The sequence below is a fragment of the Cuculus canorus genome, chromosome 1, assembly GCF_017976375.1.
Source record: "Cuculus canorus isolate bCucCan1 chromosome 1, bCucCan1.pri, whole genome shotgun sequence".
NCBI classification, from domain to species: Eukaryota; Metazoa; Chordata; class Aves; order Cuculiformes; family Cuculidae; genus Cuculus; species Cuculus canorus.
The window spans coordinates 166,236,714-166,514,672 of record NC_071401.1 but is presented as its reverse complement, the minus strand read 5'-3'; the positions used below and the strand labels follow the sequence as shown (position 1 = coordinate 166,514,672).

Sequence of the window (277,959 nt, the reverse complement as noted above, 5' to 3'; positions counted from 1 at the left end):
GTCATCGGGCACTGGAACAGGCTGCCCAGGGAGGTGGTCGAGTCACCTTCCCTGGAGGTGTTTAAGGAACGGGTTGATGAAGTGCTTAGGGACATGGTTTAAGGGAGTGTTAGGAATGGTTGGACTCGATCCGGTGTGTCCTTTCCAACCTGGTGATTCTATGATTCTATGATTCTATGTCCTGAGGAGCAGCACTGGTGGGTCAGAGGTTTGATGGATGGTCAGTTCAGCTAGGGCTGGGTGAGCACCACATAGTTGCAGAGGGTGGAGATCAGCATACTTTGTGTAGAAAGAAGTATTAATATAATAAAAAGGAGGCAGACTCAACCTGGAAATCTAGGAAGGCAGAAGAGTACCTAGAAATGAGATGTGAGAGCTCTTAGCTAACAAAACAGCTCTCGCTGAAGTTGAGAGCTGGTAGTTGTAACTTGTATAGATGGAGTAGAGTGAAAGTCTGGGAAAACAGATGTAACTCTCCAGCCAAAAAGACATCACCATAATGTTTTTGGTAGTGTGACTTACAATTTTTGGTGCCTTACATGATAGTGACTGTCTACTCCCCAACACTATTTCATCTGAACACTGGAGACTTAAATGTGCTAAAGGATCGAGAGAAATATTTACCTTCAGTTTTCCAATTTCCATGTCTCCAAAACAATGAATATGAACATCGAATTCAGAGGCTGAAAACAAAGGCAATCTTTGTTGAAGGCATGGAAAGATTAATAATGGCATTTTCTTACTTCTATGAAGCATAAAAACAATGCTTATTATAATAAACTGCTTTTTCTTAATAACAACACATTTGAACAGCTTAACACTTCCCTGAAGTAGCGATGTTTTAGGTCAAGTGTGTGTATGTCCACTCCACGTACACTCCATAAAGCACTCCAGTGTAATTTTATTCCATGATAACAAATGTATGTTACTAAACATATTTTTGCCCAAAGATTCCGAATACTAATACATAGGATGTTTTTAGTTTTAACAGGATGGGTTGTTTCAGGATTTCACACTACATTAACAACTTATAGAATCACTTCCTTACTACTCTTCATGTACCTATTGATAGACATTCTTCCAAAGTTCAAACTCTTCTGGAAGGAAATAAGTTTCCCAATAACTTCACTGAAGCATGTGCTAACAGTATTGAGTTTCATGTTGTTAAATGCTTAAAGGGAGTTATTGTGTGCACATAGTAGAAAATAAGTCTAAACTGAAGTAGACTGCCAAAATTGTGAGCAGTGAGGGAATGGCAGTATGGCACTACTTTTTTTTTTTCCCATCATATCCTGAGGAAAGTTATTTCAACATGCAACAGGAAAAATCTCAAATGCAATTATGGTTCCCCTGACTTGTGGCCCTTTCTGCGAGATCCCATGATAAGCAAGCAGGAACTAATAATATAGATTAGACTTTTTCCATACAGACGTGAGCATTGGGCTTCTGGCCACTCACAAAATACAGGGACAATTTTCATTCTTTTTTGGCAAAAAAAGATATTTTCTTGAGCTCATGGAAAAATATTCAACTGAGATCACAAAAGCCTCTTTGTTTGTCACCAGTTCTGCTGTGCTGGATAATAGCACGATAGTAAAATTGGCCCAATTAGAGAAAGAAGCTGCAGAGCAGAATGTATAGCTTTTGTCAGTTTAAGTGACTACCCCAAGTGACAAAATGTCATCTTAGAAATTTCACCTTGTCATCTCCTACATTGTGATTGATGATTATTAGGACCCCACAGGTTATTTAATCTGTCATGTTCTTCAAGTTAAACATTTTAGACCATTCTTTTTCACGGCAACGCTGTCATCATTAACAAAACACAGAACAGCCTTCACCTTTAGAAATGACAAAGTGGGGATGTGTCTCAAAACCAATTAACAGCAACAGTGAAGGCAGAGACATAGCATCTAAACCTTTTGAATCACATCTCTGAGAATAATGCACTGAGTTCTTTGGGGCAAATACTCCTTAGCCAGAAGTTCAGAAGAAAGTATCTCATTGACACTGCTGTACTGCTCACCAGTTTTTTGTTAAGTCTTGTTTCATACTGTTCTAGAAGAATCCAGTTGCCTCAATCAGTAAGCACTGTGTTTTATTAACTTTGTTTTAAATGCTTCAACCTTTGTATCAAACAAAGAGCAAATTAAGAATACTCTTACATATTATAATTGGGTGGTCACTGCATTTCAAATAGAATCACTGAATCTAGTGTGTGCATGTGTGAGGGATAGAAGGTGCTGGGAGGGAAGGAAGAAGGAGGTAGTGTTTGGATTTAGAAAGCTTTACAGGTAACTACTGTGGACTTCAGTCATACACCCTGAAGGAATAGCTGCACGTTTCAGAATCTTTTCACAAATCCAACCATTGGTGAGAATGAGCCTCAGGATTGCCAAGTTCCATATGCCAATCAACAGGCTTGTTGGACACCTTACTGGACACTCCAGTCATTCACAGCTCAGCAGCATCACCTTTCCTGCTCCATGACAGCATATGCCAGAACGATATGCACCTACTGAGTCCTTGGGGGCACCTACAATGAATCCATTTATATTTCCATATAGGCCACGAAGGTTATTTCACTGAGAGTCAAAATCTTGCTACAGGTTGCATGACTCAAACAGGTCTTCTGCATTTCAACCTGGACCATAGCTGGAAACTCACCAAAGCCCCAAGTTTCCTCTCTTGCATGTATACATCCTTGTGTCCTCTTCCTATCCAGTCCTTCCTTCATCCTCTATGCTGACTCCCCATGCTCTCCTGTTGAACTACACGCCGCAAACAAAGCCTCATATATTCCAGTTGTACTTAGCAGCCCTACCACTGGGAATTTTTATGTAGGAAGTAAACATTTGACTCAGTATTTAGGAAGAAAATACTTCAAGTTGTTTAGCCAAAGATTGGACTTCTGAAGTTGTCCCAGATGGCTTAATCTCAAAAATTGCTGTATTTGTAATTCAGATGAAAAATGAGGTCACCGGGATGACCAGATGTGTACATGGTATAGCTACAACTATTCTGACTGCAAAGTGTACTGCCCAGCTGTAAATATGCTGGCTGTGCTAACGGGAGCCCCCTGAGGGTTTTTCCTTAGAGGGGAAAAAAAAAAAAAAGATTGTTATGCTAGATAAATACGTTAACCCTGTTTTCCTCTAAAAATGTCTGCTCGTCAGATCTAAGAGAGCAACAGCCTGTCAGGTTAATCAGATGCTTGCTTGTGCAACCAGTTCTTATAGGATCCTGCAGATAAAACAGTCTGAAGACTAACCTCTTCTTGCTCAGACCAATTATAGCCTGAGCTCATTTTGCTGGATTTCATCTTGCTGCATCCCCACCACCTCCTGCAACCCTTACCTCTGCAACCACATGTCAACTCAAACCGCGTGCTCTTCCCACCCCTTACTCCGTGTTTGTTACCAAACCTTACTCTGTTGACCAAAGCTGAGGAGCAGTGTGTGTTCCCTGATGCAAGACACACAGCACACCGAGCCCAGCACCACTTGAACCTTCTTATGGCCATCCAGAAACCAGGTTTGCATGCCCTGACCACTCAGACATCAAGAGGGAAGCATACAGACTTGGCAGGCAAGAAGTATCCACTGCCTCTTCACCTCACGCCTGCGGCACTTCTCCACAGGCTGTGGGAAGACACGTAGTGCTTGTCTTTAACTTCCCTCTGCCCTGGTCCTAGGAACATTGCGCTATATTTTGCACAGCAACCCAGATTCAAAGAAAGTGAGGAGCATGGCCTTGCTCCCAACCTGGTGAGCTGGGAGATGAGAAGCCCTTTATTTCATTTTCCCTCCTTCCCAGGCGAATGCTTTGATGCTTAAGCTATTGAATAATACGAGGAATATCCATCATTCTCCTTGCATGCAGTGATAAGGAGGCACATGCCTGATCCCCTATATTTAAAAAAAGAAGCCAGAAAGAGAGCAACATTTCTTAGAAAATGTAAAGATAAGCAACAGTACAGGAAGTCAGTATATTTGACTGAGACTGCCATCAAATTTCCTGATAGTTTTGTAAATATAATGTCTAAATATCATGACAGCGGCTCAAAAACAAACTGCAAAATTTTACTTCTTTGTATGTTTAAGATTAGAAGAATGAAATAGCTCTGAGAAACTGTACAGTAGCGAAAAGTTAAACAGCCTTCACAGAAATCATGATGTGTCAAATTATATTAAATCTGCCTAGCTCTGTATACAGTGAGAGTGAACAACCAAAAAAAATAAGAAAGCAGTATTAAAGAAACAAGAAATGGTGTCCTCTTGTACAGCATCTCTGCACTCAAGACATCCGGTTCTGGAAGTTTGTAGGCCATTTATTTTTTAGAAAACCTTATTTCCAGGTCCTGGATTTCTGCAACTTCTTTGGAAGGCCAGGATAAATATAAAAGAAAAGAAACACTCAGCTAATTATTAATTCACAAGAAACTCTTGCATATAAACCATAAAATTTCACATAGGATTTCCTGATTTTTATCTGCCAATTTATAATGGACTTTGTATATTGAAAGTATCCATTTAAGCTGAAATGAAAGAGATACGAAGGCAAATCTACTATGCAGAAAAATAACTGTCATCATTTAAATAATTAATCTCATTTCTGCTTCAGACTTTTTTGTGTGGCTCTAACAAAGGTAAATTTCTACTGCAGGAGAGAGAGACAGCCATCATACAAGCTTGGCAATTAAATAAAGCATTTGAACTATCAGAGCATGCTTTCTACTCGATAACACATTACTCTTCCTGGAAATGTAAAAATCAGTTTGAGGAGTAAGCAGCGAAACAAAAAATCAGAAGCTTTTTCTTTGAAAAGTGTAAGATATCATTTCTGTTCACAACTGTTTTTACAGCCTTAAATACTTCTCTGGTCTGTCAGTAAGTTATGTAACTTGCTTTCAAAGCCACTGAATACGTTTCTGAACTGAACTTCATTCGTGACTGATTGTTCATGTATTGTTTCCAGACTCATTACAAGTTTCTTTCTGTTTCAACACATATTTTGGATCTTAGAACTTCTGGAAATCAACCTAAGCTACAGTTCTAGTAAAAAATTATCTGCAGAAAAGTCTCTAGAGGTTGTATGTCTTAGTTTCCCACAATTTATCACAGCTTCTCTGCCTGAGGTTACTGCTTTCAGAACAAATCTGGCAGAACAGCTCAGGTAAACATTTCTTGCCCATTTTTTATACAAAACCAAATTGAAACACTTTAAAAGCACACTGTTTTCTACTAAAGGCAGCTCTGATAAGCAATACAGCACTGCACAAGGTTTGAGGACTTCTCTTATACATTCTGCCAGCTCTGGAGGGAGAGACAATGCCCAGTTACTGGACATCTGAAAATGTTAAAAATCATATCATAACCGGTAGCCATTAACTGACTGCAATCCGCTATTAAAAATAAAGAAACGAAGATGCCAACAGAGTGAGCTGACAAATCATTTGCCCAGAGAACAAGCGTGTTGACTGAGTATAGCAACACAAAAGCTAATACATGGTCATACCATATGATCTTCAGAAACATCAAAACACAAGCTCCAATTTTGAAGTTATTCCCTAGAAACTAGATTTACGATAATCAGTGAGCTGAAAACCTCCCTTCTTGCCTAATTTCCAGTTATATGAAGCACAGTGGGTTCATTCCAGGCAGTGTTTCTCAATGACAACCAGGACATCAGAGTACCAAAGGGGCAAAAATAACCAAATCCACTAGCTGTTGCAGCTGGGAACAGATGTGGAAGAGAAAGGAGCTTTCAAGTGATTTTTTCTAAAACATTCCTTCTCTACATTCTAAAAAAAGCATTTCAGTTACTCCGTTTGCTTGATGCAAGTATTTATGTGCTGAATTTACTTCCCACTGTAACCTTGTGGACAAAGATTCAGGTTTTTGCCCTAGAAACATAACACCAGTTACATTTTATCCATCTATTGGGAATATTTACTTTACCATGTGAAAAACTGATTAGTGTCTACAAAAAAATTTCCATATAGAGGTCAGCCAAGCGTAGTATCTGCACTGTTTATTCCAAGGACTATTGTACTTTTTCTTCTTTTTTTTTTTTCTTTGCAATCTTTTGTAATGTTTTTTCTTAAATTTAAGCCACTCCTGATTGTTTCTCTCTTCAGCTCTTCTTTGACCTTTTCTACCTACCTCTAGGAATAACAAACTAGAACATTTTGCCAAATGGAAGTTTTAAAGAAATACAGGAGTGTTTTCAGAAACAAAAATCTGTAAATCATTTTTTTTAAAGTGTCAGTTTTTAATCTCATGTGGATATAACTCAGATTTAGCATGATTAGATGGGTCAAGATAAACCTCATTTTATTAAGTAGGTAGCATAACAAAGATACAAAAGATGAATAAGCCTCATAATAATAAAAGATAGGCATTTCATCTTGTTAGAGATCACCTATTTTCTCCCATCTACTTACAACTATCTGTAAGCTCTCTTCTCCAGTATGTCTAGAAATAAGAACCAAAATGTTTTATCAGAAGCTCCCGCTATGTTGTAAATCTTTAAAATTCATCAGTTTCTTACTTTGGTGTATTAGGAAACCAGGCTAGGAGAAGAGCCCATCCTCCCATCTAGTACAGAGGCAGTAGTACCTTGTCAGTCCTGAAGCGAGTAATATTTATAAGACAGTAACAAAGAGCCCGTGATCTCCCTGGGTCTATTCAACTGAACATCAATTTTTACTCTTAAAATACATACTCCGGTGTCTCATTTATAGCTACCTGGCTGCACTGTATTAACTCCCTAGAGAATGAAGAATGAAATATTGCCTTCTCTCTTCAGAAGCCTTCTATACATTTGAAGTCTAGTAACACAGGTATTTCCAGTCTTTTCCAGATTAAATAATCCTGCTTACCTCAGTCTTTCATCACAGGCCATATTTCTAGCAAACTCTACTGTGGACTCTTCAACTTATGCAAGTGTATCTAAAAGGTGTTTTTCTATAAATTAAAAGTACATATTCAAAATAAATTAAAATATTTATTACTTCTCTGGACTTGATCAGTAGATACTGAAACAGTATCCCTCAACGATTATTCTTTTCTCCAGTACAACATAAATATGAGTTATCTCCTGTTGCTTATATAGGTTCTGGGTCAGAGTACTGTCTGTGTACTCTTTCACCTTTTGAATAAAACAGCAGTAAGTGACCCTGTTTATTTTTGTTATTACAAGTACTGTTATCCAACATATTGAAATGTTTTTGTCTTAAAACTGGCTGTGGTCCAGAACAAAACAAGTTGGGATCTTTGCAAACAAGAAAATACTAAAATTGAATCAACAGTCAACAAGTGAATTCAGCCATATTGTGTCTTTGATAAAAAAAAAAATTATGTTGTATATTGCAAGGCTCTTTTTTCATCATGTTACGATGAAATTAGACATAGCATGTCATGTTCGGTTGTCAGCTGGGAAGTCACTGTAAGCTTCAACAGCCATACTGCAACTTCTCTAAATATTGAATAGTTGATGTGCTACTGAAGTTTTCTATTAGGAACACATCACACATATTGAACAGAAATGTTTTCCTTAGACTTTCTGAAAAAAATGTAATTGTATGTGACTTAAAAACATAAGCATTTTACAGATAGTACAGTGTTTTTTTAAAGAAGGGAACTCCAGCTCTGTCTCTGAAGGAAGATAAAAATTTGTCTTCATGGGCCTTGTTGCAGAGTAGCTACTTCTGATTAAATATAGGACTGAGCCTTCTAAATCTAAGCTAACACCGTCTGCTTACAAATACATTAATTCATTTTGAAAAGGATTAAGTTCATTTGGTGGTACAAGCAGTCTTATTTTCAGCCAGGATGTCCAACACCACATAAAAATTAACTGCATAATGGAGATAAAGAGGAAAAGGGGGGTTTGCATTAATTTAAACTTGCTAGATATTAATTTTTCTGATGAACAGGTAAGAAAACCAGCCACATTTCTAGTGCAATGTAATTGCCAGCAGTATAAAAGCATCAAAGCCCATTAGACAAAAGGGTTGTAGAATGCTAGAAAACATACATTATCTAAGAAATGATTATTCACTCAGCTTTTTAATATATTTGATTTTTACAGCACTTTATGACAACATTAGCAAATATTATGCCACCACCTTCAAGAAATACACATTATATAATACATAGAAATTATGTCTCTAAATATTTGTCCATTGAAATAAAAATGCTATCAGCTTTTGGGTTCAGTCTTTAAAGTCATTCAAAGTCATAAAGCTTTATATTTTTGGGCAAAACTCAAAACAATAAAGATCTTTCTGAGTCATATTGGAATGAGCTCAGTGGGCGTTGGCTTTTCATGAGCAGACAACTTCAGTGAAACCTCAGTTTTCAAACATAGGCTTTACACTCTGTTTCTGTCTTGCTTAGATGAAGAGTCACTCACTATCAAGTGATGGCATCAGAGTCAAGCACCCTTTGGAGAACTAACCTATTCAAAGTATGTTAGAACTGTCTGTAAAAGCTTGTCCTGTATTACCAATGGAAGTGCATATGAAAAGTTTTGCTTTTCAGCTGAAATCTCTCCATCCAGTTCTGTGCCACAGGACAAAAACACAAAAGAAGTTCCATTTTGAGCAGAATTTAAATCACACCTAAGTATTGTTACATATTTTAATGATCTCCTTTTCTCTGGGAAGTCGTTTAAGTTCAGGGGTAGGATGCAATTTTTTGGACTATTTAGTATTTGCTTATCTGCCACAAGGCACCTGAAGGTGATTTGAGACACAACTGGGAGTGGTGTGCTAACAAAAGACTTGGTAGACAGCCCTGTGACCCCTCTAGTTGTATGAAGTTCTGTACTGATGGGGACATTGCGGAAGGAATAATTCATCCTTCCTACCAAAATGTTAAACACGGCATTCTCTGAATTCGTTTGCAACCTGGTCTATCTGTTTCTTTTTCACCTCACCTAGCGAGGAGCTGCTATCTGTAGCAGTGACATGAGAACAATACTTTATGTAAATAACTTCAAGTGGAGGTAGTCATTAATGAAGACAGTTCTGAAGACAAGTGAAACAGCCTTTGGCAGCAAGCACCACTAATGAGACTGTCTCTTAGAATTGTAGTCTGATTCAGAACATGCCTCTCTGGCTTCATTATTTTTCACTTTTTTTCCAGGAATACAATTCCCCAAGCCATAGACCTTTGCATATTGCAACAGAGAATCTCTGGGAAGCTGTTATTAACTCCAGTGCAGAAAGGAGATAAGGAGCAAGCAAGTGCAAGATTGAATGTCAACACAGGAAAGAGGGAGGTGTTTGCTGTAGGTTGCCCGCCTATGCAAAGTCAAGCTCAAACTTAAAGCTATTTCCTCAGTCACAAGCATATAGCTCCCAGTGTTCAAAATTCAGACAGCGTTAAGTGCCAACTTGCTCTTTGTGAGTGTTCTGCTCCTCTTCCTCCTGCCCCAGCACGCACTCACCCAGACACACAAGCATAGCAGAACACACCGGAGCATATTTCATCTGAACATGCACAGCCCTGTGAAACACCCTTGTGCAGACGCCTGTTTCCAAAAGCTGGACGCAACAGAATGATCTCTGCTGAAGGCGTGAAAAAGCAGAGATAAACGTCTCAAGTAAAGGGTCTTAGGAAAGGATGAAAGAACAAGATCTCCATTGTTGGCAAGAACACTACAGAGCACTTGGGGGATGCGGATTAGTTTGCTTTTGAATTGTTGCTAGAGCACATTAGGAAAGCTGAGACATTAACAGGGAAGTGACATCCCTGTTCTTAGGTATGTGTTACCAGCATAAAAAACACAGAGCCAGTAGTTAACCCATAAAAGGTGCAGTTCAGTCTCCAAGGTGGGAAAATTGGCTGGTATGTGTTCCTTTGTCCATTCTTAATCCACTGTATCAAATCAAAGCCACAGGATAAGAATGTAGGTTGGAAGGGAAATCTGGAGATTGGTTCAATACTTGCCGAATTTTAGCAGTTCTATCATGAAAGTCATAGGAGGTATTCTAACCTTTTGGAGAAGGTTAGTGTACTTTTGGATGTGTGAAGTTGGAGTGTTAAGTGTAGCACCTGAGTTATTTAGGCAGGATAAACACAAGGGAAATGCACACCTAAATGATATGAAGAATAAGAAATTAAAAATACAGTAGAGAAAGGAAGATGGAAATGGAATGAGATGTAGGAGAAAATACAGAATACTCACATTTTCTGAAGGTTGCATACGCACACTTTGTCTTTTCTCTAGGACCTGTTGCTTTGTGACTCATACTCTGCGGCCCTTTGCCCTTCGGTAAATGTGGGGTAATGAAATACACTCAGTAGTTACATTCCTCTAGTTCCGTAAGAAATTTGTTGGAACATGATGCACTAAATAAACATGTTCGTTTCACCCTTCAGAAGAATGGCTGGGAGTCTCAGAGCCAATGCACAATCTGCTTTAATCTCAAGTAAATTTTCTCCACAATTTGGGTTTTTGCTTTTGCTTAAGCACCAAGACATAAAATAATTTTCCATAATTTACTAGGGAGACTGAGAAAAGAATGGGATGTCAGTCTTTTAAGAGGGTAAGTAAGTTAATGTGGCATTGTGGCAAAGCATTACGCTGTACGTCTGACCAGTAAGTGAACATGCAATGAATAAGAAACCTGAGCCTGCAGACTGTATTTTTTTCCAGATATTGCCTTAATTATCCAAAGAACATTCCTTTCTGGCCCATCAGAGTATAGAAAAGATAGAAAAGTTTAACTCTGTATCCTTACAACAAAAGTGTTCTGCCTTTCTCCAAAATTATTCATGTACAGTGTTTTCAATGCATGGATTTAACCCCTGTCAAACTTGATTTCCATGCCTTATTAGTTACTGGAAAATGAACAAAACCCTACAAAACTACATGAAAATTGAAAAAAAAAAAAATACTATGACACGTGATGAGGAAGGAAAAGCAGGAGCTAAATGAAATTTTTTACTAGTTTCCAAGTAGCAAGAAAGATGAATATTGCCTGGGCTGAGTGATCCCTAATGAAGAAAAAATGAGAAAATATATAGCTTATGTGATGCAGAATTTTCCTAGAATTATCACTTGAAATTATCCTTTCTATACAAGCAATTATGTGCGTTCCATATGAGAGCGAACGTCCCGCCTCATCCATTGAAACTGCTGGAGTTTCAAATATTCAAAGGAAGTGCCTGTATAAAAAGCGTCTTTAGGACAGCCTCCATGGAAGACTTCATATCAAAGGTTCTGGTCAATCTCACTGTGCTATAAAAGTTTCTCAGTGCTATTTCTAAGTCCCTGTTTATTTACAATATTTTGTTTTGCAGAAGGGAGCAAATGGTTGTAATATGATACAAGCTTTAAACCAAAAGGAACAACTCATATACAGCCAGTGAGTTTCCCAGTCACATGTCATCAGACTCAACAGAAGATCAACTAAGCTCTTTTGGATATTAAAACAACAACTAATTTGGAAGGAAATACCAAAGTACTGAGATGTTAGACATCAACACTGAGATGAGGATTTTCATAAGTCTTCATTTAGTCTGATATTCCATCATGACTATACAACAAGCCCAGAATAAAATTAGCTACAGATAAAAAGGGCTACTGTTCAAGTATCTTTTTCCAAATCTAATGTAGGAGCCAGCATATGGGGTGACGGTGTCAGCACCAGCTGTGGTTTTCTGAAAGGGCAAATTGAATTAAAACATGATGCTAGGAAGAAGGAAAGAAACCAAAGCTTTTTCTGCAAGAAGTTTACCCAGGAGGCACACCTGCATATTGCTGAGTGAGAAAAATATTTGCTTGTTGTTTTTTTATTTCTCTGGTCATGCAAGCAAGACATTGTGTTTATACTATGAATAAAAAAGATACTAAAAACATAGCCATTTCATATAATAAACATTTCAGCCTAACTGGAAAAGAAATAGCAGGGCCATATTTGGGACTTTAAAATGTAAATATATTTAAAAAACAATAACTTGCTGTTAGCATGAAAGTTTCAGCAAAAATTTTGAGGTGCAATGTTATTTCACAAAGGATTTAATTAATCTATTTTGTTTTGTACTGAAGTGAACTAGAAGCACGTATATAGATAGAGATTATCTATAGATAAAGACACAGGAAGTTACAATATCTCGATTAAAAGATGATTAAACTTGCCACATCCTAACTGCACAACTTGATCACAAGATCCATCCTTTAGATACTTAAAACTTCACTTAGTTACTAAGCATAAATAACACCTGTTGACGGCCATAGATAACTTTCTTCTCCATAACTTCTGAATAGCAGATCCCGAGACAAACTAGAGGTTAGAGGTTTTGAGCTGTGTACCATAACTCCTTCTATTCACATTTCAAAGTATGTATAAGCATGTAAGTCATCTGTTACTTAAAGTTTGAAACTTTTCAGGCAAGTGTAATTTGATTGAAATAAAAAATATGTACAAATCCCCTATTGACAGAAGCCACAGCAAGCACCAAAGAAGGGCAAACTCTGAAATGACAGTACATTTATACGTAAGATAGGTTGTAGACCAGGGAATCTACAAATTGGCAGTCTACTTAGTAAGGTAACACTCAAGTATTAGGAGAAAAAACAAAGCCTTTCCGTAATCCTGCCCTGTCTTCTGCCTTCACTAAGCTTACAGGATCAAAAGTACATTTCAGGGCAGCTTAACAGTTAGCAGACTTCAAACAGAAAGAGATAAATATCCATTCAGTTGATGTTCAGACTTTTGTTAATCTCAGTAAAAGCTGGGAGAAAATGAAACCTTTCCCTGGCAATCAGATCATAGGAGCAGGTGGAAAAGATCCAGGACAGCTCTTGGCTGGTGGTGACACCAGATAGCGTCACAATGTGTCCCAGACTCCCGGCATTGCTCCTTCCACAAGCAATACTGAAAGAGCCTCCAGAAGCAGTACTGAAAGAGTCTAACAAAGTTTCTGGCAGATTTACAGTGACCATCCTCTGCCCTGTCCTCACTGGGGATGTGCCCAGCCCTCAGCTCGCACCCTTATCTCCTGCTACACCTAACCACGTAGTCCTGCACATCTCCTCTCCTCCTCCTGCTCTCCTCTCCTTTGCTCTGGCTCTTCCCAGGTAGGACTGAGTACAAGGAGCTGGGAATGAGTAGGTAGGCTGAGTGAAGCATGAGCTGACCTTCCTCTGTTCTTCAGGTCACTAGGTCCACTCAGCTGCTTGCAGACATACAGCTTCAACCTAGGGGAATGAGGTTTAAGATCTGTCTGTAGGTTTTTACAAGACTTCCTTGCAAGGCATGCTCTAGAGGTATGTGACAACAACAGATCAGCAGGGGAAAAAATGAGCCTGGAAGAAAAAGTTTAGGTGGAAGAGGAATAGTCAAGTCCATTTACTGAGACCATGACACATAGCCTTCTGTTCAAAATCAAACCAAACTTTTTACAATGGAATTTAGGTTAGATTAAGATATGTTGTTAATGCAAATGATTACAACTGTGTGTAGGAGACTGTTCATGCATGCAGTTACTCAGTTATTTATAAATTCAGTGAAGAAATACTACAAAATAAATTTAAAAAAACACGATGAAGGCAGAAAACCTCATGCAATAGTATTTATTCATAAAAAATGTGATGCCAAAGACTGATTTAATATTTTTGTTCATTTTTTTATTATTCTGACTGATAGCCTTTTCTCATATCTGAGAGTGATAGCATTATAGTCATTTCTATTTCGTCCCCACTGTTCCTCCCTAGGAAACTTACTTTTTTCTCTTGGCAAACTCTAATTCTCAGACCTGAGGGTCCAAATGCTTCTAATTATGATGGAAGATTCTCTGTCTATTTTCATCTTCTTATTTTTCAGTTCTCTCTTGAAAAAATGTTTCAGATCTGCTTCCTTCCATATGGAACATTTCTGAAATACTGTGAGGAACAGCCAACGGTAGCCACTTCAGATATATTTAGCTTGTTAACTCTTTTTTATCCCTTGCTCAAATCAAAGATTAGGCATGTCAATACTATAAAAGTATTTTTATTTATAAAACTAACATTCTGGTACTTTTAATAATCCCATCCATTTTAAATGAACAAAATTGTTCTATGAATCCTTAATGTGTTAAAACGACAACTACAGATAGACTGTATAAATGTCTTAGTCAGAAAGGAAGCCCACAAATGAGTGAGGAATTACTACTACACTGTTCCCACCCTCTCATTCCCATCCCCCTTAGAAACACCTTTAAAAGCTTCTCTTGAGTGAATGAAGCTGTATGAACTTAGAGTGGAGTGCAGGCAGACTAAAAATAACTTGATCCCAAATAGAAGCAACTATGTTTTATTCAAGCACTACTTGCTAACAAGCTAGATTGGATCATTTTCATCAGAAAGATTATAAGTGTTGGGTTGAAGATCTTAATTTTCAGTCTTATCTGATTGAAAAAAATCTCCTAGTCATAGTAATAAAAAGTTACACCCTCTTTCTCTAAATGAAACTTAACCTTGAAATGTACAGGAATACCATTCGATATGAACTCAGCCTATGAAGTTAGCAGAGTTTCACTCATTGCTTGAATAATTCTGCATTTGAAATGTGACGTTTACTCCCTGTTAAAGTATATTGGCTAATTATTTTGAGGATGCCAGCTGGAAATAATTCCCTGATAATCTTAGAAAAAGCTAGAACTCTCATCAGATATTCACATAGACGTTGAGTTAAATCTAAGAAATAGACATCCATAGAAGTTTTATAAGATTAAATTTCACATCAGTGGTACTGAAAATGAGAGAGAAAGATAGATAGAACAGGCTGGCCCAAATCCATTTCATTAATGCCTGGGGAAGGGAGTATTAAATGCAATTATTTGCCTAAGCCTGCAGGATGTATTTGACTGAACAAAATTGTCTCTCACATGTCTTTATTTAGTCCAGTCAGAACTAACATCTCCTCTTCTTTCTGTCTGCCTGTCTCTCCTTACTGTGATATCAAGAGATTAATAAAATTAGTAGAAAAACATGACCTTTTTGGATAATTTTCTGCTTTGGCTCAATCAATCCAGCCACATTTAATACAGGATATGTGCTTACTAGAGTTCAGGCACTCATAAAAATTAGTCATCCCAGGTTCAGTCTTCAAAGACCTATGTTTGTGTTTGAGGCATAGGGGTTGTTCGTGGCAGCAACTGAGTTCTGTAACCTATGACTTTGGCATTTTCAGCTGTGTTATAGCATGCACGTAGCCCCAACCCGTAACAACTGAAACGCTGAAGCTGCTCATGAAACAGCTCCCAAATTATTACACAGTGGTTTTCTCTGAAAGCATGCGTTACTCTACTAGACTGTAACTACATCTACACTGCCAGTGACATTTTCCCCTGGGAGCATTCCCTGAAACCCAGGCCAAGTTGTGCAGCATGGGTCACGTTCTCACTGCAGATGGTGATGTTCTTGGAAGCACAAAAGCTGTGCGCATGTTGAATAACGCTTGGCCCAAAACTGTCCTCTGAATGTCCTCTCAATCTCATGTGGTACCTGCATGAACCGTGAAAGATGTATGATTTGGTTGTGATTATTCTGTTGAAATTACCTAAAACAACACAGAGAATTCTGTAGAGCCCAGTGGGATAGTAGAATGTTGATGGCAGACATGGCATACATTGAAGTAAGGAGTTTAAAGGTGAGGAAGGTTAGCTGAGGAACTCTGAACCTGCTGGGGCAGTGTTAAAGATCCTGTCCAGAGCAGTGACACACAGGACCTGTCCAGAGCAACTTTGAGAAATCATTATAGGAAAAAAGTACTTCCTGAGCTACATCACAGAGAGAGATGACTAGTTTCTTCCAAACAAGAATTTAACAAAGAGCTAACATATTTTATCATGTGCTGAAGAAGATGAGATATGAGGAAAAACCAGAGTGAAATTACTGTCAGCTTGTCTTACATGATGACTATCTGCTTGTTCTGACCTGGAGGTAACAGGTCCGAATTCCAAAGAGGATTTGTGTATCTGTCTCTCACCCTGCCAAAATCTGACGTTGTTTAACACAGTCTGCATCATCTATCAGAATTCTTGTTTATGTCTCTCCTATTAACATCGTAATTATATATAAAACCCCAGAATTTGCAGAAAGGCTGCTGCTATCTACTGTTTTGCTTTTCTTGGGAGAACTTCTCATAAGGAGTAGTCTTCTGAGAGACTCCGGAGAGAATATGAAAATCAGTTTTCGCTTTATGTAGGAAAACTCTTTTTAATGAATAATAATTGGGCAGACTTTGATAATGAAAAAAGATCAGGTTTTTTCAACTCTATTTAGTCTTATTTAGCTATGGTTTTTACTCCCCCGTAAAGGAGTAAAAACTATCCAAGAGAATTCGGGCAAAAGAGATGAAAAAGCCACCATCATCCATGCAACAGCCTGGCTCTGTACCTTCAGGTTTCTGTGGGTAAAATAAGGGCTCCCAGGCCAGCTGGCTTTCAGAAGAGCACTTGCAGTGTTTATGGCTTGGATGTCTAAATCATATTCCTGGACTAGATTTCTTATCTCAGTTCTTGCATAAAGCAGGGGTGATGCTGCGCCCAGGTCCCTGAAATCCTCTTCTAAATATCCTTTGATCTCAGCTTAGTCCTGCTTGTAAATGCTTAGATTGCCAGCGTTTGAGGTTGGGCAGAATCATTCCTGTTTGCACGAGCCCTTAGACTATGTGGTAAAGGCACACCACACTGGCTCCTGCTCAGTCTCCAGGTCTCTTGGCCATGTAAATCATTTCCTCCTGACCCATGCCCCACCTCTGCCGAAGTCTGTGCCAGCTCCACAGGAATGAACTGGTATTTGTGCTTAAAGGATCATGCCTGAATCCCTCTGAGCCATGTTTTCTGTCACTGTTTTCTCCAGCATACACTGTGGTTTTGATGCCTGTTTAATAAGCTGGCATTTCTCCTAGTGCAGGCAATCCTTCTCAAGAAGCAGTTTTAAGTCTTTCTCGCTTTTGCAGATGCATGGGCTCTGCTGGTGGCGGTTTTATGCATTTACTTAAAAAATAAATAAAGAAAAAGATATAAAGGCTGTAGTCTTTGAAAAAAAAAATGCAGTGTTTTTTCTTTGCCTCTCTTCTTCATGATTTTCTAGTAAATTAAACAATCTGCATTTTGAAAGACCTTGTGTATGTATCCTGAAATAATATAAAACCTTTCAAAAACATATTTCTTCTCAACAGCCCTGAAAAATCACAACCAGAATTTGGGTAAATACATGAGGTAGAAGATCTCTTTCAAAGTTCCTTTTTCTTCCATCCACCTCTATTTAATATACCTCTCAGTCTGCTTTAGCAAGTACTTATAAGGTGACTCAAAATCCTGACATGAAATATTCTACTGCAATACAGAATGTCATTAGCTTTGAACGATTTGTTATTAAGTGGGCATCCTGAGTTATCTATTAAAGAAAGCTGATACTAAAAGAAGTACTAAAAGGCTGCTCAAAAAGATTGTTTGAGGGACAGAGGTTGCTGGCTTCTTCACAATGAATTGGGACAATGTCCTATCATTTCTGTTTGGAGAAGCAATCTCATTTTTTCTGTGCTGCAATTGCCTGTGATAAGATTTGGATGTTTTTTATTCATGCATTCTACTAGTAATATATGGAGATTAAACAACAGAATTACAATGATACGTGTTTCTTTAAAAAGAAAGGAAGAGACCTATTTGTTTGCCTTTTTTGGTCTCCTGGACAATACAATGGTGGGAGCCAGCTTATTACAACTTTTCCCACAGGCCTGCCCTTGGGAATAGTTCTCTACAAAATCCTGTTCTTGCGGCCCTACAGAAATAGAATGTAGTGCCTTTTTTAACTTGAAAATTATTACACCAGGCACCCTACCACAAATAAGCCAGGACAAAGCTGTGTCCCGTAGTGTGATACTAATTTCTCTGAATATGTCAACATTTTCTTAATGGAATATTTAGGGAAAGTGGCACAGCTGCAAAGTACATAAACAAGGAATCAGCACATGTGGCATTCACAGCTTTCTTTTTTTTTTGGTGTTCTAAATCGAAGTGAATTTTAAAATTCAAGCAGTCATTTAACTTGGCTTTTCTGATAAGGTCTGTCACAACCACCCTAACTGAGATGTGGAATACCTATTCTTCACCTGTAATGTTTAATATAATGCAAAAAATAAGAAAATATTTATGCAACATCACAAACCATCCATCAACAGACTGGCACAAAGTATTTACAATCCCCAGAGCAGCCTGCAAGGAACACAAAACCTAGCCAAACAATGGAGATGCTAGTGTAGATTCCCTGGGATTCTGTAGATCATGTCCTGAAGCAGCAGAAATGCTAGTGTCTTTAGACAATATAAAGAGCTTTCCATAATGTAGCAGGGGAATGGGAGAGAAAACATCTTTTTGTACAGGAAGATTAGGTGATGTATTCAAAATGACTTTTATCAGGGTAAGGTTTTACAGCCTCCTAAGACATTCTGAGTAATCCCTGCAGATCACAGATTTTCTCAGCATTTAACTAAGAGAGAGAATCAAATTGCAGCTCTCTCTTTCCAATGTCATTCTGTTTGCACTTGCATATGCAAATTGCTTTCTGCCTGAAGTTCTGCAGAGTCTGCTAGGACCATGTAAGGAAAGAAAAAGACATAAAATAGAAGAAAAGCAGATGGAGAACTAGATGCAAATTTTGCATAGGTTGCCACTTCTCATTTCTATGCAACATATTTATGCATAAGCTTCTAAATCCAAGACTGTAGCCAAGTACTCAAGCACACTGTGGTGGATATGGAAATCAATTGTTTGCGAAGGCAGAAAGGGTTCTAACCCAAGCTGATATTTTTAAGTTAAACAAATTATGTCACCTTTTTCTGCATCACCAAAATGTTTACAAATATTACCTGCTCTTTCTTATGTTATGGTCCTTTCTTTTCAAAAGAGGCACAGTCTAAACTAGGCTAATATTTCTTGCTACAAAAATCTGGGGCTTTAATCCACATAATTTATTGACATCTCTTTCAAAAATTCACTGGCAGTGTTGGAGAAAGCATTTCCCATAGCCTGTAACAATAATTGAGCCATAGCTTTTGGAAGTTCTATATAGATAACCAGAAATAAAGAATGAGGCATGAATTATTTTTTCTGTAGAAGCTCACTTCTGGTCACTCTGGACCTTGACAGCTAAAATGTAAGGTAGATACATGCTATTTCTTTTTGCTCCTGAATACTGGCAAACAGTGTCATATATTTATATTTGCTAAGTAAATGCTTCTTTTGTTCGTTCTTATGTAGCCTGGGTTTAGATAAATACTGGTTTGTGTGAGTTGCCTGAGCTCACAGCACTCCTCACAGCTTGACATGGAGAGCTTAAAAGCTGCTTCTGGTCCAAGCTGAAAACACTCACTTCCCCAGTGTATTTCATTAAACGATCCAAGAGTTATAAGAGTATACTTTCCTTTAAGCTGAAGAAGCTGATTTTAAAGATGCCAATGCAGATGTCTGTGAAAAAAAAAAAAACTTTTCTGGTGAGAAGATTGATTTCTACCGAAAGAACATTTATTTAATGAATCACATCTCAGCTTTATTGTGGTGAACACACATTATTGAGTGCAGTGTTTGTCTGTCAATGCAGTATAATAAAAGTGTCATCAATGGTACTTGCATTATATTTCATTTCAATTTCACTTCATCACTTGCATACCTTCCTGGCACAAAATGCCTCTCGAGAAACAAAATAAGTACACATCGAGGACCTCTATCCCTAATCTGATGAAATTTGTCCCAAACATAACTTTTTAAAAAGACTTATGAAGTATCATGACTGAAAATACAAGTGTCACAATTCTCAAACTAATTGACTATTTAAGACTCAATGCAATAAACAAATACAAGCAAATACATGCAAAAGTGACACCTTCGAATTTTAAAAAAAGTTTAATGCAAGATTTTTATATCATCCTTGCTATTAATGTCAGAAAATGTAAAAGGATCCTAGACACCGATAACTAGAGAGCTCTGAAGCAAATATCCACCCTCCTTCTCTTTAAAGTCCTTCCAATGCTGACATAAGACAGTGTCAGTAACCATGAAATAGTACACCTTTCATATGACATATTTAGCTACTTTCTCAAGTTAACAACTAAAAGTACACAAAAAAAAAGAAATCTGAAGTAAAATTTTGTACTTTACCCAATGGGCAGAATGACGCGTGTCCCTCCCCCAACACCTTCACACCTGAGCTGCTCTGTTTGACCACTACCAAGTGCTGATGCTCCCTCCCTGCAATCCAACAGACCAGCAAGCTCCCTCCATCCTGCCATGACCTTGCTCACCCCACGTTCTCTTTGGGGCTTCTATGGGTGTGATAGCATCCAGCATTCATTCCAGACCCTCCTGCATGCACATGCACCATGCATACCCTGTAATCCTCTACATCCCTTCCAAATAACTCTGCTTCCTCATTTTGACACAGTTTTTCCATTCCCTTCTGAGCCTCATTAGCCTACAGAGGCTTTCCCTCTGTTGCTATCACAATTTTTAAGGCTACTCAGCCCACGCAGGTCTTCCCTTTTCTCTTTTATCAAAAAAACATCTCTTGTTTGTATGTAAGTGACTAAAATACAGCATCCCACCCACTTTCTTCTGAATTTTTTGCTGTTGGTTGCCATGGTATCAAAGGCTTGCGGAGGCTGGCTAGCCTTCTGTCCCTTGGTGCTCACTGCCCAGACTCACATATTGCTGCACTGTCCTTGTTCTCCTAAGTACATGACTTGAGGGTCATACAAAATTCTCCCCAACTGACTCAGAGCTCCTCCTTGCCCAGAAAAAGGCACAGATCTCTTGCACTCCACCAGGACTGGGAAGGAGTGGTGGAAGGTACTGAGATACATTCTCTCTGAAGTCAAGAGAACAGACAAGATGTTTTAAAGTGCAGAATTTTTTCTTATTGTAAAATATGAAAACATTTCTTTTTTGGCATGTACAAAATGTGTTGGCCCTGAAAACCAGTCCATACTTCACAAAACTTCAAGGACTGACTGGAAAATGAACAGAAAACAAAAGAGAGAATATTTACAACTAGGCCAGGTTTTCTTACTGGCCAGGACATATTAGTCAAAGTGCAATGAGAATAAAAACCACACTTTCCTATTGAGGCCATCTGGACTCTCTCAAAGCCTTTGAAATATATGTGCCCAGTGGTTCGCCTCAGTCTATGGCCTGGAGGAGGTCATTCAGATGAAATCGTGGTGTACACAGAGAGAAAATTCTCCTGCCTAGCCTTTCAAAGCAGCTTGAGAATGCTGATTCATATACAACGGTAACCTGTGGCCTTATAGCAGTTAATAAGAGGAAAGGTTATTTCTTCTCTGTTTTCATAATTATGTATTGTAATTATGAGTTTTAATAAGTATGAAGTGAGGTTGCCATGAAAACCATCTAGAAAATTGTCCATTGGGAGGGAACAGGAAAACTTGATGAATGTTTACTGTCTTGTAGACTCATCCTCCCAGGCAACATTCCCAAACACTCTCCTGTCTCTTCTAGACTGTTGCAAGAGCAATTTCTTTAGGTCAGGAAGCCTCTGCCAACATCACTACTGTACCATTCCGGCTGCAGGCAAAGGCCCACGTGGATGTGGGCATCTATGGAGTTACCCATTCAGTGGATCTGTGAGAATGCCTCCTGTATGTCAGGAGCAGTGAGAACCGATCCAGTCTGGCTGGATTGCCAAATATTTGGAACCTATGAAGTCTTGAAGCCCTATAAATCCCAGCCGTAGTGACCTTTGACAATATGAGAGGAGACTGACATTTTCACCAAGTCCCATGGCATGAATTTGTCATGCCCTGGTCATAAGAAATGCTCCTGAGGAGGTGCCAAGTTTTATGCCTTTGGATAGAGGCATCTTGCTGTTATCCAATGTGCAGTCTAGTGCATAATCTAGTTGGTGTGATGTCATGAAAATATGAGCTCTATGTATACTGTCTTTTTCCACAGCAGTGTCAGAACCTTAAGTGTTCTTCTCTTGCATCATCCTTTCTTCTTTTGAATGGAATGGACTTTCTTCTATCTTCCCAATCTGCATTGCTACAGACTTCCCCTCCATGGACATTTTGTCTTCAGGACTCCTGCTGTAGGTCTACTTGACCTTGTCCTGTTTGAGACAGAAGAGTTTCTCCTTCTCTGTTCTTCCTCTGTCTTTACACTCTCTTACCTCCAAGCAGTTGTTCCTATTTTTGATCTTGCTGCTTTCACCTTCATCCACCACTGATCTCCTCCCCTCATGTAACACAGCTCACCATCTGATCAGAGGAGTAAATAGCTGTAAAGACTCTTTCAGCCATTTATATCCTTCCTTTTCCATGGAAAGGAACAGATGTGCCCTCTCAAAGATTCAGAACGGGCAGTGTGTCCATTTGAGACAAGTGCTATTAGTTTTAAATGGGGTTCATCATCCAAACATTTTCTAAAAATACTGTGGAGGGCATGATAACAAAGGGGGCCTAATATTTCACCCTTAGTGATACTTTAACCCTTAACACATTACAAAAGATGTTTCAAGAGCTACGAATGGGGATGGTCAAGGAGTTTAGTGTTTAGGATGACCGTGTTGCTGTTGTATAAAAGCATGTAACACAAGCCACCGGTGTCTGGCTGATTTTGTAAAATAGAGTATAAAAATTTGATGCTAATATTGAGGGTTTAGAATTCTGCAGCTTTCCCACTTGTGCTACTTACTAATCTGACAACATTCATGGCACTGTTCTCAGTCTAGTAACTTGTACATCTCTCTCTCACACACAATTGCAGCTACTCTATCACTTCCATCAGGTAGTTTGATCTGCAGGACTAAGACATACAGAAGAAATCAAGGACTTGCACTATCACAGTGAATTTCTGAGTTTATAACAGTCCTGCTAGAAGAGACTTGAGCGAAGCTTGTTGTCAGACCCTTCCTTCAGTGCATAAACTGATTCCGTACATACTCCTTAACACAGACTGGAGAAATGGCAGTTCTCTATTTATGTTGGAACAGCAGCTGGTACTGCAATGTATACTGTAGCTAATGGTAGATTTCTTGAATAATACATTACAAAAAGCTGCCTATAGATTCTGTATGCAATCCAGTGGGTTTTGTCCAACTATTGGAGTCAAGGGAGATAAAAAAGATGACTTTGTTGTCTTAATTTGAAGATTAAAGAAATTATTTATAGAAAAGGTCAATCTTATACTTCTGTTAAGAGAAGCTGAAAGACCTATATGTCTTTCAGTGCACCAGTATATCCAAACAGGAACATTGTTTATACTGAAGGGGTATGTCTATGTTGTTATCAGATGCATAGAAGCTGGGATTTGAAAGATTTACTTAGTAATGAGCTTAGCTCCAAATTAATATGGCTAATCTTCTAAAACACCATTAAAATATATTCTTTTCCAAAATGTGCTAGAGAAAAAAAAATCATCTACTTTGCTTCTGTATAGAGCAGCCAAATCATTACAATGTCACATAACATTTTATGCCTTCATAGATTTAGTATACAAATAATTTTATGGATGGCCGCCAGCTTGTGTGTCAGATCATATCCAAACCAATACATAATACAACTATCAGATGTCCTGTTGAGAAAGATTGGTTAAGTAATGGTTATATAGCTAATATTTACAAATATTACCCATAATAATAAAATATTTGTGGTATATGGTAAAATGTCATCTAAATCTGTTTCAAGACTTTCCAGTATCTGATTATCTAGAAGATTTTCTTATAGTTCCAATAATGTTAGGCACCAGTCTAAGAACTGTCTGTGGTAATTACAGAGAACATATCAGCCCACATGTGAAATTCACAGTAGTTAGACTGATCAGAAGAGTTAGAGAGAATTTCTGGTGACTTAAATTGAAACTGAAGATAAAAGAGGGAAATTTTGGGTCAAAGGTGTTTAACTGATAATGATAATACCAGTAATTCATTTTTTTAATGGGCTTCTTAAAGTAAAGAAGATAACAGTAGGACTTTTAATCTGATTAGATTAAGTATCTTGTTAATAATCTTGTCTGATTACTCTTTAGTTAGTTAGAAATGTAAGAGTTAAAACTTTGACTAGAAATGTTGATAAGATTACCTACTTTTAGTGCATATGATTCACTTAGCAAATAAGTCTTTGTGGAAAACCAGAAATATAAATTTAAATTCCCAGGCAGACGTGCTGTCGTTTTAAGCACAGACCTGTGAATAGATTTAACAATGAATTTATGCTTGGAAAATGGAGGAAGATGCTTCTCCTGGAAACTGAGAGAAGTGGCCTCCCTCAAGCGGAAGAGAGAATTAACTTCGACTTCTCACTTCCTCTGCAAGTATTTTAATCACATCAGAAACAAAATCTGTTCCACCATCATGTTTCTAGATGGGGAAAATAATAATAATAATAAAAAAGAAACAATAAACTCATTTTGAGAAGAATGGAGTCCAAGATCAACAAAGCATATTAGTCACACACACCTACTAGGCTGGCTCATCACTGTATTCTTTCTAACTAGGCTTTGTAAACTCATACCAGGAGGCATCTGCTCAGTTGTCTTGTAAAGGTACAGGAGTAAGTTCAGAACAGAATTCTGTCAAATATGCCTAGGGATTTCTCAAGTCAAAATGGGGGAGGGAAAGTACCTTTTTAGCTGCTTTCATGACTGGGTTGTTGCTGAGCATTTCAGATGATAATTTAGGATGTGGGCATCTATAGCCTTTAGCTGGTCTGGCTCATGATTCTGCTGCTTCCTGAGATGCCACAGTCGTGAAATGGTGTGTCAAAATACTGGGTAATTTTAAAATATAATAGCAAAGGTTTACATTTTACAACATGAGGAATACACTTGATGGGACAGGGATGAGAGTCCTATCCATTTCAGAAGAAGTAGAGGGGAGGAATACATCTTTAGCTGTGAGAGAAAATTGAACAGCATTTATGTGTGGGGATTACGTGGACATTGTCTTAACTGGACTGTGGATCAGATCATTATCAAACAAGTTAAGATGCCATATTGCTGCCAAAGCCAGTGGAGAATTCTCAGATTTTCAGAATTCTAAGGTGTCTCATTTTCAATAAATGAGTTTTCTAAATGTATTGATGAAGTGAAAGGCCTGATTCTTTGTTGCCATAACTTTGCACAGTTTACTAATTACTAAAGTGTATAGCTGAATTACACCAAATCAGAATGTGGGCCAATGTACAATGCCGCAAACATGAGAACATCTTAAACAAATCAAGCTTGAGTCCCCAACCAGAAAACACAATTATTCTTATTGTTTCTTTGAAACACCTGCATTCATGGCTTCCATAATATTTTGAAAGACTTCTGAGTGCCTAAAGCCTTCGTGCTACTTTGAGTCCTGAGAAGGATAGTTCCCAAGAGTTCACAAAAAAGATGAATGGTGAAGTCAAGACTGCTGAAAATGAGAGAGCCTATATTTCAGGCTTAGCCTGGCACTGGAGGCAAGCGCAGATGAGTGGAGGCTGTGTCAATGGTCCAATTGACGTAGCAAGCCAACAAATCTCAAGTCATAGCATCCTACTTATGGCTGAGGCTACCTAGATATTGTATTTGTAGAAGGGATGTGTGGCTGGGCTTCAGCCTTAAGCAACTGGATGACATTTATGTACTGGATTGCATTGAGTAGGAATATAACTTTGTTTACTCAGAAACTGCTACCTAGACATGCTATGCTTCCAAAAGAATATTCATACTATGGTAAGAGGAGGAAGTAACAGCAATTCGTCAATGATAACTGTGCTTATCCTCGTAATGTGACCAGTAACAGTTTCTATGTTATGGTACACTACTAGAGATGTTATATTTCCATTAGCACTTTGATGAATCTAAGCTTGTTTTGCTTTTGCTTTCTAAAGGTGAAATTGTTAAACCAAGGAACCCATTCCTTCTCTTCAGCAGCCATAAGCCAAACCCAGAAGAAAGAGTATTGCCACAGGGAGACATTTACCTGCCAGCTTTCCACATCAGCCCACTAGCATCTGGTCAGTCATCCATACCAAGCTCCAACAGAAAGGCTACAAAACTGTTCACGGTTCCCAGATGGGATCCTGTAGCAGGCTGAGAATGTACTTGCAATTTTGGCAACCTGTAAGCAATTCTGACTATGTTTTGAAAGAGCAATGTCTTTGAAGGAGAGTCTGAATATTTCTATAGAACACTTTTTTCCCCTAATCTTTTTGGCCTAGAAAGTGAATATGAATTAAATCCCATCCTCTTTGTATAAAAGCTTGGATCCTTTTGAATGTGTGATGAGTTCCAGAAGACAGAGAGATTGTGTACAAAATTGTGCATTACTGCACTGCACAGCAGTGTTGCGAGAGGTTATTTTCAGACAAGTCTTGCTGGAGTCTTTCTCTTGTTAATGGAAAGCGATGCCCTACTCCAGAGAGCAATTTATAATAGGTTACTGTTTCTGAACTATCATCTGAAAAAACCTCTTCCTATTAACCTTTTTCTATTCCTCTTTCCAGGAACCTCCTATCAACTGTAGAGAGAACCCACAAAAATATCATTAGTGTCTGGACCTGCTCCCTTTCTCCCTTGAAAAAAAAAACAATCACAGTGAATGTAGATTCTTCCCCTCCCTTCCTTCCTTCCTTCCTTCCTTCCTTCCTTCCTTCCTTCCTTCCTTCCTTCCTTCCTTCCTTCCTTCCTTCCTTCCTTCCTCCCTTCCTCCCTCCCTTTCTTTCTTTCTTTCTTTCTTTCTTTCTTTCTTTCTTTCTTTCTTTCTTTCTTTCTTTCTTTCTTTCTTTCTTTCTTTCTTTCTTTCTCTTTTCCCCCTCTTTTCCTCATCTTGGACTGTCATGACTTTGCCCAAACTTGTAGCTTATTATTCTACAGGTAATCAAGGGCAGAATTTGAAACAGTACCAAACATACTGACTTATTTCAATTAGTCGACCAAATAAGTATCACATCTTAGCAGACTTAATCTGTCATAATTAAAATAGATGCAGAAGGTTTTCTGTGAAATAACTTTTGTTGAAAGATGCTGACTGACTGAAGCCAAAATTTTTATGAAGTTACTCAGCTCTGGGATAAGATAGCTGATGACAGCTAGTCCAATTAGAATGGATCAGACCTCTAGCAACCCTATAGAGACTATAGCAGCTCAGCATATAGCTATGAAACTATATAGACTCTGGACTCTAGCAGCTCACACATTTAGTCATACATTCTATCTGCATTTTCTATAAATGAAAACTAATATTTGTATCTGCTCCACTTTAATGACTTGTTTCATATACACAAAAAAAAAAAGTTTCATTAACTAGTGGCAAGGCCACTCCTTCAGTCTGTGGGAGACCCAGCTTCAGGTTCTACCTCTAAATTAGATGGAGATCAGAATTAAACTTGGCCAAAACACAGTTTATATAAATGCTTTGGCTACCCAGTGGTTTCTCTTCTTGCGGAGGTGTGAGAAATACCAGAAACATCAGTGTCAGCTATACAGAATACAACGAAATTCCCTTAAGCCACATTTACACATGATACAGCTTGATTTTCACCAAGCAACTTAAAATTGTAGGCTGTGATGCTCCAAAACCTCTACAGCATTTTCTTTTACACAAAACAAGAATCAGAGATACTTCCAGTCCTTACCGGCCTTTTTCCAAAGCAGATGATGAGGGGAAGGCCTAGAACAAAAGAGAAATTTGGGCAAATAATTTCACATTACTCCTATTTCTAAATTCTTATAAGTAAGACTTGTTGCCAACTGGCCCTCAATTTAATAAGAACTTTTGTATCTGTATTTTTTTCCTCTTACTTTCATTTTATAACAGAAGCATTTTGGGGGGAAAAAAAGAAATTTTTTTATGGAGTAATGGTGCCTATCTTATCAAAGCTATGCAAAATATTACGGTTGCTAATGATAGTCAGTACAATCAGGACCCATCAGTATGCAAAGCAAGTAGTGGTATAACAATATATTTTGATGTAACAATAAAGTTTATTAAAGGTTATCCAGTTTCTGACTTTTTTACTCTATAAATATAACAACAAAATAATTATATAGAAGCCAGATATATTTTCACTGTCTTTTCTTCTTACAAATATTTTAATTAAATGTCATTTATCAAAAAGCCTCGTGAGCAGAGTGTTTCAAAGATGTTCACATTTGTTGCTCCTCTTGAAAATATATTACAGGCATACAGACAGACCTATTGGATCACAGAATCACAGAATCACAAGGTTGGAAAGGACCCATTGGATCATCGAGTCCAACAAGGGAAAATGTACTTACAGTGTTGCCCCAGGATTATATCCACAAAAGATGCAAATGGCAAAAGTTGGAAGTAAACACCTAAATCAAAACCCACTAAATAACTATTCCATTATTGTCCAATCCTCAAGGCACTAAAATACGGAGGACACTTGTTTTTGTAAACAAGAAACCTAAAGTTCAGCCCCTGGATACGACCAGGAGTGATGCATCTCACCTTCTGCTAGACTTTTGTTTTCATGTCTAAGCATAGCCACAATAACAGAGTCTTGGCATTTGTTCTCTCCATCGTGCATCACAGAGGCAGTTTCACTGCACTCCAATAGATCTAATGGGAGAAAGCACACCGAGTAACTTCAGGATTGCTTGGGATGCAAGAGATCAAAGGTCTGTTCCTTTCTCTGTTTCATGTCAATTACTATCTCCCAGAGATCACCAGACAACAACTCTCAAGCCTTTTTTAGCCAAGCATCACATGAGAAAATTGGTGTTGCTGTATGCCCCACCCACTGTCATCCCAGAGAGTCTGTCTCTGCTTCTTTACTTTCCTGCACCCTGCCCAAGGATGCTTTCTAGTCCTTTCCCTAATTGGTCTGTAGATTTAACTATTACAATTCATGTTTTCTTCTTCTACAATTTCAGAACATCCATTTCTAAAAGAGCTCATTTGCTTGGACTGTGTCTACCACCTTGGGCTAAAATAATGGTTATTATATGTTCAGGAATAGGTTTCTCATTATTACGCATTTAAGTTTCTCCACTTTACATAGTACAATTAAATCCTTGTGAAACAACAAAATGTAAGAAATAGAGAGATCATGTGGACATTCACCTGGGAAGAAGAACTGAACTCCAAATTCTGGAGTCTAGCTTTTTTTCTTCTTCTTTTTATTTGTCATACTTTTTCTCTGGTTCAACGTCTGAACAGTTTAAGAAAATCACAGCCAAGGATACTTTCCAGCAAATATGAGAAACCACTCAGCCAAGATGTGCCTTCTTATGTAGGAAACGCAGAGGTATTTCTGTTGCCCTACCCCTCTGCCCTTCTGTCGTTGTGACTGCACATACCACAGAGCCAAAACCCACATAATAATAAAAGAGAAGATACATAGCTCCAAGGGTTAAGGGAACAGACAGTAGGACAGAAAAATTTCCATCTCACCTTGGATTGCAGGATATCCTGCTTTTTGATGATATTATTAAATTTTACCCTCACTCATTTTTATTTTCAGGAAACAGAATGTAGAGATTGATCAATAAGTATTCGTATCAAAAACAGGATGAAGAGAGAGAACAGACCAAAAGAGTAAAGTAGTATGAAATGTTATAAAGCTATTTGTGTTAGTGATTTCAACTGCTATTAGTGAAGCAGGTTAGGAAATCTTTGCTTCCCAATCTGTGACTGTAGGGTCATGCCAAAACCACTCATACTCTTTCTAACTTCTGCTGCAAACTGAATTATTTCAGAATTGTATCAGTCATCAGACTATAACTAAGGCATAAAACTCATCACCACAAAGAATAATCTGCTCTCTGATGAAAACAAAAGGGTAATTGTCTCTACTGGGAATCCAGTAAGATGAATGCCTAATAATATATTATTATTTAATGATCCTCATGTGTGCTTTTAAGAAGAAGAATAGTACATATATTGTTTCATAAGCAACGTTCTTTTATTGCTTGCCTGATAATACAAGAAACTGTACTATAAAATTTATGCTAAATATCACTTTTTCAGTTCTTGTTGCACCCTAGAGAAGTTAGAGCTTAATTTTAAAAACATAAGGGAATTTTTAGAATAAAACTGAATCTTGCTTTTAGAGAAGCATGAGATCAAAAGATATTCACTAGAGACATGTATGATATAATTAGTAATAAAACAACTGTGCTTATGACATATTGGCTTAATTAATTATATTCTCCAGTAAAATTATTTACAAAGTAATTATTAATAGCAAATGAATAGGGTGTGAAGAGCTTCAGTGTGACACAAAATTGAAAGCCTTCTGGAATATGAGTTACTGTTCAACAGAAAACATTTTTTATTTCAAATGCATCTATTAGAATGGCCAAAACTCATAAATAGAAGACAGCATATCTGGGAGCTAGAGCCCAGGGACTTCAGAAAGTCTCCTTTGAAACTGAATTCCCATTTATTTGACTCTCATCTAGAAACATGCTTTCAGTAGTCAACTCAGAGCTCTGAGATAAAGTATCAGCGATCAGAAATTTATAATTTGAAATTAAATTCTATTTTGTAGGTTAATCCTTCCAGTACTTCTAGTTCTGCTTCCCCATTCAATCTTCAAATTGTTTCAAAATAAGTTCTCAGGATGGCATAGTGGCAGGGGGCAAGAGACTTGAAATATTATTGCACAACTTAGATTCATTTAGTGAGAAAACATGGTATTTACTAACCTGATCACCTTCTATGACAGAGTGACTCGACTACTGGATGAGGAAAAGGCTGTGGATGTAGTCTTCTTGGACTTCAATAAAGCCTTTGACACAGTTTCTCACAGCATTCTGCTTCGGAAACTGTCAGCCTCTGGCCTGGACAGGCGCACACTCTCCTGGGTGGAAAACTGGTGGGATGGCCGGGCCCAGAGAGTGGTGGTCAATGGAGTTAACTCCAGCTGGAGGCCAGTTACAAGTAGTGTTCCTCAGGGCTCGGTACTGGGTCCAGACCTGTTCAATGTCTTTATCAATGACCTGGATGAAGGCATTGAGTGCACCCTTAGCAAGTTTGCAGATGACAATAAGCTGGGAGGAAGCGTGGATCTGCTGGAGGGTAGGGAGGCTCTGCAAAGGGATCTGAACAGACTGGACCACTGGGCTGAGACCAATGGTGTGAGGTTTAACAAGGCCAAATGCCGGGTCCTGCACTGGGAGCACAACAACCTTGTGTAGTGCTACAGACTAGGAGAAGTCTGGCTAGAAAGCTGCCTAGAGGAGAAGGACCTGGGGGTGTTGGTTGGCAGCCGACTGAACATGAGTCAGCAGTGTGCCCAGGTGGCCAAGAAGGCCAATGGCATCTTGGCTTGTATCAGAAATGGCATAACCAGCAAGTCCAGGGAGGTTATTCTCCCTCTGTAGTCAGCACTGCTGAGACCACACCTTGAGTACTGTGTTCAGTTCTGGGCCCCTCACCACAAGAAGAATGTTGAGGCTCTGGAGTGTGTCCAGAGAAGAGCAACGAAGCTGGTGAAGGGGCTGGAGAACAAGTCTTATGAGGAACAGCTGAGAGAGCTGGGGTTGTTTAGCCTTGAGAAGAGGAGGCTGAGGGGAGACCTTATTGCTCTGTACAACTACCTGAAAGGAGGTTGTGGAGAGGAGGGAGCTGGCCTCTTCTCCCAAGTGACAGGGGACAGGACAAGGGGAATGGCCTCAAGCTCCACCAGGCTGGACATCAGGAAAAAATTATTCACGGAAAGGGTCATTGAGCACTGGCAGAGGCTGCCCAGGAGGTGGTTGAGTCACCTTCCCTGGAGGTGTTTAAGGGACGGGTGGACGAGGTGCTGCGGAGCATGGTTTAGGGAGTGTTAGGAATGGTTGGACTCGATGACCCAGTGGGTCCCTTCCAATCTAGTGATTCTATGATTCTATGATTTATGATTCTATGATTCGATTTACAAACATTTTTTTTAACCCAAATTTTTATTGATGGGAAAAGAAAGCAGTGCACTTCTCTAATTATCCTTCACCTTCATCTAAGTCTTCTTTCCCAACCAAAAATAAAATCAGCTATGCCAAACACTTGCCCAACCTTTCTTTAATATCTTGCAGCCATGGAAAATAAACAACTCAAGGTGAAGTTTCCTGCACCTCGTTCTCTTCTTTTTTTTTATTGGAGACCTTTTCTTTGTGTCTGCTCTTATTTTTTACATTTGATAAGAAAAGATCCTGTTTATTGTATTTACTTTTTACTGCTTCTTTCTACATACTTTTCTCTGGATTAAGTATACCACTTTCTTCCAAGAATCCACTGTAGATCATTTTTCTAAACTTTGATCACACAGCACCAGACAGCACAGACCTACTTCATGCATTTCACAGAAAATACTTCGATTTATTTTTAGTGTATGGTGCTTTTATTTTTTTATAACAATATGAGAGACTCATCTCACTTTCAGCATGTGATTTACTATAACTATATGCTGCTCTGAAGTATTTGTGCATCCTCCCTCAAGCTGTATTTGTGCAGACAGATATTTCTCTGGAAAGATAGATTATTGTGCTTATCCTACTGAGTTGCAGCATGTTTTTATCAAACTGTTTTTTTGAATTGTCAAGATGATCTTGAATTCGGAATTTGCCTCAAAAATGCTTGCAACGATTCATCCACGTCGCTAATAGAAGTGTTGAACACTCATAGGTGCAAGAGACATTCCCATAGAAACTTACTTTATTTAACTGATAACCTGGTGGTGGGACATGAATGACTGTTCCTCTGGATATAATTTTCCAAGCAGTTGTGCAACAGCTTCATCTAGTCATTATTTCCCCATCTTCCTCATAAAAGTGCCTTTTAGGTAGTACTGGACAGGATAGATAATATCTGCCATTTCCCCCTTGCAAAAAAATTTGCTACCTTGACAAAGTAGAGGAGAATTATTTTATAAAAACTTAAAATATTTGGAGAAATACATCTTGACTGCTACTTTTCTTCATGTTATATTCTATTTGCTTAGAAAATATCTGTGTCTTTTTATTTCAGTATTTTGTTTGTTTGGTTTGGAACTGAAATTATATGAATAGCTTAGAGGTCACTAGTTCTTGGTTTTATTAGATATATTTGGATGACTCTGTTAGGCCTTCGGAGTATTTGCAACTCATCCAGCTATTCCATAACCCATTCTTCCCACACTGAAGCAGTGTAAACATATTTTTCACCGCTGCACCTGTACCAATTGGCTGAGTACAGTTGACTTTTTAAGTGAAAAAAAGGAGAACATGAAGTACATGGTCAATTAAGACAACAGCTCTGTGTCCTGTCTCAGGAAGAGTTTATTCTCTGAGTCATTAACCCTTATGTACGCTTGTTCATTTTGTACCTTGGACTTATTGACTGTTTCTCTTTACATATCTCTGCAACCCTTTTATATTAATCTTTAGCAATATCAATTAGAATCTATTTTGTGTTCTCTCCTTTCTTGTTTTCAGGGTGCCTGAAACCTGATCCAACAATGACAATCTTTCAGTCTGTGTGTGACAACCGATGCCACCCTGTACCACATAACTGCAAGTTGCGTATTCTCTGACAAGACTGTGGCTGGGAAACAGAGAGAGAGAGGCTCTCTGACTTGATTACCATGTTTTTGCGCCATCTCTTCTAGAAAGAAAGAGGGAAGTGGAAGAAGATTGACTATCAAGAACCTTTCTCCATTTATTGTCTATGACTCTGTTTTAGGTGGTGTTTCTCTGCAACAAAGATGGAAGGCTAGATAAGGCATTATTATGAAATGCTTTGGCTTGTTTTCATTAATGATGACATACATTAGAAAACATATTATGGGTAATTATTCAAATATAAAGGTCAACTTGAAAGAAAAGAAATGAATAATTTTTTTCTGGAGTTCCCTCTCCTCTTTCTTTTTTTTTTTTTTTTTTTGTTGTTTTCAATGGTGTTTTTAGGTCCTTTGGAGGTCAAGAAAATCTCTTTCTTTTGAAAGTCCCACTTAATCAGCCAGTTCCATCCAGACATCAAAACTTCAGACTTCTACAATGCTCCCTGTGAGCTTTAATTCTGTTACACCTCCTGTTTCAGTCCTGACAGTTATCTTTTCTGGTTCTCCCTCCAAATGTCATTTTTCACACTTTGTAGAATATAGGTTACTTATAGTGGACGTCTAACACTATTATGATTGAATTTCAGAAAGCAGGTGGAGCCCGTGTACTAAAAGTGATTATTATGCCAAGTCTTTCTGTGTGACAGACAGGCTTTGAAACAGGTCTGAGAGATACTGTTACGTCTTTCACGCTGTTATTAACTCCTTGTGATGGTTAAAAACCATTATTGAACTCGGGCTTGTGCTGTAAGAAAAAACCCATCATGACTTGATTACCTTCAATACAGCAAAATAGAAGCATCTCAAAAAGTAATGCATACACTTCTGCAAAATGTTTCGTTTCCCAAAGACAGGAGAAATTGCAGATTAAATTGTCTTGAAGGAGAATTAAACAGGTTTTGAATTCTCTACAGGTAGTTTGGTAGTAGGCAATCCCAAAGTTCATGTAAAATCAGTGATGAAATGGGACAATGAAACTCAAAGTTTGTATGAAATCAGTAGTGAAACAAGCACATTTAGGACTACAGTAATTATATTCTGTCCTCTAATTCCTAAAAGTCTGCCAGTGCACATTCATAGAAAATGTGTTTTTATCATGCACTCCACCACAGCATAAATTGTGTTACACATCTATATACTGAGGTGCTGAGATACTCTTTCTAGCTTTAGACTGTACTTGTTTAAAAGTTGTTGATACACCTCTTTTGGGGAAGATGCAGACCTAGAAACAATCCTAATACTGAAAAAAAGCCTAATGGGAAGGGAAATAAAAAGATCAGTCAGTCCAGTTTTTCAAAAGAACATCAAGAGATTACTATGTGCAAAAACATTTAGAGAGGAAAAACTGCAAATATTTTTTATTTAAATTAAGATGAAATAACAAAACCTGGTGTTTGAAACCTCAAATCCAAAATCCAAATGAGAAACAAGACGTGCTTTCAGTAGCTTCAGTGAAACTTATCGAAGAGGTGCCTTCAAATCAACATTGTGTGTCTTTCTGAAAAATCTGTTTTATTGTACGCTTGTATGTCTTAGAGAAATACAAATTACTGCATGAAAGGGGAGATAACTAAGTAAAACCTAAGCACATATGACATTCAAGTTAGATTATGAATGTTTTATTTAGCCTTTAGTTCAGTGAATTATAAAAGAGTTATTTTGCTGAAAGCTCTATAGTTGGATATCTTCCCTATAATTTACATTTTCTTATAGAAATATTAAAATAGATTATAATAGAAAGAAAAACCTATTGGAACATCTCTGCCCAAATGACGATGAACTTTGGAAGCAGCTGGGACTTCAACAGTTTATCCATCAAGGTAAATGTCTTACAAAAAATTATTCATATTGTCATGTTTCAGCTATTTAAATAATCTTGATTAAAGTATCAAAAAATGTCACCCACTTCTGAATGATTTTGCATTTTTTCTGTAGTAACAGACTAGACTCTTTTGTTCCACAGCATCCTACCAAGGAAGAAACTTAGAATGGTATTAGTAGACTCAAGTTACTGGCAATGCACATATACTATCGCTCCTTTGAAGAAGTTGCCATTGTAATGTATATTAGGAATAGAGTATTTTTGCTTTCCAGCAGAAACCTATTTTGACTATGTGGCAGTGGTATTGCCATATGCTTGTCATCATTATTTACAAGATTATTTAATGAGCTTTTTCTTCATGTGCACCAAACAGTAAAAATCACCACTAATCAACAGTATTATTTTTTATAGTTATGTTATACGATTCTGTCAGTAATGAGCTATCAACATCTTGGTATCATGCTGGTATTTTCAGACTATTCAAACCATAAAATAAATTTCCAAGTACTGTTGTCTTCGTATTTTTCCCTGTATTTTATTTTTATCGTCTGAAAAGGGTCATGCTTCAACCTTCTCACTGTTTCTTTTAAGTGAAAAAATAAACCTCTCTTCACCACTGCCCTAAATACAACTTCCTGTTGTGCTGCAAAATGTAACCTTCAATATTTATAGGCCTTAAAATACACATGATATTCAGCTTCTTATTTTTTGTTATGAAACATACACATGTACACATACATACACAAATGTGAATAGACTTCATTTTTCACCCTATGTTCTTGAATCCAACTTACATCCAGAGAACATGCTGTTACATGGTTTGAATTAATGCATATCTAAAATATTTCCAGTACAGACTGAACAAATCCTTCCTGCAAAACAAGATGTCTTAAGCAACTTTAGTTATGTCTATCTCTTTAGCATGTAAACCCTATTTTTTGAGTCCTATTCATGTAGTCCTAATAGATGTGCTTTAAACTCATACATAACGTATCAGAGTCAAAGAAAATCTTAATAAACTTTTGCAATCTAAATACACCAAATTACAATTTTTTCTTTCCCAAAATATAAATTATAGAGAAAGGGAGAAAACAAACAAAACAAAGCATAAACAATCAAATGAAGGTTGCTGCCAAAACATTTTTTCCTGTTTTAAACCTCCTTCCACACCAGTCATAATACTAGAAGACATTTTTCAAAGAATTTTAATAACTGTTGCAAACAATTTAAAGACTGAGATGGTTTTGACATATAGATTCAGAGAGTCACAGAATGGTTGAGATTGGAAAGACCTCTTGCAATTCTCCATTTCAATCATAGAATCATAGAATCATAGATTCATAGAATCATAGAATCATAGAATCATAGAATAGTTAGGGTTGGAAGGGACCTTAAAGATCACCTAGCTCCACTCCTCCCCACCCGCCATGGGCAAGGGCATCCCACTAAATCAGGCTGCCCAAGGCCCCATCCAACCTGGCCCTTAAGCAGGGGCAGCCAGAACAGGTTGCCCAGCACTGTGGCCAGTCTGGTTTTGAGTACCTCCAAGGACAGAGACTCCATAACCTCTCTGGGATACCTGGTCTAGCATTTGGCCACCTGTATGGTAAGTAAGTGCTTTCCTGTATTCGGATGGAATTTCATGTGTTTCAATTTGTGCCCATTGCCTCTTGCGCCATCAGTGGACATCACTGAGTCCCTTTATAATTGTGTGATGGCTAATCCTCGTTACCTTTCAGTCCTTCTTGTTTGGAAATAGTTTCCAGGAGTGTTTACCTTCCTAGGTAGGCATTGAGGTGAAGCCCACCAGCCTGTGGTTCCCTGAATCCTCTTTCCTGCCCTTTCTAAAGACAGAAGTGACCTAAAATGATCAAGAACCACACTGCAGTGCCATTAGCCAGCTCCCTCAGCAACATCCCCTCAGATGCAATAGATTTGTGCATGTCCAGTACATTATATGCTCCCAAATCTGAATCTCATTTATGAAGGATGTGTCTTCCTTGCTCCAGATATTACTACAAGATAGAGGTAACTGTGACTGATGAAGACAAGTCTAATCAGTGAGTACTGAGACAAAGAAGACATTGTATACAACAGCTTCTTCCATGTCTTTTGCCACCAGGTGCCCTGAGCCCATGCAGGGTACATTCTCTCTACTTTTACCTGTTTTAACTCTTTCTCTTCTGTGTGACTTAAATATATCCAAATCCTATCATCTATTAATTCACACACTAAAGTTATTATTTTCTTAGAACAACTTAGAAAAAGGAAACCAGACTTACTATACCATGAGCTGGTATCCAACCAATTTCAAAGCCTGGAATTTGGTTAATCTATGCTATTTTTATCTTGAATTCCACAAAATCATACTTTTCTTCTATTAAATTTAGCAAGAAGTTGAAATGTCAGAATCTATAAGAAGCAAACAAGCATAGACTAACTACTGAATAAGAGATTTTTTAATCAATCTAGCTACCATTTTCAGCTGAAAAGCTACATTAAACGAAACTTAAGAACCAGGGAAAAAGTACTTAAAGTTGGTCACAGTGCTAAATGAAGCTCAGAGTTAAACTGCTCTCTTCTGAGAATTTCCCTTTTTTTTGCTTTAAAGGTATGTAGAAAAATGTGCAAGAAGGTTTTCAATTTCATAGCAATATACAAGAAAAGATGTGATAACGGAAATTTGCATAAAATTTCAAAAATATTATAATCCTTACGAAGGTTTAATATTTACTAGTAATTATTTTTCATACTGAGTCTCCATAGAATTTTGTAAGGTCTGATTTCTGTCAGCATTCAAGCTCAGATGAAATGGGGATTATTTGACAAAGAAATATTTTTTTTTAATCTGTCAAATGACTCTCATTAATGCATAGTCTTATCACAGTAATTGCTTAAAAAACAGGCATTGGAACATCTAAGATCTGTAAAAGATTTCACTGTATTCAAGTTGATGTTGCATAACTATTCTTGAATATCACTTCTACCTCCGTATTTATTTCTAACAAGGTAGAAATAGTAGAAGTAGAAAACATGATAGAATGAAAGATCAACAAGAAAATAGTGGAAACATAAAATTAACAAATGAGATTTCTAGCATTGTTATCTTTGTCTGTAGCAGGTTCCAATCCGAAACACAAATCACCTGGTTATTAGACTCAGGCTGGACACCAGAAAAAATTGTTCACAGAAAAGGTCATTGGGCGCTGGCAGAGGCTGCCCAGGGAGGGGGTTGAGTCACCATCCCTGGAGGTATTTAAAAGAGGATGGATGAGATACTCGGGGGTCATGGTTTAGTGGTTGATAGGAATGGTTGGACTAGATGATCCAGGAGGTCTTTTCCAACCTAGTGATTCTGTGATTCTGCTGTGTCCTTTTGAAATGCCCTAAGGAATGATAATTATGTGTACCAGACTGATTGGTATCTCTTGCAATATCCCTGCGGTGACATCTGATAATGGAATGCCTTTGATCATGTACTTCTTATATGCATACCCTTGTTGCAATGGGTCCACAAAAATTGTGCCAGAAACAGTCCCTTTTCAAAAAATGCAAGAAGTAAATAGACAATTAAGAAGAATACATTAAAGCCGTTTTAATACCTGCAACTCCATTGATGCCAGGAGAGGCTACAAATATTTAGAAGTATGTATACCTAGCCTGGGGTAAATCCAGACACTTATTGGTCAGATTAAAGAGTGAACTTTCCAGCATGAAGAAAATGTAATGTAGATTCTCTTGTTAAAAAAACTCTTTGATTCCAGTATAGAAAACAGAACTGATTTGGCTAAATGTGAGAGTTATTACTTAAAGCTATCAGCAAAAGTTATTGCTGTCATCAAGAAGTAGTACATGTCAATACAAACCACTGTTCAGATGAGGTGATGAATATGATAAGGACTTTTTAATAGCAATGTCCATCATGACTGTGTTTATGCCATTAGCCAGTCCTACCATGCAGTAAAATTATGAGGCCATGCTGAGTTCTCTCTTAGTCCTTTTCCAAAGTAGAGCTTGAAGTATGCTACAGGATGTACCTCAATCCATTCACCTAGATATGAAAAAGTAATTGTTCTTTCTTCCTCAGTGACTGTGAGAAGGTGGCTTTCAAAGCACCAGTCAAATGGAAATCAGGATTTCTTTTTCCCAGTTTCAGCATCCGAAAGACTCGCCTATCATTTTAGTAAATTCAGTAGTTTCTTTCAAGTCAAACACAGTACATTTCTAACAGAAAAGCAAAATATTGCTTCAGCCTGTAAGATGCTGTCATTGGCTTGGAAACTGAGGTACAGTGAGATACATGCTGTAGTGAATTTTGATACTTTTCATGAGTGAATTATTTGACTTTTATTATATCTGAGAGATATTATGGCCTTAAAATTCATATTGAAAAAATACGGTTCAGAAAATGGTTTGCAGAAGGTGCCCCAGACAAAATTTTGTCTTCTTAGGTAGTTTTCCCTAGAGAGCCAAATAAAACTCCAAAAACATTGGTTTCTCCCAACAACGACATGAGGCCTTGTTAGGAAGACAGCAAGGCTAACTGTGTTATGGAAAAAGTGAAATTAGTTACTATTTGGAGGAGATGCCTCTAATGTGGCAAAATAAAATAAGATGACAAAATAAAATATTTTATATACAAAAGATATTTATGATTTCAAAAAGAGACTGGGAAACTAAGAATACTGCTACCATGATTCTATTGTTAAAGCCAATGGGATGTAAGCTTGTGGGTAGAGGAGGAAGTTTCTACTTAAGTTTCATATTTTGTATGAGATACTGTTTTAAGTTAAGGATAGCCTTACTAAAGTATGTTCACTTAGTTAGAAAACTGAGGTATTAAAGTGCTTTTTTATCTTTCCTATATTTTTATATCTACCAAGACAGACAGAGAGAGAGGTAAATTCTTGTATACGCTGCCTAAAGCAGGAAATTGTAAAGTCTTTTAAAACTCTATCAAATTCCTTTTGCATTCACACGACTTTCTACGGTTAATCCTGTGATCAGATGGTTTACTTAGGAAGAGATCTAGAAGAAGAAGTGATTAAGTAAACATTGCCTTAGAGAGACCCTTTTTTGAGGAGTATCAGGCAGAGTATTTCCAGAGATTTTAGCAGGAACTTAGCAAATGACTCCAAGGAGTTCAGGGACAAAGGATGTGCTTGGGTGAAAAGTGTCATTTTTAATCATCTCAATGGCCTGTTCTTGTGTTGCTGGAAAGGAAAGAAGCAAAATGCTAATTCAAAGACCATTTCCTTAGTCTGTTTCACTGCTCTGTTCACATATGTTTGTATCCTTCTTCCTGCTCCCCTTCTTCTCTTCATGAAAGATAGCTATTTAAATAATGATATAAAAGCTTACATCAAGATCATGCTTGCCTATAGCTTTTCCTTTTTCTTCTCTTCTTTAATCTTAGAAGATCAATTCTTATCTTCATTCTGCACAGGAAAGCCAGCTTGAGATCTCTGTAAAAACACACAAAAGTGCTTTCTTGTTCCCCTTTAAATCCCTTTTTTAAATTCTTCTTTGCATCGATGCTTGCATCACCACTCATTTGTTAGTGATGATCTCATATCTCTACTCCTTCAGAAGTTGCCAATATTTTTTTTCTGTATTTATACAGTGTTTAAACAGTCTGTACTGATCCATCACTAGTGTTCCTTAGCCTTATGCTATGAAAGTAAACATTAATAACTTTGTTAGTCTAGTTCTTGAAGTTTGGAGAAGGGTCAGATTTGACAGGATCTGAGATTTTGAGCAAGCTGATGGCGTGTGGCTGAGAGAAGACCACCTAAACTTGATGTCTTATAATATGCATCAGAGGGAACAGCAAACATGGCTGAAGAGTCCGGTGACCATCAGAAACTGCTATGAGAGAGCTATTTCCCTCTTGCCTGTTATTTTTGTTATTTATGAGTGCTATAATCTAAGATAGTAAGGGACAGAGCTTGTCAAGGTTTACACCTTGAAGTAGAGCTGCAGACAGGAAGCCTCATCAACATCAAATATCTTAGTTAGTTGTAGTTAAAATACACCAATAAAAGAGAACAATTATGTTCACACGACAAAAAAATGTCACTTTCATATGCACTAAGTGTTTTTTCATTTCTCAATTATTGAAAAGCAAAAGTAAATAGAAATAAATGATAGCAACTTAGTAACAGGTTCATTTATGATCTAGTGGTTGCTGGCAGTGTCTTCGTGTTGTGCGTTAGATGCGCTTTGTCTTAAAGGTGAGGGCTCAGGTGCTAAACACAGAAAAGTACTTTTAACACTAGAGTATTTAGCTGCGGCTGATTGTCTGACCCACAGCATTTGCCATTCCAGGCAGTGAGATTTTATGGATCAAATTTTCATAAAGCTCTTTTCTATACTTTGTTCATTTGTAATGGCAATCAATTTATTTTTTCAAAGACAAAGTCTCGATAAACTAATGAACAACATGTGACTTTAATAAAATACTGAATTTTTCTCAACACAGCTACTTTGGTTGGGCAGAACCTCGTGTCATTGTGTCCAAGCAGTTTTGAACTGCATCCCACAGCTGCATAACATCTGTTTGCACTTGACCAAGTCAGGTTGCCAGAAGAGCAGTCAAGAGAACTGTGGAACTGGGAACCATTGTTAGATTATCTAAGATGCTGTAAGCAACTGATTTTTTCTAATTGCTAAGAAATGCAGAATGCATTTTGTAGAAATAACCCAACTTACATCTTTTTGTAGGGTTAATATTCATTTGAAGAACAAAAGCAAACCCATTTAATACCACCTTCTGCTATGGCTCAGCACTATGCAATTTTACACGTCTTTCAAGTGATATTTGTCTCTGATCGGTTTAACCCAGCACTGAAACATTTTGTTTTTCACAATTAATCCCCTTCCTATTGAAAAAAAATCCTTCCTTTAGATTTGATATCACTAACACAGGTCATTATCCATCATTGTTACCAAGATATATTATTGTCCACTGCTGTGACAATATTTATTTGAGCTTTTGTACACAAATTTTCTACATGACCAGCAGGTGAAGTGGGCATATTCAAAACTAACAACGATCATTTAAACCAGGTCTAGCAGTACAAAAACTATTTTGGATATAATATAAGGAATTTCTGGCCAGAATATCTCTGCTGAAATCTAACTCTAACTAACCAATTAGGAACATCTGCTAAAAAAGATAAAATAATCCAGTTTTGTGGATATAATTATAACAAAATGAGAATTTGCTTACAAGAAGTGAAGAGTGAATATCAGAAAACATCTTAAATACTATAAGGCATTTCAAATTCATTTAATAAAATTTGTTAAATATCCTTTAAAATCCTTTAAAAGATAGAAGAGGAAGAGTTAGCCTTTAAGTGTGTACATGTATCAGCTCTGAATGTTCATCTTAATGCCGCTTGTTAGCAGTCATGTTCGTAATGCCATGTTCAAGACACTCTAAATAAGAACCCATTATAGGAAATACACAAACCTACTACTGTGATCTGCTTGTGTTGCACCGTCATTTATTGTAGTGAGATCTCAGAGGTATTTGCAACAATTCATTAGCTTAAAAGTGCATAATCCAGGCCATCAGAAGCACTGAATTATTTCAATTCATAAGGAATTTGCTCCCCCTCAGATCCAGATCCTCTATCCTCTGCTTCTGTGATGGTAGATACTGGGTTTAATCTAATACCCTCCAAGAGTTATTCTTAAATCAATGTGTTCCTCTGTGCTCTTGAATTTTTTTACATAGTTTTACAATAAATTCTCTCTCTTTCAGTAGAGTAGGGGTCCTGTAAATCTTATTTCATATCTAATTTTTAAGAATAAGATCCTGGCAATGTAAACTATAATTTATCTTTTAACATACTCTCACTTTTATAGGGAAGTTTTATATTTTTAAATGTTACCTTCGCATATAAATACAGGGTTACTTTATTAAATAGATCCATTTAGCAGAATCTTGCGTTGACATGTTCTTTCTTTTTATAATAAAATGCTTTAGATTACTTTTTGGCATTTATAAATTTTGAGTACCCTGTGCAAAGGAAATTGTGAACTTTTAGAGGGAGAATCCACTGATATTTTACAAAAAAAAAAAAAAAAAAAAAAAGGTGCAACATTACTCCTTACTTTCTGGGAAATACAGGCCTGCATTGGGCAGACCACTATTTTCACGTCATAATAAGCCTTTACTGGAATATGGGATTTGTTATTCAAAGTTTTCTGTGACCACTCTGGTTAATCTCATTCTCTAAACACAACAGCTTCTCTGTATAAACATGAAAATGTACATTTAATTTATGACTACTTGCAGACTTGGAATTTATTGGATTTACAGAAGAGAGTAATAAAGCGTGTTGTCATCTTTGTGGATCAAAGCATTTCTTTGTTAGTAAGATGTGTGCAAAGAGCACTGCTTGTGACAAAATTGTATCTTCAGTGCAAGCTTTTTAAAGATTTAAAGCTGGAGTAACATACAGAGGGGAAGAAAAAGGACACAGCAGAAATAAAAAACAACAAGGTCATTTAAATTTTTAAGCATAGACTACTTAGTAGAAGAGATTATGTTTTCTTTTATATTATTTTCATATTGACAAATGTACTTGTTTTCTTATTTCCTGAATATATCGCTATTTGGCCAAGAGCTCCATGACATCCAAAAAAAAAAAGGGCAGATATTTCTGTACTGGATTTTGAGCAAGACACATATGGGTACAATAAAATAATGCACACACTATGTATTGAGGTTTCTTTTATTTCAGTTCTTTACTTAAGACGAGTAAACTTGTTCCTTATTACCTGTTCATACTTTTTTCTTTGGCAGGCAGTGCAAGTCACTACAAAACAGCTAGTGGACTCTAAAATACCACCAATGTGCAGCTCTTGTGCAATATGTAAATAGAGGGTCTAAAACTGACACTGTCACTAATGGTCTAATATTAAAATCTACTCCTATATTTTCAAAGTGACAAAGTATGATTAGTGCTAATATTACTAAAAGTACTGTCTCCAGAGGAATGACTGAAAATTATAAGAATACCAAGAAAACTATTGTGGGATTTTTTTGTTTGTGAAAATCTTACTCTAGCATGTTCACGGGATACTTATGCAAACCCCACAGATGTCTACATTTCATAATACAGAGATATTTTAGCCAATCCATCATCTGTGCCTTACTGTGCAAAGCAGCTTGACACAGGCTACCACTTGCACAAACCTTTTAAGAAATTTAACACCTGAATCATCACAAGTGTTAATATTTACATTCACAGTTTCCTTTGCCTTCAGGGGTTTGCAGATACTACTGCTAAAATGTGAGATATCCAAAAGATGACACATCAGCACCCAAAAAATAGTTACATGAAGAAAATGTTTCTTTTTGTGAAGTTTTTATTAGACGATATGTTTAATTACTGCAAGACAGAACTGTATGAAGACATCTAAGCTAATTCTAAAAACGCATTGTCACAAAAAAAAATGGCATAGTCATGTAATGTAATATTCTGCCTTGGCCGTGGCATGTCATTTCTCAGCCAAACTTATTTCCTTGGATGCAGTTCCGTAGTGATGTACATGGCACTTTAGCACTGACTGAATGAGACTCCTCTGTGCTATCCTGGATATTTCTGTGATGTTCCACTTCACTATGTAGACTGACACATAACATGCATTTTGGAGGTTTGGTCCACTGACTTTTCATGGGACATGGCAACTCAGAGCTCTTTACAAGGACTCTAATTATGCAACTCTGAAAATTAAGATTAAATTTATATATGAAAAACTAAATAGAACTGTATAGGTGAATTTGAGAGCCTCTATTATGGGATCAAGAAATTATTATCCAAGCTGAAAAGCTGAGTGAAAGGTTTAATTTATCTAGCTGCATTTGAAGAGAGGATAAATTAGGTATTTATGCTATTCAAAGGTGGGTGACAAATGCTAATCCTCAAAAAACGGTTTAGCAATCTTTTATTTGTTTTACATAATGAATCTCCTCCCTCTAAAAGATATTTACTGAACTACTTAGATGTCTAGACAGGGTGAAAATTGTCCTAGAATGACTTCAAGGGTCATTCTTTACATAAGGCTTGTGGTATGCTTAAAGAATCACTGCAGTTTTCTTTGTTAACTAAAAGCATATGAATACAAAGCTAGATAAAAGAAATCAATTATAATAGCATTTAAACCCCAAATTCATATAGAAATATGGCTTAGACACATTTTCTCTTTGCAGTTACTTAAAGAACATAAAATTGCACAAGATGTGCAGAAGCCCTAAAGATCTGCAAAGACGGAGCTGTGAATAATGAAGATACCACAAGAAAATCTGGGACTAGAGAGAAGTTAATTTATCCTATCTAACCAAGCTGCTAAAAGAGAAAATATGTTTTAGCCTGGGATTCTTCTTTGGGGGTGGAGAAGAGAAGCTGTTTCATTTTAGGAAATAGTTCTGACTAGTAGATAACTTGTAAAATGTGAAGTTATGTTTTCTGTGATTTTCAAAAGGACATAAGGAGTTTTGGTGAGCCAAGGAAAGAAAAGATTGTTCCCTTTTGAGTTTACTTTCACTAATATCCTGATTCTGATGAGATATGATGGCTACTGGAAGACTCACGTAGTCTGTAATAGAAAAGAAATGAAAACGGAGATGTACACACACAGTGCCTCATTGCAAATTAATGTACATATATATATATATAAACTCAAAATTTATGTTGGATTATCTAGCTTAACTATCTTAAACTACTAAGCATTTGCATTGGATTAGAAAAGTACTCTGGAATTACGTGACAATGAATAATAAATAGAACTCCAGGAATCTGCACACCACAAACCTTCATTCATTTTTAACACTTGTTGCATAACCTGGTAAAATGCGTACTACCACATCCATCAGCCGTGATAAGACCATGGCCATAACATTTTCCCTAGCTTCTGCCAATAGGCATTGTTCCCCACACATCTTTCCTTCACAGTCTGTCCTATCTGACCCACAAGTTCCATAAACTCAAGTTTTCTTTGTCTGCACTGATTTTACTAAGCTTAACTTCTGTTATGATAAATATTGGTAATTTTCTTCTCTAACACTATATCCAAGATACAGGTAACAGATGGAAGTCTCTCACAATATTTCAAAGTGAAAACGATGGCTTCATAATATCTCATTCTTTTCACTGCGGAAATTTCACATGGGAACAATAAAAAATTTTACATGAAATTAAAAAAGATTAATTTTTTTTACACTACTCAGAAGTCTAACTGCCTATTAAATTGCTACATTGATTATAAATTAAATTATTCTATGTACTATTTTACTTAGTGATTAGAATTCTCAGTTGGACTAGGACTAAATAGCAAGAAAATGTTCCAGTATTTTACAGGTCAGAAAGAACTTTTGACATTTTGCGACTTTAGACCTAGCTTGTTTAGTTTTCCTGCTGTTCTTCCTCGAGTTCTCCACACCTTGCTGCAGTAACCAAAAACATTCAATACCTCAAAGCACATACACCTCTCACTATTTTTTTGGCTCTCCGTACCCATCCCATAGGTTTCTGTCAGTGCTAGTTCTTGTGAGGTATTCTAGGCCACAAATGAAAAGGAGTTGATCATACAATGGAACTCTATCTATCCCCTGTATTCAGGTCAAACCAATCAATCTTATTTTAGCCTTATATTATTTTGACCAACTCTTACATAAGGCATGAATTGTAAATACTTCTTTTTATAAACTTTTCTGGATTTAAATAGTGCTGCTTCATCAACCAGAGGTTTTCTGCCTGGAATGCCATCTTATAAAAGGCAACCCATAAAAATATTTTGCAAAGGTGTCGATAATGGGTTTACACAGTAATTTTCACAAGGAACAAAGCAACCATCAGGGACCATGGATCTGTATCTTGTCTTTGGCCACTTTCCAGGACTTCCTGGAAACTTACAACACACATTAGAAACTTACCAAATATTTGGCTGAATGCCCTTTTATTTTATTTTATTTGCATGTTATTCATTTAGACTTAATATTAACTATGTCCTTATTTCATCTTCAGATAGATCTCTTATGCTTTCTGTTCCCATAAAAGATACTAGAACACAGCCAGATTTTACCTTTCCTTATGGGTAGTTGGAGGATGCTCCATATGTAAAGTCCGTACCACATCCTTTTATCTTTACTTTGGTAGAATAAAAAAGAGCATGTTTTCACAGATGTTCCTATAGTTTATCTCAGGCTAAATGAATTGACAAAAATTAGTAGAGGTTAGAAGTGCTGATCATTGCTGCAAGTAATGTTTTACTTAGATCAAATACAACAGTTTGTCCTTTAGTAGTATATATCCCAATTTGCTGTATTTCAGAATATGAAAAAACCTCTCAGTCTTCAATTTTCCGTTTTGTGTTTCAGCCTGGCTTCGTAGCCATTCAGGGAATCATAGAATTATAGAATTATAGAACCCCTAGAAAAGATCTTTGAGATAATCAAATCCAACTGTACCTGTCCACTAAAAAATCGTATCCCTAAGCACTTCATCTACCCATCTTTTAAATACCTCCATGGACGGTGACTCAATCACCTCCCCTGGCAGCCTGTTCCTGTGCCCAATAACCCTTTGCATGAAGAAGTTTTTCCTAATGTCCAATCTGAACATCTCATGGCACAGCTTGATGTCATTCCCTTTCATCCTGTCACCTGTCACTTGGGCAAAGAGACCAACATGTAATTCCTTTCAAGCAGTTGTAGACAGTGATGAGGTCTCCCCTCAGCATCCTCTTCTCTAGGCTAAACAACACGAGTTCCCTTAGAGACTCCTCATAAAACTTGTCCTCCAGCCCCTTCATGTCGTGTTCAATAGTTCTGCAAAATATTCTGTATTTGACAGTATCTATCCATATTGCTAAGTAGGAAAGAAATGTTTGATTGAATAGTATAACAAGTTTGTATCACAGTTGAAAATTCCTCATTTTTTTCTATGATAGCTTTCAAAAAAACCAGACTTTCTTCAGCTCAAGCATTTTTCACTGGGCTGTTCTGTTAGTACATCTCTAAGCCATAATACAGTCTTCTCATCAGAGAGAAGATGCTGCATGTCTTTTTCTACTAACAGAGAATCCCAGCAGGGAGGAGACCATAGACAGATGATTAATTTGGCTATAAATAAAGGATTCAAAAAGCAGTTCTTCATTCTTGACAGATCCATTGATTTCCTGAACTTTTGGCAGGTTTGTTATGGCAGATGTGTTCAGTAGAACTGTAGAGTATGCTTATAGCTACTTACAGATTTTTGGAAGCTGCTGTTTCTGCTAAGTTATTCAGTTTAGAACTGGAAAGCCACATTTTATAATAAAACTCGATGACATGTGTCACAGTTCTATTACTTATGTTGAGGTAGTACCTTAAGTCCCCCAGTATGAATAAATAAGAGTGTGGCAGTTTATTTGTAATGCTACCATCTATCCAAAGGCTAAAATCAGTTTTCTATCAAATCGTGAAACAAAAAAGGGCTCCAAATTGGTATGAAGATTCACTGTGAGGGCAGTCAAGCCTTGGAACTAGTTTAACAAACAAGTTTGTGCCATCTCATTATTAGAGCTTTTCAATCTAGACTGGACAAAGCTTGGAACAAAGTGGTCTGATCCTGCTGGGACCACTGGAGGTCCCTTCAAACCTGAATTTTCCAATGTCGTATAAAAGCTATGTCATTCCTGTTTTAGAAGAACTGATGCATGTTTTGCTTCATGGCCTTTCTAAGTTAACTGCACATCATCATAATTAGGTATTAGTTGATATGGCACATCCAATGAGCATCTCTATGATTTTAATTGTCAAAGTACTATTTTTTTGATTTAATATCAGAAGAAGCTTTAAAATGCAAAATAAATCTTTGGGATTACTTTCCCCCCTAATGCATAATTTTTAAACTTTGGCAGTAGATACACCAGCAAAAAATAGCTTGAAATAAAATGAGGAAATGCACTGAAACACCAGAGTATTATTGATAATCTATTTTCAATCTAGAATTTTACGGACTTTCCAATGCCATTCCAAAGGAAGAATCACTATTCTTTTTAATTCAATGTACTAAGAAGATAAATAAATCGTACAAAGACAAGATCAACGTGTAAGGACAGCCATGACTGCAAAACAATATCCACATGACAATGTCTCCAGAAACAAGACTGACATGCAGACAAAGTGGATTTACAGAGAAGGGAGAGAAATTTTTTTCTTGAATAACATTTTCAGAAGCAACAGCGTTAGAAAGGCACTACTGAAATCTCGAAACATACTGCACTGCTGTGTAATTTAAAGTGAAGGGGATAAAAATACATTTGTAGCAGTTCTTCAGAGGGAAAATCTGCAGAGCACTATGTATACCATAATTTGTAACAGTTCTGCTTTCATTTACCAGCTCTATCTGTAAATTGCCCAAAGCTGTCACCTACCTGAGAATTAAATAGAACATTTATAGAACTGTCTCTGAAGGGCTAGGACTTAGGGTGGATTGTAGGAGTTAAAATGACTTTGTAGTGTCAGGGAATCAAACACTAGTTTTGTATTTGTCATGTGACCAGAAGTTCTCTCTGGAGACTGAATTTCTCAAATAATGATGGAGTCCATTAAAACTTACTGGACTATAAAAGGACTAGACTAGAGCTTTAGGAGGAAATTACTTCTGTTCATGTGAAAATTAAATTGGACTCACTCAAGATTTTTATTTCTAATTAAGACAGAACAAAAAGGAAATAAATACGAAGCGTTCACAATGTTAATCTGTTTCATTTTTCATAATTTAACTATGAAATAAAGATGAATATAGCAGTGATCGGTATCTTCGGCTATCTTGAGATTAATTCCTTTTGTAATCCTAAAACTGAGTAACATCTGTGTATGTTATGTAGAATTAAAATTGTTCTGCTGATTTAAAAAGATATACTTTCAATGCCAGTAGTAATTTAGGATCTGTTTTATGGATGTATTCTTGTGTGGCCAATACATATAACTACCTTGTACATTTAATAGGGGTCCTCAGGCCCCTAATGTTCATTGTAAACTCCACCTGTGGATGGATACCTGTTTGTTATAATACTTAGCTGCCAAGATAATATGCATCTAACATTAGTATATAACAGCAACTTTCAGAAGTACCTCCACACACAGAGAAAAAAAAGAAACATCAGTTTTATATCAAATTAATCCCATTATTCTGAATTTGGCAAATTAGTTTGGTAATCATTTTTCTGGACAGCGCCTGTGAGTAGGTTACACCTATGTACATTGGGATTCAAGTTTTAAATATAAGACGACTAAATAAAAATACTAATTCTCCTCATGAAAGACAGTTAGCTGAGATGGATCTGGGAACAAGGGCTAGAGTTTTCAACAGCCAAAGTCCCTACAAACTGCTTCACGCGACAGATGCATTCTAAAAGTGTAGGTGAGAAAAGTGTATTTCTGGTACCTTTTTAAAAGAAGGCAGAGAGATTAACACAAAAATCCCACATAGAAGTAATTCAAATCAGAAGTCTTACTTCTCTTCAAGCCCATGGTGATCTTTAGCGGGCAACAACTAGAAGGGTAAAACGTGACATGAATATAATTGCCTACAATTACTCTGAGAGAAAAGATAAAATGGGCACAGATACTGACTAGTGTCCAAATGAACTGACCTATTTGCACTTGATCATTCCAACTGCAGATTCATGAAGGACAGGTGATATTTTAAACTATTATGTTGTCTTAGGGAGTGCTATACATCAACAAGGCAGTGTTTGTTCTATGCCTGTAGGCTGTTTACAGAGAGTACAAAGAGTTCTCAGTGTGTGGGTTTATGAAGACTGCCTGCTCTGTGGGCTGTTTTGCCTCATGTTGCACTCTCCAGAAGGTGAGGGGCTCCTACTGGAGCACACTGTGACTCAATCCCACCCTGCCAGACAGTGAGGCCCCATCTGAAGCACTGTGCCCAGTTCCAGGCTCCCCAGTTCAAGAAAACAAGGAACTACTGAAGAAAGTCCAGTGGAGGGCCACAAAGATGATAAGAGGACTAGAGCATCTCTCTTATGAGGAAAGGCTGAGATACCTTGGTCTGTTTAGCCTAGACAAGAGTAGATTGAGAGGGGATCTTATCAATGTTTATAAATATCTAAAGGGTGGGTATCAAGAGGACAGAGCAAGACTCTTTTCAGTGGTGCCCAGTGACAGGACAAGGGGCTGCAGGCACAAACTGGAACACAGGAAGTTCCACCTGAACATGAGGAAAAACTTATTTACTTTGAGGGTGACAGAGCACTGGAACAGGCTGATCAGAGGGGTTCTGGAGTCTCTCTCTTTGGAGATTTTCAAAACCCACCTGAATGCAATCTCGTAAAACATGCTGTAGGTGAACCTGCTTTAACGGGGGGGTTGAACTGGATGATCTCCAGAGGTCCCTTCCAACTCCTATGATTCTATGATTCTGTGATTCTGTAAGGTGTGATAGTATGGCTCATTAGAAAACAAAATGTTTTATCAGTAGGATGGGCGTGAATTTATGAAGTGTTAGAGAAAGTCATGCTTCTCTTTTTGTTCTTTCCCTCTCTTTCCTCAGCAAGCTGGCTCTCTCTTTCTGGTGTAGGACTGACCTTTGATCTGCTCAGACAAACCAGAAAGCTGAGGCTGCCCTAAAATATTCCTGATGCCAGTACTCCAACAAGAACTGAGCTAGACAGGCCTCCACTATTGGGAAAGACCAAGTGGAGGAAAATCTTCAGTGCAGAATCTAGACTATTCGGTATATTATCTGAGTCCAGGGATCACACTCAACACTATTGTTTGCTAGAGTTGGATGTACAGTGTAGGATTTAAGGTAGAAGTAAAGACATCTACATTTATCTGTGCATGCACACGACTGTCAGGACTCTACTGATCTGAGCTCTTCTCACCAGTAGAGAGCTACTCACCCCAAAGAAAACAGCAAGCAGTTATCTGCCATTTCACCCTACGAACTCCATTGACTACATGCCAATATCTCCAGCCACTGTAACTAGAATTTACAAGAACAATGCATATCTGGGTGTGTAAATGTAGGTGTCTTAAATATGGACAGAATCCCACTGTCAGTTCCTCCAGATTAGCTTCTCTTCCAAAGCTGTTAGAGGACTAAAGGACATTTTCTAGAGAAACCACACAAGCCCAACAATTATTGAACTATCCAATACAGCATCCTACAAGATGGCCTAGTAGGCTTCTGTGTTCATTAGGCAGCAATGATAAAATAGATTCATCTACTATGAAGGATTATACACAGAACAGAAAGCAGAAGTGCTTCACTTCTGCTGGTATGTACAACATGTTTTCTGTACAGAAAAGTTGCTGTTATGGACAATCCCTGTTAAAGATGTTGTTGCTCTGAATGGACTAGAGCATCACGTTTTTTTACGTGAGGTAGGTTAGAATGTCTCTAAGGGATCAAAAAAAATAGTGGAATGGTGATTAACAAGAAAAGTCTATGACATGCAGGAAAACAGTAAGTCATTTCTTATTTGCCATGTCTACTATTTTTACTTCATTTTTTTTTATAGTAAAAGTGAGAGAACTATGGTCAGTTTCAAAACATACAGGCTTTCATAATTTTTCTTCAGATCTAATATGAAGCAGAAAGGAAATACTCCTCTTTTAGACATAAAAAGAGATCTCAATCTCACAATGACTTGAAAGTTTAAAATCTCTGTGTCATTTTTGGAGGTGATCCCACTATGAAAATAACTACACCAATGTAAAAATTTTCCTGGAGGAAAATCATAACGGGGATATCTACATTCTCTGGCACTCCGTATGTTGGCATTGCCCATGATTCTATCAGAAATAACAGGTTTGAGACTATGCTTATCAGGACAAAGAATTCTAGTATGCTTATAATTAAAAGACCTGTCACAGAGAAGAAAAACTTGAGACTATCTTGCTGTTACTACTCCAAGATGATCCAGTTTAAAGCTGCTGTCAGTGAGTCAAGAATCTGTATGCCAGCTCTAATAAAGTCATCTACTCTTGGCTCCCAGCAGAAGCTTTTAGGCTGCATCTGTATTACAACATTAAACAGTACCAACCCAAGGGCTGTAGCCCAGGTGGGAAACATCCATGCAGCACATCTTCTGGCATATTTTTCCCCCATGCTAACTAACACTCTATGGTTCAGGCTCTGTTCTTGGTTTGCAGCACAGAAGAGGGCAGACTATTTTGCAGGAGGAGATGGATATGAACCCTTTCATGGTATTTTTTCTCCAGGAAAATTAATATTGCCTTGTCAGGGCCCTGTGGGCTTTAATGGCCCTGATCAACCTCACCTGGGGCCTCCACCCCCAGGCAAGGACACAGAAGGTGTTTTTAAGCTCAGACCTGGGTCTGAGTTAGAGGGATGCTGGTCTCTAGTTCAGCCACAGTTATGGCTGCTGGTGGACCAACCTGCAGGCTGACTTCCTGATTTTACCTTGATCGTGCCTCATCACCATTGGTCTGCCAATGATTGCTGAACCTGACCGTGACCTGCAGGTTGGCTTTCAGGTGTGACTTTGGAACTACCTCATCACTGTGCTATAGACCCGGACTCATGGTTGGACCTGGCTGCCTAATTGGATCTGACCTGCTTCCCATGGGAGCCCTTGGCCCCTTCAGTCCTCATTCCAGAGGGAATAGGGCACCTGTGCTTTTCCCTCACAGCCTAGGCATATTTTATTTAATATTGTGAGTTTAGTTTAGTGCCTGTGCTGCCAGGGTGTCAGATGCCCGGCTCTAGTGCTGGTACTCAAAGCAGTTCCTCAGGAGTGTTCCCTGAGGAGAGATCCTTGGGCAGTTCCTCTGCTGTGCTGTTAAACCAGATGGGAACACCAGCAGTTCCACATTCTGGGCCAATAATGATTTGGGGAAAGTGTTTTCAAAAATAGTTTCACCAATACTTCTTTTACTTTTTTTTTGACACTGAGCATTTGTGAAGACTTTTGTCAATCTGCTCTGGATCAAAACTAAGTTTGAAAAAAGAGCTCATGGCAGTTCTGACAGATCTGGCCAGTGTCAAGGCTGGATATGCAGATATGCTGGATGAGCAGATTTTTTTTGAATCTCAGTGCTACAGAGGTTTAGTACACCTGCTAATATTCCTGTAGTCACATTTAAGAAAATACTTCTGTAGCATGAGCAGAACTGTTGGGGGCAAAAGGGTATACTGCGGTAGAGAGGCATCAGCTGGAGTCTGCAGTGCATGTAAACATAACCTCTCGGCCCCTACCACTATGCTTGATTAAAACTTTAACAGGTCATTTTCTATTACATTTCCGTAAGACAGAGCAAGTTTGTTTGCCTGACAGTTGTATCAAAAAATAAGTTTATAAATACAAATGTTGGCATGAATATGCAGTGTTAATTTATCTCTGTTATGTGACTCTACCCTGTATCACTTGCAGATCTGCCCAGACAAAACTTTTCTTTGTGTAACAAGAATCTGTTTCAAGAGTGGCCCATGACAAGCTGTCTGGGATTCGCTGGTAATTACACACATCCCAAAATACCAAGTAAGAATTTGCATCGTTTAAGGTACTCCCTTCTAGTGACTATTTTACCTTTAGTGTAATCGGTTATTTGTGAAGTAATGAGTTTTTCTGGTGATTGTAATCTGTGGTTTAAGCAACCTGACTTTGAGTGGTGAGTTATGAAGATTGTGAACGTATTTTTCTGCTGCCTGTAAGATGAGCAACTGTCGCCCCAGGAAACCAGAGGGCTGCAAATCATGCTGTGCGGAACCCAGTATAGATTAATCTATTTCTGTTCTATGGTCCTTTTCTTCTTTAACAAAGTACTGTCTTTTAAATCAACTAATTTGTATCCCCGAGTGTGGCATGTCAATTCAGTGGGTGTTAGGCCACATCCTTTCTTTTTCACTGATGACTGGATAGGACTTGAGGCTTTTTACTAGTAACCCTAAAATTTGAATTTAGCCCTTCTTCCTATGAAACAAAGCCTAGCAGTAGGCCTTCCATGATGAAATTAAAGCCAAAGAAGTATTAATATGATGAGGAAACCCTTTATTATCTTCAAAATAGTCAACGTGTTAAAAAAAATCATCTTTTGTCACCAAGGGAGGTTTTTTGGTAGGCCTCTGCCCTTTAGGAACTTGGCTATCTAAATGTTACTCTCTCAAACAGAATGCAGAAAGACAGTGGTATTCCTTACTAGACTTACTTTCTAATGTGAAAAACAAAATTTTTTTCTGTACCACTCACATATGAGACCAAGGAGTAAATTAAATTTTTTTAAGATATTAATAAATAAAATCACACTTGTGACGGTATGGTCTTAACGGTGAGTTTAGAGAAATATCTTTCAAATTATTAGCTTTTGTTCCATGTTTGACATTCTTAATGAAACCAACTGTAAATATGCATAATATGAGGTCCAGCACAAAACAAGACTGTGTTTGTAAAACATTTATTTAACAAATTAAGAAAATCAACTTTGATCACCTTCAAAATAGTTCCCGTCAGAGTTAACACATAACAGTATACGATGCTGCCAATGTTCAAAGCAATTCTGCAGATAATTTTCAGAAAGGCTGTTGAGGATCTCTATCATTTTTGCCTTCACATCTTCTACAGAAAACATTGGGTTCCTCTGAGCACCGACTCGATCTTTGGGAAGAGGGAGCCAGGTCTAGACAATGCAGTGGGTGCTTCAGTACAGTGATGCTGTTTTTAGCTAAAAACTGTTTCACAGACAAAGTGTTGTGGGCTGGTGCACACTAAAATTTTCTGACCAAGGGTAGGAAAACATTTATATTTGAACATGCACCCATTCATACCAAGTGAAATGAATAAGTTGAGCCTTGTCTCACTGTGACAAGGTAGAACATGTTCTATAACCACCTTTTTGTCTCTCCCTTCCCACTTTTGGTTCCTGAGCTATAGGTTTAATCTAGGGTTTTTTGTATTGGACCTCGTATCAGTGGTTTAGGGATCTTTTAGGAAGTCAGTTTTGTACTGGGCAAGGAAGCTGTTAAAACAAATTAGTAAGATTAAAGTAGTAACTCTGTTACCTCTCCTTTCCACACTGTTTATTAAGACCATCTTTTGCCTAGAGATTTCCTACTTAACGCTAACTTACACATCCTTCTCTCTGGAGTGGAGAGATGTGAATTTAATAGACATGTTGTTTGGTGATAAGGAATTGGCTGGATGGTCACATCCAGGGGGTAGTGGTCAACATCTAGATGTCCAGACCAGTACTGTTTAATATCTTCATCAGTGTCATAGTGGGATCAAGTGCACCCTGAGCAAGGTTGCAAACACCAAGATGAGTGGTGCTGTTGGCATGCCTGAGGGATGGGAGGCCGTTCAGAGGGACCTGAAGAAGCTTGAAAAGAGGGTCAGTGTGAACCTCATGAAGTTCCACAAGGTCAAATGCAATGTCCCAGACACGCACAGGGGAATTCTCTGATATCAGTATGGGTTGGGGGGATGAAAAGACTGAGACCAGCTCTGTCGAGAAAGTCTTGAGGGTACTAGTGCATGAAAAGCTGGACATTAGCACACAATATGCACTTGAAGACAGAAAGCCAACCATATCCTGATCTGCATCAAAAGGAGTATGACCAGCAGTTCAAGGATGTTAATCCTGCCTCTCTGCTCTGCTAAGACCTCCCTGGAGTACTGTGTCTAGCTCCAGGGAAGACGTGGACTTGTTGGAGCACGTTTACAGGAGGTTTGTAAAAATTATCAGAGGGATGGAGCGCCTCTTCTATGAGGAAAGGCTGAGAGAGTTGGGATGGTTCAGCCTGGAGAAGAAAAGACTCTGTTGAGGTCTTATCACATCCTTTCAATACCTAAAGGGAACTTATAGGAAAGATAGGGACAGACTTCTTAGAAGGGGCTGTTGTGATAGGACAAGGGATAACGGGTTTAAAATAAAGAGGGATAGAACCAGACTAGATATAAGGGTGGTGAGACCCTGGAATAGGTTTTTAAAGAATTTTAAATGTCCCTTCCAACCCAAACTATTCTATAATTCTATTCTATTCTGTTATTTTCTAGTCAATGAGTAGTTCCACTTGAATCACTCAACAGACATATAAAAGTCTGGTTCTAGCTTTGGTCAGTATAAAAATAGAAGAAAATACTCTCCATAACAGCTTTTCTTGCAAACAGATAAAAAGATATTGTAGGCATAGCCTTAGGTTGCAAATTCTTCTAAACAAGGATCACCAGTTAGATTGTTTGTGTACCTCCTACAGACTAATAACATATCTAAATACTTTGAAAAAGTTGGAAGCCAGTACAGACACCTGCAGAAAGCCGTAGTTAAAAAGAGGGCTATTGTTTCATATCTAAGTAATAATAAAGTGATTTAGCTTCATCTATTTAAGTAGATGGTGCCAGCTGAATTTCTATTGAATATTTATGTTACAAAAAAAATTCTGAGAAACATATTTTCATTTTGTTTTTCAATAATTCTCTTGTGTAGGTAAAAAATAAACTGTACATATTCCAGAAAATGAAAGATGTGGTTCTCATGTGATGAGGTGTAATTATGCAGAATAGAGAGAGACATCTTATATAAATGGTAATATTAAAAATACAGTGAAATTAAGAAAAAAATACTGTTTATTACAACATAAATACTAGTTACAGCGTGTGAGAATCCAACCCCTTCGTTTTGATTCTGTTAGTGCCAGGGTATTTAGCCAGTACTACATTTGAGGTCATAAAAATACCGAAGGCCCAGGGAGATCTTACCTATGTGTACAAATATAAGTGGAGGGAATGGAGAAGAGGGAGCCTCTAACTTCTCTCAGTGATGTCCACTGATGGCATAACAGGGAATGGGCACAAATTAAAACACATAAAATTCCGTCTGAACACAGGAAAGCACTCATTTACCATGCAGGTGGTCAAATGCTGGACCAGGTATCCCAGAGAGGTTATGGAGTCTTCATCCTTGGAGACACTCAAAACCAGACTGGCCACAGTGCTGGGCTACCTGCTCTGGCTGCACCTACTTAAACAGGGGCATTGAACTAATTGCAAGACATCTTTCCAACCTCAACCATTCTGTGATTTCCAAATCTAAATGATGTATGAGGATCAGCCATGGTGAATACCTAAGTAATGTCCTACTAATGTTTTGTAACAAATCAAATCCATGCCTGCTTTAAGTCACCAAATTTCTCACCATACTCTGACATAGCTCTATAGCCACATTACGCTGTTTCAAAGCATAACTACCCTTGCACTGAGAGTTCAGTTTCTAGTACCACAGTAATAGGACTGAAGAATATTTAAATTTAAGTCTTGCCCTTTGCCTCTCCTTCATCTTTGTGCCTCTCTACTTGTATCCTGTTTCCTCCTCTGATTCCAGCTTCCCATTATTCACACATGCAACACCTTGAGAAAGGTAGTAGCAGGAGACAGCTGGCAGCTCCCTGTAGAGCCTCGGTTCCTGAGAATACAAAACCACATTTTTCATGTTGATGGTATGCTATGCATTACATAACTCAGCTGCTGGATCCTGAGAAATTAAAAAACATGATAGCCACCTGAACACAACATAATTTTGGGGAAATTACAGCTCGAATGTAGTGGAAACTCTGATACTCCCTTATGGCAAATACAAAAATTGAGAGAGTGGAAACAGTCCTTGAAAGCACTTAACAGCTGCAGAGAGGCTCAGATGATAATAGCTCTTTGATCTTATGTATGATGGGAAGAACACCACTGGGAGCTTAATGCCATCATTTTGTGCAAATGTCATGGAAGGAGACTCCATGCAGTTAAATCGTTCTGTCTCAGATACAACATTTATGAAAGCCATCACTTCTTCATTATCATTCAGGTGGGTACAATAGATCATTATGTAATTATTATATAATAGAAATTAAATCTAAAGGTTATCTTTGAGTCTGAAGAACTAGAGGAGGTTTTGATGAGAAAGAACTGCCTGTGATATAAGCCTGTTTGCAAAAAGCTAGTTGAGAATCACTGACTGCAGACTCTACCATTATCATAAGCAAAACCCCACATATACTAGCAATGAAAATGTACAAAGAGAAAAAAAAAGTCACTTTAACAAAAAGAAAAATCTGGGATACAATTTCCATTTTCTTTTTTATATCCTATTCTGACTGAAATCAGCAGAGATTTTTTCAAAATAAAAGATCTTTGAAAACCTTATTAACAATGTTTGCAGACAACGCCTTTACATTAAAGAATAGGATTTTTCCTACTTTATCCTAAAAGAATAAATAAATTGAAGTTCAGACTCCTGAGCCTGCTGTAAATTCAGTTTGGTTTGGTTTTTTTCAGAAGTTCCAAGGAAGTTTTCACCTTACTTTTCTAAATAAAAAGATGTTTCTTTGATTTTAACTTTCTGGTCTTTCAGGGGGTGAGTTAATTTAAAAAAACATGAAAACATATACGAACAATATTCAGAACCTTCAATGAAAAAAAATGCATCCAAAAATCACAGAACTAAGTGATATATCTCTTTATAAAGAAAAAAAATGGAAGTTAATGAGGGAGAAAAACATTGTGACAGATTCTAGGGAAAATGCAGAGGAAATTTGTTTTAAATCATTTGCTAGTAAAAATAAATGGATTAGGTAAATCAACTTCTGCACAATACCTCCTGGTTAAAAACAACTGAGATCATAACATTTTTGAATCAGTGTTATGCAATCAAAAACCAAAGCCAATTAAAATATAAAAGCTAAGGGTTAGTCCTCACCCTGGATTCAAGGAAGTTACTGGATTATTTCCTCTTGCTCTCATTTTTACAAGTTGCTAGCTTTGACTTAAAACATAAGTGGATGTCATTGAAATATAAGATTTCTGCATGAGGATTTGACAGAATAGAGAGTAACTAACAGTTACTTTCCATGTGGATTGGTCCTGCAGGTTTAACAAGAGGCAGCATAGCGAACACAGGCAATACTTCACTATGGTAGTAGCAGAGCTTTAGATCGTATTGTAGTTAACTAGTTTTACCACATGAGAAATAAAATGCTGTTTGATTTGTTATGCACCTTTCTTTGTGAAGTCTACAGGTCTTATCTATTTATTCACTTATTTTTACAGTAGCAGTAGTAGTATTAGCAGCAGTAGTAAATTCTTCCTTTTGTGATTATCTTACATTAACTAATGTAGGAATGATGAAGTGAAGTAGGAAACAAGGAATTCTGAATTGAACTCTGCTCCAGTGCGTCTATTAATGACCTACAAGACTTATTCGTATATGATTTATGATATATACATCAGTGCTCCCCCCACCGCAATAAGTAACCAGCTCTGCACATGAGCCATTCTGCAGGACATGCAACCCCTTTGCTGTTTCTCTCTTATACTTTGAATTATCGCTACTGACACACATCCAGTTAGGCAGGTTGTTGTATTAACACTGATGTGCTGCAGTGATCTCTTCTGTCTCATTTGCCAGAGTACATCTGAGCGCAGTAAAACCCTTCCTTGGGTTTCTTTCAGAAACATTTCCTACAAAGGAAGAAAAATAAATCTCTCACCTACTCCACTTTAAATTTTCACGACGCTTATAAGAACCTGATATAATTTTGATAACTCGGTCCCTTTGACAAATTTGCTTACAATTAGACATCAAATTCAAAAACTATTGAGAAAGTATTAGTAAGAGTTAAACATATCATCATCATAATTTTTAGGCAAATGTTCTGCGGGCTTTTTCACTTAGTTTGATTTCATTAATAGTAACTGAAATTATATCTACCAAATTGAATGTGTTGGGAAAAAATCATTGAATCTTTTTTAACAAAAATTTGAACCAATTTATTAATCATATACTGACATATAACTGAAGCATAATTGATTAATCAATACCAGCAAGATAAAAAAGAGAGGTGAAAGACCAAGGATTCTTCTCATAGAATAAGTAACAAGTAGCACATCTTTTCACCATATGCTACCTACTAGCAGAAATGTTAGACAAAAGCATATGATGGAGAATAGCATTTTTTAAAAAGAAATTCACTAAATAAAGGAGTTATCCATTACAAAAAGACCCCCTTTTTGTATAAATGCTGATGAGCACAGTATGTTTGCTAAGGCAGTATCTAATAAAACTCTTTTTGAGAGCCATACCCTGGCACACTGCTATAGCAGATGTTTCTTACTATAAGATAGCTGAAATGGCTCTTGACTATATCCCAGAACTGAAAAGCACAAGAGGCAGAACTTGGCAAGAGCAAGGTATTGCTATTCCTAAAAACTGGGCTTCATAGATTCCTGAGAAAATGGAATTCTCTCCTTAGCTGAAGGAAGCTTATTGTCATGGACTGGCTTTATTGTCTGTCTCATATGAAAAATCATAGGATTAACAACAATTTGACCCTGAACACTGCTGCAACATTGGGATGAAACATTTACTGAGCCATAGATCAAGATTCAGATGAGTAGTTCTGCTATCCATAGATGAAGCTCTGCAACTTTTCTAGTTCAGCATAGTGCCTTCCTTTATCAGCAGAATATACTCTACAGCTTTGAACAATTATAAGGTCTGCCCTGCTCCTCTGTTGAGCCCTGTATGGTTTTAGCTATGCCTTCTGAATTCCCTTCTTCAAGGAATTCCTGGAATCCCTGTCAGAGCAGATGATGTCAGTTCCTCCATTTCTATACTGGTTTGCACAATGGAGCTCTGTTCTTGGATGTCTCCAAGATGTCACCCTAACACAAACAATAGTATCATTTTCTGCTCTCTGGCTATTTGAATTTCTATTGGAAATCCAGCAAAGCTAGATACTGATGGCATTAGAGACAGAAAAGTTAAAACTTTCTTTGAATTTTACTTTATATCCTTCACAAAATTAAATGACTACTTAAATGTCATGAGCCACAGCCACATCTGCAAGTCATGCATCATATAATTTTCATTGGGGGTTTTTGCAGATCCACAAAGAAAGAGAGCATAGAGAAGAGTCATTATTGCTTGCATTTTTTTTCTCTTTCAGTAAAGGGATGAACAGTCGTATGAATAACTGCTGGTAAATATTATCTTACCTTTCTCGAAGCAAAACACCTTTCACCTGCAGCCTGAACAAGGTATGTCAAATTACTGCATACTAAACAATCACTTTCCACTTGCCACTCAAAGTGATGCTTCCTCTATTAGCAATTTTTTTTCCTCAGAAAATCAGTGATTAATTACCCAAGATTAAATACTGAAGCTATTCCAAGTTCTGAGTTGTTACAAGTTCAAAGCTTTACGTGAACTTATGTGTCCTCAAAACTCAGTAGGATTTACTCTGTTTTTCTTCTTAATTTTCCTAAACTGAAACGCAAACAGTTATAAGATTGAATAGTCCCTGAAAACAGGCTTACTTTTGGATTTGCATAAGTTATATTTCAGTCTGTTTAAATCACTAGATTTTACATGGATTACTGTCCCTAACAGACCTGACTACAGGTGCGGGACCGAAATATTTTAAAACACGTTTTAAAAGATAGTTCTTTCTATGTTGGGTAAATACCACAGGAAAAAGAGAAGTGCTCAAGTTTTAATTGTGTTTTATATGTACACGGTAAATGATTATTCCTAACTTGAGAAAAAGTCCCTACCATGTGTTCTTTCAAAAAAGGAACCATACAGCCAAAGATAAGTGGATGCTATGAACATAAGGTATGACTAGATGTGACTGTGCTGATATGCTATGTCTACAAAGAGGGAGAGAAACAAGAAACCGAAACTGCAGCAAAGGGCCTGAGATGCTTAACTTTTACAAAAAAAAAAAAAAAAGTAGCTTCAGAAAGAAAAAAAAACATTGTTTAGAAAATAATTCTTGTTTTCTATATTCACAGCAGAATTCATAACTTTGTTTACCCACATGAACCAAGAATTTTACACAGTGTTCCAACAGCTGTTTAACAGGATTGACTAGACCCACTGTTTTGAGAGGATATGGCCACCTCTAATTGCAAGAGCACCTGATAAATAGAATTGCACTGACAAATTCAAAGCTCAGGAGTTTTCAGGCAGGAAGTACATTGTAGGTGTAACACTCGCTAGTGGTGTCTTCAGCCCTACCATACTTACACAGTCCTGACACTGTTTCTGTTGATGGTCTCTGAGACAAGTCCTACAGGTGCTTCAGAAGACAAGTCTCAGGGTCGTAGCCAATCTTCTGGTCCCTATGAGGTCAAGAACAATATTTTCTTGGGAATGAAAGTCTGTAGGCATGTGCTGCATGCTATGCAAATCCCAGAATGATCATAGACTTCAGAACTGGACAGCCCTGGGTGGAGAGGCTATGAGTGTACACAGCATTTTACGATCATGACTGAAAGTCCACAGGTTTGATGTTAACCTGACAGCGTAGGAGCTCCAGACCTGCCTGGGCTAGCCTATGGCCTAAGCAATCATTACCTTGTTTTAGCCACAACACCTATTACCTAGCAAAGAGATTTGGTTTAAATTATCTTTAGTTTATAGTGAGAAAAAGTAATATTCTTTGTAGACTGAACTATCTATGGTCATAAAATAAAATATTACTTGGAAGAATGTAAACACAAAATGGTAGTAGATACCCTCAACTAAACAAAAAACACAATGGTCTGTCAGCAGTCACTACAAGGACACAATCTTGTTAAACCAGTTTAGACCTACAAAGAGAACAGAAAACTAAGCAACTGAAATCACATGAAAATACCTGAAAACAAATTAAGAGAATGCTCGTGTATACTTCAAGAAAATGGATAAACATAAATACAAGTGGAACTCAAGAGGAGGAGGAAGGAGTTCCTTTTCCCCAGATGCATCAAACTCTTGCTAGTATGGAAGTGGAGATAAACATCTTGCTGGCATTCTTTCCTGCGTCCTCTGCTTGAGAAAGACTGGCCAGTAACCTGAAGGACCTGGAGGAATACTGGAAAGTGAGCATAACACCAGAGAAAATAAATAGAGACTAAGAAATTTTTTGTGCGTAATTAGCTATGTTGCAGACACTTTCCCATGTTAATTTGGACTATGAATGGTAGTACTACACTACTATTATTATACAAACTCTTTGTTTGATTTTGATTAGACTAGCAAATTAGATTTATTAAAATGTCGCAGCTCTACATATATAGAATGAGTTTCCTTGTGGCAATAATAAGATTTGGAGTGTTACACTGTGCATGCAGTTTCCAAGTTCATGCATTAATAACAGCTGTCTCCTTTCTATTCACTCAGAATTCAGAAAACCTCCACACCAGCAGAGACTCATCAGCAATCACCAGGAAAGAGGAACACCATGTGGCTGCGCGGTGGCTTGAGCCAACACAAAATGGGAAGAGAGGGCATGCAGGCAAGAGCAGAGAGAGGGAAAATGTTGATATTTGCCAGTGCTCTACTGTATCATACACTCAATGAACTTTCCCTTTTGTAAATTATTGTACAAGTACATGCATTCAAGTTCTTGTCTGCAATTGTGAACGAAGTTCAGTTCTGCCATGTACAAATTCCTAAACAAATTTTATAGGCCCGTGATTATTACATCTAAAATTCATATCTTCTCTCAGATGACCTGATTCACCAGAAAGACAACACAGCAAACCATAAAAATACAGTGAAGAAAGCACAACTTCACCTAAAAACAAACAGATCAGAAAACAATAAATATTAGCTACCATATGTAGTTCTAGAATTAGACCTTTTCATGTTCACTTGAATAATAGTACCTTGAAAAGAGATGCACTGCAAGTTTTGCACCTCAGTTTCTCTCACCTAAAATCATACGGCTTTGAGGCTTCTAATGCTTAGCTTCAAACCCACCTTTCTGTGACCGTAAAGTTGTAAAGCCCTCTAGCACACCAGTCTTTCCACTTCACATGCTGTACCTTATCTCTCTTCCTTGGTGATTGCCAGCACAGCATCAGTGGCATTTGGTTAAATCACAGATACTGTAGCTGCTCAATGAGAAATATGGCTTTAGAGTTTCCTTTCTACCTCTGCTGTGCCGGCACACTTCTGGGCTTTGATAAAACAAAATAATTAATATCTATGACCACTAACTACATGCACACTTACAAAGAAATAGTATTTTGAAACAATACCTCACCTTTGTTTATTGTTTTGGAATCCCCAAGGGATCTGACTTCTTTGTTTCAGGCTCTATCACAAGTTCCCTTACCTAAAACACTATTTAGAACTTAAATCAGTCTTGTTAAGGAAGCTGTCAGGTTAGTACGACTTCCATGTTAGGAAAAACTCCATATTCTCACAGTACCTCTGTTGAGCATGAGGCATGCTCTTACTTCACAACAAGACAGCATTCTTTGTTATTTATTCCTTGAAATGAGAACTTAAGTTTGAGATTTTTTTTTCCTGGTGTTGATTTATCTCACTTTAATGGAGACAGATCACACGAGAAATGTTTGCTTCCCTCCACTGGCTATAAGAAGGTACTGGGATAACTAGAACAGATGCAGAAGTCTGCAAAGCAAGAGCTTAATGTGATATGTAATGAATTGACTTTGGATATTTCACAAGAGGTTTGCCATTTAAGTGTTTGTATTTAAAACAGCACTGTTTTTTCCCTTTTTTAAATCATTGATAAAGATTTAGAGAAAAATAACACAAATAGTAAGACAAATAAGACCTTTATTTGCTTTTTAGAAAAACAGACTTTAAGATCAAATCAGAAAGATACACACAAATGTAAGTCTCTTATAAAAGTGAGCAATATGTAAATAGAAAAACCTACACCAGAATGAAACAAAATTTTACTCAGTGTTTTTCTTCCATACTGAGTTCAACCTTGACATCTGGCCTTTGTGGTTTGTAAGTTGAACAGTTGAGATAATATCTACAAACACAGAATAAGTAATCAAGTACTTTTCTGTTCATTAGAAAAGATATTTTAGGAAAAAGAAAAAAAGAAAGTTTCATAAGTATCTTTTTAGAAAGGATTTTGTCTGTGACACCACCTTTATGAAAATGGAGAAAATTATCCTAATCTAAGGACAGCAGAAAATTTAAATAAACTCTGAAAACTTTGGGAGCTGCCCATACTAAAAATGTATTAATAAAATGGGAAAAAATTAATTTGCAATGTTGTGCAGTCCAAATATTGAGCAGCACCAGATTAAGCTCTAATTTTAATTAGAATCTCACTCACAACAGCAAAAAATATCAAGGAATATCATTGCTTTTAGAAATGTGTCAAAGACAGGAAGGAGATATTAGTAGGGAGTGTGCCTCGACACTTAGAGGAGATGCAGCCAGGACATATGAGTATATTTTGAGGCATCATAGCAATGGGCTTGAGCAATTCTTAGCAAATCGTAGAGTAAATCAAGTATAAAATTACATTTGACAATATGCAGTGCAAGTACATTGATTAAGGAGCTGATGAAAAGTTTAGGTGTTGTCACTGGAGATGGCAGAGGACAGAAAACAGGCTGTATAGGTCAAACATAGATGATCATATGCCAAAGAACGACACAACAGAGAAATGCAAGTTGTGAGTATGCGTTGATGAGTGTGAGATATTAATTTTCTTGGAACTGGGAATCTCAAACTTGCCTGCCCCCTTGGGTTGAGAAGTAAATGTGCAACAAATCTGAGGAAATGGAAACACTTCTTATGGCTTCTGTCCTTTCTCTTTTCCTGCTCTTTCTCTATCCAAATTGTTAAATATATTTGTCCTACCTGAAAGTATCTATGGCATATAGGTATTATATTCTTTTGATTCTTGGCCTCAGAGCAGGACAGAATTGCTATGAACTAAGTATCTCTCAGGCACATTCAGTTGTTGCAAATGTAATTTTTGACATATTGTGGCCTTTCAATACTTAAAGGAGGCTTATAAGAAAGATGGGGACAAACTCCTTAGTACAGCCTGTTGCGATAGGACAAGGGGTAATGGTTTTAAGCTAAAAGAGGTAGAACCAGACTAGGTACAAGAAAGACGTTTTATGATAAGAGTGGTAAAACACCAGAACAGCTTGCCCAGAGGGATGATAGATGATCCATCCCTGGAAATGTTCAGTGTCAGGCTGGACGAGGCTTTAAGTAACCTGCTCTAGTTGAAGATGTCCCTGCTCATTGTAGAGGGGGTTGGACTAGTTGACCTTTAAAGTTTGCTTCCAACCCAAACTATTCTAGAGTTTTATGATTCTATGATTACACGGTTTTTAGGCAAGGTTTGAATGCCTGTGTAGTTAATGCCCACATCTCACGTATCATGTTTGTAAACGCCGGCATTTAAAACAGTTTGTCATTCTATTTTTTCTGTTCTTCAATCAGGTCTGTCAGCTAATCTGGCATTCCACTAAATATCTCTTGCCTTTCTGTTATGTGCTCTCTCTACTCCGAAAGTATTCTGTATGTTGGACACAGTCAGCCATGCCTTGGTTATTCCTTTCCAAAGCTAAGAACATGGAAATAAATGGTTGTAACTTTCAGATTTGTTGGTTTAATTCCAGAACAAATTAGGAGTGGAGCAGTAAACACCTTTCGTAATCTAGGATTAGTATGGAAAATCTCATTACTGCTAATGTTTTCTAAACCTCATTGAAGTCCTTCAAATCCACTGTGAAATGCAAAGTTTGGCAAGGGGTTGCCTAGGGACAGATCAGACAATTTAGACTGATTGAAAACTGTGTTGCCAGAATAACATTTATACTGCATTCTCTGTCAACAAGGGTGTTTATCTAACAAGAATTACAAATATTTCAAAGAAACACAAATTCAAAGGGCATGTCAAAACCATAAATTTAAGATAGAAGCAATGAAATAATATTTCAGCTATCAGAAATATTATGTCCTCTGTCTGTGGGATATTTTTTTCTATTAACTACTTAAAAATATTTGTTGCAAGTCTGCCTAACTAAATTTAAACATCCATTGCTCCAAAGTATTTACTTGGTTATTTTGATGTTTCAGATTGCCAGTCTACAATTCATCCTTAAGATCTCTAAAACAGCAGAAGAGCTGCAGTGAACAGGAAGATGTTGTTATGGGAAAAGAAAACAGTTAGTTCTGCCTAAAAAAGTAAGCCAGAGTGAGTAGCTACTCTGACAGATGATCCCTGAGGGCATGCACTTAAAGAAGAATGTTATGTCATTAGGAATACTTTCTGGAGTGTCATATCCATGCATATCTTACTTCCATGGCTGACTTTTCTGACCTAAAATAAATCTCTGCTAATGAACACTTCCTCTATCCATTGTCTCCTGATGCGCAAGCACCAAAAGTCTCTTTCTGCTTCTGTGTAAGAGAAGCAATAAGAGAAGCAGCATCATACTAAAACCAGTTTGCAGTGAACATTCATAAAAATATTTCTCTTTACTCTCCTTTTGAAAATTAGATAATTACAGACTTTTTCCTATAATTTTTGTCTACAAATTAATGAGACACAATTTCAGGTGACTGTGTAAGCAGTTTTGGGAAGGGATATGACATTTCTAATGTGTAAGTTCTAGTGATGGGTCTAAGGTATTCTAGAAGTTCAAATGTTTCTGGTTTATACATGATCTGCATACATAATTTAAGCTAAAAGAGAAAAGAATATTATATAAAGATCTAAAAGTATGAAAGCTGTCCTCTTCTCTTAAAGTAATCATGAGAAATACAGCTCGTTTGAATTTTGCAAGTAATAGGCAATATATGACTAAAAATCAGCGTATAACCAACAGACCAAACAATGTATGCTCATATTGTGCAGTCATTATATTCTTATGACATTGTTTTTACATTATGGATCAACTACTTAAAAAGAAGCAATTGTCAAGGAAATTTTTTTGCTGATGAATAATACAATATACACCATTGATTTCTCATAGCAGGAATTCAATTTTAACACAGACAATAGAAAGTGTGACTACCTTATTCTGCTATTTGGGCTTGAAAAACTGCTTCAGTTATGAGTATGGCCCAGAGACAGCAAGGTCATTTATTCTAACAGTAACATGTCCTGGGGCTTGCATATCTTAAATTGATGTTTCTTCCCAGGAAGAAGTGCAGAGTGAAGAACGTTCCACATCCTTACCAACTGAACCCATAAAACACATCAATGACTCCTTTCCATTATGTGTCCAGCTAGGGTGGATGTATAGCAACTCCTTTAATGTTTCACAATGTTTGGTAGGCATTGACTCCTGCCATATTGTATCACTTGCGGAATTTTCCCAGAATATTTTACAGTACTTATATAGGTTCCTTTGGAGTCTTATCTGTCCATTTCTATTTTTCCAAATTCCCAGTTCTTCTTGAATAACGTGCCATGTTAAACTGTGCTATTCCATAGCAACCATGTTAAACATGAATCAGTATCTGACTGCATTATTTTTCAGTACACATTTTTTAGGCTGATATCTTTTTTTCCAACCAACCTATGTCACTCAGTTATAAGGACTAACAGTTACATATCTAAACATATTTTTCACTCTAAACTGCCCAAATCATGCCCATATCTCTTGGCAAACAGGTCCCTGTGAATATACCAGGGCTGAAAAAAACCACAGAACTGACACACACTATCTGCTGTTTATCCAATAAAGGAAAACAATCTAATGTAAATGAATAATTTATGCGGTGAACACAAACCTGTTTACATGGCCTTCTGTGATGGGGTGACCACATCAGTGGACATGGGAAAAGCCATGCATGTAATTTATCTTGACTTCTGTAAAGCCTTTCACATGGTCCCCCACAATGTCCTTCTTTCTAAATGAAGACAGGCTGAGAGAGTTGGGGTTGTTCAGACTGCAGAAGAGAAGGCTCCAGGGTGATCTTACAGCGGCCTTCCAGTATCCAAAGGGGACCTACAAGAAAGCTGAGGAGGGATTTTTTACCACGGCATATAGTGATAGGATTCGGGGGAATGGCTTTGAATTGGACAGGAAGGAGGATTTAGATTAGATGTTAGGAAGAAATTCTTCATGATGCGGGTGGTGAGACACTGGAACAGGCTGCCCAGGGAAGCTGTGGATGTCCGTCCCCTCCCTGAGGTGTTCAGGGTCAGGCTGGATGGGGCTTTGAGCAGCCAGGTGTAGTAAGAAGCGCCCCTGCCCGTTACAGGGGGGTTGGAACTAAATGGTCCTTAAGGTCGCTTCTAACCCAAATAATCTTATGATTCCATGGTTTTATGCATTTGCTCTATTTACTTATGGTCTGGTGTATAGATAGCAGAAAGTTTCTTCAATGTTGCTGAGTTTAGGGATGAATATAGTACTGGGGAAGTGGGTGGGATGAAAATAGGAATATGGTACACAGGGAGACAAGCTTGCAACATCTTTCCACCAACAACAAAGAATGCTTAATACTGTGTGGTATTAACCCGGGTGAGGGAAGGATAGTTTTTTCTCAAATAATTCAGGGATTGTTGTCTGGAGACCATGAAGTGAACCACTCCAGGGAACTTCCATGTTCTTCTGGCCTGTACAGGGATCTGCTTGGAAGTCTGCTTGAGGTACTGTCTTGTGGAGAAGAGGGTTCCAGAATAGCTAGGTAATTTTTCAAGGATCACCTCACAGAAGCTCAAGAATGATCTGTCCTGATAAGTAAAAATATTAGCAAGTGTGTCAGGAGGCCTTCATAGATAATTAAGGAGTTCCTGAAAAAAATCTGAACTTAAAAAAGAAACATACAAGAAGTAGAAGCAAGGTTAGGTCACGCAGAAGGAATATAAAGATAGTGTCCAATGGTGGAGGGACAATGTTAGGAAATGCCCACCAGGAGGTGAATCTGATAAAGGACGTGAAGGGCAACACAAAAGGCTTCTACAAATAGACAAGCAGCAAAAGTAAGACAAGGGAAACACACACTCACTGCTGAAAGGGGTAGGATATCCAGTGATGAAGAGCATAGAAAAGGCTGAGGTATGTGATGTCTTCTTCAACAGTCTTTATTGCTTAGACCAGCCTTCAGTAATCTCAGCTTTCAGAGGCAAGTGAGAAAATCAGAAGCAAAGAAGACTTTGGGGAAGGAACAACAGTTAAGGGAGCACTTAAACATACTGCATCTACTTAAGTCCAATGGGCCTGATGGAATGCATACACCAGATACCACTGTGCGGCCACTCTCAATATTCTTTGAAAGGTCACAGCAACTGAAGACAAGAGAAAACAAATGTCACTTCAGGAAAAGTAAGAAGGGGAACTCAAGGAAATGTAGGCTGGTCAGCCTCACCTCAATCCCTCCCTAGGAGTGTGATGGAGGTGAATCTTCCTGGAAAACGTTTCCAGGCACATGAAGGACAAGACGAGGATGGGGAGTATGCAGTACAGGTTTAAGAAGGGGAAATCACACCTTACCTATCTGTCAGCCTTCTACAATGAGGTGGCAGACTTGGTAGATATGGAGAGAGTAGTATATGTTTTTTATCTTGACTTCAGTAAGGCTTTCACATTCTCCTATACTGTCATTAATGACCAACTGAAGAAGGAAATGTAGTGAGGTGGACTGAAATCTAGCTGAGGTGCTGGGCTCAAAGGTTTGGGATCAGCATCTTGAAGTCCAGTTGGAGGTAAGTCACTAGTGGTGCATGCCAGGAGCCAATACTGGCAGAAATTCTGTTAAACATCTTCATTAATGACCTTGACAGTGGGGTAGAGTCTACGCTCAGCAAATTTGCTGATGGTACTAAACTGGGAGCAGTGACTGATGGTTAAGTTTCAGGTTTAAGTTAAAACATAGAGATCTAAATAATAACTTTGTACTTTGCTTAATTGCACTTTTTACAGATTTTCTGAAGATTGTATCTACAACCTACATTCATTTTCTAGCCCGTTATAAACAACAGCAGCAAGTGATTTATAATCAATTTTATCCAGCCTCTGTTAAAGACAAGAAACTCTCTTATAGACATCAAATTATCTGTTCACACTGATTATATACATCTTGATGTATTTATAGGCACTGAAACAGAGTAGGAGTAATATGACCAAATCATATAGACATATCCAAAGAAGAAAAAATTAAGGAAAACTAGTCAAGTCTGTTCTTATTTTCTCAAAGGTCAGGTTGTCTAACATATATAGAACTATCTTCAGTGAAGGGTTCAAAGTACAACAGTAAATATCCTAGGATGAATTATACTTTTAATTGTCATTAATGCTCAGAGTATATAAATCTCTAAATCTGATCTTACTCTTTTAAAATAGAACTGTATCCCTCCCTGCAAGTACCTGTAGAGTACTAAATTTTGTACTTCTGTCTGACCGAGAATTTGAACTTTTGTAAGTTTTCCTTTTTTCAGAGTCTTTTTCTGCCTTGCCATCTGCAGGGAAACACTGCTCAAGAGTATTTGCAAGATGTTGTGTTAAGCAACAAAGTCTAATAAAAATTTCCAAGCATAATCTGCCATTTCCATGGACATTGCCCTCACCAGTCAGGAGAGACACCTTGGTTGTGATCTCAGCTGTGCTGTGATCTATGTATACGTGTCCTGTACTAATTTCTTCCAGCCCCTTTTGTTCTCTATTAAGGGTTTCTCTGCTCAGTGGAAGGCATTTTTAAACTACTTATCTGTTCTGGACCTCTGAACCCTTGAAGAGGATATCATCCTTCTGACAACAGCACAAACCTTGGTGCATGGCCAGTCCTGTAGCAGCAGCTCTTTTCCTTTGTATTATGATATCACTTTGAATTATGTATTCACAAATGCACATATTTCACATCGCTCCTTTAGGAGGAATGTGCATCCTCCAGCTTCTTTTGTTTTAATTTATGAATACATCAATAGATCAAACTGCTCTCTCTCCTGCGTTCATTATGAAAACTTCTAAATATTTTTAAGTATTATTTTGGGAATTAATTCCAAATATTCCAGTAATCCATCCCTCTCCAAACTTGTCTGCAGTGCCTGATGTCAAAGATAACAAAATTAGGAGACAGGAAGCTTCTCTGAGACAGACTGTGTATGAAAAGGTGTGGTGGGTTAATATCTGCTCCACTATGGACCTCCATGGGCTGATGGGAGCAACTTGTGTCACCATGGTCTTCACCACAGGGTGCTTGGAGTACTTCCTTCCCCTCCTTCTTCACCAGCCTTGGTGCCTGTAGAGTCATTTCTCTCACGTATTCAGCTGCTGTTGTGCAGTGTTTTTTACTCTTTATTAAATATGTTTTCACGTAGGTGTTACCAATTGATTGGCTCAGCTTTGGCCAGCAGTAGAGCTCCATCTTAGAGCCAAATGGGGCTGGCCGTGTCCGGTATGAAGGCAGCTTCTGGCATCTTCTCACAGATGCCACCCCTGCAGCACTCAGCAACTTCCCCTTGTATCATAAACATGATACTTTTGGTACAATCCAGCACCTACGTACCTAGACAGTCACTTCAGAATTCATTTAGTGTATGCTCTCTTAATTCACAATTAGAAAATATCCATAATTGTTCAAATCCAAGTCATAATTTTGTCTTTCAACAGCCTTCATTAACACTCCTTGTGTTTGCCAAATGTGTCAAACACATTAGTCTGTTCTGCTTGAGTTAATTGAAACTTTATGAACTCAGTCAGTGTTTCAAGATACATGACAGTCAAAAATAAAGTTGCCTTTTTCCTTTCAATTCACTGGCCATGATCTGTTGGCCATTTCTTACAATTTCCAATAAAACTAGTGCCGCTGTTATGTCTTAGAGTGCCGTGATTCACATAAACTACTCTCTCTCCCTCATTCTTAAAGAAGTTTCTGTATCTATTTTTGCAGTTCACAAACACACACATACATAAATATGAACACCTATATATTTATATATAACTGATTAGACTACATTAGGAGAAAATATTTATTATATATATGCTAAGATTTTATTTCTTTAATTAGTCCTTGGTTAGCCTCAAGCTCTTTACAAATGGAATAATGTTCTAGGGGAATAGTTAAAATATATGGTTAAAGCACAAAATAAGTATGTTAACTTGAATATCACAGACACATTCTAATTCAATCAATTACACTTTCTGTTACACCTACTGTTTCAGCTCCAGCTTTTTATGCCTGAGTGAATTATTGTAGAAAGTGTAAAGAAATATTTGTAAAGTTAATCATAAACACATGTGCTGCTTTGGGCTGGGATAGAGTTAATTTTCTTCACCATAGCTAGTATGGTGCTGTGCTTTACATTTGTGCAGGGAATAGTGTTGATAACACAGGGATGTTTTTTGTTGTTGCTGAGCCATGCTCACAAAGAGTCAAGGTTTCTTCTCCTTCTCACACCACCCCACCAGCAAGCTGGGAGCGGGCACAGCCGGAACAACTCGCCCCAGCTGAACACGTGGATATTCCATACCATACAATATCATGCTCAGCAATATAAACAGGAGGAAGAAGAATGGAAGGGATGTTCAGAATGATGGTGTTTTTCTTCCCAAGTAACCACTAAGTGTGATGGAGCCCTGCTTTTGTGGAGATGGCTGAACACCTGCCTGCTGTTGTGAAGTAGCAAATGAATTCCTTTTCTTGCTTTGCTTGCTTGCGTTGCTTTTGCTATACTTTTAAAATTGTCTTTATCTCAACCCACAAGTTTCCTTAATTTCAGCTTTGTGATTTTCTTCCCCAGCCTACCAGAGGAGGGTGAGCGAGCAGCCGTGTAGTGCTTGGTTGCTGGCTGGGAATAAACTGTGATAGCGTGTCTTTGGATTAAAGGTTAAAAATATAACTGAAAACTGAAGGGTACAGAACTGGGCTGGCATAATATCACAAAGGTAAGCTTATTTCTGATATTTCCTAAATCCTTTTGCAATCTTACAATAATGTATGAACAGAGTTGTGGATGGGTGTATAAAAATAAGATAAACATGATAGCCTTCAATAAAGTAAGACATGAAAGTCCTGTCTGTCCTAGACTTCAAACTGTTTTAATTCTCAGACCAGCTAAAATTGAAGCTGGAAGTGAGCATAGGGACATGCTTTGTGTTTAAACACAAAGGCAATGTTAGCTTTTAGAACAGAGAACAAGTTAACAACTAACTGCATCTTTAAAGATGTTATACACAATTCTAGGAAGTTTATCAAAAGTATCCATTTTTAAAAACAATTAGGTATAGAATATCAAAGAAAAATATCTTGCCAAGATTTTAACCTTTATTTAATTTACGTACTTTCAATTTGCTTGTTGCCATTCTATTACATATATACATATGTAACAAATATATTCACATACTTGCATATCTGTGTAACCTGTATGCTTGTGCATGAGCAGCGTAGCTGTGGCATGCCTGTATATAGTTTTGAAATACACCATACCTTCTAAATTCTTTTGACTGATTTCCACATGAAAGCTACACTTTCATTTCAGTTGTCCCAAATGAAGAATTTTGTTCTTTAAAGGGGAAACCTTTTGACATTCTTCAGTTTTCACAATGAATCTATTCTCCATTCTCTAAAAATCTGTTCTCCCAAATTGACAGTAACGAGACCATGCTGACACAGCTTCTAGAGAACTTCCTGAAACAAAATTACTATTATATTTGCAATTATAGCACCACTATTTACCATTAATATCATACAAAAAAAACAGCTGTGATGTTTTGGTATTTTCTGAGTGAAGCAGAGCCTTACTTTCATTTACAGTGAGACTCAATTACCAAAATATAAACCAGTATAACAACTAAGTACATTAATAAAAAAATGTGACATTGTTCAATATTTAAGTAAATACTAATTCAATTTAATTAAAGTTTTGTAAGAAGGGTTTCAAATTGTAATGTCTAGGTAGTAATCATTTAAAAATGAAATATCTTTGAAGGAGACAAAATAAAGTATTCATTAGCACAGAAATGGGTCTGCAATCTACCTTTGACTCAGTCTTAGTTATGTGACTTCATCCATCTGTTCCTCTGCATAATCTGTCACAGTAACACCTAAAGATTCCTCCTTGCTTTTTCATTTAAGCTTACAAATTCTTATTATAGGAATCTTGTTTCCTATAATCATATTGCCTTTGATGTTCAATAATCCTTGTGTTCTTTATCTTAAAACATTCTTAACGAAGTTCTCTTCTGAAAAACAAGCAAACAAGCAAAAGAACTGTAACTTTTCTTCGTTCTAAAATGTTTATAAATATAAAGGAAGTGTCATTTTTTGCCAAACAACTTAATATGTGGGGAGCCCCATATCCTAATCCTATCATGAACTGTAACCATTTCTGCATAGAGTTGTCCCTGAGGTGTCTTGCCTGTGTAGAGTTGTCCCACGGAGAGCTGTTCCCGCAGAGAATCAGGCATGTAGGTTTGTCCTTTGGAGAGTTATCCTGCAGACAGCTGTCTGCTGCAGAGGTGGCCATAGAGAGTTGCTGCTTTCTAGAAAAAAACCATATAATTTTAGTTTTTATAAAGTTTTATTCACTTACAGCATGTCTTCAAATTACTCTAAAGAGGAGTAATAAGTTAAACTTCTGCAATAGTGACAGGCAGCTTTCCTTATGACTGGCCTGTAAGAAAGGCAATTCAGCATCAATATAAATAACAAAGCGAAGCTGTACAACCTCACTACTGTGCATTTTTAAGCAAGGATTGGAAAGACTACTGTCAGCAGGTTATATATTATTAGTTCTGCCTTAGGAAAAGCAACCATGATAGTTACTGTCTTAGGAGTCTTTAGAGTATACTTATGTTATGTCTGTGGAACTCACATATCCTTAATTATTTCAAACTTGGCTATTTAAGTATTCCTGAAAATATCCTGTTTATTTGAGAAGCCACACTCAATAAATAGTTACAAACAATTTTTTTTAATTACCATAATTATTGTAAAATAGATACAGCAAAGATATGCAAAAAGACATAATCAAATATGTGAAAAAATATGTGGACATCTATTTTTCAGTGACTTTAATCACTAAATCCTCAGAGATGATCACCTGTGTTCAGGAAAAATAATAAGTAGCACTGCTTAATTGATGCAATTGGAATTGAGATTCTTTTTGTTGGCAAACTATAGATTGTGCTTGCAGAGTACTAGACATTATTTTGAAATAATCAAAAAGCCTCTGACAAACAAAGCAAAATGAATTGAATTCATCTTATCGTACTGAAGTGAATGTCCATTGAAATTTCCTTTTGCAGTTCCAGTAAATGTTTTGGACTTTCAGGGAGTTTCACTGTAAAATTTCAGTAAAAAAAACAGAAAGCAGATTGGAATCTCAGAAACACGAACCTGAAATTATAATCTTCAACCTGCCTCCAATTTTGTATCATGTTTCTTGGACATCCTAAGGGCAGTATATTCCCTGAATTGAGCATATCTGCAAAATTCCTGAAGTTAAAGTAACTGTTTACATGCTTACTTAATGAGAGCTCTGATATACTTTCTTAAATTGCAGCCTACAACAAATAGGCCCCATTAGTACTATTTGCACACTGCTATTTTTGTGTTTATTGCAGGCCTAATTCAGCATTCACTAGAATATACACTTCCCAGTGACACTTCTAAGAATCAGATAATTTCCTGAGTCCTTTAGAATATAAAGTTTAGAGAAATCTGGTAGTATTTGTAATATTATTTTCCCTTGAAACTTCTTACAAAGTAATTTATCCCAATAATGTTAAAATGTGGTGTTAATGCACTGCATTAACGGGTTCCTCATTGACAGATGAGTCAAACATGATTTCTAATTCCCGCTCCAATGATTGCTTAATATGAAATACTGAAGTATTCCTCAGAAGCAAGCATTAATCTGCGTTATGATAAGTGAATGTACTAACCGACTGGCTCACTATGATTCAACTAGTCCTTTCTTTCAGGACAATGTTGCCAAGAAAGGTTGACATTTGTTTCGTATCATAAAATCGTAGAATAGTTTGGGTTGGAAGGGGCCTCAAAGATCATCTAATTCCACCCCTCTGCCCTGGGCAGGGACACCTCCCGCTAGGTCAGGCTGCCCAAGGTCCATCCAACCCGGCCTTGAACACCTCCAGGGATGGGGCAACCTCAACTTCCTTGGGCAACCTATACCAGTGCCTCACCACTCTTCTGTTTGCCTGTCCTAAGATTTTAAATCCTACAGGGCTGGAATTTAAGTTTCTTGGTGAAAGGAGAGAAGGCCATAAAAAGTTAGAGAATAGCTTGCATGAGGATGTTCACATGTTGTTCATGGCACTAGAGCAGAGTAAGTCATCAAAAGAGCCTAGCTCTGTATCCAGCTGAGTGGGGGAAATTAGAGATTTGCTCCTCTTTATACTTTGTGGATAGACGCAATCCTTGGAACATGACCTTAGAGTTACTGTCTCAAACCAGTATCTGAGCAGCGTTAACATCAATTGATGCTTGACTGAGGATTTGTGTTTGTATGCTTCATACCAGACGAATGTGGTACATCAAGTTCATAAACCCATTTCAAATTTTTTTCGGTTTGAATATTGTTTTCTAATATCAGAAATTTATGGCTTCTCATCAATAATGAAGATTTTACAAAGGAAGTATTTTGTTTCCCTAAGAAAAATAGAATACTTGTTAATTTAACAGAATACTGTTAAAAGCAGCTTGGAACAATGCCAGGAAAAATCATGCAATTTAGATTTATAGCAAGACTAGGCATACAGTGGGTGGCATTAAGAGTTACAAGTAAACTCTATCTGCAATTTTTAGATCAGTAGAGGCAGATTTGACATATGTACATCACACAATAAGCAGATGAAATGCATAGTTACTGTTACTTGTGTTAATTTTAGGGTTGTTTATCAGTTAAAAATTCAGATCAATATTTCAGTCAGTGCACAGATTCTGTTGGCAGAATTTAAGGAAATGCTTTATAATAAATGTAAATGTTCTGAATCTGCTTAATATTAATATCAAGCACATTGTTCGGTTTAATGGCCTGTGCTGGAATTTCACCTTATCTCAGAAGTCTACAAAATTCACTATTTAAAATGGAAATCATCATCCTGAATCAACAATAAGCAACAGGCTTCAGAACTCATCCAAAAGTTTCAAAACTACAGAATACAAAGAACAGAGTAGAAATCCAGTTGTATGACTTTTGATGTTTGATGTACTTTACTTCTTCAATGTCCAACAACTGAATGCATTGTAATAAACAAGAGCTCAAAAATTTTGAAAAGTACTTCTGGAATTAAAATCAGACCAGAACATTTAAGACAGGTAGAACTACATGAAAGATATCATACACCGAATCTGTAGAAAAAGCAAGATCCAAGAACAAAATTGTGTATTTGCACAAGTAAGATTTGGATCCACTTACAAAAAAATGTAATAAATTCACAACTAATTGAAATAAAAGGTTGCTCTATCCTAAATTTGAAATAGGATGAGAATACCCAAAGAAACTGATATTTTTCAAATTCATATAACAAAACTTCTGAAGTATGAAACTAATGTTCTATAATTTTTGAACTCCTACTCAAAAAGGATAGATATACATGATCCACAGTGTCTTAGAAGATAAATATTTATTAAAAAAGAGAAGAGCCTCAACTGCAAAACTTGGAATTTCACATCTGTTGGAAACTGAATCAAAACAAATCCTGTCATGCAATAAATGTTTCCTGTAAAAGTGCAGTATGAGCCAGGTTCTCTCTTCCGAATGTCATCTATATGCACTATGTATGGCTACACACTGTTCTCAGGGCCTGCTATCAGTTGTATAGAAAGAGGCATTTTGATAGTGAGCACTAGGTAATTTTTTCCCCTAAATTACTATATGCATAGATATAGCCTAACCAAAAAAAAAAAAAAAAAGAGAAGAAAAAATAAAAGAAGGCAGATCATGACCAAAAAAAAAAAAAAGTGCCAGTTAGGCCAGTTAGTTTTACTGAATAGCACTAAGAACTCAGCGTCATGTGCCTTTAAAATGTTTCATTTAAAGCCCCCATAGAATTTGGATTTTCAACTTTCTCTTTCAGTGAAAGTAAAAGACATTCACACATGGCATTTCTCATAAAGATCCATACCCCATCTGACTGAAAACCAGCATACTGCTTTGACAGAATTTGTTTAATTTTTGAAAGTACTTTCCAGTAAATTTGAAGATTGTGGCCCTGACTTTGCTTATTTTATGTTCTTGGCTACTTCACTGCTAAGAGAATTAGCAAATCTCCTTAAAAGATTACATTTACAAGGTTACTCTCAAGGTCAGTTACCAGGTTATTACAAGTTTGGTGGCCACACTACTTCCAGCGATGTTGCTTTTCTAAACATACTGCTCATCCACCAAAAGTCCTGCCAGATTTTCCCTATCCCAGTAAGACTTCTGTGTAGACATCCCAAAAAATTAATTGAATCATCAAAACTCGAACAAAACGTGATAAAGCTCTATAAATTACCTTTTCAACGATTCTTTACTTAAGAATATTTATTACCCATTCTACTGTCAAATCATTCCAAGTGTGACTCTTTGGAATATCATAAATAATGTTCTTATAGCCCTTGGTATAATTAACTCTCCTTTTAAGCATGAATTTCCTGAAGGGGGGGGAGTAATTTTTAAATAACCTGTGTACAACATTGTCTTGTACAATGGGAATAGTTGTTACTTTTGAGATCACTTATTTTTATTCATTGATTTCTCTCAATGTATCATCTTTCATTTGTTGCGTAACAGCAGCTGTCCAATAAGAACATCAGTGTCTCAAGTTCCATACTGGAAATTTTACAATCTGCCTTTGAAGGACATGTATAGCTCCTGTTGTCTGTGATATGCACCTACATCACTACCAGCAAGAAAGAAATTGTACTTACCTGATAAGATCGAAGAAGAAATTAAAAATTCTGTTTTTCAATTGGACCACCTGGCAGTAAAGAAGCAACACATTAGCAAACAAAATAATTTTGAAAGGTTCCCATTGCCAATTTGTTATGGTTTTGTTAACATTGCAGTCCCATTCTCACAAATCAGACAGACCTATAAAGACGGCAGAATGCAGATACAAGCTCAGGGACAAGTGCCTGAACATGTCCAGCTATTCAAAACCTCATGGCATGACTGGACGGTTAGGTTACAAGCGTGGCAACTCTACATGTAGATCTATGTCCTTTCTTTGTTCAGAAGGTTGAGGAAAAAGACTTTTCATTGCTTAGATAAATCTCACCAGCACATTGCTTCATCTGTTGAACACAGATCAGATCTACTATATACCTCCCATGGCAGATTCCTGTTAAAAAGAAAAACATCAGCAACATTCAGGGAGTCATCATTCTTTTTCTATAGTCTATAGGGGCAGAACACCTAATAAGACATAACATCCAGGAAATGTATCTCCGCTGATGTGACAAAACGGAATTTTCATATGTTGAGATAGGTTCTCAGGCTACTCAAGGGAATACGCTCATCAGCCAACCTGAAGCCCAAGGGTAAATTCCTCTAGGAGGTAGGAGCTGATGTGAAGACAGGATTCACTTATACCATTCACAATTCCTCTCCTTCTCCTTCTCCTTCTCCTTCTCCTTCTCCTTCTCCTTCTCCTTCTCCTTCTCCTTCTCCTTCTCTTAAATACCACGTCATTTGGCATTAAAAATGAAAAGCAGTACTTCCAAGCAAGCCTCTTGACTGTGTTGCTTGTCCTGAAAAGGAAAGGATGAATGACAGAAGTATTGATGACACCAATGGAGAGAACGAAGAGATTTCTAAGTCCACTCTGAGTAGAAAAAAAATACAGTCTAAAATTCATTGAATGCAAAAGTAATAAAAATTTCTTTTTTTTTGTAAGTATTAAAGTCTCCAATGCAAGTTAACTACACAATATGTACATGGAATTCAGCTTTGCTTGGGATACAGTGGTAATTTGGGCTTCCTTTAATCCACTAGGAGGCATATCAAAAATAAGTCCACTGGAAAAGTTTCCACCAAAAATTTTCATACAGTGCAGTATTTAATACTAATTTTTAATATATTTGACCTTAGAGGCTAAGAGTTTTTATTTCCGTCATGTAAATGTGCAATCAAAGGTCACATTCAGTGTTTGCTTCTGATCATTTAAGAAGTCTAATATTTATTCTAATAACCTGAGATCTTATAGAACTACTATAAAATTGGTTTGCTATACAGTCAGAATAGCTGATATCTACAAACGCAGAATAAAAGTTGATTCTGCAGTAAATTCAAATAAACGTAAGGATTATAGAGTTACTCTGAAAAGTTTAAATTTTGCATACTTTTCTGAAATACATAGTATTAGCAACATTAGTCATTAACAGGCTAAATGCAACAAATTATGAATAAACATATTTTCAGAAGTGATTTTTCAGGTTTCTTTGGAAAGTATTTCTCAGACTCTCAGTCTATTAGAAGGATTCATTTCTGAGACGTACCTCTACATACACAAAAAACTATGTACAACAGTTTTAAGTTTTACAAATATTCTCACTTTTATATACATATTGCTGTCAAAGATCTCATCCACAAAAGATTATTTCTACAGAATTTGTAATTAGGCTTATCAAAATTATATTCCATCCAGCACATTATCTCCCACATATATTAGAAACAGAAATCTCATGCCAAATTTAATCTTCGAGCGGGATTTTATGTCAGAGTTATATAATTCATTGCTGACTCTAGCTTACAAGTATTTGCATAGTCAGAGTGTTATAAGCCTACATGGGCTTCTCTGGGAATAATGTATTTTCATGTGTATAACTCATTGGAGATTTTAAAAGTACAAACAAACACTGTGATTAACAGCAGAACAGTTTATATGCATGTGAGATTTAACCTCAGGACCTCTTCTCTTTCCAAGTTCTATTGCTCCAGACCCCACAGAATTTGCTTCCTTTAGCAAATGAATCATTTGATTTCATTTACCCTTCTGTGTGATAAGTTTACACAAGTTAACTGAAAATATATGTGAAAATTCCTGTCAGACAAGGCAAGCTTCTATTTGGATATTATTTCCAATTGTAATTACTGAAGAGGAAGAAAAGAGCAACCAAAGTGTAAGTAGAAACACAGTTTCCATTGAGAATGTTTTCAATTTGTTTAGATAGTAAAAAATGAGGTATATCTGAGAATAGCAGCGATTACAGCTCAAGAAATCTTTTCTTGGAAACGCTATTAGAATAGGTAATACAGTGAAAAATTTACATTAGCTGTACAAAAATCCACTTAATTCAAGTCATCTTTTGCACAAGACTTAATCTACTTTAATATAATATTTTAGTGGCAGGTAGGAATGGTTGGACTTGATGATCCAAGAGGTTTTTTCCAACCTGGTGATTCTATGATAACAATGATATGTTTTGTAGTTTATTTTATTATTTATTTGAATAACATAGCAGGTTGAGAAATACTGCTACAAAACTTAGGACGGGTTATATGGCACATTCTCTCATTGTGAAAGAAAGGCAAATTATGAATCTGCAAGGCATTATTTGATCAAAAACTGCCACCTTCAGCACAATGTTAGATTCCTTTCACTTACTGTGGAATGAAAACTTGGGCACAAGTAATTACTGAGGTGCTGCTAGTACACTGTAAAAAAATGCATAATTTTCCTCACACTTGATTTCCTGCTTTAGTTGTATACTAGCTTATCCATGTGATTATGAGAAATCTTTCTGGTCCAATGCGCTCTTTTTCTTAAAAGAAAACAATGCAGAAAAGAGAGAAAATAAATTTAACAGTGCTATGAAAAAACAGCATGCAGAGGTACAGACTTTCTTAAATCACTAAAATGTATGAATAACAATGAGGTAGAACAGAAAACTTTTATATACATATAGATTATATAGCATATATATAATATCCACTAGACAATATTAAATAATAGATATTAATATATAATAATATGTGTGTGCATGCATACTATAATTTCCTCTCCTCTTACACCTTGAAAGGCTTTTTCATCATGTTAATTCTGAATTCAACTCTAATGATATTTTGGGAATGAAAATGACTCAACTGAATTATGAGACTTGCTTTTGCCTGTTACTTATCATTGTCGTTATACATTGCAGTAGTTTTAAGTTACACTGCTTCTAAGATCTTAATGAAGTAGTTTCCATGACTATAGCTACCCATATCTATTTTATAGATTTTTTTCTATGATTTTAGAAGAATGTAAGATCTTCTTCATAAATCTCATAAATCTTTTCCTGGATTAACCGTTTCAGTATGTGTGTCTCCTACATTAAGAGAGAAGTTGCAAGTATTTATTTAAACAAATATTTTCCCCTAAAAGAAAACTAAAAAAAAAAATATTTACCAGTTTTATATCACAGAACAAAGAAACAAAAAAGCCTACTCTGGAATACTAGTGATAAGAAGAGGAGAAGAACATTTTTTCCACATCTAGTCTCATCTATCCCACACCTGGGGTAAATCTAATCAAGATCCTTTCCCTGTATGAGATATATCTCAGATCTGAGGTCAAAACTGAATAATTAAGCACATAGCTGCTTTAGGTCAGAAATCTGAGATATTTAAAAAGCAAAATCCTGTAGTCATCTGTTAGATTGTTTGAAATTGAGTTTTTTCTTTAAGAAATAAATCAGTCCAGGCAGGAAAAAAACCTCCAATGTTTCACAGTAATGAGCTCTTCTCTGTAAATATGAGAGAATTAAATAAAAATAACAAAGCTGTCTTTTTCAATAAAGATTAGATAAAACAGCATGAAAGACAATGCAAGTTCTCAGACATAATGTGAATGGATCCATTGTCAGGGGAATTCCCCTGACTCCTAACTACTTCGAGTCCTAATGGAGATCTAAACTAAATTCCTGTTGCTTTCAACAGAATTTTCTCAAGCAGAAGGTGTGTCAGAAGCATGCCTTAAAATGTAGCCCCTGTGAGGTCTGAGGGCGGTCTCAGATCAAGAGGCTAGTTTTAGACCTGAAACTTCAAACAAAAAGAGAGCACACACACACACAAATGCACCACCGAAAAAGATTAAATCTCCTTTCCTTGATTTATATTTTGTGCAAGCTGGATCCTCCCAAGGCGTTTTAAGAGTGAGATGTAGAGTGCAAGTAGTGGTAGAAACTTAAGCCCTATGAGATCTCAACAAGCAGGAGCTTAAGGTGCCACGAAAGTGAGTCGGGTGAGCCTCAGGATAAGATGATAGCTGACCAAAGTTACTGAGAACCTGCGTTTCAGCCTTGCATCCCTCACACAACAGCTAGACTTTCAAGAACCTCACAGGTCTTGTATGTGCTGATGAGAAACAGGTGAAACCATACGTCTCCTAACAAGCAAAAGTTTTGAAGGCAGTCAAGATTTTCTGTAAAGCCTGCAGGTCAGAATAAGAATCTCACGCTCTTTAAAGGGGAAAGGGGGAGGAAAACATAGGAAAAGCTATGATATCATAGAAAACACAACAATCTTTTATTTTGCTTTGATTTTTGAATTAACTGCCTGGTTAACTGGCTTGGTTTAAAGTAAATCTGAGACAGAGCTATGTCTACTTTTAACAGTTTGTTGAATCGGGATGGATGACAAACTGCCTGTATCCTCTCTTCAGAACACAGCAGTGTGAGGGTTGATCTACCAGCACAGCGGGCGGAGACACAGGATGCCTATGTGTGGCCAATGGGAAGTAAGCTCTGGAAAGTGTTATTTCAACACTGAGAAGGCGCTGTCTGATGAGGATTAGGTTTTATATTAAACTTCTGCTGCCCAAAAAGAATGTTTTAAATTAGGCTCAACCCTGCAGTGATTTATCCTGTGTCAGGATCACGGTTATGTAATTCAGCCATCTCAGAGCAGCAGTAGAGGTGGTCAGGATTGCCTATTCCTGTTATCTTGTGTATGTGCCAAGGTATATTTACAAGCAAAGCCTTTAGCATTGCAGTGTCAAACCTTTACTGCAATACAAACAGGAAACACTTAAAAATACAAAATATTATCAGAAACAAAAAGGAGACACACAAAAAATTTGGACGAGGATCAGACAACATTTTCTAAAAATGTGTTCAATAATTTTAAAAAAGAATCATAGAATCGTAGAATAGATGGGGTTGGAAGGGAACTTAAATATCATCTAGTTCCAACCCCCCTGCCATGGGTAGGGACATCCCATTAGATCAGACTGCCCAAGGCCCCATCCAACCTGGCCTTGAACACCTTCAGGGATGGGAAAGCCACAGCTTCCCTGGGCAACCTGTGCCAGTGCCTCACCACCCTCATGGTGAAGAAATTCTTCCTTACGACCAGCCTAAATCTGCCCCTCTTCAGTTTATACCCATTCTCCCTCATCCTATCACCACAAGCCTTTTTGAATAGCCCCTCTCCAGCTTTTCTGTAGCCTCTTTCAGGTACTAGAAGGTCATTATAAGATCTCCTCGGAGCCTTCTCCTCTCCAGGCTGAACAACCCCAACTCTCTCAGCCTGTCCTCATATGGGAGGTGCTCCAGCCCTCTGATCATCCTTGTAGCCCCCCTCTGGACCCATTCCAACAGCTCCATATCCTTCTTATGTTGAGGATTCCAGAACTGGGCACAGTACACCAGATGAGGTCTCAAGAAGAGAACCTGGAATCTCCAGGAACTCATTTTATTTTTATGTGTACATTCTCTACATTCTTTGATACTGTTATTGCTTCATAGTGATCTCAGAACTGCTTTCACTGTTCTTTTTTTTTTTAACATGTAAAACATGTATCTCAAATAAATTTTATTTTTCATTAAATTTAACAAATCTAACAAATGTTAAAATATTTCTAGGAGACAATCCTGTGCCTATGATTTACTTTTCACATACATATAAAGTCAGAACTATATATCATATTAAAATACAAAAATATAATCCAGCAAAACGTAATGACTTTTCTGTTTCTTTTTGATTTATAACCATTTTTTCCATTTTTACTATTATTATAATGTATAATAGATACATGTTATTCCAGATAAGCTTGCAGCAAGCTGTATCATCTTGGCCTACAAGCTAGAGGGCACAGAAACAAGAAAATAAAGGGAGAAATCTGCACATTCTTCTCTAATTTCATATTACCCAAAATACTCATTCACTCCAATGTTTTGTAAGGCTTCCGTTACCACCTCCAATACATATAAAATACAATATTTGCATCATCATAAAACCTGAATTGCACTGCAAAGTTTCAGTTACTTGACTTGACATACTCCCCTGTGAACTGCACCAGTAACTCAGCATACGAGACCGTGATACTTCAGGGCATCAAGGGATTTGTCTCAACACCACAGAGTTGCTCTTTTAAAACTTCACAGTTTCTTCATGCTATATATAATGAAGTTTCTTAACACCAAAGAATAAGATGGTAAAATAATTCAGGAATAAAATAAATGTACAAGCTTAGATAACTTATTTTCACTGCTGCATTAAGATTTCAGTGAGATTATAAGCACTGAGAAAAGCACTTTTAATAATACCTGATTTTGTTCTGTGCAGAAAGATTTCTCTTGCAAAATGTGGCAGTTTGCAATGGGCATTGTTACTTTCACAGGAATATCTCCAATTTAAACACACATTGTAAAATAAAGAGAAGATGGGAGGAAAATTCCGCTCATTTTTTAACAGTGCTTTGAGGAAGAACAAAATTAGGATGAACCTCCCTGGATCACAAAGTTTAGTTCTCTGTTATTACAGTAGCAATTTATACAGTCACTTTCAAAAATGTTCATGGCCTCAGCTTAAAATAACTCTCCCTGCACCCCCCATTCTCCTTGGAAGAGTCCCAAAATATATTGTTCCAGTAGTCTGGGCCTTTTGCCTCATTTCCAGCCCAAGTTTATTTATAAATGTTTTCTCCCTTTTTGTTCTTGTACAAATATTGGCATTCAGCCTAAATGGTAATTTTTCTGCCAGTTTTCATCCTCCTACTGAATATCTTGCCCTTTTGACTTGTTCAACTTCAGATAAGAAGTTCTGTCTCTTTGCAGAAGATAATTCCCCTGCTTTCCTTATTCAGCTGGTAAAGATTTTGTGTATTTGTTTGAGTTTGAATTTACTGATCTTGGGCATGGGTAATCAAAACAGTATTACAGAAGAACATCACCAGTGTTTTGTGTAGGAACATCTCTATTTCTACAAGAGTTACCTTTTCAGCACAATCACCTCATTTTCTGGCTAGATGATTTCAGTAATCTATAATCCTGCTGTGTTATGTAGGACAGCCAAGTGCATTTCCATCTTGGTTCTTTGCAGACTTTTAACTTTCAACAGATATTTGATACCAGCACCAGGGTGCACCACTTTACATTACCTGTTACTGAATTTCATCCCATTTCCAGTAATCCAGACCTAACTAGTGATTTCCATACAACAATTTACCCTGTACAGACAGTGCTTACAGATTCATATCGCCAACAGATAGAATCAGCATTTTTATTGTATTTCTCTCAGGGCCATTAATGACAATATTAAAGAAGTTCAGTGCCAAGTTCAGAAACATCACTAGTGACAGTCCTAGCTGATATTGCAGGACTGCCTATTGTTTTTTCTACCCTGGATATATTTTATCTGCCCTCCAATAAATCCATTAATTCTTGTCATCTGTAGTTTAACTATTAGTTTCCCCAAAGCAGAATTTCAGAAAGATGGCATGAATTGTTTTCACCTTTACTGAAAATTGTATGATTCTTCCCTCAATCTCTTCTACCTTGGAAAACCCTTGCATAACTAATGCATGACATTTGTGATGCTGTTGCATGAATTAAGTTGCTGTTATCCTTCTCTGTACCTTTTCAAATTCTACTGTGTATGGCTGGAGTTCAGCCAGACAGTATCTGGCACAGCAGAATGTCTTGCTCCAACTCTGCTCAAGTGGTTGGCCGGTACAGTCCTGTTCTCACAAGGACGTGACTGCTGAAGGGCCTGTAACAGGCAATATGCCAAAGGAGTGACACACCTCTGAAGAGTGCACTCATCTGCAAATGGGAATTCTGAGAAGAATTATTTTCCTGCACTTAATGAGAATTTCCATTGCCGCAATTTCTGTCCATTACCTTTGGCTATGTGTCACTGAGGAAGAATCTGGCGTCAGCTTCGGTGCAACTGCCTACTAAAGTTGAAGACTACGGTAAGAAGCCCCATGTCTTCTTTAGGCAAATTCATCATCTTCAGCCTTTTTTTCACACATCGTATGCTACAGCCCCCAACCCCCCTGGGTACACAGCAGAATTCCTTCTTAAGAGCAGCCACATCAAATTAGAACATAGTTTAAGTAACCTACTTTCAGTCCCTGAAAGTGAATGCTTGAAAAAGAGGAGTGAAAAGCAAGTTAGAAGTGATATTCCTCTAGTGTATACTCAAGCTCCCACAAATCTGTGGAGTAAACCCATCTCGACACACCAATTATAGCTTTGTGTTCAAAAATTTTGGATGATTTTTTTCCCCCCCTTTTAAACTTTTCCAGTCACGTTGTACCTGTGATATTCCAAATGTGGTCTTCAAATAATTTTCACTGGTCAGTACAATTCTACATACAGGCTCTTCAGGATGTACATACATAATAACCCTGAATTTAAATTAGAAGTTTGTGAGCATGGGACTTGACAGTAACATTTGAAAATAAATTACTGTTTTACTTCTAATTATGCAGTCACAGGAAAGAAATAACCTCTTAAGAGGAAAACTACGAGCCTGGAGGGATGTTAACGAGCAATATCATGAGGATCGAAGTATTTCAGCAGAATTAAGATCTGTAAGATGCTAGATGCTTTATTGCTAGTCTACAATATATAATGGAAATGCCATTTTTATTTATTTCCTAGTTTAGATCATCACATACTACTATGATAAGCTTCTCAGCTTAGGTCAGAGGTCATATCTTCTACTGGCATTATTCAAAGCATTGCAATTTCTCCTGTCACATGGACAACATGTGTTAGATTGCTGCTTAAGATTTATATCCTTACTAGCCTAAACTGTACCAAAGTTGCTACTAGGACTTCAAGCAAGACTGTCTGCAAACAGCTAAACGCAGGACAGGAATATAGGACAATGCTAGCTAATTTAATCCATGATTTTCTTGACATCTTGTTCTAGTTTAGCCTATTGAATCTACCCTCTGCTCCTCCTTTTAAGGAGATACTTACGAAGAGGCCAGGTATAATCATAACAGCCTTCACCTCTGAAGTGATAATGGATAGCAGATCAACAACAGTTTGAAGAGTTGCTGCCTCTAGAAGCAAAAACTATTACCTTCTCAAAACCCTTCCAGATTCCATGCAGTAAATAAGCCCAAGCACAAGATGAAGCAGCAAAATTCAGTTATGTGGTGTGATGCCCTACATGTTCTACAAGTCTATAGATGTATTTATGTAAGTCTCTGCACTTAGGTGATTATTCGTGTATTTATGCAATTACTCCATACTAGGCAGAAACCTTAAGCAGTAAATTGGTCATCACTGCCTGCAGGTATTTTCCTACATTGCTGTTCCAAATAGCAATAATAATAGCTGTCAATGATAAAGCAAAATGAGCATTCTTCCTAGAAAATGTCAAAATTCTTGTGTTCCAGTTGTTTAGCAAAGACTTAAATATGTGATTTATGTATATTTAAAATGTATGTGTATATACATCTAAATCAAAAGCAAAAAGCAGGATGCTGAAGTTGCTTATTGGTAATGCACATATAAAGACTTAATAATCTTCAGTTAGTGCCTCTCCTCTTTCTTTTTCCATTTTATAGCCTTCTGTCCTGGAACGCTGGCAGTGTGAGAAAGTACGATTGCCACAGAAACAGAAGAACATAAGAGAACAAAGAAAAGAGAACCTAAAGGTATGCAAGACATACACAGACTGTGCTACTGAAATTCAATCTCATTTTCAATCCCTTTATACCATTTCATCTAAAGCTGAAGAAGGAACAGTACACTAGTAAAACCAATCATATTAAATGGCTTTTAAACTCTGAAGTTGAGATGGTCAGTAATTGATGAGTTGAAGGCTCTTAGGGCACCCAGACACAAGACAGCCTGAGATAACAAAGCTTGTTACTTTGCTATTAAGTTTCTTTTTTTAAAAAACACAAACTAGATGTTCTTTTGTATTTCAGTTACTATGTGTTTTAAGATTTTTCTTTTTCTACAGTCACAATTTTTTTGTGCTTGTAAGCTGGAGGAAAAGGGTCCTACAGACAGGAGGACAGTCAACAAATAAAGGAAATCAATAGAAAGAATGTTCCTTTTCTTCTTTTTATAAGAAGCTAAACCAGTGCAAATAACTGGAAAATCCTAAGGCATCATTTCAATTTCTTAATTTCTGTAATTTTACCGTTTCTTTTATCTTTATGCAATGTATATATCTTTGTTCAAATATATACATTTTATGTATATTGACCCAAAGGAAATCACTTCAAAACTTAATTGTGCTTCCCATTTTTGCTTTTCATGAATATTCTAGCAAATCAGTTCTTTCTGAAGGACTATCCCTGTAAAGGTAAATTTAAACCTAAATATTTGCACTGAAATCTCTACTATATTCACCCAAGCAAGGGGCAGAATTACAGTATGAGTCATCCAAATAATATTTATCATATACTTGAATTTCATGCAAACCCACTCATATAAACACATCTAAAGAAATACTACCCATGCATCTTCTTTTATGTTTCTGTTCAGTATTTGAATTTCATGAGTTAGAAGCTTTCACATACCTTTCATTGTCCTTATTTGTTTGTAGCTATACATACTGGAAAAGTAATAAATATTTATGTATACATATGAAGAAAACCCAGCATTCCAGACCTGTTTAAAACTTGTTTAAAAGGGTAGAAAGGGTTTCAGAAGCTCCTCTTAAACTTCTTTTATCAATTGTCGTTGTCGGTTTTTTTAACTGAATAAGACTTACCATATTTTTTGCATCACTTCTGAGCACGGCAGTTATTACATACCTTTTATCTTAATAGATTTCAAGAACAGTTAAAATTTATAATTTGGCTTCCTTCAGTTGTACAGTTTGCAGCTTTCAGAAGTGCCCAATATCATCACACTCTCTTTGCTAATGAGAAGGCACACTTTAGAGAGAAAGTACTGTATCTTGCAAACTGATGTAGTCATCACTAATGTCTGATGATCCTGTAGATGAAGCAGTGCACCCAAACAAACAAGCTAGCCTTGATTATTCAGCTTAAGACTGAGGAGAGAAAAACACTAATCCTCCATGCCACAAGCACCGGTTTTCACAAACTCATTTGAGCTCTCAGCACTGGGCTACAGCATTGCCCTCTAACGATGTTCACGTAGAAAAAAAGCATAGGACTCATATAACAATTGCAAATGACAGAAAGGTGAGTCCACTTTCAAGATTGTGTTTTAAAAAAATCAAGATTTGTGACTTCTACTTTTGGTAAGACATCCTGTAATTGTTGTATTATCCATCTCCACCTACTCTCATTGTGCATGGGTGAATGCACATATAATTAAAAATACCTTGCTATGTGTATTTAAAAAGACAATATGCTGATAATTACAAGTAAGAAACAAACATAAATGCTGAATAGGTGTAGGAAGCCTGAACAACTTGCTGGTTTAATGCTCACTTCTATTCTACCTGCAGTCCTTCAAGGCTTCACATTCATAACAGTTACAGCACAGAAAAGACACAGAGAATTCATAACCTTGTACAATGCTTTTAAGTTGTATCATCCTCCAAAACTATATCAAATATAGTAATTTGTCTGCTACGTTGACCTACCAATAACTAAAATTTTGGTAAATATACAGAGTTTTCCACAATGCCAAGGTGAAGTCTGAAATGCAAAGCCCCACAAACTCAAGTATTTGATTTCTTTTTGTTTCTGTCCACATCTGAAAAAGTCCGAGCTCACTCAAACAAGCATGGAACCTCTAAACACTCTGCAAAGAAAGTTAGTAACTCTGTATGAACTTTTAGCAAAGCATATTTACAGTTCTGTAAGCACCAGGAAAGACACTGGCTGAACAGGGACTTTTTGCTCACCTGTTTTATGATAGTATATTTCTTGCATGTTATGCTGGAGTGTTAACATTATGTAAATATTTTTATTTTAAACAGCGTTCTTAATTCAGAGTACACGGTATCTCTAAATTCCAAATCTCTTTCTAGCAATCTTGTATGATGCTGTGGAGGGGAAGATTAAACATATTTTTCTGGAACTGTTTCCTAGCCCAAGCAAGTTATATAGTTTATTATGATTTTGCCATCCCAGGATAATAACTCAGAAAGTTTTGTGCTTTTGGAGGCCGAGAGGTGTTGAATTTTTGGTATTTTGTTTCATTTCAGCTTTGTCATCATTGGTTTTGTAGAAGTTTTTCTGGCTGTCTGCAAGAAACATCTATCCTGCATGCAAGACCACTGGGCTCTAGACAGGCACTAAATAACAGATTGCACAAAGCAGGTTTCAAACAATACTAGCTGCAATACCAGCTCACTGAATGCTGTAAAAACAAGTGAAATCCACCCAGGATTATTTCTTTAAAAAAAGTATATGGCATAGTATTCAACATATCGAGTAAGCTGTTATTTTTTTCCCAGGTAGGAATGTCTTACCTTTTTGTAAGTCAGGTTGGAGGTTTTGGGGATAGATTCATCTTGATCAGTTGAAATACTACAGTGTTACAGTTTCGTATGGAGAGGAACTGAGGTGAAGGATGGGAGGAAGCAGAGGTGTCTTCTAGCCTTTCCATTCTCAAGCTTTTTTTCTAAGTAAAGCAGGATTCCTAGGCTGAAAGTTGCTGCAGTATACTTTTGCTTATGTGGCGGCAGCTGAAGCGGGACTTTAAAGGAATAGCAGGTTCTGCTGCAGTTCCAGACGTTTTGCCAGGAGGCAGATCACAGAGCCTCTGCAAGAAAAACCCCAGCCCCTACGCTTACCCAAACTGAGACTGTTCCTGATGCTTCTGTGGGATGCAAAGCTTGCAATAGCCTGGGGTGGACTGCTGACTGCCCAGAATTCTTTGATCTTCATTGAGTCTTTCCAAAGAAAACTTCAGGAAGGAACAAATGCTTGCATGCTCAGCCCAAGGTGCCATACCCTGGAGGATGGTTTGTGGGCAGCTTTACAGCTACAATGCACAACTAGATCTTGCAAAAAAAGCTTAATCGGACAACATAGTGGCAGAGAGCTGAACTACTGCACCTGAAGAGCTGCTCTCTGTGTCCCTTAGTCTTGCAACACTCAGCAGCTGTGAGGAAGGGCAAGCTGCAGAGATGTTACGGTGGACAAGCTACAGGCACAGTGTCAAAAGTGTTCCAGCAGCTTTTGCTTTGGGAGAATGTTTACTCCTCTGTCAGAAAACTGGCATTTCTTGCAGGTCAGTGCTTTGCTCTTAAGTCCAATCAAACACAAGGCAACCTGTCCCACAGGCCTATTGTTCAGCTAGCTGTGTTGGATGAAGGCTGAGTAATAAAACATACTGTTGGCAATTTAAATCCATTTAGAGGGATTTAGCAGTACTGATACACCTCCTGGAAAACAAAGACAATGTGCATTTTTTGCACCCCATGGGCACAGAATACACCTGTGTCCTCTTCAGAGTACTGAGCCTGTCTCTTTTATGCCAGAGCCAGCAGGGAATGAGGAGCTGGATGAAAATTCCCTGTAGGTTTTACAGCTATGCAATCATTATTTCACAGGTTAAAGCAAAGACACACCTAAGATTTCAGCACGTAATTTTCCTTCTAAATATACTGAAATTCTGTCATGTTCCAAAGTAAGGTATAGTATCGTACTATAGTTGGGGTTGGAAGAGACCTTAAAGAACATCCAGTTCCAACCCCCCTGCCACGGGCAGGGACATCCCACCAGACCAGGCTGCCCGAGGTCCCATCCAATCTGGCCTTGAACACCTCCAGGGATGGGGCATCCACAACCTCCCTGAGCAACCTGTGCCAGTGTCTCACCACTTCCATGGTGAAGAAATTCTTCCTAATGTCCAGTCTAAATCTGCCCCTCTCCAGTTAATACCCATTCCCCTTGGTCCTACTCCCACAAGCCTTTACGAATAGCCCCTCTCCAGCTTTCCTGCAGCCCTCTCAGGTACTGGAAGGTCACTATAAGATCTCCTCTGAGCCTTCTCTTCTCCACGCTGAACAAGCCTAACTCTCTCAGCCTGTATAGTTCAGTGTGTCTCCACAACTGAGCAGAAATCTAAAGTTTCCCATTTCCTTCAGCACACGTTGCATGTTTTCTTGCTTGCCTTTATATGAAACTCACACTTTACAGCAACCTTGCCTTTATTTCTGCCAGTATTGCCTAACCAAGGTGCAAACTGCACTGCCCATTGAAAAGAATTTCTGTCCCACTTACTCTTTTGTGACTCCATCTCCAACACTTTGCACATGCCCAGCAACAGGAAAGTGTTTCTTATTCTTCACAATACCTGACAATTTTCCTAACAGAACTGATAAAAAACAGATAAAAACAGATAAAAAAAAAATCAGATCTGAATAATCACGCTTTCAATGCAATGCAAAGAATAATACATAGAAAATAAAGAATATTTGCAATATTTAGAATATGAAGTCCTAGAACATTTCATATGCACACAAAAAAAATTTGATAATGAAAACTAAAGTAAAATTACACATCGTCTTTCTGCAACTGCAACTTGTCTCAGCTGTATTCGTGCATAACCAATTAATCCCTACATTTACATGTATTCACCTTTAACTCTTTATGCATATACTCAACTGCAATATATCAAAAAGTTAATTTGACAAATGCATAAGTCTACACTGAAACTATATGCAGAAATGTGTAGAACAGTTAATATAATTATTGCAAATGTATGTGTAAGGTTGAACAATTTGTGTAGGTATGGAAAGATGATACAAGACTTCAGGTTTCTTCAGCAACCACAGCAAATGCATTAAGTGAGAAGAGGGATACAAGCTATTTTAGGATGCCTGTTCCATCCTTGGAAACTCGCACTTATCGAGTATTAGTGAAATTAGTTCTGAAAAGGGATAACATCTGTGATGTTCTTGCACATGAGGATGGCAGAGAGAGGAGAAAAGAGGTTGAAACCATAGAATCATAGAATGACTAGGTTGGAAAGGACCCATTGGGTCATCAAGCCCAACCATTCCTAACACTACCTAAACCATGCCACTCAGCACATCATCTACCCGTCTTTTAAACACCTCCGCGGATGGGGACTCAACCACCTCCCTCAGCAGCCTCCGCCAGTGCCCAATGACCTTTTCCATGAAAATTTTTTTCCTGATATCCAGTCTGAGCCTCTCCTGGAGCAGCTTGAGGCCATTCCCCCCTTGTCCTGTCCCCTGTCACTTGGGAGAAGAGGCCAGCTCCCTCCTCTCCACAACCTCCTTTCAGGTAGTTGTACAGAGCAATAAGGTCTCCCCTCAGCCTCCTCTTCTCCAGACTAAACAACCCCAGCTATCTCAGCCGCTCCTCATAAGACTTGTTCTCCAGCCCCTTCACCAGCGTCGTTGCTCTTCTCTGGACACACTCCAGAGCCTCAACATCCTTCTTGTGGTGAGGGGTCCAGAACTGAACACAGTACTCAAGGTGCGGTCTCACCAGTGCCGAGCACAGAGGGAGAATAACCTCCCTGGATCTGCTGGTCACACCGTTTCTGATACAAGCCAAGATGCCATTGGCCTTCTTGGCCACCTGGGCACACTGCTGGCTCCTGTTCAGTCAGCTGCCAACCAACACCCCCAGGTCCTTTTTCTCTAGGCAGCTTTCTAGCCAGACTTCCCCCAGTCTGTAGCACTACACAGGGTTGTTGTGCCCCGAGTGCAGGACCCGGCATTTGGCCTTGTTAAACCTCATCCCATTGGTCTCAGCTCAGCGGTCCAGCCTGTTCAGATCCCTTTGTAGAGCCTCCCTACCCTCCAGCAGATTCATGCTTCCACCCTGCTTAGTGTCATCTGCAAGCTTGCTAAGGGTGCACTCAATGCCTTCATCCAGGTCATTGAAAAAGACATTGAACAGAGCTGGACCCAGTACCGAGCCCTGAGGAACTCCACTTGTGACTGGCCTCCAGCTGGAGTTAACTCCTTTTACCACCAGTCTCTGGCCCGGCCATCCAACCAGTTTTCCACCCAGGAGAGTGTGCGCCTGTCCAGGCCAGAGGCTGACAGCTTCTGAAGCAGAATGCTGTGAGAAACTGTGTCAAAAGCTTTACTGAAGCCCAAGAAGACTACATCCACAGCCTTTCCCTCATCCAGGAGTCGAGTCACTTTATCATAGAAGGCGATCAGGTTAGTGTGGCAAGACCTGCCTTTCATGAACCCATGTTGACTGGGCCTGATCCCCAGGGTCTCTTGCATGTGCTGTGAGATGGCACTCAAGATCACCTGTTCCATGACTTTTGCTGGCACTGAGGTCAGACTGACAGGCCTATAGTTCCCTGGACCCTTCTTGTAGATGGGCACATCAGCCAGCCTCCAGTCCAGTGGAACTTCCCCAGTCAGCCAGGACCGCTGGAAGATGATGGAAAGGGGTTTGGAAAGGACATCCACCAGCTCCTTTAACACTCTTGGGTGGATCCCATCCAGCCCCATAGATTTGTGGGTGTCTCGCTGGGCAAGCAAGTCTCTAAGCTCCTCCTCTTGGATCATGGGAGCCTCATTCTCCTCCTCTAACTCATGGGTTTGTACACAGGGGGAACAACTTCCCTTACTATTAAAGACTGAGGCAAGGAAGGCACTAAGTACCTCAGCCTTGTCTTCATCCCCTGTCATTGTTGTTCCTTCTGCATCCAATAGGGACTGAATGTTCTCCCTAGTCCTCCTTTTCTTGTTTATGTATTTGTAGAAAGATTTTTTATTATCTTTCACAGACTTAGCCAGTTTGATTTCTAGTTGGGCCTTAGCCCTCTTGATTTCTTCCCTGCACGATCTCACCTCCTCCCTGTAGTCCACCCAAGATGTCTGTCCCTTCTTCCAAAGCTCATAGACATTCCTCTTCTTTTTGATATCTCTCAAGATCTCCTTACTCAACCAAGATGTTTTGTTTCCCCTGCCAGCTCCTTTTCCGGAACATGGGGATGACTTACTCCTGAGCTGCTAGGATTTCATTTTTTAAGAGCGCCCAGGGCTCCCTTGCCCTTAAGGACTGTCTCCCATGGGACTTTGCTAACCAGCCTTCTGAACAGTCCAAAGTCTGCCCTCTGGAAGTTTAATGTGACTGTTTTGCTAATCCCCTTCATCTCACCTAGAACTGAAAACCCTATCATCTCATGACTGCTTTGTCCCAGGCGTCCTTCAATCATCACATCCCCCACAAGGCCTTCTCTGTTCTCAAACAGCAGGTCCAGGAGGGCACCCTCCCTTGTAGGCTCACTCATCAGTTGTGTGAGGAAGTTGTCTTCCACGCACTCCAGGAACCTCCTAGACTGCTTCCTTTCTGCCATATTGTACTTCCAGCAGATACCAGGAAGATTGAAGTTTCCCACGAGGACAAGAGGTAGCTATCTAGAGACTATCCCCAGCTGTTTATAGAAGAGCTCATCCGCTGCTGCTTCTTAGCTGGGTGGTCTGTAACAGACTCCCATCACAATATCTTCCTTCTTGTGGGCACCTCTGATTTTAACCCACAGGCACTCAGTCCCTTCCTCACTATAATTGAGCTCAAGGGTATCAAAGCACTCTCTAACATAGAGGGCTACACCACCTCCTCTCCTACCCTTCCTGTCCCGCCTGAAGAGTTTATGACTCCCCATGGCTGCACTCCAGTTATACGGGTTGTCCCACCACATTTCCGTGATGACAACGACATCGTAGTCACCTTGACCTACACCACCTTCCAACTCCTCCTTCTTATTGCCCATGCTGCATGCATTGGTGTACATGCACTTCAAATGGGCTGGCAAACCTTCAGCCCTCTTAAAGGGAATAGAGCTCATTCCCGATTGAATGGCCCTTGAAATAACTAACTCCACAGTGCCAGTTTCATCCTTACTGTCCCCAAGTATAATCAACCCCACTTGCTCTGAGGTGATGTACTGGCGGTCCTCTCCAGTACACCATCTCTCAGTTACTGGAGCCCCGCACTTCCAGGCTCACTCCTAACTAGCCTGGTCTCATCCCCCTCCCCCTTCACATCTAGTTTAAAGCCCTATTTAAGAGCCTAGCTAGATTTTTAATAAGGACTCTAGTCCCCCTAGGAGACAAGGGTGTCCCAGCCCTAGTAAGAAAGCCTGGGAGCGGGTGGGTCACCCCATGATCAAAGAACCCAAAGCCTTTCTCCTCACACCAGGCTCGGAGCCAGGCATTAATCAACAATTTCTCTTTGACTTCCTGCTTCTCAATCCTTAGCACTGGAATGGAACTAAACATTACTTGTGCCCCAGAGCCCTCAAACATTCTCCCTAGAGTCCTGAAGTCTCTCTTGATGGCTTTCAGCTTTCTGCGCGGGAAGTCATCATTGCCTATTTGAATATTTGAAATGAAAGGGGAAAAACACTTGTCAATTATTCTGTTCTACTCTGCAAGCAAACAAAGCCAAAATTCTTCCCTTTGATAGTTTTCCTATGAGTAAATGCTGTTTTGATTATTTTCAGAAGTTACACCACTTCAATTTACACAATTGTTATTCTCATGAGAGTTTTATTTTAAAAAGGCTGTCACATCCTTACAGCCTAAATAAAACTCAGTGCACTGACATGAGTAAGAATACTTGGTTTTACTAAAATTTCTTTCAAAGAGACAAAGGAGCATAGCATCCGCTAAAAGAGTGAAAGACCTACCACCAGCATCCTTCACTTTAAATGCGTTTGATGATTTTAATTAGTTAAACCTGACTATACCTCTTAGCATCAATGAAACTAAGAATTCTTGCTGGTCCCTAAAGAGCAGCTACTTGGACGGCCAAAATGAGAGAAGCCTGACAGAGGCTCAGCTGCAGAAAGTGAGTATGTGCCATTCCTCCCCTCTTCAATTTACAGACTGAGCAAAAGCAGTGTGGCAATAGGACTCTGGAAGCTCTTGACATAAAAGAGAGAAGAATCTCTGCCTCTCCATCAGAGGGGAAGTACCTTTTCTTACTTCTTAGTTCCTTCCACTTTCAAATGTATGTTCCTTGTATCACCCAGAACAATGACTAATTGTTTCATAAAACAAAGGTTTGGAGGGAAGACTTAACATGCACGTTAGTGTTTCTATATTGGTCAGCATACCAGCTATTTTAGCTACAAGTAACAGAGTTATTCACAGAAAAGATAAAACAGCAATTTTCAAGGTGTGGTTAGCAGATTCCTGGGAGTACTTCTTTATACTGCACTAAGGGAACACTTCATTCTTTTGTTATAAAGAACTGCTGCACACCACGTATCTGTTCCTATCAGGAGCTTTTAAAAGCATTTTTTAGAAACACCAGTTTTTCATTCCCTTAGTTATTACCACGCACACAATTGTGGTGGTAATGTTACAAATGACTGATAATAACGAAAAGGTCCATCCAAGGCCTTTGACCATTTCAAATCCCTCCCACAGAGATAAACATTACATCTTACAGCTGGATTACTGCCCAAGGCAGTTATGGAAAGGATTAAGTTCAAACAGCACAGTTGTTAAGGAATACTTCTACATCATGAAATAAGATAAAAAATAAAGAGTAAGAGTTAGATTTAATGATAACTTAAAATTATTACTGAACCTAGATCTTGCACTGTTCTTTCTCATAATTAAGGAAAACATGAGGTTTAGGTAATCGGTAGTATATTTAAACAAAAATATATGCATTGCACAAGGTTAAAAGCAACACTGAAATTGCAAAGACTTTAATTTCAAGTAAGAAATTAAAATGATGCATTAGTGGAAAAGTATAAATGGGAATATTTTAGTAGTCAAAATAAATATTTAATAGAAACCACACACCCATGACAAAGTATCAAAAGAACAGAACTTAGTATTTGGAAGGATACTATTTACATTTTCTGTGTTAAACATTGCTAAATTCAGTGGCTTTATTATTATCACACTGCCTTCAGCAGTCATTGATTATATTAGTACTGTAAAAAGTCAACACATACTGTTCCAATGACAGAAACAGTAAAGCCAGTTTGCAATAAACAAGGAAGAATTTACTACACCAAGGGGTCAATCCACAGCCATTGATACAAAGTCAAAGACTACTGCATAGCATACTGGTTACTGTACCAAAAGTGCATTTATCAGCATTCAATGAACTGGGGGAAAGTGAGAAAACCACCCTTTCTTATATAATTTTTAAAAACAATTAGATGATTGACAAAGAAAAAATTACACAATTCCTTTAAAAGTAAAAGAATAGTCTTAAGAGCACCGTAAGGTTTCTATCAGGTAAAACAGTACAAACCACTAGCACTGTAAGAACAATTAAAACGTTATTATATCATTCCATATTTAGAACACAACTGAAAATTTTAGTGCATTGTTGCATCCTCCTATGCTACAACTAGTGGCATTTTGATGACTATTTGTTAAGTTCTTGAAACAAACAGTGCAAAGAAAAATTCTCATGTACAGCAGAAGTCCAGAAAGATTCAAACTGATGATGTGTAAACTGAAATGAAGATAATGTTAATACAAACAGATTTCTATAGGGGAAAGCAGTAGCGTGTGGCTTATACCATTAACCCTCCATTCAATTCTTACACTGCTTCTTTCAAGGTAGCACTACTGAATATCCCTGGCTACCAATGGTTCTTACGAGTGCTGTTTTCTCACTACTAGGATTCTTCATTTAAGATTTTTCTCAACCCTTTATCCTTTTATTCCCACCCACCCCGCTTATATTTAAAAGTTGAAGTTTTCACACGTAAAGCATCATAATGCCTTTTGCTGCTTGTTCGGGGGTATGCAGTCAACATCATCTATTTTCAAAGCACTGAGACCACTTTTCAGTTGGATCACATCCTGAACAATAATAAAAATAGTGTTGTCCCTTTATTCTATTGTGACATGATAAAGACTATTCACCATTTAATATACGCTCAATCTCTTCCAGTCTTTTCAAAGCAGCAACTCTCTTCTTCTCAATGTCTTTCATTTCTTTTGTAGATTTCTTGGGAGTCTCTTTGTCTATTTTGTTTTTCTGTGTTTGTTTCTTATTTTTTGAGTACTGTTTATTGTTCTCAACTGTTGTTTGGGTGTTTTTCTGCTCAGTTTTTACTTCTTTCAGATTTTGAAGTGAATTTTTTTTTTCTGTTGCAGCTGCAGTCACAGTCCCATCTGCTGGAGGTGACAACTGTTCTGTAGCACTGAGTGATGCAATTTTACTTCTAACTATGTTCAGATGACGCTGAATATACTCCTCATGAGGTGCCAGTGCTAGTGTTTCAACCAAACATTTTTCTGCTTTTATTAAGTCTCGTTCTTCGAAGTAAACGACACAAAGATTATGTTTTCCTTGCACGTTGTTGGGATCTAGCTCCAAAATTTTTTCAAAACACATTTTTGCCCCAACAATATCCTTCTTTTGGTTCATAAGGATGTCTCCTTTCAAAATCAAACCTTTGGTATGATCAGGGTAATATCTCAGTAGGTCTTCCAGGACGGGCAAAGCCATCAATTCTTTTGCTGTCTGAGAATAAAGCAGTGCCAAATTGAACAAAGCACTTCGGAAGTTTGGTTGTAACCTTATGGCTTTCTTCATCCATGTCTCTGCTTCCACATCTTTTTTGTCATCCATTGCCAGCATACCCAAATTGAAGTACCCATTTGCATCCTGTGGTTCCTCTTTCACATAATGTAATAATCTTTGTTTAGCTTCAGGTCTAAGCCGAGCATCACCTAAATGACAGAAAATGCATTTAATTTTGGATTTACTCTGAAGCATTTTTAGACTAGGCCTGTAAATTACTATTTTTTTATACAAATTAAAATGTAACATATTAAACACAGCTGTACAAGGGAAAGGGTTTAAAATGCTACTTTTTATCATTGCTTCATAACAGCAGAAGTAAACAACATTTACCTTCTTTACAGAATAAAAATACTTATAGTTGACTTCTTGCCAAAGTCAATATCATTATTCTACTACCTGCTGAGTTATGTTTAGGTTTGGTATAACAGATACAAAAGGTGTCTCTATAAGTTTGAGAGATGTTATTTTCACGTATGGTTGAGCAAATGGAATGCAGAGAAGATATCAGTTCTGACAAACCAGTTCTTACAGTGGCAAACTTGGAGTAGAAGATCTCGCTTTGTTATAGATAAGACTGAAAGAGTTTAAGGTCAGAGATCATGTAAGGTGACTTAAGATGTAACCAGGCTAAACTATTTTTTAACACAAAAGCAATAAAATCTGTAACTCCCATATTTTAATTTACAGTTTGAAAAAGAGAAGAGTAAAATAATCTTATCTAGTAATACTGAGATTAGCTAGAATAAGTTGTAGTCTGTGCTACTTTTCTGAATACTTCACTGAAAAAACCTTAGTAAGGATTCTAGGCGCAGATTTATTGATGGATGTGGGAGCACAGAGCTGATTTTAACCACCTTCTTTCATCTCCTGAAACAATGCTGCATCTTTCAGTATGAGTAATGAATACTGGACAGTTAATGCTTCTGCTTGTTTGAAGTCCCTTGTGCTTCTACAGACAAGAAGCAAGGCATTTTTGTACTACCTAACTTACAATGTGAGAAGAGATGGGGGATAATCCATTTGCACCAGCTCCAGTCAACTCTGTATTATCTTGCTTATGAGTAGCTTACCATCCCAAAGGCAGGGAAACAAACCTTACCAGTCATTTAATACTCTTTCCAACAACCTGAATTCACAGAAGGCTTACACTTTCTCCATGTAGCTGGAAGCTACACATATGAAATAATAAACTCATGAAAATCTGGCTTAATTCATTTTAATTAGCAGTATTACAGAGGAACCCATGAAAACATTCATTTCCTCGGGCTAGATTTAAAGTCTACAGAAGTCAGCTATGTTTTTTAGCCAATAAATAATAAAATCAATCAATATAAATGGAAAACATTGATATTACATGTATTTAACTATTTTTTTTAAGATTGTATAGGCACAATTTTGCAGATGCTTGTGTAACACTATTCTTTATATGTATAAGATATTATCTTGCAAAATAGTAGTTGTATTAAAGATGATGGTTAGTTAAGGTATATGTGCCTTTTGTGCAAATTCCATACACTACCTATAAATTACAAAGCTGACTGTTATAATAAACAGTTTCCTTGACGATGCTACAGACATCTTCCTTCTAAAAAGTAAAACAGTTCATTAAAAAAATAAATAGCATGGGTCCGATAAATGCAAATACAGATTATTTATATAAGGGACAATTAACGTACCAGATTCCTGCATTAGCAGTGCTGAGTTAAATAATGCCAGCTTATGCGTCGGGTTGAGTTCCAGTGCTCGGTTGAAATTCTTCAGGGCTTCTGTGGGATCTTTCAGTTCAATGTAAACAATTGCCAAGTTGTACCACAGGTCTGCATTGGTTCTGTCTAGCTCTAGAGCTCTAAGATAAGCCTCTTTGGCTTTCAGAGGTTTGTTCATTTTTAAAAGTAATTCTCCCCTGTTAAAGAATCAGATTTAACCTTCAACTTTTATTCATACCAATATGAAAATAATTGACAGTTGTTTTTTTAAAAAAGTTTGCCTTCCTAAACACAGTAGATGTGAAATAACACTATTTTCTTGTTTGGTTGTTTTAAACACCAAACAATGCAGGACCTTCTTTACATACCATTCCCAAAGTTTTAAGCTCTCAAAAGTCTGTATACAACAAACATACAGGCAGGACAAAAAGAAAAAAAAAAAACACCACAAACCAAAAAGGAAGGCTCAAGGGTTCCTGATGTTGGCTCTGTAATTACACTGCAACAGCTATAGTTTTGGCACTTCACACATCTCTAAGTCCCAATGGAATTCACAACTAACAAAATCATAAACAGAAACCTCAACACCCAAAGCCACATTACTCCTATCTATTTAGCTGACACATAAGTGCTTTTTAGTTAAGTCTTGCCTTTTCTGGACCACCTTCAATAAGAAGGATAAATAAATCTCCATGATTCAGAATAATCAAAAGCTTTTTACTTCAAAACTAAACTGGGAGTTTAAAAATCAGAGTTCTTGAGATTCATAAAGAAATCTAATGAATCTTGCTATACAATGTTTGAAAACACAGGCTATGTGGAAACACACCATTTGAAACAGGAATTTAAAAGAACAGGGTTTGTAATGAATAATTGATTATTGCCCCAAATCTTCATCTTCTCACTTGGAAATGAATCAATTCCAGCAGCTAATTAAATTTTATACATTAAATACTGTTCATAGCACTGCAAATAAATATTTATCGAGGAATATGTATCTCTACAACTAGAAAAGATACCTGCTGATGTAAGCCTGCTTGAAATCTGGTCTCATGCTAATTGCTTGTCGATATAGCTGATCCGCTTCTTCAAGGCGCGATTCATTTGCTCGAATTAAGTTTGCAAGATTGATATAAACATTTAGATGGTTAGGAGCAACTCTTGCTGCGTACTTTTTACCTGGAATAATCTGTCAAAAATTACATGTATTACACACAGATGAATAAAAAAGTGAAAGACAATTGGTATAGATCTCTTCACTCTGCCACATTTGTTTTAGAGTATATCATCGGACATTAGTGTGCAAGCTCTTAATGATTACGGATAGCAACTTCCATCCCCCCAAAGTCAGACCAAAATATAAACAGAATATTTTTTGTCCTTAATTCTCTGAAGACATAGATGACTTTTATATCATACTTAAGATATCAGTTAATTAAGCACTGCTCCTACCTAATTTGACTTATGTATATGGCTATTAGAAACCATCCAGACCTTGCAAAGCTTTCCCCATTCAGATAAAAAGTATTTTCCTAAAGCCTAAACTGACATCCTATCAGACACTTTCATTCCTTTAACTTTCCAGTCTAAAATAAGTATAAATAGGACTTTAACAGCCAGTGATACAGCAGATAAAAGTTGTGATTAAAGATGAAAATGCCATGTCATTGCAAGTGTTGTACATTTATACTTGATCTATCTAGAATCTTTATACTGTTTCACAATACAAACTTTTTAATGTCATACTTCTACTGAAGGAGGGCTGGTTTTGTTTTTACCAACAGCTATTGTTACCTTCATATGTTCTCCTAAATATTTGACTCTTTCTCCTAAAGAGCTAGAATAAGTATTATTTGCTAAGTATTAATATAAATTAACAAATGGTAAAGGTAACAAAGTACAAGTTTTTACAAATATGTTCAGGCAAAGAATTTTTTGTTGTTGCTGCAGGTACCTTCTCCCACCTCCAGAGCTGCATTTAAGCCTTGTCTTGAGGTCTCAGAAACTCACTCATCATCAACTTACTAACAGTTAGTGAAAATAATCCCACTGTGACTATAACTGACTATAATAACCCATAGTACATTTTTAACTGCTGCTTTCTTCTATATTCTCAATTTCAGAAACAGCTTCGCCAGTAGTATAAAAAGTAACTCAAGATAGTTTTAACGAAGAAGTTACAGGTTAGCATTTTTTTAACAGTCATTATTGTGTATAATCTATTCTTTTAATAGGTATGATTGACAAAAAAAAACTAACAACTTTAAAACACATAGCAACTCAGAGCTTTAGTGAAAATATGAAAAACACAATACGAATATGGGTCTGAAAGAGTTCTTTCCTGTGGTGCTACATAAATGAAGTTACTAATTACCTGTGGCATCAATGATTTAGCAATCATATATGATTCTTCGGCTTCTTTAGTTTTGTTTAAGTTTTTGTAAGTTCTTCCTACATTCATGTGCGCACCGATATCATCTTAATAAAGAAAAGAATGAAATTTCAAATACTTCTATGCACTGAGTATCATGAAAATAAATATCTGTGTCTTCAGAGTAGTGTGAAGTACAGGTACTGCATGAAGGGCCCCAACAAATAAAAGCAACTACATATTATTTTTCATATTTAAGAAATTAATAAAAAAGACATGAACCAAAGATGGATTATAAAATTACTTGGGAAACAGTAAAAAAGTTGAAGTCATGCTTCCATGTATTCATCTTTAATCTCTTGCTATAATAAAGGCACATAAATTAAAGATTATTAGGTTTCTAAAAGGAAAAAGGAAAGGTTTTCCAGTACTACCTAGAACTTATTTTGCAATTATATATAAAATAGAGTAAAGATGCACTTTGATCAATTAACCAACCACAAGTCTAGAGGGTCAAATGGGATCCACTCGAGGGTATTCAGAGAGCTGGCGGAGGTGCTTGCCAAACCGCTTTCCATCATCTACCAGCAGTCCTGGCTGACTGGGGAAGTTCCACTTGACTAGAAGTTTGCAAACATAATGCCCATTTCCAAGAAGGATCAGAGGGAGGATCTGGGGAACTACAGGCCAGTCAGTCTGACCTCAGTGTCAGGGAAAGTCATGGAGAAAGTAATTTTGAGTGCTATCACACAGAACACACAAGACAACCAGGTGATCAGACCTCGTCAACATGGGTTTATGAAAGGTAGGTCCTGCCAAACTAAACTGAGCTCCTTTATGACAAGGTGAACTGCTTAATGGATGAGGGAAACGCTGTGGATACAATGTACTTGGACTACAATAAAGCCTTTGACATCGTTTCTCACAGTATTCTCCTCAAGAAACTGGCTGCCATTGCCCTGGACAGGCATACCCTCTGCTGGTTAAAAAACTAGCTGGATGGCCGGGCCCAAAGAGTGGTGGTAAATGGGAGTTAAATCCACTCAGAAGCTGGTCACGAGTGGTGTCTCCCAGGGCTCAGTGCTCCGTTCAGTTCTGTTCAATATTTTTATGGATGACCTAGATGAAGGGATTGAACGTACCCTTAGTGTCGTGGATGACACTAAGTTGGGAGGAAGTGTCGATCTGCTTGAGGGTAGAGAAGCTCTGCAAAGGGATCTGATGGATTGATGGGCTGAGACCAATGACAAAGTTGGCTAAGTATCAAATGCTGCACTTGGGACACAACAACCCCGTGCAGTGCCACAAGCTCTGGGAAGAGTGGCTGGAAAGCTGCTGGGCAGAGAAGGACCTGAGGGTGTTCGTTGACAGCCAAATGAATACGAGCCAGCAGTGTGCCCAGGTGGCCAAGGCCAGTAGCACCTTGGCCTGTATCAGAAACAGTGTGGCCAGAAGGACTAGGGAAATGATTCTGCCCCTGTACTCTGCACTGGTGAGGCCGCACCTCGAACACTGTGTTCGGTTCTGGGCCACTCGCTACAAGAAAGACACAGAGGTGCTGGAGTGTCCAGAGGAGAGCAACAAAGCTGGTGGAGGGGCTGGAGAACAAGTCTTACGAAGGGCAGCTGAGGGAACTGGTGATGTTTAGCCTAGAGAAGAGGAGGCTGAGGGGAGACCTTATCACTGTCTACAACTACCTGAAAGGAGGTTGTAGCAAGGTGGGTGTTGGTCTCTTCTCTCAAGTGACAGGTGATAGAATGAGAGGGAATGGCCTTATGTTGTACCAGCGGAGGTATAGATTGGACATCAGAAAAATTTCTTCACCAGAAGGGTTCTCAGGCACTGGAACATGCTGCCCAGGGAGGTGGCCAAGTCACCATCCCTGGAGGTATTTAAAAGATGAAGTGCTTAGGGATACGATTTAGTAGTGGACAGGTACAGTTAAGCTTAATGATCTCAAAGGTCTTTTTCAACTCAGTGACTCTATGATTCTATTCTATGATTCTACAATACTATCTAGATTTTTTTTATATTTTATACACCTCCTTACTTTTAAATCAGGAAAGTAATAATTGCATTTAATAACAAACTGCTGTTTAAGTTAAACTCAGGAAGGCTGTGATCCGAATTAATAGTCATAAATGGAAAGTCTTTGCATCTTTTCACAGCCAGAAACTTTTCTGGACTTTGAGTTTATTTAAAAAAAAAAATGGACCAATTAACAGTGTATGACATCATTTGATATTCATTTGGAGAAAAACAGATCACCGAAAAGATTTTGTTATGTAAGCTAAGCATACTGAATACTAGGAATACAGAGATGTCATTCAGTGGCAGCTAGTAAAAGATTTTACCTGGCTGCACTTGCGTGGCTTGTATGAAGAACTGCAGAGCTCTTTCAAAATTCTTTTCATTTTCTAATGCATGTCCTACATTGTTCCATAGTTTTGCATTGTTCTTATTTACCTAAAACCAGGAAAAAAGATACCAATTGATACGGCATTAGGGTAAACTTACATAAGACTAATTTTCTTTTAACTCTGTCTTAAAAATGTAAAAATGCATAGCAAATGACAGATTTCACCAAGCTGCTATGTGTAAAGAATAACAAAACACTGCATACAGAATGATTACACTGAACTTGTTGCTCAACATCTATTTATTTTAGTTATTTGCCTCTAGACATACCAAATGTTTTAGAATTCATTATAATAATTATGGCGTATTATACAAACTGTCCTATCATGCCATGTGCACACTGAAGAAATTATTCTATACATCAAAACTTTTGGAGACTTTTGTACTGAAACCATATCGTCCTTTCACATAGATAAGAGAATACATTCAACTGCTTTAACACATGAAAACATTACCATCTGTTTATTACACATGAATTCCCATGTGTGCATCACACTGCTTTTGAAGTATTCTGAAAAGCAACTAATTAGATGTTAATACTGTCAGTGTAGATAAAAAAGTGGTAAAACAAGCACAATTTCTCCCCATTTTCATCATGCTCTACTGTAGCTTTTTGAGAACAGCAACACAAACTTTTCAAATAGAATACAGTACCTTTAAAGCTGACATAAACAATGTGTACTCTGACTCCCAATCCCAGTTCCTGTGCAGTGTTTTTAAGGCATGAGTGAATAGTACCACGGCCAAACAAACCCAAGAAATTTTTCTTAGCACACTATTAAATAAAAACAAGCAAAGATTTGTTATAAGCACACAAAGAATTCTAACTTATATTAGAATAAGTATCTCATACGCTAGCAGGCAAATAAACTGAGGACCATATTTCTGAATGGTATATGACAATTTATTTGCCTCATCACCAAATGTTGGACTCCAAAATTTGAAAGGAAATAATGTCCATTTTGAAGTTAATTTTGTTATTTATCTGACTTTTTTATCATTATAGAATTCACTTTAGAAGAACAAATGCAATCCACATATATAACGTAAACAAAAATATATGCAAATTATACCTCTGTTAGAGCTTGTCTGTAATTTGAAGCAATGAACACTATTATATCAAACAATGAGGTTCTTCAAACCACTGTACAGAATGATAAAAAAATGAAAAAAGCAACTAAAATATCACCCCATCCTTTTGTTTCATATTAGACAATTGCATGCAAAATCTTTACTGCACACATCACCAATTTTCCCATACCACAGAAGACATCTTAATAGAAAGTTCTGCTGTGCAGACTACCCAATCTTCCATAAGCAAATTGTAGTGCTCTTGTCCTATCTAAATCGGAGAAAGGTTTGGTGTCTTTGCAGCAATTTTATTTTTCAAGCTGCAGACTGGTGCAGAAATCACTGTCTGCCACAAGCTTGTCAGGAACAAGCTTCTTCTAGACTCCATGAGCAGACCTAGGCGGTTCACCATTGTCAGCTATTTCTTATACTTTCCTTATGCAACAGCTGTTCACACCACTAGATACTTCACAGGGGCTTGCAGAAATATAAAAATGTTTTTTTAGACATATAAAATGCTGTGCAGGCTTAAGACTATCATGCCGAGTTTTAAAAAATACTAAAAAAATAAAAAGAACAGCAGAATAAAGAGAGAAATTCTAAAATGTTAGCAAAGTGACCAATGAGAACTGTCATATACAGTAATCTATATCCCCACTTAGGATTTCCCCCCCCCCCCATATTTCTAAAGCAAAGAGCCTAAGATTTTTTTACACTGCTGATTTCCTACAGTTTTGTAGTAAATGACACTGCTGCCTGAGTTTTCTCCCCAGCTGTCCTGTCCTGGTTCCTTGTCTTCTCTCGTACTGCTTCTATTTTTACTGCTTCATAGTGGGATTTGTGATACTTTCTCCTCACTCCCACAAGGTATCACTAATTTCTCACTATCCAGCACTGTCAGCTTTGGCAGCATGAGTTAGCATTAGTTATACTACAAGACCTCATCTCTAATGATAGCCGACAACATAGACTGGGAATTGCTGCTTTTCTGTTTGCCTGAAACTAGCATCAGGATGCCATTGCGGTAACAAGGTTAAAGCATTCAGGTCAGAGGGAGGTGTGTGCAGATCAATGTAGAAGATTGCAGGAAAAAAACAAAGCTATGTGTAAAATGTGCTTTCAGAAAATAATTTCCTAAGGAAAAATTGTTATCCAAAAAAACCAGTTAGTTTAACAAATACTGAATGGCTTTGATGTCCATTCTTAGCATAGCACGTCTGAAAATTTCCCCAGTAACAAAGATTCGTTTAATAATGCTGTGGGCCAATATACATGCATTATACATACTTCAGTATACATAATCTATTTCAGTTGAAATGATATGATAATATACTTCAGTCCATAATCACCTTTGAATAAAACACAAATCAAATCTGGTCAAGAAAATTTTTTGCCTAATCCTTAAAAAAAAATCCAGAATTTAAACAGAAAATATCTGTGTCTCTTTTCCTAAAACACATGGGTTATACTACTAGGCTCATCAGTTAAGTCCACTTTGTAGCAACGTGTAATCCGAGTTACACTGCGTTCTAGAAATGTTTTGTGCAGTCTGAAGCTTTTTCATGTGTGCATATATATATATACACACACATACATACAAAATAGAAAATATGTTACATATATTTTTAAGTAAACATTATAGCAGCCTCAGAATAATCCACCGGTCTCCTAAAAACTTCCTTGTTGTCATTTATTCATGTGCCAGCCATTTTCTTGCACATTACTGAGTTTATCAAGAACTTGAAACACAAGAGCACCTATAATATAATAAATTCACAATAGCAAAAGCTCTACTGAGAAAGCTTTAAAAAAGTTATGTTTTATAAAATTAAGAGAGATTAGTTTAATTATTCCCAGTTAACACTACTTTACCTTTTATTGGATAATTTCTTCCATCCATGTGCTACTAAAATGCAGAATCCCATGCTAGGAACATACAACACTCGTTCTGCTACTACGAATCCAACAGGAAAAAAGAGGTTTGATGCAGGAATGAATGGTAGCACTAGTAAGCAGAGTGCCTAGAAAAGAAATACAAATGAAATAGACATCAAAATTAGGCAGTGACAAACTGTACTCAGGAAACAAATTACAAGGCAATTACAAAATAAAAACCCCACAAAAACAAGACAGACACAGTAGAACGGTGTTTTGTTGTTATGTTTTTTTTTTCTTTAAAACATTAAAATCTGGACCATTCTGAACATGGCAAGTTTTGACCTGCAAATGACACTATTCCTTACTGATGGGGCTGCCAAGCGTACTTGCTTTTCTATACTACTAAAAAGAGCAGATGTATGACAAAAAGCTAGGATCAAATATCAAATTAAAAAAAAAATGTTTTAATAAGAGCTCCACATATGAAAACATGACAGTGAGAACCTTGGACATCTCTTTGATAACAACTAAAAACTTATACCGGTTTATATGATGCATAAAGCAGTTCTTTTTACAATTCAGTCCATTTTCAGCTTCTATCAATACATGAGGAAATAACATAAAAATCAGAATCGACAACAGAATAAACATCAGTGTTTTGACAGTACACAAATAGCACTCTGAAATATCTAAGATGACAGTGAATAAAAGCAGCTTATGGTGTGGTGACAGAAATCTTAACAAACTGTGTGTACATCAAAACACAGAGAAGTCCATCTACTGCAAAGGAAGTGGACGTGACCATTTGCTTTAAGTCCCGGGTGACTGTTACACAGCAGCTTTACAATCTCTGGTACCAGAAAAAAGACTTAAATAATTATTTCAAAATCTCTGCTCTCCAAAATACAAAATCCCTACAGAAACAGAATATTTCTTTGAAAAGAGAAAGTAAGAGGAACTTTAAAGATATCTTCAATACAATTGGTTGTGACATTCTGTCCAGAGTTAAGCATAACTTTAATTGCCTTTTCCATGTTAATATTTAACACATCCAGTTTGAAAGTCACTCCACAATTTCACATATTAAAACGCAGCACTGATTTAAAGCTTCAAGTTGAAGGTTTTAGTTCTTATTTCAAAGGGCCAAGAACATGCACATGGATCATTAACACAGCTCAGCTGATCCACAGCAATTCATTAAGCTACATGAAATAAATATATGAATGAGGCTTGAAAAAAATCACAAGCACAATAAAGTGTATATTGGTTACTTAGGGCCAAAATAGAAACATAATTTCACATTCTTCTCCTTTCTCCTTTACATTTTCACAGTACGTGCTCCTCAGAGTACCTACCAATCTATAAAAGCCTCAACAGAGAAAATTACTAAAAATATTTGCAACCCCCTTTGAAATGCAGGATTCATCCTGCTATCCCCAGGCCAGTACTCTGTATTAGGTTTTAATTTAGCCATAGCAAATGCCTTCACACTTTTGAGGGTGGATTATGGGAAGTGGCAGTATCACTCTGCATTTCAGTGTATTTTGAGCAAACACATTTGCTCAAAATGTGCAAATACACAGTACAAAAAAAAGTACAAAAGCAAATACACAGAGGTAAATATACAAACACATTTGTAATGTATTTTAGCAAACAATGCGCTGTTTTGCAAATGTTTTTACTGCAAGGTGAATAAATTGTATTTAGCATTAAAATATATGTAAGTCTTGTACACAGGCTTAAACGAATTAGCTTATTTTACAAAATCTTCTGATAAGAGTTGAATTCTTCAAATCAGCTTAAGAAGTTTAACAATTATTATTTTACATTAGTGCTCAAAGAATGCAGTTTTTTCTGGTTTGCTTTGGGGTTTTTATATAGCAAGGACATCAGTCCCACAACCCCATGAGGTCAACATATGCATAATGAAATCTAGCTCTTTCCAGGCTTCTGCAGCTGACATAGCAAGTGCTTGGTCTCTGCTGAACCCTTACGATCTAGGCATCTAATAAAAAAGTTTTCGCATGTTCTGCTCTGTGCAGCTCCTCTGATGACAAACGTTACACAATGTTTTGCCAAACTTCTCTTTCGATCCTTTTGCCTCTCCTTAGTACGCTGTCCTTCAAGTATAATTTCCTGGGCTATAAACTCAAAGCCCTACTGCAGATAAAAATGCATTCCTTTGTGTTCCTTCACTCTTTTTATCACAGTCTTTAAGCAGATCCAGAGGCTCCACTCAAAAAATACCTTGGTCAAGGCAACTGGAAAAAAGAAAAACAAACCCAAAAGACAGAAACTATTAAAGCATGCTGGAGAATAAAAACATATGACAAAACTCTAAAATATCACCATAAGCTATGAAGAGTAGCTGAACGGCCAAGTAACCAGTCAAAAGTTCACAAAGAAACATCTCAAAGCCTGAGTGAGGTATAACCATAGGGAGTAGAGAAATAAACATTCCTAAATTTATAAGTACTGATGTCTTTGCACAACATATGAAAGTGTTAAAATGTTACTTCAAGAAAACTAAGGATACTTGTCTGTTCCTGTCATCTGCACAGTAACAAGCCACCAAAGTTTGCAGCTGAGTAGCATGGAGTGCTGTCTTATCAGAAGGGAGGTAAAGCACCCTTATTTGGGAGACTTCGCAAATATCAAAAGATATTAAAAAGCTTTTATTAAATTTTGCCAGCCAACAAAGTAATGTCTATAACCAAGAAATTCCATGAATAAACAAGGGCCATGATCACAGCTTGATCCTGAAACCTACTGAAAAGCCACCCAAGTCAGTCTAGATCAGTACTATTCCTAGAACCCAACATTTTCAGTATTTACTGTGTAACCTATTTATAAAGGTCACTTAGTCTGCCAGTCAAGGTATCTGATTAAACAGAAAATAAGAGAATTTAACTGCTCGTACACAGTTTCCATGGTATGCCTAATGTAAGAATAATTGATTACTTCAAGCAGTAAAACACTATCAACTTGCCAAAGCATGTGTTCCAATTTATAATATAGAATCCCATATTTTATTAGTTTAATATTGTTAGCTTGTAAAAAAAAAAAAAAAAAAGAGGGAAATGTATCTGTTTTGTACTCTCCTATAGTTCTATTACTCTGAAAAGAAAATTTTAGAACCTGTGGCAAAAATTAAAATAAGACAAAATCAAACAATGTACCCACTCACCAGAGCTATTTTTCCTGGAGATGATTGTTATCAAATAGATGAAAATTGACTGAAAATGAGTCCTTCAGCTTTTGCATCTTCCAAAAATGAGTTCATCCTGAGACTCTATTTGGGGAGAACTGTGCAGTGTCTACTGGCACTTTAAGACATAGGAGAAGAAATCCTTTCTTCTGTCCTGTTCCTCAAGTAGTACCGCACCAAAATCCATATCCACACCAGCAAACACAGAAGACATGTTCAGACATACTTGAGACTTCCTTTCTCTTCTGTATTTTGGATCCCTCTTTTTTGTACCTTCTTCGCAAAGTCTAAATAAACACCTTTATTTCTGCAGCAGGTCAAAAGTTGTACCTTGTCAGATCTCACAAACAAGAGTAACTTGAGATTTTCCTCTTCGAGTAACTTGAGATTTTCCTCTTCGACCAGGATTCAGCATGATACCTCAGACTCTCACTGAACTAGTTGAAACATGCTAGAGAATTGTAAAGGCTGAAGCTCTTTACAAAGCCCTTTATTACTCCTTTGAGTGACAGTCAGAGTATGATGTTTCAAACTGCAATCAATCATGGTACCAACCATGACCAAGCCACCATTGTACTATACACACGTCATTCACGTGAACAGCACAGAGAATTCATGCCCACCATAGTAGTAGTTTATTTTGACCAGCACAAATTCGTGCTTTTACTGACAGAATTGAGAACAAAGTATAGAAAAAAGTTTTATAAAACTAGCAAATTCAACGTAGCTATCTAGAACATTACCATGATCTGTGTAAACTGGTATCACTAAACAAAGACTCACTTTCTTCACTTTAAAGATGGTACTATGATTTCTCTAATAAGTTAGACTGAGAAGCCATAAGAAAGAAACTGTTCTCTCTTGGCAGACTATCCAGTCTATATCAGGACATTAACGGTTTACTGGAAGGCAGAAATACGTTTTGGCTTGCAGTGTTGTTGCATGTTATGGCACATAACAATTAATATTTAATATAAAATAATGCACTCTCATTTCCTAAGAAATTTGCTTCCAGGCATTTAGATACTAAGTCTGGGAAAAAAAAAAATCAGCATCCTACTGAAGGTTATACACACAATGTGGGTATATATGAAAGGAAAACAACTTTGGTTAAATAATGATTATACTGTGTTAAGTGTCATTGAGGTTCACTATACTGAATGATCTCAGAAGACCCTTCCTACAAAAAACACTCAAAATAACAAAAACAGTTTGCAGAACAGAAATGCATTCTGATCCTTAAAATATATTTAAGTTCTACTGAAAAATCCTATTTGCTAGTAGAGTTCTGAATATCTGAGAAAGGCCACAACACAGTTTGAAAACACCCAACAATGGGGAAATTAATTCCCATATCCTGTCTATTCTTCTCCATCCTCTGAAAAGAGCCACATATTTTACTGCAATTTAACAGTTTTGTTGCTCTTCCTCTTATGTGTCATTCTAGCCCAAAAGCACATGCATGCAATATTTCTGGGTCACAACAGATTGGGCACGCGACCAAACAACTTGAGCCACTTACACTCTCAAAGAAAGAATAAAAACAATGCATCATTCATACCATCAATACAGCCTTGGAGGAATCCCCAGGGTATCGGAGACTGAAGACAATCAAAGATCCCAGAAAGCAAAAGAAGGTTAGGGTAGCAACATTTCTAACATCCAACAAAGACTCCACGAGAGGAATAGTTCCCATTGTCCAGTCACAGCATAATTCTGAGGGGTTGAGGAGAAGCCACGCATTTACAGGGAGGAGGTAGTTGAAAGTCAGCTGTCTTGCTGGGGATGGACTAACAGCAGCTGGATTATCAAACCTAAAGAAAAAGAAAGGAGAAAAAAGAACTTTCAATAAAAAAAAGAAAATATCTCGTCTTGATCCACTTCGTGCTCAGGAATCAGCAAACTTCAGGTACATAACTAGAACTACCAATTGCAGACAAGTACAATATCCTAACCCTCCTGTGTTAGTCAAGCATGTAACTTGGGAACCGCACACAATAATTCATCTTAGCATGGGACAGAGCCTCCTCCAAGTTTAAGAAACTGGTTTAGAACATAACGCAAGCTTGAAGAAACAATGATTTACACCTAAAGCTAGGTTCAACAGTACATGTTAATGTTTTTAATATTTACCTTATTTTTCAGAGAAAAAAATTAGATTCTTCTATTTCTACACTGCTCACACACTTTTAAGATAAATTACAATTTTTTAGTTCTAATTTGCATTCACTTATCTTCAAGCACTGCATCAATCATGCTTTCTGTGTACTGCATATCTAAACCAACAAGAATATGCAGAAGAGAAAAAACTTACTAAGAAGCAGAGTACTCAGACAAGGTTCAAAATCATAGCCAATGAAAAATACTTCAGTAATAAAACTTAATTTCTTAATTACTAAGGTGAACAAACAACCCTAAGTTTTTAAAAATTAATGCCTCCTCAGATCCCTCAGTATTTTGGACATTCCTGTCAATAGGTGCTGAAATATACCAACTACCAATTTCACAGAAAATGTAATATCGTACAGTCATTGTTACCAATATTAAAATAAGCTAATAAACCCGTAAGTATTTTTGGCCATTTAACTCAGACCTCATCAAGTTGCACTGTATATATCAGCAGTTGTAAATGAGCGGTTTTACTATTACCTTGTAAACACTGGAAGTTGGGATTGGATAACCTGGACTCTGACAACTACAAGAAGTAGTGTACTGAACATCAGGACTATAAGCTTCAACAGTGTTTGGAGCATAGAAAAAGGAATACTGCCCTTCCCTCGAAGAATCTGTACCGCTGTGTCCAACAACACTGGCAAGGTGTACTGCAAAGGAAGAAAAATTATAATCAGAATGTGTACTCACTAATCTGCAAGATAAATGCGCTATCTAATCTTTTTTTTTTCCTTAGTTTTCTGTAAATACTTCCTCCCGATAGTTACTTAACCTAGCTTCTTAAAGCTTTCACAACAAGTCCCCTCAAGAAGTCTTCTAACAAAAAAAAAAAAAAAAGTCTATTCAAGCATTCTTGCTAACACTATCATAGCTGAATTTGCATGGCTGAAGTTCTGCATTTTCCACTGACAGATTAAAATATTTGTACCACCTTCAGAGACTTCAAAAAATCAAGTATGATCATGAAATTGATTTTGAAGAATAATTTTTAGAATTATCAGTGCCTCTGAAAACTTGTCCAATAAACAAAACTCCTCAGGAAATATAGAAATAAATTTCATTTTCTGATTAGTTCTGGATTTCTACTTTATGCCTCTTCTGGAGTAACTCATCTTTCCCTGCCTCACGAACATTATGATCTTACACAGTTTTTTATTTCACACCCCAGTTTTTTCCCCGTGTACTTCTTTCTTATGTCTTCATGTCTTGTGGTGCACAGGATTTAATGCTTCACATAAACTAGTTGGCTGAACTACAGATACTAATAGGTTTTTGAGAACTGGTCAAACTCATAGTTCATGCTATACCTGCGCCCTCACAAGATGCCTCAATTTGGATTTTACCTTTTCTACTCAGTTGACTTACATGAACTTCTTTAAACTTTCACCAATTGTGGATCAGATCAAAAGTTACAAGAAAGGAAGACTGAATTGAAAAGTACTGTCACATACCAGTGATTTCCTTAGAAATCCCGTTTGAAATTACGTGCTTATTCACTATACTTGCAAAAGCAACACCTACGCATATTTCTGTAAGCATGAAATAATGTGATTTCGGTATTTTAGCCTTGAATATGAATCCCCAAAAGAGAAAATCCTTTGGCTTCTACTGGTGCAGTTATTGCAAAATATTCCTTCAAGTAATTAAGGGATAGTAAGCTAGATAACTTTCTTAGACTACGCAATCAAATCTTCTTAATTTGCATAATCTGACTATTAAAAAGCCAAGAATTATTTAATCGCAGGAATACATCCTTTCTTTAAACAAAAGATACCACTAACTTAAACATCAATGCTTAAGATCAAAATCAATTTCTAGTCTGATAATTTAAAGGTATCCTAAGAACAAGTTACATAAGAATATTAATGATTCAAATAAGACTACACTAAAAAGTCTGGTTATTCGTTAAAATGTGATTAAATGCATTTGTAGGTAAGATGTTCTCTATTTTTAGTACAGGGATTAAAAACAATCTGCCACCAATAAGAACCTCAGACTTTAACAAAGACTGTTGCACGCTTGTCTTTGCAAACTTCAGTCGACTAAAACCTTAGGTTTCCATTAAGATGTAGATTCTTTACTCAGTATATATGGTAACATCTCTGTACGGCCTATAAAAGACAACTTCGAAGTCACTGCATTCCCTCACCACGACAATGCACGTTAAACACCAGTTGAGTAAAAAAAAAAAATCTAAATAACGTAACTATCAAATTAGCCTTAACTAGCAAAAATCTGCGCTGAAATATGACACTTCAAAGTATTTCATGTCTCATTACAGAATTCAAGAGAAGACATTAAAATTATTCGACAGCTTACCCCCTGAGCAATAAATACTTCATATACACAGCATATCCCCACCACCGTTATTCCTTGTTCTTTACACAGCGTTGCAACAGCTACAAGAAACACAGTCACTGCAATTGGAGTCCACACTGCAAATAAAGATGTTATTGAAAATGTTTCATATTACAACAAAAGCAAACATTTAGTAAATTACCTAAAGTGAAAAATGTGGTTCTACCCGTTTGAACATACTACTAGTTCCATAAGTTCCATAAACTTCTTTGGTAAGGCATTTCCTATTAAAGGGAAGATTACTAGCTATACTCTAATAAACATGTATCAGTTTTAAAACCGTCTCCTCTTAAATCAAAGAATTAAATGAAAGGCAAATGATCCATCTATGCCAGGAAAACAAAACCCTGCAATCTTTCCTAATTGACCAGAACACTTTTTCAAGTAGAATGTCTCACAGCGAGTCATGAATTTTCAGAAGTTCAATTTGTAGCCTCCTACATCTCCCCTGAAACTCTGCTGCTTGCTCGTGACTGAGGCATCTCGGCATGCCTCCACTTACTCGCATTAACAGAAGTCAGTGCACGAGTTCCCTGCTCTAGGTATTACAAAGCAACTGAAAAAGTGCTGAAGTCTTGAAAGAAAAAAAGAGGCATATATGTTGGAAAGTAGTACTACATGAATCTTGGGGATGAAGGGGTTTTTGTACACACTTGCTGAATAACCAATAGAGTTATATTAACATTTTAAGAGGTCTATTATCAGTGATACAAAAATTAAGTCATGTATATATTTGCCAACCATTTACCTATGGTATTATTTGGCCCTTTAGATTTTGTATATGACAAAAAAGCAGCTAGAAAAAAGATAGATGATAAAAGCTCTGCTCTGCCCACAACTCCAGTTACCTGAAAAGAAAAAGAAGAAAAAACAAAATTACTCTTCTAGTGACTACTCTTGTACTAGCACAGTGCATGACTAATATACTGTCAGGACATACATAAAGAAGACCTGTAAACTAAGCAAAAAGGCTAAGAAGAGTAAAGCTGCTTTCAGATCAACCAGTACTGAATTCAAGAACACAACAATGCAGGTGCCTGGTGGCCACCTATGGCTGATGTGCTCCTAAGAATCATCATTAACAAAACAACTGAGAAATGCTGTACTTTTTTATCTTTAGTAATATCAGCCAAAAATAGCATTGAAGGCAGAATTTCAGCATTTTAACAACTGATTTCTTCATAATGCTTGGAAGAAACTAGCTTTCATCTATAGGAGCTTTAAGTGAGGCCTAACAAGGGCTGTTGCACATATACATCCTGCAGAGAGTGGTGTATAGAAACTATGAATGTTATTTTTGTTCGTACCTTTTCTGACTGACTGAATAGATCTGAATCTGAAAGCATTCCTTTGACTGGTGCTATTGCAGCTCTTCAGTGAGCAGCCAAGCATTACAAACAAGTTGAAAGCAAGCTTTATGCAATGGAGTTAAAGAATAACTATGGCTTTACTACAGATCTGATAGTTTTCTGAATGACAATTTGGCTGGCAACATTAAAATTGCAGGTATTGCCTCCTTTGGGAAGGAGACAGAAAAGAATGGATTTTATGAAAATCTGGAGAAGTGCTAAAATTCATAAGGGAGAAGGTTGTTTTTGGACACCCAATGGAATCCAGATTAATTTGTCTTTCAGGTGATGTTTTCAAAAACTCTTAAGGTGTAACCAACAGCCAGAGATGGAAGACAGGTCACTGTGTTAATGGGTACGGCAGTAGCCACTGTGCTGACTACCATTTAGGACTGTCGTTCTTCCCCATGTCCTCTTCTGTAGTGTCTTTGATTACACCCACATTTTTGCAAGTAAGATGGCTGAAAAATGTCACGGTACCCCAAGGCAGATAGACATATTTAGCTAAAAAACCCTCACATCTTGTCATTCAATTATGACGATGCTGAAAACTTTCAGCCATCCACACCCAGCCAGAAGTTTTTATTGCTAGGTATATTCTTGGCCAAGCACGATTGACCCAGCACAACATAAAAAAGAGAAAGTAACTCAATATCCAATGTCATATTGTAAAGAACAGTATTCAAATCTGAATTTGAAATCATGCTCCGGTGCTTCCATTGGGAGCAGCATATATTTACCAAAGGACTCACTGAATCATGTACAGACAGAGCATGTTTCACAACTGTGAAAGGTGTTAATGTTTTGGATAGCATACAGGTGTGTTTTGCCAAAATGTTTTAAGATGTTTCAAGAATTCCTGGTCTGGATCCCAAAACAGTCCAGCATTAAAAAAGAAATTAAAAGAACTTTTGTCTGTAGATCAGTTGAAAGAGATTATTAACAAAGCAAGTGTGCCGGTGCGGCTCCACAGTCCCCAGCCAACAAAAGACGTTCTATTTCTGGATACAAAAGTGACTTATGAGTGAAAACTCCAGCATTCACAAGGTTAGTTGACATCCCGTGGCTGTAAAGATAGTCAACGTGCCTCAGAGTCTCCAACTGTTTTAAGCACAGCATCAAGTTCTACCAATCACATAGTCTTAAAGTGCCCTCATGTGGCTAATACCAGGGATTGCATACTTATTACCAATTTGCTTCATAACTGTACTTCATAACCTTTTAATACATTGCCTTACACAACGAGCATTCATTACACAGTATTTGTAAGATTTTTACCGTACCTTTTGCTAACTCTGTTGCACAGTATTGAAAGCAACTGTTTTACTGTTATACAGAATCTAACAGTTCAAGCATCATAAAGAATCATCATATTTGGTGATAAAATTACACAGTATTATCTAAGACATAAACCACTAACAGAAGTCAATAGTAACTTGCTAATGCTCCTGTAAAGACACTACCACATTTATTACAAAGAAGCAAAGTCATATTTTGAAATTTAAAACACTTTTTTTCAAAGAAAAACACAAATGAAATCAACAGATTATTTTTATAACTCATATTCTACTCAAGATTTTATGGGGGTTTGTGCTTTCAAGCACCAAAGGAAGCAAAAATTTGTGTGTGTTCAACTTTTGCGTTTTTAAACATGCCACTAACAACTTCTATCGAGGCTATATTTGTAGCCCAAACAACAGCCAATTACAAAGCCCATGACCTTAATTCCTCAAAATACACAGATGCAGGCTACTGAATTGCTACTGACAGGGATTTGTGTCTTTAGAAAACAAGACAGCGAGAGACATGCAACCTATTTACCCAGAGAAATTTGGACTAAAAGAACCCCAACATAAGGTAAAAGTAAACCCATCTCATTTTCTTAGTAGCAAGACATCCCAAAACCCCGGAAAAATACCACATTATCATTAAAAAAAAAAAAACAAAAAAAAACCAAAAAACCAGACATAACATCTCTAAACAAGCAAAAGTTTTCTTCAGTTTTCTGAAAATCAGCTAATAGCATAAGAGACTGATAATGGGGTTTGCATTGCAACACATGTGAACTGGAATCTAGGAAAGCCAATCCAAGTGTTGCAGAAATAACTGCAGAGAACTTCACAGATGTGCTTTATCAGTGTTTCTGGTGGAAACAAAGCTAATAAGTGGTGATCACAGGACTCCATTTACTCCACAACATTGCAAGCCTGGTTGACCATTAATGAGTCAATAATCAGACAAATCATATAAACAAAGCTTTTCTTAAGAGTGAAAATCTCCTTTAGAATCAAAGGAAAGGTAAATACGAGCAGTGCAAAATGTATTTCCCCTTTCTTGTATCAGATATGTTCAAAAACAGAACGTTCAAATAGAATGGCCCTAAGCTGGATGTAGCATAGCAACTACAATCCTAGAAAAAAGTCCTGCTGAGACAGATCCACTGACATAAGAGAAAGACTCGGTTATTAGCTAGAGCGAAGTACTTAGTGATTCTGGAAATGAATGAAGAGGCATTCACAGTACTTGCAAAATATGAAACTGGATGAATCATCACAGAACACAAATATCTATATAAGTTAAGGGAGCAATCATCATAAAAGCCAATGTTCATAGCAGACGCTCGAGTTATTTAATAACTAAATTAATAGTTCTTCTATTATTTTTCAGTAACTGCACGGAATATCAAACAACTCCCAACTTTAAAATTTGCCACTTCCACCACTCATTGCAAAGGGCAGAGTAAGTACAAGTAAAATCACACACTTCTTGGACTTACAATATATAAAGAGATAAAAAAAAGCATGAAATTTAAGGTTGATTAAAAGCTTGAACAAATTAAGCACATCACAGCTATACCTACCGCTTCAGTATGTATTGGGTGCACTGCAAAGAGCAAAGCTGCAACTAAGCTGCTCCTGTTGTCTAGGAAAAGCTTACAGACCTTGAGAAAGACTATGCAGACCACCACATGAAATACCAGATTTAGGAAGTGGTAAGACACTGCATTTAACTCACTAAACAAGTAGTTTAAGCGAAATGTAAGAACTGTAAGCGGACGATAAGATTTATGACTCCTCTCCTAGAAGAAAATAAAGAAATCAATTAGTTATCACCAAATTATAAAAGGACTTTGACTCCAAAATATCTTTCTAAAAATCTATGCATACACGATTCCCTCTTCTATTCTCAGGCATCTACCTTCAAAATAAAGACCTGGAGATCAGTTATACTAAAAAATAAGTAATCTAGTGAACAAAATGAAAACTTCATTTAAAATTATAATGTTAAACAGAGAAGTGAATTCTGACTATTTTTCCTACTTTCACATAGTTTTAATACGTTATTCATGTATTTTAATTACTCTGCCATTTCATCATTTAGATCAGTATTTTGTAAAATATTTGCTGCGCTCAGCTAAATGTATTAAATACATATTTTAACGTCTGTGAGTCAATATGTCAATGTTGCCAGTTAATCCATCCATAAACCCTTTTAAAAGCTACACTTAATGCCATCTCTTCCTGTTCCAAAACGCATTCATCAAGCCACAGCCTCTTGATATTTTTCTGAATGTGTCAATAAAACAAAGGAAGAAAATCTAAGAAAAAAATGGGAGATGAGAGGCAGAAGAGGACCACTGAGAACCAAACTGCACATACAGATAAAACTGCAAGAGAGGAAATAATATTTTAAAAGCCATTAATGATAAAATAAATCTGACTTCATTTAGTTAAAATTAACTTTCAGTTGTTTTAAAGTGCAATATCAACACTGAATGAGATGGCTTTCTCTCACTTCACATGGCAAGGGGTTTTTGGAGTACGATCATACTGAAAAATAGTACTTGAAGTTTTACTGGGAGGAGTTTATGAACCCACTTACTCTCAGTGACTACAACAGGACTACATGACATCTGGAAGACAGCCTGAAAAGTTTAATTACAGGGTTACATGAAAATTGTTTATCAAAGTCTATTTGTAAAGCTAGCACTTATTACCTCTCAAAGAAATAATCCTGTATGTTATGGACACAGGAAAAGAGAAAGATTACAAGGCAGAATGCCTTGACAGGTAAAAAGTTATGACTGTCAGAGAATTTTTACTCATTTGCTTGGAAACAGCACCACATGTAACTTTCTAAACTATATACAAATCTTTCAGCCATTACCTTTTCAACAACTTTAATGCCAATGCAGCTTTTCAGATAAAAACCCCAGCCACTCTACATGGGCTACAAACCAAAATCTCTCAACTCACATAAACATACTCGCTCAAATAAATTTAATGGATTAAACCCAATATCTTAACTCCTAGCTTTTTAAAGTGTGTTATCTTTCCTTCCACGCTACAACTGGAAGTGAGCACCCTTGTATATCAATGTCCAGCTTTTGCAAGAGAAGGGAGAATGGTCAGTATTATCGAATTTTAACACTGGAATTAGCTAACACACATCATCTTGAAATGTGATACAGGACTTCATTTTCTTAAAAGTATTTTTATTGAAGAAAGGAAACAAATAAAGGCAACATCTCTTCCTGATCTTATAGTACAAAACACTAACACCACCAAATCCTATCAGAAACAAACTATTCCGTTAAAACTACATCAGGGAAAAAAGTGTAAAAACTCTCTGCAAGTTGGGTTTTTTTTCATTTCTTAAATGCCACAAAGTGTTTCACAAACAGTTTACCTCCGACATTGGAGTGCCCCAGAAGTCATTCTGAAACAGATTTTTTAATGGAGTAGAAGGATGCAAATCTTTATTGTCCAAAATTGCTGAAACATCATCAAAAACAAAGCCACAAAAGAGACTGTTCCAGTAGCAGGCTGCCACCACACCAACTATTAGCGCTGCTTCCTTTAGGCTTACATCAGCCATCTCCTCTATGAGTTTTCATGGAAAAAAGCTGAAACGTATGGACAGAAACTTGAGTAGATGTACCGATAAAAACTATAACTGATAATGTCAAATTAAAACATCTAATATTATAGAAATGAATGATAGTACATATATCAATATCAACAAGATAGAAAGTGTTCTTCAAACGTCACCCATCTTACAGAATTTAGTGTTTAAAAGAAATACCCTAATAAAAAAGTTTCACCCCTAGAAAGCCTTCACACAAACTGGATACACTGCTACTTTTAATGTTTTACTAAAAAAAAAGAAGACTGATGATAAATTGTGATGTATTTTTTAGCAGACGGCTGTACAGTTCAAATGAATGCTGCAAACTGGAGAACTATGAAAATTAAGTTCTCTAGAACCTTGAGAAATTTAACATACTAACACAGAATACTAAGTTATCACGAAAGCAGTGTGTAAATTATTAATGTTTTTTAGGTTTAAAGGTGTTTCTCAAAATATTTCAAAAGCAATCAAAAAACCCAGTTTCAAATATTCTGAAGAACAAACAGGAAATTTCACCAAGATAGGCGTAAATAAAGGAGGACATTAGTAATAATAAAAGGTTGAACCTACCATCGAAGCTCACACTTTACTCATTTGCATTGTTTACAGAAGTTCATGAAAAAGTCAGTTTTTTCTCAAGTTTGTGAATTACTCCAAGGTCATTGCATGTTCACAAGAGCTCCGTCTAAAGAAAAACAACATGCAAAAATGGTACTACAAATGAACTTTATCTTACATTATTTTCGCTGATCTTTCATAAACTTCCTAAGCACTAGAAATTATTAAACAGTAGTTTTACTAAAAAATACTATATGGGTGATCTGATCAAAAGGTGAAATTATTTTGTATTAGACTGTTTGAAAACATGATTCCACCTTGGAAGAATAAGATAACTACAGGTCAAAGGCATTCTTTTTGACCAGTGGCTGACACAGCATTGATTACTGCCAATTGTTGGGATCAAAGCTATCAAAAAGCGACAATCAGTTGAACACTGACTTAGTTTTGAGAATAAGAAGAGATGATTGAACAAAAATACATATGATTTTTCCCAAAATTAGAGAGGGGTAGCATCTGTAAAGACACAGAAGAGCTATTATTAGCCAGATAATGTGGGTCCAGTCTGTAAGCACATGAAAATAACAGCCTTCTGTCTATTAGGGTTCACACGTCAAAGCTGATCAGTTATTCGCAAACCATAGTTAGCTTTATCGTTCTAAACCCTTAAATTCTGGTGATTTTTTTGCTTTAGTATGTTGCGGTTTTGTTGGGTTTTTTTTGGTTTGTTTTTAAATTGAATTCAGGTTGAAGTATACTATCCTCCAAAAACAGGACATAGAGATATGTCATTCAGATAGGTAATCTTAGTTGTGCTTGGGCCTGAGAGCACAATGATCACCCCTCACAACTAGTGGAAAAGGAGCAGTGGTATAGGAAGGAATACATGTGCAACAAGATGCATGTGCAGTTAGACTACAAACCAGGACAAAGACCATTCAAAAGGAATCAAACCAATCCATTCAAGTGTTACTCACATAACAGCGGTGACGGTTTTTTTTTTTTCCTTTTGTAGTATTTGGAGTACTGGCTGTTGGTGTTACATCAACCAAGAAAAAAGCCTTTTTTCCAAAGCTACCACCACCTTTCTAATAAAAAAAGGATAAAAAAAAAAAAAATAACAACGTTAAATGTTAAAAGATGCTGCTGCATCTTTTTGCCAGAGTACTTTAAAACACTGAGCCAAGGTTAAGTCTGAAACTATTCATAGCTTTCTTTTTAGCCAGAGAAATCTTATTAAAAAAAGAATACTGCAGTTGTACATAAAAAGACAGCCCACTTTTGAACGCATGATTTTTAGCTCTTCCTCAAAGCATGTGCATAAGAAACTGCTAGTTCATACTCTCCTAGAAACAGTTTGAAATTCCTTGTTTGCAGCAATTTCTAAATTGTGTACTTCCTACTTCCTGAAGTTCAATAGTTCTACTGAAAAACAGCCACATCTGAAAAGGACCCACAATGAACATTTTCCAGCCTACAAGCCTACATTTCCTATGTGTTCCAAAATTAATGGGACAAGATAATATTGCCACACAGAACCAACTCAAAGGTTTATTTAAATTTGCCCTTTAAGAACAAATATCACAAGACGAATAGGTTTTTGGTGACTTCAGACTTCTTTAATAACAATATAAGTTTACTGTATTAGTTGAAACCCTTGCAGATACTGCTTTGCATATCAAAGAGCAATTCTGAGGAAGTTCTTAAACAACCCTATTTCAGGAACAGCTACTGTCATCCAACGAGGAAATAAAAAAAAGATTCCTATATATAGCTTCCTATCTAAAGGAAAAGCTTATCCCACCTTAAATGCTAGCTCTTCAACTACTTTTTATAGGTTTTTACTCTCCTTTTCCGTACACAGAATATATGTAAAGATAGCTACTTTACTTATCCATTAATCCTAAGGAACTCCGATGATTTCACAAGCCTTTCTTCTTGCTCTAAATTTCCAGTATTTCTTTGCCCCAGAAGTCCAGTTTTAAACTACTGTTGACCATACTGTTCCCTAACAGAACATGTTTACCTACATGTCAAATGTAGGGAAAATACTGTTTTCATTTGAGGCATACCCCAAAGTCAGGTTTAAGCGACTAGCCTGTTATCAGTGAAACCTGTCTGAAAACTCCAGAAAAAAAATTACTTTTAACATTACAGGGTTTTTTCTAATTTACAATTCACCCTCTCCTTTGCATATACAATTCGATCACAGATATGATAGCAAATACATGCAAATACATGGCTATAATTTTGGTCTTTCAAGACAAGTATTTGAGCCACAGACACCACAGAGAATTCTGAACAGCTTACTAAGTTTACAGTGAGGAATGAACATATGCAACAACATGGATTGTTCTGGTTTTAGCAGCGAGTCGCATAACATACTCCTTTAATGTGCCAAGCTTGGTAACCTCAAATGCATCACACCATATCCCTCTCATTTTTTTCATGTGCAAAAACACTAGGAGGTCTTGGCAACAGATGGGCATACTGGAAACCTGGAAGAACCTCTGTTTTCTAGTAATCTGCTTCCAGGGCAAACAAAAAAAGAAAAAATGGGAAATGCAAGGCCACATACATTCTGTAGATGGCACAAAACTAAAACAGATGCTTTACTTCTGACTTGTATTCTAGCATTCTAAGGTCTTATTTTCCTGAAATACATCGTAAAGATACATAAAGTATAGAAAAATTAGATTTTCTACCTGGTCTGATTACAGAATAGTTCAATGTTCTTGCTGTATTAAAGCATAAATATGGAAAAGATTTTTTTTGCAGTCCTTCACATTAACATAACAAGGCAAATTTTGAGGAAGGTTCACCATCAGAACTAGTACTTCCTATCTGCTACTACAGCTGGGTCCATCAACGCACTCCAAGCTTCAAACCTGGAACTTGGTAAGCCAGGCAAAAGTACATCTGCCATTAACCTCGGTGGAAAACAGCAATTGCTATTTGGCATCCTTTCCAACTAATCTCTTAGCAGTTTGACGACTATAATATAATACAAAATAAGAAGCCAAGTAGGCAGTTTGCAAGACTGAGAATCTTACAGATCACAGATACGCAAGAGGCTGCTTAAGTCCTGGTATCACTGGACTCCTCAGGTGAGTCATGGTGAATGGATATATTCCCCTCCTTGCCTAACAGACGCTGAAATTTGCTACCAACTCAGGCACGGCCTTGCAAGTGTCAGCACTTTACCACGCCCAGTGATGGGTATATTCATAAATACTTGTAAAAGACACTGACTAACAACTTGTTTGTTAATGCAGGCTTTTTGTGATGGCAGAACCACATTACTGACTGCTCTAACACATACAAATAGATTGACTGTCCCTTGAGGTATTTTTTCATCTCACCAACCCACTACTTTCACATCCAGTAAGTCTGCCCATCAGATACCTTAACCACACCTTGGATTTTGACTGCCAGTTTGTGGTCCATGGAACAGCCAGAGAGACCTCGTCTGACTGGATGAAATCAGAACAGACACATACTTTACTACCAAAATCTCTGTTCGATGTTTAAATTCACAACAATATCTGAACATGTCATGAAAAGTATACAGCTGAAAACAATATGCAGCAAGATAAAAGTTGTTAGATGGAAACCACAAGATCATGAGAGCTGATTGTGGAAAACTAGAATGCCCAAGCTGTGCAAAACACCTGATCGTTAGTCTAATTTTCTCAAGCTGTTTGGCACAGAAATCTGTGGTTTACACTGTACTCTTTTCATGCATGTACATAGACATTAGGTGGAAAGGACAGACAAGAAGCCGGGCTCTCAAGCAGGATTGGCTTGTAAGGCATGTACTATTCATTCGTCTTCCAACTTCTTCAGAACCTTCTACCAGTTCACCCAGTCTTCTCCTTCAAGAACTACAGATGAGTAAGACAGAAAAAATAAACAAACACCAAAGACCCAAACAAAAACCCACAACACTTTTAGATAAGTAGGAAAAAAAAAAAATTCTCCACAATCTCTACCAAATCCATGACACTCTAGGTAGTTTAGCACTGCATACTACATTGATGTAGTAGTCTGCACAAAAAAAATTCAACACAAATAAACAATGCATAATGATGTTCTAGGGGTATCCTTACCTAGAAGGTCTGGGAGTATGAAAGCTATTTCTTGCCCATAGGAATTTAGGAAAAATTACAATATATTTAGGCAGGAATACAGCTACAATTCCTAAATACACAAGAGTTATTTAGCAATTCATACTTAGCTATACCGTAATAAACATGCTATATGTCACCTTATGTCAACAACAAACCATTGCAGGAACACATATATTTGTGTTGATTAGATACATCTTACTACCTAACTTTAGAAAATTAAACATACATTTAAATTTTTTCTTCTACTGGGTAATGGCACTTTTACACCCTGAAGGGCATTAATAACAACTTCTGCTGCTATCAATCCTACTTCAAAGAAAATATACTATGCAAGTCACTTTTTTTTCTTCTCTATCAAAAAAAGAAAGACATAAGTAGTGGCAGTAATAGAGAATTTGAGAACCATGACACTTCGTACGTAAAAAAAGCTTGTACTTTCCTTGTAATCCTGCTCAGAATTTCCACAGAAACAGAGAGGAACAAAAGTGATCATTAAAATTAATCTCAAATATGTTACAAGTGTTAAGTTTCAACCCATTCCTGCTTTTGTATAAAAGCTCTGAAAATACCCAGCATAACATATATTATTGATATTCACAGCTTTTGATACAGTCAATACTTTGGAAGTCAGTTCAAGCTGTCACAAAACTTTTTTAAAAATTAACCTTATTCACTGTCCATAACAGAAAATTAGTTACTACAATGTAAAGATGAGAATTTTTTTTTAATCTCTTATTTGGAGAATATTTCCATTCACACTTTAACAAATATTCATAAATACTAAAAATACACCTGACACTTTTCACATCAGCATTTTCTACTACAATCAAACTGCAATTGTCTTCTGGAGCTGACGATGTAAGCATCAGTAAGGCAACAGCCTGTAACTCCACAGAGTCACTACAATGAACAGCATTTTGCATATGCAGCATGATGCATAATTATTATGTAAATCTCAAGGAACTTAATTTGGTGTTACATTAATGAGGCTACTAGAAACAAAAAACAGGCAGTTTGCATATGGATCACTCATCTTCTTGAAAAGCTTTGAAAACAAACTAAGGTGCATTTATACACATATCTGATCATAAAACATGGGCCTCCCACTCTCCTGTTTGGAGTTCTAAAGCTGATGAAGGGCTAGACATACACAGAAGAGCTGCCAAAAAAGTCATGCATCTCATTTACTCTCTCTGCATCTCTCATTTACTCTGGAGCCATGTACTCTGATAACCGTCGGTTTAACGTGTATTTAAAGATCACACAGAAAATCACCAAATTAGCAAAGATGGAAGAAAATGAACAGGTAAAACCACTCATTTAGTTTTACTTTTAAGCAGATGAGCAACAAGTTTATTTGAGCGCTGGTGGCTCAGATGAACAATGGGAAACCAAACCCAGCAGTGTAGTCATTTAAAAACAGTATTTAAAATCAGCTCCTGAGGCTTTGGTAATTTCCCAATTCCACTTGCCTACTTGCTTACTTGCTACCATTTCTGTATTTTTATTTTTGGCTAAATTAAATATTCTTTCTGCTGACTTGAAATGAATCTCTAATTACAGAAAGAGATCGTAAATTTGTTTCTGTTGTCCCTGTCTAACACAGCCTTTTTTTTCCTCTTAAAAATGTCATTCCAAGGTACAACTCCAGTATAAAACAAGTTAGGTGCACAGCTGAGATTTAAATGATTCAATCTCTTACAGGAGAAGGCAAGATCACAAAACATGCCTGGATTCCCCCTTCCTCTTGCTGAGATCCTAGAGCAGAATAAATGTAACAAGAATGACAACTTTGCTTTGCAAATACTACAGGATAAAGAGGAATGGGCCTAATCCAAAGCACTCAGGATTCACCAGCAAGGCAATGGTCCCCAGCCTTCTCTTGATAGAGTTCTGAAGGATCAACTAGAAGAGGAATGGCAGCCCTGAACATGTGTTGCAGGCCAGAGGAAAGATTTCCCAGGGGAAGAAAGGGAATAAGGCACTTGCTGTCAATCAAGCAGCTGAACTAACATTTGGAACAATTCAGGGTATTCTGGTACAAAGAAGGATGAAAACATAAACCAATTTTAAAAACAGCAAGATGAAGACACAGATTTAGCTGGTGGTTTAGCTTTAATTTGTTCAATGCAATTGGTGCAACAGTCAGTTGAAATATAAACCATACATACGTACGGTTTTAGTGCAAAAATAGTGTCTGTAATGCTGATCAACACTCTCAATGTTCCAGAGATACAACAACGGAAACTGCATGCTTGTTAACTCCAAATAATAAATGAGCAAAAGCCACATGGGTGGCATAAACTGAAAAGACAGCCTTTAGACCCTGCTATGCATGTCCTTATTTAGTATGCTTGGGCTGTGCATGACTACTTACGGTATTTTTAATAACATCCCTTTACGTCTTTCACATTGCAGTTTTTGTATTAGGTCTTTAAAACAGCACACTTATCAAACCCGTGGTTTAACATGGATGCCTAACTCTTCTTTCAGAGTTGGTCCAGCTGTGTTAAATTAAGCTAAAATGTTCTTTGGCTCCAGAATCACACCCATGTTTTCCTGCTAAAAGCAAATCCACTTATACAAAGTTTGTCATGCAATTAGATGTGACGCAAAACAAAAGAAAAACTAATTCCCTTGCTCTAAGCCACTCTAAATCTTTTCTCATTCTGTCCGGACTCAACATTTCCATTCTTTTCATCTTTTTTTTCACCTTTTGAAGTTTTCATGGCAAATTAAAAATCCCTTTTAGTTCTGCATCTATCATCTTTACTAGCAGCACTATAGAATTATAACCTAGATGTGGTTTCACTACCAGTATATGTAATACTGTATTTTCTCTCAATTCTATTAATAGAACATTCAGAATGTTGAGGTATGTGCGATAAAGCACATTAAATAGTTATACTGGCCCTAATGGCTTGTTAACCTAATGAAAAGGATCATTTAAAAAAAAAAGAAAGTGTTCCTATTCAGAAGCATTCTAATATTAACAAATTATTTTATTTTCTCTATCACAGGGGTATCCATTTCCTGAAAGCTCATCTTATAGCAAGGCAAGATTATTCTCTGCGGATCACCTCCTTCATCAATATAAGTCCCCCCTCTGGCTAAGAAATTATTTTACACTTAACCATAACAAAATTTAATTTTAGTAGAATTTCCCATTCATTAAACGTAACCCAGCCTCTTTTCCCTAATTACTTGGTTTGCTTTTCTTACCCCATTGCAGAGCTGTAATTAACCAATCTCAAGCTGAGTTATCAGAATCTTGACTTTGAATCAAGAGTTATAACACAACTAGAACAAGTTACCTAACTACAAGGAGTGCCAAGCATCTTGCGCCCTATCAGCCTTCATTAAATATCAACACTAATCACCAAACATCAAACAAAAAGAAAACAACAAATAACCCAGAAATAAGGCAAAAGTCTAAAGATGACATTATCATCGCTTGTCTCTCTTCATTAACGAAAAGAGAATCCTCTCCAGCTTTCCGCACCCATTAAATACAAAAATCTATACACATCTCAAATGACTGCTGGTTTTCCTCTTTCATTCAAAAAGAATTTAGCTAAAACAGAGGATCTCAAACTTTCTGGGCCATCAGACCACTACCAATGCTCAGTCATCCTTGCAGGCCACCAGTATGTAACAACCTCGAGTAGTTTTAAATACGATCCTTCCCTGTACCATCCTGCAAGCCCCATTCTGGGCCCCTGTGATCACATACCCGCACACAGAATCACAGAATCACCAGGTTAGAAAAGATCTCCTGGATCATCGAGTGCCACCATTCCTATCTGCCACTAAACCATGCCCCTGAGCACCTCGTCTTTTAAATATCTCCAGGGAAGGTGACTCAACTACCTCCCTGGGCAGCCTCTGCCAGTGCCCAATGACCTTTTCTGTTAAGATTTTCTTCCTGATATCCAGTCTGAACCTCCCCTGGCGCAGCTTGAGGCCATTCCCGCTTGTCCTATCATCTGTCACTTGGGAGAAGAGGCCAGCACCCTCCTGGCCTCAGGTAGTTGTAGAGAGCAATAAGGTCTCCCCTCAGCCTCCTCAGGGCTAACATAAAACAGCTGCGCACGGGGGCAGCGCCGCAGCCCTCCAGGAAAGCCTCTGTCGCCCGCAGCCCCGGGGCAAGGAGGAGGCGAAAGGCCGGGCGGGGGGGGGGGGGGGGCAGCGGGGCTGGGTGAGGGAGAGGAGCGAGGCCCGGCGGGCTCACGAGCGAGGCCCGACCGCCACAGTCGCTGGGGACAGGACTGTAGGGGACTACCCTCCCCAATCCCATCTGTGGGAGAGAACAACCCCACACTGCCCACCCTACCTGCGGCGGCGGAGCAAGCAGCCTCAGCCCTCCCGGCGCCGCCGCGCACTGCGCATGCGCACTTACCGCCGCCCACGCCCTCCGCCCCGCAAAGGCTGTCGGACCACCACACCCCGGCGCGAAGAGCGGGCGTCGTAGTAGTCGCGCGGGATGCTGGGAAATGTAGTTCGTGTGGGTCGGAGCCCAGCTCCGCTGCCGGGGTGAAGCGCTTCACCCGAGCGGGTCGCGCCCTGCCTGCCCGCTTCCTCTGCTCGGTACGTCGGCACTGGGAGCGCCCGCCCGGCACCGTGGGGCCCGTCGTGCCTTGGGAGGGTCCATTTTCCCCGCGCCTATGTGTGTCTGGGTCAGCGGGAGCGGAGCCGGAGGGAGAATCAATGGCGTCGCCTAGCAGCGGCCTTCGCCGCCGTCCTCGGGGAGTGGTGAGGCAGCTCTGCTCCCCTGGGGGCCAGAGAATCACAGAATCATAGAATAGTTCGGGTTGGAAGGGACCTTGAAGATCATCCAGTTCCAACCCCCCTGCCATGGGCAGGGACATCCCACTAGATCAGGCTGCCCAAGGCCCCATTCAACCTGAGCCTTGAACACCTCCAGGGATGGGGCATCCACAGCTTCCCTGGGCAACCTGTGCCAATGCCTCACCACCCTCACCACCCTCACCGTGAAGAAATTCTTCCTTATATCTAGTCTAGATCTGCCCCTCTCCAGTTTATACCCATTGCCTCTAGTGCTATCACTACATTCTTTTGTGAACAGTCCCTCCCCAGCTTTCTTGTAGCTCCTTTCAGGAACTGGAGGGTTACTTGCAGGTGCTGGAAGGTTGCTAAGAAGGCTAAGAAGGTTGCAGCCCGCAGTTTCTGCTCTACGGCAGTGCCTCAGCTGTACCCTGTTGTGAAGGCAGAAAGAGAATGAAGCAATTGGTTGATTCAGCAGTCAGATATGAAATTGTCTCTCGGGAGCATCTCGAAAGATGAATGGCTGTCACTGTATCATTCCCAGGACTGGAATATACAAATTAAAAGAAAATATGAGTTAATTCTAGCTGGAGACTAGTAACGAGTAGTGTCCCCCAGGGCTCAGTGCTGAGTCAAGTCCTGTTCAATGTCTTTATCAATGACCTGGATGAAGGCATTGAGTGCACCCTTAGCAAGTTTGCAGATGACACTAAGCTGGGTGGAAGTGTCGATCTGCTGGAGGGTAGGGAGGCTCTGCAAAGGGATCTGAACAGGCTGGATCGATGGGCTGAGACCAATGGTATGAGGTTTGACGATACCAAATGCCAGGTCCTGCAGTTGGGGCACAACAACCCTGTGCAGTGCTACAGACAAGGGGAAGAGTGGCTGGAAAGTAGCCTGGAGGATAACGACCTGGGGGTGTTGGTTGGCAGCTGACTGAACATGAGCCAGCAGTGTGCCCAGGTGGCCAAGAAGGCCAATGTCATCTTGGCTTGTATCAGAAATGATGTGACCAGCAGGTCCAGGGAGGTTATTCTCCCTCTGTACTCGGCACAGGTGAGACCGCACCTTGAGTACTGTGTTCGGTTCTGGGCCCCTCACCACAAGAAGGATGTTGAGGCTCTGGAGTGTGTCCAGAGAAGAGCAACGAAGCTGGTGAAGGGGCTGGAGAACAAGTCTTATGAGGAGCGGCTGGGGGAAGTGGGGTTGTTTAGCCTTGAGGAGACTGAGGGGAGACCTTATTGCTCTCTCTAACTACCTGAAAGGAGGTTGTAGAGAGGAGGGAGCTGGCCTCTTCTCCCAAGTGGCAAGTGGTAGGATGAGAGCTGCTCTGGATAGTGTAATTCCAAATCAGAAGTAGCTTAAACTGGATTAGTCCTGGTAAAGTAGTATGGAATTAGCAGAATGCATTTCTCTTATGCCTGTGCTGCTACTTGGCATTCAGTTTTGCTGAAATATTCATGACTGTGCTACACGTTACACATGCGTTTGTGGAAAAGGAACAGCTTTTAATATTGGTGCATACTTCCACTGGGATGATAAATTATCACCATGGTAGGTTAGCTGCCTTTTTTTGTGGTCACCTGTAAGCAGCCCTGAACATTGTTGTTGTGATAGTACTGGAACATACCTGTCAGGCCTCCTCCTCTGCCTGCCCCTGCTGAACTTTTGAACATCTGGCCATTTTATGTATTTTTGATTCCTTTAGTATATGAAGAAAATCTTGTGATAACTGAAGTCAAATGTACATCTATTTCCCGTTTTTTGTGGAGACATGATCTCAGTGTCTCACCATACAGATGATCTGTCAACTAAAAGCACATGTTCTAGTTGAGAAGGAGGGATCAGCTAAATTCTATAATTAAAATCTCTTCAATGAAATGCATTCTCTCTTCTTGTCCTTAAGTATGTACATACTGTGGAACATACGTTGTGTCCTGCCCCCCCTTACTATAGCTGGTGTCCCAACAGGTTGGATTATTTTGTTTATGTACAGATAGCTCTCCTTTTGCAGTAGTGACAATAAAGGCTAGAGAGAGCTCCAAAGAATAGACTGATCCAGGAATTCTAATCTCTTCTGCCTTTTTCAGATACTGCTTTGGCTGTCGTGTGTGTGAGAAGAAGAAGGTTGTTTACTGTCATTTATCAATTAAAGTATCCTAATCAAAAGGAAATTATATTTAGGAATTTAGAAACATTTATATATTTATAAATGAATGTTAAGAAATGGATGCTCATAGTATGAAAGTAAAACAGGTGTTGATTGTGTTTTAAATATTAGAAATAATGATTTTGTGACTGTTAGGAGATGTTTATCCTGCAAGGGCTGGTTCAAAGGGCATCCAGTTGTGTTTGTTCATTAACTTAAGAATACCCTATTAGGAGGTGAGGAGGAAAAGAAGTGTATTAAAGTTAAAATAGAGATTTCACTTATGTCCTGATCTTCACTGTTTGTGTGACAAATTCTTCCAGTGTACATGAACTAGTTTTTAACCTAAAGGAAAAATGGTTTTACTATAGTCTCCTTGTTTGCAGTAGACAAAACTATGAAGACGATGTTAATCAGTGTTATGAAATCGATAGAGCATAGAGTTATTAGAATCATCTTGTGTCATTCAGTGGCCAGCCTTCTTTAAATCATTTGACATAAAATAGGCACTGATAATGTCTGATACTTGTTATTTTAATTTTTGTTCCAGGAAATATTATAAATTTAATATGGCACCCATTTTAGATTGGAAGAAGCTCATGAAAGTTGATCCAGATGCTCTGCCTCAGCAAGAGGAACTAGTGGACAGATGGCTAGAGACTGTATCAGAGGTACTCAAGGGGAAAACAGAACATGAAAGTTTTGTTATGCATTGTTCCCTAGCTGTCTCTGGTCTTCATATACATAAATGATTTATTTTGTGGATCTCATTGGTATAAAAACACTGTTGTCTCTTTCCTTAGGTTGATGAGAAAGACCTAAAAAGGGGAACTCCAGAACAACTGATACACCTTTTTAAGATTACTCAGTCATTAATGAAGGTTTGTATTAATCCTCACTTTCTACAATTCTGCAGATGCAGTTGTTTATTGTTTTGTTTAAATGAAAGCATCAGTTTTATATTTTAGTTTTTTTTTTTTAGTTTTCATGTATTGAAAATACTGGTTACTCCTATGAGCATTTATATGCTAAATGTTTGCTTGTACCAGAGAATCTGTTTATAACTGCTGGGATTATGGCATGTAGTAGAGGGAAGTAAAGTGAATAGGACTAACATAGTTATATAATCAAGGAATCTTAGTTTTACAGATGGAAATTACGAACAAATATCTTAATATGTTAGATTTTTTTAAAGTTATGGGTAATGATCTTAACTTTAATAGAAGTTTTTGTGGTAAATTGATGGTTTAGAGTAAATAATATCACAATGAATGAAGAAACGCTGCCATCCTAAACCTGATACGGTAAATCTATCATACTTCCTTCTATTTACTCATAAATGTACTGAAAGTAAGAAATAACAGGAGCATAGATTAGCACATTGGTTTTAGAGAGGCTTTTTTACTGGCTTTAGTTCTCAGCAGTAAGCTTTTCAGTGTTTAGACTGCCCTATAGAATAAATTACTAAAGAACATATTTCAGCAATCTGAACTTCTTAGTTGTCAGCATGGGGAAAAATGGTAATAGTTTCATGAGAGAAAAGCAGTGTTGTTTTGTAAATGTTTTCATCATTTTAAACGTGAAGTCTATGGAGCAATCTTATTTCAAGTTAGTAGTAAATAGTTCTTCGTTTACTATGTTTTTTTTCTCCAGATGAAGGCTCAAGAGGCAGTGCTAGCAATAGAAGAAGTTGACAGAGCTGGGGAAGAGCAGGCCAAATGTGGTAAGCAAGCCTTTTTATGGTGTTCCTGAATTATTTGTTTAATATATTTTTTAATGCTTCAGTGAAGCCAAGTATTTAAAGACTATGGTTAACCATTGCTGTTTTATGTACTTTCTACCTTATTGGGTAATTTGCTATATATGTTCTATTTTAACAGAAAATGAATTTAAAACAAAGATGATGAAACTTCAAAATGAATTAGAGGTATGTTTTAAAATTCTGGTAGTTTATAGAGTGCTGTTTAATGTGTTTCTTTTTCAAATGAATTTTTACTAGGGTAAAATGCTAGTCTAAAAAGAGTTGTAATAACCCTAGATTTTAGCTAAAACTTTTCATTGGCTTCGGGGTATTCACTAGCCTCCAGTTTCCAAAGATCTGTATGTATAATGAATTATTTTATAAGTCTCATTTATTTTTACAAATTTCTTGGTTTTGTTGAAAGAAGCTAGTTAGCCCATCCTGTTGCTTTTCCTGAACTTTAGGAAAGTTAGCATAGCGTGTGATTTTTTTAAGTTCTTTCTATTTTGAAGAACGGTACTACATTTATAGTGTTATTTTAATGCTTTCAAGAGGGCACTTGGATCTGCTGGTGGTCGTGATACTCGTTTTTTGCGTGATGAGATTTGCCAACTGGAAAACCAATTAGAACAGAAAGAGAGACAGTTAACAGCTGTAGAAAAAGAATTGGAAAAAGAGAAGAAGGTGAATGAACAGGTAAGAAGAATTTCAGCTTGCTATCTCTGAAGGCTCTTTTGGCATACCTTTGGAAAAGCTGATGTTCTGAAAAGCTCCTCTGATATTTAAAAAAAAAAATGCTAACAAAACAGGACCACTCCGAGTTTGTTTTCTGTTTTGTTTCTGGAGGTCTTTGTTTTCATGTTTTGTGGTTTTAGTGATACATATGAAGGTTTTCTGTTTTGTTCTAGCTTGCTCTTAGAATTGAAGATGCTGAAAATGAAAATATCAAGTTAAAGAGAGAGGTTAGTGAAGGATTGCTGCTGATATACTATATTCTTAAATTTATTTATAAATATATTATTAGCTTTCTGCATTTATAATCTTTGATGTGGCATGATGTTTAATTCTGGTTGAGAACATTTCCTGGTTACTGGTAGGAAGAGAATATGGAACTTTAATCACATTTAGCAACTATGTAGTACACCTGCTCCAATGAAACTTAGTTAATTGAGGTCAGGATGTATCTGTATTTGAATGTACACCATCCTACTATGCATTAATTCTGTCTGGACATAGTGCTTTGAATTGTTAGTATGTTTCTTAAATACTGTTGACAATATTGGTGAATATTAGACAGGGTTTGATTTATGCTTGCTGCTTTTGCTAAGATTGTCTCATTAGAGAAAATAGAATTATAAAAGTCAAAAAGTTAATATAACAATAAATGCAGAGATAGAGTTGACTTTCTTTAGTACTAGAATTTTTTCTAATTACTCTCTTGAAACACTTTTTTCTAGCTGTTTTTAGAAAAAAAATAGGTTTTGTAGCATTTAGTACCCATAGTCTTGGCCTCTGTGAGAAAAAAAACAGACAGCAAAAAATAAATGAATGTCCTGGAGGGAATCCTTCACAAATCATTCCACAAAATGCCCTTTTGTCTATGTTTGTGTATGTATGTACATACATGCATACACAAGTATGTAGCAAGCTATTTTTGTGTTGTGTTTTTGTCAATTCCTATTTAATCTTCCTAATGCAAAAAGAATTTCTAATATTTTTCATGCTTTGTTCTTTTGGTCTTATTCGCTCCTTTTTTATCCGAAGAAAAAACGTATAAAGAAAAAGGTGAGGCTTCTAATCTTTTTAAAAGCAGACTGTAGGAACTTGGATAGGTTTTTGATAGGTCTTAGCTCTTTGTGTTAGCTTGCTAGAAAAACAAAAACTCTGTCTTCAACTCTGCAAAATAATCTTATGTTTGGATTGCTTTCTGTGCAGAATGATCAATTACGTCAGGATGTCGTTGACTATCAGAGGCAAATAGATTCTCAAAAAGAAGCAGTTCTGTTACGAAGAGGAGAAGATTCTGATTACAGATCACAGTTGTCCAAAAAGAATTTTGAGCTTGTCCAATGTTTGGATGAAATTCAGGTAAAATCTGTCCATGCTATTGAGTATTTCATAGAATCATAGAATGGTTTGGGTTGGAAGGGACTTTAAAGATCATCTAGTTCCAACCCCTCTGCCACGGGCAGGGACACCTCCCACTAGACCAGGCTGCTCAAGGCCGCATCCAGCCTGGCTTTGAACGCTTCCAGGAATAGGGTATCCACAGCTTCCTTGGGCAACCCGTTGCAGTGCCTCACTGCTCTCATAGCGAAGAAATTCTTCGTTGTATCTAGCCTAAATCTGCCCCTCTCCAGTTTATACCCATTCCCCCTAGTCCTATCACTACATGCCGTTGTAAAAAGTCCCTCCACAGCTTTCTTGTAGTCCCTTCAGGTGCTGGAAGGCCACTATAAGGTCTCCCTGGAGCCTTCTCTTCTCTGGGCTGAACAATCCCAACCCTCAGCTTGTCCTCATATAGGAGGTGCTCCAGCCCTCTGATCATCTTTGTAGCCTTCCTCTATACCTGTTCCAATATCCTTCTTATGTTGGGGATTCCAGAACTGGCCACAGTACTCCAGGTGGGGTCTCACAAGAGTGGAGTAGAGGGGGAGAATCACTGCCCTTGACTTCTGGCCACACTCTGATGCATCCGAGGACACGGTTGGCCTTCTGGGCTATGAGCACACTTTGCTGGCTCATGTTGAGCTTCTCATCAATCAGCACTCCCAAGTCCTTCTCCACAGGGCAGCTCACAATCACATCATCCCCCATTGTGTATTGAAACCGGGGATTGCCCTGACCCAGGTGTAAGACCTTGCGCTTGGCCTTGCTGAACTTATTAGATAGTCACTGACAATAGTGTATTTCACAAAGCTATGTCAATTTTCAGATCAAGTCATGTAGAGTAAGGGAATTCATAATGCAGTTGGGTTCTGTGATGCATATAGTCTGCAGCTGTGAATCTGGCAGAGGTAATGAAGTTGCTGGCAATGAGAAATATGTCTTATATGCTGTTAAGATTTTTTGAAATTGGTGATCTAGAAGTGAAATACTCCCTTCTGTATTACTTTATACTTTCAAGTCTTACATTTAAGTTAGCTATCAATTACTGGTTGTTTGCGTATTAAAATGTGCACTTTGTAAAAGCTGTTTTTTCATTAAATATGCAGAATTTAACTGAAACTAATGAAAAGTTAGACATTCAAAACCAAGAAATGAGGAAGAATCTTGAGGAATCAGTGCAAGAAATGGAAAAGATGACTGATGAATATAATAAAATGAAGCGAATAGTGCAACAATCTGATATTGTTATGGATCAGTTAAGAAAAGAGAATGAGCAGTACAAATTTCAAGTAAGAGCTGACTTTCATGTTATTGAATGTAATTTGTTTTACATTTATACTGGATTGTCCTATTTGAGCTTAAGTTGAAAGACATTCAACATATCCAGTTGAAACACATACTCTACTGAAATAACGCTCTCTAAAAGTAGTGTGATCTTTAAATTTGATGCAGATTTTCAAACTTGGCTGCAGATCACTGAACTTTTTTGTACAAAACATGTCATGCACTGTTTTTAAGAATCATTACCTGCTCTTGCTGCAGAAGTGCTGATCTGTTAAATTGCATACAATTTAAGTTTGCTTGAGGTAGTGTGTTTGTACATATATGTTGGTCAAGCAAAATATTTTTGTGGTGTGATATTAATCCAAATGGAATTTCTAGGTTCAGGAGCTTTCAGACCAGCTGAAAGCAAAGAATGAGGAGGACGATCCACTCATGGCAGCTGTAAATGCAAAAGTTGAAGAATGGAAGGTACTTTTTAAAACTTACTTATTATTTTTAGAAATTATTTCAGATGTTCTGATGGTATTTTATCTTCTTTTCAGAAAATCTTAGCTTCTAAAGATGATGAACTTCTGGAGTATCAGCAAATGTTGTTTCACTTGAATGAGAAAATTAAACTATTCCAACTTGATGTAGACAGAAACAGCATAGTGACCCTTCAGCAGGTACAGTCAATGTGAAATTACCATTCACCAAGTATAGTAGTGGCCAAATAACTATATAGTCTTTCACAGTTTGCAAATACCAGAATATATGTTACATATATTTCAGAATTTTGAGACAGGTTGATTCATTCCACTACAAGGTTAGCTTAATGGACAAAGGAAGCTTCTCTTTCTGTATGTATGAACTGAGCTCTTCATAGCTGGTTCCATTACTTTCATATTTGTCTTTTCTAATTATTAAGTGATTGTTTTAACATCTAAGCATCCATAATTTAAACAGCTGCTTAGTTTCTGTCCTCTAAATTTTTTAGTCTTTCTTGGAAGAGTCTTACCTAGTCATTAATTCTTTGTGTTCCTTTATATAATCTGATGCCATAATATAAAGTCTGTGATTCAGCCCATGACAGAGCTCGCTGAATTAAAGTAGTTCTCATGCAAAATTACGTGATTTTGAATTTCCTCACTTCCTTGAAAAACATAAAAAGAATAAATGTTGCAGCCCATTAGGAATCCTGAAATACACATTATGCAAAGTGTGATGTATGATACTAGGATGATTTCCTGCCTTGCCTCAAGTTTTTTGAATGAGTCTGTCATTATGTTTGTTACATGTTGGCCCCTTGTAGACATTTTTGTTTGAATGCTGTTTTTTTCACTCTTTCTTTTATGTTTCCTGCTTTGCCTTTTTATACTCAACTTCTAGATAATATCTGAACTCTATGTTGTAAGTACAGTATATTTGCTTGTTCTTTAAATTGTTTCGTATTAGCTACTTTTAATTTTTCAGTTACTGTGTGATGTTCTGTATTTTTAACTTGCCCATCAGTAAAGAAGAATTCTTTAATGGGTTTTACTTTTTTTGTCTGTGTGTAGGGAATACAAGACCGAGATGCTCAGATAAGATTACTTACTGAGCAAGTTGAACAATATACTAAAGAAATGGAAAAAAATGCATTTCTTATGGAGGAATTAAAAAATGATCTCCAAAAAGGTAAAGGTAAGATGACCATTTTATTTTAAGGTCTATGAAAAGGCAAATAAGAAACCACAAATTTACTGTGCATTCTTTAGAAATGCAGAAAAGAATAGTTATAGGAAAGAATAGAGCATTAGGATCTCCTTTATAAGGACATCTGAAATGTTTCTTTCTTGCTTAATGGCTGATAGCAAGAATCCCTAGTTGAATTGTAAACAAATCAAGGTTTTTCTTTTCAGGTCACTCATCTGTTGCTCAGCAGAATCGGATTGGGGATGTGCAGGAAAAGTTAAAAATGTTAGAAGAGAGAACTAAGGAGGCCGAGAAATCAGCAGAATTAGCAGAAGCAGATGCCAGAGAGAAGGACAAACAGCTTGTTGAAGCTCTGAAAAGAATGAAACTCTATGAACTGGTAAATCAGTTTGCCTGTGTGAACAGAGTATTTAATCATATTTTTAGGTGATAATTTCGTCCTTCTATTTTTTATTTACTATGTTCTAATTCTAAATTGAATGAATGACTTCTGTTGCTGGAGCTGTTGGGTTTTTTTTGTCTTTCATAATAACATTTACTGGTCACTGACTGCATGGGTACTTAATTTTTGCAAGTTGTCAGTTTTAACATATTCATATGGGCTTTTGAAGTGTGTTGAATGGTAATTGAACCATCAAGATATAATTCTTCAAAGGATCATTTAGTAAGATGACTTAGTTTGTAAATATGCAGAGACTTCTGTTATCAAAAGACGGATTTGTAGGATCTGCTTTTTATTAACTTTTTTCACTAGTGCAGAAGAGGGACACAGGTTGAAAAACATGTTTTCTTATCTGTGTAGTGATAAAAGATAGATTCAAAATTTATTTTCTTACATCTTCTGTTGGTTGCTTTGTTTTTACTTCCCATTTGGGTTTTACAGGGTGTATATGGTTTAGAAGAGGCTGTTGCTGAAATAAAAGATTTAGAAAAGGAGATCAAAATACGAGATAATAAGATCGAAACGTTAATTAAGGAAGTCAATAAACTTGAACTTAAAATAAATGATTTTCTTGATGAAAATGAAGAACTTAGAGAGCGCTTAGGTATGCTATATTCATTATGTTTTCAATTTTTTTTGTATAAGAATTGAAATAACATCATAGAATGGAAATCTTTTACTATAAGAAGTAGCTACTTTGAAATAAATTTCTGTATTCTGCTAATATTTGCAAATAGTTTTAGTTAGGAAAAACTGCATGAATATGTATGACTAAACCTGAATATACATAACTAAACTTGAATATACATAACTAAACTTGGCTTAGAGGTTGCTTTGACTGAAGAAGGAAGGAGAATAGGTTTTGTAGTGCTTTTTTGTCTTTGATTCCTATTTGACTCTACACTGCGTAATTAATTTCATAATATAGTATTTGGAAACCATAACATACTGATGTTGTAATACTAGATTGAAAAAAAGAGAAAACTTTGAACAGGCTTATTTTTACCTTGAAAAATCTAAACATAAATATAGTTAATTTTCGGTGGCATTTTATTACATTTTGGGTTTTGAGTAACTGAAGTAAAATTATGCTGTCTTATGGTTTTACATGGGACATAAGATGTGTGTATGTATACCGTTTTTTTTTTTAATTCTACCAGACTAGTTATATTCTTATTTAAATGAATTGCATTCTGCTAATTACTAACATTAATGTTGCTCCTTACTGAATCATTATACAGCATATACTGTGTTTTAGGTCTTGAGCCAAAGACAATGATTGATTTAAATGAATTTAGAAGCAGCAAAACACTGAAGCAACAGCAATATAGAGCTGAAAACCAGATTCTTTTGCAAGAGGTAAGTGATAAACTCTATTTTTGTGAGAGCTACATAATAAAATCCCATTTGGACAAAATGAAATACTGATCTGTGAATAATAATATACAGATTGAAAGACTAGAAGAGGAAAGAATTGAGCTGAAACAACAGGTTCGTAATTTGGCTAAGGAGAAAGGAAGAAGAGTTGCAACAATAGGTGGGATTTTTTTTTTAATTATAAACTCTCTTTTCAAAAACATACTGTATATACTTATTAGAATAGCTGTTTTGTATTTTCTTGTTTGTTCATATTACAAGGGTAAATACATTTCATTTAATCTGTAGGAAGAGGTGAGTGATTTTGTATTTCCATAGTCTTATTGCCCAGTAGCTTTTTGAATTGTGATGGCTGGTAACACATCACTGACAGTTGTGTCATTGGCTTGAAGTTTTTAGATGAAGAATGATCTTGCCATGATTTCCAGTAAATCTGTATAAAATACGTGTTTGAAAAATATTAAAATTTACTTTTTGTGCCACCCAGGGAAGCATATTATACTCAAATTGAAAGTTTTATGGTTCTTTACTTCGCAGGTATAAAACTAGAACTCGGGTATATGGAATATATCCCTTGCTTGGAGACCTATTAAAAATTCATAATAATTTATTACTTGTACATTTACTTGCAATTAGGATTGGATCCTGGTGACGTGGAGATGACTGATAGCTTTACTGAAGAGAAGGGAATGAATAAGAGGAAGTTGGATTTCCTGAACGGACATGATGTTGCTGAGGTAAAAGCAAAGGTAGGTTCGTAAAGCAGGTTCACAAATATTTATTGTATTTATCTTTGAAAATAAAAATAAAGTTATTTTGTAAATATATGTTTAAATATTTCTCTAGGTTCTTTAATTAAGTGCTTTTAAAAATAGGAAAATTAATAAATTGTAATTTTTTTAGAAGACTAATAGTGAGTATTCTGCATTTTTTGTGAGTTTAGGCTAGCGGCTCATGTAATGTGGAAAGGAGAAACACACAGATAGAGAAGCACTAGTTAGATTTTTGAAGTCAGAGAAAGATGTAGCTGAAAACAGTAGGTTTGTGGGAAATCTTCTGGCAAATACTTCTTCAGTCCATTTATGTATTTTTATTTACCTATCTTTTTCATCATTATCATAATTTATCTAGCATTCTTCTATGAATGTGATGAGGAAACATACATTGTAATGGCAGTAAGATAAGCAAATATGTCTTTCCTATCTTTAACTGAAATGTTTTCGGGCTGATGACATTTCTTGTTGAGCCCACTGAGCTATGTAATAGATAAATGGAAAGTATAAGTAAATATACATGAGGCTTTTTTCATTTATACAGCAGTTTTTCCATGCGGCAGGAGTATGGAAAATAATGCTTACTAATTGCATTTTCAGTACAAAAAAAGATGTGTTTTCTTTATGTAGTTTTAGAGAATAAGTCTTGAAAATATAATTTTTTTTGTGTGTGTAAATACAGATAGAATCCTATACTATTTACTTACTGTTGGGTTTGGGTTTTTTTAGAATGAGCAGATTTGTTGATTAAGAGCCTGAATTGTTATATAGACTTAAATACTGAAAGGTACAGAAGCCTGGCAGTGCAGATAGTACAAGGTTTAAAAAAAAACCAAAACGAAGCAGGATACGTATTTATATAAAGCTTTTTCGTGGTTGGAGTATTCCTTAGTGATAATTTTGTTGCTGTGAAGATGAGACGATTTCTTTGATAGCTTTTAATTTTGTTTTACATACTATGTCATTTCACTACTGAATATATATATAGCAATATTTTTAAGCATTTACTCTCATTTAGGCACAGAGTCTCAATGAAAATTCTAATACTAAAATTCCTAAATAGCATTTTTTGAGTCTTCTTTGTTCTTTCCTTTAGAATGAGTATCTTGCAAATGAATTAAGTGAGAGAGAGAGAGATTTGGAGAAGAACAGAACTGTAATAGCTAAATTTCAATGTAAATGTAAGTTGCAAACTGTTTTAAAACTAGGGAATATGATCAGCAACCTCCAAGTAGTTTGCTTATTTAGTTGTTCTGGTTTAGTGATTGTGACCACAAATATCTTTCTTCACAGTTTCTATTTATTTTGGTATCTTTCACAATGATTGAATTTGCTGTGTATATAGAAAGTTATTATATAATTATTCTTATATGCTTCTCAGCTGTGGAAATTATGGTTGTTAATTGGTCCAGATGTGAATACAATGTTTACGAAATAATGAATGTAAATAGCAAGTACTGAATTGGAATTTCTTTGAATTCTCATTAATGACTTCTTTTTTAAATTTTGTGTTTATATTATTGTATATCTTCATCCATGTATGTAAAAATACATATAGAGTCTTGCTAATTTAAAATTTAAATTAGTGATAGTACACGAACCATAGTTTATTCATACTAAATGCATTACACTAGGATCTCTCATGTTTTTCCTTCCTTAATCAGACTTAATAAGGCATTTAAGATTACAAATGACCCCGATTACAGTAATGATACAACTTGTGCAATTGCAGTTCTTTCCTGGTTCCGAGGAAGTGTTGGGTTGGAAGTCCTGGCATTTTTAAAGTTTCCAGATTTCTTACTCTGTGCTGGAAACTCTGAAATTCCACTAAGAGAGCAATGGTGGCAAGAAAGCTGTGTGACTTGAGAGTCCATATTACAGTCAAATAATTTAAACATTCTTTTATCTTAGTCTGCAGCAGGAATTTAGACAATTCCTGTAATACTTCATTGTTACACCCAAACAAGTCCAAGATAGCCATGTTTCTCGATTAGCAAAAGCCAGTCAGACAAGCGGCTAAAGAAGTGGAAGAAGTGACAGGAAACATTGAAGACTGGAAGGTTCAATCCAGTCACATGTCTTTCCATGAAGTATTACATTGTTGTTTTGTTGATATTTCTCCAGCAAAATACTCTTTGGATGTTCTAGCAGCTCTACTTTTAACTTCCTAAATGCCTTTGTCTATATGTAATATCTTGTATATCAAATCAACAAGTATTATGATGAAATGTCCTAGGAATGATTAACTCATTTTTTCAATGCTTTTAGAACGTGTGATTTTTATTACAGTAAAAGAATTATCAGAAGAGAATAAACAACTTGAACAAGGAATGAAAGAAATATTGCAAGCTGTCAAGGAAATGCAGAAGGATTCTAGTATAAAGGGAGGAGAAACAGCCTTAATAATCCCTAGTCTGGATCGTTTAGTTAACGTAAGCTTGCTTTCAAAAGTATTATTTAGCTTTATAGGATGTATAGGTTTTTTTTCCTCTCCTCAATTATCGAGTTATTGTATAATTAAATAGTAGCTTCCTTATACATATGCGTCCTTAGTTACAAGCAGTAGTATGTAGTGTGACACCTCTTTGAAAATGCAAATATACAGCAACAAGAGATTGCCAATAATTTTTTTTTTTAAAAAAAAGTCTTCAGCTAGACAGTATAAAACTGGCAACTTTATTGTCTCAGTTATAAAGCTTAGGTAAATGCTCATGTGCATGTCTTTTATCTCTATGGAACCTGCAGGAAATATTTAAGAAAAAATCTTTACTCAAACATCTTACTGAAAAAATAGGCTTTTTACAGGAAAATTTAACCATTTAAATCATAGTCAGTGGAAAATATACCATCAGGGAACAGCTAAGTAGATTTTAAAATGTTGAAATTGCATGCTTTTTGCTAATCTCTTGTATTCTAAACTTGAGGGCTCCAGTTTATTATGAAAAAACAAAGGGTTCCTGCGCTTCTTCTCTATTTTGCTAATTAAATGTTTGTTGCATTAGGCAATGGAGTCAAAGAATTCAGAAGGAAACTTTGATGTTCAAGTGCACTTGAAAACCCAGGTTGACCAGCTTACAGGACGAAATGAAGAATTAAGACAGGAACTGAAACAGACTCAGAAAGAAGCAGCAAATTTCTCTAATCAGCTGGCAACTGCAAATGAAAAGGTATACAACTTATATTATACAATTTCGTATTTGAAAAATGGCTGCTGATTTAGAACAAAACCACACAATATATGATACTGAATTTAGCTTATGTAAAAAGTGTAATTATGCAAATCTTAATTAAATTTATGTATTGGATCTACCAGTTCATCCATTTGAAGTTCAGATCTTGATCTTCTTAATATTACTTTGTCCTTAGAATATCCTATCATGTTGAACAACAAGCATGCCTGTCTTTTGGGTAGACCTGTGCCCAAAAAATCTCATAGACTTCTTTCTTCAAAAAGCCAGCAGCCTTGCATTTGTTATTTGGAATCATAGAATCACAGGATCACTGGGTTGGAAAAGACTTTAGAGATCATCAAGCCCAACCATACCTGTTCACTACTAAATCATATCCCTAAGCACTACATCTACCTGTCTCTTAAATACCTCTGGGAATGGTGATCCACTCACCTCCCTGGGCAGCCTGTTCCAGCGCTTGATGACCCTTTTGGTGAAGAAATTTTTCCTACTGTCCAATCTGATCCTTCCTGGGACAACATGAGGCCATTTGCTCTAGTCCGATCACCTATCACTTGGGAGAAGAGGCCAGCTCCCTCCTCTCTACAATTTCCTTTCAGGTAGTTGTAGAAAGCAATAAGGTCTCCCCTCAGCCTTCTCTTCTCTAGGCTAAACAACCCCAGTTCCTTCAGCAGCTCTTCATAAGACTTGTTCTCCAGCCCCTTTACAGAATTTGTCCTTATTTGTCATAGAATAATAAAGATTGGAAAAGACCTCGAAGATATCAAGTCCAACTATCAACACCACAGATTTGGTGATTCAAAAAGATCTGCGAGTAACTAATATTCTAGAATAGTGTCTTATGTATTGTTAGGGTGGAGAAACAGAGAGGTTTTAAGAAGTTAAATGAAAAGGCAAAGATTTGTTTAGAATAAACCATCAAATAACCACTGCAATAATTCTATGCAAAACTTTATCTTTTTAAAAAGAATAGAAATGTGCTGTGGTTTAAACAGTTTGGAATAAAACTATGGAAAAATCCTCAGATGTGTGAAGGTGCCCTGATTACTGAAGTAGTTTGATAAATTTGACTTAGGATATTATACGTTTAACGATTTATGGAATTGCAGCATTTTTAAAGTGTTACTTTAAAGAGTGTTTGCTTCAAAATATTTGGAAGTTAATTATGTTGTTAATAACAACTGATGTAGCACAGGAAAACAATAGATTTTTCCATTGCTGGAAAATTGGTGATTTTTTTTAATTGACTACCAAGGGTCACTTTATGATTTTGTTTCTTTTCTTTAGATTGCAGAACTGAAGAATGAAATTTCCTTATTACGTGAATCAGAAGGTGCCAACGTTGTCTTCCGAACAGTGAACCTTCCAGAAGGAATGGTTCCTTCCAGCGTTAATATGATTAATTCTCTGAATGAATATTTAATACATCTTATACAGGTAATTCCTTTACTGCTTCATATGAAGAATACTTGTAATATATAGCTGATTCCTCCAAAGTATAGTAGCATGCCATGTATGGACTTGGGACAAATCTCCAAAATTATTTTGAATTTCTGATATCCATTAAACTCCTCAGTTTATTCTGTTTTTTTAAAGCAGTAGGTATTTTGCTGTGTTGTACACCTGGAAGCTAGTACTTAATTACATTTTTGACAACAGTTCAGATTTTTTTAGTTTAAATCTCAGTTTTGATCTATGTACTTGCCCCCTCTTCCATCTACTTCTGCAGTTGCACTCTTCCTATGAGAAATTCTCTCTTACTGCATGTGCAAATCCTGCCCTGAACGGTTTTTCTCTATACAGCAAAGGTCTCTATTTATTTATCATATGAATTTTCACTCCGTTATTTGTCAAAAATATGTCAACATTTTGAAAAGGCATAAATACATTGAAACTAAAGCTGATGATTCCCATGGGAAGTGTGGCAGGTAAGCATATAGTAAAAAAGAGTTGATTCTTTGAGAATTGGATTAAAAAGAGCTCATCTATTTATTATTAAATTATTTTGTTCTGTCTTTGATCACTTCACTTCTGTTGATTAGGGAGTATTTTTCAGGGTTATATGAGTATAAAGTAGAAGAGCGTTTGCGAACATGAGAACAAAACATTGCTTTCTAGTTAGATGTTGAGTTAGTATTCTTGATGGGCCAGGAGCATGTCATGATGTTTTGAACTTTGAGGGCTGTAATCCACAGTGCAATTATGCACTATTTCACACCTATTGATATGAATGCCAAAGATTACTGGATGTTTTTTCATCTCTTGCTTCTAAAGAAAATACAGATCTCCTGTCCACAGTTCACGTGGTTCATGACAGAAGCATCTGTCATGAAAAACACAAGGAAAACTGGCATTTTTATTAATCTTTTAATGTTTAAAACCTATATTAATAACTTAAATATTTTTATTTGGAAAATAATCATTAGGAACTGGAAAATAAAGAACAGTTACTTAAACAATTAGAAGATGCAGTGGAGAACTATAAACGAAAATTTGCAGTAATTCGTCATCAACAAGGATTGCTGTATAAAGAATATCAAAGGTATTGTTCTCTTTTCTGACTTATGAAAGTTAAACTGTCTAAATGTAAAATAAGTTTGAATACCAGATTTGCTACTGTGTTGAAGTAGTTCTTTGTTTAATGACATAAATATTGCTTTTCTTGGATATGGACTTCATATATTTTTTTCAGGCCTGTGAAGATTAAAAAACTCTTTAAGAAAATATTTTCTGCTGGACTTAATTTATAACGAGGGTTGCATTGTGCATTTTGCATCCAATGCCTTGTATTTTATTAGAACCTGGTATTAAGGACTCTTCAGTCTCATTTTCTTTTGCTTTCAAGTATCCTAACAGTTTTTGTGAGGTGAAAAAAAAAAGAAAACTTGTGCAAATGCAGTCAGATTGCAATAGCTGGTTTTCTGTAAGACTCTTAGTTCTTTTATATGCTTTATTGAATCTAATTTCTATAAAATTCTTATGGAAAAGGAGGATTTTCATCTATTAGGAGCATAAGGGTGGATCTGGTGATTTGGTTTCTTCAATTAATAGACTGTTAGTTGTGTTTTTTATGCCTTTGGATTGGAATGAACAGTCACTGAACAGCTTTTGGAATAAGGTTGTTTTATCTTTTCGGACCTTCTGTTTGTTCTTTGTTCTGTTGTCAGTTATGACTTCTCAGATAACATTATCTCTGCTTGAGACATTAAAACTATAGCGTTTTAAAAACTTTGAAAGCTATAATATACTGCGTCATTTACTATTAAATTAGGTATCCTCCATGACTGGAACACGTTGATAATTCAAGGCTCCTTCTCCAAATTAGTTGCGGATTTAATTTATTGGGGAAGATTCTGTTACATGGTATCCCCTAAGGACTTGCTTTCAGAGCATTTTCTTACCTTTTCCTCCTTTTTGTTCCATTATGTAACAAAGTAAGATCTTCTTTGAAGAGGGAAGACTACTTCTGAAATATCCTTGATTATTTGTTTAAACAAGCCTAAATTATCTTATGCAGTCTGCATAAACTTCCTTATTAGCTGTGTATAGAGAGTTTGTAGGACTATTTGTTTCCAAATAAAGAAATAGAAGTGGATAGAGGAGAGTAGTTTGAGCCAAAGTGAAGCTGCATCATTTGTTTTTGTTTGTTCTTCACTGTGGAAAAGTACAGTGGGAAATCACGTTCTTTATGCATCTGAAATAAAATTAATGTAATAGAAGGCAAGATTTGCAAACCCATTGAAAAAAAAGTTAATATTACAGACACTGACTTTTGTTTAGAACTCTGATTTCTAATGCAGAATTTGGATATGGGAAGCCCGAGTTTAATTCTGTCCACTTCCTGAGGGAGATGGGAACCATCATCTTTTAAAGAAAAAGCCAGCTATGCTGTGAGGAATTCTCCCAGGATGAGCGTGTAATCTTTTCCTTATGATACTGTACCATTCTGTATGAAAAACTAAAAATACTTCAAAATCAACTTAGGTATTGTGTCTCTCAGGAACTGCAGAAGTCTTGCTCACCTTGCAAGTTGTCCTTCTTAGTTAATGAATGTGCAAGTGCTTCAGGCAAAAGAAACAGTTATGGAAAGAGTCATTGATTATTTGCCAAACCATTTTATCTGTCTGTAACTCCTGTCAGCCAAATTATTTGACACAATTGTGCATACCTGCTGAAATCGGCTGGGCCTGGTCTGCTTCAAAAAGCAAAGGCCCATTTCCAGGCTCACAGCATGGTAATTGCTGTATGATTTTTGTTACCCTTACTATAAAAGCGAAACTTGGAGTTTCCGGAGAGGTACTTAAAGAGGAAATATTTTTATTTGCACAGTTTTAAACTTTGCCTATTTTTATGAAGACATATGCAAGACTAATTAATTTGAAATGTGAGTGTGTGATTTAAAGCAGATTTAATCCCATACATTTCTGGGAAGTATGTCATCTCTGTTTCTGCACTATAGTACGTCTGTGAAGAGCAGATAAGACACTTTAACTTAAGATTTTTTTTTGTCGTTAAATCTAACGGCAGCCTGGACAGAGGGGACAGTTTTTCAGTAATCCATCTACAAGTTATAATGTCTTTTTCAAGTTACGTTACTGCTAGAAATAAATACGGTCATTTGCGATATTTCAGGGTTGCTGTTTTAGTTACAGTTTTAAACAAGTCTTTTATCATTCTAAATGAAAATGTTTAATTACTATTTTAGTCAAAAGGAAAGCTGGCAGAAAGAATCAGAAAATATGAAGGAGGAAAAGAAAAAGCTAGAAGAGCAAAAAGAACAGGATGCTACAAAAATAAAGGCATACTCTGTAAGTAATTTTGTTGCTTTCATTTTTTAAAAAGGTTTTACTAAACAGAGCGGAGATTTCAATAAAATACTATAATTTCTTAGGCGGTAAAAATGTTGCATGGAAAAACTGTTAAATTCAAATAAAAGCAGAAGGAAACTATTTTGGTTTTTATTAGTGGAATGTAAATAACTGGCAATCAGTGAACTATACATTCAGAATCAGTATTAACAATACAAAAAGTAAATCACAATATTAAGGCACTTACAAAATGTTACTGTAGACCTAAAAATCTCTTAAGCAACATTCAGGAATTAATCCCAAGCATTTCTCATCCCACACATCCGCATTCTAGTGAGAGTTGTGCCTGTGCATGGCTGGGGAGTTGGAACTTGTTGATCTTTAAGGTCCCTTCCAACCCAAACCATTCTGTGATTCTGTGATTCTGTTTCACACAGTTATATTCACTTCCTGACCCCTTCAGGTTACCAGCACAGACTCTCTTTCCTGAGAGTGTAAGTTCACTGTGTGCACACACCTCATGCGTACTCTGAGATTCTGTGTACCCACAGGGGTGCTCTGGTGTTATGTGTACCTGTGCACCTCCATGCAGTCTGCTAATCTATGCACTGGTGAGAAATCGCTCCAGGAGGATACATACACACACCTGAGGTGTGGGTCCTACTGGTTGCACTTGATTGGAGTGCTGAGGCTCATGGTGTCTAGCAGTGAGGAAGTGCTTACGTCTGCACAGAGGATGAAAGGACAATGGGAAAAATTCTGAAGCTGAACAGCTGAATGCTGTTTGTATATCAGCGTTTCACTGATTTCTGTTTCTCCAGGAAACAGAATTCGTCTTTCTATTTTCATTTATTTCTACCAAGACTGAATTCAACATTCTATTAAGAAAAAGGGAAAATAATTGAAGAAAGTGATATTTGAAAATTCCTGGAATTGATGCAGATGCCTAATCACAGACATTGTGCGATTTTAGATAATTTCAGGTGCCTTTGGGCAGATACCAGAAGCTGCCAAATATGAGAGACAACACATGGGACACACATGTCCGTTTAGAGAATCAGACGCAGGGCAAGGTGTTAAAAAGGGCTGTGGATGCCTAATTTCTAACACAGCTGATTTCTAACCATTCTGCTGAGGGATGACTGTAGTTGCACATGGTCTTGCTTGTAGTTGTGTTCATAACTAATTGATTTGCAAAATAATTGTATCCTGAAGCAATTACATCTTTAAATTAATTTGAAATTGTTTTGCAGATGTTTCTGCTGTATGTTTTAAAAAATGAAGCGCTGATCTCCTGCCATCTTACTTAATTAGTTCAGTATCTTATTCTGCATTGCCAGAGTCACAGGAGTAGATTGTATCAGGATTAAGATATTTCTGGGATTTGTTTTTAAATTAATTTAAAATATAATGGAATATTATGATAATGGTGCTGTCAAAGTATGGCTGAGGCCTTTTAACAAATTACTGTTTCCCAATATTTTTGTTTCCAGAAATATATCCCATTCAAAGATAAGAAATATGTAGTACGATTTAGCATTAATTTTTTTTAGTATGCAATTTTTGTTAGGGTAAGGTGAACATTTTCAGATTAAACATTTCTCTGAAATTATTTCTCTGTGAATGATGAAAATGTGGTGCTTTTAAAATCTTATGAAAAGCAGACTTCTTGATTAGAAAAGCAAATCTTTGCCAGTTCTCACAGAACTAGACTTTTTCATGGCTTCAGGATTCCAGGACTCAGAATTTTTTTCTAGCTATCTGCTTATTTTGGTTCATTAGGCTCATAGGAATCTGGGATTTTACAGCTCCAGTTTCTCCTCCCTGTCTTCTTGGCAAGCTGCGGTGTGCAACAGCAAAGCTAAAGCTTATATGCCTTCTGTGACCAGAGTCGTCGTAGTTCTCTCTCTCCTGTTTGCCCCTCCTACACCCTCTTTGGATTTATTCTTGCATGCAAACACGTGTGTGCACACAGAGACTTCAATACACGCATGTTTCCTACGTGGTGTCCTGTGTTTACTTTACAAGTACTGGTTTGATCCTCAACGTAGGATGTTATTAGCATTTGTTAGAAACCATGGGAATTCTATTTCATGTAGAAAATTGTTCCAATATGTTTGTTTTGGTTCTTGTAAAAGAAAACTGATGACAATGTGTGCAGAGAATTATTTTTGTTCTAAATTTTGACAATATCAGCATTAACTAAAATTCCAGTTGGTCAGTCAGGTGTATTTAGCTTCTATTCCTCAGAAACTAATGATTTTCAAGGCTTACGTTTTATTTTCTTAGAATAGACTGTTGTATGCTTAAGTGTGTTGAGTGTGTGTATATGTTTTATTAGCAAAAAGAAATTATTTCAGACAGATCAATATAATTTTTACACATGGATTTAAAAATGTACAAGAAACCTTGTCTGTGTATTAGAGTTTTACCCTGTTTCTGTACAAAGATCTTGCTACAAATTATTTCACAGAATTTACTCAATGCACTTCAGCTGGATCCTGATGAAACAAAAAAAGTACTTGCAGAAAATAATAGAAAAATAACTGTTTTACGAGTTAATGAAAGGTCACTAACAAGGCAGTATACCACTTTACTTGAAACGGAACGGCATCTTAGACAAGAAAATGAGAAACTCAGGAGTGAAATAACACATATGGAGACTGCAGTTATAGGGAAGATTGGAAACTTGCAACGATTCAAGGTATAGTTTATTGTAATAATAACACATTTTTATTTTTACATTTTGGCAATAAATACACCTTTTTTAAATGGAGGCAGTACTATACTAGTTTCTTGAATGCATTACCCAAATGCTTGTTAAATGCTTTTATAAATTGTGTGAAAACATTCTTTGTAGTAAAATAAGCATCATAATACAAAACCTGTCAATTTTCCTCTTCTGATTTGCTTCAATAAGTTCTGTTTATTGAAAATGTCATATGAAACCTAATCTTACTTTTTGGCTTTGCAGATCACCAGGGCCTGTATTAACTCATTTTTATAAAATATGTTTTTGACAGTGCCTTAGAATTAAGAGGCAACTATTGATAAAATTACCCAGACAACTGGAATACCAGAGAAATTTTGCCAATTGTTATTGCAAGCAATTTGTAAAGATGGACAGTAATTTAGTAAAATAAGCCAGTGTCATGTTGTAAAGAATTATATTAAATGGTATTATTTTTCCATAGAGTAATTTTGGCAGACCTTAGTAACCCATTGTGTTGATTATTTCATAGGAAATGGCTAACTTTAAGATTGCAGCTCTGCAAAAAGTGTTGGATCATAGTGTGCCATTGTCTGAGCTAGAACTGGCTAATAAGCAGTATAATGCATTAACTGCTAAATACAGAGATATGTTGCAAAAAGATAACTTGCTCGTCCAGCAGACAACAAACATGGAACATGTGGAGGTAATATTTGAATTATGTTTGAAGTGTAAGGAAAAAAAACCCACCTTATTATACGTGCCTTCTGCTTTCATTTTTGTTCTCAATTAAAAGAAAGACAGAAGTCCCAGTGTTTTAACTGCTCTTTGCAATAGTTCCATAGTGGTTATAAGATGTTGGAGCCAGTGTTACTATTGCTATCAAATTTTAATTTTCTTACCTGATATTTTTCAGTGGATTAAGAAACATGCACAAAGTCCCAGATTTTATTTCAATAGGCACACATAAAAGCATTTTGTGTTACTGTTTTGGTGAGTTTGGTTGGTTTGTTTTGCTTTTCGTTTGTTTGATTGCTTTTTAACTTAAGCTCTGGGTATGTTTCCTCACAAAGAATTTTTAGCTCTTTGATTACCAAAACAGGGTTGGCAGAAGGAATATTTGCTGTCATCTACAGTTTTGGAGGTTATAAGGAAAGTAGAATGATTGTAAACACTTTCAAAGCTTTCAAAACACTTTCAAAGCTTTCCAAACACTTTCAAAGTAAATGCTCTTACTGATTCCTGACTTAAAAGAATGAAATTTTACTTCTATAAAAAAGTAAATAATAAAAGATTGTTCACTGTGTTCATTTTGTGTTTGCAAAATGTCGTAAGGACTGCAAATATGTAATTATTCCTTTGAACTTTTATTCTCAAGTAGAAGGGAGCTTCTTTTCAAGAACCTTGAAGGTGTCTTCAAAGCTGTAACTACCTCCCATTTTTCATTCATGTGAGAAATAATAGTCCTGGAAAGTAGTAATTTAACCAGTGGTGAAAGGTCATGACATGTTCCTGTCTGTTGGGCTTTTGTGGTTAGTAAGGGTTAAATGTGTGTGGTGGGTGAACTTACTGAACTATTTAATTTTTTTGCTTGGGAACAGATGGGTCCATTTGTGTTAGATAGAAAGTGAATGATTCCTTCTGTATTATATGAAATATTTTGTGTATGAAAAGTTACATTACCTATTTTAGCAATTGCATAGAGATAGAGAATCATTTATCAATAGCAAACTAAAAATGTATTTAGAAAACTAAAAATTGAAAATTAGCTTGAAGTGTTTGATTTGTTTTACTGGTTAATGTGGAATTTTGTGTTTCTCTTTGGGGGAGTGAAGGAACAGTTACAAAAATAACATTTGACATCGTATTGGATGACTAAAAGAACTAAAAGAAGTGTATAATTTGTGTCAAATGTATTTTTGTGCAAGGTAAAGTATCTCATGTGAAATGAAATATCCTCCATAAATACTTCTTTCTTTCGCACTGTTAATGACTTGTTTATTATGACAAACATAATCTAATTCAAGACACTTTAGGAATCACAGTCACTGATGATAAATATTCACATTAATATGAGATCTGACGCAAAAAAACTGAGACTAACCCTGTAACTCAGGAACCAAGAACGAGAAGGGAGAGACAAAGAGATGGTTATGGAACATGTTCTTAACTGTCACAGTGAAACAAGGCTCAACTCAGTCATTTCACTGGGTATGAGCGGACGTGTGTTGAAATATAGACTTTTTTTTACCTTTGCTTGCAAAATGTTGGTGTGCACCAGCCCACAACATTTGTCCCTGAAGCAGTTTTATCACTGTGCTTGAGCACCCATCCTATTCCCCAGACCTGTCTCCATCTTCGCAAAGATCCAAGTAGGTGCTCAAAGTAACCCATTTTTTTTTCGGTAGAAGATGTGAAAGCAAAAATGACGGAGATCCTCAACAGCCTTTTAGAAAATCTGTAGAATTGCTTTGAACATTGGCAGCATTGTATGCAGCTGTGTGTCAACTCAGAAGGGAGCCACTTCGAAGATGATTGTAGTTGATTTTCTTAATTTGTTAAATAGTTACAGGCAGAATCTCAGGGTATTTTTTGTCAGACCTCATATAGGTGACAGTAAGATACAACAAAGAGAGCAGATTAGTGTTTTTACAGTTAGGATGAAACTTAAGCTCTTCTGTTGCCACATGTGTAGACTGTGGGTTGTGCATAGGTAAAACATCAAGTCTGCTACAGTTAATGTTGCTGTTGTGTTGTAAAATTTTGCCATACAGCGTGAGAATGAATCCTTGAAAGCACAGATAAATTTATTGAATCAAGAATTGGAGATCACGAAGGAGAAACTTCACACTGTAGAACAGGCTTGGGAGCAGATGACTAAACTGGGCAAGTATGAAAGTTGTATTGCAATGTTAAAGATCAAATGGCATGTCCTGTGAAAAAACAATACTATAAGACATTTTAAAATGTATGTATCTTAAAACAACAACAAAGTCAAAACTATTTTGTGTCTGTCAGTAATGGTCTTAAATGTTTTTGGTGAAATTTTTCGTTAGTTTGTTTCATTTTACTTCTGTGTTTGACCAAAACCAAATTTTGTATTTTTTTGCTGGATACTGTTCCATGTTGACTTTTCTTAGGTTACTGGATCAAGATTTTAAAAGCTGGAACTTGTAAAGCAACCTCCTCTGATTTTATTTTTTTTAATAAGGTGCAATGTGTTCTACCTTCATTGTCAGTCAGAGTACTTCATAGGTTGCCAGGAAAATGATTTCTTTTTTCCTGTTTTCATACTCTGTAACAAAGTATTTTTTCTTGATAGCTGGAGCTTCTTTGTGTACAATTTACATTGCCATTTTTCAAGAGGAACTCATCCACATGTTTCTTTTAGAGATTTAAAATTAAGTTACCTGAACACTTACTAGCTGAATTAAGGATAAAGTCAAAGTCTACACTGAAAATAGTTATCCGTCTCAATAACTTTGGTTACGTGTATACCTATTTACAATTCATAATAATGTTTTATTCACATTAGAGACTTTTCAAGCATGTAATAAGGCAAGATAATCATGCCTCTATTTTAAAAAAGTAATACAAGTGTTTTCATAAAGTTTGCCTGACAGAGATAAAGCAAAACTCATGTTCTGTTTCATGATGCCAATAATTTTCATAGCTGAATGAGCCTGTGTGTTCCCTAATTTAAATATTTTTTAATGTAGGGGATGACAATGCCATGGACAAGGCCACAAAAGCAATAACCAACAGTGAGATTTTGTCCATTTCTAAGAAAATCACAATGTTGGAAATGAAGGAACTAAATGAAAGACAGAGAGCAGAACATTCACAACGAATGTATGAACATCTAAGGAATACTGTAAAGCAAATAGAAGAACGTAATTTTGAACTGGAAACAAAATTTGCTGAGGTAAATCTGTTGAGATTTAGCAACATAACTTGACACATCTTAAAAGCATATTTTTTAGCTTTTCAAAAGATATTAATGTATTTGGTATCAAAATTGGCAAAAAAAGCTTATTATGTAAAATATAGCTGGCTTTAAGAACTGCAATTTTGCATGCGCAGGACATTTCTAAAAAAAAGTAACTAGAAGCTTACTAGACATTTCCTTCTAAACTCCTAAATCTGCTTCAACGTGACAGTTAGTTTTCCAGATAACTAATGCCTCAAATATGTGAAATGCAGCTAATAAAATATACTGCAATGTTTTTGTTTCTTTAGAAAATCAGTTATTTTATAAAGGAGTGGTATCAGATTAACCTGCCACAACTATATTTGCTAACTTAGTTTGTGAGGCTTTTCTGTGTTGCCTAATGCTTTTCAGATACCTATCTTTTCTTCATGTTTTTTTTGGTTTGAATTGAAATGTTGGTTACTTGGTATTTAATAATCAACTTGAAATCAGTCTGATTGAAAGAATATTACTTAATTATGAAATTTCATTTCCTAAAGAGTTTATATTCTTATTTTTTTCTTTTTTTTCTTGCTTTAGTTTAAGAGTGAGTTATTGGCATAATGGTTTTAAGAAATTCACTTGTAAAAATTGTGTTTAATTTAGAACCCTGTTCTGTGCCAACCGGTGTATCTGTTCCTATGTGTATGCATTGCTGCAAACAAAAAGACGCCTAAGCAAATGGGAGCACAGCTGACCATTGTAATGTAATGCCTAAAAAGGAATATATACTTGTGGTACTGCTTTTTCTTTGTAGAGTTGGGAGTGGTTGTGTGCTTAGGATAACATTTTGGTTGTTTCTGGGTTTGTCTTGTTTAAGCTCACCAAAATCAACCTTGAGGCACAGAAAGTGGAACAGGAATTAAGAGATGAACTTTCAAAGAGTGTGAGTAAGGCAGTAAGTGATGCAGACAGACAACAAATAATGGACCTAGAAAAGCGTGAGATGGAGCTCAAGATTGAAGTATCGAAGTAAGTCCTGAAGTAACATTTTGAATGCAGTGCGTTCTGAAGCATGCAGAAATTTAGGCTATATAAACTTAATACACTACTTATTTATTACTAGCAGATATTTTTCAATGCCTAATTTTTTGACATTTATATATGTTAAATTTGAATTAAAAACAAAGCATTTAATTCATGACTGTAAAAAAGGTAATTTCCTTCATTTTTATTTGAACAAGGAATTAAGTTCTGGCCTGGTTAGACATAAGTGTGCGTTTAGATACTCATTACTAGTATTTTAGAAGTAGTTAATTAAGGTTTGCTTTATTTCTGTGCTACAACTTCCCTTCAATGTATGAAAATATCATAAAAGAAATTGGAAAGCAACTCTTACTTTCAAAAGGTCATAGATATCTTGAAAATTAAACTGCGTGTTTGTTTTTACCATTTACTTAGGAAATTAACTTTGTATGCATAAATTGAAAACCTGACCATTTCAGGTATGTTAATATGGACATTTGTCTTTGACTAAACAATGTAATCCTGTTATATTCCTAAAATAGCAAAGTCTATGGGGTTATTTGCAGGGATTTTTTGCACTGAAAATGGGTTATTAGACTTGGAGAAGCACAGAAAGGAATTGAGAATGAAACTTCTTAAGAATTTATGTCCTGGAGTGACAACAAAGAAAAAGTTGAGAGGCAATGCTAAGGAATTTTCATAACAGAACTCTGAGTAGTAGAAGAGAGTATGCTGAAAAGAACAAAATCTTCAACTGTTTTGATATGAGGAAACATCCTAAGCATCTTTTCTTAGCATCTTCTACTTAGAACTTCATAAGTTATTCAGTGGTTTCAAGTGACACAATACTCTTGTTTTCTGGCAAGGTTAAGGGAACTGTCTGATGTAGCAAAAATGCAAGTTGATGCTTTGGAGGCACGCCAACAATACAGAGATAAGGAAGTGGAATCTCTTAGAATGGAAATTCTAGACTACCAGGTAAAATTATATCTTTATTAAGAGGATTTTTTCCCTTGAATTGAGATGAAATTAAGTAATTCTACAGTGAAGTAGGAAACTGCAAAAGCATTTCAGAAGTGTCGTAGCAAGCTGGTCCTTGTAATTGACATAACCTTTCAAGAGTTCTTTATTATGAATTATTCCCTTTTCCATTTTCCCATTTCTAGCTGTACAGCTATTCCAGATCCAGAGCTTTTTTCCATATTACATAATGTTTATTTCTATAGGATTAATAGCTCATGGTCAATATTTAAGTATAGTATCGGGAAAGTTTGATTCTTTTTTACAAGACAAGCAATGTCCTGTAAATCTTGAAGGTTTGTAGTAGTCTTATTATATTGCTTTGTTACTAGCTGAAACAATTTCTTGGGATTTGTTTTCATGTTCTAGAATGGCTTGAATCCTGAAATACAACACTTTTGTCAGCTTTTATGTTACTATGTTATCTAAGTTTAGGTATATATTTCTTCCTCATTTTCTGATGTTTTGGAAAGATACAGTTTTTAAGATTAATATCTGCAAATGTGTATTTCTAAGATATGGTGGTAGAAGCAGTAGTGGAAAGATAAAAAGCTGGGTTTAGAGGCTAATTCTTTCTCTTATCTATGAAATTAGATACGTGCAATGTATAAAACATTTTTTAAAATCTTGCTTATATTTACATATACACTGCAATTACATATTTAGAAGGAAAAATAAATTTATTCTATATATTTTGTTCTTAGGCACAGTCAGATGAAAAAGCAGTTATTGCAAAACTGCATCAACGTATCGTAGCCCTTGAGGGTAGTGAATCTTTTGCTGTAGGCAAGTTGGAAACGCTTAAATCGAAATTACAGAAGGTGGAGATCCATAATCTACGTTTAGAGCAGAAGCTTGATGAGAAAGAGCAAGCCTTATATTTTGCCCGACTGGAAGGAAGAAATCGAGCTAAACATCTACAACAGACAGTTCAGTCTTTGCGACGACAGTTTAGTGGTGCTCTGCCTTTAGCACAGCAAGAAAAAATCTCTAAAACAGTTATTCAGCTACAGAATGACAAACTGAAGGTCCTGGAAGAAGTTCAGCATGCCCAGCAGGAGCGTCGAAATGCAGAAAACAGAGCATTAGAGGCAGACTTAAAACTGAAGAGTTTAGAAGAATTATTAAGTGCATTGAAGGATACAAGAGGAGCTCAAAAGGTTTGCTATTTTACAACTTTGAATAGCTTTGTTCATTTGATCTGCATTTAAATTAAATTTCAGTTCAGCTTGTTCCCTGAATGTCTGTTTTAATGTAGTACTTAATGTTTCAAAATACCCTTTTTTAGAATATGACAGCTATCATTTCTTGTTTTCCTATTTTGAAAAAGCAATACATCGTTAGTTATTTGCCCTGTAAAAGTCAGCACAGTCGGATTTACTAATTTGTGCCCAATTAAGGGGCTTAGGATGTAGAGGCTATGTATTCAGTTATGTTCAGTCGAATTAAGTTATAAATTGAATTAAATTATGAGTGAAATTAAATTAAACAGTAGCATTCAGAAGTTCTGTTCCATGAGCTTGCACTGAAGACTTCACTTTAAACCCATGTCTTTTTAAATAAATCTTGGGGCAATAATTTAGGCGTCATGGTCAGAAGCGTTACTATACGCATGGAATTCTACTTAATCATATTTTGCTCTTGTAAGCAATGTTGCCTTGAAATTTGAATAAGGCTTTCTCGCTTTTCTCCCGGATCACTGTAGTACATGATATGATTATATCTGTAATGACTAAAGATGTCTGCATGTAAGCAGTGGTTGTAGTGCTCTTGGCATGTTTTAGTTTTAAGCTCGTTTTCAAAAATTTTTCTAGAGCATTTTGACATAAATATGTCTGTTATTCTTAGTATATGTGTATTTTTTAATATGTGCAGTTTTAATGGCTTTTAAAATTTTTTGCTGTTTTAGAAAAGTCAATCAAACTTATTGCCTGCTTTTTTTGTTCAGTCTGGACAGATGTATAGGGTATAGCTTAGTCAGGTCATCTGAAAATTATTTGTGATGCATTCCACGAGTGTAGGGAAACCTGTAGCCTCTCCAATTGTCTGCAACAGTTTTCCGTCATTCTTGGAGTTTCATACTCTTGGCACGCCTTGTCACTCAAGAGAAGTGAAGTAGCTTAAAAAGGCAGAACCTCTTTATCCCTCTTTATTGGATAAGTGCTATACTGCCTCAAAATCAGAGCATTGGTGCATCTTGTTGGCCTGTGGGCTTGGTAAATAGTGTATCATTCACTACTAGGTAATTGAATGGCATATGAAGATGGAGGAACTCCGTCTGCAGGAACTGAAACTCAATCGAGAGTTAGTCAAGCAAAAGGAAGAGGTGAAGTATTTGCATAATATAATTTCTGAATATGAACGTACAATCAACACACTGGAAGAAGAAATTGTTCAGCAGAACAAGGTATGTATTTTTGCATGATGTTGGAAAAAAAGCCTTTTGCTTATTTCTCTAATTGATTTTATAAAGGAGGATTCTTCCTGGTAAATTCTTTTCGGTAGTGCACTTGAGCATTTTACATTTTGTTATCTCTTTCTTTTCTGTTTGAGTTATAAAATTCCCATTGCCTTCAATAAATAGAATACCTTTTTTAAACATTTGTTAGTTTCACGAAGAAAGGCAAATGTCTTGGGACCAGAGGGAAGTAGAACTGCAGCGCCAATTAGACCAGTATGATCATCAACAAAATGAAACCCTTAATACAGTTCTAAAGGTACGTGCACTGAATTAACTGATAACAGCCTCATAAGCACACGTTTTTTATCTGTCACATTACATGAATATGGATCTTTCTGTGCAGTTTGAAGAGGCTGCAGGATCAGTTCCAGACTCTAGTCTGCCAATCCCACAACAACTAGAGTTGGCTTTGAGAAAGATTCAGGAGCATATTCGAATAGTCCTGGAAACTAGGGCAACCTGCAAATCACTGGAGGAGGTAATTAAATGTATAAGTTATTATATGAAGGGACAAAATTTGTATATCTGTGCCCTTTAATTTTTTTAGTAATACATTTCTTTTTATAAATGTCAGTCACATGTGTCCAATCCTTTAGAAGTATTTCACACAGAGAAAATGTAAGTAATATTACTCCATGACTAATACGATTTTTTTTTTTCCATTGGAACAAATTATCAAGGAAAATTTTTAACTATTTGACAATGTTCATTTAGTTCATTTAAGAGGTCTTGCTGCACAAAATTCAGTTGAATGGCTAGTTAAATTTAGCAAGTGTTACATCAAATTTAACAAGGAGCATAGCAAAATCCTTTTATCGTTTCGGGTTGCAAAATTGAAATTCTATTATAGAAGATATTTTGTGGTTCTTAAGAAATTTGAAAAACACTAGCTTCTTGAGTTAATGTTAAAATGAGTTGTATGTGTCTCTTGTGCCAAGCTAATAACACTTAAAGATACAGTAATGATATTCTAGGACTTTCTTCATCTAAGAGTAATCCCATACAGTCAGGACAGAGAGCCAAACTTTTTATTAGTCCATTTAAACAAGTGTTTCTGATACTTTTTTTTTTTTTAAGTAAGATCTTTTTCTAGTGTTTGAATTCTGAAAATGAAACAATTGCCTTTCGTTTTAGAAATTAAAAGAAAAGGAAGCTGCTCTGTGGAAAGCTGAACAAAATGTTATATCGAGAGACAAAATTATAAATGAACTAAGACTTCAGTTACCTGGAACATCAGAAAGAGAGAAAATAATGGCTGAACTAAGCAAACAAGAAGATGATCCAGAATCGTATCACACTGCAAAAATTGTTCATCAGACCATTGCAAATATGCAAGCAAGATTAAATCAAAAGGAAGAAGTGTTAAAAAAATACCAACAATTGCTTGCTAAAGCAAGAGAGGTAGTTAAACTTTTTGAACAAAATTTCTTCCAGTTTTAAGTTCTTTTAGTTGTTTCCTTGTTTATTTCATTGCTAATGACATCTTAAAAGGTTTCTTGCCTCAGAGGTAACAGAACAGAGAAAATTAGTAATTTTTTTATGTAGAAAGTTAATGTAGAATTCTTAAAATAGGAGAATTGCTTAGTTAAGAGGTTGTGTATATGATACCTGTCTAGGAATTAAATTAGTATGACAGGAAGAATATTAAAATTCTGCTGTGTGAAGTGGTTTCAGTAGATTGTATATTTATATGGAATTTTCTAGTGCTTGCAACAATGATCTCTGGACTGCATCTTGTAGTGAATTTGGAAGGTACGGGAAAGATATGCACTTACGGAAAACAGGTTTCTTAAAGCATATTTTAGATGAAACCATATTTCAAAGCATAAAAAAATATATCTAAGCATACTTTATATTCTTTATTCTTTATAACCTTAAAGTGTATTTTAAAGTGCAAACCTTGTGTCTAAGAGGTACTTCAAGATTAAACATGCATCAGTTTTAGTGTGTTTGGACAGGAACACATTTCCGAAGCAGCCTTCCTATTGTCTTCACTTAATGTGCTCTGCTTAATATGTGTAGCTGTTTATTCCAGGAGAAATCTAGTTTTTTGTTTTGGAACTAAACCAGGAGATGCAGTCTAAAAATAAGGCTACTTTGCTCTGTCTGCTAGCAGACATCCAGTACAGGGGATGACACTATAGTCCAAAGTAATTAGACCTGAAAATTACATAGTATGGGTATCATTATCCATATTGATTTTCATAGTTGGTGAGGACTGACACCAACTGTTTTGCTCTCCAGCTCCTGTACTGTGGCATCCTACTATTTGCTACATAGCTTAAAACTGCAATAATAGTTTTTTTCCAATAGTGTTAAAAAAGAAAAAAAAAAAAGAAAATCACTCATTATAGCAAGAAGAAAAGAATTTTTAAGATTAGAGGAAAATTTGGTGAGCAAAACTGAACAGTGTGTGAACAATCAACATGAAAGTCCTGTAGTTTTGTGACTTTCTGGAGTAGTGTGCATCAGTAGATTTTTTATTTTGAACTAACAGGAACAAGAGGAAACAGCAAAGAAGAATGAGGAAGACCTTAGAGTTCTACAACAGAAGTTAAATTTGCATACCGATAATTCCCTTAATAAAGTCAAACAGACTGCTTTGGTGAGTTATGTGTCTTCATGGGATTAGTGAAATTTTTCCCAGATTTTTAAAATTGTTGCTAAAAAGAATAGGTTTGTAGTCAAAAATAAGTAATAAATGATGACAGAAAATAAATGGGTGGTTGATACAGATTTATTTTATTACTCCTTAAAGAACTGGCAACAGGCTCATCAGAAGTGTAAAAAACCAAAGTTACCACCTCTGTATATATGAGCAATTTTCATGTTATCTTAATTTAGAGAGACTTCTAGGAAAGAGAGTTATATTTTGTTTCCTGTTCTTTTAATTCATGGTTATGTTAAACTAACCCATTTCAATTCAAGTTTTCTCTTGACACTTTATGATAAGGTGAAATCTCTATTCAACTGGTTCTTCTGTGGATTGTTAGATGCACAAAGCTCTTTTTAAACCAGCATGACTGCTTCTCTGTGGAATAAGAATCACATCTCAGTAACTAAACTTCTTAGGTATTGATGCTTGTTTATATTCAGAATTGAGTTTAAAATGTGTCACTAATGCTTACCTTTGATTTAAAGCTAGAACTGTTTATCACATGCATTTGTTCTGTTTTACAGGAGCTAGTGAAACAGTCTTCGTTATCATCTAGCAACAAACAGTTTCTCCGCTTAGCTGAAATGGAGCGAACTGTAGCAGAACAGGATAATTCTCTTGCTTCCCTTGTTGTAAAATTAAAGAAAACATCATCTGATTTGAAGAAACAAAAACTAATTACTTTAATGAAAGTCAAAGAGTTTGAGACTATCAGAGCCCAGTAAGTTTTCAAACTATTAATGTAAGTCACAACTGGATTGGACCAAGTTGATTATGCATTGCTGCTATAGGACTAGTCTATCAACTTGAACATATTTTTTGATCAATATAAAATCTGACTGAAAAAAACTAACTCAAAAGAGCTATTGTGGTTGGTAATTGTATGTTATTTTTAATCTGTAGCCCTTCATTGGGGCTAACAATGAAAAACTGTGGCTTGAAAAAATGCCTTTCCGTTGTTGGCTTTGTGTCATTCAGTGAAAAATAAAGTGTTCAAGGTATTGAATGTTCAAGGTCTTGGTATGAGACTTGTCTTTAAGCTACTGTTACACTTGCTGGTTTATGTTTTGGGTTTTTTTTGTCCGCTTACATATCCATTTGGGCTTTGTGCCTAACATGTTTAAGCTCATAAAAATACAACCCCTGTTTATAAGTATGATGCTTGCTTTACCTGTTGGGGCCAGGAATTAAAATGAGAGATGCTCTAATCTCATTTTGCTGATCTTCTTAAGTAATCTTCTTATTAAATGGAGGCCTCCTTTTTTCACTCAGTCTGGTTTTGCTGTTTCCAAATCTATATCATTTGCTTTAACAATAATAAAAAATATAACATCATGCCCTTTGTTTTTTATTTGGAGTTTGCTAACTTAATTATTGCTGTGTACCCTATTAATGCTTATTTTTTATTAGGCTTCAGGAAAAGCACACAGTTGATGTGCAACAACTTAAAGAAGAAGCAAATGGATTGAGGAACAAGTTATTTCAGATGGAGATGGAATTAGCAAATGTAAAAACTGAACTAGAGGTCCAGAAAGAAGCAAATAATAGAGCACCCACAGTAACACTGAAGAACCTGGTGGAACAGCTGAAGAGCCAGTTAGCCATAAAAGAGAAGCAACAGAAAGTTAGTCAATAAAAATTAATCCCTATGTCACATGAATGTTTAATGTTGCTTAATGTTTAAGAATTCTGTGTATAGTACAGCAGGAGGTGGAGTGTGATTGTGCAGTATAACATATTAAAATGCAATTGCCTTATGTTGTTTTGTAATGTGCGTATTAGCAGCTTCAACACTTAAAAGAACTTGAATTTATTATTTTCAGGCTTTGAGTAAAGCACTTCTGGAACTCCGAGCAGAAATGACTGCTAATGCTGAACAGCAGATTATTTCTGCTGCATCACAAAAAGAGGCATATATGAATGTCCAGGAGATTGTTGACAGGCAAACAAAGGGGCTTACGGTGAGTACGAGGTAATATCATTGTATTGCATCATTGGATTGTTGATAATCCTGATTTTTGAGGTTTGCTCTTTTGTTTGTTTGTCTGTTTGTTTTCTTGTAGACACAGATAGAGGAATTAAATAATGAGATTACAAAACTTACAGAAAACCTTAAAATAAGTAAAACCAGGGAAAGTTCTTTGTCCAGTGAAAGGGATGAGTTGAGCCAAGAACTTCAGAAGAAACAAAAAGCATTCGATAAAATGCAGGTGGAGAAAAATGAAATGGAAAAGGAAAATGAAGAACTGAAGAAACGGGTTAAGAGGCTAAGCAGTAGCATTCAGGTAGAAGTGATTTCTAAAAATATGTTCAGTCTTGGTCAAGTTTCTGCGTAGACATGCTGGTTTTGGGGCGAAAGATTAAGTATTTTTGGCAGGTATTGAGACTCATACTTGATTTAAAAATTTATGCTTGCTCATCACTGGATTACATGTGAACTATTAACTTTTGCTGTTGGAAGCACACTTCAAATAAAAGGAAGAGACTGAAAAATACTGGTTCCTTGAAATATGATTGAAAGAGTTTGAGTAGCTGAATTACCACTTCAAAGCTTCTTTGAAAATGGGATTTTGCGATCTTCCTGGCTGTCCTTATTTCCCATTTAAGAGAAAAAGTAAAGGATTTACAGTACAGCTACTTACTGCTGATTACCCAGTTTAGAATACAAAGTTACATTCCGGTACTTTTATAATTTAAAGATCATTTTTAAAAGATTGTTTAGATTGTAAAATGTTCTACAAATTGGAATTAAATTCCTTATTCTTTTAGTGGAGAAAAGCACTTGGGTAGTGCTCGTCAAAGTTTGTAAAAGTTTGTAATTTTTCAGAGCAAAGCCGATGAACAAAATCTGGTCGATGCACTTCAGAAAAAAATTAAGAAGTTGGAAAGTGAACTCGAGAAGAAGTGTGAAACAGAAAAAAAAGATGTAAGGGAAGACAAGGTAGGTGATATTTAGATTATGGCTGTATAAATGAATATTCTTCACGATAGTGATCACATACAAGAGGTTCTGAGTGATGTGAGATGTCTTCATTTTACCGGTTGTTTTGTTTGGTTTTTCGCTTGTTTTACTATTTCAGTAACTAATTAGTCACTCGTCATACTAATGTGTTATTGTGCTTCACAGACCTCGAAGGAGGAAATTATTAGATGGGAAGAAGGTAAAAAGTGGCAAATCAGAATGGAAGGATTGCGGAACAAACTAAGGGAAAAGGAAAAAGAAGCAGATGCTTTAGCCAAACAGTTGAATACCTTGAAGGAAATTTGTACAAAGTGAGTTGGCTTTATTAGATTCAGCTACAAAATGATGGCATAAGGGAAATCCAAATATGTTTGCCACTTGATAATTGCAACAGTTTATTGTGTTCGCAAGATTGATGTCTAGAATTCTACATTGCTATTGGGATTAAAAGGATTAGTTGATTTTCAAGCAGACTACTCCACTAGTATCCTTTCCCTTGGAGAAACCAAGAGCTTTATTAGAAGAAACTGTCTCTGGACAAAACTAATTAAAGTCCTTTGTTATGCTTCTTGCATATAGCATTCTGTTATTCTCATGAAATGAACAACAGCTTTATGAAGACAAGATGTTTCTCAGCATTGAATTAACAGATTGCTAGGGTTGGATAGTGTGTTAATGTTATATGTAGTGCTGTTGCAGTACTGGTAGTTCTAGGATTATGAGATGGAAGCCTTTTCAACAAAAACATGTGTGCAAAGCCTCTGCAAATGTTATGTTTACTTCAGTACAGTAATGGCACAGTTTTACTGATAAAAGATACAGAAGGGAAAGAAAACAGGTGGTGACTGTAGCTTTTGTTAGGTTGTGGTTTAAACGGCTTCAAAATGACATTTGTTCTTAGCAAGACTTGCATGAATTTCATGTAAAATACAGGCAAGACCAATAAGTAGTTTATGACATTCATGATAATAACTTAATGTTCATTGTTTTTTCCAGGTTTGGGGTTAGTTTGTTTTGGGTTTTTTTGATAAAGCTGTATTGTCTATACCTCATTAAATCGAAAAGGGAGTGTGGTTCAGTGAGCAAAAAAATTGCAAATGTGGATTTTTTTAAGGCAGAAAATATTTTCTCCTAGAGAAAGCAAGTTAGTAAATAAAGTTTTAAATGTAAATTTACTGGATATTGCAGGACTGAAAAAGAGAAAAGTGCTCTACAAAAGAAACTGAAAACCACTGGTGTCACTGTTGACCGTGTTGTTGGAGTAAGAGCCTCAGAGACTGAAAAAGAACTGGAAGAACTACGAAAAAGGAACCTAGATTTAGAAAATGAAATTGCTCACATGAGGTGAGAGGCATTTTAAAAGTATCTATGAAAATAGAAAAATCTAAACGAGAGAAAAAATCTGTGGAAAGAGATAGATCGTCTCTATTAGACCAACTGATTGAATATGGAAAAAAACAGATGGGAATTTAAAAAATCCTTATATGAGTCTGTGACAAGTAAACTGAAAGCTACTTGGAACTTGGGAACAAGTGCGCACGGTCAGAGAATATGCAGCATTGGTTCATTAGGCTGAAAAGCTAAATAATATGAAAAACGTCTGGTTCCTGTTGTGTAAAGTTATAATTACAATTTAGAGCTGATTAAAGTTACTGGAACTGCTAAGTTGTAGTGAGGGGAGTCCGTTATTAATCAGTATATCCATGCTCACAGGGGATAGTTTATCTGAGTAATAGAAGTTGTGCCCATCTCAAAAGGGCACATTCCTTTTGCCAAAGTAAGTACTTTTGTTCACAGGGATTAGTTGAACTAGCGTATTGGCTAACATTGATTTTGAATAACTAGCCCAGTAACAGTAGAAAATCCAGTCTAGTAATCCTGAAGTTCATGGTATTTTTCCTTAACAGATGTTTTTCTTCATTAATAGCTGTTTGTTTGTTTTGGCTTGATTCATTGTTTTGATGTAGAACACAGCAAGCAATCCCACGAGATTCTGTTGTAGAAGAATTACATTTCAAAAATCAATATCTCCAGGAAATGATTCATGCATTACGGAGACAGTGTTCAAGAGAGACATATTCTAGACCCTCGGTAAGTTACCAATGTAACCATATTACCTAGAGGAATCTCACCTACTTAATAAAAATATTTGTTATCCATTTGATATTCCGTGTCATTTAGCTAATCTTATTTCAAATGATAGTATTCTAGAACAGGACCTTAAATACACAGTTTTAGTGTTTTTAAGAAAAAAAAAGCAGCAAAATAACCTCCCCCCCAGACTCCAAAACTTATAGTTTCTGCATTTTACTAGTAGAAGTTGATATATTTAGCATCCTAGCATATGCGGAGAAATAAGGGATAGGTATTTTTAAATATGCGAGTCTGCAACTGAGGGACTACTTTTATATTCCATATTGATTGAAAATTTAGGATACGCAGAATTTGAGGAAATACTGCATTTCAGTTATATAATGTAGTCTTGTTGTGTTTTGATTTTTACAAGGTTCATTATATTGCAAATATTGCATTACTGGTTTATCTTAATCATTCAAGAAATAGATTTAACAGTACCATCTAAGTTTCTTTATTTCCTGTTTTGGTTTACTATCTTCTGCTTTCTTTTCATGCTTCATTCTGTCTTCAACTTGAATTCATGTGACTAAACTGAACTGACCAAGTCTGTTCCTATCAGTGTCAGTAGACAAAAATTTTTGAATTCCCTTCAAAAGAAATCAGTTTCAAATAGGGATGAAATCAAACATCAGACTAATCATAGCATTACTGATGGCAATGAAATAGATGTGGAAGCAGACATGCAAACATGCATCGTGCCTAATGAAGGCCATGAAGCTACTGTGGATTCAAGCACGGAAGACAAGGACGCAGACGTTTCTAGAGAAGGACTGAAAAACAAAAATGTAACTGAAGCTGATAAAGAGAACTGCAGTGAAAGAGAAGAAAATATAACCCAACCTGAAAATGAAAAACTTGAGGAATTTGAAGAAGAGGAGAAGCAAGAAATACTGAAGCAATCAAATGTTGATGAAGAAGAATGTGTAGAAGAGCCTTATACTGACAGAATGAGCTGCAATCAGTCTGATTCAGGGGAACCTTCTCTTCAAGCTAATGGCTATGAAGCAGAAAAAATAAATGTGAATAATGAAATTAATCAAGACACTGCAGAGGATACAGACGAAACTTGCCAGAGTGGTGCAGAGGGGGTTGAAAGAACTCTGGAATTTTGTGAAATGCCTGAGGTTTGATACTGTAGCAGTCCTCTAGCATTTCTTCTATATAAACAATGTAGAAATAGAATACTTTGATCTTGATAAAGTGGTGGTTTTGTATGCGTGGTCTGCAGGGATATTGAAGTAGTCACCAAGTGGTCCATAAAGCAGACCTTAACCTCTCACGATAGGCATGCATGTCTGCTCAGAAATAAGCTGCTGTCAATTCTAAAATTTTGATCCAGAGATCCAGAAAGTTTACAAATAATCACAGTGCTGCATGCAGCTATTTGATGACCTTCATTCTTTATATTCCTTATACTAGGAAAAAATATGCTTTTATTTAAGGAAATACTTTATACCTATTGTTATGAGTGATGAATTAATGGTTCATATGGTTAATTCCATAATTACATAGTTAAAAACTGCTGATTATTATATCATCAAAAGGGTTTACTCTTTACTAAGTAGTGAATAGTAGTAATTTACCATATACTTAGGACTGGAATTGGCAATATAAAGCAAGCAAAGCACTCTTTATTTAATAGAAATTACTAACCTGTATTGATAAAGACTTAAGATTATAGGAACTAACAGACTAAGAACTAGAGTTATGTGCTACTCTTCCTGACTTGCTCTGTGATCTGTTTGACTTAAGTGAAACTTCTTCTGCCATATATACTATTTAGTAAACCTGTCAGAATATGCCCTTTAACTTAGATGCTGTTCCCGGGTACAGTGTCACAGCTTGCTACACTCAGTAGCTTTTTCTGTCCTTTTTTTTTGTTTTTTAGACTTTGAGCCAATAGTTTTAGAGTTAATTTTGGTTTGATAAAATTTTTACTGGCCAATAATAACTTGTAAACCTCCCTTAAAGGTTAAGCAAGTTTAGAAAATGTAAGAGAAGGAGTTGAAGTGGAGCAGATTAGATCAAAACTGGTGATACAACTGTCATCCATTTTATTTCTGTGAATAATGCTAATCTCTATTGCTTTTTATCAGCTATAACTGATGAAAAGAATAGTGCATTACCTATTAATAATAATTTTTTCCCCTCTATTTTCTCAAGACATCAGGAATTGGGTCAGATGATCAATATCGAAGAGAACAAGAAGTTTTAAAGGAAAATTTAAGATTGTCATCTGAAAATGTTGAGCTAAGATTCCAGCTAGAACAGGCCAATAAAGATCTGCCAAGATTAAAGGTAACATCTTTTCAGCTTTACTTTAAGCTGACACAGGTTGGGGGATTGCTTAAAAAGAGATGGACACCTTTTCTGTACATTCTGTAGGTTTTTCATATTTTTACAGAAGATGAGAAGATTGAATGGTTGGTAGAAGTGATGCAACATGTCATTATGATCAAAAATCACTTTCTCAAAATGTCTTGGTGATGGGAAATCGATTTCTTACATTTTTCAAAGTAAACCAACTGTAATTTTGTTACTGTTCACCTCAGTTTGAAATCCAAATAAGTTGCTTGTTACTCTGGTTTTTTAGGACCAAGTAGGTGACTTAAAAGAAATGTGTGAACTTCTCAAGAAAGAGAAAGCAGATATTGAACGAAAGCTGGGCAGCATTAGAGGGGTGAGTATTGCAACAGCATTTTTCATCATAAATAAATTAAATCAAAATATTAAAGCAAATATTTTATTAAAGCTAGATTATTTGGAATCAATCAAAAGCTAACACGAATTGTTCTTACTTGTTAATTGTTCTTGTTTATTTTACTGCTAAAGTGCTATAATAAGTATAGGAAATTCAGTTAATAGGACCATGAGGTGGACTAGAGCTACACTATTAAATATTTGCACTATTATGGCCTTATTTTGTCACTTGGATTAGTTATCTTCAGAAACAAAAAACAAACCCAAAAACTAATTACAGCCCTAATAATGAAAATTATATTCCTATATTTATGTAAATGCATAACACAGTACAGCTGTATAATTTAAAGTATAGGATTTTGATTGATGCAGTTGTTAGAAGGTGCAAGTTATTCTTAGTACTAAGCTTTTTCTTTGTTGTATTATGTAAAGATGACAGTTAAATTTTACCCTAGCTACTGTCAGCTACTTTAATAGAGTAATATTTCAGAAGTTACAGAGGAAAAAAGGCTTCAGCAGTGCCCAGTACTCTGGCCACTAAATTGTCAGACTATTTGTGTCACCTTTTAATGGAAGCTGACTTAATAAAAGCTCTTAAATGCCTTCATATCTTTCAGTATACTAGAACAATGAGTTCTACTACTGGGTACCCGGAGAGGACTTTGTTTCCCATTCTTTTACTTCTACCTTGCTTGTATATCTCCCTGTCTCTTATGCAGTGGCATTTTTTGGATAAGTAATTTCAGTTTATAAAACTGTTTCATGCAAAAATTCTGTTGAGCCAGCAGATTTGTAATCATCTTTCCTTTTCAGGCACCAATATTGGACAGTGTTTTTTCTTTAACTCTGCTGTGTACCAACACAAACCTCCTAATCCTTCCAGTTATTTTAGAGGAGAAAGGAAAAGTAATTTTTACTTTCAAAACTCGTTTGCCATATAGGTTGTGGCAGGGCTCCAGGGAGTAAAATCTTTCCCATTTTCCACTGTACTGTGGTCCTTACTTTTGTAGAAAGTTCATGTGCCCAGAACTAGAAACAGCAGCATCTTTAAATTATTATTGCTAAGAAGGACAGTCACTACAAAGATGATGAAAAAATAAATGCATTTGAATACCCTCTATCAGCTTTTCTACCTCATAAATGAACATGGTGAAAGAAGAGAAATGGAGGAATTACAAGCTTCCCCCCCCATATTTATTTACTTACTTATTTACCACTCTGCCTGGAGAATATATGCCTTGGGAAATGGAGAAGATTTATTCATTCTTTAAGGTGTACTACTTCTGTCACTTTAATCCAACAGTAGTATGGTTGATAAAAAAGGCCCTTTTTTCCTCCTTCATGCACCCAGGCATTTTTCCCCTCAGATAGCATTAGTATTCAAGCAATTGAATGGTCTGTTGGATTAGTAAATTGCTCCACAAAAAAAAAAAAAGCTATAAAAAGGTAGTATTTTGATTTATTTTCCTAATGTTTTAATTTAGTTCGTAAAGTACAGCAGATTTTGTGGCTGACTGCAGCTTTCTTGGGCAAAACAGAAAATGAAGGAAGTGATAAGTTGACTTTAGGGCTGAAAATATCACTAGACGTATTGGAGAGTTTAGTATGAAAGAAACTTTAGGGTTCAAGTCACACCAGACTATAGCATCTTTTTTTAATAAATGTAGATTGCGATGGGGAAATAACTGATAAAGTAACATTTGGAATATCTCAGAATGCAAAGATGAACTGTTTATTTCCTCTCTATAGGCTGGTAGAAGTGGAAAGACAGTGCCAGAATTGGAAAAAACAATTGGTTTGATGAAAAAGGTTGTAGAGAGAGTCCAAAGAGAAAACGAAGATCTGAAAAAAGCTCCAGCTGTGGTTTCTAATGAGAAACTACTTAGTCTTGAACAGGAAAATGAGAGGCTGAAGGTACTAATTCTTCTCCAATAACTTTAGATAACAGTTGGTATGCAAGTTAGTAGGAAAATGGAGCGGCAAACCTGTTGACACTGCTTGTTTTAAAAATAGCAAACAAGAAATATGTAGAACACAAAAGCAAAACTTCACTTGAGCATAATATACTGCACGATTTATGTAAAGATACTCTGTATCTTAAGGATATATTTAAATATGTCATAAAATGTTACGTTCACTGTGCTAAGTGGCTTGTAACTGAACTGTGCTTTAAAAATGGAAATCTGAAATTTTCTTCTAAGCAATATTTATGTGTTTTAACAACCTGTTCAATATTTAGTCTGAAATGGAAAAAATGGAACTTCATCTGGAGGGCCAGCTGAGTTTGCATTATGAATCTAAAACCAAAGGAATGGAAAAAGTCATTGCTGAAAACGAGAGGCTGCGTAAAGAACTGAAAAAGGTACAATCATTGTAATGCATTCCTTTATGCCCATTAGTTGTTCGTTGTGGTACTTTTTTTTCTAGATGGTTGGTACAGAATGGACGCTTTTCTAAGCACTGATAGAATTTTTAGTTATGTGTGGTAGTACTAGTGATCTTGGATGCACTGTTTTCCTCTAAATCAGCACTGACCCTATCTCATCATTATTTTAGATAATCCTGTGCTTCATGTGAGGTTAAGCATTCCATAAACCTCTGTTTTTATTGAACAATAGGAAGCTGACAGTGGAGAGAAGCTACGAATAGCAAAGAATAACTTGGAGATATTAAATGAGAAGTTAACCGTACAGCTGGCTGAAACCATTAAGAGGCTAAATTTAGCTGAGAGCCAGTTTGATGAAGCTGACAGCAAAAGTTGGAGGTCCATTGCTCTAACAAGGTAGGAATTAGGAATAAAATAAAGAAGATAAACACAAGTGTTGATTTCTCTTTAAATATTAGCAAACAAACAAGTCTTTCATTTCCATAGTTGTTCTTTTCTCTTCTAAAGATAGTTTTGTATTATCTGTATTTTATTTTCTGATTCTATTAGTGTGTAGAATCATTATATGGGACTCTGGTATGACTCCAGCAGACATCTAATGTCCTTAAGAACTGGCCTCGTTAGTTGCCTCTATACAGAAGCCAGTTAGTTATCTCTCTTCTTCAGATCAGCTGTAGACTTATGGATAGTTCTGGTAAAGGAATTATTTTGTGTTCCTTGCTGCTTAAACATGTTATATTTGTGCTTTGTGGAATAATGCAGCATTTTTGCTGAACACCAGTATTTGAGTACCTTACCACATGGATCACAGTCTGAAACAAAAACAGGAAGCCATCAACCTCTGTTTTCCAGCTTGAGTGCATTTGAATTTACATTTAACCATGCGACTGCGCAGAGGTTGTGTTGTAACATCTACTGGAATCTCTGTACTCCTCTGAACATGTAGGCATAGCTAAAGATCCTTCGTCTGTGTTCTGAAGGCCCTGAAAGCTAATTGTAGTCAGCCAGTGGATTCTGGGATCTGTAGAAGAAGGAATTAAAACTCAGAGACTAGCACTGGATCTTTTCCAATATACAAAATGAAGTGTGGGAATCGCCATTTCCTAAATTTTTAGATAAAACTCAGTTTGAAATCAGCATAGAAAAACATTTTGGGTTTGATAATAAGAGTAAATGTCTACAGCACTCTACCACTAGTTATCTGAAAGTTACCAATCAGTTGTTTTAAAATTCATGTATCACTTGCATCACTCAGTGTGTAATAAGCTGAAGAAAACAGTTTTATGACAAAGCTTCTTACTTACAAGAAACAGACATTTATCTATACTTCTGCAAATAGTTACTTTTTTTTTTTTTATTACAACTTGCTTATACAGGCTGGAGATCTTACAACTTGAACTGCAGTCATTTATTTGCTAGAAACAAGCTGTTTAGTTCTTGGGTTTTGTGGTTTGCTTACATTTTGGCAAAGTCGCCCCAAAGCCACTGCCAGTCCAAAAAGCATTACTTATACACCTGGTTTCAATCATGAGCTACGCACAAAGCTGCTAGCATGCTTAATAACAAATAGACTGGTATATTATATGAAGTTTGATGTAAGATACATTCCATGAAACATGCCTGTGATTGATTGAAGTGTAAGAGGAAGGAGAATTTTATCCCTCTTGAGGCAAGAGTTTTTAATTGGATATCATCTCTTGAACTGCCATATCTCAGGAAGGGACAAGAAAATGAAACAATGCTTATGCTATTACAAGAAACATGCAGCCTGTGTCCTGCTTAAGGATGGAAGAGGGCAAATTTATGGGAAGAAATACTTAGTACTGGACTCTTTGATGACCTAAGGATGAAATAAGATGATGTGTTGCAAAAATACTCTTTAATAGTTTTAAACAGATGTGGAATGTATCCACCACAACCGAACCTGTGACAGCAACCTTATTAGGGCAGAAAATCAGTTGGACAGGAGAAAGACTTGTCTGAGTTTACCTTAGGTCAGATCATTGTTTAAAAGTCCATTTGCTGATGTCCAAGATTTTACCTTCTCCCAGTGTTGCACACCCACAGGATCCCTATGGGAGTTCCAGTGCTTCTCTGACATGTTGCTGAGCCATTTCACTTCACTGAGACTTCAGAAAGCTGTTCCTTTTTTTAACCTTCCCCTTAACTGTGTAGTGAGGTAAAACATCTTTATGCAAGGTCAGACAACAGTCATATTTAGCGTAAGGAAAGAGGGCAAAACGGGCTGCCAGCCAGAGGACAGGAACATGCAGGGAGCATGGCAGGCCCTTAACAGCTACCAGATCAGCTCAGTAGTTTTTCTTTTAGTTCTTCAGCTCTTTGAAAAGCATTTCTACTTGGTTGTCTTTAGTATATATAAGTAATTATGTATATAGATATAAAATACATGATGGTGCTTAATTGTACTTGCCTATTTCAATTAGTATGAATAAAAACTTTTAAGACAATTTTAAAGTAAATGAGTAACATTAAGACATTACTAACCTGAAGGAGCGCATCGAGGCATTTTAACAGGCAATCCATCTCACCAGCCATCTCCTAAAGCATGTATGTGGTAATAGAAAGTATTTGACAGGGCAGACGAAGGTCTATCCTTGGGAGGGCTCCCTGGAAAGCTGTAAGATGATGGAGATTGTACTGCTATCTGAAAACCCAATTCAGGTGGGAGATTTAACTACATGATCTCCAGAGGTATCTTCCAACCAGCATCTCAATGACCTTACAAAAACCTTTTTGTAGCCTTGTATGGCTCAAAGCAAAATGGAATCTTCCTCAGAGTGCTCTTCCTCCAGGGTAAACAGAATTTCTTGCAGAACAGTTTTTCCCCTTAAGAGTCTTTCTCTTCTGCATCTGTATTAACCATTTTCTCAGTACATAAATTTATTTTCCCTCAATTATTAAAAGGTAAGGGGAATACTGTCAAAGGTTTGACATTGAAGTAAGACCTGACCAGCCGGCATACTGCATCTGTAAGAAACATGCATGTTTTTCAGCAGGAGGTAGTTCAGGGTTTATGTGCAATACTATAAAAAGATTCCAGTCCACCTTTAAAAAAGTAGACACAAAATACAATCCATAAAGTTGTAATATTTGGAAAAGTCTTTATTCTTCAATTAAAAATCTATTTTTCATTATGCTTCCTTCAGCTCACTTATTTATAAGACCAGTGATTATTTCAAGTCAAATACCCAATATATTTTAGGTTGTATTTTATTGCATTTAATCTCAAGATATTTTAATCTCTATTTCTGCAAAAGTATTACCTTTTGCTCTTATCTTTTTCTAAATAAAATTACTACCAGGATGCACGAAAGTAAGATGAAAGAAATGGAAATGGATATTGCTAAAAAAACCCAAACCATTACTGAACTTAAACGGCTGCTTCAGGAAGCCACAGAACGTGAGCACAATGCTGATAAAAACTTACAAGATCTGAAAGAGCAAGTGAGTAAACTTTAGCCAGATGACTCTGAGAAGATTGTTTAATATTAATGATTTCTAACGTATATATTGGCAGAGTACATTTTTTACTCTAATCCATGCTGTTATACATTTTTTCAGTCCTAGTAAATTGCACATTTACATATTTTAGCCAATTAATGAGGTTTACCACATATTATCAATATATATTTTTGACTTGTGGTCTTATGGGAAAATCAACTCTCTTCTATCTTATTCTTCTGTAGGGTTTTTATTATAGTTTCATTGAAAACATGAAAGCCTGTAGGTAAAGATACATCAAATGGTCTTAAAATCTTTCTAGCTTGTTACACAGAGTGTGTTTGCTGCAGGGACTTGACTCTTCCTTCCAGGCCTTTTTTCGGGCATTGACTTTGCCATCCTAATGGGGATCTTCATGCCCATTTCCAACATGGCCTCTTAAATGAAGTCCCTCTTATGTTCTACCTACAGATATTATTTCACACATGGAAGAGCTGATGAATTTTAAACTTGGGTACCTTTGAAAATATTTGCCAAATTTTAGCCTTTAAGTAGTCCAGAGATGCAGCCCTATGACTGTCAACCTACATTAACTTCTTTCCGTCTTCTCATTTATAAATACGTGCATGGTTTTCTTCCCCAGGCATCTTGTACTGGCCACGTTCAGAGTACGTTATTATATACACAACTTTCAATATAGGAAGTCCTATATATTTTGTAAGCGAGTAAATGTGTTCAATAACTAGAACTTGGAATTGAGTCCTGTAAAACAATTATTTTGTTAATTTTTGCTTTTTTTTCCTTTTTCTAAAGTCAGCATTATTAACATGAAGTGTATACCAGTAGCAAAACTAACAGAGATATAAAATTCTTTCATTATGTGCTATTACTCTGGAGCAGCGGACTTTCCAGTTTCTTTTACATCTCAAATACTGAAGAAAGGATGTGGTCAAGGTTAACTACATTTCAAAGAAACAAATCCTTTCTCTTTTAGGTAGTAATAGAAGAAAAAAGCCTATCGCTAACAGTAGCCTTATGAGAGTTTATAAATTGCCACTGCATTAAAAAACTGGATATAGTCTCATATTTAAAACACTAATTTTTTGCTTCTGCATATTCTACTGAAAGGCACTTCTACAGGCGAACTGTGGTTAGGGACCTATTCTAACTGCAGGCCATTTCTAGTCAACATATGCTCATTGGGGTTTTCTTTGCAAACTGGCAGGCTTTTCATGTCATGTTTTAAAAAGACCTTGGACACCTAGGTACGCAGATAAGCATGCCACCGTTATCTTTAAGGCATTTAAATTATTTTAGGCATGTCACTTCCTTAAGCGTATGTATAAATGATGCTAATGTAGCTATGTGTCTAACCTCCTTTGTAAATTTAACTTTTGAATATTTTTTTCTTCACCTTTCATGAAATAAGCAGCAATAATCTATACTAACTTTAAAAAAGCTGTAAATAATTAGATCTGTAGAAGCTGTCAGTAGATGAACACTTGGGTCTTTTCCTTTGTGTAACCCAGTACTTGGTTACATCCTTAGTATTATTTTCATGCAGTTTTTACTCCTGTATCAAAGAGAACTACATCTGAATTGCATTAATCCATGGACACTGTGTTCAAGAGTAAAACTTTCTTAATTTTTCTTTTAAGATTGAGTGTCTCAAACACTTTCCTGAAGGTGCAAGGACAGAGGAAAGCTTCATCAGGGAACTTCAGCTTTTAAGGTAATGTACTTTTAAATAAATAAATAAATACCTCAGCCAATATACATGAAATAAAAATGATCAGGAAATTGATTTTATGATTTTTAGTTACATCTTTTATATTCTAAAATATCTTTATAATTTTATAAAATCATTCTACAATTGTTTTCTATTCCAGATCAACTAATAATCAATTAGAGAAAGAAAAAGCAGAACTAGCTCACCAGGTGGAACATTGTAAGCACCACAGACACATATATACAAGTGAAGGTCCTGCAGCTGGTAATCATTTTTAATACATAAAGATCTTCCTGTAATTTGGGCCTAGAACTAGCTTCACTTATTATGTGTATGTAAAAATGATAATAAATCTACAGAATTGTTTGAATTATACTAATGCAGAGAATTAATTATCTTGAACAAAAGGCTGTAATCTTCCTAAGATTTCCAAGAAGATGGGTAGTTAATGCCACTGTCTACTTTATAAATCTCATAAGACTGCTTGTAAGAGGTCAGTCATTCATTGAAACCTTCTTGACTACTCCTTTTGCCTTGGGTTCCAAGCTGCCAGAGAGTGAGTGTCTATTCCAGACACTAGCTCTGTGAATGATTGCATACTTGGCCAGCATCAGTCCCGCAGGAAAAGCAGAGCACTACAGAGCAGCACACTGCCATATGACAGTGGGAGAAAAAAAACCACACCAAAACAAACCTCTTGAAATTATGACTATAATTAACAAGAACACTATACTACATTATTTCCAGGTTTCCTGCCTTTAACTCAGAGAAACTGTCCATGCTATGGTTCTCAAAGGTATGCTAACAGACTGGCCACTGGAGTACGCGATTCAGTCACAGGAACTAGTTACCACCAACCTAATTTTTACAAAAACTAAAGGAAAGTGTGGATGACTTGAATTTTCGATGGTTGTTGATGCCAGCTGGGGGTACACACTTCTAATTGTTTCACCTTTCAAGAGACACAGAATTACTGTAACATGATTACTCAAGTAATCGATTTTCATTACTGTATATTTAAATTATCGTTATTTTTGCAGGACATAATGAAATTGTACAGAAGGATAAAAATGACAAGTTAATGTTAGAAATAGCTGACCTCCAGACACTGCTGAAAGCCTCAGAGCTGGAAAAACAGCAATTACAGGTGAGTCGCGGAGAAGATAATGAACAAAACTGTAAGTTAGCTACAAAGAACTGTTTAATATCTAAACTAATATTTAATGACAAGTCAATTTCTAAACATTATGTTTACAAAGCCTATTGTTAGTGAAGATGCTGTTCATAGGTGGATTTTTGTGTCTCTAGAGAACACATTTATGGTCCCATCACTTAACATTTTAAGAAAAAGGCAAAAAAAGCTGTTGTTGACATCTGATTCCTAAGTTGCAGATAAAGGTTGTACTCCTTCATTCTTTTTAATAGGAAGAAACAAAAAAGCTGAGAAGAGAACTAGAAAACTTTGGTCCTTCCTTTTTTGAAGAAATTGAGGATCTGAAATATAACTACAACAAAGAAGTAAAAAAAAATATTATCTTGGAAGAGAGATTACAGCAGCTTTCTGAAGAGTTTGGCATTCAGCTGGATAGCTCAGTCAATGTTTCTATTGATTAGGGGCAGTGTTTAGCATCCTTAGTACTGACATAGAAGAGAAATTCTGGAGCAGTTGCATAATACTGATTTATTTGTCTGGTATTATCTAGGAATGATACAAGTCTATTAAGTTACGTTTTGGCACATACCTAAGAGTGCAGAAGAGCTTATTATGGTCGGTATTTATAAACACCAGTCAAACTAAGTGAGTTTTACCTCTTCCAACCCCTTTAAAATAATATATTGTAATTCAGAACAGTAACTTGGGTGATACACAGGTGTCAAACAAAGTTGAAATCTTGGACTTCTCATAGAAGAACCTCTTAAAATGTGCTAACTATCCTAAGTTCCAGCTTTAAGAATATGTAATTAGTTCTTAATGTCCAGTGCTTTTGTATTTTTAAACTGTGGATTAAGGTCAATGTGGTGGATGTCTGTTCTTACATCCCTGTTACTTTTACCTCACTTTTAGAAAATCCAAGAATTGAAAATAAAGTTACAGCATTTCTGACAAACTCATGGTATTTTTGTAGTAAAATGATTTTTTATACTGTATATAGCACAGATAAAATAAAGCAAATGCAAACAATCATGCAGTCTCATCTTTATTATTTATATGCCATCTTATTTAATATGCCCTTGATGGAGTTTCCTAGTTGAGATACAGTCTGAAAATAGGCATTACTAAGCCAAGTCATCTCTCTTATAACTTACTAAGGTTCTCCAAAATAGAACTAGTATATTTTCTATCATTTACCCTTTTTGTCCCAAACCAGTGGAAGTACTTGTAGGATAGAGCATAATTAGGTTTTCAAGTAATAGTATAATGCTGCTGCTTACCAGTTAAATAATACAGTGAAAAGCTTTCCTCCAAAAGAAATTGTTAAAACTTGAGAAAAAAGATTATAAAATTTCAGGACTAATTCTGGTCCCACCTGAAACATGTCCTTTATCGTTAAAAAACAACTAGATCCTAAATCTGAATCCTACACGTAACAGTGCCATAATAATTGTATTATCTATAGAAGTGCAAACTATGGAACTTTTACAGTTGATTGCATTCATTAGCTAAGCTATTAGGACCAGCCAGTGTTAGACAACATACTTCTTACAATTATAAGAGTTTCCAGAAATATTTTTTTTTCCAGTATTGAAAATAAACATGCTGAAAGTTAGATCTTTGCTCTGAGTGGCAGATCTCTCATTATATAAAATTATGCATTTTGGAAAATCTTAAAATCATACATTACCTAGGCTGCTGCCTAAACTAGAAGAATATTTGTAGAGTTCTGTGGTATACACAAGTAAGAGGAATGCAACGCATGACAACTAAATGATAAAAATAATTTCAAGCATCAAACTTTATATCTTTGAGTCTGTCAAATCTCTGACCATTCAAGTTTGAAAAATGGTGAAACAAACTCTTTGGTTCAAAGTCACAGTCATATTTAGTTCTATCAAAAGAAATTACAACGGGCTGAGAATTCAAGTATGTCTCTGCAAGTGGCCAGCGTAAACCAAGATGATGGCGATGGAGCTGTAATAAAAAGAAATATGATCAGTTTACAGATTTTGATATAGTAGCCCAACAGTTCCAGTTAGAGTGGGGGAGGGGGTGCATTAATCCTCTGCATTATGGCACTTTTAACTATGGCTCAGTAACACATGAGTATCACCAGTTACAATTGAGTTAGTTACAATGAAGCGCAAAAGGCAAAATGGAACCAAAATGCCCTCCACAGCTTCAGAAAGAATATAAACTTGCTAATTTATCAAAAAATCACATTCTTATTACCAATAGTTGTTCTATAATATATATTACAAGAAATTAATTTTTAAAATGGAATTATGCTTTAAATTTTTTAATTATTCATAAATAATATTTTCTTGCCTCTACATATTTTAAATTATTAGCATAATGCAGATAATTAAGAAATTTAAAATTTTGTCATTACAGTGATTCAATGCCTTGACTAATTGTACTGTCACCTAATTTGCAACATTTACTACTGAAGAATTTGGAAAACAAGAAGTGAATACCTCACAATACTTCACATATGAATTATTATAGTGCTTTCCACATGTCCATCTACATATTTACCTTGATTAAACAGCCATCATGGCAGTGCCACACAATTCCTTCAACTTTACCCTCAATGCAGCCTTCAAACCAAGACACTATGTCATTTTGTTTCAAAGTAGGTGGATTCTTTATTTCAAATGCTCCATGTGGTACAAGAAGATGTATAGGCTGCTTCTTGCTTCCTAATCCTATGTTAAAAGGAACAAAATCCTAGTTATGTGTGATTAAACTAAAGATTTTCCTCACTTTTTTACTACCCCTATCATAAAAGCACTCTATAGGCTTCTATTAGATACAACATTGTCCTGCCTTTGAAAGATCAAATGTAGCTGTCTCCTCTTCATGTAACCTTGTATTTATATGAAATAAACATGACAGATTTATACAGTTGTCTACTTTGTCCTTGTGGTCACATCCTCAGTAACAATAAAACTATGAGCCAAATACTTCAGGTCATGATCAACAGCACAAACATCTTAGTTCCTGAATATCTGGCATATTTCCTACCAAACATGGATTAATACTTAAGTCATGCTGTTAACAAATGCATTGCCTCTTTGCAATAAAATCTTCATAAATCTTCATCTACGAATACAGTTATTAGAATTTTTTGTTGTAGATCACTTATACTGAGAAAACACTTAGACCAAGTACTACTGCTTCTCCTGTCCATCCTTGCAAGCTACCTTAACAGCAAAGCTCAGAACTCACTTGTGCTTACTTGATTGTTTTTCTCTTGAAAGGCTATTAAAGAGAGAAGCTTCAACCAAAATTTAGATTAGCTTACACTTCTTTAAAAAAAAATTCATATTTCATAATATTAAAATTGCAACTTATGGCTAACTCTAGGGACTCAAAAAAACCTGGCTAAATAAAATTTTCTACTTTAATGGACTTGGCAACATCAGGAACAAGTATAAGCAAGTCAAGAAAAAGCACCTACACACAATCTTAAAAATTATTTTAATAGTAATATTTGAAACAACTTTTCCAATCAGAATATTTTTGAAAGATCAAAGGAAAGCATTTTTGTAGTAACTCCTAAAGAACATGCAGGTGGAAAAAGGTTTAATAGGCATAAATAGTCTCATGGCAGCTCCGCTTTCTGAGGTATTTTGGACGTGTTCTTTGTGCAAGCCCTTCTTCTCTAAAAACATTACGTTGCTACCTTACAACTTTTTTTAAAACTCATACAAAGAAAATACGTAGTTTTTACTCAAAAATATCACTAAATACTTTTTATTTAAGAACAGACCATGCAAACTTACCATATGGATTTGCATTAATATTAGTCCCAATAAGCTCCAACGTTTGTTCTAAAATTTCTGATAATGGCACCAGACTGATTTCAAGAAGACCTGGTTCAGCATGGTGTCTCAATACCAGTGCTGCTTTAGCCTCATAATTTACAACAGATGAATGCCAGCAATATTGCTTACTATTTTTCTCCACAGGCACCCAACCTACAAGAAAACATTGCATTTTAGCAAAGTAAATAGCTGAATTTATCAAATGTGTCCTAGAACTGTACAAGCCTTAGAAAAAACCCACAGTTAACTACAAACAGAAGGAATAATAAGAAAAGCTGGTTTGTATCTCAGAGAAATGTCAGAGGAATGCAAATGTGACAACCACGCCTTCACAGCTGAAGCCCTGTAAAACTGTACAGCAAACTGCAATTATTTTCAATGTGTCAGAAGAACAAAGCCTTTCTGGATAGTGAATGGATGACATCCCAATTGCTTTCTGAATATGTTAGCTACTACTTTTAACTCTGGAACTAATTCTAATTCACAATTCTAATTCACTTCAAAAATTGATCCCCTGACCCCCGTTTTTTACCTGTGCTGCATCATAGGTACCTGGCATATGACCGTTATCATCAGGCAAAGGATTGCCATTAGAAAACTCTATGTCCTTTGCTGGAATCCAAGTATCTGGAACAGGCTTGAAATCTTCTTCAACATTCCAAACAAATTCTAGACATAGAAATGTGATAGTTTGGCAAACTGTTAGTCAATTGTACGTTCTGATCATCGTTCAATGCAAGCATTGAAATACTATTGATCTAATCTCTGTCCTACAAACAGCAGTCCCAGGTACTTTGTACAAGCACCAACATCTAGCACACTCAACCAGTCTACAATTAAGAGGGTTTAAAGAAGCACAGTAGGCTTTAAGTAATTTAAAAGTTCAAAACTAACTAAGATCAAAAAATAGCTACCTCAATAGCCAACATCATATTTAAATTAGAGCAAGAGACTATTCCCAGCTGATGGCTGTGAAGTTGAAATCTCCCATAAGGACAAGCGCTACCAGTCCAGAAATTTCTCCTAATTGCCCATAACTCTTCAGTGCTTACCATCGTGGCTGGGCAACCAGTAATAGACACACACTCCAACATCTCCTTTGTTCTCCGTCACCCTAATCCTTACGCCGAGGCTCTTGGCCACATCAACACTAACTGTACGGGCTGTGCAATCAAACCTCTCCCTTATGTATAGTACACCATCTCTACCTGGCAGGCCCTGCCTGTGTATCCTGAACAGCCTGTACCTCTCCATCCTAGCACTCCAATCGTAGGACTCAATCTACTTAGTCTCACTAACACCAGCGATATCGTTGCTCTGGGAGCTGATCAGCACTTCCAGCTCATCCTGTTTGTCTCATACCGCATGCATTGGTGTACAAGCACTTCAGGTATGCTCCGGAGCGCTCTATGCTCCCAGGAGCAGCGTAAATGTTCCCAATAGCTTTGCCATCCTCTGGTGATGCCATGCAAATCCTTGACTTATCTACTACAATCCTGTTGGTGTCCTCTTCCCCAAGTGATTCTAGCTTAAAGCTCTCTTGAAGTAAAGTTATGAGTGACATTACAAAAATTGGAACATGGTAACTAATGTTTCCTGTGTCACAATTAGAGGCGTTTTTCCAACTGGATAATTAAAGCTGACAAAAAGCAGAAAAAAAAATCTTCACTAACCTTTGCAGTCTTCCAACGAATGCAAAAATCGTTTAAATCTTTTTTCAGCTTGTTTGTTGGGTTTTCGATCCAGCCTGGCCCATAGATATGGTTGCCCTAGAGTTTCCAAAGATATAAAACCAGCAGATTACTCAGGTAACCACCCCTTGCAGAACACTGAAATCAACTACATAAAAGGCAAAACATGAATTCTCATTTGCCACTAGAGAAATGTTATATCTAAAGACACTATTTAAATTCATAAATTAATTATTTATATGAATCTAAAATTTTTGTATCAAATTTGGCAAGATTCTACAAATAAACTCCTTACAACTTCAGGCAAAGGTATGAACCCCAGTGATGCAGTGAAGCACAGCCTTCTCATCTCCTCCCAACCTCCATACTCCTTTTAATCCTCCCCAAGAAAACTATATTATTTCATATAAATTCTAGCGTGCATGGAAGATTTACTGGATGTACTATTTCTCCATGACTGCCATGTTCATTGAACTACACTTCGTCTATTTTAGAGATCTATAACAAACTCTATAAAGTTGTTATAGATTTTTATAAACATCTCCTGTGTTTACGGTAACTATCAGTTTGTGGCAAAGATGTTTAATGAGAGCTGAATTCACAACAGCTGAAATGCAATAAATCATGTGACAAAAGTGAAAACTAAATAAAACAAGGCTTCTAGTCAGCACATGAAATCTGCATATGGATCGTCCTTATTACCTTTATAGGTAGTTACATAACAGCAGGTTCCGTCCACCTTTTCAGTAGGAATTGCATTGTATATATCTGCCTCTAACGCCTTTCCAGTTATAGTTTCAGTTGCCAAAACTTTAAATGGCTGAAAAGAAGACAGGTATTTTAAACCCTTGTCATGGCTATGTTACTGCCTTGCTCTCATACGGATTTTTGCTTCTTACAAATGGCCTCTTTCAAGTCCATTAAAATTTCTAATCTTATATAAATGCGCTATTGTTTCTTCAAGACATGACAACATGGAAAACAACAAGGGGAATCTATTTGCAAACTCTCTTCCTTTTTTCCATTCTTGATTAGCATTTAGAGATTACTTTGCCTTCCACTTCACATAATGTATATAAACTAGAAGGGTTTCAGTCCAGCGCTACAGAATTTTGAGATGTGCCTTCTTATACTACTATGGCAAAAGCAATTCATCACGACTAGCTGCTCCGAGCTTGCAGTTTGGAGCTGAACATTGATAGCACCACATTAGTAAAAACATAGACCAGTGAAATGCAAGATGGCAAAAGCATCTTGGTATTAAACACTTAGTATCAGTGCTGCTAACTAAACACTTTTCTGCTTAAAAAGAGGGAAGAACAAAGTGGTCTAGGGGTCAGAAACAAATAACCATCCACAACTAGTCCTGACCTCTAGGAGGACTTCCACAGGACTTCTATAACAGTTTTATTGCAAACACATCGTGTTTGGATTCAAACATTTTCCAGCACCACCACTCTTCATCCCTAGCAGTCACAATCCCCTGTATTATCCTTGCCTGCACTTTGAAAAACAAAAAAAAAAGCACAGTCCACTTCCAGATCTAATCCCGTCAGCTTTTTCTATATGAAGGAACAAAAACACAGGGAGGTACCCTTACATGACAAGTATCAAGATGGTGTTTGTACTCAGAGTTGAACAATTAAGTTACTGATGGTCTGGCAATCATTTCAGCTCTTCCACCCAGAAGTCAAATACTAACAGGAGAAAGTCACCCAGATGAATTCAAGTTCACTGTGCAGTCAGCAGTAGGTGCTGTTACTAAAATTGGGAAAAACAAATTGGAGGTGTATAGGTACGAAGATGAATGCCACCTCAGCCAGTCCTGACACTGCCTTCTACATCTCAGGAAGAAATAACTTTGATTGCATTCCATCATTTTCACCTTGGCGAATTCCTACAAAGATGATCAGAGGGCTGGAGCACCTCTGCTACGAGGACAGGCTGAGAGAGCTGGGCTTGTTCAGCCTGGAGAAGAGAAGGCTCTGGGCAAACCTTACTGCAACCCTCAAGTTCCTGAGTGGGGCCTACAAGTAAGCTGGGGAGGGACTGTTTACAAAGGCTTGTAGTGACAAGACAAGGAGGAATGGCTATAAGTATGAGAGGGGAAGATTTAGGCTACACATAAGGAAGAAATTCTTCACAATGAGGGTGGTGAGACACTGCAACAGGTTGCCCAAATAAGCTGTCGATGCCCCATCCCTGGAAGTGTTCAGGGTCAGGCTGGATGGGGCCTTGAGCAACCTGGTCTGGTAAGAGGTGTTCCTGTGCATGGCAGGAGGGTTGGAACTGGATAATCTTTTAAGGTCCCTTCCAACCCAAACCATTCTATCATCTGTGATTCTATTTCACGTCTTACAGCTGCAAATCAATTCTCCAGTCATAAACCTGATATTCCTGTGATCACAAAAAAATAAAGAGATATAAGCTTATTTTTTACAGGACTCCCAGGCAGGGACAGGAGGATGGCTTTACGCAAGCTCCCAGTGTGGTCATGCTGGAGTGGCCTCATTCCTTGTTCCAATTTTTGGGATCTTTGTGCCCACTTTTGGTTCTCTGTGCCATTTCGCTACACTTTTTGCCACTCCTCCCCACGCTCAGAAAAAGCAAAGACAATATCAAGGGGAACACCTGGACGTACCTGGCAGGCAAAGAGTGGGATGGGGCAGAAATGGCTCCCAAACGACCTCTCCCGCACTGAAGGGGGTGTGAGAAACACTTATTCACTGGCAAAATATTGAAAAGGACGAATTCTTCAAAGCAAAGGCAGTAATATTTTTATTTTACAATTCAACACCGAATCGGATGCCCTTATAAAAGAAGGCATCCTATCTTACAAAAGCAGTGGATATATAGACTTTTTTTAGACAAAGAACTGTTTAAGTCCCCAAAGAATGTCTATTTTTATAGGTTATCCAAACATGTTTGGAGACTCCCTTTGGGTTATCTCCTGATCGAAGACAACTACATCTCACAAGTCAATTAAGCACATAAATAGATTCTTGCAGCTCTAAGACAGGTTCTCTCTTGTGCTAAAACAGCTACATCTTACAAGACAAGTAAGCAAATCAATAAATTCCTGCAACTCTACGAGAGTGTTTATTCTTTCAGGTTACTTATCCGTGTTTGGAGATTGTCTGCATATTGTCTCATAAAAACATAGAATCATAGAATTGCCAGGTTGGAAAAGACCTCTTGGCTTACTGAGTCCAACCATTCCTATCTGCCACTAAACCATGTCCCTGAGTACCTCATCTACCCATTCTTTAAATACCTCCAGGAATGGGGACACCCTCAGCAGCCTCCGCCAGTGCCCAATGACCCTTTCTTTCAATATTTCTTTCCTGATATCCAGTCTGAACCTCCCCTGGCACAGCTTGAGGCCATTCCCCCTTGTCCTATCACCTGTCACTTGGGGGAAGAGGCCAGCATCCTCCTCTCTACAACCTCCTTTCAGGCAGTTGTAGAGAGCAATAAGGTCTCCCCCCTCATCCTCCTCTTCTCCTGTCTAAACAACCTCAGTTCTTTCAGCCGCTCCTCATAAGACTTGCTCTCCAGCCCCCTCACCAGCTTTGCTGCTCTTCTCCAGAGCCTCAACATTCTTCTTGTAGGGACGGGCCCAGAGTGAACACAATATTCGAGGTGCGGCCTCACCAGTGCCGAGTACATGGGGAGAATCACCTCCCTGGACCTGCTGGTCATGCCGTTTCTGATGCCATCGGCCTTCTCGGCCACCTGGGCACATTGCTGCCTCATGTTCAGTCGGCTGTCAAGTACTTACTCTTGATACAAGTAAGATTTATATTACAAGACAATGAAACATACAAACCAGGTGCAGCAAAACGTATCAATTAATTATCGATTAATCCTCACGGAGGGATCCCTACAAGCCTCTACGGTGCGTTCAGCTCCACATTCCCAGAGGAACCCCTCGCCACTCGGGTACTTCTCCCCCCCTCGCTCCCCCCGGCCCCACGCCGCCCCGGCCACCTGGTGCTCCCTCTTGGCTGACGGCTCCTCCTTCACCTCGGTCACGAACAGACACGGCACCTTGCGCTGCACCGCGCTGAGGCGCCTCATGGCGCCGGGATGCCGGTTTGCCCGCCCGCTCCCCCCACCCCCGACACTGCGCGCGCCGCAAAATGGCGCCCGGCGCCGCCGGCCCCGCGGCGGAGGGGGGGGCCTGGAATGGGGCGGGGGGGAGTGAGAATGGCAGGGGAAGGGGTGTTTGTCTCTCGCCTTTGTTGCTCCGCTGTTCTTTCTGAAACAAACTTGCTCTTAACAGTTTAATTTAACCATTAAGACAGGTTTACTTTGTACAGCGCTGCAGAACATGTGGGGTTTGCCCTGAGACTGCTTCTACCCAACAGCGATTTCAGAGAACTTTATAGGCGCAGAGGTGTTTCCATACCTCATCGCCTTCTATGACAAGGTGACCCGCTTACTGGATGAGGGAAAGGCTGTGACATAGTCTTCTTGGACTTCAGTAAAGCCTTTGACACAGTTTCTCACAACATTCTGCTTTGGAAAATGCCTCTGGACTGGACAGGCGCAACTCTCCTGGGTGGAAAACTCGCTGGGTGGCCGGGCCCAAAGAGCAGTGATAAATGGAGTTAACTCCAGCTGGAGGCCAGTTACAAGTGGGGTTCCCCAGGGCTCAGTGCTGGGTCCAGCCCTGTTCAATGGCTTTATCAATGACTTGGATGAAGGCATTGAGTGCACTCTTAGCAAGTTTGCAGATGACACTAAGCTGGGGGGAAGTGTGGCTCTGCTGGAGGGTAGGGAGGCTCTGCAAAGGGATCTGAACAGGCTGGACTGCTGGGCTGAGACCAATGGTGTGAGGTTTAACAAGGCCAAATGCCGGGTCCTGCACTTGGAGCACAACAACCCTGTGCAGTGCTATAGACTGGGGGAAGAGTGGCTAGAAAGTGGCCTGGAGGAGAAGGACCTGGGGGTGTTGGTTGACTAAGCACGAGCCAGCAGCGTGCCCAGGTGGCCAAGAAGGCCAATGGCATTTTGGCTTGTATCAGAAACGGTGTGACCAGCAGGTCCAGGGACGTTATTCTGCCCCAGTACTCGGCACTGGTGAGACCGCACCTCAAATATTGTGTTCAGTTCGCTACAAGAGGGATGTTGAGGCTCTGGAGTGTGTCCAGAGAAGAGCAACAAAGCTGGTGAAGGGACTGGAGAACAAGTGTCATGAGGACCAGCTGAAGGAACTGAGGTTGTTTAGCCTGGAGAAGAGGAGGATGAGGGGGGAGACCTTATTGCTCTCTACAACTGCCTGAAAGGAGGTTGTAGAGATGAGGTAGCTGGCCTCTTCTCCCAAGTGACAGGGGACAGGACAAGGGGGAATGGCCTCAAGCTGTACCAGGGCAGGTTTAGGCTTGATATCAGGAAAAAATTTTTGACAGAAAGGGTCATTGGGCACTGGCGGAGGCTGCTGAGGGAGGTGGTTGAGTCCCCATCCGTGGAGGTATTTAAAAGATGGGTAGATGAGGTGCTCAGGGACATGGTTTAGTGGCAGATAGGAATGGTTGGACTCAATGATCTAAGTGGTCTTTTCCAACCTAGTGATTCTATGTGTTTTCATAGTCATATTTTTTTGAAGTGACAAGCACACTTTATTCCTGGAACCTCATTACATATCCGGGGAGGGGTGGATGAAATCAGTCCCACTCGGAGTCATTAAGGCGTGGCCATGTCTGAGTGGTCCATCTCAAAGACTCTGGGTGATGAGAAGATGAGGGTCCTTACCGTTACCTTAGTCATTGTTCTTGTTTTTTTAACACATTGCAGTTGACATTCCATCTCACCATTTACAAATCACCATTTCAACCTAAGAAGGATATGGAACTGTTGGAAAGGGTCCAGAGGAGGGCTACAAAGATGGTCAGAGGACTGGAGCACCTCCCATACAAGGACAGGTTGAGAGAGTTGGGGTTGTTCAGCCTGGAGAAGAAAAGGATCCAAGGAGACTTTATAGTGGCATTCCAGTACCTGAAAGGGGCCTACAGGAAAGCTGGGGAGGGACTGTTCACAAAGGCTTGTAGTTATAGGATGAGGGGGAATGCGTATAAACTGGAGAGAGACAGATTTAGATTAGACATAAGGAGGAATGTCTTCATGGTGAGGGTGGTGAGACACTGGAACAAGTTGCCCACAGAAGCTGTGTATGTCCCATCCCTGCAGGTGTTCAAGGCTGGATTGGATGGAGCCTTGGACAGCCTGATCTAGTGGGAGGTGTCCCTGCCCAAGGCAGGGGGGTTGGAAGTGAGTGATCTTTAAGGTCCCTTCCAACCCGAATGATTCTATGATTCCCCTCCTTGCACCCGCTTACCGCAATGGAGTCCGAGGGTGTAGAGTGGGAAGGAGATGGGTTCAGCCCATCAGCTGATCCCTAGAGCTTTGGTAACAGTTTTCTTTTCTTTGTACCTGCCCACCCACCCACCAAAAATTTTCTTTGTTTAATTTATAGTAGCCCACATTTAGGGCTGAAGTGTAGAAGAATGAAGCTTGAGTGAATGTGGTCACATTAAGTGCTGGTTGATGGAGAAAGAAATCTCATTTAACGGGCGAAAACTTAACTGTGCAAGGACAGTAGGTGTGGCCATGGGAGTGGTTTGTCTCAGTGGTGGGGAGGAGGTGGGTGGGCTTGGATGTGGAGGTGTGTTTTAGTATTATAATGCTATTACAATAGATGAGCACAGATCATCTGTAGGCCAAGTTGTTAGACCAGCAGCTGCAATTCATCCTCTTAGGAAATAATTAGGTTCTTGTCCTGTTTATGCCTGTTCCCAGACACCTCATCCCCCACGTCAGATGCCCTTAATGCATTCCTTTCTGTTGAAGGCTTTGTATTCAGCCCATGGCAAAGGGTGGGGGGAAGCACCCAGGCCCATTTCTGGCCACATTCAGCCCCATTCCCATGCTTAGCTTTTATTCCTGCATTCAGCCTTATTTCCCCCAGCTCTCAGCTGGGATGCAATTAATATCCAGGATATAAACCTGAGTTTATATTTATTACTGTAATACTGTTGTACGTGGATTACTGTGTCATCTGCTCCATTTATTAAAACTAAAAACATCTTAAAGAGCTGATTCACACTTAAAGCAACCACTAGGGAATGAGAAGCTACTGTGACTTACCCACAATATAATTTTCCTCGTGAGGATTTTATGTGCTTATTCTGTCACAATGAAAAATCTCATGGCTGTGGTACTGTGTGCTTATCATGGAGACAAGGGAGATGTTCACTTCTGGTTTGCAGGTTTGGAGGTATGGAAATAAAGGTAGAAAGCAGCAAGTCCTTTCAAGTACATCTTTTGGTCTGAAAAACAAAAGTGACTTTCGTCTGCCAAGTTGATGTTTCCAATGAGAATTGGAACAACAGGAGGTTTTTTTCTTGTTTTGATATCCAAGTCTGACAACTCTGTACAAGGATAACAAGTGCCCAGATTTTTAGGTTTTCAGTTCTGGTTGGGAAACTTTCTGGTGTTTGTTTCTTACTCTTGATTTTCCGTAGGCCTATGTCTTTTAATAGTAAGAGAGTACTAGTGTAAGATTTGCTCTTGTACAGCATATTTCATTTGAGATTGACCTGGTTATCCCATTGTGCAGGAAAGGACACTCAGCTACAGGTCAATTAAGTGGCTAAAACCTATTTTTTTTCTTCTCACCATCTTATGAAAAGTCTGTGATATAGTAACTAGACTGCTTTACTCCTTACCTAGGAAGAGTTTTACGTCATGAAAGCTCCATTGACCTAGCTCAAGATAACTTGAAAAATAACTTTCTAAAATATCAGAATGTGGCCCCACAAAGCCTTAGCCATATGTTCACAGCTGAACAACACGTGCTGATCCATTTAGTCCATTTTAATTGTTATATTTACAATATACGAAAACTGCTTTCTTCTGCAGCCAAAGTAGAGCAACATCTGTTTCTGGGAAACACAACCTTAAGCTGTCTGAGGATCAGCTGTGCCTTCAATCGTAGGGAACCTTGTAATATAAATGGAATTTTTTTGCCACCAGTAACAGTGAGTAAAAATATTTTCTAAACAATTTATTCATTAGAGTATGTAAATACCTGAAAATGTCCTTCCAGTACTTGCTTCCAGTGCTCACTTCCAGTACTTACATAATATCTATTAAGGCCAAGAAATGTACCATGGCAAATCAATTGGGTATGATCCGCTGTCCTTCCGAGTTCAAGGCAAAGAAAAGAATTGTATTGGCATTTGAATAGGATTGGCATATGATTTTTATTAGCTGTCACGTTATGGATCTTCCTGTCATTTACATGAAAGCTGAAGTCACAAATGGCAGTTCAGGTTGCCACGGTCCTTGGAGGAAAAATATTGCTTTACTTGGATAATTGCTAGATTAAATCTCTGCGGTAGTGAAAAAGGCTAGTAGACAGGTAGGCATTTAAGAACAATGAAAAGCTATGTGTGTGTGTGTGGTGGGTAGGACCACTAGTAGCAATATGTGTTGACCAAACACATTACATGAATGAGGCCCTTGTTGTAGAGATAACATCAGATTACAGTGCTGTGTGCACAGATTTATTTACAGTTCATTGTTTTGAATAAATTTTTCAGGTGTCAACATTGGCTGCAGCCTACTGAAGTACAGTAATAGCTTGCAAGGCAGTACAATACCTGAAAAACAAGATTATTTATAGAAAAAACCCCAGCATTATAAGCTGTTGTTTTTTTCCTCAGGCCTTTCTAAGAGGAGCAGTTGTCTACCAGGAGCCCTGGTAGACAGCTGGAACCTGAAACAGCATATGAGTCCAGGGTGAGGAATTGAGATGAATGTCAGAAATCATGTGGAAGCAGAAGTGCAAGTCGGCGTGACTTGTCACAGATGCTTAAACAAGTGAACTAAAATATAGTTGTTCATGGGCCTTATCTCCAGAGCTGTAGAGAAGTGTCATAAGAGAAATCAAGAAGGACCTCTAGGCAGAAGCCAACACCTCGTGTTCCTGAAATTCCTCCAGGAAAAGATAACATGTCATATCTGGGCGTGTTGAGCCTAATTAACCACATAGGACCAAGGCAAGAACTTGAATGCTGTTTCCCAGTGTCCGCTTTTAGTACAGTTTCCACATCCACAGCACCAGTCCCTGGCAGCTACCACTGTCTTAAATACTACGTAGGCACACTTTTGCATGTGAGTCAAAAACTATGCCCAAGAGGCACTAGGGACAAAGGTATCCTGTATAAAAGCAACATCCAACAATCAGAATGAGAAAATGGACCCAACTCTTTTTCTTTTTGCTTCAATAGGTATAAATTTGAAGTCCATGTACTCCACAATGCAAATACTAAAACTGGATTTATTAATTTCAATACTTAAAAATCATGTTAAACTAACTTAAGTTTGATTTGGCTTACATTCTCTGGAGATTTTATCCTCATCTGTCCAATCAGAGGAGCTAGTACCTGTTTTCTTTCATACTTTTCTGTAGTTAGAAGGTGCTTGTTTTCCTACCTCCGCAGAAAGTTTTGCCTAAAAAGCAAGATCTGTCAATTTAATGATTCCTTCAATATGGTAATAACTTCAAAACAATTCCTGCTAGTCTGAACCTGGATTTGATATTCTAGTTTGCTCCTAAAAAAAAGAAATATTATGTTCTTTTCTGCAGATACTCCATCACAGGGCCAAACTGGAACAGTTAACTGTCGCCCAATGCGGGGCAGCTGTAGTCACAGTTTGTGTCCCCCTGACAGGAAGAGGGGAAAGGGAAAAGAGAGAGATACTTGTGGGTTGGAAACTAAAGTTAAACAGCTTTAAGAGTAGTAATAAAAGCAACAAATATGCAATCCCAAACTCCCTGATGACTATATGTCACCACTGACACTGCAGAGCAGGCATATAGAAAATCCCAGACTGCACTCAGCGGCAGACAGGAGGTGGATTCAGGAGGTGGATTCAGGAATGCACGGATCAGAATCAGGGGCAGACGGGCAGACAAGATCCTTACTGGATGTTGGCCATTGAAGAAGAGGTCTTCCTTCTTGTAATTCCTCCATTTTATACTCATTATGATGTATGTGGAATGGACTATTTCGTTGGTCAGTTTTTGATCACTTGTCCTGGCTACTCCTTCCTGCAGGTCCAACCCTCTTTGCCCCTTTGACTTATGGCATTACACCAGCTCAGGGATAGCTTTCATTTCTGTAGGAATAGAATCATAGAATAGTTTGGGTTGGAAGGGACCTTAAAGATTATCTAGTTCCAACGCCCCTGCCATGGGCAAGGACGTCCCACTAGATCAGGCTGCCCAAGGCCCCATCCAACCTGGCCTTGAACACCTCCAGGGATGGGGCATCCACAGCTTCCTTGGGAATAAGTATAAACAATGTTCTTTCTGCATACCAGTGCCCCTTACTTTGGTGATAACTATAAATACTAAGCATTATCACTTCTAGAGACAGGCACTGTCTGAAAAACATGTTGTTAACTTTCAGAAAATGAAGTTACTGAGAAGAGACTTTGCTGAAAAGTTAGAAAATTAGTTCTGCTCAAACCAGAACAGCTCTGTATGGTCACGTATAAAGGTCTTCAGTATTCAGTAAGTTTAGTATATTATGAAAATCTAACAGTTGCGGTGATTTTTACAGACTATGGCTATGCACCACAAGACTGATAGTAAAGAAGATGTTCATAGAGGGGAAAATGTCCCTGAGCAGAGTCTTCCCCTATATTATTTGTCAGATTTTTTAAATGCATAGTTTCTAAATATTAATGCATACTATTAGTTTTACTTAGCAGTTTCAGAGAGCTTTTACTGTAAACAGCAATACAAATGCATTCCAGAAAGTAGCTGGTTTTGTGTGAAAGCCAGATTCTTAGAAGATTTAGCTGTCTGCCAGATTTTTGGGGACGCAGTCTGAGCTTGATCTTGAGATTTTGCCATTTTTGCAGGACAGCAGAACTGTGTTGTGGATTAAATGAACTTCACAACAAAACTTACAGAATTAACTGAAGTATGCTTTTACACACATTTTAAACTGAAGTATAAAAGATTGGGTAAAGACAGAGAGGAGGACTCATAAGAAGGGTACTTTAATATTGCTTTCTGAAGAAATAAACCTCATACTAAGTTAAGTTATTAAATATATCTGGCTTTATATCTTTGTCTCAGATGTTTTTTCCATTTTTGCATTTTCCTGACCTTAGGTCATTCTTAGAATGTAATCAGTTTTGGAGGAGAGCCCCTCAAACTTCTTTCTCTAATGCTGGCATCCGGTAATTATCTTGGTGGCACCCGTAACTGTGAATGTAAAAACCTTTTGCTTCCTAGGAGCCTTTTCTTCATTGTGACTGTTTAGAACATGAGGATGGACCAGATACCTTTCAGGCTATCTTCTACCTGAAATCATGCTATCATTCAGTGGGAAATATAGCCTCATATTTCTCTATCCTACTTTATTGAGAGCATCTTGCATTAACTTTGGGTGATAATGGTGTAATTTTTATTCTATTTTGAAATCTAATTTTTAATAATTTAAGTTTAAAAAGAGCTGTAGTGATTATAAACACGTATGCAGCCAGACATCACTTTCCTTAACTGAGAGAAGAACAGAAAAATCTAGAGTATCTGACTTAGCTGAGATTTACAAAATGCACAAAGCAGACAAGAAACATCTTTTTAAAATCAAGGACTGGGTGTATTGAAAATGTTCCTCCTCCCATGCCCCCTTTAATTAGGGAATGGAATTTCATATTGTAGTACATGGTGCCTTGTGGCAAGATTTTGTATGTTTTCTGCCTGAGACAATTTAAAATCTTTATTCAGAGGGATATTGCATCCAGTTATATAAGGCCTCCTGCCTGGCCTCGCCTTTATCTAACAATGCAGTGAGAAGAAGTTCTCGTGGGAACATTCTTTTTGTTTAACAATAGAAATGAGTGATGGAGTTGTCTTTTTTGGGAAAATGCTATAAGAGAATGACCAAGAAGGGGTAACTTTCCATGGATGGGGTATGCAGGGTGTCCTGGGGTGTGGTCAGAGGCCGACTCAATGCTGCATAACTTGGGGCTTCACCATCTGAAGGCTAGTATAATTATCTATAGTAACCACTTTTTCTTTTTAATGTGGTCTCAAAACCCAAGCATCTTAAGAGGTGCTTTGTAGAATCAGAGCACCTTTCTGACTGGAATCATAATGAACTAGCATGTCCTGGTGCAATTTAAGCCGTATCCTCACCCTGAAAAGCCAGCCTAACAATCCAAAACCAAAAGAAAATAATTTTCTAGCATCTTAACATGCCAATGTTTCCGACAGAGAACTGAGTTGTCAGGCCCAGCTCAGGGGAAGAACAAAGAAATGCAAGAGAAGGATGTGGCCATGAAGGCAATGCTTGGCTGTTCCTGGGTTGTTGTGGAGCCACAGCTTCAATACATTATCTCTCCCCTTTTCACTGGAGCTTCCTGTAAAGAAATAACAAATACGGTTCTTTAGTCATCACTTGTTCAACCCATCAAGCCACAGATACTAAGAAACATCTCATCATTGTACAATAAATAAAGACTCAATGCGGTATTAATGGTTCCTGTGAGGTTTTAACTAATTTTGACGGAAGTCAGAGGAACAGAAAGGCACCAGTGCTTTGTGTGATGAAATCCTTAAGATTTCCCTTTCACAGCTTCAAAGGCACTAAGATCCACTAAAATAATAAAAATACATGTGTGTTTTCTGGATCACAGATGCATCCCCTATTATATTGCTTAGTCTCATTCTGTCTGGTTCTCTCTGTCATTAGGTCCCCAAACAGGAGTCAGAGAAAATTGAGGATTTTCAGCATTTCATGCAGGGAGGCCCTAAAGGTTGCATTTCTGTGTTTTCTCATACTCACTGCATGGCAAATTCTGCACACTGGTTTAAACTAATAATATTTTAAAATAAGTTGTGAAATAAGGAGTCAAAGATCAGAGGCAGAGGGCCACTGAAAGAGAATTGTATTTACCCTTGTATTATATATGCATATCCAAAATCCGCTGCGAGTTGAAAGGCCCAAGGGAAAGAAATTATTTGTTGTTTTCACCTTCTACATGTTAAAATATGCTAATGTTTTTTCCAGATGGTACTTCTAAAAGCACATCAGACATCTAGTGTAGGTCAGTCATAATAGACAGTAAGCAGATTAACAGTATCACCTGTATTTTATTAAAAGACTGCCAATCTTACAGCCTGAGATCCTATATTCCTGAACAAATTTATATGATTACATTAAAACCACTAATTCCTAGAATCTTACCAGCACTGATATGTTAAATAAGCTCTTTATTAATAAAGTAACAAAGTCCATCTCAAGTCAACACCCAAATGAGAAAAAAACTGGTTGTTGTAAAACAAAAACTGAGCAAAACTTCCCTGGGAATTGTAGATTGCTTAAAAAGGAAGGATTTTGACAATTTCCTCTTAATGAAGACGTTTGCTGACACAAGGTCCTTTGTATAGCAATACTTTATGCAAATATACATGTATTTTTTTAAAAAAATTGTCTGTAAATTTTGTAACTGGCTCTGCAGTCACTAGGGGTCAGTGCAGTCATAGGAATAGGCTTGAACAACGCCCAGGCGTGAATCTGTTAGAGTGCGCTTAGTTCCAGCTCTCCAGAGCTAAAGCCTCTCTGCAGTGTTCTGCAACACCTTTAAATTAAGAGGAAAAGGCCCAGTCGGCTTGTTAAGCTTCTCAAGGACCAATTCAGGGAAGAAGTACAACAACGTATAATCAAAATCTCTAACTAGTTATTATTTGTCTCTTAAAACACAGTGATGAGGTAATCCTACTTTTCCCTCATCCCACACGCTTTCCAAAAGGCATTTCTGTCACCTTCTGATCTGGACAGCCCTCATCGCAGCTTCTTCTCAGGGAAATAGTCTCTGAAAAGAAGTGCTCCGAGAATTAGAGTCTCCTTTAACCTTTCCAGTCTGGAAACCATTTAGATATTTTTAAATGCCTTTGCTTTTCACATTCTGGAATGTTGGGGTTTTGTACAGGTGAAAGTAATGATAGAATGCTACTGTGGTGCGTAATATTCAGGGCATCTGAGAGTCCAACTATTATACAAAGGAATAAATAAAATACAGGGGAAGTTATGTTTATTTCCTCTTTTTATTTCCTAAGAAAAAGGTGCTCAGAAAGAATTGAGTCTTAAAATTTACAGGACCTTTTGAGAAAGTAAGGTGAACATGCAAGGCTCTATTGGGTTTAAGAATACATATGCAAAAGACTGTTTTGGGTTTTTTATGACATATTTTGCTTCTGCTTGACTAAAGCAATACCTTCAAAGGTTGGTATCCTTGTTGTTGCAGTTCATGCATGATGAAAGCTTATTAATGAATTTCTACTGTAAAGACAGAACGTCTTCACAACTCCTTCTGCCCCCCAGGAGAATCTGCAGAGCAGATTTTGAAGATTAAACTGCCTTATAGCAGTATGCACCAAGCTCAACATACTCTGACATGACCCATGGTAATTCTATTGACTTCAACACAATTATTCATATTCTTGAATTCAAGTGTGTTTTCACTGGTTACAGCAGAGTGGCTTCCAAGATTTTCATTGCAGCCTGCCAAATTGCTATTGCTCTTGGAGATGAATGAGGATGTAAAATCCAGCAAGACTGACTTTTGAAGTGAAATTTGCAACCTGGGCAAATACAGTCTAGAATTGTACGAGTATAAAGGATTTTGGAAACACAGTAATCACTTGCAAGTTAGATAAAACATACTTCATACCAGCTCTTTAAGCTGACTAGTGCAAGTCAAAACCTTTTTTCTGTTGGCATAGGGGATGTCTAATGGCGAAGGGAAGACAGAAACCTTAAACAGCTTGTGTTCATAATTACCAAACCACTATCATTCAGAAATGAGATATTGTTGTGGAGGATTATTCACTTTATTCCATTATGTTTACATCTGCAGGTCTTTTCGTAGGCCAAGGCACATGTCAGCAGGAATAGTGTCAGTACAGCTTGGATGGATAGACTACTGAAAGAGATGACGATATGACTTCTCACGTCACTGCCAGCTATTGAGAGATGTCTTGAGGCTGTTAGAGAACTGAAACTGATTAGTTTGTGCCTGTATTTTTGTAGGCAGTATAAGGAATTTCAAAATACAGTAACCAAAATATTTTGCAAATTAATTAAAATTTTATCTTTGGGAGAGAGAGTTGTTCAAATTTTGGCAAAGTGATAATCATGTATTTATTAGTGAAAATGCCACATGACAGTAGTACTGACATTCCTGGTACACTTACAGTAGCAATTTCTTCAGGTAAAGCAGCTGCAATGTTTCAAGTCTGGAAAGTAGCAGATGTTTAGCATTTCTTACCTTGAGGCCACAGATACCTGCTGTTTGATTTAAGGCATTAGAAAAACTATCAGCACGGATTGAACAGAAGTTGCTGTAGAATAAATAGCTGCAGCAGTTGAACTCTCCTGATTTCCTATTGTTTTATTTGCCCTAGAGTGCACTGCACTATTTTAAAGTGACACACCTTGGAGGTTCACAGCACGCTCTCCTTCCTTTATTCCAGCATGACTGATCCAACATTTGGTTTGCTGGAAAAAGCTGTTTTAAAACCCATTAGTTTAAAATCTCTAGGATCATACAAACTAACATTACTTAAAAGCCAAGGTACGGCAGTGTGTAAGAACTACTCTAATACATAAACAATCACTTTTTATTAGGGTACATAATGGAATAGGTTCTAGCTTACCAGATCATATCATTCATCTCTCAAGAATTTGATATATGACTCTCATCAGAGCTAGACTAGAGAAAAACAATCTCTTAATTCCTGTGTAAACACCAGGCAAACAGTAGCAAAGAGCTAATGTCCTGAAAAGACATTTTCCTGATTTTTATATTTATATAACACACATTATTTCACTGTTGCTAAAAATCACTATTTTCCACATTACATGGCTTGTTTCAGTGACCTCCTGGTACTGTAAATTCATAATCTGTACCTCCTTTTTCTGAGAATCTACAAGTTGTAATGCCTTCATTTGTAGTCCCTGCATGCATAGGATATCTGTGCTGATTGAAACTCTACAGGATAATAAACTATGATTTCTCCAGGCAGATTACCAATCCAGATATCCCAATAAACCATTTCCAAGAGTGACTGAAAGAGGGTGTTTCAGGGAAACTACAGGCATTTCCAAAGGAGGAAAATAATGAGCAGTACATATATTGGAAAGTTTCTTTGTTTAGTAGTGTTCTTATGGCTTGAAATGAGTGATTTTTATTTTCTTTCAAAATATAATTTACTCCTGTCTAATATAATTAGAACGGGGAGTTCTACAGGTTTATTTTTGTCATGTGCTAAATGTATTGTTTTTTAAAACCAAGTTACACATTTTTGACTTTCCATTAAATGATATGCCCTTTTCCTGCAAACGAGTAACTACACTGAAGAGAGACAATTGGTATTTTTATTCTGTTAAAATTTTTGATACTTCAAAAAGGTTATAATTCAGTACTTCATTTTGTACAAGTTGTTTCCCCCGTTGTCATTTTGTTGAAGTTTGAGCAGGTTCTTCTCAGTTCCAGGAATTTTATGATGCCACTATACATATGTTCTCCTGACTCCTGCAAGGGCAACTTTCCACAGGCTGCTGTTAGAGAACTGTGAAGTTGGAAAAATTTCTTGGATTTAAGGATAAAGTAGGGAGTTCCCATGATTAGGGGTGGAAAGTCATAATTGTGTATATTATAGCGCCCTGGGGAAAAGATGCATTTCCAAGCACTCTCAAAGTTCAGGAATTCTTTTTCCTAAAAACCTTTGCCACCAGGAAGACAACAGGCTTCATGAGGATATGCTTCTTTGTCCTTTCACCTGCCCCACATACATAATTTGCACATCACTGTCCCTATGGCTATCACTCTCAATGAGGTGTGAATTCTGTTCCTGCTTATCCATTTCCAGCTTTCTTACAGATGTCATTGCAGTGCCTGTTGCTTGAATTGCTGCACAACACTGCAGAGGTCCAGTGAATGGTGAGGGAATGACAAGCTTACTCACACAACTGCAGCATACGTTTGAGAGGACACCTTGTTGGCTTGCATCTAACCCTCACAGACCAGGAATATGAGTTAATAACATTCTCAGAGTCTCTGCAGTTTCTCTGCTCCGTGTTGAGGGGGTTGTGTCTAGAGGATGGGGCAACATCCAGCTTGTGGAACAACATTGTCCTCAGGATGGGGGCTGACCAGCAAAGGATGTAGGAAGACTTTTGGATGTGGGGAGGCACAGCTGAGACATTTTGCCAAGAACTAGCACCATGACTTTGTCATTGCTCGACAGCATTTCAGGAGTGACAGTTTAAGATGATGGCTATCACCAATGCATAGCCTTATTATACTCAACCAGGCTACTCAGAAAAAGGTAGATAAATGCAAACGACAACAAAAGCTGTCATTGAGGTAGCCATTCTCCCACTCTAGTCTTATAGATAGTGTTACTGGAAAATGTAAATGAGATCATTCAAGCCTTTTCTCACTGGGAATGCCTGAAATATTTGCATTCTGCAGATGTCATGCACTGCCAGTCCAGCGCCTAAGCCACAGGAGCAGACATTAACTGTGAGATCTACCACTAAGTTGCTCTTTGGGCTCTAGAGGACTATTGGTGTAGATTCACTGTTGTCTTAGAATGTTTCTTGGGAAAGACACGGTCCCTGCAGCGTTTGGCTCACCTTGGGTTCTGGTCTGTGTATGTCTACTCTTTTCCTTTGTGAAAAGGGGTATGCCGAATGAACAGTGAAAGATGGTGTGTGCTCAAGCCATACTTGTGATATCCTGAGAGACTCGCCTTGGGGATATTTAAGAGTTCCGTTCCTGTCTTTATGTAAGCACAATGCTATCAGGTCCAAAGCTACCGAACACTGGAAATTTTGTTTCAAATTCCTGGTTGTCCCTAAAGTGCCTTTGCCCTCCAGTTTTTATTAAATAATTGCTTGTCCTATGTCTGAGAAGGCAAATGACACAGACCTACCACAGAAAGTTAGGATCCCAGGTAGCTTGTTTGGAAAAGATGAGACATTTTTATAATGGAAAAAAGTCCTTGACAGACAGAAAACTTGGGTGTGATTTATTTGAAATTATGTTTCTAAATGATATAGTCCCACAAAATAATTCTGTTTTGACAAATTCACAGTTTCTACAGGAACCAAGCAGTTAGAAAATTCCCAGCTCTCCCTATGTTCAGGTTAGTGAAAGTATAATTCACGGCACCCTAGACAGTACTTCTCAAAGCTGAACTGCCCCAGTCATTTCATTCTCCACATAGTCAATGTTTTTCTATGCCTCTCTTCATTTTTTGTTGTCTGTCTGTAAACCTTCTGCCACATCCCTTTTTGATGAAGTGATTGGTGCAGAACAACAGTTCAGAGGAAGCGTTCTCATTGATTTTTATGATGGTGGTCACTTTCAATGTCATTTTCAACATCACTTTGTTTGCATCCTAACGTTCTCTTTGCTCTTTTGATCAGTGCCATGTATTCAGCAGAGACTGTTAGTGAGTTGTTCAGAGAAGTATCTGAGTCCTTTTTTACATTCTGGTTGCCAGTAATTTAGCGCCCTGTAAGGTGCATTAGTAGGTCAGATTATTATTCCCAATGTCTGTGATTATCTTTTCTTTCTGAGCTCTTCAAGGCAGCCAGGCAGCCAGGCAGTAGTACAGGCAGGCTTTCCTTGAAGGAGCACAGCTTGAAATTTGGTTTGGGACTCTGTGAGCACACTGCATCAGCAGCCTTCAGGGAGAGATGGGGAACTACTGTCTTCCCCACAGAGACCTGTCCTCTGTGTCATCAGCGTGATCTCCCTTTGCTCTCACAATTACGCAGTCTAGCTGCAGCTTTTCAGAGGAGCTAATGCTAAGGAGAAGGTGACACATCCTTAGTTTTTCAAAGAATTGTGCTTCAGAAGCCTAGGTTTTACTGTGGATTGTATGATATAGGGTATCCCATGATGCATAAATAGGGGTGATCCCTGGTATCAATACAGGCTTGGGGATGAAGGAATCGAGAGCAGCGGTGCTGAGAAGGACTTGGAGGTATTGGTGGATGTAAAGCTGGGCATGAGTAGATACTGTGTGCTCGCAGCCCAGAAATCCCACTGTGTCATGAGCTGCATCAAAAGAAGCGTGATCAGCATGTCAAGAGAAGTGATTCTCGCCTTCTGCTCCACTCTTGTCAGACTCTATCTGGAATACTGTATCCAGCTCTGGAGTTCTCAGCACAAGACACGGGCTTATTGCAGCTGGTTCAGAGGGGGACCAGTAAGATGATCATCGGGCTGGAACTCCTCTCCTTTGAAAACAGAGAGTACACCAGCCAAGCCACACAGACTGTCTCCTACAGGCAAATTCAAAGAGCAAATAACACAGAGGAAAAAAAAATGCAAAATATACTGTAACGTGAGAAAAAAAAATAATTAAAAAAAAAGTTTAATATTAGAGATGTCAGCAGAGAAGTACATTTAAATGGACAAATGATCTAGATGTCATGGATGAAGATATCTGCATCTAGTAGGCAACTACTGAGAGATCAGTTTAGCCTCTTGGGCTTTTGCAGTGTAACAGTTTGCTGCTTGTAAAACAAATAACATGGATTAAACTAGATTCATTTTTCTGGCAGATTAAGCAGCTGTCTTCTGTCAGGTTCCCTGCTCAATCTTTTGTGCCAGTGCTTGCTCATAAAAGAAATTTGTCAGCTGCTAAAGCATTGAAGTAAGAATGATTCTTGCATACATTTGTAACTCAATAGCAACACAAGTTATATTTCCAATTTACCTTTCAATTACTTCCTAGAATAGTAGTGTCCAGGAGAGAGCCTTCTCATCATGGCTTGCTCAGTCATTTCCTGAAAGTATGATTAAAAGCAAGTGTCAGAAGCTCCTCTTCCTCCTAAAGAAGGGGTTTTACACATCCTCCTAAACAGTGCTCTCACAAAGCTATATAAATATGGTACAAGCAAGTGTTACCTTTAAATAATCTCCTAATACTAATAGTCAACCCACTGAAAATACTGACTCAAACCTAAAGTTTTGTTAGCTGCTCACTCTAAAAACTCAACCAGAACTCCAGAAATATGAAATTGTTTATTTAATTTTTCTTTCCCAAGGAATCATCAATATTGAAAATGAGGAGGAATCAAATTAACTTCCCTATGACACCTTGGAAAATGCAGGGCTTGCAGTCAGGATTGCTGAGGTGTAGCTGAGGAGAGTTTAGCAGATAAGCTTATTAATGAAGCATGAGAAGTGGCAGCATGCTGCTAAGCCTCTCTGCTGTGTTGGGGGGAGTGCATAAGCATTACTTATTTTGCGTAGACTTTTTTTGTAGCTGAATTGAATTTAACTGCAGAAGTGTGAGAGAGGTGTAAATGGCACCTCCCTCATAAGGTCACATCCCTGTTATCCTTAGGAGAGACAGAGCTTTTCTCCCTTCAGGTTTCTGCTCTCTCAGCTGCCCCCAGGATTTTCACTTAGAAATGTAGAATGACTACACCATTCCCAGTGGCATCAGGGGGGAGAGTTGTTTTGGTCCACATCTTAAGAAGAGGTTTTTCTTTTCAATATGAGCTGTAAATTAGACCAGGAGAAAGCTCTAGGTAGTGTAAAAGGCTGCAGCGGTTTAGAGTCACCCTCCAAGGCATGATGTGGAGACTAGGATGTGGAGGTACCCTACGATATTGTTTAGGCTGACAGGAAAGAACTGGGATACCAGTGTAGCCTCCCACAAACTGAGGAATGAGAAGTGCTGAATGTTTGGCCTCATTACTGCAATAAAACACCAAAGTATCCATGTTAATAGAGGTGTAACCAAGTGCTATAGGTAGGCCAGGTAGAGACAAAGCATGAACCACAAAAGCTATTTGGAAGATCTTGGAGGGAAAATAGCTGAAGAAAACTCATCTTGGGGTGGAAAACCTCACTAAATAACTCAAAGGATGTGCCACCTGAACTCTTGGCAGCATCTGCTTTATACAGACACTTGGTTTGCCAGGTAGATGGAGTGAAAATGCACCAGGGAAAAGTCCTATGAAGCAGCTGAATGGGAAGCTGGCCACACATGAAATACAGGACAAACAGAAGAGCTTCTGTGCCTGTTACAGAATTTGGAGGTACCTCCTTTTCCTTAGTACAGTGAACTGTGAATTGCCTTTGGTATTTAGCTTTCTGTCTGTAAAGAATAAGGGCATCATGCCCTCTGCATCCTTATTGTGCTGCAGGTTATTGTTTTAATGATAACCTCTGTGATTATCTACCCAAATCCACTCCTGCATACCTGATGTGTGTCACCTGTTTGTGCCCAGGGGTTTATTAACCCATTTGGATTATGTTCCTACTGCTGTTGTTAGAAGAGAATTTGAAACTTGTTGCTCTGACAAGAAGAGTTTATGAAACTGTAAGTGTTTGGTTAAACAAGATTGAAAACAGGAGGAAGGAAAAGTCTAAAATAAGATCAAGAAACATATAAATGAAAATGTGTTCATGATTTAGATATATAGGACAAGAAGTAACAGATGAAGGAGTTTTAGGACAACAAATAAAGGGGAGGAGGAAAAACAGTGTTGTGAATTTGATGCAAATAGGTGTTAGGTTAGGTTAGGTTATGGCCATTGAGTTTGGACTAGATGCCTGCAACTACCACTTCTAGCCTAGAGGTGGCTTTTATGTTAGGAAATTGAAAGTTAGCAAAAGATTGGGAAGAACAACTTGAGGATTTTAAAGAGCTTTTTCTGGAAATGCATCCTGAGGCTGAGCACTTCTGTAGATTCTTTGACATCTAGTAATAAGTGAGTATTTATTGTAACTTGGGAAGAGGGGACAGAATTACACAAAGGAAGTTTTGGTTTTGTGTTGTTTTCCTCTTGTAGCTGCACTTTTTCATAGGACTTCTGGGAAATTTGATATTTTTGTTATACTCTTGTTCTTCTTTTGTTCTATAAGTTTCTTGGCAATCAAAAACATTATTTTACACAAGATGGAAACAAAAATACGAAACTATGAAGCTTATGTGGCCATTTCTTTGGGGAGCTTGTTTTATTCTGAAAGAAGATTAAAAACTAGAAAAAATCATAGAGTGTAGCTATAAACAGAAGGTAACTGCTTATTTATACTTCTGGCTGTTTGAATTAAAATAAATCCTGCTATCATAATCACTTTGTTTGAGCTGCTAAGTAATGATCAAAGCCTTGTTCTTTTTCACTACCCTCTGCCCTTGATACTCTGTACTGAAGCAGACAAAAAAGCACTCTTGTACTTTACCCAACTTTTCATAAATGTCTGCTGTCACTATTGTGTTGGTACTTAAAATATAAGACATAATTTTTGCTTTGCCAGAAGAATACAGTTCTAAGAAAATGTAGACATTTCTTTTGTGGCCAGTCTTCTCTGTCCTTGCCTGATCTTCTCCTGTGAGACTGCTATATCTTTATGAGGTTAAACTCTCAGGCCTTGCAAGGTTCTGCCTCTTGAGATCTCACAGGCAATCATAATTATATTACTTTATGTCCAACCTTAGCTCATAAATTGAATGTTGTTATGTAATCTCAACTTCAGAGTTTAAGAAGATTATGACTTTAATTTTCTTTGCATGATATCCACAGTGGGCAAAAGGATGTGCTGGGAATGGAATTGCTAGCATTAGTGAATTATGGGGGGAAAAAAAAAAGTAGAGTGCTTGTATTTGAGCCGTTTTAAAATAGAGATTGAGAGAAAACAGAAGTGTAAATCTGCCAGAGTGAAGGAAAAAACAATTAAAAGAAGAGGTAATCAACACAATACAACTTCTCTAGTGAAATGCTGATAGATGTATTATAGGACTTAATATGCATTATACAAGGTAGGTACAAGCCACATATTCCTGTAAACAAGGAAGAGCCTTTTTCACCAAGAAATAATAGCTGTTGTGGGGATCCATTAGGAACTCTACTACCAAATATTGCCTCTTAAAAGCATTGACCAGCAGACCTCTCAGTTTGCTCTTTTATCCTTTGTTGATGTCTGTGATGTTCTAAGGTGGGTCACAGACTGGCTCTCCTAAATAATCAAAGTTAGAGCCATCCTGTACCACTCCTGCAATTATGTCTGGGATTGATTTTTTCTACCCAGCTGCTTTTGTCTAGTTCTCTCTTCTACTTCTTCTTCCTAATAAATATCCGAAAGTATTCTGTACCAGATACTGCAGATAATTGCATTCATTCCTTAACAAAGCAGGGTGGACTGTGGCAGCAGATCTAAATTATACATCTCTAATTATTAATGCCTTGCAATTTTTGCATGAAAGAATGTAGGTAAATTAAGTGGAAATTCAAACTACTGAAGTGTAAGGAAATGTGGGAGAGAGAAATGCTTTTGTTTTCTCCTCTTGGAAGCAAAGAAGTAACTTATAGTTGCATACCTTTGTCACAAGATAAGTTGAGACAACAAAAAATTTTTGGCAACTGAAAAAAGTGGTGAATAGACTCAGCTGCTCAGGTTAGAATAAATGCCCAGACTTCTGTATATCTGTTCCTCACTGCAGGATCATGCACTTGTTATCAGCCCCTTTCTGTTTCATCAGCTATTTTAAATCTTTCAGTTACTGACTGTTGTACTGATTGGAGGTGTTCATGGACTCACTTTCTAAGAGATTCTTTTTTACATGTTGAGTATGTCTGATGTGTCAGTATGCACAGATCAATGATAAACTTAACAGTAAACTTACTACCATGTATGATTTATCTGAGGAATACCTGGTTTTTCAGAAGTCTGATAGCTTATGCCGTTGAATATGTGGAAAAAATGCAAGTATAATGAAAACACAAAGAAAGTTGTATCCTTGTGTTTTGTTTTATTTGAGATGGAACACAGGATTTTGATGTCTTCTATGGGATAGTTGATAATAATGCCTTTGACTGATGGTCTTTGAGAAAGAGAGGTGTAAGAGTAAAACCAGAGAGAGAGAACTTTCCAAACATGTTATAATGGTAATGAGGTTTTGTTTCCTAAGCTGAAAGAAGAATGGTAGGAGACAGTGACAAGTAGAGCTTTCAAATTAAGGTCATTGTAGCGTAATCATTATCTCAATAGCTGTACTTAAAGATCTTTATTTGGGGAGCTGATGACCTTAGAGAAATCCTTTTGAAAACTCTCTCTTGCCTGCAATCAACCCTCCCTGGCAAATTCCTTTGGCAGTTGACTTACTCATGTATGCTGTTTCAGTGTCAATTAGGCTCTTATTTACAAAGATTAGACAAAAATCTGTGTAACTTGTCCCAAGGCCAGTGAAAGGGATGATTACAATGTAAACGTGCCAACGCTCGAGTGAACGTGAATGATAGAAAAGAGGATTTTGTGAAGTTCTTCGTATAAGTCTTAAGAGGAATATACTGCATAAATTTAGGAGAGGAAATACTGTGAGTTGTTTGCAATACCGTCTAGCTTCTGCAACCTGGTGCTGCAGAATTCTCTGTTGTAAGGCTTGCAAAAGCATCCAGGTTTTGTATACCTTCTAGTCTTTAGAAATAGATCCTCCCACTCATATTGTTTATTTGCATCATAATACTTGTAAGCAGAATGTGTAATGAACACAAGTTGTAGTTAATGGTATATGTCATTTTCCAGTTATATCAGCATACACACAAAATTTGAATTAAGAAATTAGCTTTTTCTTTCCCCTCAACCATAACTATAATTTTTTTAAAAAAGAAAAAAATACTTTATATGAATAGTCTGGTTATGAAAGGATACAAGCATATAACTAAACAGGGTTTAATGAAGGGTGAAGGTGAATACTGAGTATAGTATTGCCAGTGAGGATGGCTTCATTAGAGAATAAACTATTAGTTTCCAGGGGATTAGCATCTGTTAGAGATGAGCTGAACAGATCCTTCCTTACATAATTATAAGGCTGCTGAGAATGATGCAGGATTTATGATGTTAGGTAGCATGGATATGGTGAAGTGGATAAGGTATTTATTTAGGAAGGCAAATGCACAACAGATTTGTTTCTCCTCCATGTATTCTTCAGAACTCCCTCTTCTCTCTTCACCTTTTAAACAGTCCTAGCCTGCCAGCCTTACACTCTCTTTTTAAAATGTTAGACTTAACAGTATTAACCATTTGAGTTGTTGATAACATTTGTTACCCAAGAAACACTGCAAGTATCTTAGTGGAGTCTGTTCTTCCCTGTTCCTGTTGGAAATACCTGTTTTAAAAGGTCTTTAATTGATAACCAAATAAATAGCATCAAATGCTTTTTCAGTTTAGTTCCGTTCTAGCCTGGCTGGTGCTCTGAACCTCTGTATTTGTGCTTGGGTTCCAAGAGCTGGAATTAACTCTGTCCATGTTGCTATCACACACTGGCAGAGTAGAAAATGGAAAGTGGAGGAAATTTTAGATGCATCGGCTTAAAATTATAGGAATACCTGAATGTATGTACAAGTACATTCTATAAACATAAAGGCACTGGGATTATGTTGCTATTAACATCCATTAAATATAAACTGGTGATCTAGTTAAAAAAACCAAGCCAACACACACGAATGGAAAATCTTTGTTTAATTAAACTATGCTGACTTTTACTGTAGTTACTGTACTGAAGCTATTTTTGTAGTATTAAGTAATTAGATGCTAGATTTGTCACTAGTCTCTCCTTCAAGGAATCCTTCACTCTCAGGGTCTCATTCTTGACTTAGTTCTTCAGCATCTGCTTGTCCTCTGGTTTTGATTCAAATCAATGTATATTACAAATTCCTGCTCTTGCCACTTCACAGGATCTTTTATTATGCAAGAATTTATCAATGAATTGTTTAAGTATTTGCAATTTGTTCTCTATTTTGGAACAATAGGAAGGTAATGGGATATGTATGACCTTTTGCTTAATAAAACTATTGAAGCTTTGTTGAGATTTTCTATTCTAATGATTTTTTCTGTGTTTTTCTTTATAGAAATATGAGTTCAAAAACTGTCACAGAAGACTTCACAGCATTTACGCAGCAATCTGAAGAATTTAGAGGAAAACTCCTACTTTTTTTTTTCATACAGTTACACAGAGTCTTCATGGATACACTGCCCTTGCAGGACAACTGTTAGAATTAGGGTTTAAGTAATGCTGTCTAAGTTAAATGCCTTTCTTATGCTTTTTTTCATAAAGAGAAATAGTCATCATTGACACTTCTTTAAGAATATATGGTGAGATCTTTATTGTTGAGTTTGTTTCAGTCTCATGGGAGGAGGAGTGAGGACTTTTTTTGTATTTGCACTTAGTTCTCTAGAGTTTTACTCGTTTGCTTGCATAAAATGGTACTTCAGAAACCTTTTTTTTTTTTTAATATAGATTCAAAATTAATTTTGCTTTCTAATGGCAACTGCTAGCTCAGTTTCTTTAAAGTGCCGTTAATGATACCTGGACTGTATATCTATAGGACCCTTCTATAGGCCTGGTCCTGGATCACTAAAGCTGTGAAAAGCTTTGCTGTTAACTTCAGTGAGTATCAGAAGATCCATGCTACATCATGACAGGCTGAGAGAGTTGGAGTTGTTCAGCCTGGAGAAGAGAAGGCTCCAAGGAGACCTTATAGCGACTTTCCAGTACCTAAAGGGGCTACAAGAAAGCTAGGGAGGGACTTTTTATTTATAAAGGCTTGCAGTGATAGGGCTAGGGAGAATGGCTATAAATTGGAGAGGGGCAGATTTAGACTAGACATAAGGAGGAAATTCTTCACAATGAGGGTGGTGAGGCACTGGCACAGGTTGCCCAGGGAAATTGTGGCTGCCCCATCCCTGGAGGTGTTCAAGGCCAGGTTGGATGGGGCCTTGGGCAGCCTCATCTAGTGGGAGGTGTCCCTGTCCATGGCGGGGGGGTTGGAGTTAAATGATCTTTAAGGTCCCTTCCAACTCAAACCATTATATTATCTTATGATTCTATGATTCTATGATCATGCTTATAGTATTAATCTCCTTCATAACAAGGCAGTAGAAGATCAAAACATATTTGGTGTATTTTTTATAAATTTTATAGTTATCAATTTCTTAGCTTGTTTCCATCACCCACAATGTTTAAAGCTTTCATGACTTTTGCTGATCTGGATTTTTAAAGTAATTATAAAAACTTTTGATATTTATAAGGGATCTGAAACTTTTTTGCTAATTAATTATTGACTCCCCAAGTGATTCAATCCTACCAACTTGCAATAATTATTTAAGATTTCCATAGAACAAAGAGGGTTGGTTTGTTGATTTGGTTTTATTTTAGCTTTGCCTTCATGGTTTTGAAGTTTGAAACAAGACGACTTTTTATAAGACTCAACATGTTTTTATCTATGTGGATTTTAATGTATACTGTATATATTTGTGTTAGTGTTGATGGATTGTCCTTGATATTAATAAAACAAGTGAGTTAATCTATCTCTGAAAATGTGCATTAGGCCAGGCTCTAATCCTGCAACAGCTCCATATGTCCATAATTCCATACACACAAAATCCTAAACTACAGGCAAATGGTCTTAGAGAGGATTATGATGGCTGATGAGAATCTTCATACAATGTGTTGGGAGAACTAGAGTTTCAGAAAGTGAATAAAAAGCTATCCCAGGCTTGGTTGGAGGCTACCTGGAGCTGCTGGAAAAGAGCAAAAATACAACATCTAATCTGTTTCCTTTAGCTTCAGTGCTCAAGTCAGACCATTCTTCAGCAAAATACATGATTCCTCTTGAAATACAGAAAGCAGAATCTTATCCTGATAGTGGTCCCTTAACTTTTTTTTAGCACTCCCTGAAAGGACGGATAAGAGCTAATCACTGAATTTTCGAAGCGTGACTGCTGTAGAAGGAGAGGGTAGTGACAACATGGTACTTCTTCTTAGATTATTTTCTGACAGTTAAAATAATAGGATGTGGAAAATATGGCTTTGTTATCTCATCTACTTTTAAATAACTCAAGGTTAACTTATCTCAAGAGAAAATAAGATATAGCGAGGACACCAGCATGCTCTGCTGAGAGGTCTCTTTCCTCCCACTTTGGGCTGTTCTGGGGTCTTTTACCAGTCATAGAGAGGATCAGTAGCAATTGCTTGTTGGTGATTGCACACAATATATAGCCAAAATTTGTTAGCTAAGAGGCTAAGAATTAATATACAAACCAGGTCCGATGAAGGGAGTGTCTGTCAACCCAATCAAGCGGGGAGGTGTTAACTTTTGTTATTCTTTGGTATAGGCTAATCTTTCATGCTGTTGAGTTGCTGTCTTATTCTCTGCCTTTTTTTTTTCTTTCTTGAAGCTTTTTACCCTTTTGTATTAGTACTTTTTGCTCTTAAATCACTGAGCTCCTTACTGTCCCATCTCAATGATATTTGCACTTCTGAAAATGCCTTCATATGAAATTTTATCAAGCTCATATCTAAGTCACTTCTCGAATTCAAAGGTTTGAGACTTTTCATTTGTAGGTGGCTCATTTGCACTTTTAAAGCTTCTTGATGAAATCAAATAGTCAACAAGGAAGGTTTTTATGTCAAAATGTGAAATATTTTGCCCTCCTTGATCCTTCCATAAGAGGGCTACCTAAACTTTGGCTAGTCTGTTATCTTTGTAGGCGGAATCTTCTGACACACTCTTCCTGCTTTTGGAAAATAACATACCGACATATTTTAAACATGGCTAAAAAATCCTCTTTATTTCAGATAGTTAATGTATTCTACAGTGTACTTTTCTTTCACATCACCATCAAACACAATCCCGTTTTGTTGAGGCGGCTTTTCACAAAGCTATTCTGGGTCCTCTGCTTACAAGGCCCTTACCAACCTGGATGAGATGCTGATGTTAGCATCAAGGCATTCGAGGATTATTGCTTCTCCGTAAAAATCAAAGCTATCCTTTCCTTGAGAGAAACTTAAATTCATGAAGCTAAGCTCAAAAAGGATGTATAAATCATGTAGTCTTACCTACTTAGTATGACAGGCTATAAAATTTTACACTGCTGTCTTGCATCAAACCTAAAGACTTGTTAAGGCTTGAAGTGCTACACTGTTTGTGGTTAGATGCTATCTGTAATCCAGCTCTCTCAGTCACTTTTGTTTGAGGTCTTTTACTACACACAATGAAAACAGGGCACACACAGCTTAAGAGCTTTATATCCTTTGATGTCAATATTTCTCCTCCTGAATCCTTGAGCCACTACACTATGTTTTTACTTTTATTATCTGAAGTGGTTTTAGCTTGCTAACTTTCTTTCAGCTTAGCAACCATGTTGTTTGTGAATGAGAGTGGTGAGGCACTGGCACAGGTTGTCCAGGGAAGCTGTGGCTGCCCCATCCCTGGAGGTGTTCAAGGCCAAGTTGGATGGGACCTTGGGCAGCCCGATCTAGTGGGATGTCCCTACCCATGGCAGTGGGGTTGGAACTGGGTGATCTTTAAGGTCCCTTCCAACCCAAATGATTTTATGAATCTATTAAACCTTTTCATGTCAATAGACTTGTATCGTAAAGATGTAACCTTCAGCTGAGTTCTTGGACACAGGTGTCCATTTTTTTACTGTGTTGTAACAAACACTATAGAACTGATCATTTATTCAGTGATTCGTATTCCTCTATAACAGTAACTTTCTAATTATTTACTGCTCTTTTGTAAGGTTACAGTGTGATTTACATCTCTTTCTGGGCCAGTATTGAATATATTTGCTGTATATTTGTGTATACTCCCTTTTGATCCATACTTTCTATAAAGACATATTCATAATTAATGTCACAGGTCTGTATTTATTTCCAGAACTAAAGGAAGTATTAATTCCCATAGCTCATTTGGACCTGCAGGGGAATAACAATTCTTAGATCTAAACGAACTATTCAGCATTCCCCTTTGGTATTTTTTTTCAGAGCAAGTATTGAATATGTACCAAATGAATATATTTAACACTAAAATTAACTACATTCAGATAACTCATTTGTTTAAAAAAGCCCTGAGAAACACATGCACATAGATCTTTGCAAGTCTGAATGTAAGCAAAAGCAAGGGAAATACAATCACTGAGTATAATATTGTAATAAAACATCAAAACACATAAAAACCTCAGTCACCAAGGTATTGGCTTCATATGGACTCATAATTAATTCATAGTCTGCCTCAACTGCAGCTGGGGAAAGGACATAAACAAGTAATGTGGGATTTTGTTGTTTTCCCCTCTGTGACTTTTCTGCCAGATTCCAAATGGAATGAAACCAAAGCTGACACTACACAAAACTTGATTCATATGAAACTTCAGACACTAAATTCATTAAGCATACATTTCTTAAATAAAAAATGAGTTGTTTGGAAGGTGCCTTGATATGGTCTGCAAAGTCTAGTACTTAAGCAAACAGCCTTACATACAAACGGTGAATTGTCAATGCTACTGAAATAAATGACAAGAAAACAAGTCTCCTCTGTTCCCTCTCCTTTTATTCTCTTAAATTTCTGTATGAATATAATAGTCCAGATAAAATAGACAGTTTCTCAATGCAGAAAAAGAATGATTTTCTATATCACCTAGACATCACGATACTATTAAAAAAAATGGGATGTAATCATTTGCTATTTTTAAAAGTGTTTACACCATTTGAGATTTGCATGCGGCAAATGAAGAACTAGGACTCTTGCCTCTCCTGTGCAGATGCTAGCTGTAAGCATTCTGTCTTAGAGGTTAAGTCACTCTAGCATATCCTAGCTGTCCAGACTATGGTACTGAGAAAGTAGCAGTGTTGAAGGTGTTTTTTTTATGTCTTCTTGTCTAGGTGCTAGTAGTGCTTTCTAACTGGAATCACTGACCGTGTTCAAAGCATATAATGGGCAATTTGCAGAGCAAAGAAACTGTCAGTTGGTTTCCATTTGCTATATTTAAACCCGCACCTCCACTGAAAATAATTAGACGTGAAAGCTCTTGGAAACAACTGGTATGACTAACTACTGCTTCTATGACTCTGTTCATCTTGGTGGAGTTGGCCAGTAAATGCCATTTACTCTCAGTCAGCTATAGTTTTATGTTTAGATCCCACAGTGTGCATGTGAGGCTCGTGACTAAAATAAACATGTAGTTACTATCACGTTGTAACCTGAGCTCAACTCACTGCAGCTGTGCAAATTCCTACAACTACCTCTACAACTACCTAAAAGGAGGTTGTGGAGAGGAGGGAGCTGGCCTCTTCTCCCAAGTGACAGGGGACAGGACAAGAGGGAATGGCCTGAAGCTCCACCAGGGGAGGTTCAGGTTGGATATCAGAAAAAAATTCTTCACAGAAAGAGTCATTGGGCACTGGCAGAGGCTGCCCAGGGAGGTGGTTGATTCGCCTTCCCTGGAGGTGTTTAAGGAAAGGGTGGATGAAGTGCTTAGGGACATGGTTTAGGGAGTGTTAGGAATGGTTGGACTCGATGATCCAGTGGGTCCTTTCCAACCTGGTGATTCTGTATGAAATTTGTTTAACTGATATTGGTATGAGATCCATTGCAGTGGCTGATAACAGTTGCAATGAAGTCCGTGGTTCTGTCTAACAACTTCCTCATCCATAAATAACCCACAAAGAATGTTAATAAAACAAATGACTGGTGAACAGACCTTCTTTTAAAAGGCTTTCAGTGGCACAAAGGACACAGTTATGATATCCCTTCTGTCTCAAAAGAAGACGACATGTGCCAGAAATCAGTCAGCTTGAATGAAAAAAAAAGTATAATAAAAATATAAAAAAGAAATAAATGTCTTCACCTAAGAAGATAAATTCCAAGGAAAGGGTGATAATTGTTATGAAGAAAGTATACATAATGAGAAGATAAGCTAAAGAATTGTATCTCAAGTAGCAAAGAATACTGAAGATGCTATACTATAATATCCATTTTCATTTTCAGCTACTTGTGATTTTGTATCTACCAATTAATAAATTTTCAAAGGACAAGCTTCTGTCACATATGGAATATTTTACACAGTTATGATTTAGCAGCAATTTAGAATTTCTAGATAATTTGAGGTAAATCAAGATATTAGATTTTTGTAGCAGCACTAAATCCTAAGCCAGTTTAATATTTAGTAATATGATTATATGGAACATATTATAATCAAAACAGCATCTCAATTACAGGTTGGAAAATGGCAAAATTAACTCTTATTTACTACATGATATAATAAGCTCATATATAAGCACAGAGATATAAGGATATATATGTACGCAGAGATATATTGATATTAAAGCATAAGCACATAGAGAGACAGACAGATAGATAAATAGAGTCATAAGCATAGAGACAAGTAAAGAGGCTGGCCTTATAGCTAAAATTTCCCTCTTCTTGAGATTGGTGGAATTATTCACTTAATACACCAGCATTCCTCAGTAGGAGATTTTTGAGTCTTCAGAGAGTTTTGCCTTCGCTTTGTTTGTAAGTGATTTTGTGTGCTACTCCCGAGAGGTGTCCATACTCAGAAGGAGATGCTGTTCACAGCCCACTGTGATCCAAGAGAGCTCGAAGGGGCTTCCATAAGATTGCTTACTTATAGGACTTTGAGATAATTGACTTAATGTCATATTTAAATATTCATTTTGGCCACAACAGGGAAGACACAATTCTGGCAACTTTTTCCATTTACATATGACCACTCCACTTGGGCCACAATCCAGGTATCTTCAGGCAGATTCAGCTGTCAGGGGTTGACTGATGGTGAATCTCTTTCTTAGGTCATAAGGGGACTTCTACAGCTATACAGGAGTCCAGAGTGTACTGAGATATCTGATTATTAGTGCCCTTATTCGAGCGACAAAGAGAGTTTTCGTCCCAAACACAGCATTTTGGATATGCCAAAGTGATGCCTTAACATCTTGATTGACTGCCTCTTCACAATGAGAATTTGGGATTGATGTGTGCCTGGTCACCTCTGAACTAACTAGCAGCCTGGAGAAGGCAGGGGAAAGTGTTGCTCCAAGTGGGTCAGAAGCTGTGCAATGCTGCCCAAGGGGTGCATCTGTAGCCTAGAGATGTTTGCTTCTTCATATGGAAGTGGTGAAAAGTCCTTAAATGGAACTTCTCAAAGGAAGACTCTCTAAAAGTGTTAATGTTCTTTCTGTTAAACCTTTAAAATTTTGATCTGGTACATTTAAAGGGAGAATCTTCTGTCTGCGTTTTGTGTTTCATTTGAGAAGTTCTGTGTACTATACAGTATATATAAGGAATTTTCATGTCAGACCCAGAATTAGAAAAAAAAAAGAAATGCAATCCAATCTTAAAATGACATTTTAGTTCCTCTTATGATTTTAGTCTCAACTTTAAGCTTTTTTTTCCAAAGGTTTACATGTTCTTTTTTCCATTTATATGTGGTAAGATACATGTCATTCATAAAACCTGAGAACAAACTGTAAAACTGGAATTCAGAACAGCAATGACTGAAGAGGAAATCCAATAGAGCACTGTTTTGTAAGATATAAGTCATATTATAGTAGTTCTGAATTATATCCTAACCATGAATAATCTAATAAGTTATAACAAAGATGTTTGTTATCCATCCTTTCTTTTATTATAAATTATATGAATGAAGAATGTACTAAAATACAGTGCCTGTAACTTCTTGCCTAAGTTTTGAACCTTACTGCATCTTGTGCTTTTTCTTCTTTTTGCTGAGTGAAGGAATCTTGTCAAAAGTGTATTTAAGTGGCAAATGGGATATTATTAAACCATATTTTTTTCTGGAAATCAGCATGTAAATTATTTTGTTACTCATAAATGCTATGTGAGTTACATGAAATCACCTTCTTAGAGAAAGCTAACGTATATCTGAAATAGAAAGCAGACACTTCCTTAGATCCAGAGTTTACTGTAAAAACAAAGTGAAAAATCTTTCTGTTTGGTTTTCTGTTTATTTTATAAATACCTAAGGGGGCTGTAGCTTTAGGTCTGAGATGGAGTGATTAGATTGGTGAATTTACTCATAAAAGTATTGTTTAATCCTGCTGACACTGCTAATAGCAGTATTCTTAGATCATCCTCAGTATGAGAGAAATTACCCTTTGTTTGCCAGCTACTTCTTCAATTTATGTAAGGTCTTCTGGAAATGTTTTATCATGGATCAAAAAAAGCTAAGAGTAAATTAATCAGCTTTAGAATTGGAAAGATTAACGTTGGAGAGAGGCAATGAATTAAAAAATGGAAGAAGAAGAAGTTTACACACACACATTGAAATATATACTCTGTGTAGACACTGAAAATCTTGGATATTGAAAAAGTTTATCAAAGTCAATGAGAATAGCTAAATGAAACTGTAAGCATGTACATGAATCTTTGCAGGATCCAGGCCTTTGTTAACAAGACTCGTCACAGTTCTATTTCATGGTGAAATGATATTTTTGAACAAAATAAAACATCTCAATTTGAGATTTTTTTTATTTCAAAATGAGTTGAAAACAAACAAAGAAAAGTAATCTATAGATATATTATTTTTTAAAAACTGAAAAATGGTTTACATTTCCTTGAAAATGTAATTTTTACTGGAAAAGAATCACCACTGAAGTTCTCTCACCTCTTGTCTCCCTCTTCACCTAAATTAGTGAAAAAAGTATCCTTAATAAGTTAAGGTTATGTGTTGCTCTTTTAACATCTATGAGCATTAGACTTTATAGCTTTCACACAATGGCATGAATTCTAATACTGTGTGCACATAAGAAAACCTAACCATACCATTTTGAATAATTCTCAGTAAAACAGTTAGGAAAACATGTAGGGATGCAGTTAAAGGTCAGCAAATTAAAGAAGTGAGGGTTAACATTTTACATCTATTTTCTTGTAGCGGATCATTTCCAAACCTGCAACTTTGCAGAGGAGCGAGAAAGTTTAGTGGCAGATTTAGGCAAGAGAAATCCTCATATTAATTTTATAAAATGTGTCCTGGGAACATCTCAAGTGGTTTCAAATTTAGGCGACCCTTGTCCTTTTTGTCTTCATTTGCAGTGCATTAACTATGTCTCTGAGTGTCTAAGTTTTTGACAGTAACAGATTGTAAGCAAGAAACTGGAAGCATGTTCCTCCTCTGTCAGACACATAAAAATCTTTTTAATGACTGACTGCCGTATCTTTCATTATGAGTTTTCATTTTTTGCACTGTTGAAAGCACAGTTTTCTGTGGTTCTACCCACCCTTCAGCAGTGTGCTGAAATGAAAGGGATCGCAGTTCATGTTCCCGAGTTCTTCCATGAAATCATACTTTCCAGTCTTTGCACTTTCACTCTCTGCATATCAGATGTTGGCCTTTTCCATGCATGCACAGTGCCAGAAGGAAAATATGCTATAAGAAGACAGCATGTTACATGGGCACAGACTTACAGGCTAATGGACTTCAGATACTTGCTGAATTGAAAAGGTCTGTTTTGGTGGGAAAGACTGAAGGCTGGCCCCTGGCTGACATCAACCCTGAGGAAATTCTTGACACTTATTTTGAGATCACACAGACAACCCCTGCAGAAAGAACTGTGTTAGTCTGAAAGACATTTCAAAAATGGGGCAGGCTGTTTGTGGGCAACGCTTAGCCCAGAAAGGAAAGTATTGGATCTGAAATGTCAGCTCTTCTTTTAGCTTTAGATTGCTGGTATCTCTGTTAATTACGTTGACTGTTAAATGATAATTAATTTAAATGGCAAAACTGAGATAATTTTTGGCAGATGTTTAGGTAAGATGAGTGACGACTGGAACTAGGCTCCTCTGTCTCTGAGCTAATGAACCCTCTAAGAGGAAATGTAAAGCTTGTTTGGTGGATGATAAAAAGCAGTAGTTGAGTGATGATGAGAACACAGCTAACACAGCAGTGTGCACAACAACTTTGCTCAGAAAAAGCAAAAGGAGTAACTTCTTGGCTTGGAAGACAGGGAAGCTTTGGGAGTTTTTAGCTCCTAGGAGCAGTGGTATTTCTTCCGTAGCAGCCTGCACTTTGCAAGAGCAGTTAGCAACTTTGTTAGAGGCAAAGAGCTGAAGGCTTGCTCTGTTCCTGACTCTGAAGGCTATGTGGAAAGGTTATGAATGGAGTTAGAAAGAGCCTTATAACTAGATGAAGCCCTACCATGCCCAGGTGGGATAAAGAGCAGTAGCGTAATGACTAGCAGGTAAGCAAAAGGGCAGTTTGTACTAAGAGTATGTGTCGGTGAAGGTGCAGAGCACTTCAGCTCAGCCTATTCTGATTGTCTTGATATGCTTGGATATTTCTCATGTATTGGTAGCTAGCCTAATAAGTGTTGAGCTGGGTAGAAAAAGAGCAATACTAAGAATTGCTTCAAAAGAGAAATTAAATTAATATAACATCTCAAAACTCAGTATTTTTTAGAAGTTAGAAGTTCCCCAGCAGAATGAATGCTGCTAGATTTATTGCATATACTGCGATAAATACCATGTTGGGCAGCCAGATGCCATGCCAGTGGCGAGGTCTTCAAGTAGGATGTTGTGAAACTGAGAAACTGGACAAAAGGTAGCAGCAGAGTTTCAGTTTTGACTACTTTAAGGCAAAGCGTCTAAGGAATGGATCTACACAACATTGCATTTGACATTGGTGGTTACAACTGAAGAAAGAGATCCTGGAGTAATTTTCGATAGCTCTTTGAAATCATTGCCTTAAGGCATGTTAACATGCAGCAGCAACTGAAATGGTCATCAAGATGTTGGACATTCTCAGGAAGGACATGAAGACCACGATGCAATTGAAGAGTCATAAGGAGACAAGATGAGTTAGAAAAAAGGCAACTGAAACTGTTGGTGGCTTACAACAGCTGCCTAATGTGGAAAGACTGGGACCTCTCAGCTTAGAGAAGGCTGAGGAGGAAGTTGAATCTGGACATTTTTTCCTCCAAGTCCCATAATACAAGAATTAGAGGGCATTTGAAACTAGAAAAGGTTGGTTTGAACAGATAGAAGAAAATATTTTTTTAGACTTTAGGCATTGCGCCTCTGAATGTTGCTACCATAGTATGTTGTAGAAGCAGAGGATATGATCACATGCAAAAAAGAATTAAGCAGATTCATACAGAAGAGTTCTACTAGTGGAAATAAAGAAAATAGGCAAGAATGCAGCCTCTAATATCACAAATATACTAGTTGCAGATGCTGGGGAAGCATATGTAAGAAATTGTCCAGGCTCATCTCCTCCCTGAGTAAGGTCTCCTGCTACCACTGTTTGAGACAAAGTGGACAAGGTGGACAAGGTGGACTATGCAAGGTGGACAAGTTGTCTGACTTAGGAGGGTACCTATTATATTCTGGTATAGATGATCTTAAACTGGAGTTTCTTGTCTAACAATAAATAAATATGTGTATTAATGAGAGAAAACTGTGAAGTTTTATCATTTATTTGAGGCCATTTCAGGACATGACCTGATCCTCCTGTGGATGATGCACCAAAACAGCTCTTCAGTGCTGAAAATAAATCTTAGTAGGACTCCTTCTTGCACTATAGTCTTCATAATCCATGGTATCCTCGTTTTGGACGACAAAAGTCAACTTTGTATTGTATGCTTTCTGTATTGCAGTGATAAGACCATAGCGAGCATACAATACAAAGGTTATTTAGGAAATGTTTCTGTTAAACACAGAAAAGATATCTGGAAATGAGTGAGAAAAGATGAAAAGGTAGCAATGACAAAATACTCTTTAGCAATACTGTAAAGAGGTCCTGGGGACTCATTTGAAATCTCTGTGGTTTGCTGTCGAGTTTTCTAAGTTTCTCAGCCATTTCATACTTTTAATTTCCTGTAATTATTCCACACTTGTGCATCATTGTAGATAAAAATGATAATTCCTTTTTCTGTTACTGTTGGAGTTAATTCCAACATTTAAGTTATACAGCAAGTGTTTTTCAGGTCACTTTGACAAACATAGTACTAATCTTTTCAGTACTACAACAGTAGTATGATTAAAAGGGTTTAATTGTCACAGGTGAGGAAATGCAATGTCTTTATACATATAAGCTAAAGTAAAAGCTTCACAGAAATACTTGTATTTTGTACACTTACAGCTTTCCCTCTTTGGCTAAGCATATCTTTGTTATTTCATCCGTGCATGGAAATTATTGCCTTCTAGCTGTATAAGCAGTGAAAATCAGGTTGACTAATTGACTAATCTCTTCCTGTGTTTGTTTATATTAATAAGTTTACTCAATAACACTAGCCTAATGTGGGCTGGAAAAGGATGACTTTGGGATTTTAAGCAGTTTTGAGTGTTGTTATTCTTTTCTTGAAAGGTTGCAGAAAGAGCTGTAAGACCACACCAGATATTAACAGGACAGTTCATTGCTTATTGCTTCATAGCCACTCCATAATGCTTCATTATAACTGTGAGAGACAGTTTTGCAGAGTAATTTGGACAAAAGAATCAATGAATTCTATATGTAGACATATGCTTCTAACTGATGAAAAAGCTTCTTTGATAAAGCAGACTTAAGGGTGATGTGCAAATGTGCAGTTTTATGGAGAGATAAACTTAGGATGCAACAACAAATGTGCACAAAATTTCTATATCCTGACGTGAAGATGAACAAGTGATTCTTATCTGTTCCGTGTAATGAGTTCAGTGAACTTTCTGTGTAGCTGATGATGAGATCCAGCTGATAAGTGTTGTTAGTCAAAATGATGCTGGTGACTGAGCTACATGAGATAATTGAGGATAGTAGGATGAGTGTTCCTTCTTGCTTGTGAGGAGCAGGTTGAGTGGCCAGAGCCCTATGCCTGCTGGGAGATGGTTACTGAGTCCTGAGGAAGCCTCAGGCTTTTTGAGGTAGACCCCTGGAGGCATTAGTACAGGATCATAAGATACGTATTGATTTCGATTCAGACTGAAGGCTTATCTTGTATTTTATGTTCCTATCCATGATAAAATTGTATTTCCATAGGAAAATAGGTTGTTTATTTTTCTGATTCCCTAGAGAGCAGCTGCACTGTGTATTACCAGCATGGAAGACTCTGTTCAGAATCTGCACAGCCTGTTGGAGCTGCAATGGACATATTATTTGCTGTTGGATGTAACTAGGCAATATAACAACCTCCTCCCCAGAAAGGCTAGTTAATATGTCATTCATGAATTGGTGCTGTAATGATGTAGTTAGACCATGAGGCTTCTGAGTAACTGGAGAGCTGTTGCTAAAACATTGATACCAGAAGTGTCAGTGTCTTTGGCATCAAGAATGTGCCATCAAATAATCTGCAGCCCAAAACTTAGTGCCAAGGACTCTGTGAGGAGCAAGTGAACATTGTTATATGATGCCTCACAGGGAAAAATAGGGATTTTGCTCTGTAGATGAAGACATAGCCAGGCTTGCCTGAAGAAGCCTCAGTGTTTTTCTTTATACAATCCCTGGACAGAAACAAAGAAGAAAAACAACTTGGCAAAAGAATCTGGGCAACTGATCAAGGAGAAAGCCTTAAGGAAGACCACTTAGGAGGCCTATCGGAAAAATGCAAGTGGAGTTTGAATAGAAATAAAAAACACATAAAACCTACAGAGTGGCATTCTCTCCATATAAAATGTTTAATTTTTAAAATAAGAATATAGTTTATAGGGTCTAAACGTGTGAATAGTTTCTGTGGATATCTAGTGCTGGGTTGCCAGGAGAAAATACTTTATGCTAATGTAAGTAAGAGTGGAAAGATAAAATACTTCTCTCTCAGATAAAGACAGAGGTCCCTTGTATTGTCTAGAATACTCAAAATGCCCTCTCATCTAAGCATCAAGAATATTCTTTCATGACAGGGGAACACCAAAAGCAGTTTATGCTGAATTTTTTTTGTTTGTTTTTATTATGGCCAAAATATTCATTTTTAGAAAATTTTATGAATGAAAACCTCTTCTTCTTCTGACCTTTGTAACTATTGCATATATTACGTTGCACAGCTTGTGATGGAGTGAAAACATTTTTCCAGATGGTCTCCTTCTGACCATATCTGAGCACAGCTTCAACATAATTGGCAATCCGTCCCTGCACGGTCCCTTTCTGATAAAGGCAAGGAAAAACAGAAGGCGATGTGACTGATCAGCAGGCCTCCCACTGAGGAACACTGCTCAGAGGAGGTGGGTACAGGCTATCTGCTCATGTAGAGGGGAAGAAAGTGAGGCCTGACCACAGCTATTGCAAAGGAAGCTGAATTTAGGTCAACACAAAGAGGAATGGAGGATGAGGTTTCTTTTAGATCAGTCAGCTCTATCAGTTGAGTGGATCAACTCATTTTTTTTCCCAAGTTAACAAAAAATGTGAATGTTTTCCTAAGCTCACCAGACCAGCATGGGGAAAATGTTTAAGTTACTCAACAGAGTGTAAAAAATGAACAGCCAACAGAATGAACTCTGAAGATAGCAAGGGGCTTGAGCTGGATTCAATTTAAGCATTCCCTCCTGATGACTGGGGATATGCAGTGCCGTGATACTGAACATATGAAGACCAGTAATATAAATCATTTTTGCTTTGTGATCCAACTGTACGACGAATTGCTGTGTTCTGCTTCTATTGTGATTTTGCTACCTTGTCATATCCCTCTGCTAAATCAAAATCCACTGTAACATGGAACAACTTCAAATAGTTGAGTTTAATATTAAACATTAAAGCCTCTTTGTGTGGAATGTTGAAAAGAAGCTGCTCAGACAGTAATAGACTCTGACAAAGAATACCGGATAAAATGAGGCATCATTTTCAAAGTCTGTTTTTCAGCTCATGAGGAAACATGTCAGTCTGGGGAGAGGGCAGAGGTGGAGGAAGTCAGTGGAATTGCCGGTTTGTTTTGTTCAGTTGTTATTTCTGGATGTTGCTTTGTGTTGAAATTAATCTTACATAGATGAGTGCTTGTTAAGCAAGTAAGAGAAAAGTTCTCTGACAGTAGAAGAATAAAGTTGTTGATAATTGGCAATCAGCTCTTTTATACATAAGCATGTTAAGTTTGCCACTAGATGCCCCCATAACCATAGGAATGTTAATTTTAAAAGACTGATACAATAAAGTGTTTTGAAGAAAGTGTAGGCAGACAGAAATCTTTGACAAGTATTGTTTATGCTGTAGCCTGTATCGAAAACCAAATAGTGTTATAAAATTGTTGGGGTTTACAAGTTATGTAGCTTTAAAATGCTTTCTAAGTGCAGGTACACTAAGTGGTGCTTTTCTTTTTTTCTTTTGTATCTTGAAATAGTCCATTATCACCATATTTCTAGCTTTTTAAAAATGAAAACTGAGTAGTGTGTATAAATGGTTGTGCAATTAGGTTGGTATGTCAGTCATACCTCTGTATGGGATCAATTACCAAAAAGAAAAATTCTTCCAAAACAGAACTCCTGTCTGAATGCTAATTCAAGGTCATGTATGTAATTTTCTGTCTGGGATAGGATGACTGAAGACTGAGGATATGGGAAGTTTTTTCTTCTATACAACCAGCTGCAGCTGTGACAGCTTAGAAAGGTTCAAGTTGCTACTGACTGTATGTTTAGACGTCTAAATAAAATTACTTGTTGGCTTGTTAGAAACACTTGTTACTTATTATATTTTCCTGAGTGATGGACTGTGTTAAAGTGTAGCAAAAAAAAGGTTTTGTAAAGAGAAATATAATTTGGATTTGTTCCTGTGTTTAGGCTTTTACATGCCTCTTATTAACTGGATACAACCAGTTAATGCTTCATTGATGTTTTTATAGGACTGTTCACGCGTTAGCTAGAGATCTGTTCTTTCTGCCAATTCTAAACCTTATGTTTGATAGTGACACTAAAACCAAGTAACTATTGAAAAGAGCCCTCTGTGAAATCTCTAAAGCTGTGAACTCTTAATAAGAACACTTACACTATTTGGAAGTAATCTTTATTATTTATCTTGCTATGTGTAATTAATTTTATCAGTATTTTGCCATCATCTTTGCTTAACATGACAGGGAATAATAGTTTTGCAGAACCATAAGATGAGAAATTTGAGAGGAGGAAATGGACACATTTTGTTTGGGGCATCACTCTAAGCCTTCAGCTGTGAGGGCTAGAATCCACAGTCACTGCAAAATCAACATTTCTATTTCCAGAGACAGAGAATAAACTGCTAATCCATGTAGTCCCTCAATCAAGAGCACAGCTCAAGAAAACAGCTACTTAACTATTCTTTGTGTTTGAAAATGAGAATGGTTAAGATGGTGTCTGCACCTTGAGTTGTATGCCTTAGCCTTTCTCTTCACTGTGGATTTTTTTTTTTAAAGATCACATGTTCTCACTTAGTGCTCTAAGCTAAGGAGTTAATTTGACAGCAGGACTCCTGAAATAAGTCCTCTTTAATATTTTATGCGGTTAGTATATCTCTTTCCAGAGTGAAGTGATCATACTTTGACCTTCCATTCTCCTTGTCTTCAGTCTCACGAAGAACAGCTGAGCTGTTGCTACCTTCTCCCTCCAGCCATCCATTGTGTTACTGTCTTCAAGGAACAGAAAATGACCATGGGTTGGGAGGTCCAGGAGATGTAACCTCCCTGCCTGCGTGGAATGGGCAGAGCAGGCCTGGGCACCGTGTTGTGCCATTGCTTTTGTGCTTTTCAGGGTGGTGTGTGTGCTGGTGTGTGTCTTAAAGAGGCAGAGGAAGTGGAGAAGCGTGAGTGGAGCTGCCAGAGTTGAGTTCCTCCCCCTCATTAATGTAGGTAGACTTTTATTGAAAACTCTTACTTCAGATCACTGTTCAACTCCTTTCTCCCTTATACTTCTTAATGATTTCTTTTTTTTTTATATGGACAAAATTAAAAATAGTTAGTTAACCTAGTTCCAAGGCAACTGGATGCTCTTTCCCCACAAGAAACATTCCTGTAGACCTTATCTCGGTGATGCACTCTCAGCAAGTTTGTGGATGACACTAAGCTGGGTGGAAGTGTGGATCTGTTGGAGGGTAGGGAGGCTCTGCAAAGGGATCTGAACAGGCTGGACCGCTGGACCGAGACCAATGGCATGAGGTTTAACAAGGCCAAAGGCCAGGTCCTGCACTTGGGGCACAACAACCCTCTGTAGTGCTACAGACTAGGAGAAGTCTGGCTAGAAAGCTGCCTGGAGGAGAAGAACCTGGTGGTGCTGGTTGACAGCCGACTGAACATGAGCCAGCAGTGTGCCCAGGTGGCCAAGAAGGCCAATGGCATCTTGGCTTGCATCAGAAATGGTGTGACCAGCAGGTCCAGGGAGGTTATTCTCCCTCTGTACTCGGCACTGGTGAGACCACACCTTGAGTACTGTGTTCAGTTCTGGGCCCCTCACCACAAGAAGGATGTTAAGGCTCTGGAGTGTGTCCAGAGAAGAGCAACAAAGCTGGTGAGGGGGCTGGAGAACAGGTCTTATGAGGAGCGGCTGAGAGAGCTGGGGTTGTTTAGCCTTGAGAAGAGGAGGCTGAGGGGAGACCTTATTGCTCTCTACAACTCCCTGAAAGGAGGTTGTAGAGAGGAGGGAGCTGGCCTCTTCTCCCAAGTGACAGGGGACAGGACAAGGGGGAATGGCCTCAAGCTGCGCCAGGAGAGGTTCAGACTGGATATCAGGAAAAAAAAATTCATGGAAAGGGTCATTGGGCACTGGCAGAGGCTGCCCAGGGAGGTGGTTGATTCACCTTCCCTGGACATGTTTAAGGGACGGGTGGATGAGGTGCTGAGAGGCATGGTTTAGGGACTGTTAGGAATGGTTGCACTCGATGATCCAGTGGGTCCTTTCCAACCTAGTGATTCTATGATTCTGTGATTCTATCAATGTTGCTTCTCCTTCTGCAAGCACAGGAAAATTGCAAGGAACTAAGAAGTAAGCTTCAAAATAATAGCTATTTAGTTTATGAGTTGTTCTCACAGAATATGAATTTATGTATTTGAGACTAAAAGTGAAAACTAATATAAATTCCAAAAACCTGCTTATGCATTTTTTGATAATGTTATTTTCCTTTCAGGAGGGTAAAAAAAAAAAAAAAGCCTTTTTGTTAGGACTGTGACAGTCGGAGAGCTTGGAGGTTACCTTTTATAAAATTATTCCTCTTTCAGAGATTCAGAAATGCAGATTATTTTCATATATGAATGTAATGACTTCTATCCTCTAACTCATAATGTCCAAATGCAGTGAAAATATCAGTGGGGGACATGCAAAATGTGCTTTGTAATGTGAATGTTCCCTTCATATATGCAGGTAAAGAGGTAGAAGGTATCGTTGAGTTTGCATTTCCTTTCTAAAGACATGAAAATTCCACAAGTGAAATATTTAGCAGTTGGGTAGTTAGTTCAAAAATAATAGTAAGCACTATAAAGAATTACCTGAGTTTCAAAAACTTATGCAAATTAGCTGATATTAGCCATTCTTGGAGAAAGAAAACAGATGCATAACTGGAACAGATTATCATCTGCAGTGTCATTACATTTTGAATTTTATATGTAACATTTCTTGTAATGAACTCTAGTACCTTATTTCCCACCTCTCCATATAAAGTCCTTCCATACAAAAGGAGGCACTGACTCCTGCAACTATACTCATGACTTTTTCCTAATATGTCTTTGTTTAAAATGGAAATGACTAAAAGTGTGGAATACACCTATTTAAATGTTTGTACTGGAAATGTAAAAAAGGAATCTAATCTTTAAGGATGATTTCTAGATAAACAGTATGGTTTTGTGCTTAGTAGAGGGGAAAGTAAAAGGATATAAACATGAAAACAAATAACAAGTTAACTGCTCTGTTACTTCATATTGTGGGTTTTGTCAGAAGTTCTGTATTTTACCCAAAAGGCTTATTGGCTACTTCAGCTGGAGTACCGAAATTAAATGAGGAATGTCTCAGTGTATATCAAGCTTGCATCTGACAATATCCATGTGGGCAGATATCTTGTGTCGTGATATTTTTTACTATGGAAATGTCAGCCTGTATTAAACACAGAAAAATAACTGCATTAGCAGTCAAACAGAAATATTATTTTAATATAAAATACATTCAGTTTCCCTAAATTACACACATAATGGTAAAAGAGAAAATTTTAAAGTCCTCATCCTCAAGAGCCCTTTCTGGACAAAAGTGTCCTTACATGAATAGTTTCTGTTGTGTTTCAGGCCTTAGTTCAATAACTTATCTCCCTGACTATATTAAAATGATGAATATTCTATAACTGAAAACCTTTTCTTTGTTCCCTTTCCTTACTTCATCTCGGGTTTCCTAGGCTTTGTCCTTTGAGTCACTGCTAGCTTGCATGTTAGGACTTTTAAAGAAAACTGCATCTTACCTTGGGAACACAATTGGGCTGAATTTCCACCTGATGCTAAGGTAATATAAATTACCTTTTACAAAGTATTCCCTGTTGTTTTGATTTCCTTGAAGCATCACAGGGAAATCATGAATGCACTTTCTTGTGTAATGGGTCTGACCAATACTCTTAATTGGTAGAGAATATAGATGGGAAAGAAATAAGGAATCTGAGTCGATTGTACTAAATATCACTGGAAAGTATATATGCTGAGAGCCTGACTGTAGTCTCCTGTGAGCTATTCTTATTCTTTGCCCAACATTCTGTAATTTAGACCTGAAGAGGTAAATTAAATATGCTTACAAAAGGTCTGTTTGTTGCACAAAACAGCAACATCAATACAAAAGGAATTTTCTCTTCTCCTGTCACACTATCAATGTACTGTGGTACTACAGGTGCTTGCATGTTTAAGAATAGAAAAAGAAACAAGAAGCAGGCCACTTTCGCAGCTCTTTCAGCTGACTCGGGACCTGCAACTTAGAGGAGCCCAGGGAAGCAGCAGTCATCCAGCCCTTCCAGCACAACTTCTCTCGCTACCATGGGACCTCCTAACAGGCACTTCTGACTCTGCCTTGTAGCTGACTCATATTCCTCCATAGAATGAGAACCTGCAGATCTGAGTAGATGCTCTGAGACTATTCTTCCAACAGGGAAAAGTGTATAACAAATTCATAAGCAGTGTAGAATCAATCCAGTGGTGAAATGCATATTTAGCATCCTTCTAAGGGCATAATAATTGTACTGTTAAGGGGGATGAAGAAATCATTGCTTTCTATTTCAGTTCTTCATTATTTCCATTCTTTTTTCAGTTTAGAGTTTGCACTGTTAATATCTCTTACAACCTGTGTCTGATTTGAACTCCATATTGAATCATAGAATCATAGAATCACCAGGTTGGAAAGGACCCACTGGATCATCGAGTCCAACCATTCCTAACACTCACTTAAACCATGTCCCAAAGCACTTCATCAACCCGTTCCTTAAACACCTCCAGGGAAGGGGACTCGACCACCTCCATGTTGGGGCTGGTTTATTGGATTGTGCATTAAGTGAAGATAAAACAATAACTCTCTCTCTTGCCTAACCCTAACCCAGATGGCATGTATACTAATTTAGATCATGTAGGCTCTAGAGGAAAGACTGGGCTTAAGAAACATGTCATGCTGTTTGTCCACCTTGAGAACACACTTTGCTTTTCTTTTTTTCTGGAGGGGAGATTTAGGCTGGAAATGCTGAGCACACTCTGCATGGCTTTCTACTTCAATAACGCCTAGTCTCAGGCTGGAGCTTACCAGGTTTTGTGGCTTCTAAAATCAAGTCTTGTGGAGAAAGTTATGGTGGAAGTGCACATTTGGTTCTTTCTCTCCTGATTCCTGCAGTTTCTGCTCCTTTTTTTGCTGAATGAGAACATACTACTCTGTGCTTCATCTTGAAAATGAAGTTCACTTTTCCAAATAAGCCTTTTATTTTCTTTTTCATATTATCAATTGTTAGATAATTATCTGTCTAATGAATCCTGTGTGGAGCTTCCAATTGACTATACAATGTTTAACAAATAAATTCTCTCTCTGTTGAACTTAACTGTTCTTGACCTTGCCAGATGAGGTTATTTGTGGACCAGTGATGGCTGATGATAATATGTTCTCTTCCTTCCCAAGAGCAAGAATCTTACAGGTCAGTGTCAGTTATGTGGTCTACTTGGAGCTGAAAACATGTTTCTAGTTGGTATCAGAGGCATAGAGCAAGACAAACACTCGCATAGGTGTGCTGAGCTATAGTTGTAACGTGTTAATGACATATTTAATTATTCACTATAACTTTTTAACATCTCTTGTCACTATATTAGGCTTTGCTGTGCTGCTTCATCTTATCATGTTGCTTCATTTTCTAAGTTAATGTGTTGCAATATAACAAGATTTGCTACGCAAAAACCTGTTAATTTTGAAACTTTTTAATTGCTTATAAGCCAGCCATAGACACATCGCTAATGGATGTATCCAGATGGATTTTTAAGGGAGCTACAGATTAAGTATGGAAAGTAAATGCACCAAGAAAACTTAAACTATGTTTCTCATGCTGCATCCTCATTGTACAAAATTGCTTGATGAAAGAAACATTATTAAGGAACTGCCGCTTCTCATTTCATTATGTAGGTTTATAAAAATTCTTGACAGTGCCCTTCAGACTATTAGAATTTGTCTCATGTTCTGAGGGAAATTTCAAGTTTGATTAATTTGCTTAACACTTATTTGTCCTTGTGTTTAGTGTTCACTGAGATTAATCTTCTATGAACTAGAAAGTTTCTAACCATTTTTTGTTGCAGTCCATTCGGATTTAGTGTGGTTTATGAGGGAATAGAACTTGGTGCTTCATGTCTAGCTTGAGTCTGTAGTTTAGTTATGTATTTTAATACCTTCTAGCGCAATGGGACTACTCTGAGTAAACATGTAAAAATCCTAAGATGAGGTCATGTAGTTATTTTTTTTCTCTAATGTAGAGAAAAAAAAAACTTGTGTAAACACAACTGAAGCAATATGCAGATGGGTTTTTCTTTTCCATCAAATTCTCAGCATTTCTTTAACAAATTGTGGGTTTACCTTCTGCTGTTACTTAAGACTCAGAGGGATCTAAATTTTCTTTCTTCTCTTGTTTATCTCATCAAATGTTTACAAAATGTTAGTTTGGGAACTTTACCTTTGGAGCTGATGGAGGCCTGGCCCTTTTCTGGAAGTCACTTGTCATCCATGGTGCTTTTGGCTTTACATCAATATTTTACCAGACAGGCAGATCTAGTTCTTCTTTGGTGTGTGAAGGCTGTTTGTTGCTTCATGGTTTCATCTGAATTTAGAGGCAAGCAGGCAAAGGATAAACAAGACACAGTGACCATATATTTGTACTTCTCTGAGGCAACTTTTTTTTAAAATGTATTTTCCACCTTTGCTCTTCATTTGCAGGAACTGATAAAGAGAATAAAATGGAAAACTTTCTTTTACTTACTAGAACTAATTATTCCTTTCATGTCTTCTTTTGGGTACCCGTAGTGGTTGTGAAGGAATAAGGAGATCCATCCTGCGGTTAACCGAGAAACTTTTCTAGTCCATGGATCCTACAGTGGTGAACAGCAGTAAGTTACACAAAGTTGGAGTTAACCAAATCCATGTTTCTTTGTTTGGGCTTTTCTAAGGATCAACATAACTCATTACCCCTCTATGCACTCTTTAAGGTAGAAAAGAATATTTCTGATCTAAACAGAAGATTTCTGGGAGCCATCGCTTCCTTAGAAGCCAACACAAGATGTGGGGTAAGGCACTGGATATGGAAAAGGATATTTAGAAAGTTAGAGGAAAGACCACCAAAAGCACTCTACATACTGAAACTCAGGAACTGGGGATTAATAAAGATCTTGGTCTCTGGGTTGTTTGGAAACACCTGGAAAAAAATTAGGGCTTTTTTTTTTTTTTTACATGACTAGTTAAAGGCAGTAAAAAATCACAAGGGAAAGTTAATGTTAAATCTAAAACACCCTGAAAGGTCCAGAAGAGAGGTCCAGAAGTTTGGCCGTGGAGCCAGTTGGACTGGACATAGGATTCTCAGAGTCACCTTAAGAGAGAGCCTTGAAGGAATGTGGGATCAGGCTATGGACAGATTGGAGGGTATATTGTAATTTCAAAGGAATCACTTTATGTCTTTTGGACTTTGACTAAAAAATGTATGAGGATATTTTTAAACCCTTTGACAATGAACTAGGGTTCTTGGCTGTCCAGTAGGCTAAAATCATTGTCTTTCTTCAGTGAGCAAGAAGGCTAACAACTCGAGAGATTCTGAAGTGACCTGGGACCTGAAGGATAAGCCATGTTATCAGTGTTTTGACTCTTTGGCATTCTGCTTGCTTTGTCTGAAAATTACTGTTCTTTAGTAATAGTTAAAAGAGAAAAGACGAACAGTATGATATAAAGTATACATAGCTAACTTTCCATTTATATACCAATTCACATAGTGAGTAATAGAGCACTGAAGAAGAACAGAAAATTAATGTGAATCCATAGAAAAGTATGGAACGTGACTGGTTTTTAGACTTTTAGCTTTCAAAAAAAATTATTGTTGCATCCAATAGCAAGGCTTTAGCTTGCTTTTCTATAGACTGTTTTTATTATTATTTAGAAAAAATCCTAATTAGGGTTTTTCCACACATAGTTACAGCTGTAATTATTGTTATTTCTCTTGACCTTTTACAGGATAATTCAGGATCCCAGCTGTTCTCAGGAGTTACAAATGCAGCTCATGTAGTAAATACATTTTTTTTTTTTCATCTAGAATGTCTTGTGAATTCTAAATACTGAACAAAACAACACACGGTCTGTGTATGCATCAGACATCTTTCCAAACAACTGTTTTAAAATGCTACATCCACGGTATTTCATGATATGGATAAAATTTTGCTCATAGGTGTTGCTTTGTTAAAGAGCTCAGTTCTGTGAAGGCTTTTCAAAACAATAGGACAAGTTTGAGGAGGGTGTAGTTCAGGCAGTGTTAAACTAAATACTTGGCACACACTGTTGTCCTTGAACAAAAACTGACTATACATCTTGAGAAGCAAGTTCTGGTATCGAGGGCACAGCTGAGCCCTCTGCTAAGATGGTGCTGCCTCTGGGACAAAGCATTTGAGAAAGGGCAGAAACATTGGGCAGAGAGAGAGGGTGAGGAGTGAGGCAAAAAACACCTGAATGTCTTTTCAGAGTTTTTCTTTGGTATTTTACTTCAAATGTAGGTCTCTGACTTTGCTTCCTGAGATCTTTTTTATTATTCCACTGGTTACAGAGCATCGGCTGGATGGAAATTTCAGTTTACCCACAACCTACCATATAATTTGCTAAGGTTAAGTTTTTTAATCTATTTGTTTTGCAAAAGGAGCACATCAAATGAAAGTAATATAAAACCAAGCTTCAAATCTGTGGGAGAAGCAACACATTTTTGAACTTTTACCCTTTTTCCTCACTCCTATTTCATCTTGGTAATATTTTCTGAGAAAATAGCATCTCCAACTAACATTTATTATCATCATATCTGTCATTAAAAAGAGCCTTTCTTTTCAAACCGATACTTTGTACTGAGGTTTGTTCTGGTTTTGACAGGTGGTGCTGACAGAAGTTCATTATCCGCTGGCCAGAGATTGCCTTAATGAACCGATAAAAATTTGGTTGCCCCCTCAGCTGGGAAGAGATTTTGGACAGTGTCTCCCAGTCCTTGTTTCCACTAACATAGCAGGGGAATCTAATGTCATTGTTTAAAGAAATAATTCACTGAGAGCACAATACCTTCCAAGGTGAATGACAGCCTTTCAGATGGGATATACTCTTTGCTCTGTTTTTATTTCACAGCTTGTTCCCCTTATGATCACAAGAACTTCAAATATAAAACTTCTCCCTTTACCTTTAGTTGAGAAAACCTCGGGAAAGTAAATTTAAGGACTTCAGCTAGATCATATTCTGTAAAGAGGTAAAAATAGGAAGCAGTCTCCTTGTTCCCTGGTTTAAAAGACTACCTCTTGTTTTCCAACAATTCCCTTGGCACCGGAAGTTAACTACATAGGACAAGGATGTGTACATGTGGCTGCAGTCCCAGTGCTGCCTGAGGCTTGTGTGCCCATCAGTGCAGCATATGTAGTTGTCTTTCAACTGTCTCTGTTGTTCATCTGTCTCTTGGGCTGCCCACCTCTCTCTTTCTCTCTGTTGCCTCCCCACTGCCTTTCTCCCTCCATCTCTCTTACTCTTTCTGTCATTCTCCGTTGCTCTGACAGTTTTTTTCTTTTTTTTTTAATAGCACCTCAAAATTTTTAATCAAATTTGACCTAGAGGTTTGCATGCGAAGCAGTTTTCATCTGGTAAATTTTATGAAGACCATATACATTCTGTAGATGAACAGATAACAGGTAACATGAATAGGTGCCTTAGTGCCTCTTAGTTCAAAGGAGAACTTGGGGACCTGAGGTAACAACTTTTAATTAAAATAATTTACAATAGATTTTCTCTGTGACTGTGGCACAGCTGAGATGTGGTCCCTGTTCTTTGAGCTATAGAAATTATTGTAATCCTCGGTGTGTGCATGGCTATTTTTTGAAGTGCTGAAATCATTAGAAATCTGGAAAATTTGCTGGTTTTTAGACTCAAATAAAAAAAGTTAACTCTCATTTCTAAAGTCCATTTCAGTGTGAATTTTATTTTTGTTTCCATTATAGCTGGTTATAATCTGAATTGAGGAGACATTACAGAATCACAGAATCGCAGAATCACAAGGTTGGAAAGGACCCACTGGATCATCGAGTCCAACCATTCCTAACACTCCCTAAACCATGTCCCTCAGCAAATTAAAAATTCTTTATAAATGTACTTTATCTCTCTCTAGCTCTCTCCTCCCCTGTCTCCATCTTTCCCTTAATTTACTTTATGTAGTATTGAAATTTCTGTAAACTGAATCAGTTACCTATGGCTTTGAATTTCTGACATGACATTAGACTTGCTCCGGTTCCCTGGTTTCCTAGAAAGTGCAGAGACAAGTAATAGTTGCTGTCATGTGAAAGAGCTGTGAGCTCGGAATTGAAGGCATTTAATAACATGAAGGAGGCAGAAATATTTCTGAGCAGCTTGTTGTTAACATCAGTTATTCTCCTAACGACTCCTTATTAAGAAGCAGGAGTCAATAGCCTTATGAATTAGTATCATGTCCAGAAAATGTGTAGGCCTGAATTCTTTCCAAGCACTTGACCTGTAAGAACATGTGGTATAATCTGCATAACAGCTTTAGCTGTTTAAAGTAGAGACTGGGCAAAATAATATATTTATATAGATAGATGTACATCACCCTCTGAGCCATGTATAGCAGTCCTCTCCTCTATAATTAAGAAGATCATACACAGGTGAACCCTCAAAAGCAGAGTTCATTGCACTATGGTATTTGACAAATGTATCTCTGTATTCATTTTAGAGACAGTGTCATCGGGGTTTTGTTTTACTATCTAGTCTGGCATGAGCCCATCAGGAATACAGATTTTTTTTTACTTTTTAAAGACTAAGAATAAGATGGTTCATATTTATCATTGCAATTCCTTGAATTGTGTATGATATGGTCATCAGTACTTCTGAATATTAACTAATTATTAATTTAAGTGGTTATGCCATGAATTATATTAAAGTGTTTCTGAATCTAAATTAAGTGAACTTAAAGAATTATGAACTGTGAATTCTGAACATACAATGGACAGCTAGACATGCATCCACTCATTTAGCTGAATAGCTATTCAAAGAGCTCTGTGGTGAAGAAAGAACTCAACGACTAAATATGTTTTTTATAGAATATTAATGAAAAATCTTCTTGGAATAGTAGTCAAAGTAACTAATTTTTTTTCATGTTGCGTGTCTGCAAGTTCTGTTTAAATCAGACAACCTAAGAGGAAAAATAAAATACATTTGCAGTTTTCAGAAAGCTGAATTGGTATAGTTTCACTAAGCAAAACCATTATTCTATCAAATAGTCAATATCAAAAAGAACGAAAAAAATCACTTGGGAAAGGGAAACAAGAAATTGGACTAGTTAAAAGTAGTTTTGTGTCTACTCTGGAGTTTTAGAAAGCAAACCAATAAATAACACCTCACCCACAGTCCATTAATTTGGGCCTATTAAGGAAAGAACTGAACGAGATCAGAGGCTGAGAATATTGACCTCTACTCTTGATTTTAAGATATGATCCCAGACAAAGCTAAGTGTCTAATTGCCTGTTGCTAAGAAAGTAATATAAAATATGGGCTTTCTATTTGAAGTACTGGAAAAGATGTGTCCATTTGATTGACTGCTGTGATCCAAGGATTTGTAATATTTAGGAATTGAATAATTATGTACAACCAATAGCAGGGAAAAAAATGCTTCAAGAATTTTCTTGATGAAAATGATCCTTAGATTATTGATAGCACAGAGGCGTTGATCATTCTAAGTATTTCTGCTGAGACCGCTAAGAATTTTTTATTTAAACAAGCCTTAAATGCTAAAGATTAGGATTAAAAAAATAATTATTTATTCTTCTTTGTTTCTTTTTAATTAGCTCCCTAAACAGTTTTTATATATATATTATCACTCATAATAAGACATTTTCAAAGATATTTTTTCTTAGGGAATTATACAACCAGTATATAAACTTCCTTGTTATAAACCTTTCTGAACAAAAAAAAGTGTACTTATCTTCCAATGTCTTCCCTATGAATTAATTTTTAATTTCTAATATTTTAAGTACTTTAAATATTTTTATTATTTATTCATTACTAATGTTTCCCACCTAACATACTCTGAAGTCAATGAATTCAGTGAGATTTATAGGTGTTGGATTCAGGTGTGCAAAAACTATGGAACATTCAGGATTATACCTGGTGATATTTGAAATTTAGTCTTAAGTTTGCAGTAAGTTTCATTAAAAAAAAAAAGAAGAAAAAGCTTACATTATATGGAAGATTTATCATAGCCCTGAGTTGTGAAAATGTATATTAAAAATGATAAATTTAGGTAACGTCTGTAATTTCTTATTTTTCTTAAGCCTCTCAGTTCGTACTTAACATAAAACTCTTGCAAGTCTTACATTAAAATCCTAAACTTTTAACAGAGCATCTGCTCTACCAGATGAAAGAATTCACGGAACCTTTCAAATTTAGTTCAAATATCTTACTGGTAAATAGATGTCATTTACATTCAGATTAAGAAGTGGCCTGGAGTGACCTGAGGACTGCATGTTTGTTTCTTACTTGGAAAAAAAACATTCTCTACCTTAAAAATTGGGACAACTTTCCTCAGTGTAATCTGCTTCATTCAAGACACTTGGCAATTCTTTATGTTTCTGCACCTTCAAGCATAAAAATCGTTCATCCCAATACTTAGAAAAATGAGTATCTGTGTATCAGGAGGCTGGATTGTTTGAACAGGGAGCTCATCATCAAGCTCCATTACATCAAGGACATTTTCTTGAGATTTAAATGAGGAGTGAATGCAAAAAGAGGAGCTTAAGAACATTTCCTGGGCCTGCAGGGATGGTGTCAGAAAAACCAAAGCTCAGTTAGAATTGAGATTGCAAGGGATGTTGCAGGCAATAAAAAGACTTTCTTCCTGAGCAGAAAAAGAATGAATAAAAATGTGGGTCCATGACTCAATGGGCTAGTCATTTAGGGATGTAGAGGATGCAGATAAGGTAGCGAATTGCAATGCCTTTTTTGTTTCTGTATTTACTATAAGGTCTCTCAAATTTTGTGCCTAGACATAGAGTTCAGACAGAGGAAAAAACAACAGTGGAAGTTGCTCAAGTCAAAGGTCTTTATTACTTTTAAAATGATGTACGGATTGAGTGAATTCCCAATGACTGCAAAAAGGCAGATGCTTGGACTAATTTTTCTACTTTTTTTTCATTTGCATTTTAACATCCTAGTCTGAAATACTTAAGAATAGTGGATTTCTGATAGAAGTAGCTTTCATAAAACCATTCACTCTTAAAAATCTTTCAGCATGGACATTTCCATACTTGCCTCATAAACTGAATGTCAAGCTATTTGCAGAATGTGCCATACATTTCTTTCTTTAATTTATGTGAAAAATTTAATATGGGAGAAAATACGTCAAGAATTAACTTTGATTTTTGCCTGTGGGTAGAGAAGATATTTTAATAGAATCTGTGGAATCTGCTAACTTAACCTCAGAGCCACTCAAATTCTTGTGAAACAGGATCAAAATTCATACTAATTGTGAAATGCAGTACATTATATCAATTTAGAGAGGCTGATGTATATTCCACATATAAGTGCTGTAAAAAAATATTGTCTTGCCAGGAATTTGAAGATTAGAACAGGGAAGAAATAAAATGTCAAAGTAGATATGTTGGCTGCTAGCTGTATCTTCAGAAAAGTCATACAATGTTTCTGATCTTACTCGTGTCAGCATAGTATTCTATTAAAAATAAATAGTTAACCCAGAAGATATTCTTATGAATTGTGAGTCTTTTGGGGAAATAAGTGAGAAAGGACAGGCTTGTCCCCGAATGTGAGATTTGTGCTTGACTTCTAACACTTCTGTCTTACATTTTGTGTAAAAAAGTTTTAAACTCCGTCAATCTGAGAGATACCATTGCTTATAATACCCAGCTGTTGAATCAGACCTAGAATATCACATTCAGTCCTGGAGCACTCAATACATAGAAGATATTAATAAATTGAGGAAAGATTCAGCAAAGTATGAAGCAGGTGGATGTAAATTTTTAATTCAAAGTTCCCTAGATGGACTCCTTCCGGAAGTAATCCCCCACTTGCATGAGCAGAAATACTTTTCACTCAAACTTATTTAGATTAATTTATCTTGAGAGCAGGTATTGCTTGAGTTTTGTTGAACAGACCTTAGTTGTCAGGCATTAGAAATTATATTTACAAAGAAGCGCTAACCAGTGTCAATAGAAAAATAAAGATGTAACAGGTAATACAAATCTAATAACAACTAACAAGTATTTGGTAAGTCAAGTTTTCTCAGGTGTGAACTTCATAGTTATTATTTTTTATGGATTAATTAATAAATGAGTAGATATTAAAGTGAGACAAGAAGGATGACTCATGCTTTAAGAACAGCAAATGTAACTTGGGTATTGCAGAGGAAAGGCTTCAAAGTAGCTGTATATGCTGGCAATTGACATAGTTCATAACAGTACATCATTTTTAACTCCTCTACATACCTTATTTCACTCTGTTGTTATTGTTTTTCCCCTTTTCTGAGAAGTAATGTTTTTCATACATCCCAGATTACCATTTCTTTTTCACCCCACTTAGATTTTTTTTTTCAACTCAAATTAGTTGCAATAAATCAAGTAACACAATGTGACTACTAATGCTGGATGACATGAGCAAACCTCCATAGGGACTACAAAAAGATGTGTGGGGGTGCGCTTTAACAGATATGTTGACAGACCTTTTTTAGTATCCATTTAGGCAGCTGATATCTTCAAAAAAGCTTAGCTAGCTGACATCTGCATGTATTATGAAACTACTGTTTACTGTTTCACACCTTCTTTCCATTCAATCAGATGTTTAAACTTCTGATCAGAAAAAGTCAGGCTGCTTCTGGCATTTCTATGCTATGTATAACAAGAAACTAAAAGCAAAAGGACAACTTCTACTCTAACGATCTCAAGAAAGAGTGCACTTCTGAAATGATCAGATTTCAGAATTCAACCAGGACAGCGAGATATACTTAACAGACCCATATCAGTAATGTAATGTAACATTGTAGTCACATGGAAGTCATTTCCAGAGGCAAGAAAAAGGAGTGGAAACAGGCTATCATGGATTTTCCTAGAATAAATTAAACTAGACCAATTTGATTGCTTTCTGTGAAGACATATCTAGGTCTGGAGTCCAAGGATAAGCAGTGAATGCATGATAGCACCAGTTTTTCCAAAGATATGCAAAAGTGGATAATTTATCTGTCTCTATATGAATTTCTAAATTATGTTTTTTATCTCTCTTCTCACCCACATCACGGTTACTCTTAAGATTTCTATTTTTCAAAGCTTTCATAGTACAAAAAAGCATGTGTATTTACACATGAGTATAAATTCACATGACAGTGAATAATGGGTGATTATATTTTCTGTGCAGTTTATTGTGCTCTCTGTAATGTCAGTCATTATTCTATCTGACATGGATAGCGTTTTCAGATTGATGTGTTCAAAATTAATGAGGCATTTCTTTTCTCAGTCAAGAAGCTAATAAAGAACATTCCCCACTATGAATTATATAGAGGAATTAATACAAATCAACTTAATTTTCAGGGGTTTGTGATTTTCTTCTTCTAGCAATGCATCCTAACATTTAGAGTTTGAAAGCGCTGCAGTGACTGGTATACTAAATTTCAATGAAAAATCTTTTTTAGAAGAGTTAATAAAGTGGTGTCATTCTTCAAGGAAGAAAAGGGAAGAGCTTAATGATATGCATCAGCTTTTCAGTGTAGAAAAACAAGTTTAAAGTTGCAGGTTTTCATTTTAACAGGGAAGAATTTTGGAGTCCAGTTATCCACATAATTGAATCTGATTTTGACAGCTAACAAATGTTTTTAGATTTTCAGTAGCTGGAGAACATAATCTTGACTATCAGAACTGTGGTTCACAGCCCAGAAGGCCAACCATATCCTGCACTGCATCAAAAGAAGCGTGGCCAGCAGGTCTAGGGAGGTGATGCTGCCCCTCTGCTCTGCTCTTGTGAGACCTCAGTTGGAGTATTGTGTCCAATTCTGGAATCCTCAACGTAAGAAGGATATGGAGCTGTTGGAACGGGTCCAGAGGAGGGCTGCAAAGATGGTCAGAGGGCTGGAGCACCTCTGCTATGAGGACGGGCTTAGAGAGCAGGGGCCGTTCAGCCTGGAGCAGAAAAGGCTCTGGGGAGATCTTATAGCTGCCTCTCAGTACCTGAAGAGGGCTTACAAGAAAGCTGGGGAGAGATTTTTTACAAAGGCTTGTGGTGACAGAATGAAGGGGAATGGCTATAAATCGGAGGAGGGAAGATTTAGACTAGGCATTAGGAAGAAATTCTTCACAATGAGGGTGGTGAAATACTGGGACATGTTGCCCAGGGAGGTTGTGGATGCCCCATCCCTAGAAGTGCTCAAGGACAGGTTGGATGGGGCCCTGGGCAGCCTGAACTAGTGGGAGGTGTCCCTGCCCATGGCAGGTGGGTTGGAATTAGGTGGTCTTTAACCCAAACCATTCTATGATAGTTGTGCTTTGGAGTATCTGTTATTGTTCATATTTTGTTGTTCTCATCTGATGACTGTTCTAACACAGAATCTCTGTCACTGTCCTGGTTTCTTCATTTCCATAAAGCATGGATGTTTACATCGGAATAACCTATGGGTATTCTTAAGTATTTTGGGGACAGTAGGTTCAATTACATACCAATGTGTAGGACTGGTTTTGAGCCATTTTCACTCTTAAAGAGTGCCTCCAAAATTATTTCTGGGAAATAAAATATGCTCAGCCTGACCATGCTGCAAAGTAGCCTACCCTTCAGTGCAAGCACTCAGGGGGCTTAGGTACAGGACAATGTTAGATACAGCTTGAGGTCTCTGGCTAGGAGCCTGTTTAGGGCAATACAGTGTCCAACAGGTATCTTTATTTAACTACTTAAATATTTGTATGCTTGGAGTTTTTACAAAAATAGTTGGTTAAAAATATTTCCATTCTTGTAAAATATTTCATTCGCTATACACATGTGCGTGTGTATCTATATACACTTGAAACCATATATTTGACTGTAGCAATCTGGATGACAAGCTTCTGATTTTAAAAATTTAGCCAATAACTCACTGATGTGAAAGTGAAAGGGTGAACTGTTTAGCTAATAGTATAGTTAAATATTTAATTATCTGCACGTGTAATGTTACAGTAAAAACTGAAACACACACTAGTTTTATGAAAAGACAAATAAATAATGTGGTTTTTTAACACACACAAATTCCTTCAGAGGTGTGTAGGATGACTAACACTTGGTCGAATGGTTTACATACATGAGTGATTTGGTCTTGCTAGTGATAAAGCAAGCTGAATTACTTCAGTTCTCATCTTCTTCCATCCCCTTTCAATGTGCCCAGGAATCCTGACAAGTTATTTCCCAGTTTATTGGAAAGGAACTGGAATAATTCATGCAAAAAGAATCATACGATACATTTCTAGAAGACAGTGCTACAGCAAAAAAAGTGCAGTATCTGTAAGAAAATGGTTCCTCTCAGAAACGCCTTTTCATTTTGATGGCCTACATTAAGTGTCCTTGAGCGCTCTAATCTTCTGAGCTTTGTAATGAACTAACATTCGAAGAGGAGTACATTCTCAAGAGATGTCTGACTGAATTTCTTTGCAAACTTGTAAACTTCAGAGAGAGCAACATTATAAATGTCCTTTTATAACGTTAGCTTTTTTTAGATCTTCTAGATTTCTTAAGGATTTTGAACTCTTACACTATCTAGAATCTACGTATTATCTTCTTCTTTCTCTTCTTTTTTAATTCCTTAAAGCTTGCCATTCCTTTCTAAATGTCATCTTGTACAGCTGCCAGCTGTACAAGCATAAGTGCAGAATAACTCCTTTTACTGTTGCCTATTAAATTTACAGTGAATTTAGATGATCCTGTCATTGAAACAACATCTGGGATACTACATTCCTATTTAGTTCTGCCAAACAGTTTAGACCAATGGTGTGAATAGAGAATACTTTCCTGCTAGATATGCAGTAATTTATCTTTGTTGCTCTGCATGTATAATTATGCAAATATCACCTTTGGAAACTTATTACATTGATTATGAAAGGGAATACAGGTGATACAATGCTCTCGCTGGCTTAAACATACAAAAGAGAACAATGGAAGTGAGAATAGACTTTACAATGATAATGTTCCTACATATTTCTAATCTTCCAAGGAATACAACAAATAAGCAAAACATAACAAAATCAGCTGGAAGTATTGTCTGCTTTTATTATAAGATTCATCATTCCCTCCCACCTTTTTTTTTTAGCCATTTTGAGTTCAAATTATGAACGGTTTGAAAGAAGGGCCTATCTCCTCCAGGTTGGAAAATCTTCCTGTTTAGGATCTCCTGAGGCTTCTTAATAACAAGCATAATTTAATATACAGCATTAAAGTTTTCAGCTCCAGTACATTAATTAACCTGTTACAGAAATTAGAATATCTAGGAATACTGCTCTCATCTCAAAGAGTAGTAGAAAAGCATCTTCTAGAAACCTAGGTCAATATTGAAATACTCTAATAACAATTTCAAATGTGCAGAACAGATAGCGTTGATAAGAATTTGTCCTCTTCTAAAACAGGATGTAGCTAGCTGGATTACACTTCCAATGAAATTATGATCTCAGCTGCAAAACTGGTGTAAATCTTAAAGGATTGCAGTAATTAACAAAAACAATGTAGAGGACACCATTTTTGAAAATGAGACTTGTTAAAAGACTAAGAGGAAATTTAGATAACTGTTTAGATATAGAAGTAGAGGATGTTTGACTCTGCTCTGCATATGTAAAAATCATGGATTTGTAATTTGTTTTGGAAGTGTTGTCCAGGGGTTGTCTAGTACAGACTTTTGTTCTAAACAAGTCTATTTATATCAGGTTGCTCAAGGCTGTGTCCACTGCCTTTCCTCCTATTGTTACGTATCCCCAGAAGTCATGAAGTTCTGCCTTCACTGTATCCTTCAAATATGTAGTTGTAGACAGAAGCGAGCCCTCTCATTGCCTGAGCCTTCTCTTCTTAGGGACGAGAGGGCAGAACTCTCTCATCTCAATTTTTCTTTATAGGTCATGTTCTCTAGCCCTCAACTATCCCAAGATGGTGGCTATCCACTGCACTTGTTCCAGTATGCCAGCCTTGTGCTGGAGAGCCACAGACTGGGCACTCTATACTCTAGATGCACTTTCCTGGGCCATCTGGCTATGTCCTTGCCAATATAAGTCAAGATGTCTTTGGGCTTCTTTGCTGCAAAGGCACACTGCTGCTTTGTGTCCAGCTTGTCTTCTGCTATAGTCTCCAGATCCTTATCCGTAGAACTGCTTTCTACATTGTCAGAGCTCAGGCTTTGAGTCTGGCAGTCCAGTAAATTTTCAATCCACTTCATTGCTTATCCAGCTGGTAGATCTTGGATGTGGTGTTAAGAAGACTAAAGAACATTTTCAGAGACCTTGCTAAAATGAAGTTCTAAAGCACACACTGCTCCTCCTCTTGTTCACAGCATCAGTCACTTCAGCACAAAAGAAATGATCAGGCATGACTTGCCCATGATAAACCCATGCTGGCTGCTTTCAATCACCTTGTCTTTCGCATGGTAAGAAACATCTTAGCAGAGGATTTGCTCCATGGGCTTCCCGGAGACTGAGGTAAGACCTCGTTGCTGTTCTTGAAGGTGGGTATGGCTGTTGTGTCTTTTCTTTCAACAAGAACATCCCCATTTGCTGTCACCTTTTAAAGACAGTAGAGGGTGGAATTGAAGTGACATTGGCTAGCTCCTTCAGCATCCGTGGGTGTATCCCATCTAGGACTCGTGCATGTCCATGTGAGTTAAGTGATACTGAACTCTTTCATTCTACTACACTCTCCTCATCATTCATTTTGCTACCAGTGCACACACCTTTCATTTTGTTTCTTTCATTTTCTCTTGGTAATTTCTGTTCCAGTTAACTTTTGGTTTTCCTGACTCTGTTCCTACATGTGCAGGCAACATCTTTGTACTGCTGTTTCTGTCTTTTGTCCATCTGAGCTCAGACAGGAGCTACATGTTCACCTATGCTGGCCTTTTGCCATGCTTGCTTACCTTCCTGCACACCTGAAAGGACCATTCCTTTGCTTGGAGGAGACTGTCCTTGAAAATGAGCCAACTCTCCTGCATCCCTTTGCCCTCTGAGGCAGTTTCCTATGGGATGCTGCCAAGCAGGTCCCTGAAGAGGCTAAAACCTGCTTTTCTGAAGCCCAGGATTATAATTCTGCTGTCAGTCTTGCTGTCAGCTGTTGCCCTTAAACTTCACAGGTTCAGAGTTACTGCAGATCATATTCTAAGGATATTGTGACTGGAAATACCCACAATAAGAGTAGCTGTTGCTGAGAGCAATAGCTGTGAAAGTATTACAGGCAATGTAAATTAGTTTACTAGAGAAACATTTCTTATAAAAATGTTGAAAAAGATGACCTCCTGATGGCATAAGAAGGAAATCTGTAATGATTCTCCCAGTCGTATACATACAATATCAGTTTAACATATAACCCGTGTTTTACCCCTGAAATTGCATAAGCAAATCAAATATCTAGTAACTGGGTTTAATTAGCAGCAAAATGATGTCTGCATCCAGAAATGAGAAAGCAGGTAGTACTCAGGTTAAATTATTTTAAGGTTAAGTTATTTTAAGGGGGATGGATCACAGACTAAGAGCCTACAAGGACGAGTAAATGTGCTCATCCATGTACTTTCCCATGCTAGAAGACTAATTTTACATTCTAAACTTTAGAAATGAGTGTCTAGAATGACACAGGATAGTTGAACCTGGTTTCTACTACGGAGATGAAATACCCTATTTTTTTAAAATTGTTCTTACAATTGATGACTTCACTTTCATCTTCTGTCCCTCTTTTTCTAGCATACAATAGAAATTACTAGTTCTTCCCAATTTTATCCTCTCTTTCTGTTGTGGAATATATTATCAAGATTACTGTTTTTTCAAATGTACGTTCAAAACGCTCTCCTTACATTGTTCTGTGGTTTGCGGTATTTTTCTCTTGTGTCCCCATGCTTACCTTACAAATTTTCTGCAATTTGTTGTTCCTGATTTGTATTAAGTGACATTGTTATCCTTCATGCCATTCATTGCAAGCTTTTAATTTGGCTGCATTTTTAATCTAATTTGACTTTTCCTTTTTCTAATTCAGCTCGATTTCTTCTTTGCAGATCTTGTAAAAATGTCTTGAGTGATTTCTATTTAACAGAGCATTTGTTTCTTTTTTTTTTTTCAGATGATGCCTGCTGAAATTGCGAGAGCAGTAGTTTTTTAAGCACAATAGCTGTGTATTTCAACAAAAGACTTTTTTGCTGGTTTTGGTAGGGGAGGAGGTTGACTGAGTTTAAATCATAATCACTTGTTTCTGAAATCTCACAAATTATCCAAAGGGAGGGAGTTTCTCCAAGTCCTGTGAAAACAGAGAAGACAGATTTCAATGCTTTTTGCTCAGTGTCAGATGTGAGAAAGGGATATTGTGAATATTTCAGCTATGAAAAAATTTAGTCAGAGCTTGTATAATTTTATGCATTACAGAACTCTCCATGAGACATAAATCTATAGAAAAGCACAGTTTTGATTCTGCCACTCCCAGATTCACTTGTCAGTGTTGTGATGCGTTCCTATTCTTAGTAAAGAAAGGTCTAGGATGCAGAATGCTACATCCAGTGAAAGGGAAACTTGTGATTTAAGGGTCTGTCTGAATTTTATTTCAGAGTTACGGTTAATATGGATTAACAACAGTTAAAAAATCACTACTTAACATACTGAATTTATTCAATTAACTTATTATACTTGTGAAAGCATATGCACTGGTTTCACATTACAGATACATTTTAAAACACGGTTGATTTCCTGACTTCCATTCTGCCATATTAGCTGCAAAGGATGCCAGCAGTTCAGAACTGCTCTAACCTTGCAATTGCACTGCAAGGTAAAATGTCATATGTGGTGAGGGAATCAGCTGGCCAAACAGCTGATGCCTCTAGAATTGATGAGATAGGCCAAGTCAAGTTCAAAGTAACGCTGAATGTCACAACAGACCAAAGTTTTCTTCCCTGCCTTATTTCAGATGCTGACTGCTCAGGCCTGAAATTTTGATTCAAGCAGAAATGTGGGCTGAATTACTGTCCATAGGAGGCCTGTCTTTGGGAGGAGGAGTATTATGTCTTCCATGGGTACTTGCTATCCTTTGAATAAATTGCTAGAATTGTTTTCAAACCACTAGTTGAGGTCTAAACTCTTTCTGAATTTTCCAAAGGGCATTTTTGTTTATAAGCAAACTAAATATTTCTCGTATATATTTTTGCCTGATTTTTCTCGGCACTCTTTCATTCTCAAACTGTGATAAAATGTGAAGTTTGTCAATATAATAGATATGAAATTTTATATGCAAGATTTTGTAATTTATACTAAATGTAGATATTGAATTTTATGAAATGCAAGAGACATTTGAATTTACATTATCTCTTACCTGCATTTGAAGGTTTTAATATCTTTCATTTTGCTCTCAAGTGTCAAGGTTAACTCATCGATATCCCTTCTCATAACCTAAAGAATTACCATTGCTGCTGATTTACATATTCCTTCAATACCAAATCTTAAATGGAAGGGAAACCAAAATTTTTTTCTTCTTGATATTTGCATATAATTTTCAGTGGTTTCCCTAGTCAGCAATAGAACACAAACTTGAGTAAAATTATGCTAAATAAACCCTCTTTCCACAAAATAGTATGTAATAATAATAATAAAATATGATTTTTGAGTATTAAATGAATAAAAATTGAGAAAATCTGACTTTTTTTTTTCACCAGGGTGAAGTTAGGTGTAACTGCTTCTAAATGTTATTTAAGTAAATGTTTAGCATAATTTGTTTTCTGGTGTGTTTTATTTCTGTACCTATCCAGTTAGTAAGTTTAGTAACACACTAATTATTATATAAAAAAGACCATTGTCTTTTAGTATAGCTTATTTTCCTCATGTTCTTTCATTTTTGTTTTGTCATCTCCTGTTTACGTAAGAATATTTTGTCTGACCTATTGTTATAGAGAAGAAGAATGAAGGTTATGTATCTTTATACCGTACTGTACACATCCAGTTGCTTTGGGTTTATTGCTATAGACATAAAGACAAAGTTTCAGGTCCACACACTTTACCAGATGCCTTTAATACCTTTACAGATCTAGAGCAGGAAAGCCAGTTCTGCATCTGCAAACACATTCCCTATCGTCCTGAATGATCATTTGAAGTGAGGAATAAAATAGAGGGCTTGGTCTTGATTGTGAGGGCTCACTATCATTTGGTGATTTAAGTAATAAGTAAATACCATGTATTAAGGTATCCAAAGAAATAAAAAAGGTAGAGAAATATGTACTTCATTTTTCTGCCTTAGAAAATGCTCAAATTATAAAGTTATATCAGGGTGCAGACTATAACTTGGAATCTAAAAATCATTGCCTGAAGAATAGAAATGCTGTCCCACACAGCTGATTTCAAGCTGCCTGCCGCAATAGTAGTAACATGGAGCTATACAACTTTTGTGTTCAACTTTGACAAATATCAAGAAGTAATGTGTAATATGAAGGTTGCACTGTAGTGACAATTTTATGAAATTGAATGGCAACCTCAGATTTTATGCATCAGCAGGACATTGACTGATACTTCTTTCAGATGTCTGAAAATAAACTTACTCTCGCTTTATTTCTGTTTGTATGTATTTCACCAATGATAGTGTAGGACTGCAGCAAACAACATGAGAGATTTTTATGTCCTCACCTTATTTTCTGTAATTTCAGAGACTTTAGAAGGGTGAAATAAACTCTTAACAGTTCTGCTACCTCAGCTAGCTTTTATATTAACTTCTAGCCTTATAAATTGTGGCAACTGTGTGGCAAGATATCACCACCACAGGAATGAGGGAAAACTGCAACATCATCCACTGGTGAACTGTAAATGATATGTAAGTGTACAAATGCCTCAGGCCAGTTTCTTGCTCGCATTAGTGTATTAGTAGAGCTCTAAATAATGTTGAAAGGGGGCTGGTTTTGCGCTATTTACTATCTTGTGACACCTTTGCCAGAAGGAATCTGTAAAAAAGAGTATCTTTTACCACCTGAAATAGGCTCTTACCTCTTTGTCTTGTAAAAATTTACAAAGGTGAACACCTGTGCTGGATAATTCTGGATACTTTCTGTTGTAGTCTTTGGTGAACATTCTTCTCCATTGCCTAACTTATAATTTGAAACACGCGCTAACAAAATATTTGACAAAAGGCAAAACATATTACTTTGTACTGCCCTAATTCATAGATTATATTAAGTATTAAGTAAAAAAAAGATGCTGAGGGTGACTTTTTTCATGGTGATAATGATAGCATTTTTTTGTGTTCTTTGGGGACAAATTCTGTAATAGCCTATGGTTTTTAGTTTGGCTGTTTTTTTTTTTTTTTTACATATGTTAAGCATCAGTTCTAATTTGTCTCCAAGTGCTTGCTGAAAGGGTTCAACAGCAGTAGATTATTCAGTACTGGGAACCCTAGATGTTACTAGGAGGTCTTTGTGCCATAAGATGTGAAACAGTTCTAAGGTTGATTATTACTTGATGAGGTGTTGGGTACCTATGTCTTGCAACTATAAAGAGGCATTTGATTAGTACATTTGAAAACGTTTGTATACTAGCTCACATAACTTTTCTGGTGGGTTGATATTTTTAACTACTGCAGAAATGACTGAGCTCTGTGCTATGGAAAGTAAGAGACCTCACTCTTAATGTGATCGTTGCTCAGTTTGATGTCTGAAGTCTTCTTGGATTTAGGTGGAGAGAATTTAACAGAAGCCCAGCTTGCTACGAACCAGTTAACTCTAAATATTTGTCTTATGTGTAAAGAAGAATGACTTATGGATGAAAAGTCATTCTCTGGATCTCCAAGTGGAATTATGCTGATACTGATATTAGCTTCTCCTGGAATAATGCAGAAAGAAACACTTGATCTTTCTTTTCTATTGCCAAATTGACTAGAAAATGCAAACCTTGGCACTGCATTTTTAGGTATTAATATGTGTGCTAGCATGCTATAAACAATATGCTACAAATATAACCTACGCAGTAGAACTGCAGATGTTAATGTTATTAATTAGTAGTATCAATTTGTTGATCATAATTTTAAATGCTAGGTCTTTTTTTCCTTGCAATGAAGAACACTGACAGTTTTCCCATGGCAGGCTCTTCTGAAGAAGCAACAATTTTCTGATGATTCTTCTTTCCAAATATTGAAGACAATTGCAACTGTTACAAAAATATGCTAGAGGAACTACCTCAGGCAATATTCATGTTTAACATTTGAAAGTCACTAGAACAGTGGAAACTCCTTATATATCTTAATATATATCTTTTTCTCTTAGATGGGCAGACAAGTAATTGATCTTGAAATTTTGCCTGTTAACATTAAAGCAGAGGTACATACTGAATAGTGCTGTTATGTCTGATATTTCAGAACACTAAACTGACAGCTGTTGTCTGGAAAGACTGAACGTCTGTTGTGAGATACACCCAGTAATTGCTAGCAGGCTAACTTGGAAGTCCAGTTCAGCCAAGAACTTAAAATGTGCTGAACTTTAAATGTCACTGAAATTAATAGACTTTAAAGATGAGTCTCACCTGAAGCAAATAGTTAATTACTAAACAGAATCATTGTCTATGGAGGTGTTATTTCAGTGAGTGGAAAAAACTTAAACCGATTCTGTAACTATTCCTGCAAACTCAACCCCTAAACTTTTCTGAGTGGCATATAAGGTGGATATCAATGATCCTGGCTCCTGTTTTCTCACTCCTGTTGACTGTAGCAAATGACAATGAAAGTTTGACAACAGGCTTGATTACAGAAATTTAAAGATGAGCGTACTCAGGTTTCTGTTTTGCTTGGCAGTTTATCTACTAAAAGAAATCAAATTTTATATGCAGGTTTCATTCATACTAAGGACCAACTTCTTAGAAAAATCTTTTTGGAACTTCAGAACAGATCTATGTGTTTACCATAGAACCATAGAATGTATTGGGTTGGAAGGGACCTTAAAGGTCATCCAGTTCTAACCCCCCCTGACATGGACAGGGATGCCTTCCACTAAATCAGGTTGCTCTAAGCCTCATCCAGCCCAGACCTCCAATACCTCCAGGGAAGAGGCACCCACAACTTCTCTGGGCAACCTCTGCCTGTGCCTCACCACCCTCACAGTAAAAATTTTCTTCCTAGTATCTAAACTAAATCTCCTTTTTCAGCTTAAAAACATTATCTCTCATCCTACCACCACACTCCCCGATTAAGAGACCCTCTCCAGCTTTCTTGTAGACCCCTTTTAAGGACTAGAAGGCTGCAATAACATCTCCCTGGAGCCTTCTCTATCTAGGCTGAACAGCCCCAACCCTCTCAGCCTGCTGTCAAAGCAGAGGTGCTCCAGCCCTCTGATCATCTTCATGGCCCTCCTCTGAACTCACTCTAAGAGATCCGTCTCCTTCCTTTGCTGAGGACTCCAGACCTGAACACAGTACTCCTGAGAGCAGAGCAGAGCGGGCAGAATCACCTTCCTTGACCTGATGGTCATACTTCTTTTGATGCAGCCCAGGACATGTTTGGCTTTCTGGGCCCTAAGAACACATTAGTGGTTCATGCTCAACATCTCATCCACCAGCAAACCCATCAGAACCTGAAGTTCTTCTCTTCAGGGCTACTCTCAATGCATTCTCCACCCAGCTTATATTTGTACTGCTCTATTGAAGGTACCAACCACGTGGTGAATACAGCTTTTATTATATCATATAAAAATATCTCTCAATTTGGAGGTGGGGTGTTTTCAAACAGTTACCTTGAGAACATGATAGTTTCCAAGAATTAAATACGTCTAAACAATATCATCATAGTAATTTTTGTTAACATTACTTGCATTAATTCTAATACTAATGTTCTTTACATTTTATTTAATATAAACATTAAAACACAGGAGGTTATATGGTTGTTCTTCCATTATTAATCTTAAAGATTATTTGTTCGTTCCCTCTTTGTTGTAGCTTGCTGTTGCTAGAGATTCATCTTCAAATCACCTCAATAATTTCTTAGTTGAATACCTAATTCTAATTATAAACTGAAATTGTATTTATAGATATATCATTGACAATTGTATCTTTGTGCATTCATTAAGCCTTCACATTATTTAAACAATGATGTAATTTGAATATTTATAAAGCTTTCAGGCTTCAGTATCTTTGTACTTGCATTTTGAGGGGTGTGTGTTCATTATACTTTATATTTCAGAAGTCAAAATGGTCATGTTCTTTATATTCTTATATAAGTGATTGATTTTCAGAAAGAGCAAGTGTATTGATGGAAAATCCACAGTTTCAAAGGCAGAAATGGAAAACTATCACTATGGTGACAGGGATGATTCATCACACATCTGATTTTCAGATTATATGGTACTGGCGTGGGTTCTTATGTAGTGGGTTCTCAGCAAGTGTTTGATAGGAACAACCTTCCACTTAATTGAATGATTCCTGAACCATCTACTAGGGGTAGGAAAAGAGATCATGTTGCAGCTGGCCAGCGTTGCTGAATGTGACTAAGAACGTTAAAGAAAATTGCCGATGAATAGAAACTACTTATTTTTTTTTCAGATTGATGACAACAAATTGGGGAAGGAATTAATGTAGGAAATTCTTTTAAAGTGTCACAGAAGCATCCTATAGACAGCTGGAATTAAGTCAATGTTTTATGGGAGATCTTCAGTTATCACCTCAACCCTGCTGAAACTTTTTAAATTCAAACCTATTTGAAAAAAAACATGAGTTTTCTGTGCTATGACTAGGGTGAGCTTTATCTGGTAATTATTTTATGAGGCTCCTACTGACAGAAAAAATCATGATAAAAATTAGTTTAATCAGCCCATGCTCAATGTACGTTCAAGACTTTAAATGCATAGTCAGACTCTGCCATGAGGTGAGAAGTTTGTACTCTTGAAAATAGATTTGAACTGGTGTGCCTGTAAGATCCGTGGTTGTACACAAGTAGCCGTGCAATTTTAGTTCTTATTTAATATAACGTTTTGTGATAGTGGAGAAATACTGAAAGTTAAGGAGACACTTGGGCCAGAATAATTGCCCTGTCATGCATTCTTATTTTGGCATTCAGCCTTACCTAATATGCCAGTGTAACAGGGCATAACTTGCTGTCAAGATGATTTGACAAGCCTGGGAAATTTCAAAGACAGTATTTTACTGCATAAGATTTTTATTTATTAATACACTCCTAAGGAATTTTTTAAATATGTTCACTGCCCTGTTTGCATAGCCCATTGCAGTTAGTGAGTACAACAGCATTTTGATTTTTATTTCTGGCAGATGGGAGCTGGCAGCTTACAGGGAACTACTGAGAGAAAATAGTACAGGATCTGTGATTGATTTGCCTTTACTTCCTTGACTCTGTATTTTTAGTTTGCATAAAAACACCTCATGACCTTGATCTGATCATCTAACTGTTACTGAAATATAAATACTAACTGCAGAGAACTTTTTTTAATTTAAAATTTGCATTCTTTGAAATTTTGGCAAAGAACTGGGAGACAGCTTCTACGTTTTCCTTAAAATAAATCACTGAATACTTTATTTAAAAGGACAAATGCTTTTCTTTGTTACTGAATGCCCTCCCTGCAAGATTAAATGACAATGAGAAAAACAGTTAAACTTATTCCTCTATCCCTTGAAACACAAAACTAAAACAATCCCACCAATCTTGTTTAATAGTATGTATTATAATCAGAGATCATGATGGAAGGGTAGTGCAAGTTTCCGTATTATTAGCCAAACTCAAATGCACTCTACAGTTCTCACAATTTGTGCTAAAATAATCTGTATGTTACCATGAATAGAGAATTATAGGAATACAGCTATATTTAATTTCAGGCCTTCCAAATCAACTGATGCACGAGTAGGATTGTCATGTACTGACTGAGAATCTCCTAGATGGCCATAGCCAGCTTGCAGACTGAAGGATGTCATTTTGTACAGGAGAGAGGACGGTTCTCAATCACATGGCATTTATGGGTTGTGTTCTTAGATCTGTATTAAGGAATTGTATACTCATGAATAAAAAGTTATTTATGTTGTATTTTTGAGTTATATCCTATTTCTTGCGCATCTTCAACTATTTGTTTTGGTATTACCATTTATTATCTTTTCAGAGGTTTCTTACAATGTTTACCAGCTGTTTCAGTCACAATTTTTAAACAAACAGAAGACAGTGAAAGAACAAAATGACTTATTTTGTGATCCTGCAGCATTTCTAATAGGAACTCCTTTCACGACCATGAAGTCTACGTTGTCTGGAAGGATTCTTGTTGTTTTTGATATCTGACTGTAAAGGCAGCCAGGCAGCATTGAAATACATGAAATTATGCCCATCTGATTGCAACAGGCAGGCACAATTCGTCTGACGTTCATTCAGTAGTTGATTTATTTGGGCATAAGTGCACATAATATGTTAGATTTCAGTAGGTATATGGGGCATGTTATTGTATATGTTATCTGACTTCTCCCAAGTTGAACGTTGTGTCTTGGAGGCTTGTGCTAGGTGACGTGGAGCAGTGTCTTGCATCCATTTATCTTAAGTGACCAAGTTCTGTCAAGTAAGAAAATACATGGACTTTTCTTTTTAACCTATATATTTGTCCTGATACAAGCTGAGATGAACCGATCTCTTTCCAAGACAGTGTTGCACTTATAGCAGAGCTGCTCTGAGAAGCTTTGTCAGAAGTCCTACCTTCCCCTGCAGCTTGGAAGATTTCCCTGAGCTGAGCAGGCAACTAGAGGACTGCAGATGTCAAAAGTTGATTGTCCAAGAAAATTCCTATCTCTAAACATCTTGAAGTTTTGCTGGCAGTGTAGCAATAGATTGTGATTGGTGGAGTAGGATTCTAAGCTTGTATGTTACTACATCTGAATAATTGCATGCTGCATTTTGAACTCACTTTAAATTCACTTCATGCCAGCATAACTGTGCAAAGTGCAGAAGAGTGGAACCAATCTGTCCTAGGTAATACCAAATCTCTAGATGCATATCCATGGTTTTAGGCTTGCCGTAGAATTGCATCAATAGTTGTTATCATTTTGTTTACCAATGTAATGTTTAAATTTATTTATAATAGTATGAATTTCCATAATCTGTTGCTTTTGATTCCATAATAGTTTAAATTTAGAGAGAGAGATACCTGTTAAGAGAAAAAAAAAAAAGAGAGAAAAGAAGATAATGTAAGATATTTAAAAATTTGGAAAATGAAGCATTATCCTGGTGGTTTGTTGCTTATTTCACAAAACACTGAAGCACTCTGAATTTTTTTTTCTGGGCAGTTTTTCTCTCCAGTGCAATACGGTATCTATCAATGCAGAATCAGATAAGTGGCTATGTTTCTTAGCAAATGTTTCAAAAAAAAGGATCGGCAATTAACCAAAATATTTACTTTGTTATATATTTTCCTGTGTCATTAATTTCATTTTCCTTTCATATCGTTTGTAAATAGGCATTTGTCTTCAGTAACACTAGATGTAAATTAGTTCTGATATAATAAGTCTTCACAGTGACTGGTGATAAATAGATTCACTGTGATTCTTAAATACTTTAAGACATATTAATTTTATTTCTAGTCAAAATTCCTCCTGAATTATTGCAAGATTTTTTTTTTTTCCTGTTGGTTTCAGTGGGATTTGGGTTTGAGCCTAATTAGCTGAACTGCTTAGGTAATTTCAGTTGTGTTCCAGGGAATGTGAAAAATTACAATACTTACTCCCAATTTTGAACTGCCTTCAAGATTTTTTTGTATTAGTCTTTTCTAAAATTTTGTGTGCGTCGTGGCCGAAACTGGCAAGGACAACAGAAATTTCTGATTGCTTCATTTGATTTGCCAAAAATAAACCAACACCACAGAATCCTGTTGTACTGCTGTATATCTTTGATATCAGTAGTCGCTTTAACTAGCTAGGAAATTATGTTCCCAGAAAAATCAGCTTTCTTTTTTCCATTGCATTATCTGGTTGTGATGTGGTAAATGCATATTATACTACTAAATTTTGAGTTCCGTCGCTTCGCTCTAGCTGATACTATATCTATCACTTCATTACTTTTATTGTAAATGTCAATAATGAGGTCAAGGAAGAGCCTTATGTTATTGTTTGAATGTCTCTTGTTTATGAATTAATTTTGTTAGGAATCAGTTCTAATCATTTTTGCTATTGCTTGTGTGAGTATTTTGCAGACTGCATTAATTAAGAAAATTGGCCTATAATTACTGCAGTTATCCGTATCCTACCAGGTTTCAAAATTACAGAAATAATTATGATCCTATGAGAGTCAGGCAACTTTTCAAATGCTGCATTATACATGCTACACTAAATGACATCAAAGACTTGACTAAAATATTAATGTATCTCAGCTGGAAAGCCTAATGTATCTTTCTGCAAAGAGCTATGCTTGTAGATAGAACTATTTTGGTTGAATTTTCAGAAAATTCTTCAGTTTAGAAGGCTGATGTGTTCTGTTTTTTACTGCTGAATTTAACCAGTTTGTACCTGCAGAATATTTGTTTTTTATAGTAAACAATTAACATCAGATTGTGTTTGTTTCTGTATAAACTTAAAATGCTGGATGGAAATGTCTGTGGAGACATTTAAGTTGGAGAAAAGAGGAGAGAAACACCTCTTAGAGATATTTCTCAGAACAGTAATTTCTCCAACAGTGGTAAAAAAACTTCAGTGATTTTAACAGCTGATATTTTACCGTATGTACAATTTTCATAGAATCATAGATTAGTTTGGGTTGGAAGGGACCTTAAAAATCATCTAATTCCACCCCTCCTGTCATGTGCAGAGACACATCCCACTAGATCAGGCTGCCCAAGGCCCCATCCAACCTGGCCTTGAACATCTCCAGGGATGAAGCATCCACAACCTCCCAGGGCAACCTGTTCCAGTCCCTCACCATTCTCCTGGCAAAGAAATTCCTCCTTATGTCTAGTCTAAGTCTGCCCTTCTCCAGTTTATAGCCATTGCCCTTAGTCCTATCACTACAAGCCTTTGAAAAAAGTCCCTCTCAGCTTTCTTGTAGGCCCCCTTCAGCTAATGGAAGGTTTTAATATTTTTCTGTTATTTTCGTAATTTCTTTCTTTCTGTATAACATCTATATTAAAAGTAAAAGAAAGCAAATAACACATGTCAAAATTATATAAAGACTCCTGAACAAAAGCAGCTACAGAAAGTGCACATTTGTCTGTAGAACACAAAGGTGATCTGGTCACTTTATTGCTAATTAAGTCTTCTTTCCCGAGTGGCTGAAAAATTAGGCAACAGGACCATAAGCAATGTGCTCTCTCTGTGGATCTGTCACATTTTATAGAAAGCCTACTAGTGTTAGTCTTCTCTCCATGTCTTCCATTGCCAGTTGAACTTTATGCATTTTCAAAAAGATCTGTTTATCCCTGGATCTACTATTCCAGGACTGGCACAAACCCTCTATTCTTACTTAACCTTAGTCCCTGCCTTACTATACTAAGGAACACTTTGTTTTTCTATGACTATTTTGTGTTCCACAAAGGGAGTCTATTTCCAGACATAATATTGTTCTGTATGTGCCCTGATTCTAAGAATTTAGCATTTTTCCCATTTAATCTTAGGAAAGTGGGCTGGTTTATAGTATAATCTGTATTGAAATTTTGAAGAACATATGAAATTTGTATTCAGTCCCCATGTTGCTGAAAACCCAGGGATCCTAATTTCAGCGACTAAAACAATTTAGAATATTTGAAAAAGTTGCTAGCAACACCATCACCTTTGTTTTAATAGAGTGGCTATATTTGTTTCTTTTCAGGAACCAAGTCCTATGTCTTGGTATTAGGAATACTTGCAGTGTGTCTATCATACTGTTTTCCTTCCACTCTTAAGGGCGTTTCAACCTAGTTTTGAGATCCATTTAGGTTTAGACATGAAGCTGCTCAGTTTTAGACAAATCTGAATGAAGAAAACATATCTAGTTGTTACAGGATTCTAAGGTTAAATAAAGAAGAAATACTCATCCTCTTCATCCTTTTCTGGTGTTTTGATTGGATGGCTTCATAACAAGAGTTTCCTTAGTTTTAAAATCATCTTCCTAACAAGGTTAGTGCAGAATCACTTTAAAGAAGCTTCACATTCAGAAAGAATGTACTAAAATTGCTACATACAACTTCTGTACGGTAGCATAAAATCATTTATAAAATTGTCCCATTCTGAAGTTGTTTTATCTGTTGTTCACGTTTTTATTTCTTAGCTTTTCATTTTACTGTTTTTGTGAGTTATGACTACTTGCTTATTTCTTCATCAACGCTTCTCTCGCCCTCTTCTTTCTCAAGCATTTGAAATTTTTTAAGTGTTCCCCACAATTTGTTTGTGAGTGGGATTTTTACTACTTGCACTGAGCAGTTCCAGCACTCTTACGGGTTTGGAATTCCTGTCAGGAGCTCCTGATGTAAAAGTGTTCTAAGGTCTTATGACAGAGTTTGCATGATAAAAATGAAGTTACAATGCATAAGCAACTGAATGCACCATATTACATGAAATATGCTGAATTTAAAGTATAGAAATATTAAATGAAATAATTTTAATCACTGAAAAGGAAAACAAATAGGATCTCTTAAACCTCAGAGATTAAATACTAAGAAAATTAATCAGGGTGGAAAAAACCCTCACATGTTTGCTGTTCCTGTTTTGTGTAGCTAATGACTTGAGTAACCTAAATAATGCTGGCATTATCAAGCTGGATTAGCAAATGTATATGCTAGCTTGACTGTTCAGCATGTCTGCACTGATGAGTATAAACATTTTGTGGGAAAAGGTTGAATTTGCAAAGGCTTCAACCTGCATTGTATAACAGGTCATATCTTTTTAATATTTCTGATTGCCTAAGATGAACTCTAATGAGCATATTTTTGTAATCTAGATCATTAAATGGACATAAAATGTTCCTCTGGTAAGCATTTGTGAAAAGGAGTTGTAATAAATGACTTGCTAAAAATTGAGAGCACCTTCATGCATTCATTTACATTCACTTATAATAAAGCAAGCATGGTTTGCTGGAATACAAACATAAAACCTGGGATTCAAACAAATTAAGGAATATTTCATAGAATCATAGAATGGTTTGCGTCAGAAGGGACCTTAAAGATTATCTAGTTCCAACCCCCCTGCCATGAGCAGAGACACTTCCTACTAGATCAGGTTGCTCAAGGTCCCATCCAGCCTGGCCTTGAACACCTCCAGGGAGGGGGCATACACAACATCTCTGGGCAATATGTTCCAGTGTTTCACCACCCTCATCGTGAAGAATTTCTTCCTAATGTCTAGTCTAAATCTTCCCCTCTCCAATTTATAGCCACCCTCCCTAGTCCTATCACTATATGCCCTTTAAAAGTGCCTCACCAGTTTTCTTGTAAGCCCCTTGCAGGAACTGGTAAGCTGCTATAATGTCTCCCCGGAGCCTTCTCTTTTCCAGGCTAAACAAACCCAACTCAGCCCGTTCTCATAGCAGAGGAGATCCAGCCCTCTGATCATCTTTGTGGCCCTCCTATGGACCCATTCCAGCTGTTCCATATCCTTCTTATGTTGAGGATTCCAGAACTGGACACAGTACTCCAGATGGGGTCTCACAAGAGCAGGGCAGAGGGACTGAATCCCTCAACTTGCTGGCGATGCTTCTTTTGGTGCAGTCCAGGATATGGTGGTGTTCTGGGCTGCAAGCATGCATTGCCAGCTCATACTGAGCTTCTCATCAGTCAGCACCCCCAAGCCCTTCTCTGCAGGGCTGCTCTCAATCACATCATCTCCCATCCTGTATCGAAACCATAGATTGCCCCGATCCAGGTGTAGGACCTTACACTTGGCCTTGTTGAATGAACCTCATGAGGTTCTCACAGGCCCACTTCTCCAGCTTGTCTAGGTCCCTCTGGATGAGGGACGTTGAGCTGTTGACTACTGCTCTCTGAATGTGATCATCCAACCAATTCCTTATCCATCAAACAGTCCACCATCAAATCCATAGCTCTCCAATTTAGAGAGATGTTGTAGGAGACCGTGTCAAAGGCTTTATAGAAGTCCAGATTCATTACATCCTTTGGTTTTCCCATGCCCACTGATGTGGTTACCCCATCAGAGAAAAACACTAAGTTGGTCAGACAGGACTTGCCGCCGGTGAAGCTGTGCTGGCTGCCTCTAGTCCTGCTTTCCCCCCACCCACCATCCCCCTCAGTCCCCATCTTCTTTAACATAGCTGCTAGGAGGATGTGTTCCATGATCTTCCCAGGGGCAGAGGTGAGACTGACAGGTCAGTGGTTCCCAGGGTCATCTTTTTTACTCTTTTTAAAAGTGGGCACAATGTTACCTTTCTTCCAACCACCAGAGACTTCTCCTGACTGCCATAACTTTTCAAATATCAATTTTCAACCACATCTGCCAATCCCCTCAGGACTTTGGGATGCATCTTGTCAGATCCCATAGACTTACATATGTTCAGGTTCCTCAGGTGGTCATGAACCTGATCCTCCCCTACTGTGTGTGTGTGGGGGGGGGTTAACCCCTAGTGCCGTTCTTGGTTAACCCCTAGTGCTGACCCAGGAGGGGTGAGGAGAGCACCTTATCCCTCCAACCATTGTGTGTCGTCCCACAGCTTGTCATAGGCAAGCCTGATAATATCCCCCTCCCCCTTCACATCTGGTTTAAAGCCCTATAAATGAGCCCTTCAAGCTCCTGAGCAAAGGCCTTCCTCCCCCTTTGAGAAAGGTGGCTAAATTATGCTAAATTTATATTTTGCAGTATGAAAGAATTTGCATCAGTCCTGTTTTATTTCTTGGTTTTTTTTACCTAGGAAGATCATTATATGAATGCATAGTATTGATAATACAGAAAAAATATTAATAAGGACAATTGAGTGACTTAATGGTACAGAAAAAAACTTGTATCAGCCTTGACCCTGATGAGATCTTCTCTCAGATCTTCTCTGTGTTCTCTTGTCATGATTTTTACACAGTACCACAATTCTGTACTAAAGATATTTCCAGTATTTTAGAATACTCAAATGATTTACTTATACATGTTCTGTCCTGAGTCACATATTGAACTACATTCATTGTCTGTCAGAAATTTCCTAACAATTTAAGAAGCCCAAAGACATTTAAACATTCCCTAAACTGTTTACCAAGACTGAAAAATGATGCAGCTTCTATTGGGAAATTAAAATTCAAACTTTGAAAGTTTAATATTTTGCTATGTGCTACCTTGCACTCTAAACCCACTTCACAGTTGATGACACTTGTGTTTTCTCCCTACAACATTCCTGCTAACGATGTGTACAATGTAGTGACATGACCTTTTATATACAGATTTGTGAAGTACCATAAATTAGTGAATCAACTTTGCTCTGTTCAGTAGGGCAGTCCTTCCACGTACAGCACACTAGGACTCAGGAGGTCAAGTGATCATCTACTTGATGTACATCTACAGAGTTTTAGAACGTAATACATTACATTGAAATATTTTTTTCTTCCGTATTTCCATCCATGTTTTCATAGCAATGGGAGATCATGATGACTGGATTCTTTGCATTACACCTCCTAGTTTCTTCTCTGCTTTGTATTCCTGTGTGTTTGTGGAATTTGTAGTTAACTAAACAAACAAACAAACACAAAAATCCCACAGCAAACTGATTTGGGTGCTTCTGTGCTCTCCCATATTATGGGATAAATGTGTAGAGGGTTCTGCACCAGGCAGGTGAGACAAGGACAAAGAGCTAGGGGTGGCTGATAACAGAAAACATATACTGCTTAAGGTAAGGCAGACCGAAACTGGGAGACTGAGAAGATACCAAACTGAAGTTCTTGAAAAGAAATGAGGTAAAATGCCGAGCCAAAATGGCTAGGTTGAGAACCTGGCCAAATCTAGGCTGAAGATGGATATCTGTATTAAGAGCAGAGAAAGGAACAAAGAGAAAGACTAAGGGCAATTTGGAGATGTTAACAAACAGGTGGGAGGCTGGAGCATGGCAAACTTAGGCCAGTCAGACCAGGAAACAAAATAACAGAGCACATACCTGGAGTGTGTCTGTAGCTGAATGACACATTCCATGGACTGCAGCTGTTTGCATTGTGTCATGTATCTTGTTGGGAATTGTTGTCTTTCAATCAGAAACTCTCACATAGATCCATAAAGTAAAATTTCTCTGATCTTAAATATATGAGAGTGAACTCTGCAACACAGAGATGCTCTGCACAAATCAATGCATCTCCTAGAAGGATGTATATTAGATCTTGCATTTCCCTTTCTGTAATTTTCATTGCTGGGATCTTTTCCTCACTATTTTTGAAATAAATATGACATTTATACTTCTTTTTTATTTTTAATTAAAAAATCCATCCACAATCTTATCTGATATTTAGTGTGAACAAATTTTGGTTAGTCTGCGCCTCAAATTTCTTTCTAAGATGGATAAATTCAAAACACTTCCACTGAAACCAGAGGTGCTAAGTAGGTTGATTTTTTTAAAGAAAGTGCTCTAACATAAATCCTATTTTTTTTATTTGTGTTTGATCAGAAGTAAGCAGTTACATTCTTTTTTTATTCTAGAAATTGAGTGGCCCTACAGTGGGGGATGCACATTCTGAGCAAAAGAAAGTGTTGTGTTGTATCTACATTGATTTCCATAGCCTATGGAAATATTTGCTCTTAAAAATAAGCATGACAGTAATAACTGACCTCTAAAAGTAAGTTAAAGGTTCTTTTTCAGTCATCCTTTTCTCTCTTTCCAAACTGCATTCCTTTGACATGCTGAATACTGAAGACTTCCAGTAAAATACAGGACTTTAACAAAATCAAATCTCATGTGTCAATCTTGTGAGAAGAGGCTTGATAGCTCTTTTTGCTTCATTGTTTTAGGTAAAGCTACATACTGGCTATTCTGCTGTAAATAATTAAAGTATTACACCTCTGTTTCTCTATTCTCCACTGCTCAGTAGTAAATGAAAGAGTCAGGACTGTCTGTCTTTGTCCGCCTGTCAGGCCCATAGAGCATTCCAGATGCTGCACTCATCCAGTCATCTTCCATCTCCAATGAGAGCTGCAGTTCTTGCCAAGTGTGCTGTAAACTGAAAAGTGCTGCTGCCTTCTGATGCTCCATATTTATTCGTGCATACTGGATTCCCTGGCAAACCTACTCAGAGAATCTTTCCAGTGCTTACCATTACAAACGGTGTTGTGATTATGGTCGTCAGACATTTTATTGACGTGTCTTCATTAAATTATTAGCTTATTGGTTATAGTTTTTCATTCCTATTTTTTGTACCAGTTTGAATAGTATTTTGATAGTGTTTTGGCAACTTTTGGCCACACACTGAATTTGGGAGTGTTAAGTTGCATATACATAAGGGGAGTAGTGAGAATTAAACATACTTTTGTGTGAAAGTTTATAAAATTATTATAAATTAAGACAATGCTTTTCTCTTAGGGGTCCATAAATGAACTTCAGGTTGCATATCTTTCTCTGGTGTTGTGTTTTTCTAGTGGCCAGCAATGTCCTGAAATGTATAATGACACTTCAATAGGCTTTTTAGGCTTCAGTGGTTGAATCACGGAAATTGAATTATTTTAAAATGCTTCTTAGTTCAAAAAATGCGATGTGAAAATTAATTTAAAATAGCACACAGAAGCTATTTCGGAATATTTTTACAAACATTAACCACAATTTTTTTTACAGCAAGATTGTGTTATTCTGAACATTTCAAAATTATCAGTTCAATGATATGAACCTGGAAAGTAGGAACACTGCAGAATGATTCTATATTCCTTTTCAAAATGCTCCTAAAATCTTGATCTATTTAATATATTTTTTTTTTCTTTGGTGGAGGGTGGGGAGGAAATAAATTAAGGGTCACTTTTCACTTGTAGACACTGGAGGAAACCTTGGACTAAGAAAAATCTGTTATAATGCTAACTGTAGAAACAGCAGGTGATGACAGCATGAATCCATTTTCCCCCTTTAATAAGGAAGATCCTTGGAAAAATTGTACTTGAAGATATTAATAAATCTTTTCTATGAAATATCTGTCATGATAGAATACCTTACCCTACCAAGAAAAAGTTTTTTTAACTTCGCTGTTCATTGCTTCTAGGCTTTAACCTTTCCAACATCCCCCGAGTTAAATTTCAGTACAGATTTTTCTATAATGATTTATGTATCACATTATGAAATATTCATAATAAAGCACATTTTTACCCAAATAACCTCCTGAGTCATTTGGATTTGCCCTTTTGTATAGGTTTTTTTTTTTTTTTTTAAAGTAGTTGAAGCCATTTCATCCACTTATGAAATAAAACGACTCTGAAGTGCACAGTTTTATTAATGCCTCTTTTGTAAGTACATTGCTGCACGTGGCTGACAAATAGAAGTAAAAGGTTGGTAAGCTTAGAAATAAGATGATACACTTTTTTTTCCATCACCATATGATTTCATGTTACTGATATCAAGAAATAACATCTTTTTAGCCATCACCCACTAGCTTTCTGAACTCAGACCCATATGGACGGCTTATGCCTGGAGGCTGGAAGACTTTGGCTGTGCTGGGCTCTGGGAGATCGGGGTCTCCTTTCTGCCAGTCAGTGTATAATTTAATTTCTACTTCTGCTTGCTTTCACACTGCGAGCTTATTTCCTTTATTTTGCCAGAAAGCCTTGTACCCAAAATGAAGTGAAATGCAAATTAAATAATTTTAAATACAGACTATCTACCTAGTGCATGCTTGTTTATTTTTAGGGACACACTGTTACTGTGTCACAGCTGGTCAGATAAGTTCTGTTGAAATGTTCTGCCACAGTCAGACTCCGGGCCAGAAATAAAATTGATTTTGATTAAGTCACTGATAAAAAGAAAATAAAAATGTTGAATGGAAAGAGTTTATATCACCTTTTCATTTATTTTTCCACTGTTTTACTATGCCAGCAACAATGTAAAATATGACACATGAATTATAATTTTCTATTGGAAATTATGTCTGCATTAATTTAGTCTATTTTTAAAATGTTTTTCTAGTGAGTATTCCACAGAAGATATTGAAAACTTTGAAATGTTGATATTTTCCATAAAATTGATTTCTTTTTTTTTCCTTGACATGATCAGTAATAAAAAGACAACTTGCATTTAGGACAAAGATAAGACGCTAAAAGGCAAAATCTGATGCATGGTATCTGACAATGTCTAAACAAACCAAAGGAGGGAAGAAAGTGTTGGTATTGTAATTAGGCAAATTATTTCCAGATTGTCAAGTGCCTCACATAACCAATTAAAACAAGAACCAAATAATAATTAAATAATTATTAATAAAATTAGTACTTACTTGTAATAGAAGATCTTTTTTCTAATACCTTGAGGCTTTAATTTTTAAATCAATATTCTCTTCCACTGAAACAAGATGTTTACATAGTAAGAGGTGTATTTTCTTGTCTTAAGTCTCCAAAAGAAACTACTATAAATAGAATGGGAGATGAATTCATCTGGAGAGAAAATTAACTTAAAAAATGTGAAAAGTAACTGATCAAATTGCAGTTTTCTTAAATTTTAGTTTGCAACACAGATTGCTGTAAATCTGGAACAAAACATTTTGAGTATATAGAAATATTTATCTTTAATTGGAAAAACATGTAAATAAGACAAGTAGACAGACACAAATTATATTTTATCTCAAACATTTTTATTTTAGCCAATGATGTCAACACTGCCTTGATTAAATGTGAACATCAACATCTAAGCGTAGCAAACAATCTTTGAGGCAGAAAATCCAGTTCTATTTTTTTTTTAATCTTCCGACTGCTGAAGATAATTAGAGGTCTGACAATCAGGTAAAAATACTTTAACAGTCATGTCTTATCTCACTGCTAGAGGCCTATTATGCTTGCAGTTAAAGTAATCTGACTGTTCTAGTTAGAATTCTCATTGTTTGTTTATTTTTAGATTAGTGAAGAAAATATATGTGGAATCAATATTTAGAATAAAATTGTAGGCCCCATTCGAAACTAGAATGTTAAGGTATCTGGTGTAGCTCTTCAGTGGTGTAAAGAATATTAATTATAACTTAATTATGATTATGAGCCCAGGAGAACTATGCTGGCTTGCTGCAGCTAGGGGTTTGAAATAAATTGTGGATTTTTAGAGTTAAATTCAATAGTATTACTGTCTACTATTGTATTTGCCATAATGAAGAACGGCAGGATGGTCATCAATTTGTGTTATATTTTCTAGAGTTTTATTTATTATTTGTTTCTTTGGGGTTTTTTTCCCACCTCAAATGTTTTCACTGATGAACAGGATATATGCTGCTATATGCCTTAATTATTTCTCCAGTGTAGAGTTGTACTCCGAGACCTTTTAAAATACTCTGCTTTGATCCTTTCTACCAGTCACACAGGAAAAGCACAATTTGGCCAAAGTTATTTCATCACAAAACCAGACAACTGAGTTAAATACATACCTCTTAATAGCATAACATTTCTGGAAAAGTCACAGTTAGAACTGTTTCCCAGTTTTAACATATCGAAAAATACGATGCTGTTATCACTGTTACTTTGTTACTGAGACACATTCAAAGTGGAGGCAAAGGTGACTCACTGTGTCTTTGGATGGTTTGATGATATTTAATGTAAAACAATAACACAATACGATCTGGCACATTGTATGTTTTTCTTCAGCAGAATTTTTTTTCTTAATATTTTGTTGAATTGCTAGTGTTTGACCTGGAGTCCATGTTGCTTCCCTGGAAGGCAGAAAAAGTATATTTTATGGAAAGGGTATTTCTGTGTGGTTTTAATGATGATACTATAATGACCTTTAAGGTGAGATTCGTATATACCTTGGTTTATGGTCCAATGTAGATGCATACCTCCTTCCCATGTGGAGAAATGCTTTCTAAAGGGCAAGAATGCATTTCCATTTGGAAGGCAGGAGGGAGACATCCAAGGTCCAGTTTCTATTCAGTAATCACCACCAAAAATGTCAATACCATCTTCTTAACCTTTTATTTTTTTGGGATAAGGGTACATATTTATGTGCTTATTCCTAGAGCCCATACATGCAAATCTGTGTTAGACGCTCATGTTCTTCCTCTTTATGTTAAAATTCTTTTCTGTGACTTTTGCAAACATATCCAATATAATTATAAACTAGTGCTCTTTAAAGTATGTTGAAAGCTTAGAACTTTCATATATGCATATAAAGCAAAATCCTAAGAAAACAGCATGCTAAATATTGATAGTTTCCTAGGCAAGTCTATCCTCAATAGTCAATGCCTCTGGAACTAAGAACCAGACCATAAACACAAATTCAGCACATTTTATTGTACATAATTACATTTTCCTCAAAGTGAAAGAAAAACATTATTAAAAAAGAATCACACTAACATGCAGAATCAGGTGGGTGTATACCTTCATATTCTGATTATGTGTTTTGCTTGAAGCATGCTCTTTTTATGTCCTTGTTCATGTACATAATGTAATCTGCATTTTCTGGTTTTTTTTTTTTTTTTTTTTTTTTTTAATATTTGTACTTGAATTGTAGCTCCTTCAGAATTCATAAGGTAAAGCTGAATATTTTTTTCTAAGGGTCCTATCTTGTTTCCAATACTATTTCAAAATGTGTTTCTGGAAGCATACAAATTTCAGTCGTACCAGCAAAAGCATCAGAATTACATTTGTCATGCGCCCTTAAGTAGGTTCTAAAATATTGCAATTCCTATTACAATAACTCTGTTAAGGCTTTACAGTCAAATAAATAGATGGATGAATGCATCATTGCATACAGCAAATTAATCAGGGAATCCCTTACTACCAGAACAATTCTGAACCTCTTTCTGTTTGAGAAAGGAAAATGCTGCTTCAAGAAGAGAACCATAGTGGTCATAAACCATATTTTATGTATCTGAAGCTGTCCTGAACTGACTATAAAAACTTTGAAAGACATGAAAATGTTTTCAAAATGTGCTTACACATTCAATATAATTATTAACCATCTCTATCCAGATTTCTATAGCACGGGTTTGTCTCCAGTGGATGATTTTATAGCGAAGGTTTGTTCAGCAGAAGATTTTTATACAGAGGGATGCTTTAAACCAATAAATTGTTGTATCTTTGGAGTTTGTTTTGGGGATTGATTTCAATATTTTTGTTGAAAATGTCTTTGGTTTGGTTGCTTGGACTATTGCTTTAGTAGAGGTGTCACTCATTTTAATATGAATTGCAGATGCTATCTGCAATGTAAAAGCATAGCTTTATGTAGACTTGAGCAGAGTAATTAATGAATATACAAATAATCGAAGCTTCAGCTTAGACAAAAAATCAAAAGCAAACCTTCTTTTCCAAGCTGAAATTCTGTTCAAGAAGAAGCTGTCCAAATATGAGCAGTAGTTGCAAGAGAACTGTTCAGCTTACACTTCAGGACATTCACACAGGACAGGATTCAGTTCCTTTAACATCAGTGTCAAATGCTGTCTTAAATGTCCCTGAGTGATGTCTCCCATTTCCAGCAGATTTTACAGAAAGATGTCAGTCTCTTGAAGATCCTGTGTCATGGCAGTTATACTTAGAGGTAGCTTCCAGAAAGTTGTTTTCTGACTAGACAGTAGAGGTAGCCCTTAGTTGCCTAAATTTAAGCATCAAGTACCGTTTGAAAGGGACTCATTACCTGTGACTGTAAGACATGACATTGACAGCTGAGATCTCACAGATTTGTGTCTATGGATACAGTCTAAACCCTTTTTCAAGATTTTTGTTTGCTTGTTCTGACTTGCTATTGTGATTTCTCCATAAATCTCTATTTAAGAGACTATCATGATACAGTACTACAGTATTCATTTGTGTCAGAAACAGGCAGTAAGGAGGGAGATTCAGGAAGCAGAAAGTGTATCAGAAAGTCTATGCTGACTGTGTTACGCTCAACATCTTGTTTATGGGCAAAGAAGGATAGATCGTTAGTAGAATTCAAATCCTTGTAGCCTAATCCAAGAATCATGATTACTCTGGATCTTACTGTTACAGAAAAAGAAAGTGTATGCTTCTATACCGAAAAACATTTAATAATATTAAATATACAGTTAGAAATGTTATGCACCCATTCAGTTTCTATCCTTTTTCCCAGTCCTGACTACTAAGGTCAACGGTCTGATTTCAGCATTTGTGGTGGGGCTGTAACGATGAGTTGCCAGCACTGGCAGATCTTCACTTAGTTCATGTTGAAGAGTTCTTATTTATTACTCTAGGATTCACTTGGCGTCACTTTTATGTTTTCTAACATTCTTTTATATCTTAGCCCCTTTTTCATTGGCCGGAATGTCTGCTTCACATCTGAACTTATGAACTCCTGTGTATGTCAGTAACTATTTTATTGTTCTTTTTGTTATTCCTTACATCAGTTTCATCTGGCTTAAGGTTGCTGTGTCATTAACTGACTGTGGGTGAGTTGTTTGCAGCCATGATGTCTCCAGTGTCAGCCTGTGCCTCATCTCTTATCATGCCATGCCTCTGCACCTCTGTGGCACATCCTGTGTTTCTGCTTCTCAAGATCTCAGTTGCAATACCGGGGCTTTATTTCTCAGTACAGTGTACGTTAGTCATAAAACTGTTGCGATACTGCCATATAAAGATAAATAAAACAAAATGGGTTAACCATAGCCACCGGACCAATTATATAAAAAAAAGACATTTTCTCTTAAATTGGGAAGTTCAATGAAAGTTGAACCAAAGCCTATCAAACCTCAGTCCTGAGGCCTTGTTAACTCTGTATGAAGCTTGCAAACATATTATTAGCAGTGTCAATACTGGGTTATGTCTGGAGAGAGGCTTGCATTTTTAGAAGCTCATCTTTTCCACAGAGAAATGTATATAACTTATTCTGACAAAAGATGACATCTTCTAAATCTTGTCTTCCTAGGTATTGTGCAGGCAAATGCAATAGAAGTAACAGCCAGAAGTCAACAGAAGTCATGCTGGTTAGTACATTAAATAATGCAAGAGATTGAAAACACTAGACAATATTTACTGTCAAAGGATTACATATTTGTCCTGGGTAAAAAACATCCTCTGCTTCAGACTTGTTCAAAACATTTTGATCCAATATTTCATGCTCCTAAATTGTAGAGATGAATAAGAGAAAGGCTTCAGTGCATCTTTGAGTAGCAAAGTGATTCATAGAGGGCATATTTCTTACAATACTACTTCTACTTCTGTTTCAAATCTCTGTATTCCTCCT

General features: G+C 37.0%; 3 protein-coding genes and 1 long non-coding RNA gene across 6 annotated transcripts; 1 reads left to right on the top strand and 3 right to left on the bottom strand.

Annotated features, from left to right (window-relative positions):
* Window positions 1-81,539: 81,539 nt before the first annotated feature.
* Window positions 81,540-95,553, bottom strand: LOC128850994 (uncharacterized). Its single transcript, XR_008448273.1, has 3 exons — window positions 95,460-95,553; window positions 93,701-94,618; window positions 81,540-81,819 (listed from the first exon to the last, which is right to left on the bottom strand). It is a non-coding gene; the product is annotated as an uncharacterized LOC128850994 (long non-coding RNA).
* A 4,231-nt stretch (window positions 95,554-99,784) lies between these two features.
* Window positions 99,785-135,288, bottom strand: TMTC3 (transmembrane O-mannosyltransferase targeting cadherins 3). Of its 2 annotated transcripts, none has more exons than XM_054068787.1 (16): window positions 135,213-135,288; window positions 127,727-127,837; window positions 126,762-126,876; window positions 125,970-126,186; window positions 124,141-124,359; window positions 120,680-120,779; window positions 119,893-120,008; window positions 118,051-118,223; window positions 116,963-117,215; window positions 112,188-112,336; window positions 109,899-110,019; window positions 109,181-109,292; window positions 106,830-106,933; window positions 105,475-105,644; window positions 104,426-104,652; window positions 99,785-102,895 (listed from the first exon to the last, which is right to left on the bottom strand). In XM_054068787.1, exons 4-16 carry the CDS (start codon window positions 126,156-126,158, stop codon window positions 102,075-102,077), a joined length of 2,754 nt encoding a protein of 917 aa, XP_053924762.1. In that variant the 5' UTR covers window positions 126,159-126,186; window positions 126,762-126,876; window positions 127,727-127,837; window positions 135,213-135,288; the 3' UTR covers window positions 99,785-102,074. The 2 variants fall into 2 exon arrangements, with proteins under 2 accessions (XP_053924762.1, XP_053924772.1); XM_054068797.1 differs by having other exon boundaries at window positions 127,727-127,833.
* Window positions 135,289-135,338: 50 nt separating this feature from the next.
* On the top strand, window positions 135,339-186,867 carry CEP290 (centrosomal protein 290). 2 transcript variants are annotated; one of them, XM_054066458.1, is made up of 54 exons: window positions 135,339-135,466; window positions 138,364-138,484; window positions 138,617-138,694; window positions 139,467-139,536; window positions 139,694-139,740; window positions 140,107-140,250; window positions 140,463-140,516; window positions 141,490-141,642; window positions 142,770-142,952; window positions 143,326-143,415; window positions 143,490-143,612; window positions 144,486-144,609; window positions 144,828-145,000; window positions 145,505-145,667; window positions 146,322-146,422; window positions 146,513-146,600; window positions 147,077-147,189; window positions 148,310-148,394; window positions 149,503-149,645; window positions 150,216-150,380; window positions 151,692-151,841; window positions 152,831-152,946; window positions 155,110-155,212; window positions 157,686-157,916; window positions 158,455-158,628; window positions 160,697-160,808; window positions 161,642-161,847; window positions 162,713-162,864; window positions 163,725-163,836; window positions 164,583-165,038; window positions 166,121-166,285; window positions 166,488-166,595; window positions 166,683-166,817; window positions 167,474-167,740; window positions 168,837-168,944; window positions 169,520-169,716; window positions 170,406-170,619; window positions 170,819-170,956; window positions 171,059-171,280; window positions 171,823-171,936; window positions 172,123-172,268; window positions 173,146-173,301; window positions 173,925-174,048; window positions 174,639-175,217; window positions 176,257-176,391; window positions 176,687-176,773; window positions 178,543-178,707; window positions 179,033-179,155; window positions 179,412-179,575; window positions 182,503-182,644; window positions 184,300-184,373; window positions 184,531-184,634; window positions 185,411-185,517; window positions 185,796-186,867. In XM_054066458.1, exons 2-54 carry the CDS (start codon window positions 138,383-138,385, stop codon window positions 185,982-185,984), a joined length of 7,974 nt encoding a protein of 2,657 aa, XP_053922433.1. In that variant the 5' UTR covers window positions 135,339-135,466; window positions 138,364-138,382; the 3' UTR covers window positions 185,985-186,867. The 2 variants fall into 2 exon arrangements, with proteins under 2 accessions (XP_053922433.1, XP_053922436.1); XM_054066461.1 differs by lacking the exon at window positions 174,639-175,217.
* Window positions 186,008-195,184, bottom strand: C1H12orf29 (chromosome 1 C12orf29 homolog). Its single transcript, XM_054066474.1, has 7 exons — window positions 195,038-195,184; window positions 191,750-191,867; window positions 191,030-191,125; window positions 189,909-190,025; window positions 189,315-189,509; window positions 188,065-188,234; window positions 186,008-187,500 (listed from the first exon to the last, which is right to left on the bottom strand). Exons 1-7 carry the CDS (start codon window positions 195,125-195,127, stop codon window positions 187,312-187,314), a joined length of 975 nt encoding a protein of 324 aa, XP_053922449.1. The 5' UTR covers window positions 195,128-195,184; the 3' UTR covers window positions 186,008-187,311.
* Window positions 195,185-277,959: the final 82,775 nt, after the last annotated feature.

Excerpts from the sequence above, each read along its gene's own strand:
- TMTC3 (XM_054068787.1), bottom strand. The coding sequence starts at position 126,158 with ATGGCTGATGTAAGCCTAAAGGAAGCAGCGCTAATAGTTGGTGTGGTG. Across the intron at positions 118,224-119,892 it reads AAGTATTTATTGCTCAGGGG|TACACCTTGCCAGTGTTGTT; the intron begins GTAAGCTGTCGA and ends CTTCCTTTGCAG. Across the intron at positions 106,934-109,180 it reads AGCCACGCAAGTGCAGCCAG|ATGATATCGGTGCGCACATG; the intron begins GTAAAATCTTTT and ends TTCTTTATTAAG.
- CEP290 (XM_054066458.1), top strand. The coding sequence starts at position 138,383 with ATGGCACCCATTTTAGATTGGAAGAAGCTCATGAAAGTTGATCCAGAT. Across the intron at positions 152,947-155,109 it reads CTGTATAAAGAATATCAAAG|TCAAAAGGAAAGCTGGCAGA; the intron begins GTATTGTTCTCT and ends TTACTATTTTAG. Across the intron at positions 168,945-169,519 it reads AAGTCAAACAGACTGCTTTG|GAGCTAGTGAAACAGTCTTC; the intron begins GTGAGTTATGTG and ends TCTGTTTTACAG.
- C1H12orf29 (XM_054066474.1), bottom strand. The coding sequence starts at position 195,127 with ATGAGGCGCCTCAGCGCGGTGCAGCGCAAGGTGCCGTGTCTGTTCGTG. Across the intron at positions 188,235-189,314 it reads TATTAATGCAAATCCATATG|GATTAGGAAGCAAGAAGCAG; the intron begins GTAAGTTTGCAT and ends CTTTTAACATAG. Across the intron at positions 187,501-188,064 it reads ATGATGGCTGTTTAATCAAG|CTCCATCGCCATCATCTTGG; the intron begins GTAAATATGTAG and ends TTTTTATTACAG.